The sequence below is a fragment of the Pristis pectinata genome, chromosome 2, assembly GCF_009764475.1.
Source record: "Pristis pectinata isolate sPriPec2 chromosome 2, sPriPec2.1.pri, whole genome shotgun sequence".
NCBI lineage: Eukaryota > Metazoa > Chordata > Chondrichthyes > Rhinopristiformes > Pristidae > Pristis > Pristis pectinata.
In genome coordinates this window covers 42,825,449-43,113,806 of record NC_067406.1, presented here as the reverse complement: position 1 = coordinate 43,113,806, position 288,358 = coordinate 42,825,449, and the positions used below count along the sequence as shown (strand labels likewise).

The following is a 288,358-nucleotide window of genomic DNA, read 5'->3' as shown; positions in this document are numbered from 1 at the left end:
CTTCCTAAGGATGTCATGACTTCCACTCTCTGCATTTTCTCAGGGTCATTTGCCAGTAGCAGGTTAAAATGCATGTTGTCTCTTGTAGTTTGATGAATTTGATTATTACCAGGTTTACTTTGGGATGACAATTGGTTCACAAGGAGAGAATTAACAATAAATCATAATGGGCCGTTTGATTTGAAATTTGATGTGGAAACAGCAACTAATATTGCGAGTATTGTGACAAACAGGATGTGCTGGAAATACACAATGGAATAGTTTGCATCCATAACCTAAGATAGCGAAATAAGTAAGTCTTTTAGTTGGTACTTTTCATTAAAGATTCCTCAAACACAATCTATAATTAAAGGAAAATCAATCACTCCCTTGTCTATAAGTTTGCACATCTAAACAAATGTAATGTTCTCCCTTATCCCCAGCCAGTAAAAGTTGCTCAGACAGGAGGGACAAACACTGGAATTCTGCCATCCACTGTAATGGGCTGAGATATCAAGCAAAGAAAGATTTTTGCTCACCCACTGAAATTGGTGTTATGTTGCTTGTATTGAATCAAGTAAATAGTAAGAAGCTGGACAACAGACTCATTTCAAACTTAATTGCTTTGTGCAGTTATTACCAATCTTCCCATTTTTTCACATTATATTTTACATGGGTCATTTTTCATAATCTTATTTCATGAAAATGAGACAAAATACTTATCAAATAAGTTATAATAGTTGCTTCATTCAACTTTGAGACAGAATTAACATGGTGTATTGTGAAATATTTGTAATAATGCCTGATTATCTATACAACATAAATTAGTTATGCAGTTGAAGGTAATATAAGTAAGATATTGCTTTAGTAGAGATAAAAGTTGATGCATGGTGCAACATTATATGTCTCAGAGTATTGTTGCAACCTTCAGGCATTTATTTCTGCAATATTTCCTGGCCAGTTGATGTTATTATTCATGTAACCTTGAGATACACTTGTGAATTGCATCAAAAACAATAAAAAATATACTTCAAGAAGGATAAATTACATATCGTTTATATGGTAATGTTACTGCATGTTGATATGTTTTATTCTGTTCTGCTCAACTTAAAATTTGTTTTCACGACAACAGAGATTTTCTACCTAAGGAGTTCTCACCCAGTTGCTATAAGCACATCGCTAAGTGAAAGTGATTTATGTTACACCATTGGAGGGCTAGTCCAGAATGAATGGTATCATTGGAGAGCAGTTTTTTTTTGATTCTCATTCATTCCAGGTAATAATCTTGTGAAAAGAATTAATCAACATTCTTTAAAGGAAAATTAAGTTTTATAACTGCAAAAAAGCATGAAAGATTTTTTTTTGCCTCAGGAGGATATTGAATATATTAAATTAAAGCAGTTTACTACCTTCAAAGGATGCATGAGCTATCGAACATTTATTGTTCTTGAATGCACAGCATTGTCAAAATCAAGTAACTAGACCAGAATGCACTGATCTTTGGACAGCAGTTCCATGGGGATTTGCTGACTACCAGTAGTTAGGTCATCTCAGCATCTGACCAGTGAACTCACCAATGAGTGCAACTGTAAAACACAAACATTGAGATGTGGAACTAGATTCAATTTGCGTCTCATTGCTTAGTCTTACACCAGTCATGGTTCGCTTCAGCAGCACCATCCTATTCAGTTGATTGTCAAGCTTGATTGAAAGATAAGTGGTTTGTTTATATTTCTTTATCTTAATTTTTAAACTATTAGAAATTAATGAATATAAAGTATGTCCATTTATTATTACTTTTATTTTCCTTAAATAATTAGATTTATTTGAACTGTCTTTTAAATATCTTTGACTATCAAAGACATAAAAACTTAAAACAGCACACAAACCATCTTCCCCTCTACTGACTCTGCCTACACTTCCTGCTGCCTTGGGAAAGCAGCCAATGTAATCAAGTACCCCTCCCATTCTCTCTTCTCCCCTCTCATGTCAGGCACATAATAAAACAGCTTGAGAGCAAGTATCACCAGGACAAAAGGACAGCCTCTGTCTTGCTGTTATCAGACTCTTCAATGAACCTTTCATACAATAAAAGATATCCCAATCTACCTTGGTGTGGCCTTTGCACTTCATTTGCCAACCTGCACTTCACTTTCTCTGTAACTTTAACACTAAATTCTGCCTTCTGTTTTCCTTTTTACGATCTCGATGTACTTGTGTATGGAATGTTCTGGCTAGATGGCATGAAAACAAATGCTGTATATCAGTACATGTGACAATAATAATAAACAAAAACCTAGATTGTGGTGTACTGTCTGAAAGCCATCAGGATGGTCAAGAACTCTGATGGACCCGATGTCTCACTGAAAGACCATGGAATTTAGATTTGCAGATCAGTTGATTTTGTTGAATCATGAAAGGTAAATGTGGCCATAAAACCTAGCATAATCAAGCTCAGTAATTTTTAATTCCATTTTTCAATATTATGTACAATTCCAGAAGGTATTTGTTAAAGGCCCTTAAAAGATACTGCTTGCTAAAATTTAAACTCATAGAATTGAAGGCATATTATTGACCTCATTAAAAACTGGTAAAGTGCGAGGTGATGGATGATGAAAGCAACAAACAAGTTTATGATGAGATGAGAAAGATGGACAGCATTGTGAGCAATCTAATTGGGAGGATTCAATGATAAATAGACATTAAAAGGTAAAATGAATGAGCAAAATTAAGCCAAATAAATTTTAATTTTGACAAATGTGAGACCATTCGTTTTGGACTATAAAGGGTACTTTGCAAATTGTGAAAAGCTATAAGCTGCAGAAGGCCAAAGATCTAGACTGCCCATGTGTAGAACATGTCATGGATAGGTATAGTTACTAATCAAAATGTCTAATGGAATACTGGTCTCCATGACTTGAGGTTGTGAAGACAAAGGAGTAGAAGTTAAGCAGTAAATCACAGCTCTCTATCTGGAGCAGAGTGAACAGTTGTGGAAGGATACATTGGCCTTGAACCAAGTAAATTGTAAATTGACCAGAATGACATCCAATGAATAAATTAGGAAGTGAGGCCAAAAATTAAGATAAGATATCTTTATTAGTCACATGTACATCGAAACACACAATGAAATACATTCTTTGCGTAGTGTTCTGGAGGCAGCCCATAAGTGTCGCCACACTTCCAGCGCCAACATAGCATGCTCACAACATCCTAATCTGTACGTCTTTGGAATGTGGGAGGGAACCGGAGCACCCGGAGGAAACCCACGCAGACACGGGGAGAACGTACAAACTCCTAACAGACAGTGGCGGAATTGAACCCAGGTTGCTGGCGCTGTAATAGCATTACGCTACCGCTACACTATCGTGTCTGCCTTTGAAATTTAGAAGGTTATGGGATGATTTAATAAATGTTTTCAAGTTATTGAGGAGACCCTTGGAGTATTGTGTACAGGTTTGGTCACTGTTTTATAGGAAAGATGTTATTAAACTGGGAAGAGTGCAGAAAAGATTTACCAGGATATTGCCTGGACTTGGGGGTCTGAGTTAAAAGGAGAGGTTGCGGAGACTAGAACTTTATTCTCTGGAACACTGCAGATTGAGGGGTGACCTGATAGAGATATATAAGATCATGAGGGGCATAGACAGGGTGAAAGCACATAGTCTTTTTCCCCAGGGAGGGGGTGCTAAAAACAAGAGGACATAGGTTTAAGATCAGAGGCAAGAGATTTAAAAGGGACATCAGGGGCAGCTTCTTCACACAAAGGGTGGTGCGTATTTGGAATGAGCTGCCAGAAATAGTGGATGAGGCAGGTATATTAGTAACATTTAAATGCCATCTAGATAAGTACATGAACAGGAGAGGTTTAGAGGGCTGTGGGCCAAACACGGACAGATGGGACTAGCTCGCTAGGCAACACAGTTGGCATGGATAAGTTAGGCCAAAGGGCTTGTTTCCAATGCTATACGACTCCATGGCTCTAATCAATAGAGGGAAGATTTTCTCTCTGGTTGGGGAGTCTCAGACTAAGAAACATTAAATAAAAATTACAGCCAGGAGTACAGAGACTCTTCCACATGCAATAGAATGTAAATGTTTAAAACTCTTTTGCAAATAACAATTGATGTTAGATTAATTGTTAACTTTAAATAGAACATTGATATTTTTATTTCATTAACCAGAGATATTGAGTATTCTGGGGAAAAAGCAGGTAGACAGAGTTGGTCACAGATTAATCTTAATTTCAGTAACGGCAAAATGGGCTTGAGAGGCTAATAACCTCCCTATCTTCCCAAAGCTGGTCAATTCTCCTGATCTCCCACCGTAATTGTGATAAAGTCCATTTTGAACACCTTCCCTATCCAGTTTTCAACAAAGTATCTGCTAGAAAAGGAAACAATGTCAAATAGATATGGCTTGACACAAGCACCAGAGAAGACTTTCTGTTAGAATCATGATCTATGACATACTGTATTCCTCCCTTCATCTCCCCTAAGATGCTGACTGTTCACTGTGCACCCTGATCTAATTCTTACACATGGACAATCAGCCAATGGTGTCCTGTGCTGAGATTTGTATGATTCTATTATGCTTCAGCGCAATAACTAATTTATCACTGATAAAATGGTGGGAGGTTGGAAACAAGAGTAGGCCATTATCAATTCCACAATGAGATAAGATACAAGATAAGATATCTTTATAAGTCACATGTACATCGAAACACACAGTTTTGTGTAGCGTGTTCTGGGGGCAGCCCACAAGTGCCACCACGCTTCCGGCCCCAACATAGCATGCCCACAACTTCCTAACCTATACGTCTTTGGAAAGTGGGAGGAAACCAGTGCACCCGGAGAAACCCCACGCAGACACAGGGAGAACATACAAACTCCTTACAGGCAGTGGCCGGAATTGAACCTGGGTCACTGGAGCTGTAATAGCGTTATGCTAACCACTACACTACTGTGCCTGTCAGATATTAGGGCTGATCTATGACTTCAATCCAATTCCCAGCCTTTAATCCATGACCTGTACCCAACTAAATTCAGTTGGTTTCTGGCATCATTATTAACCAGCACCAGAGAAGGTGAGAGAAATTGATTTCCAATCTCCTTCCTATGAGGAAAGTTCTCTCTGATGTCACTGTGAGCTGGCTTAGATCTAGCTTTATGATAAAGCATAGCTGAAAATTATTTAATAGGTTTAAGCATAATAATTTCACTGGCAACATAATTCAGCAAATTAAAAGATTAGGACCCATTATAGTGAGGATATCATCGCTCACTTCAATCAACATTATTAATTTGTAGAAGAAATGTCAGTTAAATAAACAGTTTAAAAAAACTGCTTGAACCATCAACCTGAAACACTGAGAAGGGCATTGCTGTTAACTTTTGTTTCAGATCATTTCAATTTGGAAATCTAATCTTGGTATGCTTAAAACAAAACTAGAATATAAAGAGCTTTGAAGGCTGTAACTGGGAGTGAGAAGACAGATGTAATAGATGTAAGCAAAATATGACTATAGACAGGATGGAACTGGCAGCTAAATGTTAAAGGCTATAAAGAAGAGATAGTAGGGCAGTTGCGTTCATCAGAGAGGACATAACAAACAAAGAGAGGGAAGCAGAATCCATATAGATTGAATAAAGTGTAGGAAAGGTTCAATCACACAACAGAGAAGGGAAGTAAACTGGAGAAAAATATTGACAGTCAGAGAAAACAACAGTGAGCAGCATTTAAAGGAGAGATCAATAAAGCTTAGAAGCAATATATTTCACTAAAATAAGAACAAGCACACCAATAATACAATGTCATGAACAAATAAAGAGTTGAAGATAAAACTGTAGTGAAAGAAAAAGGCTCAGGCATTGTAAATACACAGCAAGGAAGATGATAGGCAAATATGAAAATCTTAGGAATAAGTTTTTTTTAAAAATTCACAATATGGAGGCAAGAATGGAGACATGATTTAAAATATCAAAACAATGAAGTATTCTACACAGATATAAGTGGAAAAGAAATAATTAAAATGTTGAAAAGGCCACTGAAAGGCAAATAACAAAATGCTCATCATGAAATGATAGGAATAGTGAAAAGATAATTCAGCTTAACTTTCACATTAGAGGTTGCTTTAAATATTTATTCTTGTTCCTACCACAAAATGACATACAGTATGCTTTGAGATTTTCAGTGAAGGAAACAGCAGAATTCTTATCCAATAAGCAAGCAGTGGGATAATAGCAAAAATTGTCTGCAAATACTCATCAAGCAGGACAGAGAATTTCAAAGATTCATTACTCTCTGGGTATCATGGTTCTGAGTGCTGGTCTTCAATTCAGCCCCACTGATGGTGCCTTGTTGTGCAGCACATGGTTTCCATGCACTGCTAATCCCATAATGACACAAACCTGAGTTCCATCACGAGACTAGTATAAGAACCCTGGTTTCACTAGCACTGGTTGCCAGAGTATTGGTCAATCTTTGGGTTTACTGTGTCTCCTGGCTGCTTAGAGCTGTCAACTCTCAAGCAGTCCTGTTTTTCCTAGGATGTCCTGCTTCTGTGTCGGGACTCTGTCTCACACCCCTGAGGCAAGATTCCTCCTGGTTGTTGCCTGCATTTGGTTCTGAGGAAGCATCCCAACTCTAGTCTTGTATTGGTGTTCTGCATTTGGGTTCTCTGTGATCTCACTCTTCATTTGATACTGTGACAGAATACTCTGACCACCATGAACCCAGTGGACATGAATCCCCTGCAAGAAGCCCTCACCAGCCAGGGCTCACTTTTGGGCTGGCATAATCAGCAGCTCTGGGAGGTTATGGCATACTTCTGTACCCTTGCTGTGAATGTTGGGCAGGTCAGTGAACAGGTCAGCTGAGTCTCTGCTCTTCTTACCTCTTCCACTCTGAGAACTCTGTCTGACCAGCCTGGATGATCTGTAAGAGCATCACCCAATTAACTGCACGTACCTGACCCAGAACCCTACACTGGGGATCTGGGAAAGTGCTGGTCCTTCCTACTACAATGCTCATTTGCATTTGAGCAGTGGCCTCCATGTGCACCACTGATAGATCCAAGATAACATTTATTGTGGGGCTGTTGTGAGGAGGTGTGCTAGAATGGGCCACTGCCATCTGGGACAATCAGCCAGAGACCTGCTCTTCATTTCACCCCCATTGCAGAAATGAGAAAGGTCTTTGACCAACCTGTCAGGGGTAAAGAGGCAGTCAAGCGACTACTCGGCCTCTGTCAGGGCTCCCGCAGTGTCGCGGAATACTCCGTGATGTTCCGGACATTAGTGGCTGACTCTGGGTGGAATGATGAGGCTCTCCAGGGGGCTTTTTGGCAAGGCCTCGGTGACAGGATAAAGGACGAGTTGGAGGCAAGGGATGAGACAACCAGCCTGCATGTGTCGATCTCCCTAGCCACCAGGCTGGACAACTAACTCTGGGAACAGCAGAGAGAGAGGACAGTTCATCCGACACCTCCATTCACCCCACGGGTCACCTTCCCAGCCTCCCCTAGCCCAAGCCTCTCTGCTCCTTCTGCCTCCTAGAGGCATTCCCGACCTAGCCAATTGCACCACCCTGGAGAAGCAACCAATGTAACTGGGATGGAACCACCTTTCTCCATAGGAATGCTGTCGGAGGCTAAGAGCTGGGAATTGCCTCTATTAGAACCATAGAACAATATGGCACAATACAGGCCCTTTGGCCCACCATGTTGTGTTGACCTTCAAACCACACCTATGAGTATCTAACCCCTTCCTCCCACATATCCCTCTAACTTAAATTCCTCCATATGTTTATCTAACAATGTCTTGAACTTGTCCAATGTATCAGCCTCCACCACCATCCCAGGCAGCGCATTCCATGCACCAACCACTCTCTGGGTGGAAAAACCTCCCTCTGACATCACCCTTGAACTTCCCACCCAATACTTTAAAGCCATGTCCTCTTGTTTTGAGCATTGGTATCCTGGGAAAGAGGTGCTGGCTGTCCACTCTATCTATTCCTCTCAATATCTTGTACACCTCTATCATGTCTCCCCTCATCCTCCTCCTTTCCAATGAGAACAGCCCTAGCTCCTTTAATCTCTCCCCATAATCCATACTCTCCAATCCAAGCAGCATCCTGGTAAATCTCCTCTGCACCCTTTCCAATGCCTCCACATCCTATAATGAGGTGACCAGAACTGGACACAGTACTCCAAGCGTGGCCTAACCAGAGTTTTGTAAAGCTGCATCATCACTTCATGGCTCTTAAACTTGATCCCATGACTTGTGAAAGCTAACATCCCATAAGCTTTCTTAACTACCCTATCCACCTGCGAGGCAACTTTCAGAGATTTGTGGATATGAACCCCCAGATCTCTCTGCTCCTCTACACTGTCCACAATCCTGCTATTTACCTTGTACTCCGCCTTGGAGTTTGTCCTTCCAAAGTGTACCACCTCACACTTCTCCGGATTAAACTCCATCTGCCACTTGTCAGCCCAGCTCTGCATCCTATCAATATCCCTCTGCAAGCTTCTACAGCCCTCCACACTATTCACAACACCACCGATCTTTGTGTCATCTGCAAACTTGCTAACCCAGCCTTCCACCCCCTCATCTAAATTGTTAATAAATATCACAAAAAGTAGATGTCTCAGAACCGATCCCTGCGGGACACCACTAGTCACAGCCCTCCAGTCTGAATGCACTCCCTCCACCACAACCCTCTGTTTTCTACAGGCTAGCCAATTTTGAATCCACATGGCCAAGCTTCCCCGGCTCCCTTGGCCTCTGACCTTCTGAAGAAGCCTACCATGCGGAACCTTGTCAAACGCCTTACTAAAATCCATGTAGACCACATCCACTACACTACCCTCATCAATCTTCCTGGTCACCACCTCAAAGAACCCTATCAGGCTTGTGAGGCAAGATCTTCCCTTCACAAAACCATGCTGGCTGTCCCTAATCAGTCCATGTTTCTCCAAGTGCTTATACAGCCTTTCTCTTAGAACTCTTTCCAACAGCTTACCCACAACAGACATAAGGCTCACCGGTCTGTAATTCTCTGGACTATCCCTACTACCTTTTTTGAATAAGGGGACAACATTCACCACCCTCCAATCCTCCAGTACCATCCCCGTTGACAACGAGGACTCAAAGATCCTAACCAACAGTTCAGCAATCTCCTCCCTTGCCTCACGAAGCAGCCTGGGGAATATTCCATCAGGCCCCAGGGACTTATCTGTCCTAATATTTTCTAACAACTCCAACACATCCTCTCTCTTAATATCTACATAGTCCAGAACATTACCCTCACCTACAGTGTTCTCAGCATCATCAAGACCCGTCTCCTTGTTGAATACTGAAGAGAAGTATTCTTTGAGAACCTCACCCACTTCCACAGCTTCCAGGCACATCCTCCCACCTTTGTCTTTAATCGGACCTACCTTTACCCTAGCCATCTGCTCTTTACGTACGAGAAAAAAGCCTTGGGATTCTCCTTAACCCTGCTTGCCAAAGCCTTTTCATGTCCCCTTCTTGCTCTCCTCAGCCCCTCCTTCCTTGCTACCCTATATTCCTCATGAGCCCTATCTGATCCTTGCTGCCTACACCTTATGTACGCTGCCTTCTTCCTCCTATCTAGTTGTTCCACCTCTCCTGTCACCCATGGTTCCTTCACCTTGCCATTCTTTCTCTGCCTCACCGGGACAAATTTATCCCTAACATCCTGCAAAAGATCCCTGAATATCGATTACATCTCCATAGTACATTTCCCTTCAAAAATGTCACCCCATTGCGGCCAGCCTGGCCACTTTCTTGCCACTTGTTCCCTTCGGCCAAAAGGAGAGGGCTTACCAGGAGGGAGGGGGGGTCCTGGTGAGCCAGGCGACTTTCCCTTCTGTTCCCTAGAACCAGATGCTGATCCCAGCTACCATGAGGCACCTCCAACAATCCCTGTCCCTTTCCACCTTGGTGGACTCCGGTGCTGAGGGAAATCTGTTGGACGAAGACGTAGCTTCCCGAGCCAGGATTCCTCGGGAGCCACTGAGTACCCCTCTAGAAGTTCAGGCACTAGATAGAAGGCTGTTGACGTGAGTCATGCACTGTACACCTCCACTGTCATGGCTGATCTCCAGAAACCATCGGGAACAGGTCCAATTTCACCTGATAGCCTCCCCGCAGACTCCGATGGTTCATGGGTACCCCTGGTTGAGCCACCACAATCCCCACCTTGAACGGTCCACGGGCAGGGTAGTCAGTTGGAGTCCGTTCTGCCACTCCACTTGTCTCCAGTCGGCCCTTTCTCCGGTACAGGCGACCGCTAGTTTGTCAGTCGCCGAAACCCCAGACTTGTCCAGGGTTCCCGCGGAGTATCATGACCTGGGGCAAGTACTTAGCAAACAACGGGCTCTCTCCCTGCCCCCACACCGGCCATACGATTGCGCAATCGACATTCTCCCCGGAGCTCTGCTACCTACCGGTCGGCTGTATAACTTATCCTGACCAGAGAGGGAAGCAATGGAGGAGTATATCAATGAATCTCTCTCGGCAGGCATTATTTGTCCCTCATCCTCCCCGGTAGGCGCAGGGTTCTTTGTGGGGAGGAAGGACAGCTCACTGTGTCCATGCATTACCTACAGGGGCCTAAACAACATTACTGTCAAAAACAAATACCCACTGCTTCTCATCAATTCCGCTTTTGTACTACTTCACAGGGCCACCATATTCTCTAAACTAGATCTATGAAGCGCTTACCATCTCCTCAGGATAAGGGAGGGGGATGAGTGGAAAACAGCATTTAAGACCCCTCTCGGCCACTTCAAATACCTAGTAATGCCATTCGGCCTCACCAATGCTCCCGCTGTCTTCCAAGCTCTGATCAATGATGTCCTATGAGACTTCATAAATCGCTTTGTGTTTGTCTATCTGGATGACATTCTGATCTTCTCCAGCAGTCTCCAGGAACACACCCAGCATGTCCATCAGGTCCTCCAGAGACTTTGGGCAAACAAGCTCCTCATCAAGGCTGAGAAATGTGAATTCCATGTCCCCTCTGTCAGCTTCTTAGGATACATCATTGAGAGGGGACAAGTAAGGGCGGATCCCGAGAATATCCGAGCGGTAGCGGAGTGGCCTCGACCCACAACACGCAAACAACTCCAACGTTTTCTGGGGTTTGCGAATTTCTATCGCCGTTTCATTAGAGACCATAGTCGGATGGTGGTGCCCCTTACTCAACTCACTTCACCTACAACCCCTTTTCATTGGAACCCTGAAGCTGACTCAGCATTCTCGGAGCTGAAGGGACAATTCACATCCTCCCCCATTCTGGTCCAACCAGACACCTCCAGTCAATTCATTGTGGAGGTCGATGCCTCCGACTCCGGGCTGGGAGCAGTCCTCTCACAATGCTTGGGTTCGGATCAGAAACTGCACCCCTGTGCTTTTTTTTTCTCGCCAGTTGTCCCCTGCCGAACGTAATTACGACATGGGGAACCGGGAGTTACTGGTGGTCAAGCTTGCTTTAGAGGAGTGGAGCATCTGTTAATCGTTTGGACAGACCACAAGAAGCTGGAATATATCTGAACTGCTAAACTCCTGAATTCCCTTCAAGCCTGGTGGGCATTATTCTTTGGCAGGTTCAGGTTTATGTTAACCTATCGTCCTGGGTCCAATAACGGGAAGCCCAATGCCCTCTCCCAGCAATACACTACCGAGGAGGACCATCCTAACCCTGAGACCATTCTTCCCCGGTCCTGTGTGGTGGTGGCTCTCACCTGGGAGATCAATGCCCTAGTCAAGGAAGCCCAACAGACCCAACCTGACCCAGGTGACGGACCACCCAACTGCCTTTTTGTACCAGAGTTAGTGCGGTCTCAGGTTCTTCAGTGGGGACATTCTTCTCGTTTCACCTGCCATCCAGGGATTGCTAGGACGCTTTTCCTCTTGAACAAACACTTCTGGTGGCCCTCCATGGACGTTGATACCCATTCCTTTGTTTCTGCCTGTTCTGTCTGCGCCTGTGGAAAAGCCTCCCACCGACCACCTGCAGGACTGCTTCATCCCTTACCCGTACCTAGCCATCCGTGGTCCCCTATCGTCCTGGATTTTGTCACGGGACTGCCCCCTTCCCACGGAAACACTGCTGTCCTCACCATAGTGGACCAATTTTCCAAATCAGTGCATTTTATGGCCCTTCCCAAACTCCCCACAGCTCGGGAGACAGCCGACCTGGTTGTCCAACATGTCTTCTGCCTCCATGGAATCCCTGAAATCATTGTCTCCGACCGGGGTCCCCAGTTCGTCTCTGCAGTATGGAGGTCCTTTTGTCAGGCCTTCAATGTCAGTAAGCCTATTGTCCAGTTTCCATCCACAGACAAATGGCCAAAAGGAATGGGTGAATCAAGATTTGGAAAGAGCACTGCGCTGCAAAACAGCAAACGACCCATCCACATGGAGCACCCACCTCGCTTGGGTGGAATACGCCCACAACTCTCTGGTCTGCACTGCCACCAGCAGATCCCCCTTCAATTGCTCCCTCTGTTACCAACCCCCTCTGTTCTCCATCCATGAAGAGGACATGGCCGTGCCCTCAGTTCGGGACCATCTCCACCATTGCGGCAAGGTCTGGGAGGACACGTGTGGCCCTGCTCCATACTGCCGAATGCAACCGGAGAGTTGCTGATCATTGTTGTGTTCCTGCACCAGTGTACGAGCCTGGGCAGAAGGTTTGGCTCTCAGCTAAGGACATCCCCCTCAAAGATGAGCCCAAGAAACTCACCCCTCGTTTCTTGGGACCTTTTGAGATTGAGCGAATTGTCAATCCCACAGTGGTCTGGCTCAAATTGCCTATGGCTCTGAGGTTACGTCCCACTTTCCACATGTCCCAGGTGAAGCTGGTGGCTAGCAGTCTGTTGTGCCCTCTGGCCAAGCACCCCCCTGGACCATTGACAGCCACCCAGCATACACCATCTGGCATTTACTGGATGTGCGTCGCCGGGGTAGGGGCTGGGGTCTGCAATACTTGGTCAACTGGGGGGGATATGGTCTGGAGGAACGTTCCTGGGTTCCTTGCTCCTTCATTTTGGACCCTTCCCTCATTCATGAATTCTGTCAGACCTATCTGGACAAGCCCGGTGGGTCGCCTGGAGGCTCCTGTTAAGGGGTGGAGCGGGGTACTATCATGGTTCCAAGTGCTGGTCTTCAATTTGGCCCCATTGATGGTGCCTTGTTGTGCAGCACATGGTTTCCATGCACTGCTAATCCCATAATGACACACACCTGAGTTCCATCACGAGACTAGTATAAGAACCCTGGTTTCACAAGCACTCATTGCCAGAGTATTGATCAATCTTTGGGTATACCTTGTCTCCTGGCTGCTTAGAGCTGTTATCTCTAGAGCAGTCCTGGATTTGCTGTTTCTCCTAGGATATCCTGTTTCCGGGTCAGGACTCCACCTCAGAGCCCCAAGGCAAGATTCCTTCCAGTTGCCACCTGCATTCAGTTCTGAGGAAGCATCTCGACTCCAGTCTCGTACTAGTGCGCCGCATTTGGGTTCTCTGCGATCTCGCTCTTCGTTTGATACTGTGCCACTGGGAGAAGAAATTCCTCCTCATCCCCATCTGAAATGGGCAACCATTAATTCTGAAACTATCCCTGCTAGTCTAAATACTGTATATCTTCCGGGAAAACAATCTCACAGCACCAACCCTCTCAACCCCACTCAGAATCTTTTTATAAGATATCTTCACTAGTCACATGTACATCGAAACACAGTGAAATACATCTTTTGAGTAGAGTGTTCTGGGGGCAGCCCGCAAGTGTTGCCACGCTTCTGGCGCTAACATAACATGCCCACAATTTCCTAACCTGTACGCCTTTGGAATGTGGGAGGAAACCGGAGCACCCAGAGGAAAGCCACACAGACACGGGGAGAACATACAAACTCCTTACAGACAGTGGCCGGAATTGAAGCCGGGTCGCTGGCGCTGTAATAGCGTTACGCTAACTGCTACAACATTTCTTTTTATTCTTCTGGACTGCAATGAGTATAGGTCCAGCCTACCTTTTTCATAAGTCAATCCTTTCAGCCACCTTCTCTGCGCTGTCTCCAATGCAAACACACCCTTCCTTACATATGGCAACCAAGATTGTATGCAGTACTCCAGGTGCAGTCTTCCAAGTGCCCTGTAGTGTTACATCAAATCTTCTCTACCTTTATACTCCATACCCCTTACAATAAAGGCCAGCACTCTGATAGTTATCAAGTAATTAGGAAGACTATCTTTTTTGTTTCATGAACTGGAAATATTTGTACTGCAACATTGTGTAGTTTCACTATATTTAAATAATAATTTGCTTTCCTCCTCTTCCTAACAAAATGGAGAGCCTCATGTTATCCTACTTTGTATTCTACTTGCCAACTTCTTACCCACTGATTAGTTGGCTCTTTCTGTCCTCCTCCACAACTTACTAATCCAACCATCTTTGCATCATCAAGAAATCTGGATACAGTATGCCATGTCTGTTCATCCAAGTCATCAACATGGATTATAAATAGTTGAGGCCCTGGTTTGCTGTGGTACCTCACTGATTAGTGATTGCCAATCTGAAAATGCCGCATTTATTCTGACTCTAGATAGTAACTCCCCTATCCTTGTCAATATATTACCTCCAACCCTGTGTACTCTTATATTATGCAGCTGTCTTTTACATGGCTTAAGCTTGTATTAGTTCTGGACTTTGAAACTTCCACTGAGAAACACAGATTTGCTGATGTCCAGGTTCATGACCTGTCCTCACATGCTATCTTAAGCCTTTAGGAAATTCAAATATGCCACATCTAATGGGCTCCCTTTTTGCACTCTGTTTGTATTATTCTCAAAACACATTAGTATATTTGTCAAATACAATTTCCTTTTCATTAAAGCATGCTGACTCTGTTTGATTTTCCTCCAGTTTTCTAAATGTTCTCATCTCCTTAATAATGCATTCCAGCATTTTATTTTGTTTTGTATTTTATGTCATGGATTATTATTTATGCAAACTTCTTTTAAACATTGTTTTATTGAAAAGTGTACTACTTAAATATGCATAGGCATTAATAAATATTGTGGAACATTTTGGATGTATTTTCAATAGAGTCAAAATGATATAAATTAGAGGTCTAATAATGATTCTGATGCATGACCTATATTTTGACTATAATACAGAATGAAATATAGTTCAAAAGCGTGAAAGCTGGGGCCCTGCTGAGAGAACTAATGTCCCATTTTTCACTCTCGCACCACACACAATTTTTTATTGATCTTTTCCTCAAGCTTGTTCTTTTTTTTAGGAAATATGTCTCATCTAATATTTCTTCCACTGCAAAACGTTAATGTAAATCACTGTGGCTGAGTAAAGTAGTGATATACAATAACATTATTTATTGAATTAATGCATAAATTCCATACAGCTACGGACAGATGGCTGGCTTTTTAAATTGACCAAACAATGTATAAACAAAGGAGACACATTTGCATTGTCAAAAAGATTAGTGGCAGCATTAAAAAAATGAATACTTTCCCAACAATTGTGGTAACATAACATAAGATAATACGGCAACATTTAGATTGTGGTGTAAGTATTAATGGATATATTGGCCTAGAACTGTGGACAGCAGTGAGCTGGTTCCTTTCTTCTTGAATGTGTGCACTTACTTTTTCATCTCTTCTTAACTGGTTCCACAGGACTGAAAATGACTTACTTCCACTTCGGTTCTGTGGGCTCTTGAGGTGGCTAATGGGGCCAATGAAGGATCTTTAGACTCTTACACATGGAGCAGGAGCTGCTTGATAAGGATGGGGGCAGTGAGGCAGATTGTGAAGCTGTGCCTCACACTGTTTATGCTTTCAAAGAAGGGACTTGAGAATCTCAATATCTCCCTGATTGTTCCTCCTCTATTTTCAGCAGTCAAGGGCCAGAGGTTCCCATAAGGCAGTGGGGACATAATACTTTTCTAGTTAAGATAAGATCATTATTAGTCACATATACATTGAAACACGCAGTGAAATGCATCTTTTGCATAGTGTTCTGGGGGCAGCCCACGTGTCGCTGCACTCCCGGTGCCAACATAGCATGCCCACAACTTCCTAACCTGTACGTCTTTGGAATGTGGAAGGAAACCGGAGCACCCAGAGAAAACCCACGCAGACACACGGAGAGAACGTACAAATTCCTTACAGACAGTGGCCGGAATTGAACCCGGGTCGCTGGCGTTAACCACTACACTACCGTGCCTGCCCTTTCAAGGAAATTTTGAGAGCATTGTCTGAGCAGCTGCAATTTGCTATTGAGAGTCAGCTGGAACCCTCACACCAGGCCATTCCTGGTGACAGGAGAGGATGTGAGGAGGGAAGAATAAGATCTGCCCATAAAAATCTAAAACAAATAGACAGCAGGCTGGGCATTGGCTTTAATTTTCTGTCAAAAATTAAAGTACTCCAAATATTTCTGACATTCAGAAACAATCAAAAACTATTAAAAACATTTTAAACAAATCAAAATAATAATTCTAAGACTCTTAGAAATGTGCTATCCTTTAAAAATTTTGCATTTTTACATACATTTTTAAAAATCATATGATTATTATATAATACTTATCTCAGGCACTTACAAATATACCCCTTATTGAAATAAGTGGCAAATCCTTCTCTTTGCTACAGTAATCCCAGTGCACTTGGTCCTAGCAGTTTCTCCACTGTAACTGGCGGGGAGTTACTGCATCTTTATTCTTCCATCCTGGACCTCCTGAAAAGTCCCATGTTGGCAAAAAGACAGCAAACCACTGAGTGCAGCTTCAGAACTGGGGTACTGATGTGGAAATTCCATTATTGCTCATAATTGTACGGGAAAACGGTGACAGATTCCTGTAAAATCCAGGCCAACCACATCAAGCTTACTTAGCAACCAAGTTACAGGAATGATAACCATGCAATAAAAATTGAAAACCTCGGGTCCCTTCCTTGGAACTCTAAAAAGTGTGAGGCATCACTGCACAATCTACCCACTCACCCCTATCGAATAAAAAGGTAGACACGTCACCCACAGATGTCTGAATGGCTGAATGTTTCCAGCATTTTCTGCTTATATTTTAGTACACACTTGCTTCTTTTATGCTACTAATAAAAGTTAAAATTTTATTTAAATGTTAAAATATTGCATTTAGTGCTCATGATATGGCTTCCTCTGCATCAGTGAGATGAAGAGTAGACGAGGTGACTATTTTGCAGAGCACCTATGTTCTGTCCTGTCCACAACAGCCATCTTGAGCTTCTGGTTGTATGTCACTTCAACTCCCCTTCCCATTCCCACACTGACCTGTCTGTCATCGGCCTTCTCCTCTGCCACAGTGAGGCCAAAGGCAAACTAGAAGAAGAACACCTCATATTCCACTTCGGTATCCAATGATGTGAACATTGAATTTTCCAATTTCTGTGTTCTTTTCCTACTCCCACTAGTCCACCCAGGTTCTCTCTCCCAGGTTTTCTTTCTCCCTCCCCTCATTACCTAGAATCATCACCCTCGCCTTCTGGTTCCATCTGCCCATCACACATTCTCCACCTGGGTTTCTTCTCCCTTGGTTCATCTCTCACAACCCCTGCCCACCTGGTTCCACCCATTATCCCATCTGTCCATCATGCTTCCCTTATCTGGTTCCACCCATCACCTATTAGCCTCTCTCTGTATCCTCCCCCTGCCTCCCCTCTCCCATTTCCATCTGCTTCTCAGTTTTGTATTGTTTTCAAGCAGTCATCTAGGGAATAAAGCAGAGAGAACTAAAATTTATCAAAAGGTAAGTTGAGATGATGAAGGCAACTCTGCCTGTTTTGTCAGAATATTCCTCAGATTTAGTATTTAACCATTTCTTGACCAAGTTCAGTGCCAAGGCTCCATTTCTTCATGAAGCTGTGAATAGTTTATGCCTGTGTGACAGTTCCCATTCATAAGCTTGAATTTGATCTCTGGTGATGTTCTGACAATATGAGGCAAAATGCAGGAAAATGGATGAGAGACATTATTTCAATTCCTCCTGAAATCTAAAGTTCTTACAATGGAATATAAAGAAAGAGAAATTCACAGGATCATAATGTACATGTGACTGATGAACAAAGGAGACTATTAAACCTACCCCAGGCATGTAATGGGATATTTACCTCCCAAATGTGTTCAGGACACATAGGGAGCACCCTAATATGGTCAATTCTGTGTCACTCCAATCAATCTCAATTGTTGCATAATGACAAAACTTTCACTACATAATCCAAATTGGTTTCATGCAGAGAAGGGTTCAGGAAGAAAACTTTCATTGGATGTGCCAATAGGAACTATTGCTGGACTCTGCTGATTATGCATTTGAAAAGCTAAAGTACACCTTTCAATGCTAAAGACTTCTCTAATCTGTTCTGCTTTTGTTTCTCATCACATCTGTCATGACTTCAAGTTATGTAATGTGTTTTCTCTGTAAATACTAACTGCTTTTTTTCATTAATTTGGTAATTTATTTTCTTTAAATGCTTCAGCCTATAAATCACCAATCTTGACCACAGTCCACTTTGCAATATCACAGTTCTATGCTTTGACAAGATTAACAATGAACGTGACGCAAGTGATGGTCCATTTACTTTCTCCCATTTATGGTGATGGACTAGTAATGAAAATGGCTGATTAATCTACAAATAACACCTCCGCATCTAGTTTAAAAGTTGGAATTAAATTTGATTAAGTAAACAGTGGGCCCTGAGTCCTTGATCTCACTAACAAACTCTGGTAAACAATATATCTTGATCAAGTTGAGAACACAACTGTATTATTGCTTATTCTCTCAAAACCTCTCTGACTTTCTACATCAAGATGTTGCTTAAAACCAACCTCTTTGAGCAAGTGTGTGTTTCTTCTCTTGCCAGCAACACTCTTGCTCCTGCACCATCTGCATTTTCAGCATTTTTACCTGGTATGTCCTTCCTTTACTTCCCTTTCAGGCTCTCACTGGAGTTGTTTCACCTTGGGTATTGGTCATTCTGGCTCAATTCCTGCTTCTAATCTCATTGACATCTTTAATTACTGGTCCTGTTTCTGATTTATCCATATTTAAATTTCAGCCATTTTAACTCATCATCTCTAGGATACTTCCATGTGGCCACTATCAACCTTTACAAGTCCTTCAAGTTCAGTGGTCCTGATAAGAACATATTATTGATGCAACAACTAAGTCACACTATCTTTGCTACTTGCAAATCTTGGTTAATTTGAAGTAGCTCCTTATGAGATATGGACTGGCTGTTCATGTAAGTGCCATGAATGCTTCCTCAAGGTTTGAGCAAATATTTAATATGGCAAGTCCGCCTGAAATCAATAAACTGCTTCATTTCATGGTAAAGTGAACATATAGTATGGTAGTTATAATTCAACTCTCTTAATTCAAAAAGTACAAGTTATCATCACGAAATAATGGAACATAATTTTGATCAAATTTGACCATCACATCTAGGTTTGCTATTTCTGCTTCAGAACTCCTAGTGAAAACTCATATTATAAATTGAAAAATTCCTGAATATCAGTTTGAACTTCAAAGAGATTGATTGGTAAATAATGGGTTGAAGGTATAGAATCTCCTGTTGTGCACACTTTCTTTACAATATTTTTTATTAATTCCAGATAGAAAATACAAAGTACATGAAACAAAAGAAAAAACAATATGTTACAAATTACATTGTATAGAGTCACACTTGAAATCATAATACCTCATATTGATAAACAGAATTGATAACTAATTAATATTAATAAATTGGTATAATTTTATTATTTAAAAAAATCTAAACCCACTACCAGGACTGAAGCTGTTTGGTAAAAAAAAAGACAAATAAAAACCCTGAAGACATAATAGTATCAGCCAATATCTGTACCCTAAGCACCAAATCAATGGTTTTGAAAGTAGTTTAAAAAAGGTCCCCACAATATTTGAAAGTCCAAATTAGATCCAGAAATAGAACAACAGATCTTCTCTAAACTTAGATATGAGGTAACATCCCGTAGCCATTGAACATGAGTGGGGGGAGTAACTTCCTCCCATTTAAGCAACACAGCCCTCCTGGCTATAAGAGAAATAAAGGCCAATATGCGTAAGTCAGAAGTCTCCAAAATTACATATTTTTCTCCAACAATCCCAAATAATGCAGCTAAAGGATTTGGCTTAAAATTTATTTTAAAAAGCACAGAAAAACTTTGAAATACCTCTATCCAGTATTTTTTAAGACTCAGACATGACCAAAACATGTGAATTAAAGAAGCCTCTCCATTATTGCATTTATCACAATAAGGAATGCACACTTTCTATAAGGCAGCGGCACTGAAATGAAGTGTATAGACCTTAGGGTTCTCAATGTGCATTCTCAATTCCACCAAATTATTTTGAAACATATGCTACTTTAAAAGGACCTTAATTGGCCTCCTGTGAGGCTTCTCACAGCAAAGAAGATTTTGTAATGATGCAGCAGCTTCATCATGAAGTAAAAATAAATTAAAATGTAATGTACTTAATGCCCACACCATTTCACATGGAGATGTAACTATCTCTGTTTATCTTCCACTCCAGTTCTCCTCTTATGTGCCCTCCTGTCTGTTACACCATCTTTCACTCTCCTTGCATCTCTGTCATAAATTTTGTTGTTGCTGTTATTCAGGTTATGTCTGCAGATTCTCTATTTCACTCATTTGCAAATACCTCCTTGTCTCCATGCCATCTCATCAGCACTCCTCTCTCAATTCTTCCTCAAATGTACCTTTCTGTCTGCAGCCTGAAAATTACAATGCAACAATAGTGATACTGACAGCATTGGAGCATGAAATGGAAAGAAGCTTGAAACTGTGGCCTACTTCATAATTCCCAAAAGCTGCCTATAGTATTGAAATATCTATCAGCAACCGTCTAGTTCTCTAGGATAAAATGCACCATGCCAGAATATTATTACTAGTTCTTGTATAATTACTAGTTAATGGAGAGCTTGCCTTGTTAATGTATTCTTTCCACCCAGATAAAATGAACATTAGGAGCAAAACGGTTACCTGTAACCACAGAGAATTTTCAGTTTTCTGCTGTTTACATCTGTTGCAAAATATCTGCCACATGGTGATCCATTTATTGTGGAAATTCTGCTAAAGGAATGAATGTAAAATTTTCTTTGCAGATAGAGTTGTTCAGTTTAGGAATATCCCATCAAGAACAGTTGTTTGAACAGAATTCAAAATGGCTTTTAAAATGGCAATTGACAAGTATTTGCAAAAGGAAACATTAAGAATGTGGGAAGAAAGAGCAATGGAATGGGACTGATTCAATGATTCTATCAACTGTAAACCCCAGCTGTTGTACAGCCGTCTTCATTGCACTTCTCCCCACTTCATTTACTGGAGGAATTTTTGCTCAATATCTTTGTCTCCAGGCAATGGCAATGTCACCACACACTTCTGATATTACCTTTTTTCCCCTTTAAGGAGGATTCCTTTTCACTGTGTTTAACTCGGCCCTTGTCGATGTCCACACAATTCAGATCCTGTTGTCCTTAGTCCTCTGTCACCTCCCAGAACCACAATCAAATTCCCCTTTTCCACATATTCCAAAATCCATGTTCGGAAGATCATTCTCCATTAATTGTGCCACCTCCATCGTATGAACACCACTAACACACCTTCTCTGCTCATCTTTTTCAGTATTCCTCAGAAGCTGGACTCTTTCTGAAACATACTGGTTTACTTTTCCATTGTCCTGTGCACCCAAACCCCCATCCATTAGTTCATTAGAAACAATATCTGCCTGTTACTTGCACTTCTCCCACCACTCAAGGTCTATGTTCCCAAGCATTCCTGCCAGGTGAAACAGCAATTTATTTCTTTGATTTTTCTTTTATTTAACATACTGTAAATTGATAAATTGGTCTATTATTGTCACGTATACCCAAGTACAGTGAAAAACCTCGTTTTGCATGTCATCCATATACCTCATTTTCCGTCTTGGAACCTTGCAGTCGAACAGCATGAACATTGAATTCTCCCACTTTAAGTAATTCCCACTCCCTTCCCCACAAGCCACCCACCACCACCACCACCACTATACTTCTTCTCTTCTTCCCTTTCCTAGCCTATCTCTTTTTTCCACCCCCCTTTTATCCTTTTCTCTCCTTAAATTTGACCCATCCCCCGGTGGATCTGCTCTCCCCTCCTCCCCCGCACCTGCCTATCACTATCTCTTACCTGCATCTACCTGGCACCACCTTGTGCCCACCCCACCTTCCCTCTTTTGTCTACTTATCACTGTTCTGCTTTTCCCTCCTATACATTGGGGTTCCCCTTTTCCTAACTTCAGTCCTGAAGAAGGGTCCTGACCCAAAATGTTGACCGTCTGCTTTTCTCCACAGATGCTGCCTGGCCTGCTGAGTTCCTCCAGCATCATAGTGATTTTCATCTGGATTCCAGCATCTGCAGTCCTTTGTTTCTCTATCCATACAGATTACTTCATCACATCAATACATTAAGGTAGTACAAGGGAGAAACAATAACAGAATGCAGAATATTCACTTCTTATGTGGAGTCTTCAAATACAGACTGGGTGTTTTCTTTCCTAGACACCTTCTTCAGCTCTGCAAATATGACTATGAATCATTTGCCATTTCAATTTTTCATCTCACATTCAGAAGCTCAAGACATACCTTTCAATTACCCAAGTTACAACTTTCCTGATTCAAAATTGATTCTAAAAACCATATTGTAACCACTGCTATTTTTTTTGGACGACAACAGTCGGTAAGGATTCTGCAATTCCTCTTTACACTTCTTGAGACCCGTCTTTCCTTCCTCCAGCTGTTCCATTGGCACCTACGTTGACCTGTTTTCATCAATCCTTATTCCATTTAATCACTTTTTCTTTCCACCATTTTCCTCTTTCCTCTCCTTCCCCTTTACCTGTGACTATGTTGTCAAAAGAAAATTTTAGCTCCCAGTTTTGCATAAAGATTATTGAGCCAGAATTTAATGTCCAGGCATCCAAGGCTTTGGGAATGAGAAATATGCAATAAACACTTACCACTTGCAGCTGCTTCCTGACCTGTTTATGGACAAGGATTCCTCAGAGTTAAGAGGTTACTCTTATACTTTGCAGGTGTCTCTACACTTCCAACATCATACCTGGTTTTTGGTGCTCAGATCCATTGAGTCATCACAGATCCCTCTTTTATGCCTTGAAATGGACATCAAGTATGGACTAATATGGCCAAGGACAGATTAAACAACAGTGCCAGCAACTACAACAGCAGTAATTTGTCGTTTGCAGAACTACAACTCTATAGGAGAGGTTAGGGGCAGCTTGCATGAGACTATACCTGACACAGTGACTACAGGCAAAATGTAGACTTTCTCCACATGTGTGAACACCAATATTCCAGGGAATAAGAGGAGGAAGAAGACAAAGAAGAGAAGGAGAAAGACAAGAAGGCTGTATGTGATACCTTGAATATTGTGTGCCTCACTTAGGATTTACCAGTGCATCATATCACAAGCTAATGCAAAAGCTATTTTGCCCACCTTCCAATGCCACTGGCACAGTTCAGATCCTTCAACTAAGCATCACTGCAAAGAAATACTGTGCTTGAAGTTGAGGCAGGCTGCACCTATCCCTACTCCGACTGTCAACTAACTCTGGACTGATATCATTGAGTTTTGGAACCAGTGGGGGACCAAGCTAAGTACTGCTCTATGTGCATCTGTGCAAAGGCAGATGTCCATCATGACATGAAGCAGAATGTGAAGCACAGGATGGTGAGTGGAGAGAGCAAAGAATGAGAATTGGAAGCACTTTGAGAAGAATCCCCGCATCGTCCAACTGCAATTTCCTGATACCCCTGTGCTAAAAAGTACCTTACCCTGGATCAGAAGGAGCTGAGAGGTCAAGGGCAGGAAACCTGCCTTCCTATTTAATGTGGCTGCAGGCCTTCAGGGTACCAATTCAATTGTTGCATTTGACGTGTGGCCCATTAAGAGTGCTGCTCTTTTCTAAGGATTGCCTGACCTCCTATTTCCAGCATTTCCTGTTTGTTTGGACTCTTTGTGTGCCTTTAATGCTCTGAACCCAAAACTTTACACTTGTTCAGTAGCATAGGGCAGCTTCTTAACAACTGTTAACACCAAACAGCCCATCCATATGCCCTCTCATCATCAACTAGATTCTAAAAGCACTATAATCAAAGAGCAATAACTTTAACATTGTAGGGTAAGGTTGATTTAATCAGGTGAAGTTGCAACCATTTTTTGGTTAAGAGTCTTTCTCAAATAGATTTTAAATTAAAGAGACCTTATCTAAATCATAACACATCACACAATATGACGGTTAAAGGTTTTTTGTGTTATAATTAATACTTTTATAAGGAAAATAGTGTTTATTGGGAATGCTGTGCAAGTAATAGTTGGAGGTAGAATGGGGCATATATCTGGCTTACAGAAAACAAAGTCAATTCATTTCAGAAAACAGAGTCTGCTCCAAGAATGAAGGAAACATAACCTGTGAAAGAAACTAAAGTAAAATCTCCCAGTGTATGTCAGGCAATTTCAGCAGAGTGAATGAATGTTAGTTACATGCAAATTATGTGCATAAAATTAATCTCAGTCACTTGCAGCAATGCCAATCACCAGGCTTGATTGACAGAGGAAGTGCCCAATCTTCCCGACCATATCTGGAAACAATGTTGGTCTTACATTGCAGCCTTTTAAGAAAACAGTCATTTACTTACTAATTTCAGTGAGAAGAATATACTTGTTTTTCACTACAGTCAATGTTTATGCACAGTGTGATGTTTCACAATGATAATCATTAATCATTTTTCATTGCTGCCATTGCAGGAAAGAAATTTCACAGAGATAGCTATAAGAAGAGATTGGACAAACTTGGATCGTGTTCTCTGGAGCATCAGAGGCTGAGGGGCGACCTGATAGAAGTTTATAAAATTATGAGAGGCATAGGTAGGGTAGAAAGTCAGGGTGTTTTTCTCAGGGTAGAAATGTCAAATACTAGAGCGCATAGCTTTAAGGTGAGAGGAGGAAAATTTAAAGGAGATTTATGAGCGGGGACGTGGTGGAAGCAGATACGGCAGAAATGTTTAAGAGGCATTTAGACAGGCACATGAACAGGCAGGGAATGGAGAGAGATAGGCCATATGCAGACAGATTGGATTAGTTAACATTGGCATTGTCAACACAGACATCATGGGCCAAAGGGCCTGTTCATGTGCTGTACTGTTCTATATGTTGTCAGGAACAGCTTCATTGCTTCTTTTCCAAACTCTATGGCAACAAGTAGTCAAGATGACAAAATTGTTTCTTCCAGAAACTTAATTTTGCTGAATAGTCACAGACTATTTCGACCAGCTTCTCCTCTGTTTATTCTACTTAAGCGACAAGGTGATGGAACAAATATTGAAAACTGGTCTTTGATTGAATTGTACTGATTATATTTTCAAAAGAAACACTGAAGTGCTCAGCCAATTTTTCAAAATGAGCAATAATACTTCCTTTCACATACTCATCCATCACTATGTTTGCATCCAGAAAGTTAGTCAGCAACAGGACCCCATCTGAAATATCATTGCTCAGACAAATCTGCCAAATTCTAAATTTCTTCCTCAATGTTGCATTCTTATCACGTAATTAGTGTATGCTCAATGCCACCCTTGAATTGACAGATTCAGCATTCTTAACAGGTTAAAAAGTTTTTCAGATTTCATTATCATCGTTATCAGAGACATTTTAAGTGAATGTTCTTTATAAGGATCAACAGCTGCTTCCAATTTGATCAAGTCCTTCAGGCAATGAAATCTGCTCTCCTCACCTAACCTGGCTACATGTGACTCCAGCTCTATCAATGTGGCTGAATCTTAATTGCATCCTCAGTTCAGGGGTAATTAGGGATAGACATTAAGTGCCACCCTTGCCAGCAATGTCCACATTCCTTGAATAAAACAAAAAGCATAATTTAAAGAGTCTGGTTTTGTTTTATAAATTTCCTGAGTCAAAACGTGACATTGTGGTAATGAAGTGAATCTTCTATTTACATCCTTGAGATATGTTTATTATTTGCTCTAATGTTGATGGAATTGATTTGAAATCATTTTCAGATGAATTCTTTATTCCAAGAGGTAAAGCATAGAAAGGATCAGATAATGACTGTCTCTCACTAAAATTACTGCTAAAAGCTGTACATATTGAGAATTACATAGGTTTTCTAATTCAAACAAAAGGAGTCACTAGAGAAACAGGGGAAAATTAATTCACTATCTAAGAAAATTTGTATGATTTAGAAGCTTCAGGGGATAAGAATTCCCCAGGCTGCTGTGTGTGGCAATAGTATGTCCTGGAAATTTGATAGTGCCTGAAAATAAGTGTGCAGAGCAACGGAAATCTTTTTCACACTCCCATTTGTGGTTTCAGGGATGGACAGGCAAATTTTAATACCCAATATTCCCATTTTCCCCCACTTGGCTTCTCCCTCCTGGAGATGACAGCTAAAATAGAACAAAGGATTTACCCACTCAATTCCTATCCCGAGTTTAATTTGAAACCTCTTCAATGGTTTGGATAATAAATGACTCGAAACAGAGCAATGTGATCATTTTAATTGCTAACTGAAATGGCTTAGCAAACTATTCAGCTAAGGGGCAATTAGGCACAGGTAATAAATATTAGCTGTACTTGTATGAGTGAATGAAAGGAAACAATCTCTTCTGAAAAGTTTTATTTCATTGCTTTCACCCAAATGATTTAACCTTGCACCTGAAAACTGTGGATTCTCTTTCTTCTATTTTGACTGCTGTCAAAAACCTATCTGATGCCAAGAATCTGAGACTAATTGTGTTTGCAAGCAAGCATGTTGAGGGCATGTGTCCATTTATTTGAAGAAGATGCCAAACTAATGCAGTCTATGAGCCTGTTTTGGAAATGGAACCTGATGTTTTCTTGTTTGCTTCATTTGCTCTGGCAGAGTGGGGATGTAGGTTCTTCTCATGAAGGGAAAAAGTTAATCTCCAAATTGGAAGAGCAGTGCATGGCTAGGAGTGGGATTCCATTGATGCTGCTTGTAAAAGGCTGTTATGATGTCTTGGGACAAAAATTAAGAGTCGTGGTTACCTTGACAGCCACATTCAACATTGCATCTGCTCTGGTTTGGTGCTCAAGCTATGGTTGCATCATTTGATAGAGTGCTGATATGCAGACTGCCCCTTGATCAGAAGTATTTCATAGGGTACAATCTCCTTCTCGTTTATGTCCTTGGTGTTCCTGTCTTCTTTGCTGCCCCCACCTCTTCTCCAACCAGGAAGATAGACCTATCAGGCCATCCACAAGTAAAATGGTCACTGACTCCTTCCCTTACCTTATCCCAGGCCTCTTTCCCTTTCGTTCTTTTCCTGTAAATCACTACCTACCATCCACCGACTTTAAGCCCTGCCCCCACACCTACGTGAAAGTTGACCTCCTCTAACCACCAGCAGTTCTAAAGAAAGCACACCGATCCTCTAATGTTGGTTCTGTTTCCCACTCAAGAGATATTGCCTGATCATCTGATTGTTTTACCACACTTATAATTTCAGATATACTCCATTCACCATATTTTGCTATTAATATTAAAGCTTTCTAAGTGATATAAAATATACATTAGATAATGAAAGCCTTCTAGCACTTATATGAGAGCTCTTGAGATAGCAGAGTTTGGTGACCTCCAGCAGTTCTGACCTGAGTGAGTCCAGCTGCAGGCTGTCACATTTCAGCTGCTGCTGTGGGACTCCATGCTGCCTGATGTCCAGCACCACAGCAGACAGTGATTAACATCCTGAGAAAGAGTAACACATAATAATCCTGCTGTGATGTTTCTGTCCCCTGCTGTTGTAGGCTGAAGCTCATCACTACCATTGATCTGTGCTGTAATTGTTACAGCCTTTCTTCCACACATTCAAAGGTGACGGAGGTGGTGAAATCTTTTGATGGAATAATTTCACTCAAAGTTTCAAGAGCTGGTGTCATGGACCTCTGGTATGAAGACATGTCTGGGTTGTCCATTGAACTGCCAAGCATTGGTAGTGTTAGAATACTGAGCCATTGCAACAGAGAAGCACATATACTGGAAACATACTCCAACATGTTATCAGGAGCGGTGCTGCAGCATCCAGACTCCAATATTTAAAGGTGAAGGAACCAACCTTCCTTTGAATGCCTAAGTCAATTTGTCATTTCTATCATCTTCAACAAAGCTCAGAGCCAAGCTTGCCTCCATCAAGCCTTCTCTTCCAGTGTGTATTTCACCAGTTGGATCAACTGTGATTCATGATGTGCAGATATTTCTAACTCACTCTCTGAAGCATACAAGCTTCTTTTTTTTATTCTGTTGCTTGGGAGGAATGGCATGAGCACTATTGATTTTCCAAAGGGGGATTAGCCCTATCCAGATCCTAAAATGAATCAATTTCTATTTAAAAAGCATGTGCAACAGTAGCAAATTCATTGGCACTGTAAAATATCACCAGACTATGCTGCGAGAGCACCAGAAAAAAGAGAAATGTTGAGCACATTAGGTAGGCATCAACACAGCTTTTAGCCTCACCAGCACAGAGGCTTCCAGAGTTCCCTGGCCCAAAGGTCTTCAATGTCCTCTTCCCCATCTGTTTGAGGACCTAATTGTAAGCTGGCCACCCAGTTCCCTCTCTAGTATGGAGCAGCAGCTATCCTACAGGGAAAGAGAGGAACTGAGTTTGTGCATGTGTTTTTAAAGGCTTGTGTTTATGTGTTAGGCAGCTTCAAATTAGATGAATGCTGAGAGGAAGAAGGTGGAGAGCGAGTCATGTGGAAAATGGCTCCAGGGTGAAGAGCAAAAGAAGTCAGCAGGGGTGACCATCACCAGGCATTTACTACAAGCTAAAAGAGCGAATGGTATTGTGCCTGTTTTGAGAATTGCAGCAAGTTTCTTTATATCACAGGTGCTATTAGTGGCTCTTAGCTCTTAGTGCAGAATTTCCCCAGAGATTCTGTGACCTTGTACCACAACTTCAGAGGAAACCCTGGGAAAATTGATGCCCAGAAATGTATTCTCTTTTTATGGTACCAAACCTGCAGTTCTCACCAGTATTGATGCTGCTTGCTAGAAATATTCCTATTCTATCCTTGGTAGCAACACATTATGATCATCACTCCAGCAAAATCCTTTTGCTCTTCTCCCTGGAGCCACTTTCTTCCATGTGACTCATTGTCCAGCTGTTCACAACGTTACTTCCCACTATCAACGTGCATCTAATATGAATTAGATATTGGCAAGCTACTGGGTGCTGTTGCACCACATCTAATAATATGGGGGTACTTGATTGCAGTATATGTGGTGTTCTGTCACAATAGGACGTTAATCTACCATATCCCCTGGAATATCTAGTGAGCTCGATAGACGGCACTGCCATGTCATCATATCAGGGGTTTCTGCCACCAGCTCTTCAAACTTTGATTGAAGTTATTTCATCTCAAGACTCTGCAGTTTCCATTGCCTTTGAAATTCAGGAGGAAAGGCTTTCACAATCATGTTACAGACCAGTAACAGTGATTACACAGCAGTGATGAGCAATGGCCCACAAAGCACCAGCAAATAATTTCTCCTTCATCTTCAACAAAGCTAAGAACTGAACTTGCCCTCCAGTGAGCCAGCCTCATGTAGTACTCCACTTTCGAGATTCAACTCCAAATCCTTTATCTAATCCTTTCATTTCTTCAGAAAGTTTAATAAGATTGATTAAATATCCTTCCATTTGGAAATCCATGCTGACCAATTTTGTAATATTTTCAATTTCCAAATGTTTTGGACATTTGGCTTCCTTAAGGTGGCTGGTTTATCTATAATCTCCTTTCTGCCTTTATGAACTGTTGTCATTTCTTCTTTGATAATCATAGCAGTGAAGACAGAGGCAATGTTCTTTTTTTCAATATTCCTGGCAATATCTGCATCATTTCAATGGAGTTTATCTTGCTCATTCCTTTGTGATGCTGCCCTTAATTTAATTTTCCTTCCAGTCGTAATGTGCCTTTAGAAGACTTGATTGTTCTTTTACATTCATCGATATTTTCATGTTGTAACTCCCCTTTACCTCCAAATTGATATGTTATCGTCTTCCACAACCCATCATGTTCCTTTATGTCATCCTCCTGTGTTTGTTTTATTACTTCTGACATTTTGGCAAGAGGCAGAACTGCCTGTAGTCAAACAGTTAAAGCACTGGGAATTTGTGCAATCAGCTTTCAGGTCAGCAGTTTTTAACTATGGTTAGATGCCTCCCTAAGGAGACTCATTCAGTTGGATATAGTGGAAGACACAGCAGATTGAATGTGGTCTTTAGAGGAAACATGCTTCATCGAAGAAGTGATCTTTTATCATTCCATGCTACTTTATCACCTTAAGTAACCACATTACAGTTTCCTCTAAAGCTCCTAATGCTATTGATGATTCTCCTGGTGTTACCTAACTCATTGCTGCAAATAAAGAAGCTAATCCAGGCTTCTGTATCTGTTTCTAGTGCACCATGTACAAAGGTAATTACAAGGAACAAAGCTGAAATCACTCAAGCAATAATGATAACAAATATTTCAACATGCCCTTGTGAAATTCTTCATTCCACTTTTTAATTATATTGTTAACCTGTGGGTTAATGTTTTCCTTTGAATAATAGATAAAAACTTTCAAACAAATGCATCAATATGCCCAATATAACTCTTGGACATCAAACTTTAACTCATGTAAGACATTGATTTATCCAAAAGCTATTTGTGAAATATGTTAGCTGAAATCTTTTTTCTCAATCCTTGAGCAAATACCAAGACGCCTGTAACTATACAGGTTGAAACTCTCTGGTCCAGCATTCTGTAGTCTGGCAACCCCCGTGGTCCGGCGTGTTTTGAATCTGTAATACAAATTCACACTAATTAACGAATTCTAACTAAGATCTAAAATTAACCAAGATCTGTACTAATCTGTAGCTAATTAACCTACAGTGCAACTTTTGCAGTCTTAGCTGACAGTGATCTCAGCTGGCAGCATTTCTCACTTAAGGAAACTTTGGGGTACCGGCAGTTTTCAGAATCCTTACAGGACCCGGGGAACGTCTATTCTTAGAAAGAACAGTTTTCCTGCTCAAAGGAAGATGATCAGGATACTTCTTTGGTCTGGATTTTCTGTTGTCCGGCATCAGTTAGGTCCTAAGGATGCCGGACTACACTTTCAACCTGTAGTACGAAATGGAGATTATTGTTCAGTCATTATTATCATTATCTCTTACCATTTCTAGAAGTCTGAAATGGGAGGTCTTTAAATTGTTAACATGCATCTTGATAAAGAGATTTTTTAAAAAGACATAAAAACCAAGTGGGCTAGATTGTAAGATCCTCAAAACAGGTAGGGGGTTACAATTGATTATCAATCTGCTCACACTCGACTTGATGCAGCAAGAACATTCAGTTTTTGCTGCTTCTTCCTAATAATGACTCAGATATTCTGCTCTATAACAATCTTCTGGAGCTTGCCGATTGAACATTAAATCCACTACCTGGAAATGAACCGATGATGCAAGCTTTCATTATGAAGCTGATTTCCAGCTGATCTGTGAGTCCAGGGACATCTTGATTGTTAGGGATAGTAGATGACACAGCAGTTAGCACTGTTGTCTCACGGTTTCAGCGAACCTGGACTCAATCCTGACCATTGGTGGTGTCTATTCGGGGTATACATATTCTCCCGGGGATAATGTGGGCTTCCTGGTGCTCTGGTTTCCTCCCACATCCCAAACACACTTTGGCAGGTTGATTGACTGCTGTAAATTTTCCATTAGTGCAAATAAGTGACAGAATAATGAAAGAGGAGTTGATGGGCATGTGAGTAAGAATAAGTTACAGGGCTTCAGGGACACAAGAAGAGGAGGAATGGGATGGATGGAATTGCTCTGTTAGGAGCTGGTAGGAACCTGATGGGCCAAACAGCAAATCTAGAGGTGAGGTTTATGTCAGTCAGTGGTTTCCAGAGGAGCTGTATGGGTGGGGCTTGTTCTGGCTGACTTACAACATTCAAAGTCCTGCTGCTACTCAGGCCTCACCAATAATTTCCATGACAGTCTCAGCCCACAAAATCGACCTTAAGTATTTGGACCAAGTAAGCTCAGGACAGTGCTGAACCTAAGCATTGAATGTGGGTAGCACACTGCACCTGGGAAAACATGCACTGATATTTGAATGATGCTTGGTGTACTTTTATTCATACATTTGAGTTTGAAATATATGTTCTGTGTTTATTTTTTGGGAAGGGGTAGATTTTGGTCTAAAATACACAGTGGCCAGCGACGGATGGAAGCTAAAGCAATAACTTTATTTAAGTGGAGATTGGGTCATGTTTTTTGGTAGCATTGGACGGCTGTAGGTGCTGACTTGGTATACTCCTCCTCCTCCTCTTTCTTTTACTTCTGTTCAACAGTTGTTTTGTCATTTAACCATTGGCAATGTACATACCTATGAACAGATGTTCAGAGGCCTGACAACCACCACAAATCTTCAGATTTACTCTGCGGAGTATTATAGGGTTTCTCCAGAGTGATCTGTGTTATGGAATTGTTGTTTGAGCTCACCAATGATTTTGACATTTGTTTTATCTCCTAGTTCAGTTTGAAAGGAGCCATGTACATAAAGGTTCACAGCCAGTAGGAGTGAGGTACTTGCACTGTCCTGAGATTGCTGTTTGGGCTATTATAGTGGCAGACTTCACAATGGATGTCCATATTGAAGCACGGTTGTCTCACCTCTTGTTCTCACTGAGCTTCAGCTGGGAGGAATGCTAATGCTAAAACCTTGGTTGGGTATGGACGTGCTAAGAGTTCTCCTCATTCACCCTTTCCAACAGTTTTCTCTGTTCTGCTCTACGTTGCCTCTGGTCTCAGTCACAAGGGAATGACCACCATTGCACCAGTATCTGACAGCAACTGGCTTATAGGGAGCTTGGACATGTGTTAGAGTAGAAATGTAGCAATACTATTAGATTAGTAATTCAGATGCTTGCAGTGATAATCCAGAGACATGAATACAAACCCCACCATGACAGCTGGGGAATTGAAATTCAACTAGACTCTCAGCAATAAATCTAGTATCCACCATGGCAAACATGAGCCTACAAGACTAACATAACCAATGTCCTAGAGAGAAGGAAAGTTATTATTACCAGACTTCAGATATGCAACAATAAGTTTCACTTAACTCCAAGATTATTAGGGAAAAATGTTAAATGCTGGTCTTTCCTGAGATCCCCAAACCATGAGAGTGTAAAATATAAAACAACATCGTTCAGCATTTATCACACTACTTCCACTAAACTCTAGCAACTTTAAAGAAGTTGAGGGATGACCAGAGCTGAAGCATTATACTCCAAATGGGCACTGCTGGCATCAAATTGGGACACAGTGGTAATAGAACAGATAAATTACTAGATCAGTAGCACAGAAGCTTGGGATAATGATCCATTGTTCTGAGTTCAAAGAGCACCATGGCAGCTATGGAATTTAAATTCAGTTGGTAGTACAGAATTTTAAAAAATCTAATCATTAGTAATGCTGGCAAGAAGACACACGATAATTAAAAAAAAACCTAGTTACTAATATCTTTATGGAGGTGGTGGGGGGGGGGTGGTGTTGGCGGGGAGGGGGTGGGGTGAATCTCTCATCCTTACCTTATCTAGCCTCCATGTGATTGCAGACCCACCAATTTGGATAATTCAAATGCCCTCTGAAATGGGCCAACAAGCCACTCAGTTCAAGGGCAATTAAGGATGGGAAATAGGTGTTGGTTTTGTAAGTGAAACCCGGATTTTGAAAAATAGAAACATAGAAACATAGAAAACCTACAGCACAATTCAGGCCCTTCAGCCCACAAAGCTGTGCCGAACATGTCCCTACCCCAGAAATTACTAGGCTTACCCATAGCCCTCTATTTTTCTCAGCTCCATGTACCTAATCAACAGTCTCTTAAAAGACCCTATTGTATCCGCCTCCACCATCGTTGCCGGCAGCCCATTCCACACACTCACCACTCTCTGAGTAAAATACTTACCCCTGACATCTCCTCTATACCTTCTCCCCGGCACCTTAAACCTATGTCCTCTTGTGGCCACCATTTCAGCCCTGGGGAAAAGCCTCTGACCATCCACCCAATCAATGCCTCTCATCATCTTATATACCTCTATCAGGTCCCCCCCATCCTCCGTCGCTCCAAGGAGAAAAGGCCGATTTCCCTCAACCTGCTTTCATAAGGCATGCTCCACATTCCAGGCAGCATCCTTGTAAATCTCCTCTGCACCCTTTCTATGGCTTCCACATCCTTCCTGTAGTGAGGAAACCAGAACAGAGCACAGTACTCCAAGTGGGGTCTGACCAGGGTCCTATATAGCTGCAACAATACCTCTCGGCTCCTCAATTCCATTCCCCGATTGATGAAGGACTATACACCATATACCTTCTTAACCACAGCATCAACCTGTGCAGCTGCTTTGAGCGTCCTATGGACTCAGACCCCAAGATCCCTCTGATCCTCCACACTGCCAAGAGTCCTACCATTAATACTATATTCTGCCATCATATTTGACCTACCAAAATGAACCACTTCACACTTATCTGGGTTGAACTGCATCTGCCACTTCTCAGCCCGACTTTACATCCTATCTATGTCCCACTGTAACCTCTGACAGTCCTCTATACTGAATGAAGAAATGAAAAGAAAAATGAGCATTGCAACACTAATTGATTCCCTGTTCTGTATCTTCTGGTTGTTGTCAGCTGTACAGTGGATGAAATTCATAACATAAAATTCATCCCTCAAAGTCACCCAAATGTCCCAAACAACAGGTGCAATTGTGCTTGTTTTGTGTTCAGAGAAACTACTTTCTGTAATTTTTGCATTAATTTTGAAAGGATTTGAATATAAAAGCAAGGATGTAATGCTGAGGTTTTATAAGGCATTGGTCAGACCACATTTGGAGTATTGTGAGCAGTTTTGGGCCCCATATCTAAGGAAGGATGTACTGGCCTTGGAGATGGTCCAGAGGAGGTTTACAAGAATGATCCCGGGAATGAAGGGGTTAACCTATGAGGACCGTTTGATGGCTCTAGGCCTGTATTCACTGGAGTTTAGAAGGATGAGGGGGGATCTCATTGAAACCTACCAAATATTGAGAGGCCTGGATAGAGTTGACGTGGAGAGGACATTTTCAGTGGTGGGAGAGTCTAGGACCAGAGGGCACAGGCTCAGAACAGAAGGACGTTCCTTTAGAAGATTAAGATAAGATTTTTTATTAGTCACATGTGCATTGAAACACACAGTGAAATGCATCTTTTTGCGTAGAATGTGCTGGGGGCAGCCCGCAAGTGTCGCCACACTTCCAGCGCCAACATATCATGTCGTACATCTTTGGAATGTGGGAGGAAACTGGAGCACCCGGAGGAAACCCACACAGTCACGGGGAGAATGTACAAACTCGTTACAGACAGCGGCCAGAATCGAACCCGGGTCGCTAACACTGTAAAAGCATTATACTAACCACTACACTACCCAACCTGCACTCTCCCCTGATTCAATCACTCACTTATACAAAAGGGATAACTCACAGTGGCCATTTAGCCTAACATATGGCACATCTTTGGGATATGGGAGGAAACTGGAGCAACTAGAGAAAACTCATGTGGTCACAGCTCCACATGGGCAGCACCAGAGGTCATGATTGAGCCCAGATCCCTGATACTACCTGTGCCACTGTGCTTCCCTGAAAATTGTTAGTTGCATTTCCACTTAAAATTGGAAACAAAAACTATCTCCAGACTGGAAAATTGGACCCTGGTCCCCATGTGACAGACAGGGATTCTATCTGCTCTACTAACATAGGGAACTTGCTCTGCAAAAAGGCTTTCAACCAACTCTCATAATTTAGATCAACCTAAAATTTCACCAGGGTAATTCTGTCAAGTGATATGGAAAAAGTTAGATCACTATAAGATCAAACAATCTAAGTGAGTTGCAGAATAGAGTCATGAGTTTGAATGATTGATTTGGTTCTACATTTCCGATCAATCGTTGAAAAGTGGATTTGTACAACTTGCAAAACAACAAACAATCTGCCATATAATAAGGAACTATTATGCTCCATAGGTTTTGTCATTTCTGATTGCAACACATTAGAATATGTATTTATTCGTCTGCTCTTAATAATCAATAGACTGTGCTGTGTGCTATCTCAGTAATGCAGACTAACATGTTCAGGTCATCAGCCTCATTTGGTAGGACTGTCTGGATCTGGTGTCGGGTAGGAGGGTTTTGGGGCTGTGATAGGAATGAGTAGGGGTCACCACTCCACTTCTAACAAAGCCAAGATTTCGGTTGGATGCAAATCCAGTGTCAGAAAATAGAATTCTTATCCTCATTGGTCAATAAAAACTTATTGAAAGCACAAATAATGAATTAAAGACAAAATCCCAACATCTCATATGGAAAATAATTATAAATTATGATCGTACATGCCCATATAGACCTATCTTCATGTGTTCCCATAACTGCACCGTCATTTCATTACTTAATGATAAATTTATCATGGACATTGCTGCCATGTTAAAGGTAACCAAGCTAAAAATGTGACTTTTTTGTTTGCCAAAGCTCATAAATCGAATCTAATATTTTCCACTTTACAGATAGCGTGATCTCAATCCGAAATTGATCTAATTGTTATTATGACACATGACCCATAAGTTAATCACACTTCAAAAATCATAGCTCAAGTAAATTTATCTTTAGATCGATATTACAAAAAGCAAGGCTAAATTTTGAGTTATTTTCAAGTTGACACAAAACTTTTGACAGGAATAGATTTTATATTGTTGGAAAATCTAGTCCATTATAATGGGCATGCAGAGATGAAATATTTTTATTGTGATGGTCAAGCAGAAATTATATCAGCCCATTTGTAGAATCCATTCCACTAAACAATAATAGTCAATGTAGATTGAAAATTAATTATTGCTTCAAAAATGTCCTTAAATCTATGTACTGTTAATTACTTCTTCATTATTTACAAAGAACTATGTAATGGATCTAGTTGCCTCCAGCCAAGTTTACCTTATGATATGACCTGATCTTCAACAGTCTATCTGAATAAAGCATTATAAACAAACAAATGGCTGAAGTTTCCAAGGCCTTAATGAGGTATAATAAAGTAATCATATTAGGAGAACTGCCAAGCTTGCTTGTCCCACCATCAATTTTTAATCAATTATGCTTTGAAAAAGGGGGGTTGATTTGTGATATCCTCTGAAAATATTTTATTAATTACATAACTTATAGAAATAACAAAGATTTGAATTTATTGTCCAACATATTACCCTTTATATGTTTCTGTCAGGAAAATCCAAAGAATGTAAAATAAATACCTTAATAAAAGAATGATAGTACATTTAGCATTGTCTCTCACATTGGTTAAATACATGAACAGAAGGTAGAACATTCGGCAAAGGCTTAATGTGAGGCGAGGAATACCCGCCTCTCAATTAGAAGGATGGATTTGGCTTTGCTTCAGATACTACATGAGCTGAATTGAGGTATTAAAATTTAATATAAATAATGCTCTTGTTGGATGTTCCTTCCTCTAACAGTTACATCTAAAAGCATTTGGTCACACAAGCATGCTTGATAGTGCTCCTGATATGATTTCTTTATTATACCTAGTTAAGGCTTTGGAGACTTCAGCCTTTTGTTGGGTACTAATTCCTTAGCCAGATGGACTGCTGAAGATCAGATCAGATCATAAGGTAAAGTTGGCTATAATCCAGAAGCTGTGTGAACTAGATTAATTCATTGCAATTCAATGTAACCTGGACTGGGTTGTAATGTCACCAGCTGATCCAGAGGGTAAATGGTTTATTCCAGGTTAACTTAAAGGAAAATCAAACAACTGCAGCTGCTGTAAATCTAAAAGGATACAAAAAAAATGCTGGAAACTCTCAGATTTTTGTAGTGAGAAAGAGGGAGAACTAATTTGTATTTATAGTCATTTAGTGAAATATATTTAAAACAAGCATAATGTAGGTTTTAGTTGGAACAACATAAATTCATGACAAACTTAATTAGAATATAGCACAGAAAATCTAGAAATATTAGTAAGGTTGTCGATTGAGGGAAATAACTCAAAATTTGAGATAAAGTAATTAGGAGAACCTACATGGACTCCAGTTAGAAATTGGACAAAGTCTCACACTGGTCCAAAACATTAAAGCCCATGGGATTCAAGGTAAGTTGGAAAATTGGATCCAAAGCTACTTTGGTAAAAGGAGGCAGAGGATGATGGTGGAGAGTTACTTTTGTGATTAGAATCTTGTAATTAGTGGTGTACCATCAGCATCAGTGCTGAGATCCTTATTGTTTCTTATATATATTATTCACTTGGATGTGAATGTATTGGTATTGGTATTGGTATTGGTTTATTATTGTCACTTGTACCGAGGTACAGTGAAAAGCTTGTCTTGTCTTACAAACCGATCGTACAGGCCAATTCATTACACAGTGCAGTTACACTGAGTTAGTACAAAGTGCATTGATGTATTACAGGTAAAAACAGTAACAGTACAGAGTAAAGTGTCACACTTTACTCTGTAAAGTGTGGGACGTATGAGTAAATTGGCAGATAATGTGAAGCATTATTAATAGTGTTATTAGCAGCATTTTTGATAGTGGGGAGGGTAGTCTTAGGCTACAGTATGATTTTGATAAGACAGTATATTGGGAGGAGCAATGACAGATGGAATTTAATCCTGATAAGCGTGACGTCATGCATCTTGGGAGGTCTTATCAGAATAGGACATACACCATGAATAGCCACAGCTAGACTATTGTGTGCAGTTCTGGTTTCCCCATGAAAGGGTGGGGCTGCATTAGAGGGTGTGCAAAGGAGACATACTAGGATGTTGCCTGGAATGGAGTGTTTCAATTTTTAGGACAGAATGGATGGTTTTATTTTCCTTGGAGTGGCAGAGGCTGAGGGGGGGATATACAAAATTATGAGGGGCACATTAGGAAACTTTTCCCATAGCAGAAGTGTCTATAACCAGAGGACATAGAGTTAAAATAAGGGGTATGAGGGAATCCAAGGAAGAAATTTTTCATCCAGAGAGTATTTGGAATCTGGAACATACTGACTTGAGTGTGTGGTGGAGGAAGGTACTCTCACAACATTTAAAAAGTATCCAGATCAACGCTCAAATCCCCAGGGCATAGAAGACTACAGACCAAGTACTGCTAAATGGGATTAGTATGGATAGGTACTTAATAATCTGTGTGGACATGGCAGGCCATTTATAAGGTAAAGATTGAAGCAATCATATGATCAATGGGGAAGTTCAGCACATGCTGACCAGAACATTGAAGGTGACTGGTGGTTCTCTATGGAACTACCTGCTAGGCAACAGTGCAATTCAACCAATTCATTCTTCAGTGGATAAATGTGTGATATCAAATAGCCCTCCACATTTGTTATTTTGACCCTTACATGAGGAGACTAGTTCAGTGATATCAAAGCAACATCTGAGTGTGGCATTAGGAACTCTGGTAAAACTGAAGTCAATGGATATCAAGGAATACACTGCAATGACTGGAGTCATATTTCACACAAAGGAAGTTCTAGTTGTAAGAGGTCGATCACATCAGATCCTCGGGTCAGTGCCTTAGAGCCAACCATCTTCAGATGTTTCATTAATAGCCTTCCCTCCATTACATTCACAGGGAGGGGTCTAGAGTTATTTTCTTGTGCGACATTCACGTCCATTCAAAACCCCTTAGCACATGAAGTGGTTCAGGAAGGCAGCTCACCACCACCTTCTTAAAGGGAAATAGAAATGTACATAAATGTTAGTCTTAAAAGCTCTGCCTGCACCATAGAAATGAAAGAAAAGAATGAGAGTAACCAGCAGAAGACAACAGGATTGATTTTAACTGGTAGGGAATATTTGGGGAGCAGCCCCATGCTTTCTGTTGCCCACTCTTTGTCAGCATTAGCCTCAAATCATTTGAAAATTAGGTTCCATTGTATGCAGGTCTGTCACCACGCTATAAGGAGGATGTGATTAAGCCAGAGAGGGTGCAGAGCAGATTCACAAGGATGTTGCTTGGACTGCAGGGTTTGTGATAAGGAGAGGCTGGATAGACTGGGGCTGTTGTCCCTGGAGTGAAGGAGGCTGAGGGGTGACCTTATAAAGGTTAATAAAATCATGTGGGACATGGATAAAGTGGATGGTTACAATCTTTTTCCCAAAGCAGGGAAGTCTAAAACTAGAAGGCATAGGTTTAAGGTGAGAGCAGAAAGATTTAAAGGGGACCTGATGTTAACCCGATTTTGAAGTCCCACTTCTGTCTGCTGTAAAATCATATAGTGCCACAGGTTAATTCAAATGCGTTTATTTAGCAATATATCACTAGGGAGAAACCTCCTTACTCTCAGGTAGAGTCTGCAGCGGAGTTCTCCGAGGTACAGAGGGGGCAGACAGTAATTTATACAAACATTGTCACGCACACTTTAATGAGCCAAGCGTCACGGTTCTGGGTTGAGCAGCAAAGAAACAAAGGACAACTGCAGAGAAACAAAGAACAGCTTCGCACCCAAGGTTCAGTTAATCGGTTTGCAATCAAGAGACACAAAGACAGGTATCACACTCATTGTTTGGGACAGTCTTCCCATTTCCTGTTAAGTGCAACCATCATCCTTATAGTTTAACTTGATTGCAAGCCAATTAAGTCCCTGACACAGAAATTATCACTCAGCACCCAGCCCAGAAAAAGTGGTTTTGCTGCTCTGGCCTGCCAACCACCTTTTTAATCAGTATTTCGTGTAGCCACAGTTCTCATCAGTTATAAGATATGAATACAGTTATAGTTTATTAATCCTTTACTTTCTCACTGAGGGTGAAGTTTTTCACACAGAACATGATGGGTATGTGGAACAAGCTGCCAAAAGAAGTGTTAGAGGTGGGTACAATTACATCTTTTAAAAGGCAATTGGACAGGTACATGGATAAGAAGGGGTAGAGGGACATGGGCCAAATACAGGCAAATGGGACTAGCTCAGGAACCTTGGTCAGCATGGACAAGTTGGGCCAAAGGGTCTGTTTCTGTTCTGTATACCTCTATGCTTCCACGTTTCTAAGTTTGTGAGAGGTCTACTATAGTTCAAAAATTGTGAGAGCGCAAGAAATCCAAAGTGAAGACAAAACTGAATTGGGCATCAGATAAGCCAGCACCAGGTCAAAGTTTTTTTTGAGGCCCTAGGAAGATAACTTCTGGTTCTCCTGTTTCCACCATTAAAATCACCTGGTTCCTGGACTGCTTTCTGAATGTCTTGCATTCATCAGATCACGTATCAATTGGTATGGTGTATGGTCCACCATTTGCACCTCAAACTTGTAATGAGGGTCATTTGCATGTCCCGCCCAAAGAAACTGCGTAAGTGTAGTGGGTAACAACACAATTCCTGACTTTTGTGTTTATCACCCACTTACAATAAATAAAGATTGGCCCTGGGCCAACAGAGTATGCAAGAAAAAGAATATGATACTTGTAGCGAAGAAAATACTTAATACATATCCTATCAATACTTATCTCAAGAACATGATCATCTAATTCATTGGGAATTGCACTGGTCTCCTGTGAGCTTGTGGCAGAACCCACCAAAAAAATGGCATTGTTCCTGTTGTAATAGGATAGCATTATGTCTGGGATTTTCCAACCAGTAGTGTAAAACATATTACTATTTCACCTAGGACTGAGTATTGGGCTCAACATCAGTATGTCAGATGGTGTGAGATACACACCCAAGTGCCTCTGGATTGGTAGTCATGGCCACATGACTGATATCCAGGCCTAGGGAGGCAATGTGGATTAAGATGAATGGTGGGATTTTTTGTAAAATTGAGGTCGACTCCCTCAAACATCAAATGGCATCTAGGAGAAATAAATACAACTTTCAGAGGAAAAGTACAGAAAGATACAGCTCTAGAAACTTAATAAACAGGAAATGAGATAAGTGGGACTATATTACAGCAAGAAATGCTTGCCAATTTGTGGAGGATAATATCGACTGATAAATTGGGGCCTCCAGGATTTATCAAGTAAAATGTTTTCACAAGAGCTAATAACCCAGGCCTATGTGATGAAAAAAATAATGAAGGGATGAGGCGCAGTGGTACATCTCAAACAAAACAACAGTAGAGCAGGGCCTCAATAGCCAAACCCGCAGCTGATCACACATATACTGAAGTCAACACTGAGGATAAAGAGCAGGAAGCATCAGCAGTTGCTGCAGCAGTCGGTTGCGGCCAGAAATACAGGCAGCAGCAGGCCCACTGCAGTTGGAGAAGGAATCAGTCTAGTTAATTGACTGGAGAGTACGGAGAGAAAAGAGACTGTAGATGCTAGAATCTGGAACAAAAAACAGAACACTGGAAGAACTCAGCAGGTCAAGCAGCATCTGTGGAGGCAAAAGGTGTAAGTCAATGTTTTGGGTTGAGACCCAGCATCAATAGGAGAGGGAACAGGGTAGATTGGCAATGTATAGAAGTACAAAGGAAATGAGGTGGTGGGGTAGAGGCTGGTAGATGATAAGTGGAAGCAGATGGGGAAGGAATGATGTGTAGATGGAACCGGGTGGGGGAGAGGGGGATCTGGAGAGAATATTCGGCCCAGACCGATTATCTAAGAAATATTCGTATCAGCTGAAATGAGGATCATTGAAAGTATATAGAGTAATTTGAGAGAAGAACACCAAGTTGTGATTTTATACTTAAGTGAGTTGTAATACTGGTAAATGCATGATATATCTGCAGAAGGTGTAACAAATAATCTCAATAAAGCCAGTCATCTGTCTTGTTACAAATCACAAACTTAGGAACAGAAGTGGTGGGAAATCTCAGTGCTACAGGATCTGGACTATGACCTACAAACAATGGGAATTGGAGTTCTGCCTTTGTTAATGTTGATGCCAGATTTTGTATCTTTCCAGTAACTTTGTTGGGATACTAGCAAGGGTGATCCTACTGTTACCACTAACACTTCTTCCCACAGATCTTCAGGACAAAGACATGTTATAAAGCTTATTAGATAGAATCTACCAGAATTTAAAATGTGCTATTCAAAGAAAGTGGTGAATAATAAACTGCATTATTTGTTGAAAACAAGCCCAGAGGTCATATTAGTGATAATTTACAAATGTTTAATATCCCTTAATAAACATTTGTAAACTCTTCAGATAAACAGCACAAACACAAACATGTCACTTATTTGCTGAAGTGACTGATCATAAATATAAATTGAATGCAACACATCTCCTGGATGCATTTTCATGAGGCATTTGGTAAGGTGTCAAACAGAAGGCTTGTTAAAAAATTCAGGTAGAAAGGTGCAGAGGGAGAAAAAGTAGCCTGATAAGGTTAGGGTTTCTATGTCTTGTTCTGTTTGAAGAATTGCAGGAAGTGCTTTGCCACAGGGAACAATGGTGGGTATGTGTTTTGTTCTCCATACTTATGGATTAATGTGCAGCTTGGCCAAGACGGTGCTAAATCAGATTTTATCGAATTACATATGTATGTAATGAGTTTGGAACACAGTGGGCAGGACTACAAAAGATTCAAGAGCGACACAGACAGATTAGAAAAAGGAACAGTCAGATTGAAAATGCTGTTTGATCTTGAAGAGTAGGAGGTGATGTATATGACAGGGTAAACAAGGATTAGGGGTGTATATTCAGTGGCAAAAAAACAAAATGTATTGATGAACAAAGAAAACTTGGGAGTCAAATACAAAAATCTTGGTTTGGGGTAGACCAGGAGAAGCCTTAGAATAGATTACACATAATAATGAGGATACATTTAACAGAGATGTTCAGAGCAAGATTTTGGATAGCTTCCAGTGTATCATGGAGTGTGCCTTCAGCACAATGTTGAAAACAATGGTGCCATATTGTGGACTTCATAACTTTGCAAAAGGAAATGATAAAGGTGGGTGATCTACAGGCTGTGAGAGAGAACGGTGACATTTCTTATGCTGAGGATCTGGGCAATAAGGGACACCATCAGGTGAGACCGTAGCACAGACAGACAGCTGAGGGGAAGATTAATTCAAAAATCTTTTTAAAAACTGCAGATGCTGGAAACTGGAACTTCAGATCTCCTGAGTGCTTCTCGCAGGTTACTTTGACCTATCTTCATAAATGAACGTTGTTCTATTATTTAGGAGTGCAGATATACAAGAAGATAAGAAAATAGGAGAATGAGTAGGCCATTTGGCTCCTCTAGTCTTCTCCTCCATTCAATATGATCGTGGTGAATCTGCTGCAGGCCACATCTCCTCTTCTGTGCCAGTTTCCCATGGCCCTTAATTGCTGATCTTTCAAAAATTTATTTACCTCCTCTTTAAATACACCTAATGATTTAGCTTCCACAACCCTCCAGTGTAGAATTCCAGAAATTCACCACACTCTGCGAGAAGAAGTTCCTATACACCTCAGTTTTAAGTGACCACTCTCTAACCTTGTAACATTTCCCCTTGTTTGAGATTCTTCTACAAGTGGAAGCATCTTATAATTTGCCCTGCCCTGCCCTGCCCCCTAAGGATCTCACATGTTTCAATCAGATTATGCCTCAGTCTTCTAAACGTAGGTTTAATTTTTAGCTGCTTGTGATAGGACAACACTGTCATCTAAGGAATCAACCTAGTGAATCACTTTTGGACTGCCTCCAATATTGGAATCAGCTTTCTTAAATAAAGAGACCAAAACAGTGAACAGTGCTCTGTGTGGCCTCACCAGTACTCTGTACAATTGTAAAAGTACATCCCTATTTCAATAAAAAACAATATTTTCTAGTACGTCCCTCTTGCAATAAAGGCCAATATGTCATTTGCCTTCCCAAGCACCTGCTCAAATATTTCTTTCTTGTCACAGCTTTTCTGTGGGCTAAATTCTTGCTCCTCACAGCCACCCATCAGGGGTCAGAGCTTCTGATGACCAGTAAGCTGCCCAAGCACACCAGTACAAGTCATTGGGAGCACACTGCTTCAACCAGAGTTTTTCCAAGTGCAATTCCCCGAAAGGTGGCAATTCCTTAGTTGATTATCAAGGACATGTATTCCAAATGTAAGTGACAGCCCTGATTACTAAATGGCCTTGACAGCTGAAGTGCTCCTTCTGCTATTTACACAGGGCTTCTGTGTGCTCCCAATGCATGGCTTTGAGGTTCACAATATTCTCCTGAATGTTCCTTCTCCATGATGAGTGGACATGGGTCGGGGATTCTCAAAAGTAAGTAGGGACGTTGCTCTTCTTCAAGCAGGCATTGAGTATACCCTTGAATCTTTCCATCTGTCCATCTACTAATCTCTTCCCATGACAGAATTTGGAATAGATTGTATGTTTTGTCACTCTGGTGTTGGGCATACAAATGACCAAATGTAACTATAGCCTTAGTGCTTGATATGTTGGCCTGGGAGAGAACGCTGGCATTGGTTTGCTTATCCTTCCAGTGAACTTGAAGGATTTTGTGTTGGTAATCTCTGTCCAATGCTTTGAGGTGCCTGCTGTAGGTAGTCCAAGCCTTAGAAGCAGATGGGGATGGGAAGTGACTATTGCCAAGTGGATCATAGGTTTTGTGCCATAAGATCAGAGGTCTTAATCCTCTCTCTTTTCCTCAATCAATGAGAGGTAGTGCCCAAGATATGAGAAGTAGTCCAGGACCTCACCATGTCTTATTGTTGGGAGCAGTGTGGTACAGTGAGGACAGGTTGCTGAAAAAACCTTGGAGTGAGGACACTGGAGTGCAATACTTGGTGGCAAAGTACTTGAATGTGAAAACCATTTATAGTACACTTGTAATGAAGGATCTTTGCTGGCCATTGTTTCTGGAAAGTGTGAATGTAAACAAATAAAACTACTGTTTCAAAGCATTTTGGGTTTCATTAATACAGGGTTCAAAGGAACGAGGTTGTGACAAATGTCTGCAAGTGCGAAGTTAAAACAATCCATGCAGGTTTGAGTTTGGTCACCATAGAAGCTATATAATGACTAAGAAAGAACAAGAGATTGTTAGGAAAAGAAAACTGGAGGAAGTTTGTAACATCATTTGATTTTTTTTAGGAAATGGGAGATGCAGAGTCAGGATCAAGATAAAATAAGCGGCACAATTTGTGACAGATGAAGTGGGCAAGTATGAAATTATCCATTTTGCATCCTAAGAAGACAAATTTAGATAACTTCTTTACAACAAAAGATTAGGAGGTGTGGAAGAGCAAAAGGATTTATCCTCCCCTACGCATAGATAGCTGAACATTAAGAGGTAGGTACAACACCATCACAGAGACTAATTAATTGTTCAGTAGTGTAAGGATGGTAGGGAGTTATGCTTAAATTGAACAGTGTAACTCCACCTGGATCACTACATTTAGGTGCACCTCAGGAAAGGCATATTGATCTTGGATAAGTTAGTGTGCAGATAAAGCACTGAATTACCACTACAGCTTTCAAACTTTGGTTTGCATCCCTTGATAGAGTGTTAGAAAAAAGCCTAATCTCACTGGATCAGCAAAAGTAAAGTTGAGGAGTGATTAACTGAAGTGATCAGAAGGATAATGGGGAATGATGTGTGAATTCAGAAAGGAGTGCAAATGCAAGACAAATTAGCCATGAAACTGAAGAGCTCTTGTTCACTGAAAGTACTGTGGTAGTCTGCAACTGTCTTCCCAATAGGCCATGGTTCTGAGTGAATTAAAATGTTTGAGGCTGAGATCAATAGATTTTTGTTAGGTTAAGGCATCAAGGGCTATTGATCGAAGATAGATAAATGGAATTGAGTTACAGATCAAGCACAACCTGACTGAATGACAGAATATGCTTGATGGTCTGGGTGGTCTACTGTTCTTATGCTATGATATTTTCTATGCTACATTTTAAACAATAACCAATATTTAAATGGTAAAGTAAAACTCCAATGATCCAGCACACTCAGGACTTTGATGTTGAGGGATTGGCAGATTTTCTAGACTATTGGATTTTTTTTCTATTAATGCCTAAAAACTCTTTTAATTCACTTTGTTTTTAGATTTTACATGGCACGTTAATATATTTTCCATTGAACCAGGTAAGTTGAAAGGGAGCACTGGAACCTGGGACCCAGTGTGTTGAAAAAGAGAGCAGGAACCAGGGCCTGGGTGAGTGGAAAGGGAGTGCAGCAAATATTACCTCGTGAGCCAGATGAAGAACAATTGGGATTTCCAAATAGTTGGATAATCAGAATTTTGTTATATTTGAAATACCAGACCTGTTTCCCTTTGAGTAATGGAGCTTCTCAACATTATGCAAAATGTTTGTCTTGGATAGGAAAGCAAGGGTATGCGTGCAAGCTTAACTGGGACTGAGGTGGGAGCACGTGCACACACAGGTTCACCCCATAACATTAAGACCACATGCATGTGCCTGGTCAGAACTGGCAAATTTAAATTCCTGTGCAACCTCCAACTGGTAAGCAGATGCTGAGATTTAAGATACAAAATTCACACAAAGAAGAAGACACTTGTTTAATGCTGATGCTTAAAGGAATTCATTATCATAAGGATTAAATGAGTCAAGGACCATTCCAGTAATAAGAGTAAATAGATAAAGCTGTGAGGTAGAGAATATACAGGATATGGGAAAAAAAGAGACCATTGAGAAAAAATTTTATTGGCTGTAGCAAAAACATGTTTGATAAAATAGGGCAACTGGCTTCTTCTCTGTTGTAAGTCTCTACTCTTCCTCAAGAAAGCCTCTGTACCTCCCTCTGCAACTGAATCCTTGTCTTCCTTATAAGGAGAGCACAGTCAGTGCAGATTGGTAATAATATCTCCTCCTCGCTAACAATCAACTCAGGCACACCTCAAGGATGTGTGCTTAGCCCACTGCTCTACTCTCTCTACCTTCATGATTCTGTGGCTAAGCACAGCTCAAATGCCATCTATAAATTCGCCAATAACACCACTGTTGTTGGCAGAATCTCAGGTGGCGACAAGGAGGCGTACAGGAGTGAGATCGGCTGGTTGAGTGGTGTCACAGCAACAACCTCACACTCAACGTCAGTAAGACCAAAGAATTGATTGTGGACTTCAGGAAAGGGAAGTCAGGAAAACACACACCAGTCCTCACTGAGGGATCAGCAGTGAAAAGAGTGAGCAGCTTCAAGTTCCTGGGTGTCAATATCTCAGAGGATTTATCCTGGGCCCAACATATTGATGCAATCACAAAGAAGGAATGCCAGTGGCTCTACTTTGTTAGGAGTTTGAGGAGATTTGGTATGCCACCAAAGACTCTTGCAAATTTCTATAGATGTACGGTGGAGAGCATTCTGACTGATTGCATCACAGCCTGGTATGGACACTCCAAAGCACAGGATTGCAAGAGGGTTGTAGACTCAGCAGCTCCATCACAGTCACAATGCTCCCCACTGTCGAGGACATCTTCAAGAGTCAGTGCCTCAAGAAGGCGCATGCAACACTAAGGATCCTCACCATCCAGGACATGCCCTCTTCTCATTACTACCATTGGGAAGGAGGTACAGTAGCCTAAAGACCAACACTCAATGATTCAGGAACAGCTTCTTCCCCTCTGCCATCAGATTTCTGAATGGTCCTTGAACCCATGAACACTACCTTGTTATTACTTTTTTTTCACTATTTATTTATTTTTATAATTTATAGTAATTTTATGTTTTTGCACTGTACTGCTGCCACAAATCAACAAATTTCATGACATATAAGTTGGTGATAATAAACCTGATTCTGATTCTGAAAGGAAACTAAGTAGTGCATGGGACCATCTACTGAATATAAGGTGTGATTATACATTGTCAGAGGAGATCAGCATTTAATGGGCATGTAGACCAGAGACTGAGCTGTAACACTATAGTGCAGTTTTTGTTACCACCCTCCTGTTGTGTAGGTTTCTCACCTGGAAATAAAGCATACAAAATCATATTTAAAAGTGAGTTAATGTTCAGAAGACAGTTGATAAAGTTGCAGGAATTAGATTTTTAAAGGACATTGATAGAATTAATATTAAGTTAACAATATTTTTATTTATTCAGGTTTTGGGATCTGGATGTCGCTGGTAAGGCCAGCATTAATTGCCCATTGCTTATTGTCACTGAGAAGGGAACTGCCTTCTTGAACCACTGTAGTCCTTCTAGTGAAGGTACTCCCACAGTACTGTTGGGAAGGGGGTTCCAGGATTTAGACACAGTGACAATGAAGAACTAGTGATATTTTTATAAATTGGTATGGTGCATGACTTGGAGGGAAACCTGAAGTGGTGGTGTTCCCATTGTTGCTACCTTTGTCCTTCTTGGTGGTAGAGGTTGCATGGCAACAAAATGAGGAAGATACCAGAAAATATAGCAGAGCGTCATAAAATTCTGCATGGAATTTGTATGAGTTTTCATAATATATATGTTTTTTTGTAGTTTACAACACTCACCGATGGCCCAAGGCCTACTGTTGATAACTTGTACTCAGAGGCTACTGGCAACTGAAGAGATAAACAAAATTAAGTAAATATAACTGCAGTAGGTTACCAGTTTAATATTTCAGGTAATAAATCTTTCATCAATGTCAAATAGTTTGCTTAGGGAATGCAAAACAAAATTACATGTGGATTACTTAGATATAATAAGGGCGTTAGAATGAAAATAGGAGGAAGTTATGCTTCACGCCATTATTCAATAAAAACCTAGAACGTACAAGCATTGGGGATTAACATTAAATAAAATTAACATCAAAGTGTCATTTTTTAAGTAGGTAGTCAGCATGATGATCGAGAACAGATTCTGATGGACATTCAAACAGAGAATTGACTATCAAGAAATGGAAATGATGACTAGTCACTAAGATCATCCAACAAAATGTGAGGCTGCTGTCAGTAAATTAACCTTCAAATAGGATTCATCTGATCGTTTTTTTTGTTCTAAAGCATACCCCTCTAAAACTGCATTATTCATTTAGAAGGCATAAGTGAAATAATGTCAATAATGTTAGTTGTCCTTCAAACATTTGGGAAGTTGTTTTGTTAAAGGGGACAAGTTTCAGGGAAAAAATGGTTTCCATTTTAAACCTTGAGAAAGAAGATCACTACAAATGGAATAGACTGTTTCATTTTGACTGGAATTGTCAAACTGATAATAATAAGAAAAAAAACTAAACATTTTTTGCCAATGCAGCTGTGGCATGCCAGCTACATCTGCACACACTAGAGTAAATGATGCCAGTCTTATGTCAGAACCTGGCAGCTCATCAGTTTCAAATAAATTATGTGCTGTGGGTCTTTCCACTGCTATAGGCAAGATTTTAATCAAGTGACTTTGACTTCCAGCAAATTATGGCAAATAATAATTATCTTGTTGGGTTACATTCCACTGATAGAGTGTAAACTTTTAAGTAATCATTTAGCTGCTGTGCAATTTAAATAAATATATTTGCACTCATAGGGATGGACTGAGGTATTGGGAGAATCCAGATTTTCATGGATAGTTCTTGTTTAGCTGCAAGATGTATGTTTGTAGCTGTCCCAGGCATTTCCCAGAGTGAAAATAAATTTTACTCATAATCTAAAGAGGAATTATTTATAAATGTGCATTCTTAAATATATGGAAATTGTGCATGTAGCAGCTTAATTAAAGCATATCTGCTTCACATTGAACCAATGGCAGGATATTTAAGAATATTTAAAAATATCCCAGGTTAGGCTAAGTCTCTGTACCTCACCCGACAGGTTTAAAAATAGGCACTAGTACCAGGAAATCCCGTGCCACATGCAGATTCAATTAGAAAATATGTTTCGTGCAATGTATCTGCAGAAAATGGAAGCCATCTTTGAATTTCATGTGTATTCCAACAGGTACAGCACTGTTATTATGACAGTGACAGGCTAGGTTTAAGCAAGGCATTTATTCTTCCAACATTTTAAAGGTTATAGCTGTCTACAATTTTCTAGATGGCAGCTATACCAAATATATCATTTGATATTGATTTTATAACACGCATGTATTATTCTGAGCATGTAAGTATGTAAAGCAATTTTTCTGATTGGAGAATTAAGTGTAGTTTTCATTTTTAGATTCTAATAAGCATGTTCTTAAAAATAATGACTGTCCACAGAAATTTAAGTGCCCGGTTTTTAACTGATTAAGAATGCTGTGCTGTGCACTTTTGGATGAACCATTAAGAGAGAAGATAGCTGACAATAACAGAAACACTGGAATGTCTCCCAGTTGTGAGGTTTCTCTCAGAATGGCGTCACTGACTAAGGAATATTTGCTTAAATATCTGATAAATATTTCACTTAAAATACTATGTCTATACAACAGTGATTTTTAAATATTCCAGTAAATATGAAAGTATTGTTTAGCCAAGAGTAGAAAATGGCTATAAGTCCATTCTTCATCTTACTGGCTCAAATATTAAAAATATAAGTCATATCAGAGGATTCTTTTTTTCCTCTGTTTATGTAGCTTAAATGAGACAGTATGATTTGAAAGTTATATCCTTTGGAAAATTTTAGCAGTCAGCTCTCTGGCTGGACCTTGATATGTATGTATGTGTGGCAGTTCTCCTTCTTCAACAGTTCCCCAGGATTGAGGATGACTTGTGTCCATTCTGGTTTTGTGGTTTCTAAGATAACTGAAGAGGTCAATATGGAATTGCAAACTCCTACAAGGGTGATGTGATCCTTCCGCCACTTACACTGGGTTTCAGTGAGCTCCCAGTGCATTGAATTGAGGCTCTCAATATGACCTAAATACTCCTTCTCCACTTTGAGTGGTCATTGACCAGAGATTACCAGGAGTTTGTGGGGATGTTTCAATTATTCAAGAAGGCTTTGTGAATATCATTGATTGTTCTTTTCCTCCATCTGCTTGGTAATCTCTTTCCCGGAGAGGATTTGGAGCAGATTATCTGTTTCAGGTGTCTGGTGTTGGTGTGGCCTGCCCAAAGAAAACAACTGAGTGTGACAAATATCTCAATACAATGGATGTAGGTTTGGGAGACTGAAGTTGTTTTGCTTGTCCTTTGAGTAAAGACGGAGGATTTTGCCAATACAGCATTGATCATTCACTCAGTGATTCCATTATCTACAAACACCTTTTTTGTCAATTGACTAATGAGTGTGCTGACACATTGGGGATGGTGGTGAATTCCATCATCATTCTCTGGCTTCACAGAGAGGTGGCTTCTGGGTATGGGAAGTGGCAGTTAATGGCTGGTTGGTTTGGTGGGAGCTTGTGGTTCTCAGTTTTTCCAGGAAAGTAAATTTGCATGGTTATGTGGTTCATTCAAATCATGTGGTTCAAGGGATTGGCATCTTATTGCAACAAAATCTAGATCATGATAGCAGATCATGATCGGTATATAGTATCTGTATCTGTAAATAGTAGTAGATCAGCTAAGCTAACAGACATCATAATCAACAAATTCTGAAACCAATTGGCAGATTTTTCTCCATTTCATCCAATTGTCTCCCAAAGGTTCCATGTGCATTGGTCACCCTCCAATACTCCAAAAGCTAATATCCTTTTGTAAACCATGAGAGGAACTGACCCATTTTCTGATTGGTAAATCACTACAACAAACAAATATTAGCTGAACAGAGTCTATGGAACTGCTTAGTCCCTTGTAAAATCATGCTCTGTTTTCACTTGTGCTGGGTTTGTACACTGACAGTATTCACTCCTACATTCTGTTTATTTATTCATTCATGGGATGTGGGCATCATTAACAAGGTCAGCATTTATTGTCCATCCCAAATTAATCTCTCGAAGAAAACAAATTGCTAGAAGAACTCAGTGGGCCAAGCAGCATCTGTGGAGGTGAAGGGATTATCAACATTTAGAGGGTAGACAGATAGTAAATAGAAGTGAGAGGGTAGGGGTGAGACAGGAGCTGACAGGTGATAGGTGGTAATAGATAAAATGGGGAGGGGGGAATAAGGAAGATGGAACTGGATGGTGGAGGGTGGAGACAGATGCTGGTAAGTGATACCTGGTTGGTATGTCCACTCCGAACCCCATGTAAGATCTCAAGATTCTACTACTCCTTGCGAAATCTTGCTGTTTTTTCACTGCATATTGTTTTCACTTCTTAGTTCAGAGGCATCCTACCACCAATTGCAAAATAATCTTCCTTATAATCTGTTTCTTAAGCCACATCATTGATGTTAGTTTCTCTAAAATTAAAAGAATTTTTAAAATCCTCTTTCTGTGGCTGTTGCAGGTTGTTCCTGTGATATCCTTGGTGAAACATCAAAGTCGGGATAAAAATCATGCCTCACCAACTCCTGTAGGAAATTGATATTGAAATCCTGGTAGATGGGATTGGGAAAAGTAATGATCATATTAGTTGCAGGTTATCTGCCTCAACAAAGAGGGTTCTACACTAGTGCCTCTGGTGAAAACTGCACCCTTTTTTATTGAGTCAAATAGTTTCTGTAAGGATTTGCCATCTTTTGTTTTGGCAGAATCATTATGGGTCTGTTTTATTGGAGGGGATGTTACATTTATTGAATGACAATTTGTTTCTTCATTAGTAATTATAATCGCATTCTGCTGGCTCTACTCCTTATTTGCACATTTTGTCTATGTTGCCAGAAAGTGCTGCTTTGGGCGATTTTGCACTCTTTGAAGCAAATATTAATGTAAATGAGATTCTAATTAATGCAATACTCTAACAACAACTATAAACCAATTTTATTTCTGAATCATTAGCTATCACTGAGATTCTCCATTCATTAGACAAAATAAAAAGAAATTTACACTATTTGGAAATGATCAAAGGTCTTGTGTTTACTTGGATTAGAAATACTTCAACCAAAATTTCCATGCATTTAATTGACATTGTGTGTGAGACAAACATTAGTTTGCTTTGAGAACGGAAGGATCGAAAAATATTCCATTGCACACAGCTTGTGGCACAGTGGCACAGCAGGTAGCGCTGCTGCTTCACAGCTCCAGTGTCCAGGATCTGATTCAGACATCCAGTGCTGTCTGTGGGGACTTCCATGTTCTCCTTGTGACCATATGGGTTTCCTCCCAATCCTCTGGTTTCCTTCCACATCCTAAAGATATGGTGGTTGGTAGATGCAATGTAAATTGCATCCTGTGTGTAAGTGGGTGGTTGGAGAATTGGATGAAGTTGATGGACATGTGAGAGGAAAACCAAAGAGATATTAGTGGGATTGATGCAATTGGCCAGAAAGCAAGCACACACTTGATGCGATGAAAGGCTTCATTTTATGTTGGAAAGAAATATAAAATAAACTCTGCAACAGACTGGATGCTTACATGCACATTAATGCACAGCTAAGTCTTGCTTGTGCTACCTGCCAGCATAACGTGAGGGGAAATTAGAGAAGAATGCCAGAGAGGTATTTCTGGGATTGAACATTATCGGGGCTGGGGCTTGGGGAGTAGATAAAAGGGGTAAGTAGAAAATCACAGGGGAAGATTGGGGAGGAAGTCAGAGGTTTTGAGGAGAGAATATTGAAGAGGAGATGAAAGGGGAGAAGGATTCAGGGCAACAGTGAGACGATTAGGGGTGAAAGAAGATTACAATGTGGGTTGAAAGATTAGAATGGGATGGGAAGAAAATAAAAGGGGTTGGTAAAGGGGAAATGATTGGGAAGTGAGGAGGAACAAGGAGAAAACCAAAGAGAAATTCAGAGAAGAACTATTAGGGAAGAGATCAGTGGGTCAGAGAGAAGGTTAGGAAGGAAAGAGGGAAATTACTGATGGAATAGAGACAGGTGAGAGATTACTGTGGTGCTGGTAAGAGCTGTGAGGGATGACATTGAAAGGGAAAAGAGATTAAGAGCAGAAGGGTGTGGTGGGTTGGTCACCATGGTGATATTAAGAGAAAGTAGACGCATATTTCAAAGAAGAGGAATCCATTCTGCGAATATTCACTGATTGACTCCCTAGTAGTGGTCTATGCACAGAGAGGCTATTTAATGTAACTCAGGGTTAGGCCTTAATCCTCTGTTTGATAATGGCCTGCTTCACTGTAATTTGGGAAGGAAATCAAGCATTGTGCTTACTAGCATGCTTACTGGCTTCTGAGAGAGTTCATTAAAGCCAACAATGCTGCAATTTATGCAAGTGAGCATGTAAGGTACCCAATCATGTTCGGTGAGTGGACTTCCAATAAAATTCTATTGCACAGCACTTTAAAAACATCCTTCTTCACAGTAGAATTTATAGGTACCATCATTGTTGTTCCTTTTGAAATAGGAACTTAGCTGTTGTGATATAAATTAGCCTTCAGAAAACCTAGAAATGTTATTGACGTCAATTTGCATCTTAAGTTTCAGGACACCAAGGAGCCAGAAAAACAGATCATGATGCTGTTGCAGGTTGTGACTGGAGTGTGAATGGTCAGAGTTTGAGATGGGGGTCAGGGGTTAGATGAGAATTGAGGGATGGTGGAGAGAAATGATGGGATACATGGTTGAGAGGATCTGAGGTCATGTTGATGGGAGGAATATAGTCAGGGCTGGGGTCACAAGCTTACAGGTCTTCTGGCTGGCACTTGGCATATTCAAGACAATGACTTTGTTTTTCATGGAGATTGTGGTATGTATCACATTTATTTGCTTCAGGCTTGGTTTCTCTGATGCATCATTGAAGTCTATTTTCTAATGAGGCACTGAAAATGGCCTGAGCAAATTCCTAATTCCTGCTTCACACATGAGTAACAGATGCTTTTTTGGTTGTTTTTACCCAATATGTATTCTTTCTGATTTCTTCTTGTCATCTTAACTGACCACACTGCACAAATTGACAATACTCCTTCACAACCAACAGTTACAATTTCTTTATCTACTTAACAACGTACAAACCAAAAAAACATGTTTCTAAAAATATTGCTTTTTACACAACTGCTACCACAACTCCATGTGACAGCTAAGATCTCTTTTTTTTTCAACCTCATTCTTTTTCACAAACTGCCTATTGTAGTCCTTATAGAACATTTTTGGCACTAGATGCTAAGCAGTTACATATAAAATAATTAAAGCTTTCTAATTGTGCGTTTCATCCTGAAAACTTCTCACTGCACTTCAGCAGAGCTGCTCCCAGTTCACCAAAGCACAAACACTGCAGTCCAGGCTGTCAGGACCATTATAATTATGCAAAGCATTACCTTTTGGCAACAGCAGTAACCATGGAATTAACTTTATTAAGCTGGAATTCTGCTGGCAGGATTTCTTTGATCATCTAATGGGGAGTTGGATCTAATTCAACAGTTGTTAATTTCTTGATTCTGCTTAATATGTCTTCCCAGAAGGACTAAACAGTCATACAATACAGCCACGTCATATTCTCCTAACAACACTCCACAAAATTAGTGAATGCAAGATAAGCTCTGCCACGTGTAGCTGTTTGAGTATTAAATGTCCCTTATGCAGTAACTTTATCTGTATGAGCCTCAATGTTGCTTTCATGTAGGTTGTCACATATTCATTTCTATTCTTTGCTAATCTGTATGCCATTTTTTTCCTCATTTGCCCAACAGTTCAGAAATAAGAGACCCAGATTTTAGCCTGGAGGATTATTGTGGGATTTAGAAAACGGGCAGAACTGGTTTCCTGGTTCTCCTGCATATTATAACTGCAATGCTGTTTGCAGGGCTGGGAGGGCTCCTGCCCAAGGACAGCCTGATCAATGGGAAGCATGCTTCATAAAGCCAAATCAGTTGAAGACAGGCAGATGAGTTTGGTTGGGTGAGGGGTAAGGGAGACTGTGGGAGGGACAAAATATTTAGATTGCAGAGGAGGAGGGAGATGGATTACAGAATGAGGTCCATTTCACAGGAGAGGCTTGATCATGGAAAGTAGGGTTATAATTTTGGGGAGTGGGAGGGGTAGGGGGAGGAGGGTGGTGGTAGTGATCCAGCATTTGACAGAGAGTGGCTTGATTGCAGTGTTGAGTCTGAATTTTGAAGGACTGTCCAAATCAGAGGGGAGGCAATTCAAACTGCAGGTGTTGGATAATGGTTGGGAGGATGTTCATGGTTGGAGAGTGGAGATGGTCGTCATGGAGTCCAAATGTGGAGGAAACAGATGGTAGGGTGATCAATGGTGCTCAATGGGTCCAGTGGTAGTTATGGGGTGGGGGTGCATGGAGATATTTCATGATCAGCAGGGTCTGATGATGTTTTAGGAATCTAATGACTTTTGGAGGAGCAGGTGGACTGAATGCAGCATCTTACTCGTTGACGTTGTTCTGAAAATAAAATCTTGTGCCTCCTTGCCCTACAGCACTTTCTAAAGTCACTTATATCTGAGACACAACCTTAATTGCCTGAATTCAACTGCTTGGTTTCCTGTGCCCTGTGAAAACTGTTGCATGTGTTTACAAGTAGAATGATCATTAAAATAAGGGCAGACAGTCCCAATGCAATATTTAAATTGCTACTATAAAAAATGAAAATGCTGAAAATACTTAGCAGGTCAGGCAGCATCTGTGGAAAGATAAAAAGTTAACATTTCAAGTTCAAGACCCTTCATCAAGACTGGGAAATTACCAACCTGCATCCTGTAGGGGCGGGTGGGGGGGGGTGGTTAATGGCCTTCCTTTCTCCCCATCCCTGCAATGTGACATCTGGATATAGTGGGCTCAAAGCATAAGACAGATACAGGAGCAGAATTAGGCCATTCAGCCCATCAAGTCTGGTCCACCATTCAATCATGGCTGATTTCTTTTCAGTGCCATTCTCCTGCCTTCTCCCCATAACCCTTAACCCCATTACCATTCAAGAACCTATCAATCTCTGCCTTAAATACACCCAATGACTTGGCCTCCACAGCCCTCTGTGGCAATGAATTCCATGGATTCACCACCCTCTTTCTGAAGAAATTCCTCCTCATCTCATTTTAAAAGGGACGTCCCTTTATTCTGAGGCTGTGCCCTCTGATCCTAGACTCTCCCACTAATGGAAATATCCTCTCCATGTCCACTCTATCAGGTCTTTCAGCGCCCAGTAGGTTTCAATGAGATTCCCCTCATCCTTCTGAAAGCAGTTTCTGTCTGTGCTCCAGATTTTTTGCAAGGCCCTAGTGCCAACCGTTTGTGGGGATTAGAATTCTGTTCATTCTGTCTTTGGTGAATTGTAATCAATTTCATGTTGTCCAGTAACTATTGAAACATTCTCACTTGCATTGACACAATATTGAATTTACCTGCAAATACCAGTATCATTATTGACCCTTTCCTTCCACTTCATATTAATTTGATATTTAGATAAGCGTCTACAAACTGAAAGTACAACGTAGTGTAGTCTGATTCCAAAAGGGAAGATCATGTTTGATCATCTTTGTTGAATGCTTTGAAAAGTGGAACTGAAAGGTGAAGGTAAGGATAATGCAGCAGATATAATAAAAAGACATTTCTAAAAAAGGGTTTCAATGAGATAACAGATATTATAACCAAATTTAGGAACATGCAACATCAGGAGACAGAACAGGCTGGATAGCAAGCTAGCTGCAATACAAAATCCCAGAATGGCAAATGGGAGGGAATTGTGATCCACAAAGATTCTACTGAGCCTTTTAGCAGAAAGAATAAGGAGCTTGAAAATGCCTTGGATCATAAATATCAAAATGAGGTGGTGGAATAGGTTCCCAATAGTACTATTTCACTCATGTTCATGTGCCAGCAGCCAGCCAACTCAGAGTGTTGCAACCTTTGCTAAGACAATGTTGTTGAAAGCTTCACTGTTAGGTGCATATTATTCATTTCATATTTACCTTTATTTTGCCATTGTGTTCAACCAGGTGCTGTGATGGTCAGGAAAAGAGGAAAGTTGGATGGAAAATGTTGGTAACAGGGGAATTGTACTTGTGATTATTGGTAGCAACATAAATGGGAACAGCCTGGCCAAAACACGCTTATTTTCTCCTTTTTCTTCTCCTTCCCCACTTCCTCTTTTCCCTTAGTATCTGCTGAGTATCAGTGGTAGGGAAATTAATGGAAAAAGTTAGCTTAGGGGTAGGAAGCACATGATGATGATTGAGGGTTGTTGTTGTGACTGAAAGCCTGTGATCTGTGTACCTCAGGGCTTGGTGCTGGGACCCTTGTTGTTTGATAACAATGCATTGACAATCTGGATGTGAATGTAGGAGGTATGATTAATAAGTTAATAGATGGCATGAAAATTGGTGGTGTTGTTGATAAAGATGAAGGTAGTGATGATGGTACACACTGTCTACAAGTGGTGCATAATGAATGCAAAGGGAGGTTAATGGGATGGCAATTAAGTGGGATCCCATCAACCACCATTATCCCTTTGCCTCCACAGATGCTGCTTGATCTCAGCAGTTTGTTTTTTTGCTCTTGATTCCAGCATCTGTAGTCTCTTATGTCTCCAATTAAGTGGGCTGGATGATATTGAGCTTCTTAAGAGTTGTTGGAGCTGCAGTCAATTTGGAAAGTGGACAACATTCCATCATGTTCCTGATTTGTGTCTTACAGATTTTGGGAAGGTCTTTGGGTATCAAGAGATGAGTCACTCACTGCAAGTGACTGAGCCCTTGTGCCCATGATATTTATGCGGCTGATCCAGATAAGTTTCTGGTCAATAGTGACCCCTGGGATATGGATGGTTTTGGGGTTGGTGGTAGGTGAAGCCTTTGAATGCCAAGGGTGAGTGGTTAAATTCTCTCACATTCGAAATGGTAATTGCCTGGTATATTTGTGGCCTGAATGTTACTTGCCACATCAGCTTCTACCTGAATGTTGTCTAGGTCTTGCTGCATGTGGCCGGAGGTGGATTTTATTTGCTGAGGAGTTGTGAATAGTGAAATGTCATCTGACCTTATGATGGTGGTTGATGGAGCAACTGAAGGTGATGGCGCCGAGGACACTGTCCTGAGGAAATGGGGGTAGGATGATTGACCTCCAACAACCACAACCACCTTCCTTGTTTGATGGGTAGTTCCAGCCACATGAATGTTTTCTCTTTGATGCCAGTGATTTAATATTTACCAAGGTTCTTTGACACTCAGTCAAATGCTGCCTTGATGTCAAAAGCAGTCACTCACACCTCAACTCTACAATTCAACTCTTTGGTCCAAGACAAAGCCAATCACAAAGAAGGATAGACTCCTGCCAGTTTCACCCCCAATTTGATTTGAATGTTCTCTAACCTGAAGATCAAAAAAGTGCATGGGTTTTGCTCATTTGTTTTCAGAGGTGGGAGAAGGTGATCAGAGCAGGGGAACTGAAAAACATGATTGGTAGAATAAAAAGATTCTGGAGTTTTTTCAGGGATGATCCATTATGGACTGTTTAGGCAAATGAGCGAAAGAGTTAATTAAGACTGCTGTGGTCTGGCAATGGATAACTAAGTGAGAAATATGGCTGCATTAGCACCCATTAGCAGGCACAGTAGCATAGTGGTTAGCATAATGCTTTACAGCGCCAGCGACCTGGGTTCAATTCTGGTCACTGTCTGTAAGGAGTTTGTACATGTCTGTGTGGGTTTCCTCTGGGTGCTCCGGTTCCCTCCCACATTCCAAAGACGTACAGGTTAGGAAGTTATGGGCATGCTATGTTGGCGCCAGAAGCGTGGCGACACTTGTGGGCTGCCCCTCAAAATCACTATGCAAAAGGTGTATTTAACTGTGTGTTTCGATGTACATGTGACTAATAAAGATCTTATCTATCTTATCTTATCTTATCTTATCTTATCTTATCCATTGAGCAGTAATGGGAATTTCAGGCCAGAAAAAGGGATGTAAAGGTTTACCGCACATTAAAGATATCAAAAGATGAATTTCATTTGTTCCATTGGGCTTAATTGTGATATTGCTTGGGTCTTTTTCCAGGTGAAATGCAATTACTTTTGATTTAGCAAACAACATTCACTGCTCACAATGTTCTCTTCTGTATACTGGGAAGACCAAATGCAGATTTGGGTGACTGCTTTCTGGAACGTTTCCAATTCAGTCTCTGTGTGATCTTGGTGTCCCATATGCCTTAACCTTATGTCTCACTGCTAGGTTCTTGACCTCCTACACTATTACACAAAGGCTCAACATAAATTTTTGGAGCACCTTCTTTGAACTAGGCACATTACAATACTGAGTTAAACAATTCCTAATATGTGCTTTTCATTTTGACAATTACATTTTTTAGACCTATCTTTTGATCCTGTGCATGTTCCATTGCCATCCCTTTTGCCTTGCAATTTTTTGACATTAAATCTCCATTGCATTCTACCATGTCCCAAGCCTTCCCTCTGTGCTTTCCTCCCACTCTTCCTTCCAACCAATCTTAAAACCATCTATATCTTTAACTTTTTCCAGTTCTGATGAAATGACCTTAAATGTTAACTCTGTTTCCCTCCATATATATTGTCAAACTTGTTTCTGCAGCACTTTCTGTTTTTATTCCAGATTTACAACAATCATTGTATTTTGTTTTTACATAGCTTGCATAGCATCTGCAGAAATATGGTAGCATTTTCCATTTAGTTACTGATGGCATTGGAATGTAATTGTGCTAGGTAGTTAGAAAATCGAACTAAGATTTACCTATCTATTTTTCATCTTGTAGTGACCTTTAATGAAGTTTTAATGCAGCCATGAAGGAGATTTTACTAGATAATAGACAGGAGTTTACTTCAAAATTGATATTTTTTGAATAAAACAGTCACAGCTTGAAATATTCACTCCTTCTTATCAGTAATACTCTATTCTGAGTTCACTTTAGAAAACTGGAAAGGTGAGCATATTTGTAACAGGAAGTCAACACAAAGTTTTAAAGCAATATGTTTTTGTTTTGTTGTCAAGATACTTTGAATCTATTAATAGATTCCTAATTGTTCACATAACTATTACAGTGCAATTTTCCACATATTGAAGATATCCAGAGCTTATTAACCCATTTTTTCTAATTTTCTCCACATGGTCTGAATATTTAAAGTGCACTGATCTTTGTTGTCACTATGCACCAATTAACCCAGATTTTCTTTCATGTAGGAGAGTTAATCAGGATGCCATGTGAGATAAGCCTCAATTGCTGCACTAGTTCCTCAAGAATCTCCCAACGTGACTCAGAAAGTAGACATGTTTGGAGATTTTCTTCAATTATAATAGTGCTGTCAATTATAGTCAATTATAATAATGAAAAATAGTGCTGCTTATCAAAGAACAGCTTCCATCTTTACGAACTGCATTATCCCTATTACAATACTCCCACCCAAACTCTGTCCAAAATGGCCTTTAGATCCAGCAGTTAAACCCAACTTAGGCTGTAGACTTGTCATTAATAGTTAATGTAGCTAGCTCTGTAAAGTCCTTTGAGATCATCCCCCAGATGCTATCCTCTGCTCTGATGTTCCACTTGTTTAAGATGAAGAATGGAAAATTTACATTATTGAGTTGTTAACATCCATTTAACTTTGAGTATTGGAAGTGTCCAAATTCTATATTTTGGAACATAATATTATGAAAAAAAATTTAAATTGTTAATCAAGAACCATTACCTGTGATCTCAAAAGTTGTTTATTTTCTTTCTATTTATAATGAGTGGAAGCTGCACAATTTCCTCTGGTTGCTATGTAATCATAACTGTAAGATTTCATATGTGAGCTATTTCCAGCAAAATTGTAAACGTGTTCCAGAGCTATGCCGATTCATTATTCCTCCCCATATATTTCATTATTGCTACCTCTAAGATGAACTGTAAGGACCGATTTTGTGGATAGGGACCATTGATGGGAACCTCATTCCCAGCTGATTAAATTATAATCATGATGCCTCTGGGAAGTGTGCCCATGATTAAGTATGTAAAGCATGCAAGGTGAATAACGTGTCGATTTCATTCATTTGGAAATTAACCCTCAACAGCTGAAGGTTATCTTTGTGCACCAGAAATATGAGTTGTATTACATCTGCCCTTTTACAATACCTGATCACAACTCTTTGCAATCATTCGTGCATAATTCCAGCAAAATCAGATTCATTTCATTAGTTACTTTCTCATGCTAGTAAGACTGGGTGATTTGTCCATGTTTACTGGCATCTGTCTGCCTGTCATCTCTTTATTCAAAATTTCTATCATTATAAATATTTTATGGGATTGCCATTAAGGTATCTTCTCTGCACTGAGAAGACAGCTCATGATTCCTTTAGTGAACATGAACAGAAATCATAAATATTGGATATCACCCAGCCTTCAATATTGCATCATCCATGGAATTCATAAGGTCTTTTTCTGATATTTTGACTGCTTGTTTGCTTCAGATTTATATCTATAAAATACTTTTATGTTTTATATTTACTTTTTCTAATAAAAATTGTTAAACTTTATGGATCATTTTCTTTTAAATAATTTACATCTCAGAATGTGAGTGATACTGGCAAGACCATACTTATTTCCATCTATTGTGGCCTGAGAAGGTTGTGGTGGGTTTTACACTTGACACATTGCAGTTCTGCTGACAATGGTCCCTGTGCAGTTTGGTGGGAAATCAGCCAAGCAGTGATGAGGAAATAGTAATATGTTGTTCAGGTAAGAATGGTGTAACATGGAGCCTATCTCAAAGGTGACAGCATTTTCATGTCACAATTGATCTTGCCCTTCCCAGTGGTTGAGGTAAAAGGACAGAGATTCTGTATTCCATGAGATTCCTCTCTTGCACATGCTTGCTCATTCTATCCACTGTTTCTTCAAATATGTGTTCCTCTAAGTATTTTTTGATGTTTTCTACAAATGTTTTCCAGTTAAGCATTCTTAGATCCCCTCCCAACTCGCCCTCTCAAAATCCACCTTTCTGAAGATGTGTTTACGATACATTACCTTCCTCTGCTATAAGTCTGACTAAAAACTCAGCCACATGGTCAGTTATCAGCTCCTCTCCTAAATATGTATTCAAACTACTTGGCAGTGCCCTAAATCTCCACTTTGCTTTGCTTTAAATGCTCAGACGTCATGTTGCTTGAGGGCAGAATTGAGGGCATGCCGATTTTCATCTCACGAATGTAAGCATTTCCAACCACAGCCCTATTTTTCCATGAGTAACAGGAAGAAGGAAGCTAAACCAGCCTTTGGGGAAGTATAGGAAAATGATAACTAAGGGTTAGGAATAAAAGAAGTCAACAATGTCTGAGATGGATGTAGGCTGAAGAGCATTATTATGTACTGAAGGCATTATTTAACAGTGTTGTCAGAACTGAGGTGGGAAAGTAGGGGAGCTGGATTGGAAGAACAATTCTGATCTGAACTGAAGGCGAAAGAAGAATCCCATGATAAACAGGTTAGAGAGAGAAAATCAATCTATAATGTGAGAGAATGGTCAGAAAATATGAATTTAGAGGGAGATAGCTAAATAAAATGAAGAGTCTGAATAAATGAAAGCCAGAAGTCACTTGTGAAAATGAGGAAAGAGTAAAGTGTTCTTTTATGAAAAATAATTGTCATCTTGAACTGAAATAAATCCATTCATTAAATATTTATTTTCATGTTTCTTGGTAATAAACTATATCAATAATAAAATAAAATGTAATAATCATGGAGCACTTGGATCTTCATATAGATAAGGCAAATCAGATTGGCAGAGATAACCTTAAGGATGAGTTTGTGGAATGTATTCAGGACAGTTTCCTAATGTGTGGACCCAATCTGAGAATTGGCTATTTTAGATCCAGTCATGTTTAAAGAAACAGGATTAATTAGGAAAGTTGTCAAAAGGTTTCTTTTATGAAAAGTGATCATAATATGATAGAATTTTGCATTCAGTTAGAGTGAAAAGTTGAAAACTGCTTTTATACTAAAATAAGGGCAATAATATAGATTTGTGGAATGAGTTGGCTGGAGTAGATTGGGAAATTAAACTATGATGGTTAGCAGGTAATTAAAAAAAACACAATTCTCAATGCATATGCATTCAATAGAGTACAAAAGACTTCACAGGAAAAGTTCGTGACACATCTGTGGCTGACTAAAGAATTAAGGATGGAATGAGATTGAAAAAAATGTGAACAGTGGTATTTCAAAGCATGGGAAGGGGGGGGGGGATTTCAGCAGCCAGCAAAAGATGATTAAAATATTGCTAAAGATGGAGAAAATAGAATGAGTGGAAACTAGTAAGAAAAATAAAGACTGTGTACACAAAAAGATTGTGAGTAGCACAAGTAACTATTGATCCCTTAGAAGTTGAAACGGGAAGTAGTAGTGTCAAGTAAGAAAATGGCAGGGGCACTGGAAAAATATTTTGTCTTGATCAGTGAAGATGAATACACGAAAAACATACTTAAAATAACAGGCATCCATGGCACCGTAATATCACTGGAGGATAATTTGGCAAACTGATAGTTCTCAGGTTTGCCAATATTACTGGTCCTCATCGCCTTCATCCTGGGGTTCTAAAAGAGATACTTGCAAAGACTGGTGAGTGTGAGTTTGGTGATCATCTTCCAAAATATCTCAGGTTTTAGAAAGGCCCTGGTGGATTGAAAAATAACAAACATTATAATAATATACAAGAAAGGGGAGGGGGGGGGGAGAGAAAATGCTTAGCAAGTTAGGTAGCATCCGTAGAGGGGGAGAGAGTTAATATCACAGGTCTTGGCCTTTCATCAGAATTCAGCTCTGCCGAGTATTTCCAGCATTTTCTCCTTCTATTTCTTCATAAACATTCGTGGGCCCGGGTAAAATACAATACGTCCAGCTTCCTAATTTCGGCGTGGCTCTTCTTGCACTTGATTAGCCACGGGGTTGTCTGGCTGAAAGACAAGCCGCAGGGCCAGTTGTCGATGCGTTTGTTGCTGCAGACCGAGGGCTCTGTCGCGAGTCCTGTGGCTGCTGGTTGCTGGGCGACCCACGCCGACAGGCACTCACTCACTCACACTCAACGCGCTGTGTGGACTCAGCGCCCGGCAGCGCCATGTAGCCAGCTGCTAGCACCCGCTCTCTCGCCACCACTTTGCATTTCCTTTGTCTGGTGTGTTTCTTTTTGTGTTAAATTCCACTTTAATTTTTTTTGTGTTTGGTGAGTGGATCGCGATGGAGGTCGAAAACGAGTCGATCAGCAGCAGCGGCGGCGGCGGCGGCGGCGGCAGTCCTTCGGGCGGATCGAGAGAATATAAAGTTGTCATGCTTGGCGCTGGTGGGGTTGGGAAAAGCGGTAGGTTTGAAACCGGCCGATTTGTGCAACCTGCATGTCAGTAGCGCGTCTCCCATTCACGTGGAAAGTAGGAGGGCGGGAGGATCGTCGCCTTTCCTTGACAGTGTCCAGTTTAGGCATCCTAAATTTAATAATGGAGCTCACAGACGGTAATGGGTGTATCAACGTCTGGTCAAGGAAGGGCAGCGAGACGGAGCGGTATTTTTGGGGGTTGGGTGGGTGGGGGCGATGGTGGGTTGGAGGCGCTGCTTCAAGTAACACCAATGCATTCTAGGGTGCAGCCCATTTACATCTTGGACAACATTTGTATTTCAGCCGTGCACTTAGCTCAGGGTGACTGTCATTGCCACGGAAAATTAATGCAAACCCACCGTGACTCTGACAGTTACGAAGTGAAACAGTTCTCAGATGTTTAGAATGCGAGCAACCACTCGGTTCATATTTGTGTCGTTTCAGATAATCTTAACTGAAACCTGGATGTTCTGTTTACACTTGCAAAGAAATGACCACAATGGGATTTACCCCTGTCCAACCAGTGTACTTTTTAACTCGCGTAAAACCGAATAGGAATGTTGCCTCTGTGGAGAACTCTAATCCTGTATCTAAACCGAATCAGAAAATGTCATGACAGTAAACTAATACATAAGAATATCTACAGACTAAATTAGAATTAAATGTATCATATTAACCTATTCAGTGACATCCTGATACAACATATTAAAAGTAGGCTTGATTGTGAAAGGTTCCTGATGCACTGGATTTGGAGTACCCCTGAATATGAGAAATCGGCGATGTGAAGTTTGCATAGTGGTATGCATCTCTTCCGACGAAACGCAGGCAGGAGACTTTCCCAAGGATCGTATTTTTAATGTGTCAATTTCACATTCCACTTTGATTTCCTAAAGAATTTCTGCTATGGTTTCATTAAACAGCATTGCTTACTTCAGAAGTAAATTCATTAATTCTCATCTCTCCATGCTCTCTATCTAGTCTTCGATGGATTCTCCACTGATTGCTCAAATATATTCATACTATCATCTCAGATATATACTATCCCATAAAGGGATTTTTTTTTCAGTTTTCTCACAACTGAATATTATACCAGCACCTGATATTTAATGCACACTTTACATTTTGCCTTTTTAATTACCATGTACATCATTTATGTTGCTTAAAACATATTCCTTCAGGCAAAGCAATACCCTGCAAATTCCTCATTTTGTCCAAGTTCCACAGCCAAATCATTCGGATTCAATAAGCGTCACGAGGTGTTAAAAGGCTATTTATTTATTTGTTCACAGAGCATGGACCTCACTACAAATTCAGTATTTATCATTCATCCCTATTATCTGAGCTGAAGGGCTTGCTGAGCCATTTCAGAAGGCAGTTAAGAATTCAGTATATTAGTGGGTCTGGAGTCACATATCTACCAGACTGAGAAGGAAGGACATTAGTAACCAGATGTATATTTATCAAGGTTCAGAGATTAATGGTCATCATTATTTTTTCATTCTAGATTTATGAAATTGCTACAATTTAAATTCCCCTGATTCAAATTTCTGGCTCATTATCTTTAGTTCAGTCATCTGGATTATTGGTGCAGTAACATGCTAATAATAATAGGCATGTTATTAACAACATATTTTGAACAACGCTGCACAGTTTCAGTTGGGATTTAAACACTATGACATGATGAGCCAAGTTTGTCAGCAATTTTCCACTTCTCAGAAACTTTATTCTCCCAGCCAGTAACTTCTTGGTATGGTTTTCTTTGGATATGTATCCAATTAATAACTTCTGAATAGCAACCTTGTCTGTTTGACACTCTACTCATTTCCTAAATAGGTCTTGATGCTGTCAATCAATCATTGTCCATTCTAGCTAATGCTATATTTTAAAGACAAAACTGAACAGGCAGTATTTGTAATATTATTACAGATTTTTTTTGGAGAGAATTGGGGCCAGCAGAAATAGAAAATTGCATTGACACTAATTATGTTGGATTTCTGTTCATTTTCGTGGCAAAACTATTTTCTGGCATCACTTGCTGTGGAAGCATCCACCCAAATATTCGTGGGTGGGTATATTTAAATGGAGGAATAATGACTGGTGTGTAATACATTTGATGTGTTTTGTCTTTACTTCCTTGGCAACAACAGATGTTAGGAACACATGTATACAGCATGTATCAAGTTTGCAATTGGTATCGGGTGTGCATTGCATCTAATAATTGAAATGATTTGTAAAAGTGACTCAGTAGTTACTTAACTTGATGGAGTACTTTCTTAAGTTGATGGTGTACTTAAGCAGTAGTTACTTAAGTTGATGGTGGCAGGCACAGTAGTGTAGTGGTTAGCGTAATGCTTTACAGTGCCAGCGACGCGGGTTCAAATCTGGCCACTGTCTTTAAGGAGTTTGTACGTTCTCCCCGTGTCTGCGTGGGTTTCCTCCGGGTCCTCCGGTTTCCTCCCATGTTCCAAAAAGATGTATGAGTTAGGAAGTTGTGGGCATGCTATGTTGGCGCTGGAAACGTGGCGACATTTGCAGGCTGCCCCCAGAACACTACGCAAAAAGATGTATTTTATTGTGTGTTTCGATGTATGTGTGACTAATAAAGATATCTTATAAGATCTTATATATTTTCAGTGTTCTTGTTATAATTAGTTGAAGTTACGTGTTCTTTCTATCGGCTACAGCTACCCAACCCCTGTAGCCACATCCATTTCCTGCTGAGTACCACAATATTGAGTTCCAAGCACAATTGGAAATACCACTAGGAGCCAGTAGTCATTACACTAACTTGTCTGACCCCAGAAGATTCACAATGATAAGCAGTAAAAATCATAAATGGGCAGATAACATACCTTATCAAACCTAGGCCAGCAATTGCTTCTGTGAAATAAGTTCTGACTTACTACTCTTACTGCTGAAGTGCAAACTGAGGGTGGTTTCACTTAAAGCCTTTATCTCAACTAATTAATATGAGACTTTTAAGTTTCATTTAAAAGGTGTCAAAACAGCTAACTGCTTTTTAGATTTCTGCTGAAACACTTATAGTTTACATTTAATTGAAGATGTTTACTTCAACTACTTACGTTGTACTAGATCCTAAATCTGTAAGTCAGATGTGAAAAACCTGAAGTTATCCATTTTGGTAGAAAGAAACGGTATTTTTTTTAAATAGTGAGAGATTGAGAAACGTTGATGTTCAAAGAGATCTACGTGTCCTTGTACACATGTCATTGGAAGCTAACAGGCAGGCATAACAGGCAAATAGTACATTGACCTTTATTGGAAGAGGATTTGAATCCAGGAATAATGATGTTTTACTGTAATTATATAGGGTGTTAGTGAAACTATATTTGGAACATTGTGCACTTTAGAGTCATAGAGTCAAATGTTACAGAAACAGGCCCTTCAGCCCAACTCATCCATGCTGACCAAGTTGCCTACCTGAGCTAGTCCCACTTGCCTGTGTTTGGCCCATATCTCTCTAATCCATTCCTTCCATTTACCTGTACAAATGTCTTTTAAACATTGTAATTATACCTTCCGCTACCACTTCCTCTGGCAGCCCTTTCCAAATACCCACCACCGGCTGTGTGAAAAGGTTGACCCTCAGGCCTCTTTTAAATCTTTTCCCTCTCACCTTAAGTCCATTCCCTGTAATTTTAGACTCCCCTACATTGGGGAAAAAACTGTGACCATTCATCTTTTCTATGCCCCTCATGATTGTACATACCTCAATAAGGTCACTCCTCAGCCTCCAGGGGAAAAAAGCCCCTGCCTATCCAGTCTCTCCTTATAACTCAAACCCTACCTGTCCTGGTACATCCTGTATAACAAGTATATCCTTATCTGAAAAAGGATATAGTTGTTATAGAGGCGGTGCAGCAAAGATTCACCAGACTGGTTCCTGGGAGGGCAGGTCTATCATATAAGGCGTAGGCTAGCCACTATTCTTTAGAATTTAGGAGAAAGAATGGTGACCTCAATGACACAAAACTCCAAGAAGGCTTGAAGAGATTGATGTGGGGAGGATATTTCCCTTTTTAAATTTTTTAAAAAATTTTTATTTACAGTGTGGTAACAGGCCCTTCCGGCCCAACGAGTCCGCACCGCCCATTTTAAACCCAAATTAACGTACCCGTACGTCTTTGCAATGTGGGAGGAAACCGGAGCACCCGGAGGAAACCCACGCAGACACGGGAGAATGTGCAAACTCCTTACAGACAGCGACGGGAATTGAACCCCGATCGCTGGCGCTGTAATAGCATCACGCTAACCGCTACGCTACTGTGCCAAGGAGTTCACTACTAAGGGTCACAATCTCAAAAGAAGGGGTAGGCCATTTAGGGCTGAAATGAGGAGAAATTTCTTCATTCAAAGGGCAGTGAATCTATGGAGTTTGGTACCTTAATAGGTTTCTGGATTTTAGGATGTCAGGATAGGACAGGAAAATGACACTTATGTAGAAGATCAGCCATGATTGTATTGAAATGTGAAGCCAGATGAAGAGGCCTGCTCTTGCTCCTAGTTCTTATGTATTTATGTAGGTGAGAAAGGCCATGCTTAAAACTTTAAAACTTATAAAAATTTATACAGCACGGTAACAGGACCATCTGGCCCAATGGGCCCATGTCCCCAGTTACACCCATGTTAACCTACTAACCTGTACATCTTTGGAATGTGAGTGGAAACCGGAGCACCTGGAGGAAACCCACGCAGTCACGGGGAGAACGTACAAACTCTTTACAGACAGTGGTGGGAATTGAACCCCAATTGCTGGCACTGTAATAGCGTTGAGCTAACTGCTACACTACCGTGCCGAACTCTGTGGATTCAAAGTTCAGGTGCAATTATCATAATTACCTCTTTTTTAAATGACGTTGATTTCATGTGTTAATCTCTCTTTTCCTCACATCAGTCCTAAATTTGTAACTTTGGTAAGAAAATCTAATGCACATTCACAACGCTCATCCATGAAGAAAGATCAGAAGCATTGGAGTTTATTGGACAATATGTCCTGAATGTTTTGTGATATTTTAATGAATTTGAACCTCTATACTTTGTCCAGCAGGTATGGTTTATGTTCATTTGAAAGGTAACCTCTCCAAGAGGGCAGTTTTGATGTGTCAGACTATATTGTATACATTTCTGAAGTATACTCCTCTAACAAAAGTATCAGTGGACCACTGATGCAAAGCTAACAGCTGTTTTCTTTGAAGGCAACAAGAAGCAAGTTCGTCAGGATTTTCCCGACAAGTTTTTCTCTGCTGTTTTTGGTGTTTCCCTCCTCTGCCTTCATGGCTTCAGTGCCTTTCTTTGGTCTTGGTCACAGTACTTAAGGTCTGACGTGTGTCATAAAATCTGACAAAGAGTGCAACATTTTCTTTGTTTTTCCGGTTACTGCTCGGCAGTGCTTCTACGCTTTCTTAGGTATTTCAGTACCACTCATAGAATATACAAATCAATTTTACCCTTCCGTCAGTTTTCCATTTGTCAATATTTAACCCTATTACATACTTTATGCAACTTATTTTATAGCATTCCCAACGTTAATGGTTTCAGTATTCTGCTAACAGGTATGTATTATTTTCTCTCCTTCAGATATTTCCTTAATCATTTCCAGGTTTTTTCTGGAAAAAACACTACTTTATGTTTATGTAGCAGCTTCTTATCCAGATTTTATTTTAGATAGTTTAATTTCGAAATCTAAGTATCTCCTGAATCACTGAACATAGCAGGGGCATTGAATGTGCTCTGGTTGGGAGACCTCATGGTTCATCAGCAAGAGTGGCTTGATAGTAACACCACTAACTGAGCTGGCAGATTGAGTCTGTGGCATGTAATGAGGGAACCAACATGAGGGATAAACCTTCTTCATCTTGTCTTCACCAATCTTTCTATGGCAGATGCACATGCCCATGCAAAAGGGTAGAAGTGACCTGTGAGCACTGGACATAAAGTGCCACTTTCGCTCTAAGGATGCCCTTCACTGTGTTGTGTTTCAGGGCAATCACTAAATGGAATCTGGGCATCTATGAGGTCCTATGGACCCATCATCGATAGCAGAAATGCATATCTTCACAATCAGTAACCAGATAACCCAACATATCCCTCACTTCATTACTATCAAGCTAGTGGATCAACCCTGATTTAATGTGGAGTGCAGAGAGTAAACCTAAGAGCAGCACCAAGTATACTTAAAGATAATGAAGTGCCAGCCCAGTAAAGCTGTGATACAGAACTACATGTATGTTAACAACAAAAAACACTATACAGTAAAGGGATGCTCTGTTATCTTATCACATGTAGTCATGAATGATAGTGGACAATCACCAAACAGGAGGAGGAACCTCTAAAAATATCCCCATCCTCAATGATGACAACAAGGTCCATCATGTGAGTGCTGAAGACAAAGCTGGAGCATTCACAACCCTATTCAACAAGAGAAGCTGAATAGATGATCTTAAGTTATTGAATAGATGATCAACCATGGTTTCCTCCTGAGATCACAGAAGCCAGTCTTCAACCAGTTGGATTCACTCCATGTCATATCAAGAAAATGGTTGAGAGCACTGCAAAGCCCATGGGACCAGTCAACATCTCTGCTGTAATATGAAGACTTGAGCTCCAGAATTAGCTATGCCTCTAGCCGAGCTGTTGCAGAACAGTTACTACACTGCCATCTATCTGACAATGTAGATAATTGGCCAGGTAAGTCCTGTTCACAAGAGCAGGACAAATCCAGTTTGGCTAATCACCCTCCCCACCCCCCCCCCCCCCCCCCCCCCCCCCCCCCCCCCAAATTAGTTTATTCTCAATCATGAACAAAGAGATGGAAGCTATTGTGGTCAAGTGGAACTTACTCACTAAGATCCTGCTCCCCAATATGATGCCCAGTTTGGGTTTTCCCAGGAGCATTCATTTGGAAGCCACATCACAGCCCTTGACAAATATGGAATAAAGAGCTTAAATCTAGAGATGAGGTGAGAGCTACTGCCCTCAAAGTCAAGACAACATTTGACTGTGTGGTATCAAGACACCTTGGTGAACATGTTCAATAGGCATCCAGAGAAAACATACAATTGGTGGGGTCATACCTTGCCCAAAGCAAGGTTGTTATGATTCTCAGAGATCCATCATCCAGCTCAGGACATCACTGCAGAACAGTATCCGAGGCCACACACCTTCAGCTATTTCAGCAATAACCTTTTTTCCATCATAATGTCAGAAGTGGGGATGTTTGCTGTTGATTGCATAATGTTCAGTTCCAGTCACAACTCTTCAGTGAATGAAGCAGTCTACATCCACATGCAGAAAGTAATATTCAGGCAAGAGCTGATAAATGGCAAGTAACATTCATTCCACAGATGTGCCAGGCAATGACCACCTCTGGTAAGAGAAAGTCTAATCACCATTTCATGACATTCAATGGCATTACTGCTGCCAAGCTTCCCCTACTCTGGGGATGACCACTAACCACTCAGCTGGACCAGCGAAATACAGTAAATAGCACAGCTACAAGAGGAGTTAAGGGGCCGTGTAGAATTGACCTGTTTTCTGACACCCTAAAGCCTATTCACTACCTACAGAGCACACTTCAGGATTATTATGGAATACTGCCATTTGCCTGAATGACTGCAGCTTCAATAATTCTCAAAAAGCTTAACACCGTCCTGGACAAAAAACTCTTCTTGATTGGTAGTCCATCAACTCCCCTAAACATACATTTCATTCATTACTGTCACACAGTGGCTGCAATGACAACCATCAACAAAAGGCATTACAATTTGTTTTGCTCATGTTACTCCGTCATCATGTCCTAAACTTTAAACCTTTACCACCGAAAAGGATAAAGGCAGCAATTAAAGGCAGCACCACCACCTGCAATTTCCTCTCTCAGTTGCATATTATCCTGATTTGGAAATATATTGTCGCTGGGTCCAAATACTGGAATTCCACGATCAATAGCACACTAGGAGTACCTTTATCAGGAATGCTGTAGCAGTTCAAGAAGGCATCTCAATACCACCTTCTCAAGGGCAGTTACGAATGGGCAAAAAAACCTGTCCTTACCAGCAATGCCCAGATCCTGTAAAATTGGTGTGTTAAGTAAATGTCATTGTGCTTTCATAATTCACTCAGAATGTGAATTCGAGAAAAGCTCAGGCAATTTCTTTTCTTCCTGAATCCATGTTTGCAACTATTTATTAAATATTTATTTTTCAAATGGTCAAGTGAGCTTCTAATAGTCTAATAGACTAGTAGTCAATGTAGTTATAATCATAATTTATATATTTATATATATTTATTACTGATGTGACACTGATAGGTGTGTGGACAGTTCCCCTGCATTAATTCCTCTTTCACAAACCTATATTTAGGGCCTCCTCCTCACTCTTGCCGTCTCATATGATCTCTCTGCTGCCACTGTCTCAGTCCAGTAGAGCCAGCCCAATCACTTCTTTGCAACACTTTCCACTTGCTTCTTACTTCCAGTTCTACACCCTTTTATTCAACAAGTCACTTGCAACGTTACTTTCAAATTCCTTTACACCAAAATATTTCTGCAAATATCAATCTGCTCAAATTCACTCCTACCTCCACCTTTGGTTCCCATTAAAATCATTATACTCTATCATGTTAGCTATTTCTGTTGCTGTGATTTACCTCTGATCCAATAAGTCAAAGAGGCAGAGACATGAACTTTTTGCAGCAGATAACTTGTCTAGCCATTAATCACTATACATGGCAATATCATATAAAGTAATATTAGATTTTGCTATTCTCTACCAAAATGGCCCACTCTTCCTTCCCCAATCTGTGAAATCTGCTTCCTTTACTCCTTCCACCCTAAACATTTTTTTCTCCAGTTTCTCTCTCCTGTTTATTCCTAATGCTGTGTATCACATCTTGACCAGGGGAACCACATCCGGGAGAATAAAGGGAAATTTCCTTTAATAATACTATCCCTCTCCATGGAAACTCTTGACAGTTGAACCAGATTGTTCACAACCTTAGTACCATTTTGACACCTACACTGTATCTGCTTCACCTCTAAGATCATCTACTTCCACTAATGTAACAATTTCTGCCCTGAAAAGTAATAAAAAAATGGAAGAGGCTAGAAATATGAAATAAAAACAAATCAGATCCCTGAGCAAGGATAAGGTTTACACTATTCTCAACTTCCACCCAACAGTTCCACATTCAATGGCTTGTCTTCCTTAATTTCTGTCATTTACAATGTTGTTCCACCACCAGACACATCTTCCCCTCTTCTCGCTTTTCAGAATTCCGAAAGGACCATTCCTTCCATGAAGTCTTAGTTTGCTCTTCCATCTCCATCAACATCAGCTCCACTTCTTATAGCACCTTCTTGTATAAGTGAAGGAAATGTAAAGCCAGCCCTTTTACCGCTACCCATACCACCATCTAGGGACAAAAGCACTCCTTCCAGGTGAAGCAAAGATTCAGCTGTACTTCATCAAAACCAGTGATCTACAATTCAATGACAAATCAGCTGCAGAAAGAGAAATACTGAGAGAGAACTAAAAAAATGGTGTAAACGATATATTCAAAATTGAAAGGTACGTTTAACAAAATTGCCAAGTCAACATTTCTAAAACTCCCAAACAACATGTAAATTTGGATAGATATGGAACTCCACAGTTCCAGCTGTTTGCTGCCAGAATGTTACATGCTTAGTTATCATGGCTCATAATGGAATTGATAGGATTTTGCATCTTGCATCTTCATATCCTTCATACTAATATGGCGAGGTCATGCCTTTCTATGCATTTCAATGGTGGAGGAGTTGGGAGACACCTTTGCAAAGCATGCTGCTGTATGACACAATTTAGACAGAAACATTTGTTTTTTTGTGCTTAAGCACACAACTGCACAACACCTGCAGTTACTGTGCCATTTTAGATACATATCATATGAGTGCCAATACATTAACAGGTAAATATGTGCCATTGTTTTATTAAATGGTTTAATGGCCAGTTTTCTTTTTCAAATGTCTTACTATGTTAAAGATACTTTATAAATGCAACTGATTGTTTAGTGGATAAATGATGAATACTAATGTTACAAAAGGCTCTGATATATCTAGAGTATTGCAACCCATTTTAGATTGCATTCTTAGTGATAAATAATAATGACTGGTGACTTGTCTCTGAATTCTGCCTGGTATGTGGCTTAGAGAGTTCATCAGGTCAATAGCTGAGACCGCGGACAATGCCCTGGTCTACACTCTCCCTCCACTCATTGCTACCTCTTTTTGTTCTTTGCTGTGATCCATGCACAAATCTGAAAATATTTCTGAAAATAAATCTGGATATATTTCCAGGTATTAGCTTTCTGACATTTTTGGTAAAGTAAAAACCATACAAATATGCCAAAAATGATCAATAGGAATAGACTGTCTGATGCTTCCACTTGCTCCAAATAGCTACAAAGCTTACAATGCTTTCTGTATCAAATAGAGTCCTCAGCCAAACTGAGACCAAGTGATTTCCTGGCTAACAAGGAAAAAAAGTCTAGGCCATTTTCAGGGAAAAACTGAGAAATATCTCTGACAAGCTTATCTGATCAAAATTAGTCTGAAGACATGATTGAAACTGTGGAGTCTGTAGTCTGAAAATTTACATGTGACTTGAAACTAATTGGTGGGTTGTCCAGAATTTCTCATTGTTTGCTGTTGTGTCTTGAAGAAAAGTTGTTGTGATCTTACTTTTGAAATGCTGCCTGCAATTTACTTTAATCTAATGGATATTGTTTTCATGTCTTAGTTACATTTTCTTTTAGTTTACTGGAATCTATTCTTGTCCCTTTGAGTTGTGCTATTATTAATGCATTGGAGTTCATTTAATGAAGCAGAGGAGATTGAAGCAATCCCTGTTCTAAAGTATTGACAGTTGGTGGAGAATGTGCAACTAATATTTGGTGCATGGACTGGGTTAAATTTCTTCATACAGAGCTTTAGATTTCCTAACTTTGAAGATTATTCCCTCATCTTTTGCTCTTACCCATCAAGCTCCCATGTACTGTTGACTTTTAGTACACCATAGAGCTCAATTTTTGACACCCAAAAAGCAACAAAAAACAGAAAACACACTTCTAAGGAGGCATAAGATTCTATAAGTGGATGGAAAATATATATCCTTAAAAATGAACACCAGTTTATGAGTGAGCAGATCAGGATTTTGGACATATTTTGCTGGTGACCAACCTAGTAGTTACTGAAGACAGGAAGAATATTTGCAAGGTGTGGAATTATTCATATCTCACCATCTGGATGTTAAATGTGTGGTTTATGGAGCTAAGACTGTCTTTAAAGAAATACAAATATCCTATATCTCACTGAGATGATCTTTATTTAACCATTGAATACAGGAATTGAATGTTTCACAAGCCTGATAGTGTTCTTTGAGGAGGTGACCAGACAGATTGAGGGTAGTGCAATAGATGTGGTCTACATGGATTTTAGTAAGGCATTTGACAAGGTTCCACATGGTAGGCTTCTTCAGAAGGTTAGAGGGCATGGGATCCAGGGAGGCTTGGCCATGTGGATTCAGAATTGGCTTGCCTGTAGAAAGCAGAGGGTTGTGGTGGAGGGAGTGCATTCAGATTGGAGGGCTGTGACTAGCGGTGTCCCACAAGGATCAGTTCTGGGACCTCTACTTTTCGTGATTTTTATTAATGACTTAGATGAGGGGGTAGAAGGGTAGGTTAGCAAGTTTGCAGATGACACAAAGTTTGGTGGTGTTGTGGATAGTGTAGAGGATTGTTGAAGATTGCAGAGGGACATTGATAGGATGCAGAGCTGGGTGGAAAAGTAGCAGATAGAGTTCAATCCGGAGAAGTGTGAGGTGGTACACTTTGGAAGGACAAACTTCAAGGCAGAGTACAAAGTTAATGGCAGGATTCTGGGCAGTGTGGAGGAGCAGCGGGGGTCCATATTTACAGATCCCTGAAAGTTGCCTCACAGGCGGATAGGGTAGTTAAGAAAGCTTATTGGGTGTTAGCTTTCATAAGTCGAGGGATCAAGTTTAAGAGCCGTGAGGTAATGATGCAGCTCTATAAAACTCTGGTTAGACCACACTGTGTCCAGTTCTGGTCACCTCATTATAGGAAGGATGTGGAAGCATTGGAAAAGGGGCAGAGGAGATTTACCAGGATGCTGCCTGGTTGAGAGAGTATGCATTACGAGGAGAGACTGAGGGAGCTAGGGCTTTACTCTTTGGAGAGAAGAAGGATGAGAGGAGACATGACAGAGGTGTACAAAATATTAAGAGGAATAGATAGAGTGGACAGCCAGTGCCTCTTTCCCAGGGCAACAATGCTCAATATAAGAGGGCATGGCTTTAAAGTAATGGGTGGGAAGTTCAAGGGAGATATCAGAGGAAGGTTTTTTACCCAGAGAGTGGTTGGGGCATGGAATGCGCTGCCTGGGGCAGTGGTGGAGGCAGGTACATTGGTCAAATTCAAGAGATTACTAGATAAGCATATGGAGGAATTTAAAATAGAGGGATATGTGGGAGGAAGGGGTTAGATAGTCTTAGGCGAGGTTTAAAGGTCAGCACAACATTGTGGGCCGAAGGGCCTGTATTGTGCTGTACTGTTCTTTGTTCTATGTTCTAAATGCACCTTTTCTGGAATCATCTTTGTCCAATTAGTCAAACTAATGATCAGTCAAAGTCTGAATCTATAAATGCCTCCTTTTTGTTCTAGGACCCATTTTTCATACCTGACTGAAGTGAAGAACCTAGTTATGAATTAGCTTTTATATCTTATGAATCTATACGTTCTTCATGTTTTTTACATGAACATTTCAATGATTAGTTCCTTCAGGCATGCCCCTGCCAAAGGTTTGCTCAGCGTTTAGTGAGGTTACTTATTTTACATATCGTTTGCTGTAGTTTAATAGGGTCTTATCTCAAGACAGTAGCACTTTGTTTGGCTCACTTCATAGCAACCCAATATTTATCCTTGGTAACGAGCCGTGTTTGCCCAGCAGATAACACATGTTAATGCTCGTGTTTCTCAGCTTGCTATTTAATGTGGCTTGCAATCATTAAAGATAATATATTTTTCAGATATACAGTATATTGCATTTGGATTAAAGTTCTCTGGATAGATGGGGGTATAGAACATGGAACACAGGAACAGGCCCTTCAGCCCACGATATGTATGCTGACCACGATGCCAATTTAAAATGCACATCTGCCTGCACATGGTCTATATCCCTCTAATACCTGCCTGTTCATGTGCCTTCTGAAAGGCTTAAACACTGCTATCGTATCTGCTTCCATCACCTCCCCTGGCAGTGCATTCCAGGCACCTGCTACTCTCTATGTAAAAAACCTGCCTTGTAAATCTTCTATAAACATTCTCTCTTTCACCTTCAATCGATGCACTCTAGGATTTGACATTTCTACCCTGAGAAGAAAGACTCCAACTGTCCACCTTATCTATGTCTTTCATAATTTTATATACTTCTATCAGGTCACCTCTCAACCTCTAATGCTGTAGAGAAAACAATCCAAGTTTGTCCTTATAGCTAATACTTTTTCATCCAGGCAATATCCTGGTGAACCTCTTCCGCACCCTCTCCAAAGCCTCCACATCCTCCTGTATTGCGGTGATAAGATCTGCACACAATGCTTCAAATGTGGCCCAACCAAAATTTCATACAGCTGCAAGCATGACTTCCTGACTTTTATACTCAGTGCCCCAACCGATGGAGGCAAGTATGAGTGACAGGAAATTTGTTATTTTTCTTATATTTTTTCAGCAATAGCATATTTTCAATTTGATATAAGTAGGATTTTACATTCCACAGCAATTGATACCAAATGCACACTTAAAATGAAAACAATAACCAGAAGAGCTTAAAAAAATAATGATAAGACAATGGACTGACTTTTAGTCAAAATAAAATCTTTGGCATTTTCTACCCAGGAAGGCTGTGCTGGCTTGGTCACTGAGTATATTCAAAAGAGATGTTGATAGATGTATGGATATTAAGAGAATCAAGGAATATGAGGTATGTAGGGAGCCATCTAACCCAGAAATTTCAGTAAAAAAGCTTGATATTTAATTTAATTTTTTTCTTCTTTGCATCCACATTTCCTTCATATTCACAAGCACAATTAAAAGAATGGTTCCTTAAGGTGTGGTGAGGGCTGTGGTTGTTCATGGTTAGTTCAAAATTCAATATGGTTATTTATCATGTGTGTCACTTGTTGCACTTTAATGGTACCTTATCTCTAGACAGTCTCATTCCATTCACCTGACTCCATAGCAACCCAGGATATGTCCTTGATTACTAACTTTCTTTGTTTGACAAATAATGTCTATTACTGTTTCTGTTTCTCACCTTCCAGTTTAATGTAGCTTATACATGCTTAAAAGTCCTTATAAACTTTTGTATTACTCAGATTTCCAGTATTCACAGTATTTTATCTTTGCATTAAAATTCCTCTGATTAGTAGGGAGCTAGGATCTACCCCAGGACTTGATGAGATATATCCCAGGCTGCTATGGAATGCAAGGGAGTAGAATGACAAGGGCAGGGCAGTGCATTTTGTCTAATGGGCTTAAGCAAGGCCTTTCACAAGGTCCTGCATGGTAGGTTAACACAGAAGGTAAACATACATGGGATCTACGGTGAGATAGCAAATTGGATACAAAATTGGTTTGGTGGTAGGAGGCAGAGGATGGTACTGGAGGATAGGCAAGAAACTGCAGATGCTGGAATCTGGAGGAAAATGGACAGTCGATATTTTGGGTTGAGACCCTTGATCTGGACTGGGGTACTAGAGGATTGTTTTAGAGAGTGGAAACCTGTACCGGTGGTGTGCCGCAGGGATTGATGCAGGGTCCTTTATGGTCCATCATATTAATGAATGATTTCGAAGAGAATGGAGGTGGTATGATTAGTAAATTTTGCAGATGACATCAAAATTGGTGGAATAATGAATTAGGTTGTCTAATAGTCACAGTCTTTTCCAGAATCCAGATTAACTCGGAGGGTGGGCAAGGGAATGGCTGATGGAATGTATCTCAGACAAGTGTGAAGTGATGCATTTTGGGATGTTAAACCAGGCCAGGACGTACATAGTGACTGGCGGGGCCCTGGACAGTGTTATTGAATAGCTTAACTTTGGGGGTAGTAAGTACATAGTTCCCTGAAAGTGGTGACACAGATATACAGAGTGGTGAAGAAGGCATACGGTATGCTTGCCTTTATTGGTCAAGGCATTGAATATAGGAGTTGGGATGTCATGTTACAGTTGTACAAATTGGTGGTTAGGCCACATATTGCATGCAGTTCTGATTGCTCTGCTATAGGAAGAATGTAATTAAGCTAGTGAGGATGCAGAAAAGATTCACAAGGATGTTGCCTGGACTGTAGGGCTTGTGTTATGAGGAGAGACTGGATAAGCTGGGGCTGTTTTCCCTGGAGTGAAGGAGGCTGAGGGGTGAAAAGGTTTAAAAAATTGTGAGGGGCATTAATAGGGTAGATAGTCAGAGTCCTTATCCACAAGGTAGGGGAGAATAAAACTAGAGGGCATGGTATAAGGTGAGAGGGGAAAATTTAAAGGACATCTGAGGGGCAGAATTTTCCACACAGTGTGGTGGGCTTATGAAAATGAGCTGCCAGAGGTGGTAGAAGGGGCAGGTACAATTATAATGTTTAAAAAACATTTTGACACGTACATGGAAAGGAAAGGTTTGGAGGGATACAGATCAAATGCAGGCATATGGGATTAGTGAGGATTGGCATCTTGGTTGCATGCATGAGTTGGGCTGAAGGTCTTTTTTCCATGCTGTACTACTCTATGAATTTATGGATTGCTGGAACATAAGAGATTTATAAGTGCCTGCATGCCACAGTTGAGGTGGCAGATTTCTGGAAGATCGGAAATATGGTACCTCAATTCAAGTATGGCAGACTTGAATTACAGGCCAAGTGCTGGTAAATGTAGATAGGTACTTGATGGTCAGCATTGACATGGTGGGTCAAAGTTCCTCTTTTTGCGCTGTATAAATCTATGATTCCATAATGTGAATGTGGCCTGTGATTCCAAATTGTAATGCTTGGTAGAGATATAAGGCTGACTCCATGTTGCAAGTACATTTAGAATGCAAATAATGTGTCTGTGCTGTTGGTGTGTTCTGATTTGATAAGTATTATATGTTAAAAGTAAATTTATTATTCAGAAGTTGTCATGATCCTGAACCAGATTCTGACAGTTTGGTTTACCCTTGAGATCCATTCACTATGATCTATGTGTCTTTGGAGCTGGAGATAACTTCTTGGCAGGGCCAACCCTTCTCACCTTGAATAATAGCTGCACTTTATTCAGCAGTGTGTGGGCTCTGTTGGAAAGAATAATAAAGGTGCTTTTACTCTTTAGACAATCTGGCAGTCTTATCTCCAGGCGTTCTGGTTTTCTCCCACATTCCAATGACATGCTGGTTGGTAGGTTAATTGTTTACTGGAAGTTACCTATTGGAGGTGGGTGGAAGGAAAGTCAGGGTGGAGTTGATGGGCATGTGAGAGAGAATAGATTGCAGGGAAATAGAGAGGGAAAGAGATTGATAGAAATGCTCTCAAAGCTGGCATAGCTGTGATGGGCCAAATGGCTACCTCTGCATAAGGACACATGAAATATAAAATATAAATATGTGAAATAGGCTGCAGTGACTTCTCAATGGTAAGGACCATTTCCTCAATTCATGTTTGTGGCTTTTGGCCTGCCAATATGAAATTGTCTTCCCTCTGGACAAGGTTCCAGGCAATACAAACATGAATTAAACCTTAGATCTACGTCTTCTTGACACAGATATCCCACCATTTAATTTTCTGATTGTAACTTTCCTTCTGATGCTTTCAAGGATGATGTTTGTCAGAAAGATGTGAAGTACATAGAACATTACAGCATAGTACAGGCTCTACAGCCCACAATGTTGTGTCAACCTTTTAACCTACTCAAGATCAATCTAACCCTTCCCTCCCACATACCCCTCCATTTTTCTTTCATTCATGTGCCTATCTAAGAGTGTCTTACATGTCCCTAACGTATCTGCCTCTACCAGCACCCCTGGCAGTGCATTCCATGCACCCACCACTCTCCATGTAAAAAACTTACCTCTGATATCCCCCCGTACTTACCTCCAATCAGTTTAAAATTATGCCCCCTTGTATTAGCCATTTCCACCCTGGGAAAAAGTCTCCAGCTGTCCACTCGATCTATGCCTCTTATCAGCTTGTACACCTCTATCAGTTCACCTCTCATCTTCCTTCACTCCAAAGAGAAAAGCCCTAGCTTTCTCAACCTATCCTCATAAGACATGCCCTGGCCAAAACTGGAAGATGCTGATACAATCCACCCAGTTTACTTTGAGTATTGGTGGGACATAACCAGCAAAGTCAGCATATGAAATCTGCTCAAGATCATAACCCTCTGAAGTTTTAAACTTCAGATGATTCCTGTGTTCATTACATAAAACACCTACAATGGCTGATGGCGATAGAACACAATGTGTGAAAATGTGAGGCAGAGCATGATTTTGTACTGGACCCTCAGCTAATTACGCTAATTAAGTTCCAATAGTGACAGATAAAAGAACATTGTGCAACATATCCAAGTTTGCTGACAGTACAAAGTAATGTGGGAAAATGAGTTGTGTGGAGGACATGAACCACGTGCAAATTGTATAAGCAAGTGAGTAGTTAGGAGAGTTGTTGGTGGAATACAATATGTAAAAATATGAGGTTACTTATTTTGGAAGAATAGAAACAGAATATTTTGAAATGGTGAGAAACTAAGACATTTTGACTTACAGAAGGGTTTGGAGGTGTTAATGCACAAAAGGTATATCTTTAACAGCAAGCAATTGAAAAGACAAAGGAGATGCTAGCTTTATTGCAATTAGGTTGGAATACAAGAGGAAGAAAGTCTTGCTGCAATTTTATAGGGCTTTGTTGAGATCATACCAAGGGTGCCATATGCAGTTTTGTTTTCAATCCCTAAGGAAGGATACTTGGAGATGATAGAGCATCGATTTTACATCTCATTTTACATCAATTACATCTCAGGGTTTGGAGGGAGCACTAAAGGTGACTCATAAGTTGTGGGGGAAATGCAAATCCATAAAAATATAGTCCTGGACTGCTTTTACAAAGTGGAATGCATCTACAGCATAGGTGATCCTGTGAGGGTGTTGAGTCTACTGAGGTCTGCTGAGGTGGTCTTAAACAGGAAATCAATATATTTTATAGAGTTGACATGAAAAAGAAGGAAAAGGAAAACCATGAGGAGAATTTTGGTTGTACGATCCCATTTTTTGCAATGTCTCAACTGAGACCCATTTACCTTCAGTGGATATGTGTTCTCTATTCTTTTAGATCATATGATTCATAGACCACACCTGATCTGCTAGATGTTTCCTTCTGGCCTGCCCTAGAGTTTTTGACATGGCAATAAAGGCCAAGTGGATGGGTGGTCCTACTGGTCTACTAGCAGGAAGTTTATTACTGTGCATCTGGAGTAAGCTATATGGTTTTAGCTTGTGCATATTTGCTAGTCTCAGACGCCTCTGTTAATTCATATGAAAATGCACTGTAATACATTAAAAAAAACTTACCTGTAATAAAAGTAACACTAGAAACATTCAACAGGTCAGCCAACACCTGTGGGGAAAGCAGCAGAGTTAGTGTTTCAGTTTAAGGGAAAACTGGAGGAAGTTTTAAAAAGTGAAAGTAAATCTTGTTAACATGGATATTTTGCAAAGGAGTGTTTCTTTTGTAAAACAGTGAATATATTAATATCTGTAATGGAATGCAGTTAAGTTTCTTGTTGAGTCTCTATGTCTGGTATGACTTTAAAAATCATTTCAAGCAAATATCCTGCTAAACACAAGAACATTTTAGGCTTGTTTGATAGCAAACCGATCATGACAAAACTCCTAAAGTGGTGACAGCTTTAAAGTAACAATTATTGTTCGCAACCAATATCTTACACATTGCACTGCTTTCTCTTTTATTAAAAAAGTAAACTGATTTAACATAGAGCCATGCAGCATGGAAACAGGCCCTTTGGCCCAACTCGTCTATGCTGACCAAAATGTTTATCCGAGCTAGTCCCATTTGCCTGCATTTGGCCCATATCCCTAAAATCCTTTCTATCCAAGTACCTGACTAAATGTCTTTTAAACATCGTAATTGTACCTGCCTCTATAGTTTCCTCTGGTAGCTGTTCCATATACTTACCACCCTCTGCGTGAAAAAGTTGTCGCCTCAGGTCCCTTTTCAATCTTTCCCCACTCACCTTAAATCTATATCCTCTATTTTTAGACTCCCCTAACCTGAGAAAGGCTGTGACCATCCACCTTATCTATGCCCCTCACGATTCTCTATACCTTCATAAGGTCACCACTTAGCCTCATAGAGTCATAGAGTTATGCAGCACAGACACAGGCCTTTCAGCCCAGCTTGTCCATGCCAACCAAGTTGCCTACCTGAGCTAGTCCCATTTGCCTGTGTTTGGCCCATATCCCTCTGAACCTTTCCTATACATGTATCTTTCTAGATGTATGTTAAAAGATGTAATTGTACCCACCTCTACCACTTCTTGTAGCAACTCATTCCATATACCCACCACTCTCTGGATGGAGAAACTTGCTTCTCAGATCTCCTTTAAGTATTTCCCCTCTCACAAACTTATGGCTTCTAGTTTTAGACTCCCCTACCTTGGGAAAAAAAACCCTGTCTCTGCCTCTCGTAATTTGACTGCCACTACTTCGACTTGCTACTTTTGATATACTTGATTTAGTCTTGCAGGGGGCAATGTGATCTAGCGTTGTACAAATGAATCATCTCACTGCTCTGCACTAACACGTGTGCTGAATAATTCCTATTTCAGTAGTTGCACAGCTTCCCCCATGTTGGAGCTCCCATCAATGCTCCTGCCATTCGTCCATATACTACCTTTATGTTCATGTTCTGAACTGGCTGAAATTCCTTTGCCTTTTTGGAGATTATTTCCGTGGATGTAGCTGTCTTGTATGCCCATTTGAATGTTAGGTCTAGAGTATTTAGTTACTTGGAATGGTTTTGCTCATCAGTTGTCAACATACCTCACAGCACAAAATCCAAAAACACACTGAGGGTGCAATGCCAAAATAATTTTTTAGCACTTTTATGTAATGTTTTGAATTAAATAAATAACTGCAATTTTCCCAGGAAAAAAAAACACGTGTGCAATGTTTCCTCTATCTTTCTCCCACTCAAAAAATGCATATTACTTGCAGCTCAGCAGAATGCAAGAAAGCGGTACAACATTTTTTTATATTCATTCAAGGGATATGGACTTTGCAGGCTGAGCCAGCCTTTAACTGCCCATTCCTAGTTGCCCTTGGGAAGGTAGTGGTGAGCTGTCTTCTTGACCTGCTGTAATGCTGATAGGGAGAGAGTTCCAGGATTTTGATCCAGTGACGGTGAAGGAATGGTGACATATTTCCAAATCAGGATGGTGTGTGGCTTGGAGGGCAACTTCCAGGTGGTGCTATTCCCATGCTTTTGCTGCCCTTGTCCTTCTAGCTGGTAGAGGTTGTGGTTTGGATTATTTCTTCTGTGATAATCTGTCCTGCAAAAGTGCAGCAGATACTGATCCTGCCAACTTCTCCACCAAACGTGTCAGGCTGTGTATGAGAAACATTATGTTTCATGTTAGGGTGTGATTGCTCGCTTTAGAAGTGCTGGTCAGATAGGCAGTTGAATTTTCACTTGGTGATGGAGATGCTGAGCAAGGCCAGATGATTGAGACAGGAATAGCAGTGAAAAAGCAATGTCAGATGGCTATTGTTAGGGACGAGTTATGCGATGGTACAAAGTAGGTGGTCTCTGTCCCTAGGGAGGAGTTATTGCCATCCTCCTGGTGCTTGTCCTTTGAGATGGCTGAAGGTTCCTCTGGGGGGGGGGTCTCATGACATTAAGTGACTGTCAGACAAAGAATATTTATCATTTTTCACTTACTAGTGACTTGAAGGAACACCTGTGAGTATTGTAGTAGGATGAGTTAGAAATCTCAATGTAGTGGAATACAAATACTTCAAAATATTTATGGTTCACTTCTGCCACAAGCTGATCAATAATATAAATGAAGCAGAAATCTTGCTGCAGGTACACAAAGGCTGGCCAAAGATTCAATGACCAGGTGAGGGCTGTAATGATCCACATTGTTCATATTCCAAGTAGGTATGAAGATAGAAGCCTCAAACAAAATGAAACTTCTATGAATTTCAAGACCACATTAATTAAAGAAAAAAAAATCTCACTGAATGACATAGTTTCAAAACTGAACAACCATATAGTCATGTACTGTTCTCTGTAGTATCTCCCAGTCTTAGAATCCTGCAAATCTGGCCTTTTGCAGATGCCTGATTTCAATCACTGCACTAGTGGCCATGCCTTGGGATGTCAAGGCTCTAAGCACTCAAGTAAAAGGTAATAGGAGGAATGTTGACTTCCCAAAAGGAAGACGTGGGACCCTTTAGGGAGAACAGAATTGGGTCTTGGTCTGTATCTCAGAAGAAACATTGAAACCTTGCCTTTCTACCAGGACTGTGATGGTTGCCCTTGATAGTGGGCATGTGATAAAAGTCAGGGACGGAGGTTTGTCTGTATCTATGGGAAAGCAGCCAATGCTTCTGTTCAAAAACTAATTAACTCCATATTGCTTTAGGGACTGGTATAGCCTGTTTGAAATGTTAATATATGCAGTTAACAGATAGTCAAATAGTCAATTCTAGTCTCTCTGAATGTTGATTTCAGTTCAACCATCTAGACAGAATTACAGTTTCAATTACTATTAAGTGTCAAAAACAAACATCCTATTAGATGAGTAGAATACTTCTATTCACACCATATTTACTTAAGCATTAAAATGGTTACCATTGTGAAGGGCTGTTCATGCATTAGGGACCATCTGTTCACCAAAATAATGTACATTTACATCAAAGAAAAGACCTTAATGTAATTCACAGGCAGCTTCATGATCCCTAGGTCCTGCCTTGTCTGTGCACATGAAAGTAAGAGTGCTGAGATGGGTTTTGCTTGTGCCATTTTCCAGGTAAGCTGAAACTCTCCTTCAGAAACTTCTGAAAAAGGAACTTTGAAAAGGACCACCAGGATTTTTGCACATTTTGTGAAAAAATGGGCAAAGTATAATTGAGGACAAAATTGTTAAAAGTATGATTTATGTAAATTGTTTTTGGATTACAAGTCTACATTCTAGGGTCTTATTGATGGCCCTGCAGAGCATCACAGCAAGAATCCACTATATAAATGATCCAAAAAAATATTAAACTAACTATAAGGCCAGGCAACACTCCTGCAGCTAGTGAGCCATCTCTGCAGTGCTGACTAGTCAGTACTGTAATAATGAGTGGAACTAATAGTGACCTCCAGACTGCCACTGGTAAGGTCAGAGTAGGAGAAATCAAATAGATTCTGAGTTATCCCCATGTACCTTGTCATTTAAATGTGACAGGGATGAGTGAATCTCACTTACAGGTTTCTGCAGTATCCAGAAAGGATCACTACACCACTTGCAGTTACAGTGTCAGCATGTAAGCCACTTGCACTCTAACAACTGTCCAGGCACTAATTCACCATGACATCAATCCCTGTTTGATTTGCTGACTTTTTGTTAAGCTACTTTCCCTGGTACTTTGCCTGCATCCTTCCCAATGATTTAATATCATCAGCATTTTGAACCAATTATTGATACCTGAGTAGTATTATAGTCTCCTTCATTTTTAAGTTATATGGACTGCTACACTACCAATGCAAGTGTGTAACAATCAACCATTCATTGTCATTAACAATCAGTGCACTAATGACAAATAATTGATTCCAATTAAATGGGACAGGTCTTTCTTGACCTAGCTTGCATCTTGAGTACATCCCTCGGGCATTATTCTGCATGGCCGCTCGTATCTTTAGTGGTTGCATGGTTCCCAATAGCCTTGAAGCCTCCCAGCTGCAGCTGCCCCACAAAGGAAAGTGGTCTGCTAGCTGTAGTGGGCCTCAGATGGTAGATCCTGAGCCCTGGTGGCAATTTGAGAATTTCTGATGATCACAGACATTCAAAAACAGTTGGAAAAAATGAAACAATTTAATAAAATATTTAAGTTATTAAATCTTGAAACTGAATCAATGAATGAATTACAGTGTAGAAAAAAGGCAAATCACATTTTTTTCCATGGAGGTCAGCAGCTCCAACCAAATGAATGGGGCTTTGCTGATGTAAAGTTGAGGAAATGGATGTAAAAAGAGATTCCACCTCCACCTCCTCACCCCACTTAGTCCATGCCCATGTCATTAAGAAAAAAATCACCGGACTCATCAGCGAGTCCATGCTAAGAATGAGATTTCAGATACTCCGGCATCTGACTTCCGTATTTCTGAACTGCAGTGTGCTGGGATGAAATAAGTGCCTCACTGGTGACTCTCTTCTGAATGTAAACATAATTGCTATGATAACATTACACCATGCATTGATCGACATGGTAGTGAAAGTTTCCATAATAATTTGCATTACTGTTTTAAATAGCAGTTTCATCTGAGATTGGGAGTGAACATTGGAGGTAACTGAAGGATGGCCAGGCTTTTGCAGAAGGAACAGGCCCTTCAAAGTCCAGAAATGGGAGGGGAGGGGAGGGGAAAGTGTGTTTGGTGGCAGCATCACCCATTTAATGCTCAGTTTAGAGCAGATAAGAAGCACCTCTTTTGCTAAAAAAAACACTTACTGACCTCGGCAAATTAAACCAACCGGTTTTCAGTTCTGTATTCTTTCATTGGTTAGCTCATTTCTATTTGGGAGGGAAGGGACAAATTTTTTATCTAAGCAATAATGCTTACACCTGCTCACTTTCAAAATAATTCCAAATGATCATTTGTGTCTACTTGAGAGAGTGATGGTACATGAGTTTCAAATATCATCTAAAAGACAGCAGCCCTAACAGCACAGTCCTCCTTAAGTTCTGCAGTGGAGTTTTAGCCCAGATTTCTGAGCTCAATTCTTGCAGGGGGATATAATTCCATATTAATCGTGATCCTGGCAACTTACAAAATGTTGCAATTTAGGATTCTATTGGTCTAATTTACTCTTCCATCCTATTTAACATGCTGAGCTCTTTGTGCCGTGATGCAATATGCAGAAATATATTTTAAATAAACAGGAAAACCTCAGTTCTGATGAGAAGTCTTTGACCTGAAACCTTAGCACTGTTTATCTTTTAATAGTTGCTGTCTGTCCTGCTGAGTGTTTCCAACATTTTCTGACCTCATAATAGGAAAACGTGTGCTTGTAACAAATTACAAAACAAGAGTTCAGAAATTCTCTATACCAGTTATCTCCATTTGCAAAAGCCAGAAGTTTTGATCACCAGGATTTCTTAAATTTCATTTTCAGAATCTTGGCGTTGGTAAGGCCAGCATTTGTTGCTCATCCTCACTTGTCCTTGAGAAGGTGATGGTGATCTGCCTTCTTGAACTGCTGAAATCTTTCTGGTGAAGGAACTCCATCAATGCAGTTTGGAAGGGTGTTCCTGGCTTTAGACCCAGAGATGGTAAAGAACAAGCGATATTTTTCCAAATCCAGATTGTGAGTAACATGGAGGGGAATCTGCAGGTGGTGGCATTCCCATACGCCTGCTGCCCTTATCCTTCCTGGTAGTCATAGGCTTGTGAGGCACTGTCAGTGTAGTCTGGGCAAGCAACAGCAGTGTATTTTGTAGGAGGTACACACTGAAGGCACTGCACACCAGTGGTGGAAGGAGTGAATGACTAGGGTGGCTGATGGAGTGCCATTCAAGCAGGACGTTTTGTAGTGATGATGTCAAGCATCATTAGAGTTGTTAGGGCTGCACTCATTCAAACAAGTGGAGTGTGTTCCATCATATCACTTGCAGATGTGGAAAAGCCTTGGGTGTTAGGAGATGAGTCACTTGCCACAGTATACCTAGCCTCTAAGCTGCTCTGGTGGCCACACTATTTATGTGGCTATTCTAGTGGGGTTTCTGATCAATGGTGACCCCAGGATATTTTACAGTAGAACATAGAACATAGAAAACCTACAGCACAATTCAGGCCCTTCGGCCCACAAAGCTGTGCCGAGCATGTCCCTACCTCAGAAATTACTAGGCTTACCTATAGCCCTCTATTTTTCTCAGCTCCATGTACCTATCCAAAAGTTTCTTAAAAGACCCTATCGCTTCCGCTTCTACCACTGTTGCCGGCAGCCCATTCCATGCACTCACCACTCTCTGAGTAAAAAACTTACCCCTGACATCTCCTCTATACCTACTCCCCAGCACCTTAAACCTGTGCCCTCTTGTGGCAACCATTTTAGCTCTGGGGAAAAGCCTCAGACTATCTACCCGATCAATGCCTCTCATCATCTTATAAACCTCTATCAGGTCCCCCCTCATCCTCTGTCACTCCAAGGAGAAAAGGCTGAATTCCCTCAACCTGCTTTCATAAGGCGTGCCCTGCAATCCAGGCAGCATTCTTGTAAATCTCCTCTGCACCCTCTCTATGGCCTCCACATCCTTCCTGTAGTGAGGTGACCAGAACTGAGCACAGTACTCCGGGGGTCTGACCTGGGTCCTATATAGCTGCAACAATACCTCCCAGCTCCTAAATTCAATTCCCTGATTGATTTTAGGAGCTGAGAGGTAGAGGACCTGGTAATGGGCATGCCACTGAATGTCAAGGGTAGGTGATCAGACTCTCTTTTGTTGGGGATGGTCAACACCTGACATTTCAGTTAAGTGAACATCTGCCACTTATAAGCCCATGCTGGAATGTTGTCTAGGTCCTGCTGCTTCATTTCCTGAGGAGTTGAGAATGTAATGTCAAGGGTAGGTGATCAGACTCTCTTTTGTTGGGGATGGTCAACACCTGACATTTCGGTTAAGTGAACATCTGCCACTTATAAGCCCATGCTGGAATGTTGTCTAGGTCCTGCTGCTTCATTTCCTGAGGAGTTGAAAATGTAATTGAAAATCGTACAATCATCTGGAAACATTTCCACTTCTGGCATTATGATGGCGGGAAAGGCATTGATGAAGCAGCTGAAGATGGCAGTGCACTGAGGAACTCCTGTGGTAATGTTCTTGGGCTGGAATTATTGACCTCCAACAGCCACAAAATCTTCCTTTTTCCAAGGTACGACTCCCAATACCAGAGTGTTTTCTTTGCAATATCCATTAACTTCAGTTTGGTCCAACTAGTTAATTATATTTTATTCACATACCAACATATCTTGTATCATCTAACATTTTGTTTTACATTCAACACCATATTTTTTCTTCCTGTTCTTTCACAATATTTTTCAAGAGGAATATACCCAGTTCTTTCTTTAACTCATTTACATACAAGCAAGTAAAAGAAAACGACATTGAAGTGCAACAAAAGATATTAAGAATTAGCACCTTCATTGTTGCCAGAATATGCTCAGAAGTACAGTGGTTAACAAATTGTCACTCTGACAGTTTCCATAGAGATTGTTCTGTTATTAGCCCATAACTTGATAGATATATTAATAATCAGTTTCAGAACTTGCCATGGAGGATTTGGACCTAAGGAAATGGCAAGGTTGTTAATTAATTACCTTATATCAGCGCTTCTAGTGGAGAAAAAGGATGAAGTGCTAGAGCTCTGAGGAAATCTAAAAATAAATCAGGGGAAGAAACTTGCAAGACTTTTAAGAATGGAAGAGAGATGAGGGATTGAAAAAGAAGATTGTGCAGAGATCTAGCAGATTTAAAAGAAAATTGTAGAAGATTTTGAAAAAGCCGGGACTGGAAGATTGTTTGCATTATAAGAAAAATCTGTGGCAATGTTTTCCACTGAATAGATAAAAAAGGATTTTAATGTTCTTTTCAAAAGTATTCCAGAACACAGGATGCTTAACCATGCTTAATCATGGAACACAAAGGCTGTAAAGTAATTCAAAAACAGAGGTGGCTAAATATTCAGAAAGGAGATGCATATAAAATGTGTGGCAAGGAACAAGAAATAGATTCAAATGTCCTTATTTGAACCTGAGGGAAGGGGCACGATAGAGACTAGTAGGACAAATGCAAATCTGATTCTGACCTGTAACAAATGAATTAGGTCAATTTAACCCCTGGGCCTCATGAGATTATTTCACTTTCATGTACTTTCACACGTTCCAAGAGAAAATGTTGTGGTAGCTGGTGGGTGGAAAAGTAGGGGAAAAAACGTAGGAAATCCAGGGGGATTTAGCAAAAGGAAGTGATGTAAGGAACCAACAGGTGATTGTGCTATAGGAAGATGAAGGAGGGAAGGCAAGACCTGAGAATTTCTTGTGGGACCTCAAGGAGAATCCTGTTCGTTTTCTCCCACATAGAAAGCATGCAAGATCACAGTTAAGCATCACTTCTGGGCTGGCTTTAATTGACAGATTAATTAACACTTAAGCTGAAATGAATGTGGCCCTGGAGTCCAAATTACATCATTGGACTGCAACTGGCTGTAGTGACACCATTGCATGTCTCCCCAAACTTCACTGTAACCTAGTAACAGGCTGTTGTGAAGGTGGTGGTGGCAATGTTGCTGTGATTTTCAGCTCTTGAAGAGCCCACTGTTTTATGATGTGGAAAAGATAGGGGAGTTAAAGTAAGTTAATATCTGCTATTGCATTTTGGTACCAGCAGAAGAACCAAATGTCCTATTTGGTTTTCTTCAGTTTTGTAACTTTACAAAATGTCAGTTTTCACTAGTTAGCCTAATTCACCAACCCCCCCAACCCCCCCTGCCCCCCACCCTCCCCCTACAACAAAGTACCTGTTAGCTGAGAGCTTGTCTAATAAGGAATTGTTCTTTTTATTCCTGGTAGCTAGCCTTATCGGTAGATGATGAAAATGCAAAGCAATAACTGCAGTAATTTAAAAAGTATAACCTTTGTGCTTTCTGCAATATCCCAGTTCAAACATGTTTGGGTCTTTGATCAACCTCAATTAGCATCGGTACACAGAATCTGAAAAATTTGAATCTGACAAATAATGACATATCTTCAGAGGCACAATTTTCTCATGGACCAAATTATGACAGATTTATTGAAGGCAAGATTTGGAAGTGGAGCTGATTTCATTTCCAGCAGGGTGTCTTTGGTCCCAAGCACATTACAACCTGAAGCACTGCTGCAATAATTATGTGAAGGGCTGTAAAATATAAAGTTCTGTCAACTTAATACACATAAAGAATACTAAACATCAAGACAGAAAGCCTCACTTTGCTGTAGGGAGACTTTTCAGCTAATACTGAAAAACCTACTACATCTTGAATGAACAACCATCGCAGCAGAGTAGTAGAATGTGTTCTCATTAGTAACCTGTCAGGATAGATTTCCCAGATTGTGTGACTCGGGATTATTGGAACAACTGCGTGGTAAAATCAGTAAGATCTGTTGTCCCAAACAGCATTCATTCAGCTTACTGATGAATAGTCCAGTGGATGGCAAATTAGGCAGGCTGCATGTAGTGTCTGCTTACCTCCTGGTCTGTTTTATACCATCCAGTACTTGCTGTAGATAGCTCAGGACAAAGATCAGCCTTTTGAAAGCATCAAATCCAAATGTTGTTCATTGCAGCTTTAAAGCATAGCTACCCCTCTGTATTTTGTATCGTAGCTGCCTGTTACTTTGAAAAGTTTTTAAATTCACAGTGTTATCTCATAAAATGCAATTTTAAAATAGCAATGAAATCTTCCTTTGCTGATTTCATCTTGTACTTATAGATGACACTCATCACCAATGATTTATCCTGCTACTCTTTATCCTCTGTACTCAGCCCTTCTGCAACCTGAAACTACTATAATAATTATGTGAAGAAGTACAAAGGCTTAACATAAAATTCTGTCAACTTAATACACATGAAGAATATTAATGATGACTCCCTGCTGGAACTGAAACCAGCTCTGCTTCCAAGTCTTGCTTTCAGTACACTTGGAATAATTTAGTTCATGAGAACATTGCACCTCTGAAGATTATTTGGCAAGTTCACATGAACCTACTGTCAGCTGTGCATAAAGCTAACTGATGTTGATCAAAGACCCAAACATATTTTAATTGGAATATTGCAGTAAATACAAAGCTTACACTTTTGAAATTATTGCAAAATATTACTGTAAATATTGCTTTGCATTTTCATCACCAGTTTTAATAATTCCAGGAACCTGCTGTAAAGATGAATATTTGGTTATAGTAGTAGGCTAAATTAATTCAGACAGTACCAGGAAAGGATTATGCAGATAGGGTCAGAGGAAGAGGGGTAAGTGGAAGGTGCTGTGGAGCATTATCATTGGCATAGGTCAGTTATGCTGAATAGTTTGCTTCTGTACTGCATTCCATATAATCATATGTAAAATGAATCAGAGAACTGACTGCTCCTACAATAAGGCCTCTGAAGCTTCTAATATTCAAATTAAGAATGGAAAGTAGACTGAGGACAATTTACTGGCACTATGGAGCACTCAATTGCATCCTCCCAAAGCTAGAAAATGTAAGTGGCACTAGCAGCTTATTAATCAATGAAGCAAGGATGGCAATGAAGCAGGATTTCCAAAGAGGGTTTCCATCACGTGGGATGCAGGGAATAAGGCTATAATTCAACAATGTAACCCATTTTATCAGAATCCCTTGCTGAAGAACTCTATCCAAAGTGGATAGACTTTGTAGAAGACCTTCACTTTATACATTCGAGCCACAAAGCCTGGAAACTTCTTAAGACGTTCGCGGGCAGTAATGAAATAATTGCAATCACCCCTTTCATATCTGCTGATGCAATAACCTCCAAGCATTTGGCCAAACCAAAGCTCAGTGGAAAAGTCCCATGGATGGAATGTTAAAAAGCAACTCAAATTAATGATTGCTAATTCTCCTGCAGCATCTTTGCTGGTCTCTCCTTTTACCATTTTGGAGGTTGATGAGGCTATCAACCTAACTGAATATGGAAAGGCAGCTGCTAAAGATGGATTCCTGCCAGACTTTTTGCATAAATTGAGCACAAATGTTTACTGATGGCTTGCAATATACACAGCCCAAATGCCCATGATCTGGAAGGAAATAATGGTCTTCACTATAATAATACCAATTAAACAATACAATCACCCTGTATTCTGCAGATACTTTTTCCTTCTTTGCAAAGAATACAAAGTCCTTGAGCACACATTTCTTCATGGAATCAAACCATTGATGGAGAATGAAAATTAACAAAAAACTGCAAATGCTTGAAATCCTAAATAAAAACAGAAAATGATGGAAATACTCAAGAGGTCAAGCAGCATCTGTGGAAAAAGAACACAAGGTTAATGCTTCAGGTCTGAGATCCTTTGTCTTCTCTGCCAAAGAGCAAGCAGGTTTCTGCGAATCAAGAGGCTACTTTGGGCAGTTCTTTATACCCTACTTGCAATATTAAAACAGGTTTAGATGGAAGAGCAAGTAGGACCTTTATTGAACTGGCAGCAGTTTGTGACATTGTATGGAAGACATTGTATGACATAGTATGGACTGTTAGTTAAATTTAATTCACTTTTTCCATGCAAATGGACTTTGTCTATTTTGGCCTCTCTTCAACGATCATCAATATCATGTGTACTTTGGAGAAGGTCAGAAGTCCTTGTGCCATTAACAGTGGCCTCCCATGAAGAAGTGCTCTCATTCTGACATGATTTATTGCATGTATAAGTGACATGCTTAATACAACCTCATTAACATTTGCTTATGTTGATGATATCACTATCCAAGCCATGTTTCTATCAGAGCATGAAAAGTCATGCTGTCCAATCTAAACATTCAGAGTAAATATTTCCGGGCATGTTGCTGAACACAAGTGAACCTTGCAGTCAGCAGTTACAATATTCCACCTGAAGTATAAGCATAAAAGCAAACTACTGGAGAACTCCATGGGTCAGGCAGCATCTGTGGAGGGAAAGGAACTGTTGACATTTTGGGGCGTCTACTCTACTCCCTATACACTCATGACTGTGTGGCCAGATTCTGCTCTAACTCCATCTACAAGTTCGCAGATGATACCACTGTTGTAGGCAGTATCTCAAACAGCAATGAGTCGGAGTACAGGAAGGAGATAGAGAGCTTAGTGGAATGGTGTCATGACAACAACCTTGCCCTCAATGTCAACAAAACAAAAGAGCTGGTCTTTGACTTCAGGAAAGGGGGCAGTGTACATGCACCTGTCTACATCAATGGTGCTGAGGTCGAGAGGGTTGAGAGCTTCAAGTTCCTGGGAGTGAACATCACCAACAGCCTGTCCTGGTCAAATCACATAGATGCCATGGCCAAGAAAGCTCACCAGCGCCTCTACTTCCTCAGGAGGCTAAAGAAATTTGGTACGTCCCCTTTGACTCTCACCAACTTTTATCAATGTACCATAGAAAACATCCTATCTGGATGCATCACGGCTTGGTATGGCAACTGTTCTGCCCAGGACCACAAGAAACTGCAGAGAGTTGTGGACACAGCTCAGTGCATCATGGACACCAGCCTCCCCTTGTTGGACTCTGTCTTTACCTCTTGTTGTCTTATTGCACTGCACTTTCTCTGTAGCTGTGATACTTTACTCTGTACTGTTATTGTTTTTACCTGTACTACATCAATACACTCTGTACTAACCCAATGTAACTGCACTGTGTAATGAATTGACCTGTAAGATCGGTATGCAAGACAAGTTTTTCACTGTACCTCGGTACAAGTGACAATAATAAAGCAATAGCTATACCAATACCAATACCATTAGGGCTGAGACCATAGAGGGAGGATTGCCTGTATAAAAGGGAGGAGGGAATGGGTGAGGCAGGGATTGCTTGGTGATAGATAGACATAGATGGAGTGGGGGATGATGGATGAATAGAGCCAGGTGGGGCAGGAGGAGGGAGAAGGGTGCAGTTGAGAGAGAGGCTGGGGGTGATAGGTGGAAGCAAACAAGGGAAGAAAGGGCAGAAGGTGCCAGGTGCGGAAAGGGGAGGGTGAAGATAGAGACAGAGGCTGGAAGGTGATGTGGAGACACAATAGGTGCAAATGCTGGACCCTGATAAGTAAGGAAGGTGATAAGTGGAACTAGATGAGAGAGGAAAAAGTGTGTGGGTGATAGGTGGATGGAAGCAGGTTGCCGAGGGGCAACAAAACTGGGACAATGGCATATGGAAGAAAGAGGGTGGGAGGACTTAAGTGGATTGGAAGGAGTGAGAGAGAGAGGGTAACACAGGGGATAATAGTTAACTGAAGTTGAAAAATTCAATGTTCATACCATTGGGTTGTAGACTACCCAGGAGGAATATGAGGTGTTGCTCTTCAAGTTTGCATTTGGCCTCACTCTGGCAATAGAGAAGCCTGATGATGGACAGGTCAGTGATGGAATGGGAAGGGAAGTTTCAACTCCCCATCCACTAATCAGGTGGATGGAAAGCAACCCTAATTTGCCTGAATACCAGGGCATAAAAACATCCCTGTGATATGGTTGAAACTGTACATCCTATTCTGGCACGAGCTGTGCCCAGACATGCTTTCTCCAATGCATTCTTGTGAGAAAAGCTGGAACAAAACAACTATATAAAACAAGTACCTCATTCTGGATGTAACAACCCACCAGGAAGGAATGGAGGTTACTTAACAGGACAAGGAAGGTGCACCTAACTCCTGTACCGCTGAAAGATTAAAAATCATCCATTGTGTGTTTGATGAAGTTAAAACTAACTTACATGCATTCAATTGCCAAGAATACTGTTTCATAGGTGACATTGTCATGTTTCAAAAAGAGCTGCCATTTGGCTTAATTTAAGACTTTCACTTTAACATTTTGACTTTGTAAGTACACCTCATTGCTATGCTTCTCAGTAATTCAACATATTAGAGAAAGAACAATGACGTGCTGTTCCTTTCAAATCAACTGCTGGAATAGAAAGAAAGATCCAGGCAACCTTCATAGAGGTAACTTTTGAAAAGGTTCACAGTACCCGAGACCTGGGTTCAATCCTGACCTTGGATGCTGTCTGAGTGGAGTTTGCTTGTTCTCCCTGTCACCGTGTGGGTTTCCTCTGGGTGCTCTGGTTTCCTCCCACATCTCAAAGACATGCAGGTTTGGTACGTTAATTGGCCCCAGTGTAGATAGGTGGTAGAATCTGGGAGGGTGGGGGTCATGTTGAGGAGAATGTAGAGAGAATTTTAAGAAAGTGATTGATGTTGGATTAGTGTGAGATGAGTGGTTGATGCCCAGTATGGACTCGATGAGCTGAAGGGCCTATGTCTGTCCTGCATCCTGCTCTGACTCTATGTTCAAATTGTGATATAAAAAGAATGAATAGTATGAATGTTAGTGAGCCATTAGTTCTTACACATTGAGGTTGTTCACTCACTGGAGTTGTCCTAACTATATTTTGATGGTGTACCCTTACCCTGAACTAGTCTTTCTGCTGGGAGCTTATTCATTGATGATGGTGGAGGGGCCTTGGGATCGTTGGGAAATGGTGCACCATTGTATCATATCAGTTGCTGCAGTTGGAGTGAATGGATCCACAGCCTCACAGCTGGTGAAAGACATGTGTTGTGGTCATGAGGTATATCTTCGTTTATTTACTTAATTGTTTAGCTTCAGGAAAATCGGGAAGTGAACTTCCACAGGGAACCATAGTATGATGGGATAAATATGTCAAAGGGGCAGGAGGAGCATATGACTTTTAAATAAAACCAGAAAATCCTGGAAATACTCAGCAGGTCAGTTGATGTCTGTGGAAAGAGAAACAGAGTTAATGTTTCAGATTGAAGACCCTTCATCAAACTGACCACACTAAAGGCTGTATGCCAAAGTCTTGTTGGTCCTGCCAAATTCCCCATGTTGAGTAGTGTTTCTTCCAGTGAATCCCACACTACATTGGTCTCATTGCATGTGTTAGAATTATATGTCTGGCCCTCTTGTGTGCTGATAATGCAACAACCCCTGCCCCCACTCCACACACTGCACAAAAGAATGAAACATGTTTTTTTCCACAAAGGTCTGAATAGCCTTTATTGTTAAACTACGTGAGAATAAAAAAATCCACGTGAGTTCTATCATTGCACATTTTATAAGCACGACAAAATGTTTTATTTCATACATTATGAATGATAAAAGATAGAATGGTTTTCCACTCTATTGAACCCCATAACTTATTTTGATTATGCCCTGATTTCTCAAGTGTAATCAAATCCTTTTTAATGTTAATCTGTTTTTTTTTGTCTTGAAAGTGCCAAATATATATTTCTTAGCACATCACTGTTAGATCTGCAGATTAATAGAAAATAAAGAGTTATTACTGGCCAACGAGCCCTACAAGTAGAAAGAAGGGCAACTTGGTAGTGATGGAAACACCTTTTGCCCAATGAAACCACATTTAATATCTTTAGTATCAGGATTAGGTGGTGAGGAAAACCTAGGGGCAATATGCCTCTTTTGTGTGAAAAATAGACATATGAGTGTTGGTAAGGGTTGTGTTTGTGCTGGAGATAGAGAGGTCTGGGGCAATAGTTGGTGACTACCTGCCACTATTTCATTCAGAGTTATCAGTTTTTCAGCTGCAAGAATTGGGCATCGGTGATCAAGCTGAAAATATCTCTTCTAGTTCCTTCTTGGTTGAATAAGTAAGCAGGTGTATTGTTGGTTACGAGAAGTTCTATCATATCCATCACTATCTTGTAAATAAATCACAGGTTTCTCAGTCTGTGGCTGCTTCTGTGCATCCTGTTCCCTCCCCAAGTTCTAGACTGAACCAGAGACCCTGTTTTTTTCCCAGGGTGTCACCCAGAAGCCTCCCAACTCCAACCTGCCATTACATGTCTGACCATTCCCTCCCCCTTTCCCCTCTGTACCCTCCTGTTGATCTAGCTGATCACCATACTTCTTGATCATCTGCCCAACCATTTCTCCTTAGCTCTGCACGCCAAGCCCCCCACACCCCCACCACCACACTCTGCTACACTCTGCAGTCTTCACTACAATCTGATTTCCAGCCTCTCTCTCCTTTCCAGGGTAAATGAAACATTGCTCCCTGTATAGGGCATGTAGCTGCTGAGATGGTACTCATGTACTGTGAAGTCTATGCAACACATTTCATTATTTGCTATATTAGATTTCCGGCATATACTTACTTATTCATCCCATCCAATGTTATGTCCACTTAAACAAAGGAAAATTCAGGAAACTTGCTGTGGTGGCATGAGTTCTCCTCTATCTGATATTCCTCCATTTGCTGCATCTGGCGTAGCCTGTTACCAAAGTGAAGCCTTGGTCAGAAAGATAAAGTGTCCAGGTTCAAAATTGTTTTTTGCCTGCTCACGTTCTTCCTTTAAAGAGATGCTATGTATATACTGAGGTCCTTTGAAGACTAACTGCTTTTGTTTAGGTAAAGTTAATCTCCAGTTTAGAGGCCACATGAAAGGAATCTCTTCTTTTGCATTGGGAGGTAATTGGATTTTGAATGTCAGAAGAATACAGCAGAAAACATTATTTTTCATGATGCAACATTTATTCTTAGGTTTCCTATCATGTAAATTTACATAACAAGCCTTGAAATACTGTTTCCTGTCACTCTTCCCTTCATCCACCTGCCCCCCCATCTATTGTCACAGGTCCCCACACACCATGAACCATCAACCCTCCATCTGCAGGTGAGCAAGTGATGAACTGGCAAGATTTGAAGGTTACCCGTTCAGAAAGCACCAAAGAGCTCTGTCAATCTGGCCACTTTTCAACCTGAACAGAAGATAAGTGTTTGCAATTATCACAGTAACTTCACATGAAGGGATCATACACTCCAGCCAATTAACTGACTAATATTTGGAACTAATTTCCCACTGTAAAATTGTGCTCACAAAGGAAAATTCTAAGAAGGTTTTTGCACATGATGGATGTTGTAGTCTTACTCTTCCTTCAGTCTTGGCCCATGAGTTCTATTAGGAACCCATTGTAGCTACAGAGCTAACCTACAATGAGAGTCATGTTGTCATTCTTAAAATTATGAAGCTGAGTGTTGGCATGCTCAAGTAATGCAGACATTCCTGGAAGGTTATCGACTAGCTTTGCAAACAGCTATGACCATCTTTTGCAGATATGTGATCATGTGCTGCATGTTGCATAACTCTATAATAATGACAAACCAGCACTTCTCACCACTTGGACATCAGAGTGCAGAAGAAAGAGAAAGAGCAGAACCAAGAGGAAAAGCTGCTGTTTTCAGAGCTCTTAGAGGCCAACTCATCCAAGAAAATGAGCTTGATGGTAAGAGTAATAACCACCACTGTTATTCAAGTCTTATTTCCACATTTGGACCAGAGCTGTAATGAGATCTAATGACTGTAATGGAACCCAAACTGAGCACTGATGAGCCTGTTGCAGTGAATAAGTGCTGCTTGACAGCACTGTTGATTACATGTACTACCACTTTGCTGATTGCTAGCAGTTGGTGGGTTGTAATTAGTTAGTTGTATTTTCCTTGCTTTTTAATGGACAGGCCATGCCTGCACAAAATTCCACATTGTTGGATGAATGCCAGTCATCTTTGGACAAAACTAGTTCTGCAGTACTTAGCACAACAGTGGGGTGTCTTCCACTGGATTCAGGCATCACATAGTTTGAAGTGAATTGGCCGAAGAGAAAAATATGTATTGCAGGGGAATTCAAGAGGAGACTAAATGACTGATGATGGTTGCAAATGCTTTAACCTTATTTTTTGCACTCGTACTGGACTCTGCAATTATTGTGGCTGTGAATATTCATGGAGCTTCCTTCTCCTGTTAGTTGCTTAATTGTCCATCCGTCACTCATGATAGGAAGTGACAGGAATGCAGAACTTAATGTGACATGCTACTTTCACTGTTTAGCATGTCGAGTCATGTCTTGTAGATTCATCAAGCTGGTATCTCATTTTCATATATTCCTGGTACTGCAGACAGTCTGTTCATTGATACACCTCACTGAACCAGGCTTGATCATCTGTCTTGATGGTGATAGAGGAATGAGGGATATGGCAAGTGGTGAGGTGACAGATAGTGGTGGTGTACAGTTCTGCTAATGATGGCTCACCGCACTTTATGGATTCCCAGTTTTCGGTTAGTAGATCCGTTTATAGATTCCACTTAGCATATTAATAGTGCTACCAAACATTATTTGTTGAAATCTAGGCTTCACCTTTTGCTGCTTAATTACTCTTGAGATTGCCTGTACCTCCAGAGCAAAAAAAATCTTGCAAAGTTAATTTTGAATATAATGGAGATTGAAGCAAATTCTCTGATTGTGATTAACTTAAACCATGACATTTTGTATCTATGCCTTTGGAGAGTTTCAACTGCACTCTGTTTTGGTGAATATATATTGCAATATCTTAAAGGAAAGTAGCTTTTCATTGTTACCATTTCCCTGACGTTTTTGTCTTTTCACTAAATTGTATATGTACAACCTACATATCTAGAGCATTAGTCACATCAGTCATTCAAAAAGCTAATTTATGGCCACAGGTTGTCCTTATACTTTATTTCGGAGAAGAATCAATGACAATGGCAACATTTCTATTATTTGTCACCAACAACTATGATACTAAGTTTGTGTGGATACAGCAAAAACTCTGATAATCCAGCACCCTCACTTTGGTGGTGCCAGAAAGGCAGATTTTCTGGACTATTGGATGTTACACCTATTATAAAAACACTTTAATTTTACTTTTTAAAAATTTGTTACACTGTGGTATAATAAATTTTTCAGTAAACCCAGGGAGCATGGAAAACAAATCTCGTCAGTTTCAGCTTGTATGTTTCAGCTGGCACGCTAGACCCTGGCTCTGGCTGCAAACCTACTCATGTTCTTGCCCCTGGTGTTTCTGACCCAAACCCCAGCTCCAGCAACACTGTCACACTACCAATAATATATGGTCAATCTGCAAATGTGCATATCTGTGGATAGTAGATCCATGGATAATGATGACTTAGTATACTAATGAGTGAGCCAAATGCCAAACCATTGAAACATTGGATAGCTATGTTCCTATAATGCTGCTGCAAGTAAGTTTATCATTGTACCTATGCATACAAGTACTTGTGCTTATGACGATAAACTCGACTTTGACTTATGAACAATCAGGTACCAGATTATTGAAATGTTACTGTATATCAATACAGCATCATTAAGATCCTATCATTTGTCCCTTAATTGATACATGTGAATTTTGTGAGCAGATGTTTAATTGAGATGTATAAAATTATGTGGGACCTAGACAGTGTAAATAGGAGCAACCTATTACCCACAGAATAGGGCTTGAAAACCAATGGGCATTGATGTAAAGTAATTGGTAGAAGGATTAAAGATAAAGGATGAGGTAAAGGATTGTCACATAGCAAATACTCGGGTCTGAAACTCACTGCCTGAAAGTAAGACGTTTGGATATGTACTTGAAGAGCCTTGAATTGCAAGTCTACAAACCTAGTGGTGGAAAGTGTGGTTAGCTTGGGTAGCTGTTTTTTTGAATAGCTCGTACATCATGAGCTGAGTGGGCCCCTGGGTCGTTGTAAATATTCTATGATTTTATGATTCATTGCAGAGGAAACCAAAACAATTTACAGAAGTGTTGTCCAACAAATATTGATAATGAGTCAGTAAGTTACATTATCAAAATTTTGGTCAAAGATTTATCCATAATAGAATATTAAAGGAATCAAGAGAAGTACGGATGAAGAGATGCTTATGCGTGGAAGTCCAGAGCTTAGGCTCTTGAAGCCTACTCAAACTCTACTATTTATACCAAGCCTCATCTTGGTATTTCTGTGCTTGCTAACCAATGGTTAAATTCTTGAATAATCAAGAGACCAGAATTAATTATCTCATAGGGTTAGACAATAAGGTCATAAGAAGTAGGATTAGCCCATTTGACCACTTGAGCCTGCTCTGCTATTCAATAAGATAGGACCAGTCTAACTTCCCACATGTCCATTTCCCTCCCTATCTCCATAACCTTTGACTCACTTACCAATTGAAAATCCATCTATTCCTGCTTTGAATGCATTTAAAGATTTTACCTCCAAAGCATCCTGAAAGAAGGACTGCTAAAGAGTCACACCCTTTTCAGAGAAGACATTTTACCTCATCTCAGTCATAAACGGACACCTCCTTTATCTTGTCATGGGTGGAAACAACCTCCCAGCATTTACACTACCTGGCACCCTAAGAATCTCAAATGATTCAATAAAATCTCCTTTCATTCTTCTAAACTTCAGCGAGTACAGACCCAACATGTTTATAGGGCTGAAGAAATAACAGAGAAGATTGCTGGAAAAATTATGGCAAGACTGAAAACATAAGAGTTACCTTAAGTTTACAGAGAGATGAGTATGAGAGACCATGCAGAAGAAGCATCAAAAGTATGGATGAAGATATCAGCAGCAGGTGAACTGGGACAAAGCCAGACTTGAACAATATAATGGGGGTGGAGGTGAAAATAGGTGATCCTTGTGGTGATGCAAATATTTGGCTTGAATCTGACACCAACTGGAAGCTGCTGCCAATGATAATATGCTCCGTGTTGTGCTGTTGGTAGCTCTAATGATGGAATCTGCAAAGATTAGTGCAATGCTGTGACTTAGGGCTATTTATTCACTATTCTTACATCAAATAGATGAAAAAGATAGTACCATCAGGAATAACTGATTGTCCTTTCCATTTAGAAGTAGAGTAATTGTTGATAGATTGATAATTATTACTAAACCAGTGTCTCATTTCTTAAAACAAAATAAATACTGCAGATTTTTTAAGATCATAGGACCTAGGAGCACAATTAGGCCATTCAGCGCGTTGAGTCTGTTCCGCCATTCAATCATGCTGATTTATGTTTTTCCTCTCAAACCCATTCTCCTGCCTTCTCCCTGTAACCTTTGATGGCCTTACTAATCAAGAATCTATCAACCTCCACTTTAAATATACCCAATAACTTGGCATCCACAGCCGTCTATGTCAATGAATTCACAGATCCACCACGCTCTGGCTAAAGAAATTCCTCCTCATCTCTGTTTTAAATGGACGTCTTTCTATTCCGAGGCTGTGCCTTCTGGTCCTAGACTCTCCCACTACTGGAAACGTCCTCTCCATGTCCATGCTAGGCAGGCCTTTCAATATTCGGTAGGTTTCAGTGAGATTCCTGCTCATCCTTCTGAACTAAACTCCAGTGAGTACAGGCCCAGAGCCATCAAATGCTCCTCATATGTCAACCCTTTCATTCCTGGGATCATTCTCGTAAACCTCCTCTGGACCCTCTCCAATGCCAGCACATCCTTCCTTAGATAAGGGGCCCAAAACTGCTCACAATACTCCAAATGTGGTCTGACCAAGGCCTTATAAAGCTTCAGCATTACATCCTTGCTTTTGTATTCTAGTCCTCTCGAAACGAATGCTAACATTGCATTTGCGTTCCTTACTACTGACTCAACCTGCAAGTTAACCTTCAGGGAATCCTGCACTAGGACTCCCAAGTCCCTTTGCACTGCTGATTTCTGAATTAAAAAGAAAGTATGTATCTTTTATTTCTCTGTGATGTTTCTCCTTAATTCCACATGTACAGTTAATCTTTCTTTTCCTGTACAATTTGTATTTTTTTTTAATTCATAATTTGCGCTTTGTATACCTCAGGGAGGACTCTTCAACCTGATAGGTTGAATAACCCTGCATCTTAAACTGCTCACAGCCACTTTAGATGCTCTGTAGAAGGCACCCCAATGGATCAGACACCTGATTATTAGAAATATCTGCTGACAAATCCATGGAAGGTATCTTGGTGACTGTAAGTGAGGTGAATGCAATCGTTGTTACTTTTGCTGTTTTTTTGTAAAATAATTGACAATGCTGGAATGGCAATGGCTTATCAGCTCCCGAATGAGCAAAAATTAAATATATTTCGGTTAGATTTTCCATGGGAATCTTTTCTTTCTTAGAGGTACTAATGGGACTGCTATGAATTAACAACAATTATCTGAACGTACATAAATGTAGAACTTAAAATATAATTTTCATTTCATATTTTAACTGTTATGAATATGTTAAATTGGATTAATCCTTTATAAAACAGTCTTAAAATTAACCTTGCATTAATAACACACTATTCTTGCTACAATTGAGACTCAGGGAGAAAATTCTTGAACTTAATGTTTAAATCATAAGGTCTTAAAAGATGTTTTGAAGATAAGATATCTTTATTAGTCACATGTACATCGAAAGACACAGTGAAATGCATCTTTGCATAGAGTGTTCTGGGGGTAGCCCGCAAGTGTCGCCACGCTTCCAGCGCCAACATAGCATGCCCACAACTTCCTAACCCGTACGTCTTTGGAATGTGGGAGGAAACCAGAGCACCCGGAGGAAACCCATGCAGACACGGGGAGAATGTACAAATTCCTTACAGACAGCGGCCGGAATTGAACTCGGGTCGCTGGGGCTGTAATAGCGTTACGCTAACCGCTACACTACCGTGAAGCATCTAGATTAGACATGGGGTGGAAACAAGAATAAGTCCTTGGAGGACTTTGCATAACTGTACTGTGATAGGTAGGGAAGCCGCTGCAGGGGAAAGGTCACAAGAATCTCACGACAATACCTTGTGCAAATGATCCAATACAATCTTAGTAAATCCCACCAGAAACTATTTAACTAGAATATCTGGTAGAAAAAGAAAGGCCCTAAGATCTCAAGACTGATAGCAGTATAGTGAATTAAGGAACAAGAAAGTGGTACACCAGCTGGCTTTACTTTGATGTTCAAGTTAGCAGAAGTAAAGATTTAGAAAGACGTTCTTCCTAATTGCAGTGACAGAAAACTGGCTCAAAAGAAATACACATGTGTAAACTCTATCAGCACTGCACCTTCCCGATATCTGATTAAATTAGATTTGAAAAAACTCTTCAGAAATCAATCACTGTTTTACACAATAAAGTTAACAGGGACAGTTGAATTTAATGCACAGTGCTCCCAGACAGGGTTGTACATTATGTTTCACATGTCTGCCTCCCATGCTAAAATAAAGACAATTTAATCAATCGCATCAGACAGTACCACTTAAAATATTCGAGAGAACAGGCCAAGGATATAAATTTCCATAAACAGTTAAACTAAAATTTCTTATGTGTTCTTAGGATACATTACAAATTGCACAGCATAATTTCAATGTCATAGGTAGATAATGGTAATGCAAAAATAGTGGGCTGGATCAAACTCTGCAGGAAATCCATCCTCAACTGTTCAGCGTGGCTTTGATTTTTGCATCTGCACATGATAATTCAGAAGTCACAAATGCACTGGAGGTGTGAGGCCATTGAATCCAGTGGGTCTGATTATACTGAACTGAGGGGGCAGTTCCACTTTACCATTGCTCCTCAGCTTTAGACCAACCATGACTGGCATTACACAACAATCCTATTCATTTGGATGTTGCTTCCATTCCCCTTTTCCAAGATACATACTTACAAATTGTATACTTTTTACTATTTCCTTTAATATATGGATTGTGGCAATAAAGGGTACCATATTTATGATGCCCTTCTTGTCCTTTGCAAGATTCTTTATCTGTGGAAATAAACTCAATGCGATGGGATTGAATTTGATCTCAGAATTACATGTTTTGGGGTGCTCCTTCTTAGGCAATTCCTCAGGATTGAGGATGACTTGTTTACACTCTAGTTCTGTGAGTTCTGAGGTAGCAGATAAGGGACTACTGGCCACTGGATGGCACAGATGGTGCTTGATGGTAGGTAATGGGAGTGTGATGTTCTCCTACTGTTTGTGTTGGACTTTCGTAAGCTGCTTGTTCCTTCTCCATTTTGAGCGGTCATGGACCAGTGGTTCCCAGGAATCGGTGGAAATGTTACACTTCTTGCAGGAGGCTCTGTCATCCTTGAACCATTTTCTTTATCCAGCTGTTTTTCTCTTCCTATGACAGCTTGGAATAAAGTATCTGCTTCTGGAGTTTGTGCTAGTCAACAAGTAACATGGCTTGCCCAACAGTTAACTGAGTATAATTAACCATAATGCTCAGGATATTGGGCTAGGAGAGGATGTAGAAGTCGGTTAGCTTATACTTTCAATGGATTTGGAGGATTTTGCAGAAACAAGATTGGTGTTATCTCTCCAGTGCTTCGAGGTACCTGCTGTAGGTAGTCTATAACTCATAGGGAGACTGGAGATTACTGCTGTCTGGTGAACAATGAACTTTGTGTCAGATTTGCGCTCTTGGTTAATGCATGATCTTTATCTCAGATAGCCAGAGACTGTGCTAGTGCACTGCAGGGAAAGATGAATTTTACCATTGATATCTTCTTTCACTGAAAGGTGGTTCCCAAAGTACGGGAAGTGGGGCACGTTTTCTAGGTTCTCACCATTGACATTTATTGGTGGAGGGCTTATTGCATAGTAAAGCCAGTTTAGTGGAGGACCTACTATTTATTGACTACAACTCCACCTTAAATACTATAATTCCAAGCAATCTCATTTCCAAACTCCCAGACCTGGGACTCAACACCTCCATTTACAACTGGGTCCTTGACTTCCTGACCAACAGACTGCAATCATAAAGGATAGGCAGCAACAACTCTGCCACAATTATCCTCAACGGTGGTGCCCCACAAAGCTGTGTCCTCAGCCCCTTACTCTACTCCCTAAACACTCATGACTGTGTGGCCAGATTCTGCTCTAAATCCATCTACAAGTTTGCATATGACACCACCATAGTAGGCTGAACCTCAAATAATGATGAGTCAGAGTACAGGAAGGAGATAGAGAGCCTAGTGGTATGGTAGTACATGACAACAACCTTTCCCTCCATGTCAGCAAAACAAAAGGGCTGGTCATTGACTTTAGCAAGTGGGGTGACGCACACAGTCTTGTTTGCATCAATGGTGCTGAGGTGGAGAGGTTTGAGAGCTTCAAGTTCCTAGGTATAAACATCACCAATAGCCTGCCCTCGTCCAACCACTTAGATACCACGACCAAGAAAGTGCATTAGCGTTTTTATTTCCTCAGGAGGCTAAAGAAATTCAGCATGCCCCTGTTGACCCTCACTAATGTTTACAAATGCACCATAGAAAGCATCCTATTTGGCTGCATCACAGCTTGGTATGGCAACTGCTCTGACCAAGACTGCAAGAAACTGCACAGAGTTGTGGATACAGCTCAGCACATCATGGAAACTAGCCTCCCCTCCATGGACTCTGCCTACACTTCCCGCTGCCTTGGTAAAGCAGCCAACATCATCAAAGATCATTCCCGCCTCAGACATTTTCTCTTCTCCCCCCTCCCATTGGCCAGAAGATACAAAAATCTGAAAGCACGTACCAACAGGCTCAAGGACAGCTTCTATCCCGCTGTTTTGAGACTATTGAACTGACCTCTTGTATGACAAGATGAACTCCTGACCTCACAATCTACCTCTTTATGGCCTTGCACCTTATTGTCTGCCTGCACTTCACTTTCTCTGTATTTGTAACACTATATTCTGTATTCTGTTATTGTTTTTCCCTTGTATTACCTCAATGTACTGATGTGTATGGATGTCATGAAAAACAAAGTTTTTCACTGTATCTCTGTACGTGACAATAATAAATCAACTTCCCAACTTAGCAATACCTTTCTTTTCTAAATGTTAAGAGTAGCGCCTACTTTCCCATATCCTTACAACTAATTGAATACTTGGAACTCACCCTTTAAACATGCACATGTACTAGCATCATCTGGGTACTACAACTTGATGATTGAAGTTGGGATGTTCTTGGGTTAGCTAAGATCCTTCAGGTAGAGACACTGCAGATTGAACAGTTTCCCATTTGTCTTGTAGATTAGCTCTACTTCTCTGGAAAGCTTGTTGGAAATAAGATACAGCATTAGAGTGAGAAAAATTGAGAAGTGTTTGGACAATGGGGCAATCTTGCTTTACAGACATCTGTACTGAGCTTGGTTCTGTTGTGGAACCATTGATTAAGCTTATGGCTTGCATGTTATCATGTGGCAGATGTCAGATGGAGACAGATATCTGTGGGCAACCAGATTTAAGGTGGGTGCTCCACAATCCTTCTCAGCTGACAGAGTTAAAGGCTTTTTTCTGTAATCAATATAGACCATGTATCCCTGTATTTCTCTTGGAGCTGATGCATGTTTTTCACACCATGACAGCTGCTGATGAATGGTGGTGAGATCAATGCCTAATATATTCTGTTATCTCCATAAGCCTAGTCCCAAAACAATGGCAGCAACAGAAATATTGCTGCAGGAAAATAAATGTTGAAGGTTTCAAGAATCCTGCAAAGATACCTCTTCTTAGACAGTGCATCACAGACTATCTGATGCCCCACCCAAACCAACAGGGGCCTCCACCATAATTATCAACTATGGACAGACTCTTGTTTTCTCCACCAGAAAAAAAGGATTCATTTGAAGAGAATAACCAGAAAGTCCAGGTGGGAGTAGAGTAATAGAGTTGTACAGTGCAGATCACAGGACCTTCGGCCCAACAGGTCCATGCTGACCAAGAGTCCCATCTAAGCTATTCCAGTTTGCCCACGTTTGGCCTATATCCCTTTAAACCTTTTCTATCCATGTACCTGTCCAAGTGTCTTTTAAATGTTGTTATGTACCTGAAAAAGTTGCCCCTCCGATTCTTATTAAATTTCTCCCCTCTCACTTTAAACTTATGCCCTCTACTTCTTGATTTCCCAACCCTGGGAAAAAGACTGTGCGTATTGACCCTATCTATGCCCCTCATGAATTTATTCACCTCTATAAGATCACCCCTCACTCTCAGACGCTCCAATAAAGAAAGGCCTAACCTGCTCATCCTCTCTCCATAACTCTGTCTCTTGAGTCCCGGCAACATCCTAGTAAATCTTTGCAGCAACTTCAAGCCAAAGGTGTTCTTGGACTCCACAATGTCTCAAGGGAAAAGCAATAGTTCTGCAGGCACTTGAAGCGTGTGGTCCAACATAAAACTCATGACTTTGAAGTCAAAGTTGAGTTTATTGTCATATGCATATATACATGTATGCTCAGCTGCAATGAAAAACTTACATGCAGCAGCATCACAGGAACATAGCATCAGGTGAGCAGCATTCACAAGAAAAATATAAATTAAACATAAATTATACACAATTTTCACAAGAAAAAATACACAATTAGAACAAAAAAAATCCTGACTTCCAGTGCTATCTATGTGGAGTTTGCACATTCTCACCATGACTGCACAGTTTCCCTCAGGTCTTTCGGTTTCCTTCCACAGCCTATAGATGTGTAGATTAATAGGTTAATTAGACACTAAATTGACTCTGCCGTGCAAGTGAATGGTGGAATTTGGCGGGTATTGATGGGACCATGAGGAGGAAATAATGGGATTAGTGCAGGATTAATGTTAATTGGTGCTTGATGGTTGGTGCAGACTCAGTGGGCCAAAAGGCCTGGCTGTATGCTGTTTGATTCTATGACACCATATGGTCCTCACCATTTCAGGATTACATCCCATGCGTGTGTATATAATTGAGCCAGACACCATAACGGTGAGAGTGGGATGGTGGTCATATTATAGCTCTCAGTGCCAGCTAATTACCTCTTGTAAACATACATCTCCCAACCATCTGTTCAGCGGCCAGAAAGGCCACCCTCCCAGCACTAGTACCAATGTAGTTTAAGAGAATCACCTACCTTTCCAGGTTATTGACTGTTTAGTTTAATTTTGTTGTTGCTGGGATTCTATAATTGTTTGCTGATTCCTAACATTGGCTCAACCTTACAAGTCAAGGGTGAGGCAGGTACTGAAGGACCTTAGCTAACCTCATATGTCTGCAGATGTATTGCCCCTGAATACATAAACCCCGAGACATTGGCATTCCCATAGTAATTCAACACAACCAGTGAATGAGCTGGACAAGTGGCTGGAAGTAACTTTGTGATGCAGAGATGGGGTATGGGAAATGTAAGAGATGTTTGCTTAAATTATCCACAGCTGGTAAATCTGAAGAGATGTAGGTTTAATGAGAGGTGGGATATGAGAAGGAGGATTAGATTGAAGGCTATCTTCACCTTTCATGGTTTCAGACACACTGCTGGCCACAGTCTCGGCAAGGAGCATTACAGTAACAGCAATTCTCCTTCCAGGGTACAGGACATGTCCCCCTACACTTAGTCGCCACTGCATCTGTTCTTGTAGCACCTTGTCCTGCAGAAGTAAGGGAAATATGTTACTGAGCATTGTGCAGTCTGTTTCAGAAATGCAGCTGTTGTGGTTGTATTGTTGGCAAGGTGTGAACATTATGTTTTATCTTTGTGAGGGTTCCAGCAGTGATAACTGCATGAAGGTGCAATGGAACCAATGAGGGCTGGAGATGAGCCATGATCAGTAGATGTTGTTGGTACATGAATAAGGGGAGTTCAATACACTGAGCAATGCATAAAATTGGTGATGTACTTCTAAGGATAGTGCATTTGAAGATGCAATTATGAGCCTGGATCACTCATGTATGGTCATTAAACTTCTTTTACTACTGTATCCAGGTCCTTGGGGCTTGAATCCTGGCACTAGTCTCTATGGCTATCTGCACTGATTTATGTTGCAATGGTTATGTTGCTTTCTGGCCTCTTGGTGATACAAGATATATCTCCTCCTTTCCATCTGTTCCACCATAGCCTTCACTATAGTATCTAAAAGTCTTGAAATATACTCTATCCCATCTTATGTGAATTTTTGCTTTTCCAGCTCGGCTTCATTTGTAGTATGCCTGCAAGCACTTGCTGTAGCCACAATGCACCTTCCCTTTAAGTAATGCTCAGTTACTTTAATTAGTGCAGGGCAACTTTAGGTGGATATAAGATGCTCACTGCTGCTGAAGTGTCCAGCTGACAATCAGTACAGTTAGCATTGCTGGGTCCTACAATTGTTATAAAGGCAAATGGCATGAGGTTAGCAAGCTGCCTGCAATATATGAATGGGTGTGGGTTAATTGTACTATGAAATCCTTGCATTCAATTTTTTAGCTGTTGAATTTAGTTCAAGCCATACATAAAAAGAATTTGATTAAGACAATGCATCTCTGAAGTATTAAAAACAATCAAGTCCACAAAATACTCTGCTAACTGGCATTAAACCACAGATAGTCTGCAATGAAGTTGAAGAGAGGAAGGTCTGCTTATCTTAGAACCACATTGAGTATATGCTTCAACAGTGTTGGGTTTGTCCAAATAATGTGGTCGATTCAGTCGATCCTCAAAATCAAAACCAGAGAACATGGCATAATTTTTTTTTAAATGTAGAATATGACATTTACCTGGCTCGTATTCTTACCCAGAAAGCATATGATGAGTGCACAGATGGGATGTCTTGTTTAGAACACATTGTTCATTTCTTTCTAAAATTATGGATAATAATTCACACTTCTATAGTGCAATTAACATAGAATAACATCCCAAGTTCCTTTACAGGAGTTGAAACAGAGCAAGATGTTTGGAGAAGTAAGTATTGAGGTGGTTTTCAGAAGGTATAGTTGTAGTCAAAGGTAAAGAGGCAGAAAGTGTGAGGCATATAATTTCACAATGTAAGGCTGTGGCAGGATGAAGGGTGAGGGAAACTCAGGATACCAGCTGACAGGATCTACCAACTCCTTTCCCTGCAGGGCTCTGATCACATTTTATGCAGACCACTGCCTGCTTGACTTTTGATCAGAAGCATTGTGAATAAAGAATCCTACTAGGGATAAGTGATGCAGAATGATCCCATCTTAAAGGAATATTCCGAGGCAACATGATCAGACTCATCCTTTGCAGCACTGGGGACAGATAAGACTTCAACATGTAGTGACACTTGGTGCTTGTGTGCCTAAGCTTGATGTAGACATGCACAAAGGAAGCTTTCAGAACGAGGTCCATGTTGAGTACAATTTTTCCCTGATGTGTGGGTTCTTTCTCATGATCCAGCATAAGCGTTGCGGCTAGAAAACCAGTTTTTGATTTACCTTACCTATCCACTCTACCCAGTTGTTGGTCCATGCCCAGCAGCCTGAATCATATTCCCAGCATCTACTGATAATCAGGTCTGATGGTAAAGGGAACAAGGGATTGGTTGATTAACCTGCTAAAGATTTATTGTGATTGCCTCTGACCCCTGAGGACAGTTTGAAATGGTTGCAGATGCACATCAATCCACAAACCAACAATGAGTCTGAGCAGAAGAGGGCGACATCAGTCACACACGGGGAGGCTTTGACTTGAATGGCTCCAGTGTCAGGGATTTTCACTCCTTTTATGCCGCCATCCTTCCTGATACACTTGCAAAAGGTACTATAAAAGATAAATAAGAGAGAGGAGAGTGGGCAACCTTGCTTAACTCCAGACTTGATCAGTAAGCTTTCTGATTCTCACCCATTGATTAGGACTGTGCTAATGATATCTATGCAGAGCTAACTACTACCTGATTAATATTTAATTACAGTGCCATCCATAAACCCCATATGAACAGCACATCCATCCTATACCTGTGCAATCATCTGTTAAAGGCATTTTCCTGGTCCAGGCTGACCAGACAATAGTCCACTCTCCTATCCTGTACATAGACAACTATATCCCTGAATAGCACAAGGCTACTGAGGATGCTCTTGCTAGCTGCAATGCAGACCAGATCCAGGTGATTTATCTGGCCCAGAACAGACTTGATTCAAATGGCGATGACCTTGGTCAGAATCTTGAAATCCACATTAAGTGGGACACTCGTTTTTGATTTTCTCATCTTCCACTGTGCTTACAGATGAGAATGAAAATGCCCTTCCTCAAGAATTCTGACATGCTGCCAATTAGAAGGATAGTATTGTACACTTTCAGAAAGTCTGGGATGATCTAGCCCCATGGAGCCAAGTTCAATTTAATGGTCAGTTCCAGGAATCTTGTTTGCCTCAAATGAAAACACTGGAGTCAATGTGTTTTTTCCAGACCCGCCTGCTTGCTATTATCTAAATCCTGTGAGACAAAAGGCAGGAAGGTCTGCAAGGTTGTGCTGCCATAGAGCATAGAACAGTACAACACATGAACAGGCCCTTTGGCCCACAATGTCTGTGCCAACCATGATGCCACACGAAACCAATCCCATCTGCCTGCTTGTGATCCATATCCTTCCATTCCCTTCATGTTTGTGTGTCTGTCCAAATGCCTCTTAAATGCCACTATCATGTTCACTTCCAGCACCACTCCTGGCAGCGCATTCCAGTCACCTACCGCTCTCTGTGTAAAAAACTTTCCCCACACATTTCCCTCAAACCTTTCCTCTCTAAGCTTAAAGTTATGCCCTCTAGTATTTGACAGCTGTACCCTGGGAAAGGGACTCTAACTATTTGTCTGTGGTCTTTTGATTGGGTAGTCCAGCACAGAAAAGTCTGTAGACACTTATCATGTCAGACTGTGAGGATCTAGGTGCTTCTTTAAGGCTGCCGATCACAGAGGTTCTTCTGTGAATGTATTGGCTGAAGAGTGCAGGCATATCTCATCCTACTCTGTGGAACAAGCTCTGGATTGAAAGACGACCTTGAAGGAATCTTAGACAAGGAGCAAGGCTTGTTGGCTCTTTACCTCTTGGAGCTCCTCTTCAACATCCACCTCTGTGGTTGACAGAGAAAAGTAAATTCTGCATTCTCTCCTGGAGTTGTTGTCCCTCTCTCTGACACTCTTTCTGAAGACCCTTGAGGATGAAGAATCTCGTGATGTTCACCTTGATTGCTTCCCACCAGTGAATTGGATTTCTACAACCTGTATAATCCCCCTCTGTGCTTTCTGGGGTCAGCAGTTTTGCATTCAGCTTCAAGATTTCTTTGCTAACTCTTGGGCCTTCAAGTAGGAGACTGCCATCAGGAGGCAGTAGTCAAAGAAGGACACTGGCTTGATTTTTGCTGATTTAACAGTGAGGTTTTTGGATGCAAAAAGAAAATCAATTCTGGACAGGGTTAAGCCATCTGGTTTAGGCCAAGTGTATTGTCATGGTGCTCCATCTGCAGGGTAGCTGAAGACATCACACAAGTTTGCATCTTGTATCATTCTATTCAGGAGTTCAGGTATGGCATTGAGTTTGATGATGTTCCTGCTGGATTGACAATTGGTTTAAAGATTGCAACTATTAATGTGAGTTGTGACAAAAACACCAAGTTCTGTGGCTGACACTATCTCACTAAGGTCAAGGTCAACTGGATCATCCTGTCACACTGATAACTGAAGTCAGCACCCAGAATGATTGGTGAGCCATTGCCAGTAGCATACACGTAGAAAGCCTGAATGGAGTGTTCCTCCATGTTACGTCTGTTACGAGACAGCTCCCTACCCCCTCTTGAGTTCGTGTTCCTGCAGCAGAATACCCAGAGGAACAGATACCATTGTCTCCTCATCAGATCAGTTGCCATGGAGCCATCACCATGACCACTGCCGATCAATGCTGAGGTGTGGTAAGCCACACTCCAGTAAAAATAGCATGTTGGCCTTGACTTTTGTCAGGAACCTTAAAGTTGTACACATTTTGTAGTGTTTTTGACACTGTACATGTTAATAGATGCAATCAGTAAACCCCATATTTAATGATAAAATATATGATTTAAAGTCACATCACAATTAGTTTCTTCATTGCAGCATGCCAAAGTATATGTAAACTACTGTTCTTGCTCAGGACTGAGGTACAGGTCTTGATCTGCTTCAGCTGCTGATTCTGCCATTGAGAAGCAGGTGCAGGGGAAGACTGTTTGATTCACATTTGAAGTTTACTCTTAACCTTTGTTTACAAGTTTGCTGTTCCTAGATTTCTGGAGCTAGGTTGTATTGTTCCCTATGCCGCTTGCAGATTGCGGGAGCTAAGGTGTGTTGTTCCCTATGCTGATCCTGGATTCCCAGAACTGAGGAGGATGGGATGCTGAACTGACTTAGGACTCAGGGACTGGCAAGCTTGTCCTTTGTCATTGCTGCTCCTGGTTTACAGAGATGAGTTATGAACCATATTGAGAACACGGCCTGTACACATACATGCACCTGTCATCCGATCGCTCGGCAGATCGATAGCGCTCTCCTACACGCGGACATTTCTTTTTGCCTAGGACTTCGGGGACTTACATACTTTTGTCTCTGTTGGCCTTCTCGTTGCTCTTGCACTGTAAGTTGCTTAGTGTTTACTGTGGTTAACATGACTCAGTAAAAATGTTTCTTCTACTGCACCGTTGTCATTCTTGCTCTGTGCATACGTAACAATTGGTGATGAGAATCAAAACAAAAATGGCCTCTCGACTTCAAGCACCCAATCCATTTTGAGCTGCAACTATGGCAAAACCAACCTGGAAACCTGGCTGCAACGGAAGAAAACCTTCCAGGACTACATCGAACTTCAACCAATTTTAACACCAACGGCAGAACTGGAGGAAGCAACGAAACTCAAGCTGCTTCGCATGCACTTGGGAGAACTCGGGCAGAAATACTTCAATGCTCTGCACTTACAGAATTCAGCTGAATTGGCCAGTGCATTTGAAGCTTTAGACAATGTTTAGAGGACACAGGACAATGTCTTTACGACACGCTTCAGGTTCTCACAGCTGCGGGAGACCCCTGATGAGAACGTAGATGATTTCATCACAAGATTAACTCTGGCTGTGCAGGAATGCAAGTACAAAGATATCCCTCCAATCAAATTCAAAGAGGCATGCTTATCTAAGCATTGATTATCAGAGTCTACGATGAGAAGACATGTGAGCACCTTCTGTCTGAAAAGCACGATTTGTCCTGGGACAAAGCATGCTCCACAGCTCATCACAGGGAGGCAGTCAAGAGAGGCCTTACGCAGATTCAACCACCCCCATCACCACTTATTCAGACAGTACTGGAGTGAGAGCCCTCTCCCAAATATGTCCATGTTTGCCAGTGTTTGCTGACCTTCAGCTCCAGTCAAAATCATGTTAGCCTTCACAGAGATGCCATCGCTGTGGTGAAAGTAATGTTCAGTGGTCCAACTGCAAGCATCAAAAGACAGTCTACTGGTTCTGAGAGAGGATAGGGCACCTTGAGAAGGTGTGCTTCACAAGGCAACACACCATGGGAAAATGACAGAATTCAACCATCAATGCAAGGAGGCGGCCGGTGAGAAGAAGCGGACACTATTTTCCAAATCCTTGAAATGGGCAACCAGAACCAGCCTCTGTACTTGGTTACGCTCACAGTAGATAACCAGCTCATGAAAATTGAGCTGGATTGTGGATCAGCTGTCATCTTGGTAAGCAAATCATCTTTATGCCGGATTCCAAAATTATAACCTCCAAACTCAGTGTTCTGCAGCTACACCAGAGATAGTGTCGACGTATGTGGCTTATTCACGGCAGAAGTGGTCCACCCCAGAGACCTGTTCCACTTACCAGTGCATGTTGTCAGGGGAGGCCAACGGCTGAACTTGCTGGGCAGAAACAGTATTAAAAACATTCCATCGGTGCTATCCTACATCAGTCGTATTGGGGGAAACCCCGCATTGAATTCTCAACTACAAAAGCATCAGCGTGTATTCCAAGCTAACGCTTTGGGTCAATACTGCGGTCCGGAGGCTAAGTTCAAATTTAAGGAGAACTGTCAGCCGAAGTTTTACAAGGCCCACCCAGTGCTGTATGCTATGGGCCCAAAGGCAGAAGAAGAAGAACTTGACTGCCTACAGAGAGTGGATGCGATAGAACCAGTGCAGTACTCAGAGTGGGCGGTTCCGATCGTACCCGTCCTCAAGTCCGATAGATCAGTTCGCATCTGCGGCAACTGCAAACTGACTGCAAACCCCGCGACGAAACTGAATGCATATCCACTGCCACGGATCGAGGACTTGTATGAATCCCCGTCAGGAGGCCAACAGTTCTCAACGCCAGACCCGAAATACACCTACAATCAGATCATTCTGGACAAAGACTTTCAGGATGTTATGATCATCAATACACACAGAGGCCTGTTTTGGTACAAGCAGCTGCCATTTGGAGTGAGTTCTGCATCTGATATATTCCAATGCCTCATTGATAATTTAGTGAAGGATATTCCTCACATCTGTGCATACCTTGATGATATTTTAATAATTGGTACATCAGAGTCCCATCATATTGAGACACTAGACAGAGTACTTTCCCATTTAGTTTTACACTAAAGAAGGAGAAATGCATGTTTTTGACTGACTCAGTCGATTACCTGGGCTTCAAAGTCGACAGAACAGGTCTCCATCCGCAGGAGCACAAAATCAAAGCCTTAAAAGAGGCTCCACATCCATGAAACATGGCACAGTTATGCTCATTCCTAGGACTAGTTGTGCATTACAATTGGTTTATAAATCAATCAGCTACAGTGTTAAAGCCCTTATATTGATTACTCCAGGAGGACCAACACTAGGTATGGTCAAGAATCGAGCAAAGGCATTCAAACAAATAAAAACTGCCTTCAGTTCTTTGTCTGTGTTGGTGCATTAAGATCCAGAAAAACCTATAGTTATGAAATGTGATGCCTTGCCATACGGGGTTGGAGCCGTCCTCCTACATCGAATGCCTTGTGGAACAGAGGTGCCTATTGCTTTCGCTTCAAGGACAATGTCTCAGGTGGAGACAAATTATTCACAGCTTGACCGAGAAGCCCTAGCATTATGTTTGGCATCAAGCACTTCTATTTATACATATTTGGGAGTTCTCTCGAAATCCACACAGATCATAAGCCTCTACTAAGCTTAATGGGGGAGACACGAGGTATCCAACAAGTCATCACTGAGAATGCAATGATGGGCATTGACATTATCTGCTTACTCTTACACAATGAAGTATACTCCTGGAAATGAAAATGTTGTTGCAGACGCTTAAGCAGATTACCAATTGTTCAGGGCACAGCATCCGACACACCTCCATTCGAAGTTGTTCACCTGTTACAAAGCCAAAGATGAAACACCAGTCAAAAGTCACCTCATTAGGCAATGGACAGCCCGTGATCCACTCCTATCACAGGTAAAAAGAACACTACAGGTTGGTTGGCCCGCCAGCCCTTCATCCCAATGTCAACCATTCACAAATCGCCAACATGAACTGAACCTACAGGATGGCTGCATATTATGTGGCAGTCGAGCAGTGGGCCCCTCTCAAGGCTGCAAGTACATACTCCACGATCTGCATGATGCTCACCCCGGTGTGGTTAGAATGAAGGAATATTTGAGAAGGCACTTGTATGTGTGGTGGCCTAAAATTGACACTGATATTGAGAATATTTTGCGCATCTGTCCTATTTGTCAGAAGACGCAAAAAGCATCGCCAAAGGCATGGGCCTGGCCCAATTCCTCTTGGAAGCTTATTCATATCGATTATTTTGGACCGTTCTAAGGACACATGTTTCTTGTTATTGTGGATGTCCATTTGAAGTGGATAGAGGCATTACCTACTTATATGTCGTGTTCCTCAACAGCTACTATAACTAAACTACGGTTGGTCTTTGCTACATTTGATATTCCAGAAATGATCGTATATGACAATGGCCCGGCTTTTGCAAGTGCAGAATTTAAGGAGTTTGGAGAGAAGAATGGTATTAGGTACCTGACAACAGCTCCATATCACGCTGCATCAAATGGCCTGGCTGAGTGAGCAGTGCAAACGGTGAAGCGAGGCCTTTCTAAGCAAACACAGGGTGACTTGATGATGAAATTAAGCCGTTTCCTTTACCATTACTGAACTAACGGGTGCATCCCCCATCGAATTGATGTTCAAGTGCACTTTACGCACCAGATTCGAACTCCCACAGCCGGCCATCCAGGAATGAATTTGCAACAAACAAAAAGCCACAAAACCAAACTACGATACTCACACTAGGCTGTGAACATTAAGTGCTGATGACAAAGTCTACACTCGACTCACGCACGAAGAAAACTGGCAACCGGCCGTCATCTGACATTGTAACAGTCAAGTTGTAGAACTTGAACTGATAGACGGACAAATTGTCAGGCAACATTTGGATCATGTATGTTGACAAACCAAGGAGGACGCAGAGAAGCCACACAAGCATCCCCTGCCGACGAAGCAACCGTTCAAGCAGATGAACCAATGGACGCTTCATCAAGGGATGAGGAGCTTCACAGCCTACCAACCTCAGCATCAGCTAATCAACAAGACACCGAGAGAGAAGCTGCCCCCCTGCGATGGTCCATGAGGGTGCATCGGCCGGGTCGAACGATACCAGGCAGGATAGTGGAGGAAAAATCATTTCATCATTTTTCTATGTTCACCTAACTTATTTTCTTCCCCTGCAGTTCCCTTCTATATAGGGGGGAGGGATGAACCATATCGAGAATGCATCCTGTATGCATGCGCACGCCTGTCAATCGATCGCCCAGCAGATTGATAACGCTCTTCTACGCACGGGTGTTTCTTTTTGCGTGGGACTTCAGGGACTAACATGCTTTCGTCTCTGTTGGCCTTCTGGCTGCTCTTGCACTGTAAGTAGCTTAGTGTTTACTGTGGTTTACATGACTCAGTAAAAACATTTATTCTACTGCACAGTTGTTGTTCTTGCCCCATGCATACATAACAGGTTATACTGGCACTATTATTCCCAGTGCTTCATTCCTGTGGTGACTCATTTTTCTTTGAGGTACATTGTCAGTTTTACCTTCTTTTCCTTCTACCTTTTGTGTTTTCTTCTTCCGTTCCTCTTGCTCCTCTTCAGAAGAGGTGTCACGTTTGCTCTGTAGGGACTCCAGGCCAGCCCTTACTGCCCAGGACATTGGTTCACTTAGGTTTAAACCAACCATAGAACCATAGAACCATACAGCACAAAACAGGCGCTTCAGCCCACCATGTTGTGCCATCCATCAAACTACCATCACACTACCTAACCCCTTCCTCCCGCATATCCCCCCATCCCACACTCCTCCATATGCCTATCCAACAAGCTCTTGAACCTGTCCAATGTATCTGCCTCCACCACCACCCCAGGCAGTGCATTCCATGCACCAACCACTCTCTGGGTGAAAAACCTCCCCCTGACATCTCCCCTGAACCTCCCACCCATAACCTTAAAGCCATGCCCTCTCGTCTTGAGCATTGGTGCCCTGGGAAGGAGGCGCTGACTGTCTACTCTATCTATTCCTCTCAATATTTTATATACCTCTATCATGTCTCCTCTCATCCTCCTCCTTTCCAGTGAACAAAGCCCTAGCACCTTAAGCCTTTCCTCATATTCAATACTCTCTAATCCAGGCAGCATCCTGGTAAATCTCCTCTGCACCCTCTCCAACGCCTCCGCATCCTTCCTATAATGAGGCGACCAGAACTGAATACAGTACTCTAAGTGTGGCCTAACTAGAGTTTTGTAAAGCTGCATCATCACCTCGTGGCTCTTAACCTCAATCCCGCGATTTATGAAAGCCAACATCCCATTGGCCTTCTTAACTGCTCTTTCCACCTGTGAGGCAACTTTCAATGAACTGTGAATATGAACCCCCAGATCCCTCTGCTCCTCTATACTGCCAAGTACCTTGCCATTTACCCAGTACTCTGCCCTGGAGTTTGTCCTTCCAAAGTGTACCACCTCACACTTCTCCGGATTGAACTCCATCTGCCACTTGTCTGCCCAGCTCTGCATCCTATCAATATCCCTCTGTAGGCTCCGACAGCCCTCCACACTATCCACAACACCGCCTATCTTACTGTCGTCCGCAAACTTACTAACCCAGCCCTCCACCCCCTCATCTAAGTCATCTATAAATATCACAATGTCCCAGAACCGATCCCTGTGGGACACCACTAGTCACTGCCTTCCAATCTGAGGGCACTCCTTGCACCACAACCCTCTGCTTTCTACATGCAAGCCAATTCCTAATCCACACAGCCAAGCTTCCTTGGATCCCTTGGCCTCTGACCTTCTGAAGAAGCCTACCATGAGGAACCTTATCAAACGCCTTACTAAAATCCATGTAAACCACATCCACCGCACTGCCCTCATCAATCTTCCTGGTTACCTCCTCAAAGAACTCTATCAGGCTTGTGAGGCAAGATCTTCCCTTCACAAAGCCATGCTGGCTGTCCCTAATCAGTCCATGATTCTCTAGGTGTTCATAAATCCTATCCCTTAGAATCTAACAGCTTACCCACCACAGACGTGAGACTCACCGGTCTATAATTCCCTGGCCTATCCCTATTACCTTTTTTGAACAAGGGGACAACATTCGCAACCCTCCAATCCTCTGGCACCATCCCCGTGGACAACAAGGACTCAAAGATCCTTACCTGGGCATTTCTTTTTTTCCTTTTTCACCATCGCTTCCTACTTGTCCTGATGCTCATCATGTGGGTCACGGGAGTTTTTTTTCTCTTGGCGCAACCACGACTACTGCTGTGATCTTTTGTTTTCTCCTATCTTGCTGCCTGGATATAGTTGCATATTCCCTTTGGGCAGGCTTTGCAGAGGTGACCAGCTCCTCCACACATGTTCCTCCAGAAGATTGTGTTTTGAACCATGCAGCCATAACTCAAACCAGTAAAAGAACATAGTGGCAGATGGATGACATTGCCACCTTTATCTTCTGAGGAACCTGAAGAGACCAAGGATAGGCACATGTGGATTGAACATGTGGACAAGAATAGTTCTCTGTTTTTTTCTATAGGAGAATCTCTGTGCTCATCAGTAACAAGGGTGTTTGACAAGGGTGGTTACTCAAGGGATCTCAAGATCTTCAACCAGCCATCTATTTTCTGAAAGGTTATGTTGACATACGCGCTGTGAGGGAAATCTCAGAACAAAGGCCTCCTTTGGTCTAAAGGCACCCACTTCAAGTAATACCTTCTTCACAAAGATGCTTCACCCCCAACATGTTGTACCTCCAGCAGAGTTCATGAAAAGATGAATTGTTTTCTGTACACCATACTCACTTTGATTAGCAAATTTAGTTTAAAATGGCTGTCTCCTGGCATGATGGGATTGGAGCTCTAATCATTAGTCCAGGCCTCCAGTTTACTATTCTAGTAATTTAACTGGTGTGTGCCACCATTGTACCCTGATACTGGAAATTTGAAATAAAACAGAAAATGTTGGAAACACTCAACAGCTCAGGCAGCATCTGTGGAGAGAGAAACAGAGTTCACTTTCATATTGATGACCTAAATTTTAACATTGCTTTTTAAAACAATATTATTTATAAATGAGGGTTTTGTGGAGGTTTGTTTTGAGTTTATTTTAGCAGTGCTCCGTGACATAATCCAATAAATCTAGAGTACATGGTAAGCATCATTGACACTGCTTAAACTGCTTGAATAGGTCATGTTTTGGACACCCAGTGGGATCCAAATTAACAATTGGAACTAATGGGGCAGTGATTTCATTGTTTTTTAAAAGATATTGCAACCCACTTATACAGTATATCAAATTTCTTTCCAAACCTGCAACTGTGGAATCTGTATTCACAGGGTAAACTTCTGTATATTCAGTAAAAATTGGCTGGGGCAGCAGATGTACGAAACAAGTTTATGGCATTTGGTCATGTCTTATTTGCAGTAACTCATCTCATATATAGAGTTTCAAACTGCCAATGCCTAAGGCTTCCAGAGTGGGTGATTTACTGAAAACCATATGAGCTCCTAGTTGATTGGAACAGTAAATTCTGCAGATGTCCATGAAATGTTTGCACTTTAGCTCCTATTATCCACCATTTCCAGGAAATGCACTGAAATATTACCCAAGAATCTGTCATTGGTGAATTGTTGTTTATTGTAAAGTTATTTGTGCCCTTGGAGTATGTTGCACTCTTACTTGAATTTATTGGTGAAGATTATATGCTGTCATTCTGAAGACAAACAACTTTGTTGAAAATCATTTTATTTTTAATCTCTGTGCTTTATGTAAATTTTGCCTGGACTTCGAATATTCAAAAGCCTAAACTATTTGAGATAAGCCAAGCATTTAAAATTGCAAATTTCAGTGTGTGTGCGGTTCAGTTCTGAGCAAGCAATACCTTTATCTTCTCCCACTATTCAAGGATAAATCCAGCATGATGCAAGATCTCACGAGTGCCATCTTATGAGCTTTGCAACATATTAGCTTCTGGAAGGAAATTGGTCTTGGAAAGGATACAAAGGAAAGAAAAAGACTTCCAAGCATGGGAAAGAATTAGACAATTATTGGAATGCTTACATTTACACAGCCTTTTATACAGCTTCAGGACATTGAAAATCTTTTACAGAGAATGAAGTACTTTGGAAGAATTGTTTTCATGATGACACAGCAAATGCAACAAATAGCACTCAGTGAGGTCTCATAGATAACTCTGTACTAATGACCAGATAATCTGTTCTAATGCTGGGGCACAAATAATCTCCAAGGCTCCAGATTGAACTCAAAAGCAAAATACTACAACGCTGGAATAAAAAGAAAATGCTGGAAACAGTGCGTAAGGCAGTCTGTATGGAGAGAGAAAGAGAGCTAACATTTCAGGTCCATGACCTTTCTTGGGAACATTTAGAAAGCAGACATGCCTTAAGTTGCAGAGACGTCAGAGAGGTGGGGAGAACAAAAGGAATGTATGTGATAAAGTGGAGGTCAAGAGAAAGTGAATGACACAGATTGGTATTCACCGAGAGACAGAGGTGAAGGCCTGTTAATAACAGCTAATCTATCTGGAGGAGGTATAAATCAAGGGAGAACAGAGGAGAGAAAAAGATCCATGGTAGAGCTGTGAAATACGGAGAACAGCAATTGCTGAAATCTGAAATGATCTCGGAAAGCCCATCAGGTCGGACAGCATCTGTAGAAGGAGAGAAATGGAGTTACTGATCGGGGTTGAGAAAACAAGAACTGTAGATGCTGGAAAGCCAAAGCAAATCAGAAAATGCTTGAGACACTCAGCGGGCAAGGCAGCATCCTCAGAGAGAGAAACAGAGCTAATACCCAAGGATGACAATTCACCACCACAATGGGTCATTGACCCAAAATGCTAATCCTATCATCATTGCCACAGATGCTACCCAACCCGATGACCACTCCCAGTATGTCCTGTTCATACCCGAGAACCAGTCAGTTCTGCCAGAAACTGGAAAGGATAATTACCTGAAGTTGTTAAATTCAACATTAAGCTCATCTGGGCATCTTTCACATACAACACCCAGGACCAATTTCATTTAAGATTTCCAGCATCTGAAGTTTTTTTTAATTTTTTGATTACAGATGCTGGAAGACAGGAATAAAAACAGAAATTGCTGGAAATGCTCAGCAGGTCATGCAGTATATATGGAGATAGAAATAAGAGTTGACATTTCAGGTGGAACTCCTGTATTCTTCTTCTGGTAGTGACATTGAATATGGTGCAGAAGGTTCGTCTGACAGACAGCTCATCTTGGAGTACAACATCCTTAGTACTGAACTACATATTAAGCCTGTAATGTATGCCCATGTCTCTGGATTGGCTTTACACTTGATCACAGTTGACACAAATGGAATGCAGGTGAATACTTGGGATAGAAGGCCTGAAACAATCGGGAAGTAAAAGTAGAAACAATTTAATTTAGAAAATTAATGTTTCTGTGAAAAATGTGCAGTTGTGCATGACTGGAATTGTTTGGCTTGGCCTCTGCCAGATAAGTGCAGTAAATAGCACATTGCAGTATTCTCTTATTAATATAAATGACAGCTGACCTCAAGCTGAAAGGTTCTATATTTACTCTATAATTTATTGAGATTGGGAATTACAAAATATAGACAATGGATAGACTTAAGAATGGGATGTATTCATCTTTTTATTGTCAGTTTGATACTTGAATTTATCAGAAATATCTGAAGTATAAACTAGATAGCAGAATATAGAGGTTTGTACGTGCTGATTTTTAGAAAAGACCGCCATGCTCCTTTTCCATGTGCCAAATCATACTAAATGTTGGACCTTTGATTTCATTATCCTTTGACTAATGAGCTGTAGGTGAAAACAGGTAACTCTCTGGAAAACCAAGATTAAAGATTGGGCTGTTTACAACACCAGTATTGGTGACTATGTGGATAATTAAGACAAGTATCCCAAATAAGGGTAATTGGGAAGGGGGTAAACAAGCTAGAAAACAGTTGCTGTAGGGTAGAGGAAGATAGTGGCATTGAGTGGTGGGGAGAGGTTAGGGCAGTAAAGGGGGGGACCAGGGATTAATTCATCAGATCAGCCTGCTGTTATGGATATGGGTTTGCAAGGAACATTCTACCTAGCACCATGTGCAGGTGAATATATTTTACAAACTTACCTTGTTGGATGAAATCTGCTGTGTTCTTTTACAAAATGCCTTTTAGGCATATACATAGCCATTTCCCTTGAATGCAGTTGATGCCAACTACACCATGATATGCTAATTACTTGCATGAAACATCACATCTGCTTCCATGCAGGCACTTCCTTCCTCTTTTTGGCTATTACCAATATGGTAGTTGGTTCACATCCAGTTTGTAATGATGTGTGTTTCCTGACAGCCATATTGGAGGCTTCCAGAGGCATATAATGACCAATAAAAGGATACCGAGTTGCTCAGTTGTTGGTCCAAAAATATCTTCTCTGCAGCTTTACTTCAGGTGACACCTCATTAGGGAGGTGACTGCAAAGGAAGTAAATGCAAGGGGGTTATCACTGGAATGCATTTCAAGAGTTATTAAGGTAAGAATATATAGCTATATACAGCTATAAAGGTCCCTAGTCAGACCCCACTTGGAGTATTGTGCTCAGTTCTGGTCGCCTCACTACAGGAAAGATGTGGAAGCCATAGAGAGGGTGCAGAGGAGATTTACAAGGATGCTACCTGGAATGCGGAGCATGCCTTATGAAAGCGGGTTGAGGGAACTCGGCCTTTTCTCCTTGGAAAGACGGAGGATGAGGGGGGACCTGATAGAGGTATATAAGATGACGAGAGGTATTGATCAGGTGGATAGTCAGAGGCTTTTCCCCAGGGCTGAATTGGTGGCCACAAGAGGACATAGGTTTAAGGTGCTGGGGAGTTGATATAGAGGAGATGTCAGGAGTAAGTTTTTTACTCAGAGAGTGGTGAGTGCATGGAATGGGCTGCCGGAAACAGTGGTGGAAGCAGAAGCGATAGGGTCTTTCAAGAAACTGTTAGATAGGTATATGGAGCTGAATAAAATAGAGGGCTATGGGTAAGCCTAGTAATTTGTAGGGTAAGGACATGTTCGGCACAGCTTTGTGGGCCGAAGGGCCTGAATTGTGCTGTAATTGTTCTAGGTTCTATGTTCTATGTTCTAAGGATCTTAGCACCCACAAGAAACACATCTTACACTTCCTGCTTCCCTTCATTTGCTTACCAGCCCTCCACCATATTTTAGTCCACCTCCTACTCACCCAGGCTGCACCTCCTTTTCTCACCACTTTTGCAACCGTACTACTTCATATCTTATACCTTAAATACAGCAAATAAGCACCACACCCCACTATGCCATGCATACTCCTGTACTCCTCAAACTTATGCCATTGACATGTACCCTTCTACCTTTCATATAATGGCTACACATAAAAATACCAGAAGCCATGAAAAAAAAGAGACTGAATCTACTTGGACATCTTGGGTCCAGTAGAAGAAAAATGTGGGTCATATGGATAGGGATCAATCATAGTCATGGCAATGCAAGCAGGGGTGACAAACTGGAAATCTCTGTCACTTTAGAGAGCAGAAGCATGCTGAAGACACAGTGCTTCTTGAACTTATATTAGCATATACATATTGTGCAGAGACATTCATGTGGTCAATCAATGGCTCCAAATGTTCAGGAACCAGGTCCGTAGAATAGGATTTCATAGGTGTCAGTTTGCCTGAGGATGAGATTGAATATTACTTCTGCAGCAGGACTGAGATGATTACTTTGACATGTTAGGTTACCGAGGATGGGTTGATGGTAATACAGCGAATGCACTGGATAATTTGCCAAGGTGTTTGCTTGTTTGGCTCAGAGCATGAGAAACTCAGTTCCAACTTGTCTTTGATTTAATGCAGAATGTGAAAGTCATTTTATCCAAAATTGAGTGGGTTTTCACAATGATGTGCTCAGCATAATTGAGCCACTGGTGATGGCTTAGTTTGCTTCTATGACAGCTGGAACTACTACCAAGGGAGATCTGACATCCTGTGCCTTAGTTCAGGAAGCCAGTATTCTTGGGGCAATGAGAGCTCTATGTCGTTCTTGAATCCTGTCTCATATAGGCCAATGGGATTTGTGCTTTACAGCTGCAGAAAGTGTCAGAGGAAAAGGTCCATAGCAAACTGTTCCCTATTGTGATGGCAACACATGTGCCACTCTACCTTCCAGTCCACCAATGCCTTTGTTGAGCCAGGCTATCCTGGGAAAAAACACTGATACACTGAAATTTGCATTCAGGTCCTAATGCTGAGGTCATTCTCTGCAGTCATTTGATGTATCCTTAACAGAACTTCAACAGCTTAGTTCTTCCTATAGGGAATACATTTTTCAGGCACACTAATGCAGGTAAATGAAGCACCAAAGCTTTGCACATTGGTACAACTAGATTTCTAGGCCTGCACATTCCAATCAACATTCCTTAGCATGAGTGAATTATTATAAACATAATAAGTAGGATCAGAAATAGGATAAATTGTGCCTTGGGTCTGCTGTGCCTTCCAGTAACAGCATACTGACATTCTGTAACACTTTCCTGTTATATCCCTATTTCCCTTGATCCTGGCAATTTATGCTGAGGAGTACAGTTAATGGCCCAGAGCATACCGTGCCTCCCTTCAAGGCTTATCAAACATTGGATAGATAGACATCAAGAAGCAATATGCCATTTTTCTGTAAGATTAACAGACGTTACACAAGAATGCACATTAAATGAAGCAGTTCCTAATGCATTTCTTTTCAAAGGGCAAGCACCTCCAAAATTGAATTAGGCTGATTTATGATTTTGCTCAAACTAAATAACAAACACAAAAAGTAAAACCCTGAAAAAAATGCTGAAAATCTGAAATAGCAACAACAGATATTTTTTGAGAAGCTCAATAGTTCTGCCACTCTCTGTCGACATGACACAAATCAGTTGACGTTTCAAGGATAAACCTTTCCTTAGAACTGAAAGATATTACAGATAATGAACATTTACAAAGGGACAGGGATAGGAGTCTGGGAGGAAATAATGAATCACATCGTGACAATACGTACAGGAAAAGCCAAAGGAAGATTTGGAATGTGCTAAGAAAGATCAGAACATTGTAAAAAGCTTAAATGATATGTGTAGAGAACAAAATGAGGCATGATGAGAGAAATTAAAGGTGATGTAATGTTGAGTGCACAAGAAGAGCTAAAAATGGATAAGTGAAGTATTTTCATTTTGTTTCTTTCTTTGGGTTTAAAATTTAAATTTTATTTACAGCGTGGTAACAGGCCCTTCCGGCCCAACGAGTCCGCACTGCCCATTTATTTAAAACCCAAATTAACCCACCCTTACATCTTTGCAATGTGGGAGGAAACCGGAGCACCCGGAGGAAACCCACGCAGACACGGGATTATAGGCTGGTTTATGTTGACTTTTCATCGTATACCACAATGCTCACAGAAATTAATGCTTATAAACTTTAACAAGAGATGTTAGTGTTGCAGAATGTAACATCATTCTATTCTTGGCTTTTAGAATTAACGTCGGGTATCGGTAGGCCAGGCATGCCGTGAACCAAACTTACATTGGAGATCCTTAGCTCTTTCTCTGTAAATCTGCTTAATCTGTAGTTCCTTTCAGAAGTCTATTCCCTCCCACATCATCTCCTGATGCCATCACATGGAATTTGCAACTTAACATTATGCTGAATCAAGGGCAAATTTCCACTATGGACACATGTCCAGTAGGATTGGATGAATAGTGCCTCAAACCCACATGTACTTACAGATGGAGGACAGAGTTGACTTCCATCGTCTCAATTTGTTTTGGTTTATTGCCAGATTCCACTGATGAAGGACGAATTAATTTACAGACTACCATTTCCAGTCATCTTTTGATCTTTATTTTGTTAATTTTTTTGGTTTTTTTTGAAAGATGTCCAGCTAAGGCCTCAGAAAAGTAGCTTTCACAAAATATTCATATCTTCAAACTATAAGTGAATAGGCAGAGAAAGCAATGAATAACTGGATGAAAGCAGATTTATGAAATGTCAGTGGAGCAAAATGCAGGTTATATGTGTACTGTTGGGGAACCTTAAAGTATACTCACCTCAGAACAGGAATTGCTGCATGTGAGCACAGAAGTCCAGATATTGTCCTCAGTGACTCAATATAATATTTCAATAGCGAGGGATTAAACTTAGAACATGAAGACAAATCCACTGGCAATTGATTTAAGAAGCTGTCAGATTACTTTTCAGTTTTTTTATAACTGCAAAGAATCAGCATGGGCTTTTATAACATCGTTGAAAGATTATTATAATCTTAATGATGTTTATTCAGAGTCACAGAATCACAGAACAGTTCAGCATGGAAGGTGGCCGTTCAGCCTACCAAGTCCACATGGGCTCTATTTAAGCACAATCCTGTGAGTCACACTCACTCACTGTCTCCACTGAGCCCTGCAAATTCTTTCCTATCATATACTTATCCATCTTCTTTTTGACTGCTGCAATTTAAACTACCTCCACTATTATCCAATGCTGTCTACTCTAGACCATAAGCACTCAATGAACTTGATATTCCCTTTGTCATCTCATTCCTTCTCTCATCCTCTCTACATTTGAACCTAACATGTTTTCTCACTTTTCCAGTTCTGATGACTGGTCTTCAACCTGAAATGTTAACTGTCTTTTTCTACAGATGCTGCTCAACCTTGTTGCGGCATTGTTTGTTTTTATTTCAGATTTCTGGCATCTGTAGTTTCTTGAGCTTCAGTTACTATCGACCTCACAGTTTCACTTTTCCTCCAATCTTTCTGTCATCTGCAATTTGACAGAAGTTCATTTTCAGCAAGTTGACTTGGGTGCCTCATACACCCAAGTCCAAGTCATTAATAAATGTTAAGAAAAGCAGTGATCCAACTAATAACCCATGGTGAAATCCATTGTTTAATCTCTGATATAAATGCTCCCTGTAACTACTTATTTAGCATGCTTTTTCACAATTAATATAAAACCTATGGCAGTCTATGCAGGTATTGATGACTCAGTGGCAGAAATTGCATTGAATTTACACATACTCACTGATCTTGACTGCAGGATCTTAAATGAAGACAACATCATAACTTCCATTGACCATGAAGCAGTGGTCCTGTGGCATTATCAATATTTTCTACTGCTGCACAATGACAGACATTTTGAACATTGTCATATTTTTAAAATTTAAAACTCAAGGAAAAGGGCTATCTAACTGATATAATAAACCTTTCGGACACAATATATTATCCATTTATGTAAAGAGTTCTACTTTCACGCAGCAGTATTTAATAAAGCAGGTGTCATCTCCAGTTGAGTATGTGATGGCAGTGTAATTTATCAGCTAGTGACATTTTTGCAGATGAATTTACTTTAATTGTCTGTGAGCTTCAGATCCATAACGAAGACAAGTAACTTTGTCAGCAACCTTTTGATAAAAATTCTGGCTTCATAACCGGACAATTAGCTGTCACTCAAAGATCTGCCTTTTCATTTCTGGGTAAGGTTTGTCAGTCTTGCAATTCTTGGTTTCAAGGCAAATTAATGATTTAAATAAGGATACCAGTGGAGGAACTCGGATTAGTCTTCTTTGCGAGCTGGAGAAAATAGGCTGATATTATTTTAATTTAAGGGATTTGGGTATTACTGTTAAAGTTAACATTCATTGCCCATCCCCATTTGTCATTGAGAAGATGGTGATGAGCTGTCTTCTTGAACTACTGCTGACCTTCTGGAGAAGATACTCCCTCTGTAATGTTGGATAGGGAGCTCTAAGATTTAGACTTTAAAAAAGAAGGCACTGCAGTACATTTCAATTTCTGGATGGTGTGTGACTTAGAAGAGGATCTACAGATGGTGGCACTCCTATGTACCTTCTCCTTCTTATTAGTATAGGTTGGGGGTTTGGGAGGTGCCATCAGAGGACCCTAGGTGAGTCTGCATTTTACAGATGTTTAGATATTACATCAGGTGCTAATTATGCTGACAACTTTGTCCTGTAAAGTGTCAGGCAGGTTTGTATGCCAATTGGGTAGCTGAGACATTTTTAATTGGAAATCATTTAATTAACTGAATTTAAATTCCTCAGCTGCAATGGTCACATTTGAACTGGCTTGTTAGCCTAGACCACTGGATTATTAGTCCTATAATTTAACCTCTTGGCTTTCATTTCCTAACTGAGTTCTACAGAAGATATGTGCATATAAATATCAGTCGAAGGCTACATAAAGCACAACAATGACAGCTGCACAGTGATGTAGTCTGCCTGTATCCATTGTCCAAGTTAAGACATGAGGAGAAGGCTACTTAGCCTTATGGCAGCAAAGTAGTGGATGCCAAAAGAATGATATCTCGGCTTTAAAAATAACATAATTTTTAAAAATCTCTTTGTACTTGGATGGTGTTAGACTATAGAGTAGTATCACACCACCAATGCCTTATGGTCAATGCTTTATGAGACAACAACTTTTGAAAAGAAAAGAGAAGAAAAATAGGACATTAGGCTGAAAGTATATCATGAGAGGAGAGGTAACAGTGAAGCAACAGGATGGGGGTTGTATTAATCACACATATCATGAAAGGGAATGAAACATTTCTCGAATTCTACCATTTTTTGGTCTCATCCCCGCAAACTCCACACAAAGACAGAACACAACTTATTTTCTGAAACATCATTATAAGCTACCAGGGCATGAATTCTAGCTTGCATCTTCCCATTCTGTCAATTCCACTCCCACATCATCAATGTGATTGCTTAACTGAACTAAAAATTACCAATGGTGATTTAGCCACCTAAGTAATGCATATGACATTTCACTGTCCCTTCTTTTAATGCAGGTATTAACCTTTTACTTTAACTGGGTTTACACCCCCATTAAAGTGGTTAACAGACAAATGTCATATGCACTTGTTAAGCTTCCACTATTAATATTTCAGGCAGTGCTTCCAAAGCTATTATACATGTTGTAAGAACAGCCATTGATCTAGAGTGAGAATTAATCTTTGCTTTACCAGAAACTTAATTCAACTCTTAATCTTTTTCAAGCTCCTTCCTATTTAAAATGTGCATTTGAAAAACCACATCATCTTCTTGTTACTGAAGTTAAATGTTACAACTACTTTTAAATGGATACTATAATTGGGTAAGGTTGTGAAGGCTGAGGGCTCAAAGAGGCTTGCAAGATGTCGCAGTAGTTCAGCAATCCACCCTCCAACAATGCTTTGATTGCGGAGATGATGTTCCAAGGGAGTGGTATTGGCTCTGTGGCACACAAACCAGCTGTCCTTTCAGTATGATGGTGTTCATTGGCTACCAGCCCAGACTGCTGCTGCTCCAGCTGGAATGGTACAGTCCAAAGGCAAGACTTTTGGTTCATACCTGTTCAAACCCATCTTCCAAGTCAAATACAGTTTCCTCATAAGAACATAATAAAGGGAGCAAGAATAGGAAATACAGGCTATTGACAATAAAGTGACTGATCCTATGAAACAAGTATAGAATCCTGCCTAGGCCACCTGTCCCTTGATTGCCTTAGACCAAAAGTCAGCATGGAATATATTCAATTACTAAACATCCACAGCCCTCTGAGGTTGAGAATTATAAACACATTCTCTTTAAGTCTGGCTATCCGGATGTATCACGGCTTGGTCAGGCAACTGCTCTGTCCAGGACTGCAAGAAACTGCAGAGAGTTGTGGACACAGCCCAGCGCATCACGGACACCAGCCTCCCCTCCTTGGACTCTGTCTTTACCTCTCGCTGTCTTGGTGAAGCAGCCAGCATAATCAAAGACCCCACCCACCTGGGTCATTCTCTGTTCTCTCTTCTTCCATCAGGTAGAAGATACAGGAGGCTGAGGGCATGTACCACCAGGCTTAAGGACAGCTTCTACCCTACTGTGATAAGACTATTGAAAGGTTCCCTTATACGATGAGATAGACTATGACCTCACGATCTACCTTGTTGTGACCTTGCATCTTATTGCACTGCACTTTCTCTGTAGCTGTGACACTTTATTTTGTATTGTTATTGTTTTTACCTGTACTACATCAATGCACTCTGTACTAACCCAGTGTAACTGCACTGTGTAATGAATTGACCTGTACGATTGGTATGCAAGACGAGTTTTTCACTGTACCTCAGTACAAGTGACAATAATAAACCAAAACCAAACCAAAAAACAAAGAACCAAAAAAACCTTTTCAGTGCTGAATGTTGATCCTTTCTTTTAAGTCTATTCCAAGTTTTAGACATTTCAATAGAGGAAACCCTTCTCACAATATTGCACATGCAGTTCCCAGGTTATGTTAGGGTTTCATTCCTGAGAACTGTCTATAAGCCAATTTCTCTGTAAGTCAGAAACATCCGCTTTCTATAGTTACCCCTATTTTATTGCTTGCTATCATATTACTTGCACACTTGCTACACACGCTTGTTATAGTTTTTTTCACTTCATTGAATAATCACCCTACCTATAATTAAATGAATGATATACTGTATACAGTCATTAATCAATACCATGAAATATTTTGTTATTAGTAGTAGTAGTAGCAGTAGTAGCAGCAGTAGTAGCAGTAGTACAAGCTTGAAAATTGCTTTTCGTTTGTATGGGAAAATTTGTGTAAAGCTGGATTTTCATAAGTTTGGTCATTAATAACCTGGGGAGATCATGTATGTCTCATTCTTGTTTCATTTCTCATTCTTCTAAGTACCAGTGAATCTAAGGCTATTTTACAGTGTTAAACCCATGGCACCCAATGTATGACCTGCATGCTATTAGTGGAGCTAAGCACTGTAGGGAGGCCACAGTCCTCATAAACCAGTATGAAAGATGTAGGAAGTATTTCTGGAATAGAGACCATCAATAATTTAAAAGTAGATAGAAAATCACAGGATGTACGGCCTGGAAATGGTCAGATGGATAAAAGTTATGGCCACAGTAACCTTGACAGCCACCGGAAACTTGGTTCTTGCTCTGCTCTGTGGTTCCTATTGTGGATGTAGCAGATAGTATATTTCAGTGAGGGTGCCCTTACTGAGGCAGTGATAACTCACACAAGGTTCCCAGATAGGAAAATTGCTCTCCGATTATGCTGAGTGAATTAGGTCCTTCTACCCCATCACCTCACATTTCTAATATACTTTCCTGCTCTGCATGTCCTCTGTTCATTATCCAGATGAAATCCCTACGCACATCCATGTCTTGGAGGAACTGGCTAGAGATAAAGCCTCAAAGTCAAGACAAATTCTTTCAACTTCAAAGAACTCTATAATGGCAGAACAACTTGTAAAAATTAATCAGCCACAATTCTGGAAGTAACAGATGATTCCATGAAATAGTACTGGTGGAGACTCCTTCTTGTTGTTGAATATCTGTTTGGCTGTGCAAAGTTAAGAGAGGGTGCTATCCAGAAAGTTGAAATCCATTATGCCAACATGAACATCTAATCAATCGACACCATGACTTGCCTACTCTACATCCGTCTTGTAGGAGTTAACTAATGCCTCTGATAATTTTGCACACAAAAGGTTCACTCATAAATGTGCTTGTGTGCACAATTCCCAAATACATACACTATAGAGTAGTTATGTACTTTCTTCTTTTATTAGGCTCTTTAAATTCAATTGACTGAAAATTATTAGGCATTATATGGAATAGACATGTAATATAATGATGGACCATTAACTATTACACATAAATGGTTGGATTCTTTATTTTAGCTTCTGACTGATTGATAGAAAATAACCTGGTTCCTGTCTTCCTTGCTTAGAAGATAAGCATCCTTGGAAAAATGCTTATAAGGACTACAAAGACATTATTAATTTAGGTTAAGGGTGACATTAGTCATATTCATGAGAAATATTTCAATTCACTTTCTACTTTTAGAAATTTGCAAGAAAAAAAACTTTATTGGACATTAAATGTTTGCCTTTCTTTAAATGTTAATGTAAATAGTAAACCACAATCAGATAGAACATTCTTTCTAAGTTGTATTGGGAGAATTCAAAACTCATGATGAAAATGAAAATTCAAACCTATTTCTTAGGTTTATATGCATTGATTCATTTGTAATATTGTCTCACTTTTTCTCACACCATCATCACAATCTGACCTGCGAGGCATGTCCTGTAGCTCTGCATTCCACAACTTTTACTTTCCTTTCTAACTTTCAATCTCTAACTGCCCCCTTTCCATTATATTTCTTTGTTCAGATTCTCTCTAGCTGCCCGCATTAACCCATTGACTGAATAACCTCATTTACAGCTTATTAAGAAGGCAGTCCTGGCCTCACCTTATCCGATGTGTCCTATCCATTCCCCCATCACCCCTCTGCAACTTAAAACCAACTTGTATTCTCTCTTTTCAAAGCTTCCAATGCTTTCTGAAGAGGAGTCTTTAACCTGAAATGTTAACCCTGTTTCTCTTTCCACAGATGTTACCTGACCTGTTGAGTGTTGCCAGTATTATTGGTTTATTATTGTCACATGTACCAAGATGCAGTGAAAAACTCAGTTTTGCATGCCATCCATACAGATCATTTCAAAACATGAGTATATATAGGTAGTATAAGGAAAAACCAATAACAGAAGGCAATATATAGTATTACAATTACACAGAAAGTGCAGTGCAGGTAGGCAATAAGATGGAAGGGCCATGACAAGGTAGATTGTGAGTTCAGAGTTCATCTTTAATGTACAAGAGGTTCAGGAGTGTTATAACAGGGGGATATAAGTTGTCCTTGAGCCTGATGGTGCGACTTTGCAAGCTTTTGTGTCTTTCGCCAAATGGAAGGGGAGAGAAGAGAGAATGTTCAGGGTGGGTTGGGTCTTTGATTATGCTGGCTGCTTATCCGAGGCAGTGAGAAATGTAGACAGAGTCCATGGAGGGGAGGCTGGTTTTTGTGATGTGCTGAGCTTCATCCACAGCTCTCTGGAATTTCTTGCAGTCTTGGGCACAGCAGTTGCCATTCCAAGCTGTGATGCATCTGGATAGGATGCTATCAATAGTGCACCTTTAAAAATTGGTGAGGGTCAACGAGGACATGCCGAATTTCCTTAGCCTTCTGAGGAAATAGAGATATTGTTGTGCTTTCTTGGCCAAAGTGTCTATATGGCTAGACCAAAATAAGCTATTGGTGATGTTTAACCTAGGAACTTGAAGCTCTCAACCATCTCCACCTCAGCACCATTGGTGCATACAGGGCTGTGTGCTTTGCCTCACTTCCTGAAGTCATTGACCAGCTCTTTTGTTTTGCTGACACTGAGGAAAAGGTTGTTGTCCTGACAGTATGCCACTAGGCTCTCTGTCTCCTTCCTGTACTCTGCCTTGTCGTTATTTGAGATCCGGCTCACTGCAGTGGTATTATCTGTGAACTTGTAGATTGAGTTAGAGCAGAATCTGGCCATGCAGTCTTGAGTGTATAGGGAGTAAAGCAGGGGGCTGAGGACACAGCACTCTGGGGCACCAGTGCTGAGGACAATCGTGGCAGAGGTGTTGCTGCCTACCCTTACCGACTGTGGTCTATTGATCAAGGTCGAGGATCCAGTTGCAGAGGGAGATGCTGAGTCCTATGTCTAGGAATTTGGAGATGAGTTTGTTTGGAATTATAATATTGAAGGCAAAGCTGTAGTCAATAAATTGGACAGTGACGTAGGTGTTATCCAGATGCTCCAGAGATGAGTGTAGGGCCAGGGAGATGACATCTGCCATGGACCTGTTTCAACAAAGGGGGCCATACCATTTGCACCCCCAACTGTCCACTGCACCTGCATGTCAGCTTCCAGTGACTTGTGCACAAGAACACGCAGGTCCCCTGAACATTAATATTTCCCAGTCTCTCAATGTTCAAAAATAGTCATGTTAGATGGATGGAAAAATTGATACAGAAAATGGAACTACTGAATCATTGGTTTCTCCAAATATTTTATTGCTCCTAGCCTCTCCTATTCAAACAAATGTTAACAACTGGTTCATTGTTGAAAAGTAGATCTGCCAATCCTTTTAAAGTTTGATGGAGATATAATTCGCATACCAGAATTTTGTGGTTCTCAATCCCAGAGGGCTATGGAGACTTCTCATTTGACTGCATTAAAACTTGAAATTGATAAGATTTCTGGATATCGTAGCAGGTGGAGATCCCCAGACATAGGGACAGACAGGAGAGTGGTGTTGGAGTGGAAAATCAGCCATGATCATGTTGAATGGTGGAGCAGGCTTGAGGAGGCCAAATGACTTACTCCTGTTCCTATTTCTTAGCTTTGTATGTACCTACCAAAAACATGATCTGGTGGAATGGGTCCAAATTTTGGGGTTGACTTTGGTTGTAATTCATTGTGAGGGTTTGGAAATCGACTATCTATTTTACACCCAATATGATTTCCTTTTCCATTGATTTCAGTTCTCTACATTACAATAGGGTCAAAATTTCAAAAAAACTACATAACTTGGTGTAAGTACTTCAGGACATGATGAAACTATGCAAATCACTGTATAAATGCAGATCTTCCTTTCAAAAGGAAATAAAATCAGTCTCAGCATAAAACAGTTAAATGAGCTTCTGATTTACTGTCACCATTTTGTGCCAGTGTCCAAGACAAATTTCATACTCAGACATCAAATAATCAGCTGGGGTCAGGGGTGGTGGCTGAACCTTTTCTTCCATTGCACTTGCTGCGGAACAAGAGCCAAGCAGGAAATATTTGCCAATACGTTTAACTGCTGATATAGCGAATGTCTTTGAAGTGATCTTGAGAGGACAAATGAATGTGGAAATATATAACATGTTAAAGGGCAGTCAAGGATTGGAAGTCACATCTAATTAATCTAATGGAAATTTCAAAGGCATGCGAACATGTTGAACATAAAATTGGCAGATTTGTAAATTATTCATGGATTTTTCTTTTTTGGCACTGAATACAAATGTCCAGAAACAGTTTCTATTCACCATCATAAAAGACAGGAAAAGATAAAAATTAATCCAACGCCTTTTATATAGATAGGTGTGTACTTTATAATAAGCATAGATTATGATTTCCTTTTCTTGCCTGAAGCTGCTTTTTATGTTTAATATTGTACAATATTTATACAGGTTTAGTGTGCATTTGGTAGGGAATAAAAGCAGTGGAATTCAATTTTATTTTGGATGCTTGTGCAAAAATTTTCAGCAGTTGCCTGTTGCTTAATAGAAAAGAAAACCAGACGGGGAAGAAAATAAAAATAGAAATAAACATGCTGGAAGAACCCAGCGGGTCGGGTGACATCATTGGAAAGAGTAACAGTCAACATTTGGTGTCCCTTTGTCACAACTGGTCAAAGGGTCCCAGACCCAAAATATTGACTGTTTCTTTTTCCTCAGATGCTGCCTGACCTCCTGAGATTTTTCCATCATTTTCTGTTTTTATTTCAGATTTCCAGCATCTGCAGTTTTCTTTTTATTTTCGGGGAAGAAAACTGTTTTCCAATTTACTGGTGATCTTCTTGTTTTATCACTCAACATGGATTTTCGTCCCAGTGATTACAAAGATTATTTAGACCAATAGGAATTAAATATTGTCAGGTAATTAACAAGCTCTTCGGAGTTACTTTACTTCTGATTTTGCATTTATTTTACAGCATGTGAAGTATCAGTTCAGATATAAAAAACAGAAATTGCTGGAAATATTTAACTGAACCATAGCATTTGTGCAGAAAGAGAGAGTGTTAATCTTTCAGGTTGATTACCTATCATCAGAATGAGGAAAAGCTAGAAATCTAACATATTTTAAGTTGCAGAAAAACTGGAGGGGTGGAAAGAATAAAGAGAATGTCTGTGATGGAAAAAAACACAATGCTGGTACCAGGGATACAGAACACAGCAATTGTTGATAATCTGAAATAATAAGGAATGCTTGAAATACTCAGCAAGTCAGATAGCATCTGTGGAGAGATATAACCGGAGTTAGAGTCGCAGACTGATATCCTTTTTGATGAAAAACAGAAAGGTTGGTTATCTGAAGTAGTTGAATTTATTGTTGAATGCTGAATGCTGCAATGTGCCATCCGAAGATGAGATGCTGTTCCTTGAGAATGGGGGTTCATTCTAATGTCATTTGGATATAAAGCCAATGATGTTAAAATTACAGTTTTGTTTTATTTAGCGTATCTCTTTGAATATATTTTTGAAAACCAAACTATTATACAAATGTCTTAATGCAGTCTAGAGGAACTGCATTTAACTGTCCATTTGACAAGGATTATTAAAATCTGCAGTTCTAAACAATAAAACTATTTTATGTGTGTTTCTGTAGCGTTATTTCTTTCCAAAGGCAGTAAAAATACTGGTGAATTCATGTGAATTTTATAGAATGAGTTCATTTGTTGCACACAGTTAAGCAAATAATAAAATGAATCAAAGAATTTATTACCTGAATGGATTAGTAAAAACATGAATTCTGCGTTATCTAATACTTTCTAAACTGATTTAAAAATAAATAAATATGGTAAAGTTTTGTGACAGTTTTTAAATGTTCAGTTGTTGTGAATGACAACTAAAAACAGTAGGATATATGTCACTTTATTAAGTCATACTACTTGCTACGTGTTTTGAGGAAAATTGCACCATATTTGATTTCTTTGTAAGACTCAAAAATGAAAAAAATACATCAAGTTGTGACAGATTTGATGTTCCATATCTGGAACATAAATACCATGGGCTGAATGCAGCTGGCTGTGCCTCATGTTTCTGAAGGGAACCATCAGCATGTGCTGCTGCCAAGAATAGTTTGAATGAGGATTTCTGGCTGTGTAAATTAGATGGAAAAGTTAAGTAAAGTTATTTAACTTTATTTATTTCAATATAACTGGAGTTATAATTATTTTGGTATTTGAATGTGTTAAATCATTCTTTACGTGTTTTAAATTTTACTGTTTTTAATTTTTTAAATTATTGACAACAACTTTTACAGATTTTAAATGTCTCTTGCACAAGGCTCCGCCTCAGCATTACTTCTTGTCAAAGGCTGTCAGGGCATTCTGTGGTAGGATGTGGTTCAGCATTATGTTGCCGGATGTGTACCTACAGCTGGGACTGGCTATTCCTTGCTGGATGCTTACTGGGTTCAAAGTGTTCGGCTTGCTCATCACCCCACATCTGGCCCAGGTAAATTCAGGCAGGCAGAGTCCGGTGGTGGCATGATCCAGCTTAATCTCATTGGTAAATTGCTTGAGGGTTCAGAGTGGACGATATTAATATGTAATATCTAATATCTAATGAATCCAATGTGATTATATTTTCAATTGTAAACCTGGCATTGACAAATAGAAGTTTTCCTAATTTCCTCCCTTTTGGCTGTTCATCTGAACAGCATCTTGATCTCAGTATGCAATGTTTTAAATGAGCCAAACATATGGTCTGGGAATACAGTGTCCTACCATATACAGGCAGACAGGAGGTGAGAATCTGAAGAGGTTTAATGGTCATCAGCATCAGTTTTGCCTTCAAATTGATGTCAACTCTACCTTATGCTTCAGCTGAGCAATGGCAGAATCGATTAACAATAGTGATACGAGAACACAGGAAAGAGCACATCTTTCTCACTGTGAGTGACTTTTATAGTGCTGAGGTTTCTATTACTTTCGTGTAAGAAGGAATACAATAAAAGTATGGTAATTCAGTACACTTGGGACTTTGATGGTGCTGGATTTTCTGGATTATTGGTTGTTGTTTCTATTAATACCACAACACATTTTTAATTGTTTTTTATATATGTTACACGGTATTGTAATAAATTTCCCAGTGAGCCAGATAAGGGGAGCACAGAACCAGAGCCTAGATGAGAAAAAGGAAGGGTGGGAACTGAGGTTCCGGTGAGTGAGAAGGGAATGTGGGAATCCAAGCCCTGGTGAGTAGTAAAGGAGTGCAGTAAACATTATCTGGTGAGCCATTAATTTTTTGGGGATTTCTGAATGTTGGATAATGGATTATTGGGGTTTTACTGTATATTCAAAATCCCCAAAATACTCCAAATAATACCATTAAAAGCCTTTGAAAAGCAAGGTGGGATCATTGATTACAACATAATTAAGTTGCCATTTTAACCATTTTGGGTAGAAATGGGGACCACTGTTTGGTCTTTTTGTTTGTTTGGTTGGTCTTGACACTTGACCCTAGGTCTCCAAGCTACAGTTTATTCAAGTTGTCCTTAAATATTTCCAAACATCTGCTTGGCAATTTTGAGCATCTGTTCCCTGCTGAGATTTAGTTCCACAGTTCCAGGGTTGAGAAATAAGCTTGTTAAATATTATTCAATTTTAAATGGTCCTAAACAATAACATGCCAGTCATTTTGTGCAAAGTATTGTTGATATAAATCAGAAATATATGACTGCTTCCAAAACAGGTCAATTGCTGCTATTTTTAATATAGAGTAATATTGAGATGAAATAGTTTAACCAGATACACAAATTATGTATACAACATTAATCACAAACATTTAAAACCTCCTGAAAATCTAGCCAACATATTCCATAGTAAGTTCCACCCTGAATGTAATTTGATAGGTAATGCTTATGTACATTTAATCAGAGTGCAAAGGAAAAGGAACTCTAAGTTTCTTATACAGTATGAAATATAACCTTCAACGGCCTTGTATAATAAATGTAGACCCAGACAACCTGACAATTTTCTTCAGCTAAAGAAATCCTTCACTTCTGCCCCTTCCCATGTGCTGAAGGTTTATTTTGTAAACTGTAAGAAAAAATTCTATAGACTATTCTTCCCTTTTTGTTTGTTAAGCTTATTACTACCAATAGAGCCAAATGTGATATTTTCATTTCAATAGACACAGTTTTACTAAAATCCATCAAGAGGTACTAAAATTGTCCCTTTGTCCTGTTGCAGCAATGACAATGCAATTCATCAGCCACCGTTTCCCTGACTACCATGATCCAACAATAGGTAAGCCACTAAGCTGCTTTATTATTTTTTCTTCATCCTAAATAGTAAAGGTTATGATTCACTCCTTGATTGCTGTTTAGCAGGAAGTCCAAGTGTGAATATATAAAATTAAGAATTAGGGCCAGAGTAGGCCACTCGGCCCCTCAATTTTGTTCTACCATTCAATAGGATCACGATTGATCTGATAGTAGTCTCAACTCTGCATTCCCTTCTCCACCAATAACCTTTCACCCAGAAAGTGCACCAGCATTTCAACTTACACAGGACGCTAACGAAATTCGACACATCCCCATTGATGCTCACCAATTTTTATAGATGCACCATAGAAAGCATCCTATCCAGATGCATCACAACTTGGTATGGCAACTGCTCTGCCCAAGACCACAAGAAACTGCAGACAGTTGTGCACACAGCTCAGCTTGTCACAAAAGCCAGCCTTCCCTCCATGGACTGTGTACACTTCTTGCTTCCTCGGGAAAGAAGTCAACATAATCAAAGACCCCTCCCACCCCAGACATTTTCTCTCCTTCCCCCTTCCATCAGGCAGAAGCCTGAAAGCATGTACCACCAGGCTCCAGGTCAGCTTTTATCCTGCTATTATAAGGCTATTGAACGGACCTCTTGTACAATAAGGTGGATTCTTGACCTCACAGTCTACCTCGTCATGGCCTTGCACCTTATTGTTTTCCTGCACTGCACTTTCTCTGTAACTGTAACACTATGTTCTGCATTCTGTAATTGCTTTTGTGTTGTACTGCCTCAATATACTGATGTGATGAAATGTTCTGTCTGGATGGCATGCAAAGCAAATTTTTCATTGTACCTCAGCACATGTGACCATAATAAACCAATAACCAATTACACCCTTGCTTAGCAAGAAGCTACCTACCTATATCGTAAAAATGTTCAAAGACTTTGCTTTAGATGCCCTAGAGGAAGAGCGCTCCAAAGACTCATGAGCCTCCAAATGCAAATAATTCGCATCATCATCAGAAAAATTTTAAACAGGAACCCCTAATTCTAGGTTGTGGAGGAAAGAGCCTCTCCACATCTACCTTGTAAAAACCCATTAGGATCTTATATGTCCCTAATATAGACTGGGACTTCCTTAGTACGAGAGGTTTAGGTGGGGCAGAATTCATTAGATGCATCCGGGAGGGTTTCTTAAATCAGTATGTAGATAGCCCAACAAGAGGAGGGGCTGTACTGGACCTGTTGTTGGGTAATGAGCCTGGCTAGGTAACTGACCTTCCAGTGGGGCAACAGTTTAGGGAACCATGACCACAGCTCCTTAAGTTTTAAGATAGCTATAGATAAGGATAAGCATGGACCTTGTGGGAGAGTATTAAATTGGAGCAGGGCAAATTACAGGAGTAATTTGCAGGAACTAGGGAGAGTTAATTGGGAACAGCTGTTTTTGGGCAAGTCCACATCTGACAGGTGGAGGATGTTTAAAGACCAGCTGCACAGAATACAGAACAGATATGTTCCGGTAAGAAGAGAGGACAAGGATGGCAAGGTAAGGGTTCCTTGGATTATGAGAAAGGTAGTGAATTTAGTCAAGAAGAAAAAGGAAGCCTATTGTAAGGTTTAGGAAGCTAAAATCAAATGGAGCCCTTGAAGATTATCAAGAAGCTAGAAAGAACTCAAGAATGGAATTAGGAAAGCCAGCAGGGCCCATGAAAAGTCCTTGGCAAGTAGGATTAAAGAGAATCCTAAGGCATTCTATACATACATAAAGAGCAAGAGGATAACTAGAGAGAGGGTCGGACCACTCAGAATAAAGGAGGGAACATGTGATTGGAGGCGGAGGATGTGGGAAAGATCCTAAATGAGTACTTTGCATTAGTATTTACCAAGGAGAAGGATGTAGAGGATAGGGAGATCAGTGTGGAGCATGCTAATATGCCGGGATATTTTAAGATAAAGAACGAAGTAGTGTTAGGTCTTTGAAAGAACAAGAAAGTGGGGTAAGTCCCCAGGGCCAGATGGGATATATGCCTGTTGTTAGGAGAGACAAGAAATGAGACTTCTGGAGCCTTGACCAAGATCTTCATGTCCTCTCTAGCCACGGGATATGTCCCAGAGGATTGGCAAGTAGCTAATGTTCCATTATTCAAGAAGGGAAATAGGGATAATCCTGGAAACTATAGACCAGTGAGTTTCACATCAGTGGTAGGGAAGCTACTGGAGATAGAATTTATGAGCATTTGGAAAACCATAGCCTAATTAAGGATAGTCAGCATGGTTTTGTGCGGGGCAAGTTGTGCCTTAATAACTTGATTAAGTTTTTTGAGGAAGTGATGAAGTTAGAGCTGTGAATTTATCTACATGGATTTTAGTAAGGCGTCTGACAAGATCCCTCATGGGAGGCTCATCCAGCAGATTAAGATGCATGGGATCCATGGTGAATTGGCTGTTTGGATTCAGAATTAGCTTGCCCGTAGAAGACAAAGGGTAGCGGTCGATGGGACTTATTCTGGCTGGAGGTCTGTGACTAGTGGTGTTCCACAGGGATCCATACTGGGACCTCTGCTATTTATGACATATGTATATAAATGACCTGGATGAAAACGAAGATGGGTGGGTTAGTAAGTTTGCAGGCGATACAAAGATTGGTGGTGTTGTGGATAGCATAGAAGATTGTCAAAGGATACAGCAGGATATAGATCAGTTGTCAATATGGGCGGAGAAATGGCAGTGGCATTTAGTCAGGCCAAATGTGAGGTGTTGCACTTTCGGAGATCTAATGTGAATGGACAGTACACTGTTAATGACAAGATCCTTAACAGTGATGATGCACAGAGAAATCTTGGGGTCCAAGTGCAAAGTTCTCTGAAAGTGGCTGCACAGTTTGATAGGGTGGTATAAAAGGCATATGGCATGCTTGCCTTTATTAGTCAAGGCATTGAGTTCAAGAGTCAGGAAGTTACGCTACCTGAATTAGAGGGCATGTGCTATAAGGAGAGGTTGGACAAACTTGGATTGTTTTCTCTGGAGTGGCAGAGGCTGAGGGGAGATCTGATTGAGGTTTATAAGATTATGAGAGGCATAGATAGAATAGACAACCAGTATCTTTTTCCCAGGGTCAAAATGTCTAATACTAGAGGACATGCATTTTAGGTGATGGGGGTAAGTTCATAGGAGATGTGCGGGGCAAGTTGTTTACATAAAGAGTGGTGAGTGCCTGGAATGTGCTGCCAGGGGTGGTGGTGCAGACAAATACGATAGAGGCATTCAAGAGGCTCTTAGGTAGGCACATGAATGTGCAGAGAATGGAGGGACATGGACATTGTGTAGGCAGAAGGGATTAGTTTAGTTAGGGATTTAATTACTAGCTTAATTAGTTCAGCACAACATCATTGGGCTGAAGGGCCTGTTTCTGTGCTAAACTGTTCTATGTTTCAATCTGGTCAACTCTCACTGTTCTAAACTCCAGCAGATACAAGCTTAGCTCGTTCAACCATTTTTCATATGACAACTGGCACATTCCAAGTTTAGTCAAGCATGAACTGATTCAAATGTTGGAATGGCTAGTTAACTGAAACTGTTGAATTAAACGTTAAGTTCTGAAAGCTATAATTTGCCAATTTAGAGGATGAGGTGCTGCTCCTTGAGCTTACCTTGCTTCTTGGAGCAGCTTGGGAAGTAGACAGAGAGGTGAGTGTAGAACTTGGATAGAGAATTAAAGTAACAGTCCACTGGAAACCTTGGGTCACCCATACATACTAAACAGAGGTGTTCTGAAAAGCCTTCCCCAGTCTGCATTCTGTTTCTCCAAATTATCACGAGCAACAAATGTATTACAAAGAAGTGCAATTGAACTGCTGCTTCACCTCAAAACGGTGTTTGGATTCTTGGACCCATTGGAAGGAAGGAGATAAAAGAGCAGACATTGCATCTCCTGTAGTTGCATGGTATAATGTTTGTGGGTTTCTTTATTGTTGCTACAAGTACTGTCACGCAGATGAGACAGAGCTAATAAAAGAACATTCTTCACTGAATGCTACCATTCTCAATTTAGTCTAGTATAACAATACATCAGGTTGTGTACTCAGTACTCAATTCTTTAAGATACATTCACATATACATCTTCTATTATGATTCCTCCCCCCCACCCCACAAAATGTTATAAGCTTAGCAAAGCATTAACTATCTACATTTAACTTATACTATCAGCTAACTACTTCCTTTTATCAAATTGTATAATTAATTAATTCTAGAAATATATAACAACTTTATTATCCTTCTCGTCTACAAAACATTTCACCACAAGCTGTACTTGACATCTCTGAAGAATCTATTTTAGGCATTAGTTGTTTCAGTAAATCTCTGCTTCGTGTAGATCTCAGGCACAGTTAGTCTGGCATATTTTTCTATAATTGTAATATTAACATAATTATTGCCATAACTTTTAACATCTGTGTGCAATACACAGTTTACATAGGCCTTAACACAAATATCTAATAACTCCAATAGCTTCAACAAATAGAATTATATGATGTAAAGTGAAAAAAAAACTGTAGTTGTTGGAAATCTGAAATAAAAAAAGAATGTGCTGGAGAAACCCAGCAGGTCAAACGGCTTCTGTGGCGGGGGAAAATGAGTTAATATTTTAGGCCAAGTGTGTTTAAAGTTGCAAAGATGGGGTGGATGGGGTGAAAAAGGGAATGTCGATGATAGAATGAAGACCAAGAGAGTCCAGGTGACACAAGTGCTTTTGATGCCATCAAAGGAAGGGTAATAAATGCTTCTCAGCTGCAGCTAATCTGTCTGGTGGACTGTAAGTAGAGGGAAATAAATGAGAGCAGTTGAGAGAAAAAAAATAATACTGGAACTGTGAGGTGCAGAACACAACAGTTGCCGGAAAAGTTGAAACAAAGGAATGTTGCATGTAGTCAGCAAATCAGGAAGCATTTGTGGAGGGAGAAACACAGAGTTAATATTGCAGCTGGATGGCCTTCCATCAGAACTGACAGTTCTGACACAAATAGGAATGACTGGCTAACTGAAACTGTTGAATTCAATATTGAGTCCCCAGGGCTGCAACGTGCTGAGATAGAAGATGAGGTGCTGTTCCTTGAGTTTGCATTGATCTGGACATACAAGCTCATCACAGAGTGAAGGCTTTTCTTCTTCCAAAGACATTAAGCTGTCAGTTGTATTCCCTGTAGTTCCTGAAATACACCTACCACTCATTGAGATACTACTTTGCAAGTTCTCAATCTCTTTTCCTTCATCAGTTTCATTGCAGCCATCAACTCGCTGTTTCCCACAGCATGTTTGTTCAAGTAGCAGCCTGTTACCATTGTGTGTTCAGAAAAGCCCAGTTCAGCTGGGAGTGCAGGTGTCCTGGATGCCCTTACTCCCTTAAGCTATGATCCTTTCTAAAACACAGTTCCTTAATTCAAGTGACTTCATCCAGCTCACGCCCAGGACCACTGGTGCACACACACCCCCCACAGTCCCGGAACCTGCACATTACCCGCACCCTAGAGCCTACACATTCCACACTGCTTTGGAACACACACATTACTCACTGCTCTGGGAACCACTGTTTTTTGTGTTTATTATATGATCCCACTGCCTTTTACAGAAGATCTCAAATTTTGCAATATCATCAAGATATTTAGCAGTGTACTCAGCTGCTACAATGCAGGAGAGGCCATTCTTCAATCTAATTTTGCAGATGAGCTGCCATCTAGAAATAGCCTGATCCTAAATATTAGGTATTCCTTGGATCTTGGCATTTAAACACTGGAACGGATCTCCGCTTCATCTGTGTCTGCAGTTCTAGAACACAGTGTTTCTGTACACTGATTGAAAATTAAGTAAAGAAACTACAAGTGATGGACAAGAGGGATAAAAACATTATATGCTGGAAGTACATTGAGCCATAGAGTTATGAAGCATAGAAACACTCCCTTTGGCCTACCACATCCATGCTGACACAAGAGAGACTGCAGATGTTGGAAATCTGGAGCAACACACAAAATGCTGGAAGAACTTAGTGGGTCAGGCAGCATATATAGAGGGGGATGGACAGTCGATGTTTCAGGTCGAGAGCCTTCATCAGGACATCCATGCCGATCTTTTGTCCCATCTACATTAATCCCACTTGCCCAAATTAGGACCATATCCTTCTGTGTCTTGCCTACTTAAGTGTCTGTGTATATGCCTCCTAAATATAATAATTGTATCTGATTCTACCTAATAGCCTATCAATCACTCTCTGTATAAATCAACTTGCCAAGGTCCCCTTTAAAACTTCAAATCATTTGAACCTTTAAAGCTATACCCTCTGTTTTTGATACCCATACCATGGAAATTAAAAACAATTTGACTATTTACCCCATCTATGCCTCTGATGATCTTATATACTTCTATCAGATCACCTCTCAGCTTCCTTTGTCCCAAGGAAAACAATCCAAGCTTATCCAAATCTCTCCCCAGAACCAAAGTCCTTCTATCCAAGCAACATCCTAGCAAGTCTCCTGTGCACTCCCTTAAGCATAATCACATCCTTATTATAGTGTGGTGACCAGAACTGCACACATACTCCAGGTGCAACCTAGCCAGTGTTTTGTAAAGTTGCAACATAACACTCCAATTCTTATATTCTATTTCCCGATCTATGAGGACAAGCATGCCATATGCCTTCTTTAATACCCTATGCACCTGTGTTGCCACTTTCAGAGAACTATGGACTTGGACCCCTGGATCTATCTTCTCGTCAATATTTACATCAACAGTGCCCTATCACTTACTGTATATGTCTTATCCCTATTTGACTTCCCAAAATACATCACTTTGCACTTGTCAGGATTAAATTCCATCTGCCAATGGTCTGTCCAATTTTCCATCTGATCTATATCCCGCTGTAGCTTTCGGTAACCTTCCATGCTCTTCACAACACCACCAAGTTTTGTGTCATCTGCAAACTTACTGTTCATTCCCCCATCATTCACATTCAGATTATTCATATAGATATTAAAATAACAAAGATCCCAGCATGGATCCCCATGGTACACCACTAATCGTAGACTTCCAATCAGAAACAAAATCATCCTTCCACCACTACCCTCTGCCTCCTATCATCACGCCAATTTTGGATCCAATTAACCAGTTCATCTTGGATCCCATGTGCCATAACCTTATGGACCAGGTTGCTATATGGGACCTTGTCAAACACCTTACTAAAGACATCTATCACCCTGCCTTCATCAATCTCTTTGGTTACCTTCTCAAAAATATAATATCAGTCAGTAGCTATCAGGAAAAAAATGGGCTGTTAGTGCAGAACCTTAGTCCTCATTGGTGATTAGCCCAAACTATTCATGTTACATCTTTTAATATTCTAACAGTTAAAATTCTCATCACAGTTTTCAATTTTGCAATTATATCTGAATTCAAGTACCTTCTTCCAAGCTTCCTGAACCATAACAAAAGAATTTCTGATATTAACTAAAAGAAACCCTATTAATTTATCTATGCAATTGAAGCAAAGGTTTATTAGTGTAAAATTGCATTGTTAGATCATTGCTTTTGTTACAGCTCCTCTGCCAAGTAGGTCTCCAGGGTGCTTTGGTCCTCACTTTTAACCAAAGCTTCAATGCAGTATGGTTTTTGTTATATATGACTAAAAGCTACTGGAAAGTTTTGGCATAAAATAGATAATTGCTTTCAGAAATGGATTAATTTAGATATGAAGAAACATACAATGTTTTGACTTTGCAGCCTATTAACACCAATAAGCAGCTATTACTCTTGTACTGGGACCGGCAACCAAGTGCTTTGTGTGAAGCAATGATCTTAACTGTCAAATAATTGGACTGCACACATTTATGCTACAAGGATTCCACAATTTAAGAGCAATGACAGCTGCCCAATCCTTTTGCAAACTATTTTCTAATATTGTACATGCAAGATTGTTTATTGATATTGGTGTCTGGAAGATAAATAGTAACACAATATGGAATAATTCATAAAATAAATGTCATTACTAACTGGTATGAATACAAAGTCAATGCTAATTCACCCAGCACAACCTTTGATCTCACAGGTTACACAGGAGTAGTCAGTTCTGTGAAGATCTACAAGACCAGTGTGAATCAGTTTCATTCTTTTTAATAATAATTTATTATGAGGGTCAGTCTGCTAGTGTTGCTGGTCAATATAACAGCAATCTTTCCTGAACCCTGAAGTTGCAGAAGTTATGAAAGCTGTATGATTACTTGTCATTTTATTGAGAAGCAACAAAAATTTATTTCCACTTAGTGAGGGCAGTACTTTAAACAATTCCACATAGATCTGAGATGAAAGGGGTATTATCATCTTGAAAGAGTGCCTGGTAAAGTGTTTTCTTTGCTTGGGGAGAAGAGACAATAGACCCATATGTCATTTTCATCCTAGTGAAATGCTCCAAGAAACACAGCAGTACAATACCTCGAACAGTTGGATGATGACAAATGACTATTGGATATAAGGGTAGGGCAGAGGTTTTATAATGACAACCTTGAGATGAGTTCATTGCTGTAATCAGTAGCAATGCCAAAGGGAAACCTAGGGAAAGGAAATTCAACAAAACCCATGTTATTGTAATTAACAATCAATAAAAAATTTGATCCATAATCATTGTCCTGAGGTGTAAAATGGATTACAATAAAACAAAGAAGAAGCTGATTTTTGGCTTGGAAATGCAGTATTTGCAATAGCACACAGATCACATAGACCCGAGGGCTTGGACGGCAGTATTTCTCTAAAATTAGTTTCCAGTCATGTCATTCTGTTTGTGTGACTAGTACTGCTAAGTTTTAGTTCAGAAAATTGGCTACTGGATGAGACTTCTGACCCATAGAATTAAAATAAAAATCTGAATGTTGTCATCAGACCTCGATTTGAATCAGTTCATAAAACAATCATCTCTTTTGGTTGAAGAATAAAATTAGTAACCAGGAGCTTCTGGCACCAGTGGGGCAGTAGGTCTTTTTGAAGATTTTATTTGCTCATTTTCCACATTCCATTTTGCCAGATTGGATCAAAGTTGTACCCTGCTTATTTCGTGATTTCTCTAAACTACTGTTACTAGAGCCAAACTATATGTAAGTTGGCTTTTGGATTTACTGGCATATGGACAGAAAACTCTTTAGTAGTGTGTACTTTGGTTCATCTTCAGGATTTAATGTGCTATGTAAGTGCAGATGTTTTTTAAAGATATCAAATGGTGAAATAATTCAGAAGTCATGTGCTTGCAACTAAAAGAAGAAAATTTAATCTTCCAAATCAATTTATTTCCAAATGAAAAAAATTATACTTTAAACATTTGGAACTGTGCAGTTCCTGAAAAAGGGTGTAAATCAGAATTAACTAATTGATAGTGTTTAACTAATGCCTGGGACTACAAGCCACAAAGGATTAATTGTTGTATAAGTGTGTTTTACTCTCTTTGCAGAAGATGCATACAAGACCCAAGTACGAATTGATGATAACCCTGCCTACTTGGACATATTGGACACTGCTGGCCAGGTTAATTCTGTTTATGTGTTCCTTTTTACCTTTCTATCAAAAGCAACTAAAAAAATGTAAAGCTTGCAAACAGCCAATTAGGTCACAGCAGGGCTGGAGGGAAGGGAAATAACCCCTTAAAGAAGGAGGAAAAAAAACAGTTTATGCTTGAGTAACAAAGGGGTTAAGATTAAAATTTTCTCATTTTATCCACAAGAATCCAAAGATTCCAGTATTTTGGTTTATTGCACATTTACAAGAATGACTAGTAAGTTAAAATATATATTCCTCCCTGTGGGGTAATTTTGTAATTGTTTCAAATTTATAATTAACTAATGTAGTGAGTCACTTCTGCTTAAAATTAATTTAAAAGATTTTGTTTAAAGGATAACTTGATTCCTAGGCTCTGCTGAAGGTAAGATGCTGTACCAAGTACAAAGGATGAAGGAACAATTGTAGGGAGCTAGGGAATTGAGCAACTTTAAGCAGCAACTTTACAGAAAGCAATATCCATCCACCTTTCCCTGCCTTAACTAATATTTCCAGTGAATGAGTTGAGGGAACAAGGTATAGCTCTCCAAAATCTTGTGATTTTGGTGATCCAGACAATGCACATCCCAAATTTCCCTGGAACCAAGTAGTTATTTGGTGCGGGGTGGGTGGAAAGGAGGCTAGATGCAGAGGCAACAATTAAGTAATAACTAGTCAGGAGATGTGGAAGAGTAGCTTAATATATTAAAGCCAATGGATAAAGTAAAAAAGTGTATTTTGCCAGGAAGTTAAAACCAACATTGTAACTGTGTATTCTGTTCAGATGCAAGTTTAAGGCAGTACAATAAATCTAAATTTTAGAATATAATCTAAATTGTGAGAGATTGCAGAGCTGTGTGGTGCAGGGGAAACTGGGTGTCCTAGTGGATGATTCATAAATGGCTAATTTTGCAGGTGCAGCAATTGATTAGTAAAGATAACTAAATGTTATCATTTATTGTGAGTGGATTTGAATACAAAAGTATGGAGGTTATGCTTCAGTCATTTAAGGCATTAGTGACACCACATCTGGATTACTAAGTGCAGTATTGGTCTCTTCATTCAAGTATGGATGTTAATTCATTGTTGAATTGGCTTACTTGACTCATGCCTGAAATAGGTGGGTTGCTGAATGAGGAAAATTTGGACAAGCTAGGCTTCTGTCTGATGTAGCTTGGAAGAGTGAGGTGGGATTTGATTGAAACACAAAGGATCCTGAAGGGTTATGATGGGGTGAATGTGAACAGAATATTTATTTTTGTGGAAAAATACAGTATACAACTAGAATTATTGTTTAAAAACAAAGGGTCGCCTATTTAGTTTAGTTGTGCATCTTATTGCTAATGTAATGGGTTTGTCACAACATTGTGGGCCAAAGGGCCTGTTCCTGTGCTGTACTGTTCTATGTTCTATATTCTATTTGTGACAGAGATGAGGCATTTTTTTACTCTCAGAGGGTCAAACATTTTACACCTCAAAGGACAGTGGAAGCAAAATTTTTTTTAAGGCAAGGGTAAATAGATTACATGATGAGCAAGGGGTTATTGGTAATGGTAATCTACTGTCAGAATGTGGAGTTCAGGTTACATTCAGATCAGCCATGATCTTATTAAGTGGCTTGCTCATCTAACTCTTGCCCTTAATACAAATGTTTGTGCGATTCAGGAGTGGCCAGGCCATTTTAAAATTTGTTTTATTTTCTTTACTGCATGACTGCAAACCTGAAAGCCAGGTCTGCAGTGATTTAACAGGCAGTTCTTTAAAGGAACTGCTGCAAGTTGCCACCAAAATGGTGCATTTGTTGAAGATAATTACCTGTATTTGGAGCTGCAAGAGCACATATGGTCTTCTGGTCCCTGATTAAGATCGGGTTTGATGTAGTCACCAGCTTATTTCAGTCCTGTACTCATCTCCATTTACCCCAACCCATCCACTATTATTGTCACCAGGCTTCCTCCTTAATTGCTGCTGCTCTCCCCATCCGATTGGTGCCATTCCTCTCCCAGCCAACCTATTCTCTTGTTTGCCCACTTCAAGATTGCCCAACTCAACCATTCAACCACCTGCCTCTCCCCACTTTTCCTGACTAGGTCCTCCTCCTAGGCATATCAAGGGATCAGCATGATTGCCATTGCTTTTTCTCTAGTAAGCTGCCCGTGGACACCTGTTAAGTGTTCATAGGCCTCTGATTTCCCTCATCAAATGTAACTGCATTTATGGCAGTGGATTATTCAGAATAAAAACAGACAATGCTGGAGATACTCAGCAGGTCAGGTAGCATCTATGAAGGGAGAAACAAAGTTAAGGCTTCATGTCAATGACCTTTCATCAGAAGAATTACATGGCATTTGTTCCATTTTAACTATATTCCCTTTAAATATTGAATGGATTGAACTTGTGCAAGGTTGCAAAGATGCACTAACTGCATTAGTCAGTTAATCATTGCAAAATACTTCAGTTGTGTTTACTTGGTAAATAACATGGCATTACAATATCCTCTTGTAAGATGCTACTTTTTGATCTTATGTGGAAATATTTATGGCAGCAGTCAGTGGATGCAGTAATTGTTTTGAGTAGTGCTTCACAATTCATTGAGTAAATTTTTGACATGGTATCATAAGCCACCCACACTAACATTTATAGAACCTTGTGGGGAAAAAAAGTTGTACAGTGCCGTCTCGATAAAGGTAAGAAACTTTTCAGCTTGCACTAATGTCTTTTTTGAAATGTAATTCATTTTGCAATATATTTCTCATGCATTTTAAAATAAAATTATATGTCAAGATTAATTGATGAAAATATTAAGCTTGATTGCCTTCAGGCCTTACCAATGTAAATACAGGGATATGGCCATCATGACCCATCCTGTGAAGACCCAGCCTGAAAGAGCAGGTTGAGATGAAATCAATTATTTAGATAAAATGAGTCAGTGCTTGTGCTAATAAGCACATCTGCCAAAGTAGAGAGCCTGCCAAAAATTATTTAAGTGTACTCTTAAGGGAGCTAATATCTTAACTGTTAGCCACCTTTATGGGGGAGTGAATGTTTTTTTAAAAATGCATAAATTTACAAAGTCTCCATTTTTGAGGTAAAAACAGAAAAGGCTGGACATATTCAGCAGATCCAGGCAGGTTGTGCGAAGGCAGAAATAGAGTTAGTTTCAGATCAATGACCTTTTATTAAAGTAATGATGTAATGACTTGTGGAGTATTTCTAGTAATTTTGACTGTTATTTCAGCTTTCCAGCATCCATGGGAACATGCTTCAAGTTTTAATCCCCTGTGATTTCCAGTTAGTATTCCTGCTGTCTCTTGGTGTACCAGGCATGCCAATGTCTTTTTGGTCAAATTATATGACCATGCCTAATCATGCAGCCTCTCACATTCCTAACATTGTATCAGGGAAAATGGGGATTCCTCCATTTACAAGATCTCATCCAAACTGATAGAGAACGCTGGCCCCCTGGTATATCTGTGGCCTTTCTATTAGACTCTCTCCAAACTTAATTAGACCAGAAATTCATTGAACGGGTTGCAAGTCTTCACCCCCAGTGAATATCTGTAAGATGACATAGGAATCAATCAATTTTGGATCTGACACATGTACTTATCATTTTATTTTCTTCTTCAGCTTTCTTTCCTTTCTCTAAAAGTACTGACTCATTTTGGATGAGGTTGATATCTCACTCAAATGGCCCTGTGTCATCTATGAACCTTGGCAACAATTGCAAGCAGGCAATATCCTGCCATCAATTTATATCTGCAGACAGATTTTCCAGTAGGAGTCATTGAACTGTGATGAAGGATGAAAACACTTGACTAATTTGACTCTTTTATAGCCTCGGATTTTGGATATCCAATATAAGACATATAGTTTCACCAAAAATGATCTCAGTTAAGGCAGCAGAGACAAAACTTTGGACTTTCCTATCTGCATGTTTTAGTTCCACTCAAACACTTGCTAATAAAAATGCTAGACTATTGTTATTGTTTGAATTACAACCTATATGAAATCAGATTACTTTGTGAGCTAAAGTGGGCTTGTTCAAGAACCATTGACAGCTGCACACAGTGCTTCTGATTCCAAGGAAGAACTAGAGGCCCATGATGAAACAAGTCTTCTCATTGGCCTGAACCTTCTGTATAGAACTACTGCAATTTATCTTCATAACATGACAGACTCCCATGCAAAGGTGAAAGTCCCAAACTATAACACAGCTGATCACCAAGGAAGACAAACTTCCACAGATTCCCTATCACTTGAGCTGCAAAATCTGCCCACTGAATCTGAGCCAATTAAACCTGGCACAAGTCCAGCAAGACATTTTGTTTTGAATGGAGAAGGAAGGCTGTGAGTGAGAATAGCAATTCACTTGAGCACTTTTTTTACAGTTTAATTGAGACAACTTGTATACATTTGTTTTGTGTTTTCTGGTGTTTTAAGTCTTTTACTTATTTTTAAAAATCTGTAATGTAACTTCATTTAGGTATTTTAATCATAATTTATTTTGAATATTTGGGAATGTCGTAGATAAAGACATTGGGTCTCTAACATTCACCATGTGGTAAGCTCAGGAGTGTGGCCAAACCAAGTGTCAAGGTAATTCTGGATCAGGCCTGCCACATACCTTTGGAGAGTCTCCACATTGCACTGGCCTTTGTTTATCTGCGGCACCTCATGCCTGGGGGAGTCTCACCAGGTACGAGTGGGCTTAGCAGCCAGGCAACGAGCAAGCTGAGGTGGCTGTGGAGATCCAGGCCAATATCATGCATATACATTTTTCATTTAGTATGAGACCAGTCATCAGATCATTACATGCTTATTTAAGTACATTTTGACTTGTAATTAACTTGGCATAAATATACTGCATGTCTTAGGAACATAGGAATTACCAGATGCATAAGGGCTGATGTCCATTTAGATTGATTTCTATTGTCTGGTAGTTGCATAGTGCAACTATAATAGACTTATTGACTAACTCTTGAAAACAATTTCAATTTAACTACATTGGCCTGTGTTAGATGAAGAAAACGCCCAATTTTGGGAAGCATTGAGAATCATGAGTCCAGCCTCAATGGATCCTCCCGAGATTGGCACATACTATATAAGGACTGCCCAAAGGCATGCTGAAAATCTAATCCTAAAAATATTTGGCATTCATGCAAATACTAGTCCTTTTCTTTCTTAAATGAAACCCAAGGCATTTAACAACAGAAATGGAGGGTAAGGGTTCAGATCATAGCTGGAAAATTAGGAGTGAGATCTGAGCGCATGTGTGAAACACCTTTTTATTTCAAATGGTGTATAGTAAGAAGTGGGGAAATGGATGGCTTTAGAGAAGAAGAGTTAGAGAGCAAGACCTCAGAGGCCAATAGCATAATTTACATTATTTGAGTTGCTGATCCTTATTCTGCAGTTCAGTCAAGGTAATTAGCCAAATGGGGTTTCTGCATATGTAACTCACGAACAGCTCATTTGATCATGAAAATTTGCACAGTGGGGTTCTGGCATAACACCAGCTCAAGTAATTTATGCTGTAATTTCTTTGAAAATAAAATGGTGCAACATGATCTTGGCACTCTTGTTGCACTGGCAAATGCTAAGGAGAATTCCAAGCTATAAAATCTTAAAATAGAATATTAAGTTTGAAGGGGAAAATGTCACATACTGAACTATTGAGAATGTCCAGGGTGGATGGGGTCTTTGATTATGCTGGCTGCTTTGCCGAGGCAGCGAGAAATATAGACATAGTCCATGGAGGGGAGGCAGGTGTCCGTAATGCGCTGGGCTGTGTCTGCAACTCTTTGCAGCTTCTTGTGGTCACAGTCAGAGCAGTTGCCATACCAAGCTGTGATGAATCCGGATAGGATGCTTTCTATGGTGCATCGATAAAAATTGGTGAGGGTTGACAGGCAAATGCCAAATTTCTTCAGCCTCCTGAGGAAGTAGAGGCGTTATTGAGCTTTCTTGGCTGTGGCGTCTACATGGTTGGATCAGGACAAGCTATTGGTGATGTTCACTCCTCAGAACTTGAAGCTCTTAACCCTCTCGACCTCAGCATCTTGTAGACAGGAGCATGTGCACCACTCCCCTGTCTGAAGTCAATAACCAACTCCTTTGTTTTTCTGACATTGAGGGAAAAGTGGTTGCCATGACACCATGTCACTAAGCTCTCTATCTCCTTCCGGTACTCCGACTCATCATTATTTGAGATACAGCCCACTACGGCGGTATCATCTGCAAACTTGTAGATGGAGTTAGAGCAGAATCTGACCATTCAGTCATGAGTATATAAGGAGTAGAATAGGTTCTGAGGACGCAGACTTGTGGGGCACCAGTGTTGAGAATAATCGTGCCAGAGGTGTTGCTGCCTATCCTTACTGATTGTGGTCTTTTGGTCAGGAAGTCAAAGATCCAGTTGCAAGGGGAGATGTTGAGTCCCAGGTCTCAGAGTTTGGTGATGAGTTTGCTTGGAATTCTAATAATGAAGGTGGAGCTGTCATCGATAAACAGTAGTTATTAATGTAGATGTCTTTACTGTCCAGATGCTCCAGAGGTGAGTGTAGGGCCAGGGAGGTGGCATCCACTGTAGACCTGTTTCGGCGGTAGGCGAATCGCAGTGGGTTGAGGTTATCTGGGAGGCTGGAGTTGATGCGTGCCATGACCAGCCTCTCGAAGCACTTCATGCTGATGGATGTCAGAGCCACCGGGTGGTGGTCATTAAGGCACATTACCTTGTTTTTCTTAGGTACCGGGAAGATAGTGGTCTTCTTAAAGCAGGTGAGAACCCCAGATTGAATTAGGGAGTGGATAAAAATGTCTGCAGATACCCCCACCAGCTGATCTGCACAGGATCTAAGGACATAGCTGGAGACACCATTCAGGGGTCTAGATCTGGGGTCCTAGTAGATGAAACATGAAGAATTAATGTGCAGGTATGGCATGTAATTGGAAGGCAAATGGAATGTTGGCCATTATTGCAAGGGGTAGGTGTATAAAAGGAGGGAAGTTTTGATGCAACTTTGCAGGATGGTAGTGAAGCTCCACATGGCATTCTGTGTGTAGATTTGTCCTCCATATTTAAGGAATGGCATATTTGCAATAGAGGTAATTCACAGTCAGAGAAACAAGATGATTTCTGGGTTGAGACATGAAGAAATGTTAAGCAGGTTGGGTCTATACTCACTGGAATTTAGAAGAATGAGAGTGATCTAATTGAAACGTTAGATTCTGAGTGGGATTAAGGGAGTGGATGCTGATGGGGGTTTCTAGAACTGGGGAGGTGGGGAGCATAGTTTCAGAATAAAGGATCACCCAATTAAGATGGAGATGAGGAGGAGGAATTTCTTCTCTCAGGGAGTCATGAATCATTGAAGTTCTCTACCTCGGCAAGCTGTGGGAGGCAGGGTCGCTAAATTATATCCCTGCACTTCAGGGAAGGGAAGGAATATGGGGAAAGGACAAGAATGTGGCATTGAGGGCAAAATCTTATCAGACTTGAGCAATCAATTAGCCTACTCTTGTTTCTTATATTTATGTTTTAAAATTTACAATTTTAGTCATGCCAATAACATTTCAAGCAGTTTCTATTTTCATTTCAATATTTTGGCATTTTCAGTGCTTCTTGTTATTTCACTGGGCTAAATGTTTATGGTATTTGCCTGAGTTTAATGCAATGTTTCTACAACATATTGTTGATTCATTCTGCCAGAGAACTACTTAGGAGGTTAAGGTGACAATTACAGCACTAAATATTGGGAGGTTGAAACCCTTTTTGATCTTTGACTGCAGCTGCCATGCATCATCTGTGCTCATTTCATTCCTTTCTAGATATTATACATTCTCCATACACTCACAATTATGTTAGTCAACCAAAAAAATCTCCTTTCTTTATTACCATTGCTCCTTTTGATGTTATGCCATGCCCTTTGCCTTCTCAATATCAATTCCTCCATCATTGATATTTGACTAATCGAGCATGCACATAAGGCTTTTTTTCCTAAGTAATGGCATGGGAAATGGTCTAGTATATTTATAACCCCATTAAAAATCAGCCAGTTATGTAGGATAAATATGGCCATGCGTTAATAGCATGATTACCTCCTTTTGAGCAGAGTCTGCTCACAACCTCATCACATCTGAGTTATAGAGGTCAGCTTACTTACAGGAAATATGCAGTATTCAACATAGAGTCCCGTATTTCCCCATTTAAAGAAATAGCTTCATCATTTCACTATTTGCAGATTAAATCAATGTTCAAATGTAATTACTGGATCATTGCTGGGAAGATGAATGCCATCACTATCACTACTTGATAGCTAACCATATGTTCTAATGATTCTTGATTACAGTTTTTTTTTCCTTGGGATTGATTAATAATGTCACCCCTTTGAAATATGGTTACACATCATCCTTAGAAACACATTATTGTGGATGACTACCTCAAAACTATTCTTTATGTTGACATAAGTGGCCTTATAATTCATTCTGGATGTCAAGCCTGTGATGTTACATAACAACACAGCTGGTAAACTGTAGTAAAATGTGCAAGGAAAACCTCCAAGAAATTTTAAAAAATAGAATTACTTCAACAGCTGACTTGAAAATCTACAACATTTTCAGTGCAATGAGTGGTGGTTTTGCAGCAGTGAAAAAATGCCCATTGCCCATATTTCAAAAGTGATTCAGATTCATTTATTTAGTTAATAATATCACCACCAGGAAATAATCAATCTCTGTACAAATTAAAACTGAGGTCTCTGATGCTTCTTTATTATTCTCACCATACAAAGACTACAAGCTGCAGTTAGATGCTGTGTGTATGGAAGTCTGATAAAGTACAATGGCACTGGTCTCAATAGTGGTTTGCCCAGCATAAGCAGTTGGTAGCAGTCTGAAAATGACATTGGGTCATTTACCATCCCACTTAAGTGGCAGTCCTACAGCTGTCGCTCTGGTAGAAGCCTGCAGTGAAATGGCCAGAGCATCTCTGCTACAAGCAGGAGGCTCTTCTTGATATGCAAATCAGCTCAATGACATTCCCCATACTCCATTAAATTCTTGATGTTCAATGGCGAGTGTTCATGCTGGACATGCTTTCTAAAACTGGTCTGGAACTATTTTGTTCCTCATTTGACTGGGACAGGGGAGAAGGGGCAGCATGATTCTATTCCCCACCCAGGGCTGGACTGTTTTAAATTTTTTTTAAATTTTATTTACAGCGTGGTAACAGGCCCTTCTGGCACAACAAGTCCACACCGCCCATTTTAAACCCAAATTAACCTACCTGTACGTCTTTGGAATGGGGGGGGGAAACCAAGCTTTACAGAGTTCAGGAGAGAAAACATATTGGGTTTCAACATTAATTAGGGGACAGTCCTAAATAAAAAAAAATGATATCGATGTGGTTCTACATTATTCAATATTGTCTTCTAGTTTGATTTTTGCTTGTAAATTAACCGATCTGCTGTTTGATAAAGAGAAGCTCTCTATACAAAATGCAAATTATGGGTGGTAGAAATTAGTCTCACCTCTTTTAGACTTGGTATTGCTCAGGCAGTGCATGCCCAAAGCAAGATGTTGAATGACTGATAGAAATTGATTCTTGGTGCAATCAAACTGACCTGGCAGAGCTGTCCTTGCAGGAGACTCATCTGAGCAATGACTTCAATTTCAGGCAGTCTGCTTCATCCAAGGAGTAATGGATGAACCAGCCATGAAGAGGCAGGGCAGGGGTTGGGCGATGGATAGTTTTGACTCCTTCATTGACACCTTGGAAGATCCAAACATGTTTTTTGCTTCTACCGCTATTTAGATAAGGTGTAAGATAGTCATTAGTTTATTCCCAGTTTCCACTTCCCTGAAACATCTATTTTAATATTATTATTGTAGAAATAAAGCAATACTGTAGCCCTTACAAGTCCTCTGAAGTGGGGCTTCTGAAACAAATCAGAAATGGACAATAGGGATCTTCACTTACATCCTTTGAATGTGAAGTTGGATAAAAGATCTAGAATAATTTATGTTTCAGTTTTGGGGCTGGCATGACCAGTATTTACTGCCTGTCCTTCAGCTGAACAGGTCATTTCATAGTCATTACAGCACAAAAGGAGGCAATTTAGCTTATTGGGTCTGCACTGGCTCTATGTAAAGAAATTGAGTTGGTTCCATTACCCTGCCCTATCCTGATAGCACTGCAAATTAATTTCTCTCACTGATCATTTGCGTTGCAACCACCTTTGTAGGAGTTCCAAGTCATTACCTCTTGATGTACAAAAAACTTGTTCTTCACATTCTTCCCATAATTCTTTCCCAAAACTTTAACTCTGTATCCCCAGGTCCTTTTACTATCAGTCCATTTTTTTAACCCACTTGTCTAAAACTTTTTTAATCTTGTATTCCTCAGCATTCAATTCAATCCATGCGATATCACAAAATGACTAGAAATGTGGGAAGCTAGAGAATAAATTGTGAGTGCCCTGGCTGAGATATAAGATAAGATATTTATTTATCACATGTACATCGAAACACACAGTGAAATGTGTCTTATTGTGTTACTGATAATGTGCTGGGGGCAGCCTGCAAGTGTCGCCACTCTTCTGGCACCAACATAGCATGCCCACAGCTCCTAACCCGTATGTCTTTGGAATATAGGAGGAAACCAGAGCACCTGGAGGAAAACCATGCAGACACAGGGAGAATGTACAAATTCCTTGCAGACAGCAGCAGAATTGAACCCGGGTTGCTGGCGCTGTAATAGCATTATGCTAACCACTACACTAGCATGCATCATTGTTAGTGGCCGGTGAAGTGCCGGAAGACTGGAGGGTGGCTAATGTTGTGCCTTCATTCAGAAGGGCTGCAATGAAAAACTTGGGAACAATAGACCAGTAAGCCTAACATCTGTGGTAGGTAAGTTACGAGAGGGGATTCTGAGGGATAAGATATGCAAGCATTTGGAAAGACTGGGGTTGTTTAGAGATAGTTAACACGGCTTTGTGCATGGGAGATGATGTCTCATGAATTTGATTGAGTTTTTTGTAAAAGTAACCAAGAAGGTTGATGAGGGCAGGGCAGTATACATGGTAAATATGGACTTAAGTAAGGCCTTTGAAAACGTTCTGCATGGTAGGTTGCTATGGAAAGTTAGATTGCATGGGATCCAGGAATAGCTAGCTAATTGGATGTAGAATTGGCTTGATGGTAGGAAGCAGAGGGTGATGGTGAAAGGTTATTTTTCAGACCGGAGGCCCATGACTAGTGGTATTCCCCAAGGCTCAGGACTTGGCCCATTGCTATTTGTCATCTGTATCAATGATTTGGATGAGAATGTACAAAGCATGGTTAGTAAGTTTGCAGATGACACTAAAATAGGTGGTATCATGTACAGTGAAAATGGTTATCAAGATTTACAGAGGGATTTTGGTTAGCTGGGTAAGTGTTCCAAGGAATGGCAAATGGAGTTCGATTCAGATAAGTGCAAAGTATTGTATTTTGGGAAGACAAATGAGGGTAGGACTTTCACACTGAATGGTTGGGAGTGTTGTAGGACAGAGGGACATAGGAGTACAAGTACATGGTTCCCTGAAAGTGGCATCACAGGTAGACAGGGTGGTGAAGAAGTCTTTTAGTATGCTGGCCTTCATCAGTCAGGGCACAGAGTATAGAAGTCGGAATGTTATGTTGCAGTTGTGCAAGATGTTGGTGAGGCCGCATTTGGAATATTGTGTTCACTTTTGATCATCCTGCTATAGGAAAGATGCCATTAAGCTGGAAAAGTGCAGAGGAGATTTACAAGGATGTTTCCAGGACTTGAGGTACTGAATTATGGAAAGAGGTTGAGCAGGTTGGGATGTTTTTCAATGGAGCACGGGAGAATCGAGCGTTATAGAGGTGTGTAAAATCATGAGGGCCATAGTTAGAGTCAATGTGCACAGTCTATTTCCCAAGGTTGTGGAATCAAGAACTGGAGTGCATGGGTTTAAGGTGAGAGGGGAGAAACTTAATAGGAACCTGAGGGGCAACTTTTTCATCCAGACTGTGCTCAGTATATGGAATGGGCTGCCAGAGGAAGTGGTTGAGGCAGGTACGTAAACAACATTAAAAAGATACTTGAACAGGTACATGGATAGGAAAGGTTTAGAGGGATATGGGCCAAACGTGGGCAAATGGGACTAGCTTAGATGGGAATCTTGGTCAGAAAAGGGCCTGTTTCTGTGCTCTATGACTCTATGACTGTGAGCACTGGATAGAGCAAAGGCCATGATAACAGACAACAACCCATATGTAGCACTGAAGAACTGCACTTCAGAAATAGCTGCACCTCTAGCCAAGCTGTTCCAAAACATTTACAACACTACCTGACACTGGAAACTGGAATTGGAATTGGAATTGGTTTATTATTGTCTCTTGTACCGAGGTATAGTGAAAAACGGTCTTGCATAACATTCATACAGATCAATTCATTACACAGTGCATTGAAGCAGTACAAGGTAAGGCAATACAGAATGCAGAATAAAGTGTCATGGCTACAGAGAAAGTGCAGCGCAGACAGACAATCAGGTGCAAAGTCGTAACAAGGTGGATTGTGAGGTCAAGAGTCCATCTTATCGTACTAGGGAACCATTCAGTCGTCTTATAATAGTGGATAGAAGCTGTCCTTGAGCCTGGTGGTATGTGGTTTCAGGCTTTTGTATCTTCTGCTGGATGGGAGAAGTGAGAAGAGAGAACGTCCGGGTGGGTGGTATGTTTGTTCTTCATCAAGAGACAAGCTTGGCATGGGTTTAACATCTCAACATTTATTAAAACAATAACAACAGACTGGAACAGACTGCAGCAGACAGGCTGGCTTGCTTTCCTGCTCTTTCCAGCCACTTCCTGTTCCCCCCATGTGACCCCTTGCATTGCCTACTGGGAACTGTAGTTCTTTATTATAACTACATAATAACACAGGTGGGGTCTTTGATAATGCTGGCTGCTTTACCGAGGCAGCAAGAAGTATATAGAGGGGAGGCTGGTTTCTGTGATGTGCTGAGCTGTGACCACAAATCTCTACAGTTTCTTGCAGTCCTGGGCAGAGCAGTTGCCATACCATGTCATGATGCATCCAGATAGGATGCTTTCTATGGTGCATTGATAAAAATTGGTGAGTGTCAAAGGGGGCATGCCAAATTTCTTTAGCCTCCTGAGGATGTAGAGGCGCTGGTGAGCTTTCTTGGCCGTGCCGTCTTCATGGTTGGACCAGGAGAAGCTTTTGGTGATGTTCACACTGAGGAACTTCAAGCTCTCAACCTCAGCATCAATGATGTAGACAGGACCATGTGCACCGCCCCCATGCCTGAAGTTAATGACCAGCTCTTTTGTTTTGCTGACATTGAGGGAAAGGTTGTTGTCATTGATACCATGTCACTAAGCTCTCTATCTCCTTCCTGTGCTCCGACTCATTGTTATTTGAGATACAGCCTGCTACAGTGGTATCATATGCAAACTTTGTAGAGCAGAATCTGACCATGCAGTCATGAGTATATAGGGAGTAGAGTAGGAGGCTGAAGATGCAGCCTTGTGGGGCACCCGTGTTGAGAATAATCGTGCCAGAGGTGTTTCTGCCTGTTGATTGCGGTCTGTTGGTCAGGATGTCAAGAATCCAGTTGCAAAGGGAGGTGTTGAGTACCAGGTCGTGGAGTTTAGTCAACAAACAATAGTCTAACATAGGTGTCTTTACTGTCCAGATGCTCCAGAGATGAATGTAGGGCCAGGGAGATGGCGTGCACTGAAACCTGTCTTGGCGGTAGCCAAATTTCAGTGGGTCGAGGTTGTTTGGGAGGCTGTTGTTAATGCATGCTATGACTAGCCTCTCGAAGCACTTCATGATGCTGGATGTCAGAGCTCTCAAAAAAATGTTGTTATTGTCAGAGGCCATTCATCTCATTCCCAGAACATCACTGCAGGGGCAAAAAAGCAAACTGCTGGAGGAACTCAGTGGGTCAATTCACATCTGTGGAGGCAAAGAGGTAGCCGATGTTTCAGGTCGAGATCCTGCTGCATCAGGACCTGACGGTGGGCCTTCACCTAAAATGTTGACTGTCCCTTTGCCTCCACAGATGCTGCTAGACCTGCTGAGTTCCTCCAGCAGTCTGTTTTTTTGCTCCAGATTCCAGTATCTGCTGACTTGTGTCTCCATATCACAGCAACGTTTCTCCAAGACACTATGCTGGGCCCTACTATTTGCAGTTGCTTCATCAATGGCCTTCCTTCCATCATAAGGTCAGGTAATGGGGATGTTCACTGTTCATTTCATTATTCATTTTCATTCATAACTGCTCAGAAAATGAAACAGTTCTTGCCTGCAAGCAGCAAGACCTAACAACATCTGGGCATAATGAGTGGCAAGTCACATCTGCACTACAAAAGTGACAGACAATTTCTGACAAGAGAGAGTCTAACCAACTATCCTCAACATTTAATGGCATTACTATTAAGGCTGCCGTGCAGGTTGATCGGGTTGTTAAGAAGGCGTATGGTGTGTTGGCCTTCATTAGTTGGGGTATTGAGTTCAAGAGCTACCAGGTAATGTTGCAGCTCTATTAAACTCTGGTTAGACCACACTTGGAGTATTGTGTTCAGTTTTGATCACCTCATTATAGGATAGATGTGGAAGATTTAGAGTGGGTGCAGAGTAGATTTACCAGGATGCTGCCTGGATTGGAGAGCATGTCTTATGAGGATAGATTGAACGAGCTAGGGGTTTTCTCTTTAGAGTGAAAGGAGGATGAGAGGTGACTTGATAGAGGTGTACAAGATGATAAGAGGCATAGATCGAGTGGACAGTCAGAGACTTTTTCCCAGGGCGAAAATGGCTAACACAAAGGTGCATAATTTTAAGGTGATTGGAGGAAGGTATGGGGGCAGGAATGTCAGGGGTAAGTTTTTTTACACAGAGAGGTGGGTGCATGGAATGCACTGCCAGCAGAGGTGGTGGAGAGAGATACATTAGGGACATTTAAGAGACTCTTAGGCACATGAATGATAGAAAAATGGAGGGCTTTGTGGGAGGGAAGGGTTAGCTAGATCTCAGAGAAGGATAAAATGTTGGCACAACATTGCGGGCTGAAGGGCCTGTACTGTGCTGTTATGTTCTATGTTCTATTGCTGAGACTGTCACCATCAATATCCAAGAAGACACTATTGACTAGAAACTCAACTGGACCAGCCACATTAATACTGTGGATACAAGAACAGGTCAGAAGCTGAGGTACCCTGTGGTGAGTGACTCGCCTCCTGACAGTTCTTGGTCTTTGCACCACCAACAAGGCATGTCATTAACATGATGGAATACCCTCCACTTGCCTGATGAGTGCAGCACCAACAACTGCCAAGAGGTTCTGAACTATCCAAGACAAAACAGCTTGCTTGATTGTCATCCCACCCACCATCCTAAGCTTTCATTTCTTCCAGCACCGTTACACAGTGTACCATCTACTGCCAGTACTAATCCACACAACTCCAACAGTACCTTACAAATCTGTAAGCACTTCTGGCAAGAAGGACGCCATCAAGGGTAGTTTACCCTACAAGTTGCACGCATCCTGATTTGGTCCTTCATTGTCCTTTATTGTTGCTGGGATTAAATCCTGGCATTTCCTACCCAACAGCACTGTGGGAATACCCTCACCCAAAGGACTGCAGTGGTTCATGAAGGCAGCTCACTACCACCTTCTCAAGGGCAATTAGGGATGGGTAATAAATGTGGGCCTGGTTGGATTTAAATGAATTTAAAAAAAACTCCTTTGTTCTGAGGATAACAATCCCATCTTCTCCAAACTAACATTTCCCTGAGATGACTCTAGTGATGATGACTGCATCATCTCCTCTTTATTGAAGTTGGGTGACTGGAACTTGATGCACAACTTTAGTTATGGGCCAACTGCATCTTTATAAATCTTCACGATAACTTCCTTGCTTCTGTATCCAATATTTCTTTTCCAAGATCCCATGTGTTTTGCCAACTACTTTCTTGATATGTCCCGACACCTTCAAAGATCAATGCACATGAAGCCTCAGGTCCCTCAGGTCCTGCTTGCTCTTTAAACCTGTGATATTTTGTCTCAATTGCTTTTCTCTGTCTTCTCTGCCAACATGCATCAGCTTACACCTCTCTGTATTAAAGTCCCTCTGCCATTTTCTGCTTATTCTGTTAGCTGATCTAAGTCCTTTTGCAGTCCTGATGAAGGTCTGACAAGCTGTCTCTGACCTGAAGCGTTAACCTTGTTTCTTTTCCCACAGATTTGGCCTGGCCTGCTGAGTATTTCCAGGTTGTTCTGTTTTTGCTTTAGATATCCAGCATCTGCAGATCTCTTACTTCCTCAGGAGGCTAAGGAAATTTGGCATGTCCCCTTTGACACTCACCAATTTTTATCGATGCACCATAGAAAGCATCCTGTCTGGATGCATCATGGCTTGGTATGGCAACTGCTCTGCCCAGGACTGCAAGAAACTGCAAAGAGTTGTGAACACAGCCCACCACATCAAAGAAACCAACTTCCCCTCCATAGACTCCGCCTATATTTCTTGCTGCTTCGGTAAAGCAGCCAGCATAATCAAAGACCCCACCCATCCTGGACATTCTCACTTCTCCCCTCTCCCATTGGGCAGAAGATACAAAAGCCTGAAAGCACATACCACCAGGCTCAAGGACAGCTTCTATACTGCTTTTATGAGACTATTGAACTCTTCCCTTGTACAATAAGATGGACTCTTGACCTCATAATTTACTTCATGATGACCTTGCACCTTATTGTCTATCTGCACTGCACTTTGTCGGTAGCTGGGACACACATTCTATATTCTTTTACCTTGTACTACTCTAATGCACTGTGGAATGAATTGATCTATATGAACGGTATGCAAGACAAGTTTTTCACTGTAGCTCAGTACAAATGACAAAAATAAACCAATTCCAATTCCTTTTGATTTTCTCGTTAGTCACTTGGTCCTCATAGTTTTCCACACTTCCAAGTTTGGTATGATCAGCAAATTTTAACATTTTACAATGAACTCCAAGTTCCAAATCATTTATTACATACCCTCTCTTGAATATGGGTGTCACATTTGCCACTTCCTAATTCTGTGGAACTTTCAGAAGCCCCTCAGTTTTCTCTACCTAAACTTACCCGAGCAATATGGAATGCAAGTCACCCGAACCAGGTAAATTATCCACTCTAACTGTAGCCACCTTTTACATTATATCCTGCCGATTAGTTTTCACCCCATTCATTACCTCTATTATCTTAGCTTCTTCCGATATTTTGTTAACTTGCAATTCTTCAGTAAACAATAATATAAAGTATTCATTGCAATGTAAACTTACTCTAAGCTTCTAAGCACATATCGCTTTCTTTGTTCCTATAGACCCCACTCTTTTTATTTGCTACCCAATTACTAAACTTTGCATACTCTCAGTCACACTGCTATGGTTCTGAGTTAACATATTGCATACACCAGGCAGGGATGGGGTATTTTCTTTTCTAAAGGAAATTAGTGAACCAGATGGATTCATCACAACAATTCAGGCACTTCCTGGTCACAATTTCACACATTTGAACTCAGGTCTTAAGGTTAACCATCCAGGCTTCTGAATACCAGTCAAGTCACTTATTCACCATTTTACTGAACCTGTCATAGTATCAGTTGCAATTTAAATTAGGAAAATGTAGATTAATAGAAAAGGCAACAGATCCTCTGCTACCTGGAATTGAAGTTGGCCCAAAATGACACTCTTCCATCTGTTATTTGTTGTACACTGAATGTATTGAAGTTAACCAATCATCACAAAATGACATTATTAACACTTTCTTTTTCTGTGGTTGTCCGAAATGTCAAAGGAAATGAGTTTAGTCAAACTAATGGCCAGTGATGAAAATCCACTGTCCTATCCCTCAAATATAAAAGGAAAACTCTTGCTGACAGGGTGAATATGGACAGAGGTGTTCAAACAAATGTTTTATTGTGATTCGGATTGAGGTCTGCTGAGGATTGTTAACATGACGGATATGTTAAAACATGTGTTATAACTCCATATTATGATTCTTTCCTTGATATAAAAGACAAATTAAACATTCTGTCAAGATCTCCATATAGCCCTGTTGGTAAAGGCAAGTGACCCAGACAGATGAAGGAAGCTTAAGGTTCATTCCTTCCTCTTTATTGACATTAACTGATCACAGCTGAAGTAACTGCAGGAGACTCCTAGTGGTTTCAGTGCTCTTGTTCCACAGAAAGAAAACTGATGATATTGATGACCTTGGTGGAAATTGTACATTTTTGGTTTAGAGAGAAGGTCATTTTTGAACTGATTCTTCCTATTGTTGAAACAAATTGCCTGCCCCAACTTCAATATCTGCCAGCGATTCTGTCATTTGAACTTTACTATATTAGGGTAGATGTCCATTGTTAAGATAATGTCCAGAGTACCATGTAACGACACATCAAGATCTCCATTAGTCATCACATTTTGAAATACTCTGTAAGTATCATGAAAGGTGCTGTATAGAGTACTTATACAGCATATTCTCCAATCAATGGAGCCTGGGAATACCGAGGGTGGGGATTGGTGGAGGGTGCAGTTGTTGGTGTTATGTGAGGGCAGATTAAGCAAACGGGAGAGTAGACACAGAGTTGATGTTTCCCCTGGCTAGGATATCTAGAATCAGTAGTTCAACTAGGGTTCATCTATTCAGGACAGAGTAGAAAATAAATTTCTTCTCAGTAATTGAGTCTCCACAAACCTCTCAGATGGAGAATGGAGAGAAAATTCCAAAGATTAACAATCTTCTGGATGTCGAAATTTCTTCTATCCCATCCTGGGAATCAATCTGTTGAACTTCTGCTGAACTCCTAAAAAAGGATACACTCCGAGTGTACCCTTCCTGAGATGGAGAGAACAGACCTGTAGACAATATTCCTGATGTGGTCTCATTGGAGAAAGGCTTTGCCACTCCTGCACTCAAGCACTCCTGCAGTAAAGGCCAACACACCATTTGCTTTCCTAATTATTTGCTGAACCTGCACATCCCTCTTAACAATTTCTCCCGTGCTAGGTTTTCACTAATGCTGATTTCTTTGAACTGCCCATTTGCATTAGATCTTTTGTTCTCCACTATTTCTAGTAGGTTTTCTATGCTTGTTTTCATGAGGAGAGACCAAACTATTTGTTCTCTGCCTTTTTCTCATTCTTCAGTATAGTTTCTCCTGTATCAGTATGTAAAGTACCCACATGAGCTGTAACTAATCTTTTTTTTAGTATCTATAGAAGCCCTAACAGTGTGTTTTAATGCTTCTCATTAGCCTACTCTTATATTCTACTTCCCTTTTCCAGCTAAATCCCACTCTGTATCATATTGCCAAGTAACTAGATAACCCACTATTTTTAAAGCAGAACTGACATATACTCAGAACAAGCAGCAAATCCTTGTCCAGGATCTGGTAATGACAGGAATATACTTCAGTTGGATTGTTCCAAGACATCATCCCCAATGCTGGTGAAAACAATTTGTGTCCAAGCTATTGGATATTACAGAAAATATGTCATCAGTGCATCACTGCTTAATAGAGCTATCTGGTATTTGTCAGGACTGTACATTGGCTGATGTGCAGTCTGCCTTGTGCTGCAAAACTAATTTCCTCGTGTAAAGCTTTCTGGAAAAGAGCCACATTTGGGAAAAGAATCATTTTTAATTTTCCAGAACTCCTCTCCTCCGGTTTGTATGTGCACTGCATGCCCTCTTCTGAGCTGTACCTCAAACAGCATAGATATCTCAAAAAGCTGTGATTTGTGAATCAGATACAGGTTATTGAAAGCCAGCAGACAGAAATCAGTCCTGGTATAGTTATGGCATTAGACTGTGGCATGAGGGTTTTTGGGGCACAAGTCAGGCATGTGATGGAATACTCTGAATGTGCTGGAGAGAGTGCAGCTCCACCAGCTCTCAGGAAGGTTGATACCATCAGAAAAAACAACCTATTTAATTGGTAGTACCCCATCCACCATCCTAAACATTCATTCTGTACAGCACTGACACACAGTGGCCGCAGAGTGTCATCTATAAAATTCACTGTTGTTACTCGTTTTGGCTATTCTGATAGCATCTTCAATCCCTACCATCAACAAGGACAAGAGCAGCAGGCACTGGGAAACACCACAGCCTGCAGGTCTCCCTCCCCCTGCCCCCTGCCAATGCAGATACCATCCTGACTCAGAGATATATTGGCAGTTTTTCATGATCACTAGCCCCAAACCCTGAGACTGCCTAACCAGCAGCACAATGTGAGAACCTTCACCAGAAGCACTGTAGCAGCTCAAGAAGGCAGTTTGCCACCATTCTTTCAAGGGCAATTAGAGATGGAAAATAAATTCAAAACTTGCCAATAATACCCAGAACCTGAAAAGGGAATAAAGAAAGAAGTATAAATGTATACTTGTGGGCAACATCTTTGAGATAAGGTGGCTTTACTATTGAATCCAGGAATTCAGAATTTATATTATGCAGTTCCCTTACTTGATAGGCTTTGCAGTGTCCTGAGACAACAGCTACAATAACTGTTTTAACATGTCTACTGGTGCATCACTCACAAAATTGCTCTCAGTCACTCAGTTAATATCTTGTGTAATTGTAACACACCATACAATGTGATTTACATTATTCTGCTGATAAGTGGACTGTAGTTTACAGTGGCCTGTTCCTTGAAAGCTCACCATTGGTGTAAATTGGCACACAACAGATTAGAAACTAATTAGAAATTAATTGGTGATGGAATATAGGGAGCTGTTGGAATTTTCCAGTCCCAGAATTGAACCAGGATACAATGATGAAAATAAAATAAAACTATACATGCTGGAAATTTTTAACCCTTATAGCCTGGGTATCATTCCAATTCATAAGTATAAAATAAATTTGTTTCTCTTCCTGTTCTTATCGATTCCAAAATTTGCAGTACATTTGAAATAGTTACCAGTTACCATTCTAACAGCTTAACCTCCTCACTGTGGCTTCATACCAGCTGTCATCTCTACACTATCACACTTGTTCTAGCAACCCTATGGGCAGCAAATATGGATCATCAGGGTTTGTCTTACATTTGGTTCCAGTGCAAGAGTTATCACAGTAACACACAATGACACTGCTCAATTATGCTTGCAAATTGCTATAATAGCAACCTTAGCATCAGGGAGCAGGTTTATAACAGAATGCTCTTTTTAAAGTGCAAATGGTCTACTAAATTTAGACGTGAATGCCTACAAAGCTGAGTATGGCAGTAAAATAATTAAAATTGCATCTCATGCGGAACAAAGGAGAGGCTTTTGAATGCTAAATTTCCTTTACAGCTTTCAAATGACACATTTCCCACCTTAGTAACTGCACAACTGCCAGTCCAAAAATATCTAGGTGACAGCTGTAGTTCATATCCAAAAAGGCTATCTCCCCTAATGATACTTCCAATATAAAATGTCTGTTTATCACCCTGGTGATTGTTTTGTTACATTCACAAAAATTCTTAATGTCTTTATTTAATATGAATGTGATGTCCAAGGGTGCAGCGTGCCTGTGTATTATCAAGCTGTGTCTTGTCTGGATGGGAGGACGTGGATCAGTATTAGAAGCTTGCTGTATGGGGAGCATCCAGTTTCAACCAGGTCACAGGGATGCAAAACACAACCTGTTCCCCTCCTCCCCCCACCAACTCCCAACCCCCTTCCCAGCTGCCATAGTATTCCAAGGACTACATCAATTTTCAAGCTCAAACTGTGAGAAGCAGACTAATGAGGTACATTTATTGTGCAAATAAGTTCACATTTAAGATTCAGTTTAGCTGCAGCGGAAGAGATATGCATTCAGCATTTGGCACTGACTGTGAGACCACCAGCAGGAGCAAGCCTTCTGCTGCTTTGGCTCTGTAGCATTGCCTACAGCTGTATTTGGTGCAAAGCCAAATTTGAAACTTTAAGTTTATAAAATTAATAATGATCAGCTATTTTCCAATGGAGACAAACCTTACTGATCAATGAACAGGACAATGGCCATGTGTTTAATGGATGTGCAGAGAATTCCATCTTGCTCCAATTTAAGAGCACTTTGATGTGTTGGCAGTTCACTGATAAAATTAGGTAATTGTCTTCATAAACAGGCAACTATATGGATGAAGCTTCCCGAAGCATAGAGGGCTTTCTGTGGCCAATTTTGCAACATATCTTGCCAGGAGACGATTAATTCCTGGAGAGCAAGCACAGGAAAAGGGGATAGGAATCCGTGATGCTAATTCTCTGTACACTTTGTGTAACACAATTACTTCCAGAGGTATTCCCAAGGGACATTCCTTGTGGACAATTTTTCATTTTCCAGGGAAGTCCTCACTCTTCACTTATGGAGAGGTGTGATGACTTTCCCATTTAGGCCTACATCAGCAATGAGGATGGATGATATAACGTGAATGCTAAAGAGAAATTTAAATAGCTTGGAATGACTCAGAAGCCTGAACTGTATTAGGGATTTAGAACATAGAACAGTACAGCACAGGAACAGACCCTTCAGCCCATCATGTCTGTGCCAACCATGATGCCAGATCTAACTAATCCCATCTGCCTGAACATGGTTATATCCCTCCTGTTCATGTGCCCTGTTTAAACATTGCTATCATCTCTGCTGTCACCACCTCCCCTGGCAGTGCATTCCAGGTTCCTACCACTCTCTGTAAAAAAAAACTTCTTCATAAATCTCCTTCAAACTTTCACTCTCTTAACTTAAAGCTATGCCTCTAGTATTTGACATTTCCATCCAGGGAACAAAAACTCTGACTTTCTACCCTATCTATTGACTCTCATAATTTTATAGACTTCTATCAGGTTACCCCTCAGCCTCCGGCATTCCAGAGAAAACAATCCAAATACGTCTAACCTCTCCTTATAGCCAATATCCTTTAATCCAAACAGCCATCCTGGTGACCCTCCTGCACGCTCGCCAAAGCCTCCACTTCCTCCTCTAATGCAGTGACCTGAATTGCACACAATACTCCCAATGTGGCCTGGATTTTCAAGCAACTTTTTGATCCTTAAGTAACCCCTGGAATTGCATTGAATCTCATATTGAATGGGACATCCCAGTACTTGAAGGGGACATTAGCTCTCCCAAACATGCTCAGTGTGGGAAACCTATTCCTCTTACAATTTTCCTCACCTGGAAATCCAGTTTACAAGGGTTGAGTCAGAGCCAGGGCAGACAAAACAACCATGATTTTGCATTCATTGGTTGCATCCGTTGGTTTTCTGCTGACTATATTTTGTCTTCTAAGTTTTTCTTTTCTGATGAAAGGTCACGGAAGTGAAACATTAACTCTGTTTCTCTCCCCACAGATGCTGTATGACCAGCTGAATATTTACAGTATTTTCCGTTTCTATTTAAGATTTTCAACATCTGCAGTTTTTTTTGCTTTCACAGATAATTATCAAAGTTTAGAAAGATTGATGCTCAACATTATAAAATGTACTGAAAACAACAATCCCATCCTAACAATTCAATACTTTAACTCTGTCTGAAATACCTGTTCTGCCTGTAGATGTCTCTGTGATGGGGTTTCTAATGTTGAGGATCAAAAACAACAGCAACTTGTATTTATAGAGCATTGATAGGGTATTAAGGAACACTTTGAAGGAGGAAAGATGGGAAAAATTGAATTTCAGAGATCAGATCCTCAGCAGGTGAAGACACAGTACACGTGAAAGAGCAATTAATATTGGGGATAAAAATTTCAAAAAAAACTGCAGATGCTGGAAATCTGAAACAAAAACAGAAAATGCTGGAAAAACTCAGCAGATCAGGCAGCATCTGTGGAATGAAAAACAGGCAATATTTCAGGTCTGTGACACCGAAGAAGTCTGAGTTGGAGGATCCCAAATATTTCAGGGGGTTATTAGGCTGTAGGACTTTGCATATGATTGATACCATGAAAACATTTGTGAATGATAATAAAAACATTCAAATGCAGTATTGCTTAATTGCAAGCTTGAGGTGGAACAGAGAGGATGTTGTGAGTTAGAGGCAGTAAAGTTTGGGATAGCCTCTAGTTTACAGAGGTGAGAATGAGGGAGGCTGATCAGGAATGCAATATTATCAGGTAAAAGGAAAACTTCGCTAACATTTACATCTCTATTACATCTTACATTTCTCACAAAGGAACCTGATCAAGGCATGGCTGCAACATATTCAAAATATCTCACCATTTCATGTTGGTATCCCTGTATACTTTTAGAATATGTATCAGTGATTCTACAAACATAAAATATCAGAAATATTATTTTGATTGAAGGCTTCAACAACAGTTCTGACCTGCATTTGAAAGCTTTACATGTCCATTTGTCTGTTTCTCTCTGTCTAACTGGTCTCATTAATCTATTCCCCAGATGTCTCAGTAAACTGGACAACCCTGGCCTCATCCTATCAGATTTTCCCTTTGTTCTATCCTCCCCTTCCCATCCTCTCTGCAACATAATTCTAACTTGTTTTCTTTCTTTCCTACTTCTGATGACTGATCTTCAACCTGAAATGTTGACTATGTTACTCTGTCCCAGATGACCTGCTTAGTTTTGCAGCACTTTCTGTTCTTTTTACACACATGAATTATTAGAACTTCTTCAGTTAGGCAAATCAAAGCCTCTTTATTTATGTATTTATTTTAAAAAATAATCATATTAAAATTAATTCAACATGAAAGTTTGTTCACTTTTTAAACTGCTGACACTTTAAAGTTAGAAAATTCAGGTGTCATTTCCTCCAAAGTATGTGGATATGCACCCCACTTCCTTCCCTTTACCCATCTCCCTTTCCCACATCCTTGGTCTTTTTTGAATATTTCCACTCTCCTTTAATGCTATTTCAGCTTAATACTCTGCTAGATCTTGGCTATTCTTGTAGGAGGATGGGAGGAATAGATACTAAAATTGCATTTGAAAATACGTGGAAAATACCACAAATATTAACCTCCCCGTTGGCACAATTCTGTTGTAGAAATGCACACATTTATCTGCAATACTTGTAACGTCTACAGAGGATGCTGTCATAAGCACTTTCAACATTCATAAACTGTGAGGCATTTAGCATAACGAATCGTGCACTGTTGAACTGATCCTTTTTTACAGAAGAAAAGACTTACAATTTCAGTCAGCAGAAGACCTTTGATCCATCTAGCCCACCTGTCTGCAGTATTCCCTTGGTGCAGGTCTAATAACCCTGAATCACATTTGTTGACAAGTGTATGACTAATTCCTTCTTGAAAGCCATTAGGTTCCTTATTTCACTATACTTGCTGGTAATCTGTTCCACATTATTTTGTGCTCAGCATAATGGCTTTCCAACAGTTTTTGTACTTTATAAGGTAGTATTAATAGCTGTTCCCAATACCAATATTCTTTTGTTCAGTTTTTAAGTTATTTTAATGGTGTAATTGTTGACATTCTTTTTAACTTTACGTATTCTGGTATTTTTTTTGTGCCTTCTAGGTCATATCCAGGGTGACAAATTATTGCAAACTTCTTTGCTTTTGGCACTTTCCTTGTTACCTGACTAAATGAAGATGATACAAGGTCATATTTAATGGTTAAGGTGGTTAAGTTTGTAGCAAGCGAGCCAGTAGTAGCATTGAAATTTGGCCTTACAACTCTGATGTAAGAACTTGGGTTCTTTATTAGAGTGTGACAAATTTACAGAGGTAATTTCAGTTATATTTGTTCACACAGGAAATTATTATAAATTATAAATATAAAATAAGATTTACAGTTTTAAAATGAAGACTAAATTAAAACATAACATCCTGAGTATCGTGTTGTCATTCCTTTCCATAATGAGGTAATACTCTTTCTGGCTTTTCAGATTTGGCAGAGGGGTCTTCCTGTGAGTCTTTCCATAATTAGTAGGAAATTAGCCAGGTTCCCATTCTATTGAACTCCATGTTGAGTTCAACACTAGCAGGCTTGCCCCAAATCACTGACTGACTTCTAGACTTCCATGCTATAACACATGTGGAAAACTTGAAGCTGAATGAATACATACACTATCCTTTTACATTCACTATCATTACCTCTGCACTATCTGGACCCATGTCTCTGTTCAATCCCTGTTAACATTTTTTATTATAATGTTTTTATGTTCACATTTCGTTCGAAACTTGTTCGATCGCCGTTAAACCCTCTGGTCAACAGAGGCATGGCACTGACACCATTGCAACCTGTAATTATAACTTAAGATTTCAAATAGAGTGACAAGATGACAAGCTAAAAATAGTGAAGGTTTAGAGGGACTTTGAGGTCGATGTGCATAGATCATTAAAATTACATAGACAGCTAAAAGTATTACTTAAAAACCTTTATGGAATGAAGGCCTTAATATCTGGAGTTCTGGAGAACAAGGAAATAAAAAAGCATGTTGCAGCCATCCAAAGTTTGATACTGCCATAAGTAGAGTACTATGAATGTTTCTGGGCACCACAGTATAGGAAGCCTATACTGGGCTTGCCATAGTCTAAAAATTATAGCCGGGCCAGAGAATTTAGAAACTACCTCTGGACATGGACTGGTAGAAATTTAGATCTCTCCTTTGCAAATGGTACCTGATATTGCCTCATGTGTTACTTTTAAACTTAATTATTAAGGGGTGTGAAGAGAGTTTGGATAAGAAGTTAGATCAGAGATTAGGCATAATTTTATTAAATGGCAGAACTAGCTGTACTATGATAAATGAGCTGCTGCTGTTCTTTTGTTCCTCAATAAATGGACTGGGTTAACTGAAGAGAGAAAGAGATGTGTATACTGTCAAATTGTGCTGGTATTATGACCATCAGGGTATTCCTAATCTATGTAGTGCTATGGATTCCAGATGCATGAATGCCATGGTTCAGATGAAAACATTCAAGAACTTAACCCAGGGGCATTGAGACCAAGTGTATAACTACAGTTCTCAGTAGCAGGAACCCTGTCAAAATTTGTATTTTACAAAATTGCAAACAGGAAAGTAAGTTTTTTTGATTTAAAGTAACTCTCCATGCTGCCACTTGGGTCATTAGCGTAATGATTCAGGGAATTGTAGGCATTGTGTCAAAACTGAAAAGTGAAAGCCTCGCAGGAACAGTTGTTCTGTGACAATCTGGCAGGAGGGTAAGGAAGTACAGAATGCTTTTTACATTTAATGTACATGTGGTGCTGAACAGTTGTAGCTCCCTCCTCACTGCTACACAATCTGACAATTTCCATGCATTACGACTCCAGATTTCAGAAAAAAATCTGCCTGAATTTTGTCAAAAAAAATCTGCTTTCCAACAAAAAGCCAATCCAAAGCAGGTCTCAGGAGGATACAAATAAACACAAGACAGGCAATATTCTTTTCTGTTGTTTTCCCCCATTTCTGATCAATGCAAATTGACCCTCCAAACATGCATATTTGGTGGATAGTTATAATTGAGAGGTGGGGTGAGGGTCAATTTTATTGGGGGAAGTTTTATTCAGACAGAAAGTTTCAGAGATTGCACTAAAAGACTGGAGAAGTGTAGCAATATTGTAACTCTAGAAATTCTGTAATGTTTTGATGGTTTGGATAATTGGATCATGCCCAGATTATATAGAGACTCCAGACCACTATGTTTATCGCAAGTGTAAAATTTCACTAACGATTTTAACTATAACTTCCAGAGCAGCCCTGAACTGGAAGAAATGTGGGGATATGATGGATCAAACATTAATCACTTTGATGCTGTAGTGGTATTGTTGATTGCAAATAGGCAGTTATGCCCACAAAGACAGCACTCCATAGTTGGAGGAACTGACAGGAGCATTATTCTGCCTTCAGGGCAAGGAAACTGAATTAAATTATTCAGATGCAGGTTTTCCAGCTATGGGCCCCAGAACAAATCAGAATACACAGTGAGATTGCTCCATCTTCTCACATTATCCTGCCTCTGCAACAAGATGTTGCAGAGGCAGAATAATGTGAGAAGATGGAGCAATTTCTACAGCAAGATTGAAGTCTTCAGTATCAGTAGGTTAGCGTTGAGGACACAGGAAGGTGAGTTAGGAGAGGAATATTGGGCAGCAAGGGTAGTATACATAGAGCTTGGCTGGCATCTTTGAAGGTTTGTAATCAGATGATCTATGGGCACTCGTAAACACTTTAGTTTTGTGCCTGATCCTCAGATGTTCAGTGCTACGTTAGGTTGGCAGCATCTTGTGCCATTAAATAGGCTCAAGACACTAAAGGGGACGCTGGAGATGGGATGGTAGTATCATTGAGGAAAGGATCCCAGTTGATTGTAATGGGGAGTTTGAGCCCGATTGACAGGAAGGGAAGTTGGGGAGAGGGTTGGCTGCTGGGTATTTCCTTCTAGGTAATCTGCCTAATGCAGTGAGGAGTCCGGACAAGCACAATGACATCTGATGGTGTGCAATGTGCACCTGAACTCCACTTCAGTTTACATAGAGTTCACTGGCTATGCAGAAGCAGGCCATGTGGTCTGTGCCCATGGCACAAGTAGATCCAGCATGAACAGGTCTTAGGATGCTGATTGCAAATACACATCTTCCCTCCCCTGCCACAACCTTCTACCACACCAACAACAATCTGACTATCAAGCTCACTCCTTAATGATACACAGCAGCTACTCTCACCCCAGCCTCTCTTCCCATAAATTGGTCTCTACCACTACAGTCTTCTGGGATTCTCTTCACTTTGACCTGACCGTCCATCTCCATCATCCTCCTTTGTATCTAAAGCCTACTCAGTGATACAAGATGTTTTCAACCTCATGTGCGATTGACTATCCCACTATCAAGCACAAAAACAAAATGTTTGTGAGGCCCCAAACAAGCTTTTAAAGATACCAGCCAAGACCTAGGTATACTATTCTTGCTGCTACTATCAAGCACAAAAACAAAATGTTTGTGAGGCCCCAGACAAGCCTTTAAAGATACCAGCCAAGACCTAGGTATACTATTCCTGCTGCTCATTATTCCTGTTCTTGCACAGGGTGCACAGTTCTCAAATATGCTTCACTCTTCAATGAAATTGGATGGTAAAACATACAAAAATGCATTGCTACACAATCCAATTTATAAGTTTTTGATTGGAGTTTGTAAATGATGATGGACAGGAGACCAATGTTGAACAAAAAGGGAAATGAATGATAGTTCAATGCTTCAGAGACATTGGGAGTGAAGTAAGCACCGACATGGGCATTGTTACAGAGGTGAGGAACATACAAACATAAGAAATAGGAGCAGGTTTAGGCCCTCTGGCCTGTCGAGCCTGCTCTGCCATTCAATAAGATCATGGCTGACCTGGCCGTGGATTCAGATGCACCTACCTGACTTTTCCCAGGAAGCAGTTTTATTAGTTGATTGGATTTACAGTTTAAAGCTCAGGCATTCAGCTCAGCCAAACTTAGATTTATAGAAGAACTTGGACATATAAACTGTCCTTCATGACTTCAGGACTTTCGTGATCTCAAATTCATTGCCTGTGGAGCAATTCCAAGTAATTATTTGCTGCAGAATTAGAGTGAAGAGAAGCTATTACAGATTTTTTCACAATCTCTGAAAGAAAATAGGGCATAGATCTTAGTGAAGAGATAACAAACCACATTCACAGTCATCACCTTCATTGGCAAGAGAAAGAGGTTCTTTTCAAGAATTGAGGTATAATGTTACAGCTGATTTGGAATAAAGAAGTAATGAAGAAGAACTTTCAGGAAATGTTGGAATACTGAAAATAATAAAGCTTCAGGGAGAGAGGTCATATAACTCCTGTGATTTTTTGATCACTTGGAAAACAGCCTGAGTGATTTTGCAAAGTATTTTCAATAAGAATGTAACTTCCATATATAATTGGACCAGATAGCAATTAAAATAACTAATGCTAATGATCAGTACAGTACCAGTGGTGTGTCTCAGCCTCAGGTTCCACTGTTTAAAGCAATTCTTCAAACAGCAACAACAATTTTACTTCTATAAAACCTTTAATGTAACAAAGCACCCCAAGGCACTTCACAGAGATATTGTTTAAAAAAAAGTGACACCAAGCTGCATAAGAAGAGACAAGGGCCTGGCCAAAGTGGGAGACTTTTTCAGATGGAAAGGGAAATAGGCTAAAACTGTTCAAAGTTTTTCCAAAGTTTAAGGCCTCAATAGCTGCCAAAGAAGAATCAATTAAATTTGAGGCAATCAAGAGTTCAAATTTCTCTAAATATTATATGGCTGAAGTAGATTAAAGAGACAGGAAGAGACAAGGCCAAATTGGAAAATAACAGGTCATTTTAAAACAAAATCAAAGCAGTGCTGAAACAATGTGGGTTAGAAAGCACAGGTGAGCTAGGCAAATAGAACCTGAGTGGGCTCAAACAAGGACAGCAGAACATGAAATACCTCTGATTTATGGAAGATTGAATGATGGAGGCCAGCCAGTATTATGTTGGAATCCTCAAGCCCAGTGGTAACAAGGAAGTTGGAATTTCAGCTGCAGGTGAGCTGAGGCAGAGCAGAACTGAGTGATAGTTTCTTGTAGTAGCCCAGAGGCAATGGTTTGGGCATGGGAAGAGAAGTTCTGCAGGTAATTCACTAGCTTTGGCTAGTTAGGAAAAAAGCACCTGGTTGTTTTAGTGTCCAGCACTGAGCAAACCTAAACACTAAAGCAACAAAATAATTTAACTTCATTCCTGATACTGGGCCTTTCTCAATATGTGTGCACATTGGAGAATCAGTTATAGAAGCAGCTTATCATGTTGATGACACACCACATTATTGAGTTATAGATTTTAGTGTTAGCACTTCAGGATTTTTATATTCCATCCACCAATATCCATGTCTGTTTCTGCAGTAATATATATTTGGACAGGTATATAATATAAATCTATTTGGACAGGTAAATGGATAGGAAAGACTTAGAGAGATATGGATCAAATGCAGCAAATGGGACTAGCTTAGATGGGCATCTCAGTCGGCATGGCTAAGTTGGGCCAAAGGATCTGTTTTCGTGCTGTATGACTCCATGAGTCTAACCCTATACTTATGTTCAGTAATTTGGTGGTGGGGAGGAGTTGTTATCAAAATGGTATACAGGATGGAGTAGTTGTTTTAAGATAAGATAGATATATTTATTAGTCACATGACATCGAAACACACAGTGAAATGCATCTTTTGCGTAGAGTGTCTGGGGGCAGCCAGCAAGTGTCACCACGCTTCCAGCGCAACATAGCATGCCCACAACTTCCTAACCCATACGTCTTTGGCACATGGGAGGAAACTGGAGCACCCAGAGGAAAACCACGCACACAACAGGGAGAACGTACAAATTTGTTACAGACAGCTGCTGGAATTGAACCCGGGTCACTGGCGCTATAATAGCGTTACGCTAACCACTACACTACCGTGCCTGCCTAAACGCAATGAAACTGTTGTTTGCCTCATCCCACAATCAAAATAAGATCAGTTGACCCAACACAGACAAAGGATCAAATTGAAATCTTGTTTCTGAATTTGTCTTTTTTCTCTGATAACAAATCAAGTTAATCAAACCATATCCAATAATGGGGCATAAGAAGCATGCTGATCATTTCATCAAAATGTGGGAGAACTTATCTCAATTTGCACATGAGTGTTGGAAGCTTGCATTTAAACATTCTACTCTCACTTATAGGTTTGAATTATTGGCAATATTTTTTACTTCTGTTCTTGATGCTTATCTCCAGGCAGAATTCACAGCCATGAGGGACCAATACATGAGAGGTGGAGAAGGTTTTATAATTTGTTACTCTATTACTGACCGCCGATCATTCCAGGAAGCTGCCGAGTTCAAGGAGCTCATCTATCGTGTTCGGCACACATATGATATTCCAATAGTTTTGGTTGGAAACAAAACAGACTTAGAAGAATATAGGCAGGTAAGGAAACTTTTCTTGATAATAATACTCCTTGTGATGATTCTTCAAGAGCAATTGAAGTTGACGATGGATTTGAGCGTTTTGGTCTATTTAATTTCTTTCTAATTAATTTATAAAATGTGGGCATTGCTAGCAAGGCCTGTATTTTTTGCCCATCATTAATTGCCCTTGAGAAAGTGATGATGAGCTGTAGTCTTGAGCTGCTGAATCCCTCCGGTGAAAGTACTCCCACATGTACTTTCTGTTGTTGGGATTTAGACACAGTGATGAATGAAGGAACAACAATATATTCCCAGGCAGGAAAAAAATGTAGAAATATATTTAAATATATAAATATATTTCCAAGTTGCAGAATGCATGGTTTGGACAGGTCTCTGCAAGTGGTGATGTTCCTCAGCATTCTCTGCCCTTGCCCTTAGGTGATAGAAATCATGAAGGTGCTGTTGGAGTGGACTAAATAAGGAACTATAGTGTATTTTGTAGATGGTATATACTGTATCTGTGGTGCACCAGTGGTAACAAAAGGCTGTTTTGTTAAGCCTTTTGAGAGTTGTTGGATCTACACTCATCCAGGCAATTGGAGAGAATTTCATCACACTCCTGACTTGTGCCTTGTAGATGGTGGATTGACTTTGGAGTGTTACAAGGTGTGTCACCCACATAGGATAACATTGCCTATGACCTGTTTTTGTAGCTACCATTATAATTCTGACTGTCACAGAAGAAAGTCATTGATGAAGCAGCTGAAGGACTGCCCTGAGGAAGTGCTGCAGTGATGACCTGGGGCTATGATTGACCTCTAACAACCACAGCCATTTTTGAAATACCACAAAAATACCACTTGTGTTTTTATTAGAAAAGAATGTAATCTCTCTTTCATTTAATATGTTATATTTGCATAGAATGATTTGGTTTTAACTGATCAAACACAAAAGGAAAAGATCTACTTAGGAAAATGTTTGTATTACACCAATAAAACATCATGCTGGCATTAAATGTCTATTTTGCAGAATTTATATTTTGCGTTCAGTATGTTGCAGATAACTTTATAAAAATATACATATAGTCTGTTCAGTAGCCTGGCTGAGGTGAAAAACTGAGAAAGTAAAAGCATGAGCAGTTCATAATCTGTATCAATTATTCAAATCAGGGTTCTATGTGTAAGATATCCAGATTTGTTGACAGAAAGTTGAGTGAAAGTGTGGTCTGTGAGGAGATCGCAGAGATCCTTCAGGGGATGTAAACAGGCAAAGTGAATGGGCAAGGACATGACAGATGAAATATAATGCAGAGAAATGTAAGGCCATCCACATGATAGAAAAAAATTAGAAAAGTGGAATATCTTATAAAATGGTGAGAGTTTGAAAGGCGTAGGTGTACAGAAGGACCTGAGTGTACTTGTACGTAAATCATGAAAATTAACTTATAGCTACAGTAAGCAGATACTATTTTTGCCATTACTACAAGAGGATTTAAGTAGAAGCATAAAGATTCTTATTGCAATTACAATGAGCCAAGACGAGACCATACTTAGAATATTGCGTACAGATTTTGTCTCCCTGTGAAGAAAATATATACTTGCAATAGAGGGAGAGTAACAAAAGATCACCAGATTGATTCCTGAGATAAGGAGTTCGTTGTATCAGAATAGAGAAAGCAGACTAGCCTATTCCTTCTTGAGTTTAGAAGAATGAGAGATGTTGTCATTATTCTCATAATTCTTTTGAGACATGACAGGGTGGATGCATAAATGATGCTTTCCCTGCCTGGGATATCTAGAACCCGGAATTACAGTCTTATGATATACATTCAGGACAGGGATGAGAAGAAATTTATTCACATTTGGAACTCTCTACCCAAAAGCACTGTGGAGACTCAATCACCGAGTATGTTCAAGGCAGAGGTGAATAGGTTTTTGGATACTGTGGAAATCTAAGGATATGGAGTTACTGAAGTAAATGATCAGCCATCCTTTCAATAAATAGTGCATCTGGCATGAAGGCCCCAATAGCTTTCTTGTGCTTCTAGTTCTTGTGTTTTTGTGAAGTCTAAATCTACAAAAAAAAATCATTCTAGTAATGCCAGAGTTTTAATAAACAGGATTTTTACATTTTAGAGAAGAATGCTCAATGCATGTGATATTTGATGAAATAGTACAATATTTAATTTAATATTGAAGGATATTTTAAGAATTTTAGATTTATATTAAAAGTAAACAGTGTTCAATTCCATTTCAGAAATAATGAATATAATGTACTTGATAGTTTTGTCTGTTATCCATTTCAAAATACTCAGCATTATCTGCTTCATGAAGATTCATAATCAAACATTCCTTTATATTGAGCATTCATGAATGTCTGGAGAACATTAATTGTTTATAAATTTTATTGCCAACTCCATTGAACTATTTTAATATTTTATTGATTGCTTTTTATGTGATTTCCCCAGTTAATTTGCTGTCTGTCTCCTGTTCAGGTAGTGATGTGCATTGTATTCTTTCTTGGTTTGTGCCTGAGGGCAAGTCTGAAGCCTTTGGATGAACTTTCTTTGGTCTACTTCCTCTATGCTGCCATAGTTTTGGCAGAAACCACATTTTTATCCATAAGCTAGCTTTATAACAAGGGAGAAGAACTTTGTACAAAATTTCCCTCCAAAATTAAAGCCTTCAGAATATAATAAAGGTCAATATTAGAGATTGAATGAGTTAAGCTGTAATTAAGTTGTAATTAAGAAATAATCCGAATTAATTAACCATATGATAATACTCATTTTGTATTTTATGGGACATAAAATAATTATGTATCACTCTGCAAATGTGCTGCAATCTTTAAAGTTCTTTAATTAAACAGAAGTGGATGTGAGTTTTAAATTGCCTTTTCAAAATAAGGGTAAATTCAAATAATTAAGGCTGCAATGATAGATCTACTTTCTTTTCCATCTGGAAAAATTTTGCACTCAACATTCTTTATTGCTATTCCATCATAATGTTTGTTTTCTTAACATTTTGATTTTAAAATTGTTTTTTTTTTCTCTCTGCTTTTGCTGTATCACATCGTGAAGTCAGTACTGCAGTTATTCTCTCCCAGCTTAAAGCTTCATGCTGCAGCAACATATACAGTATTGGCAATTCAGACAGTAAGATCCATGCATCTAGTTTGCACTCCAGGTGGTTTTCTATCTATTAAAATCAATAGACATATCTGCAAAGACCACAAATTAGTTGCATTGGTTTCTTGCCCCTTAATTCCCTGCAGGCAGTCCTGTTACACAAGGTGGTGCTCCAAGGTTACTAACTTGCAAAATGCACCTTGTGTATTTCCTCGGTATTAGTGGGTGAACTTCCATGACAGTAACCGTATATATCATCATACAGTACCCTGGACTCTACCTCTCAATATGACAGGGGTTAAGAGGCTGGCATTGCTGTTAAGAATGTAAGTGTGATTTGCTGGAGAGCCAATATCCCAAGCTGCCTTTATGATCTGAAGTCAGCAGTACTGCTGCTTTTCTGAAAATTGCAGTGTACTGGAGTTATGGGCCCATATACCTATGGGGCAAAATATTCAGAGCAGCAAGAAGGGAGGATTTCTGGACAGCAAAATAGATAATATTGGAATTATCCAATGTCTTTTCATGTCAGTCCGATAGGTTTTCCTTTTGATGGCTTGCCTGGATGATAGTTTGCCTGACTCTTGTGAAAGAAAACCTGTGGCTTGGTGATAGATTTGAACAGGGAATAGAAAGTGAGGCAGGGAGGGGATGAGGCTGTGTGGTATGTCTACTAACTGGAAGGAAAAGCTCAGGACCTGAGAGTCTTGGGCAATGTAGAAGAGGTAGTTAGGACAAAGTCAAGTTGGGTTTTAGTGATATTTGAGGACAATTGGTAGGCAGAGTGCAGAAAGCAATGGAAGAGACTCCAAGTGTTGGTTTGTGATAAGTAGATGGTCTCAGCTGATAGGGTGGTTGGGAAAGGATTATAGTCATGGGTGCAATGTTGGTGGGTCAGGGATGGGAATCAATGATGGCAAACATATAGAAATCATAGAAAAATATGAGTATGTAGTAGGCCATTCATCCCTTTAAGCCTTCTCTACTATTCAATACAATCATGGCTGATCCCTTATCAATATGATACACTCTCTCCCCACAAGCCCTTTGTGCTTAGAAATCTGTCTTCTTAAATACATCCAGCTATTTGAACTCGACCGGGTTCTATGGTAGAGAATTCTACAGGTTCACCACTCTCTGCATGACGAAATTGCTCTTCATCCCACTCTTAAATGTCTTACCTGGTATCCTGAGACCATGACCCCAGACTCTAGAATCCCAACCCAGGGGAAACATCTTCTTTGCATCCATGCTGTGTTGCCCTGTCAGAAATGTGTACCTTTCAATTAGATCTCTCATCCTTCTAAACACTAATGAATGTTGGCCTAGTCGACCCAATCCTCATATGACAATCCCACCATTGCAGGAATCAGTCTGGTAAGCCTTTGTTGCACTCCCTCAAAGGCAAGTATTTCTTTTGTTAGGGAAGCAAGCCAAAACTGCCAGCTCTTCTCTCACCAAAGCCATGTATAATTTTAGTAAGACATCCCAGCTCTGTGCTCAAAACCTCTTGCCATGAAGGTCAGCATACCTAAATGCATACTGAACTTGCATGTTTGCTTTAGGTCACTAGTATACAAGGACATCCAGATCCCTTTGTATGTTAATATATACAAATCTATCATCAGATTCTTCCATTTTTTTTTCCAACCAAAGTAGACAACTTTACATTTACCCATGCTTTTGCCAGGTATTTGTCCATTCAATCAACTTGTCTGAATCACCATGAACTTTCTTTGCATCTTCCTCACAATTTACAATACCACCCACTTTTGTGTCATTGGCAAACTTAGAAATATTGTATTTGGGAGGAGTCTGTTGGTGGCGCTTCATGGACTAAGTCATAACTTGGCTTTGGTCCAAGCACTTTTTAAATCTACTATTTACCACTCTTTAATAAGTCTTTTACAATACTGGCATAAGTTTAATTTTGATTTTTAACTGTTAAAATGAACACCAGATCTAAAGCGTCAGCTAATGGTAAAGGTAATGGAGACCAACCTACTTTGGAAGCTATTTCTAATCTGGATAAAAAGTTCGACCAGAGCTTTGCCGAATTGAAGTCCATTTTAAAGGACTTTGAAGACAAACAAAATACCCTTATCCAGGAAAATGCCAAAAAAATGCAACTAATTGCTGACCTCGACCAAGCTGGTAAAGAGAGAGATGCCAAACTCCACTCACTTGAAAAAGCCTTAATTACGACCAAGCAAAACCTGGAACAGTAACAACAGAGGATCATTGACCTGGAAGGACGCAGCAGGAGGAAAAATTTAAGAATCATCAATTTTCCAGAGAACACTGAGACTGGTAACCCTACGGAATTCTTTTCTAAACTTCTGGTCGATGTGTTTGGTTCCGAAATGTTCCCCGTTCAGCCCATTCTGGATAGAGCTCACAGAGCATTAAGATCCAAACCTGCTCCAGATCAAAAACCTCGGCCAGTAATATTGAGATTTCATTATGTCAACATCAAGGAACTCTTGATTTGTACTGCTCGTGGAGTGGAATGATTCAATTTAAACAATGGAAGTTTTGAATAGTTTAAGATTACGCCCCAGAAGTTATGAAAGAAAGGCTGACCTACAAACCAATTATGGCTCGTCTCTATCAAAGCAATTATCATCCTGCATTATTATTCCCAGCAAGGTTTAGAATTACGCTACCTGATAAATCTCGCAAATGGTTTAAATCCGTCCAAGAGGCCGAGGAATTTCTTTTGAACTAACTTTTAATTTTAGAAGCTAAGAAATGCGGAAGAGACACAGATTTCCTTTGACACAAAGATTCCTTTGATTTACTACCTACTTGCTTTATTATCCAATTAATTTTTAGATATAAACCTTTCTTTTTCCTTTTAATATTTTTAATGTTTTGTTTTAATAATAATTAAGAATTTAACAAAATGACTGATCATTTGCTTTCTTTTCGAAATAATTATTAAACTGTATCTTTTAAATGTCAACTGTTAACGTCCTTTGGCTCTGTTTCAATCCCACAACTGTGGTTGTTAGTTCGATTGTTAGTTTGGATTATGTTGTTCACCTCTAGACTAAACATGGGTGGTTTATATATTTTTCAACTTGGACTACTGCCACCGATAGAACTGGGGTTAGTTCAATTAGAGGGTAGCTTTCTGGCTGTCTATTGGCCAGTTTTCGGGCTATTGGGGGAGGGGGGGGGGCAGGACTGTTTTTAGGTTTTTTTTCTTCTGGACTAAACTACAAATTTTTCTAAATTGTCGTCATATCCGCTTCTTCTTTGAACTTTTTTTTTACTTCTTCCTGCTGGTAAGACTCGCATATACCAAGATTAACCCTTTACATACCATATGCTTTTTAATCTGTTAAAATTTTATTTCATGGAATGTTAATGGCTTAAACAATCCGTTTAAGCGCAAGAAGATCTTTAAAGTTTTTCATAGATTAAATGCTCAGATCATTTTTGCTCAGGAGACTCACATCAGGAAGAAAGATAATCAACATTTTTTTAGATTTTGGACGGTCAACAGTTCCATTCAAATTCACAAGCAAAGGTGAAAGGAGTTTCTATTTTTATAGACTCCTCAATTTCGTTTGTCCATCATGAGACAATATCAGACTCAAATGGTAGATTTTTTATTAATTACTGGTCTACTTTATAATAAAAAAGTTGTTATGGTTAATGTTTATGCACCCAGTGTAGATCACCCTGTATTTTTTAAACATCTATTTGCATTTTTTCCTAATTTAAATGAATACACTGTGATTATGGGTGGAGATTTTAACTGCTGTCTAAACCCTTCAGTGAATAGATCTGTGTCAAATCCTGCACTTCCAAACAAATCTGCTGTCTTTATTAATTCCTTCTTAGTTGAATCCGGAATTTTAGATGTTTGGAGATTTCTACACCCATATGCTAAAGAATTTTCATTCTTTTCTCATGTCTACCATAATTACTCGAGGATTGATTATTTTTTATTGATGCTAGATTAGCTCCACTTACTATGGACTGTAAATACGATGCAATTGCCATTTCTGATCATGCACCATTGAGATTATCAATTAAATTACCAGATGTATCATTTGATGTCAGACAGTGGCGATTTAACCCTTCTCTATTACAATACTCAGATTTCGTCCAATTTATTAAAGAACAGATCTCATTTTTCTTTTTAACTAATCTTGCTGAAGAAATCTCCAGTGGGATAATATGGGATACTTTTAAAGCATATATCCGTGGTCAAATTATTTCATATTCCTCTGGATTGAAAAAACAAACTAATAATGAAATACTTATATTAGCTGACAAGATTAAAGAAATTGATAAAAAATATTCTGATACTCCTAATCTGGAGCTTTTTAAAAAGAGAACAGAACAATTACAACAGTTTATTATTAACATCTTCAATTGAAAATCTACTACTTAAAAACAAAAGTCAAGTTTATATACGTGATGACAAATCTGGTAAATTATTGGCCAACCAATTGAAAGCTATTTTATCTAAACATCAGATTAATAAAATTCATAAACCAGATGGTACCTACACGATAGATCATGTTCAAATTAACAAATCCTTTCAAGAATTTTATTCTTCTTTATACCAATCAGAATCCCCTGAGGATCCTACATTAATGCATGAATTTTTAAGAGATCTGAAGATTCCCCAATTATCTTTAAATGAACGTTCTACATTAGATGCTCCCATTTCGGAGGAAGAAATAAAGAAAGTAATATTTTCAATGAACTCAGATAAAGCACCCGGCCCCGACGGATATACAGCTGAATTTTTTAAATCCTTTTCTGATATTCTTGTTCCCTGGTTAACCAAAATTTTTAAAGATGCCCTATCAGTAGGTAAACTACCACAATCTTTCTATGAAGCAACTATTTCTTTAATTCTTAAAAAAGGATAAAGATCCCACTGATTGTGCATCTTATAGATCTATTTCTTTATTAAATGTAGATTCAAAAATATTATCCAAAATATTGGCCTTTAGATTGGAAAAGGTTCTTCCACAAATTATCTCTGAAGACCAGACAGGATTTATTCAGAATTGTTATTTACATTTTAATATTAGGAGATTAATGAATATTATATATACCCCTTCATCCCAAATTCCAGAATGTATTGTTTCACTAGATGCTGAAAAGGCATTTGACGGAGTCGAATGGGAATATCTATTCAGTACACTTCAAAGATTTAATTTTAGTCCTAAATTTATATCTGCGATTAAAATGATTTATTATACACCTATGGCTTCAATCCTTACTAATAATCAAAGATCTCCTTTGTTTAGGCTTTTTCGAGGTACTAGACACGGTTGCCCGTTAAGCCCTTTATTATTTGATATTGCTTCAGAACCCTTGACTATTGCACTCCGGGACTCTTCAAATATATGTGGCATTACTCGCGGACAGAAGATTCATAGGATATCTCTTTATGCAGATGACTTGTTACTTTATATTTCTAATCTGGAGGAATCTATCCCCGTAGTACGATCACTACTAGATCAGTTTAGTGTTTTTTCTGGCTATAGATTAAATCTTAATAAGAGCGAACTTTTTCCATTAAATATGCAAACCCCAATTTATAGGCAATTACCTTTTAGATTGGTAACTGACTATTTTATGTACTTAGGTGTTAAAATGACCAAGAAACATAAGGACTTAATTAAAGCTAATCTATTGCCTTTAATTGACCGTGTTAAACAATTATTTACTAAATGGTCCCCACTGTCTTTATCATTGGTAGGCTGAATTAATGCGGTTAAGATGAATATTTTACCAAAATTTTTATACTTATTTCAAGCGATTCCAACTTTTGTCCCGAAATCTTTTTTTGACACTATTGATTCTAAAATTCTTTCATATATTTGGCAGAATAAAAACCCAAGGTTAAGTAAGAAGTATTTACAAAAACTAAAAAAGGATGGTGGTATGGCCCTGCCTAACTTTAGATTATATTATTGGGCAATTAATATCAGATATTTAATTTTTTGGATACGAGGTTCAGATGTAATTCAATACCCCAAATGGGTACACCTTGAGCACCAATCAGTACTTGAATATTAATTAGTTTCTATTTTAGGAGCTTCACTCCCTTTTGCACTTACCAAATTAAGTAAACATATGATTAACCCAATTGTTAAACATACAATACGAATATGGTTTCAATTTTGAAAATTTTTTTGATTGAATAAATTTAACTTGCGAGTCCCATTCAATCTAATTTTTTCTTTCATCCGTCCAGAGTTGACTTAGCTTTTTCCATATGGAAAAGGAAGGGAATAGTATGTTTTCGTGATTTATTCATTGATAACTGTTTTTCATCTTTTGAACATTTGTCTAATAAATACAATTTGCCTAGATCACACTTTTTTCAATATTTGCAGATTAGAAATTTTTTAAAAGCTACTATACCCTCTTTTCTGACACTTTACAAAACTGAAATTACGGAAAAAATTTTAGGTCTTAATCCTTATCAGAAGGGCTTGATAGCAATAATCTATGATTTAATTATGAAAATACGTCCAGAATCACTGGACAAAATTAAGAATGAATGGGAAAATGAACTCCAGACATCTTTACCTACAGACACATGGAAGAAAATTCTTCATTTAGTTAATACATCTTCAATGTGTGCCAGACACTCATTGATACAGTTTAAGGTAGTTCACAGGACCCATATGTCAAAAGATAAGTTAGATCATTTTTATCACCATATAAATCCTATATGTGACAGATGTAAATTGAATGTGGCTTCATTGACACATATGTTTTGGTCCTGTCCTCTTTTGGAAAAATATTGGAAAGACATTTTTAACATTATTTCAAATGTATTGAATATTGATTTACAACCTCACCCTATCGCTGCAATTTTTGGATTACCAAGGATTGAGTCTGGCCATTTATCTGCTTCTGCTAACCGTATGATTGCCTTTGTTATATTCATGGCCAAACAATCCATTTTGCTTAAATGGAAGGATCCAATACCCCCTAATACTTTTCAATGGTTCTCTCAAACTATATCATGTTTAAACTTGGAAAAAATTAGGGGTGGTACTGTTGATCCTTCGCTTAAATTTGAAGATATTTGAAGTCCATTTATTCAATATTTTCACATGACATAGATCCCCTTTCAATAATTTTCCAACTTAGAGGAACGGAGTTGACGACATAATATTGCTCTGTTTCTACCGAGAAATTTCAGTCCAGTCTTTTTTTCCTTTTTTTTTCTTTTTTTTTGAAATTTTTCTGTTTAGTTTAGTTTGGTTTGATATATTGTTTATAATTTTTCTTATTGATTTGGGAATTTTTTTTCTTTCTTTTCTTTTATATATATAATAAATCTTTTTCTTTCCTTTCATATTATATTCATTTACTAAGAGATCGTTGGATCTACAGATTTTTTTATATTTTATTGTTCTTTATGATTATCTATGCTATGATTGTTCTCCTGATCTCTTTGTATTACATGTACAAACATTGATGTTGTATATTAATCTGTATTAATTTGAAAACTAATAAAAAGATTGAAAAAGAAAGAAATATTGTATTTGGTTCCCTCGTGCAAATCAGTGATACATACAAGTGACCCCTTACAGAATTTGCAAATCACTATCCAAAAATTTGAGATGTGGAATAAAATTCACTCTCATGGAATTTATGTAAAAAAGAAATAAATAAGCACATCTTTTTCAACTTGCTTTTCTTGACACAAGTGCAAATGACACAGCTTTGTGTTATGGAAACTGTTTCCTGGCTGTCAACCAGCTCAAACCATGTCAGTTTGTGAAGATGGTAGTCAGTAGGAACAGGTGGCAGTGGTGGTGGGGGAGATGGTAGGCAGTGGGGAGAGGTGGTCATTGCAGAGGGAGGTGTTAGTCAGTAAGGCTGGTGATGGGGGTTATAGGGTAGTCAGTGGGGAGAGATGATAGGCATTCGGAAGAGGTGGTGAGGGTGGCACACATGGGATGGATGATGATCACTGGAGAGAGATGGTGATGTAGAGAGAGATGGTAGGCAGTGGGGAGAGGTAGTGATGGCTGAGAGGGTAGTCAGTGGGGAGAGAGGTAATAGTGGTTGTAAGTGAGAAATAATAGTGTGAAGAGATGGTGATAGTAGTAAGGATGAAAAGTGGTCAGTGGCAAGAGAGGTGATGGTGGTCGTCGGTGAAGGATAGTTTGTGAGAAGTGGTAGTGATGGTGGTACAGATGCAATGGTGCACTGTTGGGATAGTTGGTGTTTGTGGGGGGGGAGGGAGAAACTGTGGTGAAGAGTAAGTATGGTGATTAGTTGGGAGACATGATGGTCAAGCAGAGGACAAGACAGTGGCCAGTAAGAGGTGATGAAGGTAGGATGGCAAAACAGAGGTGGTCCTAGGGGATGAATCTGCAGTGTGGGACTCAGTAATCAGGAAGCTGGGAGCAGGAAGATGTTTTAGCCAAGTGAGAAGCATTCCTGCTCCTCCTAACTCACAAAATCCTCAGCAGGCTCTTACCTTTTGGACTTTTCTTACCTTCTGCCTCCTGCTGTTTTTTTTCAGACCTCAGAAACTTGGCTGACAGTAGTTGAAAATAAAAACAAAGTGTTTTAGAATAGAGACATGCAACCTCCTTAGCAGGTTTACAGATCTGCCGCCAGATTAGCTGCCCACTCCAAACCTTGTCTGTTAAAACCAGATGTGTGCAAGTGTGAAGAAGTTGAGAGTCAGTATTGAAAGACAAAATTTTACCTCACCTAACCACCCCCCCACCAACTTTGGGGATCAATTTAATCTTAAAAGAATCATGTGGCACCTACTGGGGCTGCGCAGGTTTAACCCTATTAACTACACAGCATATCCAGTTCCCTTTGAAGTTACTTTGAATTGTCATCGTCTTTTCAGACAATACATTCAAGATCACAACAACTCACTGCGTAAAATAATTCTTAACTCCTTCTGTCCTTTTTTGCAGCTGAACTCCCTTGTCCATGGTACTTCTTCATTTCTCATCAATGTTTGAGACCCTATCTAATGTGAATGGTCCAGAATAGTCCTGCCAAAACATATGATATATAAGGATATAATCCAGATTCCTTGCTATTATCTTATGCCTCATTTTAGAAAGGCAAGGCTCCCGCATATGTTTTTTTTATTGTCTTTTCAACTTGTGTGGGAAATACTGATTAAACTGGACATTTAAGAAGGATGTTCTCAACAAATTAAAGGAGAAGCTGGATAAATGAAAGCAACACTTAAGAATCAATTTGCATATGATAAACTTATACGGTAGATCACTCAGTATCCAATGAAGAGAGATAGGTTAAAATTTTGGATATAATTGTTTGGCAGAACAAACATATTTAGATAAAGACAAGTTACAAAAAAACTAACAGAAGAACCGTGGGTGACAAAGGAAAGGAATAGATTACACCATTCAAATAACATAAAAGCTACTGTCATAATGAAATGCAATGAGTTGTTAAGTGGTAGATTAAGCATCCATTCCTCACACTTGACAGTTTAAACCACTTTATTTGAACCCTTTCCCCACATATTGATTTCACATCCAGTCCTTGGGGTCAAAGAGGATCCATATTAATCTCCTTCTCCCAGACTTGCTTTTGATGTCAATGCTGCATTTAATGACCACAGATAAAGTTACCTGTGATTTCTGCATCCCCCTCCTTCAATACAAAGGAGCAGTGCAACACTATCTCCAGCGAGGATACAAATGATCAAATGAATTCGGACTGGATTCATTTTGGACTTTATCTACGAGGGTAATTGCTGGGTTTCAACAGTTCTTTGAGCCCACTGGTCATAAACAATTTCATGGCCTGGATTTCAAGCTAAGATTGTGGCAATATGCTCAAAGTTACCAATAGAAACGCAATTCAGTGTTTGTTTTACACACTGGACTTCCTTTTGCCTTCATAAAATTTCTAATCAGTGTTCAGCAAGTAGAGACTCACAATACCTATTGATTATATACAAAATAAATAACATTATTAAATAAAAGAGAAAAAAATAACTGGAATGAATTCTACATGAATTCCACCTTAATGCATCCACCCCCTCAAGGATTGAAATTTGGCACTATAGCCATACATTTTACCAGCAACTGGCTACCCTTTCTCTACAACTTTTCTGAAAAAGCAATGAAGAATATTAAGTTCCTAGTGCTGTACAAACTTAAGTCATTATTATTTAATTTATTTTGAAATATTTGTGTATTTGTCCACCATCTGATTGTATTTAATTGTTTAGCTGTTGCTTCTTATAATTTTACTGTTTTTGTCATTTAATTATTTATTATTCATATCTTATTACAATAGTGGAGTGAAATTGGTCTTGATTGTGCCTATGGTTTGGCAATTACAAAAGCTCCCAGAGATTTATAGTGGTGTTTTGGTAAATGTCTCTGGTATCAAATATCACTTGCTGAAGACATTAACATGTCCACACAGGCATGGGCAGCACAGTGGTGCAGCCAGTAGAGCCGCTTCCTCACAGCTCCGGAGAGCAGGTTTAATCCTCACCTCGGGTGGTGTCTGTTTGGATTTTGCATGTTCTCTCTGTGACGCTATGGATTTCCTCTGGGTGCTTCAGTTTTCTCCCACATCCCAAAGATGTGCAGGTTAGTAGATTAATTGGTCAGTGTAAATTATCCCTAATGCATGGGTGTATGTTAGAATCTGGAGGGAACTGAGGAGTATATAGGGAGAATAAAACATAGGATTAATGTTGTTTTAGTGTAAATGGGTAGTCCATAGTTGGTGTGGACCGGGTAGACCAAAGGGTCTGTTTCCATGCTATATGGCTTTATAGTTCTAGCCACATGTATCCAGAGCACCAAACTGTCATGTCTGTTGGTTTGTAATGCTGACTTTTTAAATTCTTTAACAGTTTATGGATATGGATTATATGAACAGCATTTATTGCCCATTCCTAGTGACCTTCAGAAGGATATGATTAGCCACATATTTTTACAGTTGCAGTTCATGCTGCACTATTATACCAAGCAATGATGAAGGAACATTGAGGTACTTCCAAGCCAAGTTAATATGTTTGTTGAAGGGAAACCAGGAGGTGGTGGCCAATGCACCTGCAAACTTTGATAGCATTTTAACTTGCTGTTGAAGACACCTTGGTGAAAAGCGAGAGAACATTTTGTGGATGACACTTACTACTTCCATGGTGTGCAGGTAATGGAGGGAATTTGTGTTTAGAATGGAGGAACAGGTGCCAATAAAGTGGGATACTCTGTTGTGGATGGTATCAAGCCTCTTGACTATTGTTGGAACTAAACCCATGCAGGCAATGGAGAGCATTCAATGATTTCCCTGACTTATCGTTTGTACATGGTAGGAAGTATTTTGTGGAGTCAGGAATTGAGTCACTTGCCACAAGACACATTGCCTATTACCTGTTCTTGTAGCCACTTTATTTATGTGATTGATCCAATAATGCTCATGGTGGGGGGACTCCGCGATGATGATACCACTGATTGACACTTGGAGACTGCAGATGCTGGAAATTGCTCCCCCTCTGTCCTTTTTCTCTACCCTTCTGATCTGCCCAGTTCCTTCTACAGCCACCCCAGCCCCCATCACTCTGTTTCTGAAATTGTTGGAGTTACTGAATAAGGTTGGACTGGCTGAGAGGATGGATTGTGAGGATCTAAACAGATTAAATAGAAACCCATTTCCCTCAGAAGAGGGGTCAAAAATTTAAAGTACTTTGGTAGGAAGATCAGAATGGAGATTTGGAAAAAATATTTTCGAGAGGGCAGTATGAGGCTGGAACTCACTGCATGAAAGGCTAGAAACGACATCTGATCTTGAAAGGCTGTGACATTGAAGGCTATCGAACTAGTTCTGGAAGGTGAGATAAGGCTGATTAGCATGGACATGATAGGGTATATGACTTCTTTCTATGTCATAAATTTTCTATGATCCTACAATTCTAGCTGCTCATTAATTTCTTCTGGTTACTGCTGATTATACAAGATTTTTCTACTTTAAATAATTGGAGAAGTTTACAGGGATAGTGTGGGACAGATAAAGAACTCATACAAGACTTTCAGTATGTGGATGAGGCTCCAGATGTGGACAATCTAATGTGCATTCCTCCTGGAGTATGATATGACTCAGAAAATGAGCAGAGGGCACAGGGAAGGCACAGGGAAAGCAAGCAGCTTGAAGAGGGAGGAGGAGTTTAGAGGAAAGTATCTGAGCAATTCCTCCATCTGAATCTCAGCAAAGAACACACCTGCACTCCCTATCGATCTCCTTGCCAAAATAAACCAAACCTGGACAAGAACTGTCAAGGTGACCATAGATCAGTGAACTTTGTCTCTGGCTTCTTCTCAACTGAAGTTGGAATACCACAGTATTTGCAATCTACTGGTGTGTATAGGAGGGTCTCTGAGGCTACCTATTCAAAGGAACCTGATGACATTTTATTCTCCCTTGCCGGCAGCCAGCAGACAGAGAGCTTGTTGAATTAACCATGGCACAGGGTGCCATCAGGTTACAAGAGCTACAATATCAACTCTGCCTTCCTGAAGCCAATAGGGATTTCACTCCTTTAACATCCATTTACTGTGTGACTACAGGTGGTGAATCATTTAGGTCAATGGCCAGTGTCCTGTCCACAGTCATGATCCCCCTATTTCACTGCACCAGTACATCTGAGATGCTTTGACAAACAAAGAATAGTTGCTGGATAACAATGGCTATCCACTGCTGAATCTGTTAAGGGTGCTACATGTCTCTCACACTTTGAGATTTTAATCTCTCAAAAACTCTTACTCAAATCTTTAGTATCATAATTTGCACATTAGTTTTATCCATGGAATATCATATTATCTTTGTTATCCATTACTGGCTGGTTCAAACTAATCCAGATATTTTGTTAAATAAATATTATTAACCAGCTCCAAGTACTGAACAGTGAAATTAAATAAATTAAAACTGAGGAAGAGTAAAGTGAATGTGAATTTTTCAACATTTAATGTTATGTCACATTTACTTGTGTCTTTCACTTTATCCTTCCTTCCTACATTCCATCTTTCCCTCAGTCCATTCATCTTCCTTAAGTCTTTCAGTCCTTCCTTTCTTCCTTCTTCAGTCCATTCTGTTTCTCCCTTCCTTCCACTCTTCCTCCCTTCCTCTCTTTCCCCTTCCCTCCCCTCTTTCCCCTTCCCTCCCTTTCAACATTCTTTTTCCTTGCTTTCATTTCACTCCTGTCATTCCTTTCCTTTAACCCCTTCATTCTCTTTGTTTTCTCTTGTGTCCTTCTTTCTCCTTGTCTTTCCTTCTCTCTGTCATTTATTTCCTTTCCTTATCCTTTCCTTTCTTCCAATCTCTTTTCTGCCCTTCCTTTATCCCTTCCATCTCTCTTTTCTACAATCCTTCCTTTCTAACTTTTAGTATCCTTCCTACCTCCTTTTAGTCCTTTCTTCCTAACAATGAAGTTACAATATTAGGGGAGTTATTGTTTCTCTTGTACTCAGTAAAATGATACAAACTTCCTGAGCTTGTAACTTTCTTTGATTGTGAGTAATGTATGCAATATGCTGGTGAAGAATTTTATTTCCTATCTTGGTTCATCTCAGGACACAAATTAAGTCGCAGTTGATTGAGATATAGCACCCACTTAACACACATCAGACTCTGTAATTTTCTATTATTTGAACTATACAAATAAATTAAATTAAATAGACAAGCAATATTGGCTATCATGTAACATTATACTGCAAAGTTAATTATTGTTATTTGAAGAAATCCATTACCTTTTCCTTGAATATATAATAATAATACGTCACTGTTTTGTTTCAACCATCGCATCCAATTAATCTCTTAATATTAAAATTCTAGGACTATTGCCCAAGAAACTGGCAGGTGGTGAATGATTCGAGCTTTTTATTGTGTTTAGGGGAGCCACATTAACTATATTCCCATTCATTATGTAATGCAAGTTCACTCACAATTCCAAGGTTAATCAATTTCCTTTGAAATATTTAATACAATCCTCTGACCCCTGCTATTCTTTGAGTTTACTTACAAAAGCATTTCATGTAATTCTTATCAATAAACTTCTAAGAGAGTTGATGGCCAGAATAAATAATTTGGAAGTGATGTGATTGGCCCCAAATTTGTAGTCAGCCAACTTACCTACAGAAGATAGTACTCACCCTTTTCAGATTTCTTGAGGGCAGCTAGTTGGTATAAGGTAGTTCCTTCCTCTGTGTGAGGTCCTGAACTGTAGCAGCTTCCAAATGTAAATGCTATCATGTGGGAGAACAAGAAGAAAAACCCCATTCAAAGAAAAAGTGAAAAATATTGACAGCTAGTTAGGACATGCCCCTGGATTATCAGACTGTCAAAGCTGTCAGAATGTTAATGCCAGGATATTCAATTACATAGTACTTTTTTCAGCATTGTGAGATTGAAAATTGATTGTCTTCTATGTGATGACACAAAGATTGGTGGCATTGTGGATAGTGTAGAAGATTGCCAAAGGATACAGCGGGATATTGATCAGCTGCAGATATGAGCAGGGAAATGGCAGATGGAGTTTAATCCAGATAAGTGCGAGGTATTGCACTTTGGGAGATCAAATGTAAAGGGAAAGAACACAGTTAATGGCAGGACCCTTAACGGCATGATGTGTAAAGGGATCTTGGGGGCCAAGTCCATAGCTCCCTGAAAGTGGCCACACAAGTTAGTAGGGTGGTGAAAAAGGTGTATGGTATGCTTGCCTTTATTTGTCGAGGCACTGAGTTGAAGAGTCAGGAAGTTATGTTATGTTATGTTATGTCATGTCATGTCAGGAAGTTATGTTTTAGCTTTATAAAACTTTGGTTAGGCTACATCTGGAGTATTTCATTCAATTCTTGGAGAGGATATGGAAGAGGTTTACCGGGATGCTGCTTGGATTAGAGGGCATGTGCTGTAAGGGGTGGTTGGACAAACTAGGATTGTTTTCTCTGGAGTGCCAGAGGCTGAGGGAAGACCTGATAGAAGTTTATAAAGTTATGAGAGGCATAGATAGACAGCTGTTATCTTTTTCCCAGGGCTGAAATGACTAATACTGGAGGGCATGCATTTAAGGTGAAAGGGGGAAAGGTCAAAGGAGGTGTCCCGGGTAAGTTTTTCACACAGAGTGGTGGGTGCCTGAAATACACAGCCATGGGTGGTGACGGAGGCAGATACGATAGAGGTAATTAAGAGGCTCTTAGGCACATGAATATCCAGAGAATGGAGGGATATGGACCATGTGCAAGCAGAAGGGATTAGTTTAATTAGGCATCATTAGCTTACATACTTTGGCACAGCATAGTGGGCCAAAGGGCCTGTTCCAGTGCTGAACTGTTCTATGTTCTATAAAGCAAGATCATGAAAAGTTTCAGATTGTTTGCTGTCACTCTAAGAATTTGAACAGGCATTTCTTGGCCCCTTTGTTACCTCCATATCTGGATGGATGGGATGGTACCATTCCCCATGCAATGGTCTATTTGGAGAATTGCGGGAGAACATGATCCACATTGTCCCTGGACATTCTTGGGGCATTGTGGCCTTCACAGCACACTAGCTGTGATGTCCACAAGGTGAATCTATTATCTACCTTTCAACCATTGCGCCCCCCCCCCCCAACACCTTGCCCAAACTTCAATGACGTTCCACAACACTCCCCGTACTGCCAATTTCCATAACTCTGCAGTCACTCAGATTCCTCAGCCAGACCCTTCAGTCTATTTCTCCCCCAATATCCATTACTATGCCAGCATCACAAGAGAAAGGCCGCTAAGAAGTTTGACACCTCCACATCCAGAAGCAGACACATGGATATTCTAAACTTACTGGCGTTACTGCAGAAAATTAGAATTGCTACTATTTCTGAGCCAATATATTTTCTTGCATCAGGAATGATGATATTTTTATTTTTCAATATACCATGTTTATTCATCAAGACAATAAAGGACAAAAAACACATTTTGGAAGAATAGCATATATGTGGTTTTCTGAACATTTCTGACTGAGGTGGGGGTGGCGATGGGGGATGGGGTGTGGAGCATAAACAATGGTTAAGATGTGAGAAAAGCCTGTCTATGGTTCGAGATTCATACTGTATATAATAAAGTGCGTCTCAACAGCAGTCTTCAATGAGCTACAATTGGCTTGATGAACAGCTCACATTCCTAGCTAAAATGAAACCTTTATAGTATGGTACTTTTGATCAGATTTACTTTAAACATCCTAATTGCAATATTGGATTCAAAATGGTGTTCCTGGATTTGATTTGGATTTGGAGAATTTAAGGGCTAAAATGTGCTTGCTTCCTTTTCATGCAGAAGCTTTTTGTATTATAATTCAGTTCTTTCATGGTTTAACCAACTGATCCTCAAGTACCAGTAAATTGTTAATCTATTAGATTGAAGATGGTGTAAAGAGTTAAGTATGTATGAACTAAATCTCTTATGGTTAAGGGAAATCATCAGAGACATAAATAAAACATGAAAAACAGAGAAAAAAAGAATTCCCACTAAAATATTAAATATTCAATCCATAGTAAAGTATTAGAGTATATATTTTACCAGCTTTGCTCTGACAATTTCATACAATATTGCACCTATCAGAAATGCAGGTATGGATGCCAATTGTCGCCTCAAGATTTTCAGTCACATCAAATAATTAGAATTTTACACAGTCACGCTCAAATTATAAAATGGTATGTAAAACAATGGAGTTTTCTGGGATTAACAGAAGAAACTGCTTTCCATGACCATTGACGAACACACCTGTCCAGATTTTCCTATTTGCTGCTGACTTCAAAGAACCTGGTTACAAAGATTAAATTTCCCTTGTTCTTTTGTGATTTCCAGTGAAGTGTCAGTTACAGCAGATAAGCATCCCCCCAGCAACAGTACAGTACACTGAGTAGTCAATCTAATTGAAGAATTCTCACAGGTAATGAACCAGGAAGTAATAATTTTAATTAACTTTCCAAATATTTCATGCAAAGCAAAACAATGATTGGGGATATAGACATGATATTAACACAGAAGCTATATTTGGAAGATAGAACCATAAGATTAAAATGGCATTTCGAGGTCTAGACCATTAATCCAGGGACAAGAATTCAAATCATACTATAGCAATTTTATATTTTAAATTAATATCAAGTTTAAAAAAGTTGGTCATGAAGTCACCGTGTTAAAGCCAACCATCAAGTACCCATTTATTCTAATCCCATTTACCAGCACTTGGTCACTACTCTGCAAGTAAATGCTATCTCCTTTGAACTCATTTAAATAGGTTTCCCATGATCTGGCCCCAACTTCTGTCTACTACCCTGTCCCATCCCTCCATAGCTTTAAATATGTTTTATTATATTTCCCATAATTTTCGTTCTCTGAAAGTAAAATGCCCAGATTTAAAGTCATGCTATATAATCATAGTTGCTGTTATCATTAAATCTGCTTGTACACAAGTCAAAGTTACATTACATTTCTTACATTGTGCAGGCCAAAACTCCAGGCAGTGTTGTAATTGGGATCTTATTAAGGATTTATAGATTATTATTACCTTTTTTTAATATTCTATGCCTTTTGAAATAATGCCTGGAATTCCATCCTGTTCATTATAGCCTTATAAACCTGAGGTGGTCTTTTAATGTCATGTTAAATCTGTCTGCCCTTTAAGAAGATCAAGCTAATTTCCATTCAGAGTTTAATTACTGCCTTTATTTTTTATCAACCAGGGTGCAACACCTAACACCTATTGGCTTGGAATTACATCTTCCACTTTTTATGCCTTTTTGCCAATGTTATCAACAACCCTTACAGCTTTGCTTCATTGGTTCCTGCTTACTTTGCACTGAATGCATATTTCCAACCCTACTGGTTATGAGCAGAATTAATGGAAGCATTGCTGCATGTAAGTACAAGGGAAAGAATTACAACCAAAAATTTTCTGGCTTCTTTCCAGGGATGAAAACATTCTGTGGCAGCTGGGTAGCAGAAGTAAACAGTCATCTTTTCTGATTTGGATAACAATAAATATCCTCCAATCTTCAGTGGAGAATTTCTGTCTTACTTTGCTATTGATAAGGCTACATTTTCTGGCTATACATTTCTTGGTTTTCTTTTTAACAGCAAATGCCATTATTGTTACTTGAAACATAGATTGCTGCAGGCTTTAAAAAAATAAACTCCTCTAGAGCATATGTTGTATTGTTTATAGCTGTCACTTGGAGACTATGAATAAAAATCAGGCTTGTATTGAAGAAAAAAAGCTTTAATAACAATCTAATTTCATCTTAGTGTAGCCATCTTACAACCATGGTGGATTTTACTGTCCAAAACTCAAGGGACCAGAATTACTTGCAGAATTAAAGCAAGTTAAAGGCACAGACTGTTATTAATTTGCAAAAAAAAATCCAGCTGATTCTGTCAAAAACAAGGCATGTAGGTTGTCACATACTGCTGATAAATTAACTTAACAGAAACCAAAACTTGCTATACACAATCACATGATTTTAAAGCATTTGTAGTATTTAATCTATGAGTTAAACTCAATGCTGAAAATAAGGATTACTAATTAAAGGTAAAAGGGGTCTGCAAAAAAAGTTAGTTTATGTCTCTTTTGTGCTTTGCACTGAGAAATCAAACAATTAATGAATATACAATTGTTAGATGGATAGATGGGTGGCTGGATGGGTGGAAGGAACATAAGGCATAGAATCAGGATGGAAGTTGACCCGAAATGTTAACTCTGTTTCTCTTACCATAGATACTGCCAGAACTGCTGAGTGTTGCCAGCATTTCCAATTTTTGTAACAGCTTGTATAGTGTTGGAAGAAGCCACTGCAACAATGTGGGCTTCAGTGTGCTCCATAGTGGAGTTGATTGATGAATCCATAAAACACCATCTTCCGCTACCTGTGACCTCCATGAGCTGTGTTTTTCCTTTAGCTCTTAGCATTCCAGTTATGCTTCCTTTTATCTTCCTGGCTAGCTTATTTACCACAGATAATCAAAATAACAAGTGCTGGAAATAGTCAGCACGTCAGGCAGCAGCTGTGGAGAGAGAAAAAGAGTTAACATTTGGGTTGAAGACTTTCATTAGACCTTTCATCATTTACCACAGGACAGTATGTGTTACTGCAATGTTTTAGCCTCAAACCACCAGCAAAGAATGTATGTCTTGTTTTATTTCTGATCAATTGATGTTTCATTTGTCCTTTTCAGTGCTGTCCAGTTGGTTTGTTATAGATTTGGGAAAGGACTAAACTCAATGCTAAATTCATTTCAGCTTGTCAGTATTTAAAATTATCACCAAGCACAACACTTAAAATATGTGCTCCGCTAACAATGATCATAAGATTGACTTAAAAACTGCCTTCGTCTTTTCCTTTAAGCCTTACATTTCAGTAATGAAAATAAAAAAAAATACTCATTTGAATGCTGGATAGGAGGCTATCTTAGTCATATGTTCTTGTTCATATATTCATGCTCGATAGGCTATAAAACATAGAATTGTGCATTGCCCACATGTAATTAATTAGCACATTTCTTTAAATCTATAGTACAATACACATAGCCTGTGGAATGTATCCATGCGGACTGTGAACCTGCCATCCCAACAGGCTGTGAGGTCTGCTTATGTTCTGTGTGGCTGCTTGCCACAATAACAGCTCCACCTAATGCCAAGGACCCAGCTGAACCAGGAAGCAGGCATCCAACTGGGCCTGGGACAAGGGATCAGGGGCCAGAGATCTACAAGTATGTCAGGCTAGGTCTAATCTTATGGACTGAATGCAGATCCAAGTCTATATCCATTATCTAGACACAAATATAATGTTCTGATAGCTCAGGTCTGTCACTGTATAATACGGGTACAATATCGGTGGGTTCAGATTTATCACTATAAGACAATAGATTGTGGTAGTGGTGGGCATAGGGTAAAACACTACAACACTGAGATACAGATCAAATAGATGCAGGTTTCTCGCTGGCAAATTCAAGAAGTTTTTTTAAAGAGCTGGAACAAGCAGAGTGTGCTGTAAGATTCTTTGGTTTACCATTCCTCCTGCAGCCTCCCTCCCAGACTTTACTCCAATTGGAGACAGGCATGTGTACAAGTTTATTGAGGGTGGATAGGAAAGAAATATGTCCAGCTCTGATGTAAGGGAATGGGGAATGTTTGCCTCTGAAAGGAAGGTACAAACAGCTAGCTTTAAAAAAAAACTTAATTTGAATGTATTTTTCTGACTGGCCAAAAATTCTCCCAGGTTCATCCAAGGTAAATGATCCACATTCAATACATACATTACTCAAAAATGCTAGAGAGAAAAAATTGTTCTCCATTAGTCAAAAACTGTGAACAGTATGTTTAAAATATCCTAACTGCACATAAATGTTCATGTGATGTAAGGTTCTTTCATTTGGTCAGCTCAATGATATATATGAGGAGATCAAAAAGTCTTGGCCTAGTCTTAACAAATACTCACTGGAGACTTTGTTCAGTGGAATTACACAAAAAGTTACTGGAAACTTTAGAGAGATGGCTACAATCGATATCCAGACTAAAATTTTACATTTCTCGAAGTCTTGTAGGATGGTATCTCCTCCACTTCCCCACATTTACAATATGCTGACAAGTGGATTACCAAAGGCTGTGCAGAAGTCCTGACTAGGAGTTTTAGTAACTGTCCAAAATTCCTTATTCTGTGGTGAAATACCCATAAGCAATTCCAGGAACTTGATGTAACAGCTGACACTAGGATATCCTTTCCCCTCCGTCTATGTTATAAACTAATCCATGCATATATTCATGATAACACTGGGAGTCAATCCCCTGAGAATTCACTGAGGCCTAACTTCCAATAACTGAGTAGGCCATTCTTCCTGGCAGCAGCCCCTGTCTCAGTGGTTTATCTACTGACATCTTCTAGTGACTGACCAGGTCATTCTTCATGAATGCAGTATCCCTGGTGGCTGAGAGCTCTTACTTTTAAGGTAAAATCCTGTTTGCCATTAACAATTGAAATTGCAGCTTTTTCTTTGATCTACCACTAGGTTTCACATTCCACAGCCCTCCTTTGACTGCATCTGTTTGCTCCTTTCTACTGTCTTTCTACCAGACAGCAGAAAGGAGCAAACAGATGCAATCAAGGGAGGGCTATGGAATGTGTCAGTTGTTCATTATCCTTTTAATGTGTTGCAAAATCACAATTCTGGTTGATATTCTGGGTAGTCAAACACAACCTAGATAGTTACAATCATGTTATACCTCATTTCAGTGGAAAAAGTAGTTTCAATAGAAATACTCATTCACTAAAATGCCAGGTGGGGGAAATAATTATTTTTAAATTTCCCTGCATCTGTTCTCAGTTTAAACTAAGCTAATTGTATATTGATATGAAATGTCAAGAACAAACAATCCAGATCTACAGACAGCAGCATCTTATCATACACTTTATCAAAATCTGTATGGTACATCCACCGGTTCCCCTTTTATCCACAGCACTTAAATTATTGAAAGAATTCCAATCAATTGGTCAAATATGATTTCCCTTTCACAAATACATGTTGACTGTCTGATTACCTTGAATTTTTCTAAGATCCCTGTGATAAAAGGAGTTCTTGATTTAATCTGTGGACCATATGGTTTTCTTGTGTAATCACTATTATTCACACTTAGGGATTCTATCTTCTTGCCCAAGTTCTTGCCTTTGAGTTTATTGTGTTATTTTCCCTGCCCTGTATTTCTTTCAAATGTAGAATATTTGGGGGGGGGGGGTGGGGGTGGATTTGGAGGAATTTAAATTTTCTTTGTACAACCCTAAAATTATTTCCTGATATTTTCACCAGTTTCTTTGATATTCAAATATCATAGGCAATGTGAAAAAGATAATTTGGAGCAAGGTTGTAAGAATACAAAGGTGTCAAATCTGAAGAACAGTCAAAACTTTCATGCTCACATCATGGGTACTGCAGTAGTCAACAAATTATACTGTTCAGATTTCTTGTAAAATGGCAAAAAGCCGAACTGGATTTCCCAGTAGCTTAGCATGGAGACAAATGACTAACTAATGCCAAAAGTAAGAACAGGGTTAAGTTTCATTTGCTCTGGGCCATCTATTCGAATATAAACATTGTCAAATCATTCATTCTAACAGGTTTTTTTTGTTGTAGTTTCTACCAAAAAGTTTGGAATTATTTCTTTACATCACTTTTTGGGTAGTTCTTTACTGACATTTCAAGCTGTCGTCAAGAGCTATTGGCTACTACATAATGCTTTAATTTTTTTTATATATCAATACTTATAGTAATCTAGTGTGTTGGCTCATCTCATGCACCAATATCTTGTCCATAATTACATAACATAGCCTGAAGCTTTAAAATACATCGGATTCTAGAACTAACTGCAACACAGGTAGCTATTACAACTCAGTTTATGTACTATATATTATCTCAGTCCATGTGGCCTTCATGATTTGATCACATTTTGTGTTTAAATGAACTGCAGGCATTGCTGGTCACAAATTTCCAAGAAAATAATATAGACATATGCCTGGGTACACCTGCCATGGCCATTTTGAGGATAGGGAACTTCAGTTGGAAGAGATATTAGCTCCATCATAAACCTCACCAAAGAACCCAGATTCTAGCCCAAATTAGTCATCCTTGACTCCCTCTTCCATCACTTCCCTTCGTTAACATCTTATGGTGGAATATTAAGCTAAGAATTGGCAGTAACTGAAGGAAAACTATATTCACACTATGTTTGATATTCTCCGGCCTATTCTTGCTGGAGAGAATCTTCAACATTTTCTTCCACTCTAATTTCAAAGGAAGATGAACAGAAATCCTGAAGAACATTGGGGAAAGCCATTTATACTGTTTCTCCAGGGGTTGCCAAACATCTGTTAAAATTATAGCAGGAGGTTGAGAGAGTCATCTCATTATTTTACCTCATTATGTTTTGGCCAGTGTAGGAAAGATGAAACTTTTCTAAAACATTTTTAATCTAACTTGCATAGTTCTTTCTGTTCTCAAGTTCACTAATTTCCATTTCCTCGGTTGTGAATACGAAGGCCTAACTTAAGATAATCTTCACGATAGGCAGATGGTATAGCTAACAGCCGAGGATCAGTACCTAGACAGTGGCTGCTTTTATTTATAGATGTACAGCAACTTTTCAGTTTTTTTCAACTCATTTGTAGTGGATGAAATAACATATTAATGCACCTTCTGGAAAGCATGGAAAGCATCATGGCAGAAAATTTAAAAAATAGACATGCTGGGGTCTATATTATTTTTGGAGCGTTTAGATCTCTAGTTACTAACAAGTGAGTTTGTGTTGGAATAACTCATTTTCTGTTCATTATATGTCAAAAATTAGCAGCTGGAAGATGGAAGAAAAGAATAACAATAAATATTTTCACTTATAGATAAATTTAACCCATGAAGATATTGCAGATCATGAGTATGATGAATAAATGTTTTTCTGGTCATTTTTAAGGGCCTATGTAACATTTGCTTTGAATAATATGTGATTGGCAAACATTATGCCGTTATCTTTTAAAACTGACTCTACAATGAATTCTATTCCATGTGGGATTAATATGAATGTGGAAAAAGTAGCTGTCAGTTCTAATGTAAATGAAGTACATATTAGTTTTTCAAACATTCTGATCAATGCAACTTCTGGCTTAATTTGTGTAAACAAAACAAAAATGTAAAGAATTCCTGTATATAATTATTGATGTGAATGTCAAATATCTGAATTTATGAGTTAATACCAGTGCATCCCTTTATTTGGTGGTATAAAGTTTTATGTTATCACTTTAGAGAAAATTCTGGAGAATTATAGGGAAGATGGCAGGTTGGTTCTTAGTGAATGGTGAGTAAACACATCTTAGCCAGGGCTTAAATACAGAGGGATATATTTGACCTTAAAGCATTTCCACTAAACAAAATAGATGCAGGGTTGCAATTATTCAGTGACTCTCAGAACCAAAGGTTGAAATTTCTGCTCTGTCCCTCTGCTGTGAGAAATTTGCCCTTGACTCCTTATTTTCAGGAGTTTAAATACTCCTATTTTTGATAAGTGGGAATTTTAACTTGGAGGAGCGAGGGGATACCTCTCAATTTGAGGGCAACTTGGTGCATATGAATGCAGGAATTGTAAATCCTACACTGAAGTATCTGCCATTTTATTTTAGGTCAAAGATATGTTGGTAGACATGGTCAGTGCCTCCATGGACTTACTTGATTCCCATAATTGATGACTCACAGATTCCGCATCAATCTACGCAAGAATGGACTGTGCCATCAATCCAGTCATGGTTGAATCTAAGTTCAATGCTCGCTGTATTTATCTTCTGTTGGACTCCAACCAGGCCACCTTTGTAGCAGTAGCAAATTTTATATTGCTAAGAAAGATTATATCTCTTTCACTCCTCATTTCACTCAGCAATGGATCAAGTGAGTCATAAATAAAATAGGGCATATACCATCCTCAGATATCTTATTTTCTTACTTCCAACTCTCCCAAATTCCATCTTTAGATACAAGAGTTGTGATTATATACAGATGTGGTCACATTGGAGCTGCATATTTACATGTAGAAGTCAGTCAGATACCAATATCAGACTAATTTAGATATCCCAAAAGAGGCTGATTGGTGTTATATTTAGGGTATCTAGCTGACCCAGGAGAATCATGGTCCAGACAGAATGTGTCAAAACAACACCCCCATAAACCATCCCACACCTGCCTGCCAACCTATCTCAATCTAATTGCCATGCAGATAAAGCACTAAAACCCTTGTGCCTCTTCTTAAGCTGCTTGATCTTCTCCTCAGAGTCCTATTTGCCTTCCCTACTGGATCTAGTATAGCGTGCTCATCCTAAATTTCAGCATTTCAGCTGAGTGCACTGTAATGCTTGAAGATTTTTAATCCCAAACCCATTAGAAATGTTCACAGGAGACTGGCCAGTTTGATTTTAGATATTGAGACAAAGTTATAAAGAAAACCTCAAGTGACGAATTTAATTTTTATCAAGAAAAGAAGATTCGGGTGATATGATTCAGTTTTCAAATAATAAAAGGCATTAATATGATGGAAATAATGAAGCTTGGAACCTAGATCAAGCAACATTAGGCTAGAGGGCAGATGTATAAAACTCACAAGCCTTAAACTAGGTTAGAGATAAAGGCTTTCTTTCTCCCCATGGAAAAGAAGGCATATTGAACAGACATTCAAAGAATGTAGTTGATGTGAGGTCACATTACAGCAAAAAAAAAACATGTGATACAAGAAATTCTGCAGATGCTGGAATCTGGAGCAATACCCAAAAAAGTGCTGGAGGAACTCAGCAGGTCAGGCTTGTTATTGTTTGTGATGTATGGAGATGGAGTAGAATACAGAAATGTGAAAACTAGTAATCAGGATACAGATCTAAAAGCAGCAGTTACCTGCTTGTCCATTTATTGAACCAGTGTGGTCCCCATCCCAAACAGAACTCCAGTGCAATCCCCCATGTTCAGAAATGTGCAGTATCAGATGACCAAGAGGCCACCTAGTCTAACCACAAGGTAGTTCCTTGGGGATAGGGGTGGGTATGGGTGCGGGGTGGGGGTGAGGAGAGGTGGTTCACAGTTGTGGAGAGGAGAAAACGTGGAGGGTGGCAGTGCTCATCATTCTTACAGAGAACTGATGAGCTCTTCAACTTGGCTCACCACTTTAAATAAAACAAGTAGACCAATAACACCAACTATATCAAATATACAGTTTAGATTATGATTTCATTCAATTTTTCTTTGTTTTGAATTGAATGTTCAAAAAATGTATAAAACTTATGCTGAAGTACATTTAGTTTGTACATATTGATCCACTGTATTTTGGTTCATACTGAGAACAATGCTCTAGAGGTTGAAGCAACTTTTTAAATCTTGGTTTCTCAGGATTAACTGTTATATTTTGGTTGGACTTGGGCCACTTTCCAGACTAACCTCCCATGACCCCTGCCTGCCTAAACATGTGTTGGCTGCAGAGAGACTATTGAATTAAGTCGCAATTGAGAAGCATCCAGCAAGATGCTGCAAGGCCTCAGTGATGAATACGTCTGAGGTGATATACCTCTGAGATCTGACCACTTCTGACAAGGGCAGTCTTAGAGGCAGAGCCTTGCCTCCTGCAAAAGTTACTTAGACTTTGAAACAGTTTTTAAATGACTTTGATATTCAGAGACATTCAAAAACTTGAAATAATGAAAAGTATTTACTTATCAAGTGAATACAATTAGTTGGAACACATTAATTTGTGAAATAATTAAAAACATGAAAACAAAATAAGACTAAAAATATAAAGAACTTGATTTCTTTGAATTTCTATGCTGGGAATCCAATTCAAATGAATGGAGTCTCTGATCCTATACCAGCTCAGACTGATTTTGGATTGGAGAAGCAGATTCTTCTACTTTAAGTTGTTGGAGTGGAGTGACAGATCCATTGGCAACTCTTACTCTACTTGCCTTCAATTTACAGTTTGTGAGTGACTTTACACCAACAGTTCCCATCAGAACTACTGACTACAGCCAACACAATACATCATCATTCACAATCATTATACTGATGATAAGGTTATATTGTATTTTGTAAGGTGGGATAGAATAAATGGCTACATTTGTAAGAATCATTGATCTGTTGCGTTGAATGGCCTACACTGGTCTTGTAAATGCTATGTAATAATTTCTACATTTAATCCCATTTTCCCTTTTACATCATAAATAATGTGACATTATGCAATCAAACTTTCCCAAGTATTATTCTATAATATAGAAGGACTAATACTTGGCATGAAGTTCTAAAGTTATGAACACATCTGAGACATTAACCTGCTTTAATATATCAAATGTTGGCTGTTCTGTTACATATTTCCAGGACTTTCCATATTTTGTATTATTTCTACTTAAACATAGAGATTTCCAATGCAGAAGCAACACCCAGTGAAGTGGTTTATAAGGACTGAGTGAAACCAATCTTTTCTGCCTTCCTTGACAAGATGAGCTTGCTTTCACACCTCTTTTCCCACTGAGAACATAGGTAAGATTATAAACTAGGGGATAATACTTACCATCATAATATATTGAATCTTCAAAATACTGAAGGGCCCATATCACGTTTGAAGTCCTCCTCCTTGATTTGTGAGCATTGAAATCACATTAGCTTTACTAAGTGCAATTTCACTTGATATAAATTAAGGAGGAAAATTATTTAGTGGTGTGAGTGGCCTCCTTCTGCACTGGAAATGTCTATGTTCAAATAGGAAAGTTATTTGAATGCCAAATAGTGTGAGGGAAAACACCTGAAACTAATTTCACAGAAACCGAGACAATCTTTCCCACATTTTATTTCTTTCATATTTTTCACTTCTGTCCTGAAGATATAGCTTCACATATGCTTGCCACTGTTCTAAATTACCATTATTCAGGCACAAGGTTAGATACCGCTGATGGCACGCCAAACATTCTGCTTTCTTTGGACCAGAGCCACTGAGAGTAATTGTGGCATTCTCACTCTGGCTAAAATCCACCGATTCAATCCAGATTTTCTAAAACAGCATCACCTGTCCCTGCAGTTGTACAGATCCTGAACTTTGGAATTCCCTCTCCAAACCTCTCCTTCTCAACTGCTTTCGCTTATGTAAGATGCTGCATAAACCTAGAAGGTTTTGGTCAGTGGTTCTAATGTTTCCTTTCTTAGTCTCTGTGCAATAACTTGAGTGGTTTCACTATGTTAAGGATGTTTGTTGGTGTGAGTTGTTGTTGAGTTGTAATCAACCCAGGCTGTCTTGATTAGTTCTTCAGTAGGTATTTTACATCCTAAGTGAGTCACCAACAAGGGGAGGTAGTATTGTCCCCTTTAACTTGCACTATGCAAGTAACATACCACACTATTTAATATCTGAGTGCTCTATCAGTATAAAAATGTTTATTGTGATTCATATACCTATTTTGTGCACAGCTTCAATAAAACAACACTATTCACTCTTTCAAAAGTGACTAAACCTATGCTTACTTGTCTCATTAAAAGCAGTTCATTTAAAATGACAGCATGTAGAATAATTGAAGTTTCACAGTTCAAATATTGTCTCCCACATTATCATGCATGGGCATAAAAACACTTTACCTGAGTACCCCCTTGAAATGCTTTCATGGTATCCTAACAAGCTCACCAGACCATGGTAAATAAGGTCATTGGTACAATACTAAAATATAACACACATTTTAGCTCTTTCCAGTGTTGTCAATAAGAAAAATGGGCTTATTTGGACTACGATTGTGATTAAACATTTAACTGTTGAAGCGTCCAGTGCAGAAAAATGTCACTTAGCTGATCACGTCCATGGTGACACTTTGCAAGGGCAATCAAAATCAAACTAACCCTCTTTCCTCATGCAAACAGCAAAGACTGACAAGTAATTAACTCAGATCACAGATGAAATTATATTAATTACATTTCTCAGTGGTAGATAACCTCGGTCAGTGCTATAATTCAGTACAAATAGCTTGGTGACATCAGCTGAAAAAATGGTTGGGCACTGCATTAGCTTTCAGTTGCCTTGTGCTCCCACTCGTTACTGCAGTCCAGTGAACTCCTTTTCAATTATACAAACATGTGCAAGGGCCAAGTGAGTCTCCATCCTGATTAGTTCCATCATTGATATTCACAGTCCAAATTAACACAGGCAAGGCACACTAGAGGTATCCAATGACTTATAACCCAGCCTGAGTTCCTGCCTTCTGGGAGAAAGGGAAAAGGAGAAAAATTCTATCCAAGATGGAATGGTTTGTTCCTGAAACATTGTAAGAGAACAAAGAGAACATCAGAATGTGACCATAGCATTAAATATTAAATTCAGATCAAAAGACTTAGAAAATCTCTTGACATTATATATCTCTGCTAGTGCGTCATTTAAGCCATGTGTTGTTTCTTGTCAATTGTCACCATGTAATTTCACTCAATTAGAACTTTATCATTTTGTGCATAGTGGAATACAAATCTTACTCAGTGAGAAATTGCTAGGAAAATCGGTGGGGAGAGGGGTTGGGAGCAGATTTTGATGTGAGGGTATCTACTGGTACTGGTTTGATTTACATGCTCAATAGTTTTGTGATATAAATTGCCAAAAGTGCAAAATTTGAACTAGGAAAAAAGGAATAGAATTAACCAGGCAAGCAGCCACATTTCTTCAGAGAAGTTAACATCAGGGGAATGGGAGTGTAATTCTCAGTGGTGGATTAATTGTCAAGTTCACACAACAAAAAAGAAATGAAGAAGGAAATTAAACAAAAAGGTGTGGAAAACACTACAGATCAACCAGCATCTATGAAGGGAGAAATGTTTTGGTTGGATCTATCATCAAAAATTTCCAGAGAGATAAGATCTAGATTAAGACAAAAAGGAAAGCAAAAAAAAGTTATCGTTAAGATTCTACACATTAAATTATTAATTTTCATTGTCAAAGTTGTTGATCTGTAGTATTTAACTGTAATCATATTTCTAAAAATGAACTTGTGGTGTAATGACAGGAGTTAACTTTCTGCAGTGAGTTTAGTTTCTGCCTGCTGTGAAGATAAGGCAACTTCACATTATTCAATGCCTTTCAATGTGAGGGAGAAGCTTTATACATTTAACTTCAAATCTGCCCTTGCCTGATGTTGCTGGAGGATAAATGCTTAAGTAAGGCAAGTGCAATTTAATCTTGCCATGTTTTCAACAAAATATGAGCAAATGACACGTTATCACTGATTTTCATTGTTAGTTTATAAAAATAGCAATGTGTGAAATACAAAACATGTTGCCACAGCTCCAATTTTCAAATAAATTAACATTCTGTTAGTCTATTCATAACTAAGACTCTTAACAGCTACTTTAAAAAATTCTTGGTTAAGTAGTGTAATTCCGTGGTCAACTTTAAATCTCACACAAGTGAAAAATATAATTCTCTACCCAAAATGCAGCAGATTTTGCTTCGTAATATGCTGATTATAGATGTATTTTACAGTGCCTATGCCCAGAATTAGCATGGAGCAGCAGCTGTGGAAGAATCAACCATAAATTTAGTTTGCATACGGAATAAGTAGATATGTTTTGCTCATTGTTATTTGACTCATATTATTTACCTGGTATTGGTATTGGTTTATTATTGTCACTTGTACTGAGGTACAGTGAAAAACTTGTCTTGCTTACCGATCGTACAGGTCAATTCGTTACACAGTGCAGTTACATTGATTTACTACAGAGTGCATTGAGGTAGTACAGGTAAAAACAATAACATAATGCAGAGTAAACTGTCACAGCTACAGAGAAAGTGCAGTGCAATAAGGTGCAAGGTCACAACAAGGTAGATCATGAGGTCAGAGTCCATCTCATCGTATAAGGGGACAGTTCAACAGTCTTATCACAGTGGGATAGAAGCTGTCCTTAAGCCTGGTGGTGCGTGCCCTCAGACTCCTGTATCTTCTACCTGATGGAAGAGGAGAGAAGAGAGAATGACCCGGGTGAGTGGGGTCTTTGATTATGCTGGCTGCTTCACCAAGGCAGCGAGAGGTAAAGACAGAGTCCAAGGAGGGGAGGCTGGTTTCCATGACGTGCTGGGCTGTGTCCACAACTCTCTGCAGTTTCTTGCTGTCCTGGGCAGAGCAGTTGCCATACCAAGCTGTGATGGGAGGCCTGAAGTGATTTTTTTCCCCATAATTATCCAGAAGTGTTTCTTCTTTTTTTCGTTGCTGATTGATTAACAGAGTGCTGTTTGTTTACAGATAAACCACCAACATATTCAATCAGACTGAAGGATTCCCACTAAACATGCCCACACTGTGCTTTGCAGTTGTCAGTCTTCACCACAGTGGAAATGGCAACCGAAAAATGTTTGATAATTTTCCAAAGAAAAAAGAATGACGATGTTAAGTCAGTATTCCACCATTACATAGCCTGAGACTATTTAACCATCAAATTGAAAATACATTGACAACTACCAAGTGATTATTCTTTAACAAAATTCTGTTCACTGTGATATTATGGAGAATTAAATATACAAGGCAGAATTATAGAAAATCATGTTCATGAAAGTTCTCACAAGGATTCAGCCTTGTCAAAATTATCTGTTTACTTTCTCTTTCAGCATAGTTTCTCTGATTGTGTGACATCAGATTATGTACATTACTAATTTAGATAAAGTGGAGTCAAGGTGTAGGCATAAGGTATCGGTGATGATGAATTGCTTTGATATTTTACAATGATTTGTGCATATTTCTGCAATGTTTTTCTTCAATTTGTATTAATAAATTGAAATTGTCCAGGATCACTGGATAATAGTTAAGCAATTAGCAAAAGAAAGTAGTGACTTATCCCCTGGTGAACAAGTGGTAGCTCTGTTTGAACTGTCATACCTCATTTATTCAAACACTTGCTTTTAATCAAACTGCCAGTTCGAAACACATCTCTCTTCTCTGGGTGATGTGTTTCTACTTCACCAGTTCTCCTCCACTACTACACAGTGAATTTTTGGGCTTAATGTATTTTCACGGCCCGACTTCTACATAAGTGCGTAACTAACATTAAAATAAGCAAATGCTTCAGCTGAATGAGGAAATTTGTTCACTGTTCAGATCATCAAGAATCAAATGGCAATTAAGTGCTGTTCTTGGTAGCCCAGTAAGTTCAAACTTACTTTCCTGCAGTTTTAATTAGGGTATTACTCCCTATCTTTATAATTTCCTCTTCTACAAACTTCAAGTTCTTATGTTCTTTCAATACTGACCTCTTTCACATCCTCAGTTTTAATTGCTCCACAAGTGGTAGGCTTGCCTTCAGCTACCTAAACTCTGGAATTACTTTCCTAAGGCTTTATGCCTCTCCATATTTCTCTCCTCCTTCAAGATATTTTTTTATAATCTACCTCTTTGACTACCTGCCCAAGTATAGGTTCTGTGTTTAATTTTGTTTGATAATTCTCCTACATTGGTGTTGAAGCTGTGATATATAAATAAAATGTGATAAATAAATAAATATAAATAAAAGTAATTATATATAATAAATTTGTATATCTATATAAATATATAAACTTTATTCAGATATAAATAAAGTTGCTGCTGTGGTGACAATATTTTCAGATCCTCCATTGTGAATGGGCTGGCTGCAACTTCTGACTCTTCATTCCTTGCAACAACCCCTTCAAAGTAATCAGTGGAAAGGGTTGAATAGTGCTCACCAGGCAATAATTGTACAGGCACTATTTGAAGGGATGTTTTATTGATCAAAGAATGATCTTTCAAGAATTGTTCAAAACATATCAGACTTTGACAGCAGTGCTTTGATGCTCAGAAGTTTGATTGTGTTACATAATGGATCATAAACCAGGAAGTTGATTAAGGAAGCATGTTAATATTACTCCCACAATATTAACAGTACAGTGAAATGTTTCCACATTTCAGGTGTGAGAGGCTTCAAAAGATGTGCATTAGAGCAATGGAATTAGAAAGCTGACAAAACAGGTGTCTTATCCATTTCCTTCTGTCTAATTTTTCAGAACTAAACAGTTATGGGGCATTAGGCAGGCAATAAAATCAGTCTAGTTGTATTTTTTTCTATACATTGATCCATTGCAAGGTACCAGAGAAAAACTAAAGAGAGTAAAAAGAATATTGTTTTATAAATAGTGAATCAACAGCCTATTTTGCACTCTTAACTTTCCTTTGTATTAATGTCAATGGAAACACATATCTTACAAGATGCAAAATAAAGCTGCTATGATTTGATTTGTGTTACTGCAAAAAATAACTTTATACTCCAGAGTCCAGATTTTCCTGAATGTAACATATTCTCACATAGTTTGTGAAAAAATTAACAGGATCTCTCCCATGTAATTTAGGAAGGGTTGATGAGATGAAATCTTTACAATGATTATGTCAAAGGAAAGAGATGTCTTATTTAATAATTTGTTCTTTGTGTTCATTATGCAAGCAGAGTACCAAAGAAACATGTGTCAGGAAAACTTAAAAGAGTTAGATGGTGTTTTGTGGCTCTACCTTTTGATTTTCTGTTACTTTAGTAGCCAGAGATTATGTTGGGACTTTCCAAATATTGAAGTGATTTGAATGCAAAGGGAAGATTTTCTTCTGCCATGCTACTCTTTATCCTTTTCCTCCATAGCTTTAAACAAGAGGGGGAGTTCAGGATAAGAAGACTGACTAATTCCCTAGAGTACTGCTGAAACTGGGTGGAGTCAGAGATGCTCAGCAATAGACACGTGACTTGAATAACCTTTTCCTTGAGTTTATTAAAATCTTCGGGCATACTTTTCCACTTATTTAAGAAAATGTTTGCAGAATCTGAATGGGATAATGACTCCCAAATTTGCAAATGAATCCTTCTTTTTGGAGTGATCTTCCTCTTGCAACTATATACTTTAAAAAGTCAAAGTCAAGAAAAGTCGAGGGCGAGAACAGGAAGCAGTTTGGAGAGCAAGTCTCATTGCTTAGCTAATTAGGCTAATTAGGCAGCAACAGCCAATAAAAAAAGAAGGTAAGCTCAAGTGGAGCAGCCATTGTGGCTCAGTGTAAGTGTGGGACTTGAGGCTTTGGCTCAAGGGACTTTGGCGTGAAGAGGCGAAGTAAGTGAGCAAAAGCTAAGGTGAGGCTCAGGTAAGGTCCTTTTTTTTCTTATTATTGCACAGTTCTGAGCACTGGGAATGGCAGGCAGGGCAGTTGTTTACTCCTCTTGCAGGATGTTGGAAATCAGGGAGACCTCCAGCCTCCCTGATGACTATACCTGCGAGAAATGCATCCGGCTGCAGATCCTTACAGACCATGTTAGGGAGCTGGAGCGGAGCTGGATGAACTCTGGATCATTCGGGAAACTGAGGAGATGATAGGCAGGAGTTACTGGGAGGCAGTTACACCTAGGTTGCAGGATGCAGGTAGCTGGGTGACCGTCAGGGGAGGGAAAGGGAATAGGTAGTCAGTGCAGGGTACCCCTGTGGCTGTTCCACTCAATAACAAGTATATCATTTTGGATACTGCTGGGGGAGGACGACCTACCAGGGGAAAGCCACAGCGGCCAGGTCTCTGGCACTGAGTCTGATTCTGTGGCACAGAAGGGAAGGGTGGAAGAAGAGGATTGCGGTAGTGATAGGGGATTCATTGGTTAGGGGAACAGATTCTGTGGATGAGAACGAGACTCCAGGATAATACGTTGCCTCCTAGGTGCCAGGGTCAGAGAAGTCTTGGATTGAGTCCACGGCATTTTTAAGGGGGAGGGAGAGCAGCCAGAAGTCATGGTACACATTGATACCAATGACATAGATAGGAAAGGGGATGAGGTCCTGAAGAGGGAATATAGGGAGTGAGGAAGGAAGCTTAAAAGCAGGATCTCAAGGGTGGTAATCTCTGTATTGCTGCCTGTGCCACACACCAGTGAGGGTAAGAATAGGAAGATACAGCAGACAAATGCATGGCTGAAGAGTTGGTGCAGAGGGCAGGGTTTCAGATTTGTGGATCACTGGGATCTCTTCTGGGGAAGAAATGATCTGTACAAAAGGGACGGGTTACACCTGAACTCGAGAGGGACCAATGTCCTTGCAGGCAGGTTTGCTTGAGCTGTTGGGGAGGGTTTGAAGTAGGTTGGCAGGGGGATGGGAACCAAAGTGTTTGGTCAGATGATGGAGCAGTTGGTATAAAAGTAGATGCATTATGCAGAGAGACTATAAGGACAGATAGGCAGTGGTCATAAAAGCAGTCAGTTGGATGAGTTGAAATGTCTTTACTTTAAATGCAAGGTATTAAGAATAAGGGTTATGAACTCAGAGCATGGATCAGTACATGGAATTACGATGTTGTGGCCATTACAGAGACTTGGCTGTTGCAAGGGCAGGATTGGCTGCTTGATATTCCGGGATTTAGATGTTTCAAAAGGGATAGGGAAGGAGGTAAAAGAGTGGAAGGAGTGGCATTGGTGATCAGGGACAGTATCACAGCTGTAGAAAGGGAGGACGTCATGGAGGGCTCGTCTACTGAGTCAGTGTGGGTGTAAGTTAGAAACAGGAAGGGAGTGATCACTCTATTGGGAGTATTCTATAGGCCCTCCAATAGGACACTGAGGAGCAGATAAGTAGGCAGATTTTGGAATGATGCAAAAATAACAGGGTTGTTGTCATGGGAGACTTCAAATTCCCCAATATTGATTGGCACTTCCTTAGTGCAAAAGGTTTAGATGGAGCAGAATTTGTTAGGTGTGTCCAGGAAGGACTCCTGACACGGTATATGGACAGAGGAGAGGCCATTCTGGATCTAGTACTAGGCAATGAACCTGGTCAGGTGACAGACCTCTCAATGGGCAAGCATTACGGAGATAGTGACCACAACTCCCTGACTTTTTGCATAGCCATGGACAGGGATAGGAGCAGACGATATGGGAAAGTATTTAATTGAGGGAAGGGGAATTATGATGCTATTAGGCAGGATCTTGGGAGCATAAATTGGGAACAGATGTTCTCAGGGAAATGCACAGAAGAAATGTGGAGGCTGTTCAGGGAACACTTGCATAGGGTTCTGGATAGGTTTTTCCCAATGACACAGGGAAAGGATCACAGGTTAAAGAAACCATGGTTGCCAAGAGAGGTGAAATATTTAGTCAAGAGGAAGAAGGAAGCATACTTAAGTTTTGAGAAGCAAACATCAGGCAGGGCTCTTGAGAATTATAAGGTTGCCAGGAAGGACTTAGGAGAGTGAGAAGGGGGCATGAGAAGGCCTTGGCGAGTAGAATTAAGGAAAACCTCAAGACGTTCTGCACATATGAGAGGAACAGGAGGATGACTAGAGTGAGGGCAGGGCACTAAGGGATAAAGGGGGAAACGTGCCTGGAGGCGGAGGACGTAGGGGAGGTCTTTAATGAATACTTTACTTCAGTTTTCACCAGGGAGAGGGAACTTGATGAATGTGAGGTCAGCGTAGAACATGCTTGGAGTATGTTGAGGTTAAGAAAGAGGTGGTGTTGGAGCTTCTGAAAAACATTAACATAGATAAGTCCCCAGAACTGGACGGGATATACCCCAGGTTACTACGGGAAGCGAGGGAAGAGATTGCTGGGGCATCGATGATATTTGCATCCTCCCTGGTCACAGGAATAGTACCAGATGATTGGAGGGTGGCAAATGTTATTCCTTTGTTCAGGAAAGGGATTAGGGATAACCCTGGGAATTATAGACCAGTGAATCTTACTTCAGTGGTGGGCAAGCTGTCAGAGAGGATTCTCAGGGACAGGATTTACGAGCATTTGGAGAAGCATAGTCTTATTAAGGATAATCAGCATGGCTTTGTGAGTGGCAGGTCGTGCCTCGTGAACCTAATTGAATTTTTCAAGGAGGTGACAAAACAAATAGATGAAGGTAGAGTGGTGGATGTGGTGTATATGGACTTTAGTAAAGCATTTGACAAGGTTCCCCATGGTAGGCTCATCCAGAAAGTCATGAGGCATGGGATCCATGGAGACTTGGCTGCATGGAATTGGAATCAGCTTGCCCACAGAAGGCAGAGGGTGATGGTGGATGGAGAATATTCTGCATGGAGGTTGGTGACTAGTGGTGTTCCACAGGGATCTGTCCTGGGACCCCTACTCTTTGTGATTTTCATAAATGATGGATGAGGAAGCAGGTCTATACTCCTCACAATCATCAGTTCACTGTCACATAACCCAGAAGGATTTCTAATAATGAGATCTCCTTGCCACATAAGCCCCCTTAAAGATTTATCTTTGTTACACAGATTGAAACTCTCTACTCCGGCACTCTTGGGACCTGACTGGTGCTGGACCACAGAAAATCTGGACAGAAATTACCCCCAGTCATCTTCCTCTAAGCAGGAGAATTGTTTTTTTTAATTATAGGCACTCCCTGGGTAACATAAGAGTCTGAGAACTGCCTGTAATTCGAAGTTTCGATAAGTCAGAAACGCTCTCAGCTAAGATCACTGTTGGCTGAGATTGCAAAATTTGCACTAGTAGGTTAATTAGCTATAGATTAGTACAGAGTTTAGTTAATTTTAGATCTTAGTTAATAAGTATAGACCCGTTCTACAGATTCAAAACATGCTGGACCATGGGAGTTGCCAAACCATAGAATGTTGGACCAGAGACTTTCAAGCTTTATATCCTTTGCTCATGCTCTCAAAGTGCATCTCCGATCTTCTGAAAAAAAGACTGATTGACACCTCAGTGAAATGATGCCAGATACAAGTTATTAAACTCCTTTACAGTCAGCAAGTGATTGTGCACAGCTGCAGTTATAGCAAATCTTACATGACTTCCGGTTCACTTTATTCTCTGCTTGCTGTGAAGAAACTAATAAAAACATGCTAGGCAATGCTGCTTAGCCACCTATATAAGTATTTCTTTTGATCTGTTCTGCCATTGAATCAAACCTAGGCCTCTTCTGGTTCGCATATGCCTTCATCTTACGGGAAACTGTCCTATAAATCACACCAGAAATCTTTTACAGTAAATTTGTCAAAACTTTCAAGATACGGCATGTTGTTTGAAGTATATTGGATAGAACTTATTTAACATTCAGCACTTGGAGAAATTTGCTCTCAAAGCAGTAGCTCTAAATTTGTGAGACAATCATTCTTGCACAATAGTTCTGGAGCCAAATTTCATAAGCAAAGTACAATGCATGAGCATTTGTATATCACATGATCAGCCTTCCTGATTCAAAGAGAAATTTCTATGCACATAGAATATCTGAAACTCAACCTATTTATTGCAACAAAGTCTATTCTAATCCTTCCAGTATCCTTAAAATATATACTGCAGATTATTATGAACACCCTCCACCACTCCACCCCCAACACAATTTAGAAAAGCAGCTTTTCTAATTCTTTAACTGGAGCTATCTTCTCTAATCCTATTTCTTTGCCTTTGCCCATTACCTTTTTTTATACTTTCCTCTTTCAAATGCTTATCATATTCACTTTAAATGGTGCTGTTATCTCAGCCTCAGCGGTCACTTACAGGAAAGTATGCTAACCATAAATTTTCATTTTTACTCCTTAACTAAAGGAGCAGGTTATCTACTTATTGTGGAACCCACTCAATTTTCACTTAAATTGATGTCACTAAAAATGAAAATTGGACAAGTTCAGTAAGAAGGTGGGAAGCCCTCCTGCCAGTCCACCACTGAGAAAGCGATGGTGGAAATTACCCTGATATTTTGTAACAATCTGTGTGCAGAAGTTTCTACCAACTCCTATTTAATTTCTCTGATGATAATTCTGTGTCTAGGAACCATTGCTGCTGATGTGCACGTACTGTAAGTGGAAACTTGTGGAAAGATGCAGAATCACACTTACTCTTTTCGATCAGCAGGCTACCTTTAATTAATCAATCTCTGGTTTTGTTGCACCTGCAAAGTGAACACTAAATGCAATCAGCAGGTCAAATAGGATTAGAGGAGTCATTGATGAAAACAGTTAACTGGACCAATGAGGATGAGAGAGAAAAAGGATGTTGGTAGAAGCAGCTGGGAGAAGATAGGGCGAATGGGGAGGAATGGAATAGGAATAGGAAAAGGGATAGAAACAATGAAGAACCATAACATAAATTCTGTCAGACTGTGAAGCTGACATGCTCTCATGGCATGTTTGAGGTGAGTAGCAGTTATGGAGGAGGTAGGGTGAAAAATTTTACTTAGGCATTGTCAGGATTGTAAAATATAAATTAAAAAATAAGTTATCACGACTGAATGCAATGTCCACGAATGTAAAGGTTTTGCACTGTTTATTCTTGTATTTTTTTTTATGTATAAAGCTTATTTTGAAATAAAAAAAAGATGTCCGATTCACTAGTGGGAAGTAACCAAGGAGAACATCAAGAGGTACTTCATCCTCAAAGATATTCAGAAAACAAGACAGAGTCAGAGAGAATTGTGCCAACTCTAGACAGACTTGCAGCAACTTCTCCTTCTGTCGAGGGGGGTGGATGTGAGAGAGGAACTCTGAGAGCTGAAGAGCCAGCAAGCTGCGCTCTTTAACTTGGAATCCTCCAAGATCATCTTCTGATCCAGAGTCAGCGTTGTGGAGCAGGATGAGGCTTGCTCACGCTTCTTCTTCCAATAGGTTCACAGGGGGAGCTATGTGATCCACAACCATAAGGAAGAGGACAGAGCTCAGTAACATCCTCACAGTCATACATGCCAAGGATCTGCAGATCCTTTTCTGCTGGTCTTTATGACAGAAAGACCACAGACAGCAGAGACTCCCAAAATGTCCTGTCCTTTATCACAGAGGTGCTAAATGACAGTAATCATTTACCGTCTGGACCAACCACTGACCCTGGAGGAGCTGACTGGCTCCATCCATTCCCTTGGCACAAATAAAACTCCCGGAAGTGACCGCTTACCAACTGAATTGTACTCGGCTCTGTGGGACTGGATAGGCCTGGACCTGCTGAAAGTGTATAACCCTATGCTCCTGGGTCGCAGCATGTCACTCCATGAGGAAGGGTATCATCACCCTCATCAACAAGCAGAAGGGGGAGAGGGAGGACATCAGGAATTGGAGACCCATTTCGCTGTTTAATGTGGATTATAAGATCCTCTCCAAGGCCATTGCCGTCCGGGTCAAGTCTACTCTGGGACAGGTGATCTACCCAGACCAAACCTGTGCTGGACCTGGCAGGAAAATCTTTGACAGCCTTGCGCTGCTCAGGGATATCATTGCCTATGTGCAGGACAGAGGAGTGAATGCCTGCCTGGTCAGCTTGGACCAGGAGAAGGCCTCCAACAGGATATCCCACACATACATGATGGACCTGCTCTCCAAAATGGGGTTCAAGGAGGTAAACTGAAATTGAATCCAACTGCTCTACATGGATATCCAGAGTGCAGTCCAAATTAATGGGTGGGAGACAAATAGCTTCCCCATCAATTCTGGAGTCAGGCAGGGCTGTCCACTCTCCCCTGTCTTGCTTGTGTGTTGCATGGAACCCTTAGCAGAATCCATCAGGAAGGATGAGGGCATAAAAGGGGTGACATTGCCAGGCAGTGGAGGCACACAAGTCAAAACCTTCCTGTACATGGACAATGTCACCGTCTTCTGCTCAGATCCATGGACAGTTTGCAGATTGATCAGCATCTGCAACCAGTTTGAGTTGGCATCCTGGGCCAGTGAGCATCCAGAGTGAGGCCATGCTCTTTAGCAACGGGCCAGGTCATTCCAACATTCCCTTCACGGTCAGGTCCGACTACCTGAAGGTGCTGAGGCATGTAACAAGAATTGGCTGGAGCGGATTGGGAAAGTCCAACAAAAATTGGTTCTGTGGAAACAATGCTCTCTGGCAATAACTGGGAAGAACTTGGTCATCAGGTGCGATATGCTCTCAGGGCTGCTGTACTTGGCCCAGGTGTGGTCTGTTTCTCGCTCCTCTGCCTCAGTAATCGCCCAGAATGTCTTCCAGTTTACCTGAAGGTCCAAGATGGAGTGAGTCTGACTGGTCACAATCCCCTGAGAATGGGGGCAAAAGTCTACCAAACGCTGCCCTCATCCTGATGACCACCTTCGTGTGTGGCTGTATCAGGAGGTGTGTGGACCCAAAGTACATGAGAACCAAGTATCACTACATACTGAGGTTCTATCCGTCCCTGGTGTTGCAGAAGATAGGCCTGACAATATCCCAGTCAGCTGAATGTTGCCACACTACCTGTCCTTTGTGGAAGAGTTCTTCCAAGCAAACACCTTTGACCACAAGTCCATCAGGCAGTGGTCAGCGCAGAACATACCGCAGACACTGCAGGACAGAGAACCTATGAATTCTGTGGATTTGTTTCCTGAGCAAATGGTCCAAACATCTGGCAGAACGCCTTATTGCCAGATCTGACCAACAAGCCACAAGACCTCACTTGGCTGGTGGTGAGAGGTGCCCTCCCAGTCAGACTTTCCTCTGCAGATGAAATATCACTCCCAATGTACTCTGCCCTCAGGATGGCTGCGGTGGGGAAGAAACGGTCACCCACCTCTTTATAGACTGTGGATTTGCTAAGAGGGTGTGGAGACGGATGCAAGGGTCCGTGTCCCGGTTCATCCCCAGCAGCTGTGTGACAGAGGACTCTCTGCTCTATGGGCTGTTTCCGGGGACACACACCAAGACAGACCTCAAGTGCTGCTGGAAGGTTATCAACTCAGTGAAGGATGCCCTTTGGTCTGCCTGGAACTTGTTGGTCTTCCAGCACAGCAAGATGTCTGTAAGTGAATGCTGTAGACTGGCACAGTCCAGGCTGCAGGAGTATGTGCTGAAGGACACACTGAAGCTCAGCCAATGCTAAGACTCTGTGGGGAAGGGCCACACCATAGGTCCTTCTGCGACTGCACATGGGGGGCAGAGTTGGGTGGGGAAGCCCCTCAAACAATGAAAGGGGTATTACCTCAGGGAGCCACGTGAGTGGCAATGGTACTATGTTTGTTTATGTTTTTTTTAAGTTGTTTCTTCCTTTGGATTTTTTTGATCATGAATAAAGTCTATTTTTGAAATAAAAAAAATTTACCCACGGAGTTGAATGACACTATGAATGTTAAGAAAGTTGTACATAGTTTTTTTGTATTTTTTGTGTATATATTTATGAATAATGTTTACTTTGAAATAACAAAGAAGTATGTACCCAAGGAGTCTCCCAGTTGCAGTCATTGGTATAATTTCAGCATTAGGGATGGCAAACATGCCAGAATCGTTAAAGGGAAAGGAGGCAAACACTCCTCAATGGGTGGGAATAGAGACGGTGTCGGGCTGTTGCAATTTGCTGAGGGAATTTGTCAACCTCAGGTTACCAGTGAATAAGTGCTGTTCTATATCTTCCATCACTACCCCTGTGATTGAACTTGAACACTTAAGTAATCACAAAATGCTTACAGACTTATTGAATTCTTGTCATGTAAGTGGCTGCGTAAAGGTTGATTCTAACATGGAGTAACAATTGGAGGCCACTGCCATTGGCAAATTGTTCCACCCTGTAAGGGCATAAGGAGCAAGAGCTTTTTTATCAATCAATGTCATTTACCTGAGGTTGGTTCGAATGATATCACCCCCAGCTGATTGAACCCAAAACAGGACTAACTAATAATTTGTGACATCTAGAAATTCTCTGACTGGGGGTTGAGAAATCTGAGGACTGATGACCCAGCGTTTAGTTATGAGAGTAGAAAGTACCGGGAAACAGAAAGGTTAAAAAAACCACAGAATCTAGAAATCTGAAACAGAAAAAGAAAATACTGGAAGCACTCAGCAGATCAGGCTGTTAATGTTTCAGAGATGCTGTCTGACCTGCTGAGTATTTCCAGCATTTTCTGTTTTTGATACAATGAAAAGTATTATAAACATTTTTTCATTAATGATGTTGGAATATCTGGAAATGTTCCTTCACGGTAGTTATTGTACATATTACCGCTAAGAGTTGAAGGAACAACTGGTTTAAAAGATTGTTAGTCCACATCCCACCCCAGACATTTGAGCTTGAAATTCTGGCTGAGACTCCAATTCTGCACTGTCGAGGAAACAACACTTCAGATGAGACATTAAACTAAGCCTGTATCTACTCAGAAGATCACATGCCAATATTTTAAAAAAAGAAGTGATCCCCATTATCTGATTGATATTACTCTCTCAACTATTATCTCTGGTATTCTCACCTTTATTTGTCCCCTAACCAATATTTCTAAAACAACCAATAAGTCATCATTATTTATGAAACATTACTGTGTCTAAATAGCTGCCACATTTCTTACATCACAATAATAACTAAGCCTCAAATCTACTTGTGAATAAAACTCATTTAGTGATATGCTAAAGCATTGGAAGGTAAGTAAATAATTAGCTCATAGAAATGCAAAAATCTGAAATAAAAACAGAAAATTGAAAATACTGAACAGTTCAGTCAGCATCTATGAAGACAGAAACAGTGTTCATGTTTCAGGTTGATAACCTTTCATCAGAACTAGGAAAGTTTAGAAATCAAACCTGTTTTACCTTGGGGGATAGGTAGAGAGAGCATCTGTGAAGGAGACCAAAAGACAGTTGGTGGTGAAGATTTGTTAATGACAGCTGATCTGTTTAGAGGAGATGTAAGTAGAAGGAAGTGAATGAAAGCAGAAAAAGAAATAGTAAGAAAAAGAAAATCAGTGTCGGAGCTGTAAGAAGCAAAACATTGGAGAGGCAGAACACTGCAGATGCTGGAAAATGGAAATAAAACAGAATGCTAAAAATAGTGTTATTTAGTCTCTCCTAGTCTCCATGCCATCACAGAAACTGGCCCACTCTTCTGCCCCACAACCCAAAACCTGCTGGATCACTAACCCTTCCCAGGTCAGATCCAATCTACCCAAAATACCAGCTGTGTTTTCTTCTCCACAGATGTTACCTGACCTGAAGGGCAATCTCTGTCTTTGTTTCCAAGTTCTCAATGTGTAACTTCATTGTGAAGGGTCTTGACCAAGTATATCAGATTTGGATCAGTTTAGGAATCAAAAAATCATTAGAAGTTCTCTGGCCTGGTTTGAATTCACGTCGGGTTTATATTCAGTACCCTGAGTGCATTCAGGGAGACTGAAGGGCACAATTTCCAGCAGTCTCTTTTTATATCAGATTTGCAACATCTGCAATTTTTTTTCTTCTCCAGTGCTTCGTACCTTACAGTTTCAGCATTTTCCTTTGCTCTCTTTTTCATCCATCTCCTTCAATTTACGTCTTCTCCAGAGATCATCTGTGGTTAACAGCTTACACCTCTCCTCAACCTTCAGAACCAACACATATGTATCGTTCAGTCTCATCTGGTCTCTATCCTATCACAGACATTCTCTTTGTCCTCTCCTCCCCTCAATGACCCTCTGCCCCCCCCCACCAAGTCTGATTTCCAATTTTTCTTGGCTTTGACGAAAGATCATTGGCTTGTTTCTCTCTGCACAGATGCTGCCTAACCTGCTGAATGTTTCCACAATTTTCTATTTTTACTTCAGTTAATCTCATGTTGGTAGTAGTGGTTGAGAAGGTAGTCTTGGTCTTGAAGTAGGAGCGTTTCCTCGTAATCATCACACAGAGTCCAAAATCTTTAACATTCACTTGAACGGCACACAGGTCTTCAATTTTAAATATAAAATCAAAAAATGCTGGCAGCACTCAGCAGGTCAAGCAGCATTTGTGGAAAGAGAAACAGAGTTAAGATCTCAGGTCCAATTCCCTACATAGAGCTGTCTCTGTCCTGATGAAAGACTCTGACAAAGTTTCATGGATCTCTTTCCATAGATGGTGCCTGCTCTGCTTAGTGTTTCCTGCATTTTCTATTTTATTTCAGATTTCTGGCATCTGCAGTTTTTATTTTGATCTTCCTCATTTTGTTTTTGTCTCTTCTGCATCACTGACCTTCTCTTAATGGAATGTCACCCTACATTATATATGAAGTCCAAAATAGGTTCCTGAGTTTCCAACCTTAGCAACTAGAAAAGACAGCTATTGCAAGCACAACAAATGGAAATCAGCCAGTTTTAAACTTTTGCAATGGATGTGCTGGATAGGATTTCTCTCAATAGCATAGAATAAAAAGCAAAGATAGAAATGACATTCAGTGCTGCCAGGTTATCAGCAAATTGTTACACCACATTTTGATTTATCAGGTTCTGCAGTCTGAACAACAAGCTCAGTATGAAAAGTCAAGGCTAATTTGTGCAAAGATGCGGCCACACTTAAAGCCATGGTGATCATGGTAGTGCTGTGCTGGGACTAAATCAACATCCCCAATGTGGCTGTGGACTGTCTAATGGAATGGAACTCATATCAGTTCATGCATTCCAAATGCTGTCGTAGCCAAACACAATCAAAGCTAAACCAATTAATTTTGCCCTGACTGGAAAATGGCAAATAGCTGATTCACACAAATCCTTTCAGTCCCTCAGTCTAATGGATGTATCAGATGTGATATTCAACTGAATTAGTTCAGTGATTTTTTTTCCATGTTTTTGTGGTTTGGTCATACCCACAGTCATAATTACTTAGAGCAATACAGCACGGATACAGGCCCTTCAGCCCAACCAGTCGCTGCTGACCAAAGTGCCCATCCAGCTTGTCCCAATTTCCTGCGTTTGGCCCATATCCCTTTAAACCACACTTCTCCATGTACCTATCCAAGTGCCTATTAAATGATACTATTGTACCTGCCTCAACCACTTCCTCTGGCAGCTCGTTTCATGTCCTCACCATCCTCTATGCAAAAAAATTGCCCCTCAGGTCCCTTTTAAATCTTTCCCCTCTCACCCTAAACCTATACCCTCTGGTTCTGGACTCCCGTACCCTGGGGATTAACTTGTTCATATGTGGTCACCATATTGATCCCAGGATACTACTCAGAAACTATAGACGAGCAAGAAATTGCATCTGTGTAAACAGAATATATACCTCAATATTTTGCTATATCTATCAGAATCTTGATATATAATGATAAAGCTATGTCTTAAATTTTTTATCATTGTTTTCTTATCCAGCATCCAATGTATACAGGGTCAGAATGCTCTTCTTCCAAATAGAGATATTGGATCTTTTTAAACCAGCTCAGAAAACAGACAGAGCCTTGAATTAACATCTCACACAAAAGATGGCATCTCCAGTGGTTTAGCTCTCCCTCAGTAATACAATGGAACATCAGCCTAGATCCTGGTGTTCAAGTCTATGACATAGAATCTATAACATCCTAATTCAGATGTGGAAACATTTCCGGTGAATCCACAACTGCACAACTAAAGGTAAAATGTAGAGATTAGAAGAAACACTGGAGACTGACAATGAAAGCACCAAATCCTTCAAAACACAGCCAAAGTGGAAAAATGTTAATCTATTGCTTTAAATAGGCTGTGGAAGATTACATACAAAATATCTTTTTGTTGAAATGTGACTTTATGTCAGTTTTTTATTTAATCAATAAAGATTTGAGCTGGCTAACATTTAATTTCTTGACCTAAGTTACTTCTCAAGTCTTCATGATATAGAGTCATAGAATCGTACAGCATGGAAATAAACCATTCAGCCCAACTCAACCTCTGAATCCAGTGCTGTAGAATATCTGTGTTTGGTGCACAATGTTCATTGTCTGCTTTTGGAAACATTTCTACCATTTCACATAGTAAAAATTAATTCAATAATGTAGTAGGGAAAGACATTTTGAAAATATAATGCAGACAGTCAATATTTTTCATGATAATGTGCTATTTTAGCTTTTGCTAATGTGCTGTGGTTTCCTTTGGACATGATTTTGCTTGTAATTGTTCCCTGGGTGTTTTGTTAGTGTACGTGAAATTTTATTTTAATGAGACCTTATGTTGCTGGACCTAACATTGAACAATGTGATACTTCATCAACCATCACGTCCCACTCTGTACAATGACAGTGATTGTCTCTATCCTCCTTCTAAGTGATTGATTTTCCCCAGTGACTAGTAATTGGTATCTCATAGTCCAGCTGCAGAGCCCTGTGTTTTCTGGGATCTCCATATATCAAATTGACTGCAGGTATCTTCCTCTTTTACTTGGAGTATTAGGGGTTTATATTCTTTAATCTGCTGCCAATGCTTATGGATATTTTATGCATTTTCTGTGAAGGTAGTTAATTATTAAAGGTTCACTACCTCAGATGATCTCAGTGAATTTTTTATTTTAACTGGAAATAATAGAGGAGAAGTTGGACATCAAAGTGCCCAAGTTTGGCCTGAAATGGACAGAAGAAGGGCCTACTTTGGGATACAGTCTCCCTGACTTGGCTGAACCCCAAAAGGAGCCTAACTAACTCATACTTGAATTGGGCAACTTTTAGTGTCATGCATAGATGTTCAAAACATCCAATTGGATAATTTGGTTCCGCAATACAATATTCCATTGGAAGTGGTAGGACAACAATGTGAAACTGAGCACCAACAGATGTAGAAACAGCAGCTGGTTCTTCAAGGCTTCAACCATTGGTTTTCTTTTTTAATGGAGTGCTGAAGTCAACCGAGAATAAGCCAAAACTGCAGGAAGTCTTTGTCTGCCCCCACAGCCTGCCAGTGTTGGAGAAAGCTGCTTCTTTCAGGTACCCTAATATTTGTGGTTTAAATCCAGAGGAGGCCTAGTGCTGGGGTTATTAGTGGCTTGGACATTTTAGGTGCAAATCTAATTTCTTCCAACTTCGCCTAAGCTCAACTTTGTTTTTAGAAATCTAGGCATACTTTAAACTATTGAGTGAAGACTATTGTCTTAATGACCATGTATCATTAATGATCACAGCACACACCAGTCAATTTCTTCAAGCCTTCATGAATTTCTTAATTCTTCATTAAATTAACAATTTAACCAAACTTTGGTTTCTATAATTCTGTTTTAATTTTTGCTTTGGAATTTTCAATTTAAGTAGGTCATTTGAGGAGTCTGTTCTGTCACATTGAATCAACTTTCAGCTATTACTGTGACATCAAACCCTATCACTCTGGAAGGACTGCTTTTAATGAACTTCCAAATTTCATAGACCTTGATGTAATGTAGCCAATGCATCTTAAAGCATGATACAGCTGATGGCTAAATGCAACCTTACACACACCATTCATAACATTAGCTGAACCTCTAGATTGGATTGTGGGTTGCAATGCATTAAAGTGATCCAGTGGAGTCACTCTCTCTGTGGGGAACGATATAATCCATAATTTAGTTCTTTGTTTTCAGGCTTCAAATTTAACATCCTAGCCTTTGGCTTTCTGCTTTGGATCTGTCAACTCCTCTGCAACCATGTATCTCCTCGTTATTCCTCTTTTGCACTATTTATCTATTTTTGTAACTTATAGTAATTTTTATGTCTTGCACTGTACTGCTGCCGCAAAGCAACAAATTTCATAACAAATGTCAGTGATAAAATACCTGATTTTGATTCTAGTATTGTCCAGTGAAAGTAACCTCAAGCATTTAGGTACCTGGGATTTCCATCAGTGTTCTTCAATTCTCCTATATTGAAAATTTCTGGAAGCAAAAAGGTTACTGTAAAGAACTTAGGACCAATGATGCTAAGTTGGCCATAATAGGTCAATTTTTTTTACAAGTCGTGGTTGTTATTTATCGGGAGACCACAGTCAGTGCGTATCAGTAGTAACATCTCCTCCTTGCTGACAATCAACAGGTGTACCTCAAGGATGCATGCTTAGCCCACTGGTCTACTCTCTCTACACTCATGACTATGTGGCTAGGCACAGCTCAAACACCATCTATAAATTCGCTGAAGACACCACTGTTGTTGGCAGAATCTCAGAGGGCGATGAAGAGATGTAAAGAAGTCAGATAGATTGGTTAGTTGAGTGGTGTCGCAACAACAACCTTGCACTCAACATCAGCAAGACCAAGGAATTAATTGTAGATTTCAGGAAGGGGAAGTCAGGAGAACACACACCAGTCTTCATTGAGAGGTCAGTGGTGGAAAGGGTGAGCTGCTTCAAGTTCCTGGGCATCAACATCTCAGAGGATCTATCTTGGGCCCAACACATTGATGCAATCATGAAGAAGGCACACCAGTGGCTCTACTTCATTAGGAGTTTGAGGAGAATTGGTATGTCACTAAAGACTCTTTCAAATTTCCACAGATATACAGTGGAGAGCATTCTGACTGATTGCATCAGCGCCTGGTATGGGGACTCCAATGTGCAGGATCAAAACAGGCTGCAGAGGGTTGTAGACTCAGCCAGCTCCATCATGGGCACAACCCTCGCTGCCATCGAGGACATCTTCAAGAGGTGGTGCCTCACAAAAGCAGGATCCATCATTAAGGACCCTCACCACCTGGGACATGCCCTTTTCATGTTACTACCATCAGGGAGGAGGTACAGGAGCCTGAAGACCCAAGCTGAACGTTTCAGGAACAGCTTCTTCCCCTCTGCCATCGGATTTCTGGACGGTCCACAAGCTCATGAACACTACCTCATTATTCCTCTTTTGCACTATTAATTTATTTATGTAACTTATAGTCATTTTTGATGTCTTTATTTCTTGCACTGTACGACTGCTGCAAAACAGCAAATTTCAAGGCATATGTCAGTGATAATAAACCTGATTCAGATTCTGAGCTTTTTGGGGGTTGTTTTATTCAGTAATCACCTGCATAGTCATAGAGCAATACTGCATGGATACAAGCCCTTCGGATCAACCAGTCCATGCTGACCACATGGTCTTTTATTGTAATACGGTAATTGATGTTAAAACAGTAAAATAGCTGGATGGGTGTTGGGTTGAATGTAACTTAAATTTTCTGCAGGTACAGACAAATTGCTAACAATACCAATTAAACTCGTTTATACTGATTGCATTGGCCACTTTTTATGAGGACACTGTCTGGTACCAACTCACTTTCACCTCTAAGGGGAGAGAATGCACCACCCTTCATTCCACCAATCAATCAGGTTCTCTGGAGAAATAAAGGACTGCAGATGCTGGAATCTAGATGAAAAACACTGTGATGCTGAAGGAACTCAGCAGGCTAGATAGCATCTGTGGAGAAAAGCAGATGGTCAACATTTCGGGTCAGGACCCTTCCTCAAGACTGAAGATAGGGAAAAGGGAAGCCCAATATATAGGAAGGGAAAACAGAGCAGTGATAGGGGGACAAAAGAGGGGAGGCGGGAAAAAGAGAGCCCACCCTTGTGCCCAACCCGCCTCCCCTCTTTTGTCCACCTATTACTGCTCTGCTTTTCCGTCCTATATACAGGGCTTCCCCTTTTCCTATCTTTAGTCCTGAAGAAGGGTCCTGACCCGAAATGATAACCGCCTGCTTTTCTCCATGGATGCTGCCTGGCCTGCGGAGCTCCTCTTGCATCACAGTGTTTTTCAGTCAGCTTCTCTGCCTAATACTTTGACATTTTGAATTGTAAAAGGATGGAATTCTTATAGCTCACGTTAGCTCTTAGAAACCATTTGAAAGGTGCCACTTAATTTTCTTGTGCAACCTCAGAACATTGTTCAGGATCTGTCCACTGAGAAATTGGTACCCCATCATGTCAGCTGAAGGAGGGTAGACATATTATAGTTACTCTTTTATAACACTTGATGTCTGATCTTGATTTTCAATATTGCTATGGATGGCCAAATATGAATTATTTTCAAAAATCATCTAAAGATAGTTATTTGTGGGGTTATCAAATATACTCAATCCTATGATGTTAGACATTTTTGTAGCATTTTGACACCATCCAGTGATCTCAAAAGCCACATGAGGACTGCTCTGAACAAGTTCCATCAGCAGCAATGCCCAGCAAAGGTCAAAAATACCTAAAAATACCGTTGATCCCAGCTGTCGAGAAGTTAGTAGGGGCCAGTCTTCACCTTCTGATAGGTGGTCTGGAGTGGAGTTACAAGCTCACTGTTTGGGACAGTGGGTTGTTGAGGGTAGTAGAGAAAATCAAGAAGCACTATTCTTGGATTTTCTGGCATGTTTTGTGCACTCACAGTGGACTCAATGTTTACCACTGGCAAGATGTTTAGGGAATTTCTCTAACTCCAGAGCATACACTGGCATTGGGAGCAAAGGTTTACTGATGGACATGATCCTGACATGTGTCAGGAATGAAAGCAAGTTATTTTTTAAGGTATTTTTACTTTCTGCCTCTTGGTAATCATGTGGAGTTACAAATTATTGGATCAGAAATACCATTGCACATTGAAAGAGAGGAATCAAACAGGGAACCCTGTTCCAATAAATATCTGTAACATTAGCTCAGAGTGAGAAGTAGCAGCATTTCTGCCAGCTTATACCACTACAAAATCTCACCAAATCTAGGTGTCTTGAGCAAATGAGGATATCCTGAGGATATCTTTCTTGTCAAACTCCTCCTTGACTATGATCCATAGTCAAACTCTGGGCAAACATACGAATTAGGAATAGGAGCAGGCCACTAGTCCCTCAAGAGTGCTCTGCCATTCCATAAGAACATAGCTGATCTGGTTGTAATCTCAACTCTCCATTCCCCCATCTATCTATTTGTGGCAAATTTCACCCACTTTCTAATCATGCCTACCTGCCTCTGCCTTAACAATATTTAACAACTCTACTTCTAATAACAGGCATACCTAAAAATAATGAGCTTACCATCCTTGTCAACCTGTAGCACAAGACTACAGGCAACCCCCACATTCTAGCATTTTGGGTAGCAGAAATTCACCCTTACAGAATTCACAAATCACAACCCAAAGAACTGAATTATGGAATAAAATTCACTTTCTTGAAATTTATATGAAAAAGTAAATAATAAACACAAAATTTATTTTATTTTCAACTCACATGTCTTGATGCATGCACAGATTACACAGTTCTGTGTAACGGAAAATCACGAAACAGACTGTTTTCTAGGAAAGCAACCCCCTCCTGTAATGTGGGGGTCACTTGTACTTGAATGGTGAATAGCATAATCAGTATGCAGTAGAGAGAATTTAGCAATCTCACAACCAAGGGATTAGATCATAGCTTTACAGAACCATTACATCTAATATTGAATGGTGTTGTACAAAAAACCCTCTTGATTAGCAGCCTATCCATCACTCTAAACATTCATCGCCTCCATCACCAGTACAAAGTGCACCATCTACAAAATGCCCCACAGTTACTCACCTAAACTACCCCAAGAGCAACTCCAAAACCTGCAACCTATAAGATCAAGAAGAACAAGGACATCAGGCAAATAGAAACACCACTAGTTGCACGTTCTATTCCATGTTGCACGCCATCCTGATTTAGAAACATATTGCTGGTTCTTCATTGTTGTTGGGTCTGAATCGCTAGGGGAATCTTCACAGAAAGATGGTAGCAGTTCAAGGAGGAAGCTCACCACCACTTCCTCAAAGGCAATTAGGCTTGGGTAATAAATACTGAACATGCCAGCAAAGCTCAATTTCTGAAAAAAACAGTAAAAATAACTTTACTATTTGAAATTGAAGGATATGCCTGCTGTTGGTAGTTAGGCAGTAATGGATCAGGACATCTCTTTTATTTCCAAATATCAAAGTTAATTATTTCAACACTGAAGGATTAAGCAAATATCTGAATGTTGTGATAAATTCACATAATTAAATTTATTTTAAATTTGATTTTTGAATTTACGATTCATCTCTAACCTCTAACTTCTCATGAGGAGTTTTATCAACTAACTCTTACATAACAATACCGAATGACAAGGATGATTGAATTGTTCAGATCTAACATGTCCCTTGAATAGCATGTTCTTTGATGTGCTTTGATCTCTCTTCCCTTTCAAAGTTCTGTTGGCATTTTCAAAAATGAAAGGTCTAATAAAGTGTGCACCAAAGTCGTAAAAATTTGCTCTAGTCCTTGATTAGCTGGTTGATTCTACTCCAGTTTCTAGACTAGGTTTTTGTTTACAGCTAGCATGCCTAACAGAGTCAAAACGAATTGTTTGGCATTCATTAGACTGGCAATATCAGATAATATAATTTTTCAGTCTCTCTGTATCCTCTCCAACCAAGCATTTAATTTTCAGTTTTGTGATTTTTGTTTCACAAGGAAGACTATATAAGGCTGATGCTGTGGCCCTGTGGCAAAGTTTCCTAATCTCTCCCGTAAGCAGCAGCTTTAATTCCTGTTTGTGGAAGGTTGCTTTGCCGCATATTGGTTGCCCTATTTCTGAATAGTGGCAATAGTGATACTTCATTCAGGACAGCCTGAGGTCTTGAAAAGTGCTTTGCATTTCTGCCTCTGCACCAATTTCTTTCATGTCCGTGCTTTGGTACTTTTTGTTAAATTAAACATTTTTTATTTACTTGCTTCTTTCAGATCTCTGTTTTGATACAAATATGTTTCAGTGAAAACCTGGCACAGTTTACAATTTCAGCTAGCTTCGTTCTATTTCCTTAAGTACACATATGGAATGGGAGTCAGAAAAGCCTCTTGGGCATTGCAGCTCTTAGCTTGCTTCTCTCTATTTCACTTTCATGTTTACACCATCTACTTTATATTATGAGGACAATTTTAACTCTGCCCTAACAGGTTTACATGGTGCAGGTGAGCAGCCCAGAGTTCCTTTCATACCCTCTGATCAAAATGTTCTTTCAAATTTTGGACATGATGGTGAAGTGCTTCTTTAAGCATTGAGGTTTGAGTCCAATGATTTCACTTGGCCCTGCCTGTCATTTTAACTCTATCCAGAACTGACACATTGACATAAATTTCTATTCTAATGAAGACCAGCCAAGGCCTGCTGGCCCAGCTAGACTCAATCCAGGACGCATGCTCTTGTCACTCTCCTGAAAATTGCTTCTTAACAGTTAGCTTAATATTCAGGTAGCTAGCAGTGCTTTTGACCCAGCCTGATGGACAACCTGGTGACAGCTCGTATCACATTTGTAGTATAGTGACCTACAATGTGAAAACTATGGAAGATGCAAGATAGCAGTGTATTTGATTAAGTCTTGCACCTGGTCTGCATCCTGTGAAGAGATACGGGACAGGAAGAGATTCAGTGAAAAATTTGCAAGGTTGCATGTGTGAGAAAAGGATTGAAAAGTTTCAGAGGGATATCGGCCAAATGCAGGCAAATGGGACTCGCTGAACTGGACATTTTGGTCGGCATGGAGGAGTTGGGCCAATGGGCCTATTTCTGTGCTGTATAACTCTATGACGTTATGTGGATGACCAATACATTTTAAATGATCATACAGTAATTGCCATCCACCCAGTGAAAGCTACAGTAATGAATTTTCTGCTCATTACTTGGTTTCCCTTTTTGTCTGTGTGTACACTTAAACCCTGACAGGGCATGAGAGTGCAGTGGCCTGAAGGGTGACATGAGACCAAAGTATGAAATAAATAAGTAATTTCTGACCCATCAGTGAAGTGATTGCCTCAGGAAACAAAATGCTCTTAATTGGATCAGAGTGGGACTCAAGTCTCTGAAGCCACAATGCATTAATTATGTGTAAGAATTTCAAGAGATGTGATTGTGGCAATTCTGATCAAACAGTGCCACAAAATAACAACATTCTGTTCTTTGTACAATTTTGCTAAAAACATCATTGTGATGAAGCCCCTCTCCTCAAGAGCTTTGGACTGGTTAATTAATCTCAAATTCACCTCTGAACCAGCCACATGAAATGGGAAGAATGATCCTAATCATTAAATTGAGAACTTTAAATTATGCTACCTTGTGTTCAGGTTGTGCTAGCTGCTATCGTCATCAATAAGCTGAATGCTTACCTCTTTGATTGGTATGAATGTCCTCTTGGAGTGATGTCTTGGAGTGCCCATAAGGGAAATTCTCCTTGCATCCAACTCATTCCTGCAAAGAATCTATCTGATCAAGCATCAAGCTTGAGAACTGCAAATTAAAGCTTCCTTTATCTCAAATCCTTGCTGAAAATTTAATTCAGTCTGTCTTGTTTCAGCCATCTGACTGAAGCTCTCAAGAGATATAGATAGGCTGCAGAGTCTCCATAGACTGTCAACAGTGAACAGTTATGTAAGATGCACTTGCCAGAGCAGTTCAGATTTGAGTTTTAGTGCAGCAGTCCAGATTCTTTTGCTCATTTTCCTTGCAAGGATAACTGAGTCTGTAGCTACTCCAAATGAGTGAAGTATTCTTGTAACGTTAATAGATCGATTTGTCATTTTATAGCTTAAGCCATGGCCTAATGGATTGTTTATTCCAATCCAAAGTTAAGAATCATGTAACCATGAGCTGAAATAGAGTAATAAAGGACATCTCTTTGACCTATTGCCTCATTGAACATTATCTGGAAGGGTAAAAGTTCACCTCGGTTTATAGGATTGAAGGAATAGGTCTAAAATATTGAAAATCCCAAAAAATTAAGGAGGCTGTCTGTCATTTCGACCTTGTGTGTTATTACTTACCTTCCTTTATCTGTACACTGAAGGCTGGCATGAACTATTTTTGAGCCTTCAACAAGATTCAAGTCATCCATCATGCCCGTAAATGCAATTTCTTACCAGTAAATGGAGGTTGTACTCTCCTCCACACATTCCATTTAATTGCCTAGTAGAGTTGAATCGTCAGAGGTGCTAGATGGACACGTGATACGACTGGTGACCAGAGCTGAATTTCTCTCCAAAACCGTCCTTTGTGATATTTAATTTTGCAATATCCTTTTCAAGTAAGTTATTGCTGTCATTGGCAGTTATTTATTTGATTTAATGTTGTTTGAACTCTTGAGTATAATGGGATCTGCATTAGCTGAATTCAGCAGTGCCACGACTGGTTTCCAATTGTTTCTATGTAACTTAAGCACATCTGTGCTTACTAAAATGTAGTCATGGTTACAATTCAAGGAAAAAGGCAGCACATTTGCCAAAGCAAGCTCCTGCAAGCAGCTATACGTTGATGACCAGAGTCTTGAGCTGTATTGAGGGTAAATCTTGTCAAGGAAATGGAAAGGCACACAGAACAAAGGCTAGCCTCTAATTTGAGCCTAATTAGGTAATTTCACTCTGATACAAGTGCAGTTTTATTGTGGTAAAGGTGGATTTTTTTTTCTGTCTGCTTGTGCAGTCATCGCAGTTTATTGACTGCAGGGGAAATTTGTCATGAATTGCCGGTGCTACATAAAGGTAGTCTGCATTGTTTAAAGAGAACATTCATTGTGGCTGTCAAAAGTGGTGCCTGTAAGTTACTTGATCTTGAAGATTTTTGTTGAAGTATCTGACAATATACTGAAGGCTTGGTGCAAGACAGAGCGAGCCAACCTGTATTCACAAGAGGCCTTCTAGCTCTCCAGTCATTAGCATGAAAGCAGTGGGAAGGTGTAGCAGTTAAGGACAGTGCCAGGAGTAAAACTCTAAGACCGTGGATACTGTGTAGGAAGGGGATTAAAATGAGGTGTCAGGGTGAGTGAGTTCAACTTTCAAATGGACTATTCTACCATATGCACCCCTAGCCTCACCTACCTCTCAGTTCCCTGCATTTCCTCTCCCTGAATAATATCCAGCAACCTATACTTTGATGAAACTTTAAACATTCTGTCACTCAGGTGGGTGTTACAGAAGCCAAGGGGAGATTCAGCCAGTACATTTATCCTTCAAGCAGCATCACTAGCAAATTATTTGGTCACTGTCATTTTGCTGTTTGTGGGCATTTGTTCCAGCAAAAGGGCTGATTTGTTTACTGCATTGTAATAATAACTATATTTCTGAGGGTACCTCATTGGCTTTAAATAACTTTAAGTAAATAGACCGCATGATATAGACATTGGTTTCCTTTAACTCTTTGCAAGAGAAAGAGGCAAACAAGTCTAGCTGACAACAAAGAACTGAATGAAGCTTGTGCAATGTCATAGAGCTTAGAGGAACCCAGCTGTAACCTTGCTTTGCACCAAGCCTGGAAGCATTCTTCCAAACAAGGAATGACTAGGCATCTCCATCAACACACCTTGGAACCCATCACGATGCAATGTCTGATGCCTGATGTACTACCAAGAAGATTGACTAGTGCTGCACAGGAATCTCAGGCTTCTGTCTCACTTAGACTTCTTTATGTATTGATTTTTCACGATCTGGGTAATATTGGATGTTGTTAGAAGTTTGATGATTATAGACAGTGGATATGATTTTTACTTCTGAGAAGGATGTTGTTAGCATATATACAGAGACTGACCCCATGTTTTCAGATATTGTCACTAAGGGGATGCATGTAGATATACATAGAAAGTTTCCAATGACACCTTTTTGGGAGAAGCATAAGTATATTTTTCTAATTTGTTAATGGGATGTGTAAAATACATGGATGGAATGAAATTTGTGAAATGTGTCCAAGAAAGCTTCCTTGATCTAGGGAACTACTAGAGAGGGTGAAACACTGGACCTCCTCCTGGAAAATGAGAACATAGAACATAGAACATTACAGCACAGTACAGGCCCTTCAACCCACAATGTTGTGCTGACATTTTATCCTGCTCTAAGATCTATCTAACCCTTCCCTCCCACATAGCTCCCTATTTTTCTATCGTTCACGTGTCTATCTAAGAGTCTCTTAAATGTCCCTAATGTATCTGCCCCCACAACCTCTTCAGGCAGTGTGTTCCACGCACCCACCACTCTCTGTGTAAAAAACTTACCCCTGACATCCCCCTTATATCTTCCTCCAATCACCTTAAAATTATGTCCCCTCGTGTTAGCTATTGTTGCCTTGGGAAAAAGTCTCTGACTGTCCTCTCGATCTATGCCTCTTATCATGGCATAGAGTAGAGCAAGTGGCAGAAGTGTCTGTCAACGAGCACTTTGAGTCCAGTGACCATAATTCTATTAGTTTTGAAACAGTTATGGAGAAGGATATGACCAGTTCACAGGTTAAAGTCCTGAACTGGGGCAGAGCAAATTTTGGAGCTATTAAGCAGGATCTTGCAGTGGTTGATTGGGCGAGATTGTTTGCAGGGAAAAGAGCATCTGCCAATGAGCAATTAGCAAAGCCTTTGACAAGGTCCCTCATGGAAGGTTAGATTGCATGGGATCCAGGGGGAGATAATGGATTGGATTCATAATTGGCTCAGTGCCAGGCAGCAGAGGGTGATGGTCGAGCGTTGTTTCTCAGACTGGAGACCTGTGTCTAGTGGTGTGCTACAGGGCTCGGTGCTAGGACCTTTGCCATTTGTAATTTATATGAACGATTTCGATGTGAATGTACAAAGCATGGTTAGTAAGTTTGTGGATGATACTAAAATAGGTGGTGTTGTAGATAGTGTACAAGGTTATGAAAAATTACAGGGGGATCTTGATCAGTTAGGTATGTGGGCTGAGGATTAGCAAATGTCTTTCAATCCAGATAAATGTGAGGTATTGCATTTGAGAGATCAATTGCTCAACCATCACCTTGCTTCCATGGGTAATAATCAGTGGGGTTGACTATTAATTATCTCCTTAGTTTCAGAGCAATTAGAGATGGAAATGCTGGCATTTCTAGCTATCATCACATAGAGTCATAGTCATACAGCATGGAAACAGGCCCTTCAGCCCAACTCATCCATGCCAACTGTGTTGCCCAGCGAGCTAGTCCCATCTGCCTGCGTTTGGCCCATCACCCTCTAAACGTCTCCTATCCATGTACTTATCTAAATGGCTTTGAAATGTTGCCAACATGCCCACCTCAACAACTATTTCTGGCAGCTCATTCCAAATACGCACCACCCTTTGTGTGAAGAAGTTGCCCTGATGTCCCTTTTAAATCTCTTGCCTCTGATCTTAAACCTATGCCCTCTCCCTCGGAAAAAGATTATGTGCTTTTACCCTGACTATACCCTGCATGATCTTATATGCCTCTGTCAGGTCACCACTTTAGGAAGGTAAATTCAGAAGGGTCCAAGGAAGCTGAAACCATGAATGTCAATGATGACAGCGACGAATGATGTTGCCAAAGGCTGCGGGCTTGGGGGAGGTTTCAGAGATGGGCAGAGTGGGAAAGGGGGAAGGGGGTTAGGTAGCTGTGGGCTAGACCCTGCCAGGCTTTGAAAATGGAGATGAGAAATTTAAAATTGTAACATCGCTGGCCCCAGGGACGATGTAGTTCATTGAATACAGGATGAAAGATGAAAAGCGAAACAAAGAAGTGTAGAAATTAGAAGCAGGAGTGGGCCAGTTGGCCCTTCGAGTCTACTCCACCATTCAATATGATTGTATTTAATGATCTGGCCTCAAATGCCTTCTGAGGCAAAGAATTCCACTGGTTTTGCTTTAGAATATGAACAGCAGAGTTCTGCGTGAACTTGTTGATGGAGCGTGCAGCATGGGGGATCATTAATGCACAAAATGATGACACGTTACCTTAGGCAATAATTCAAATGCTCCAACAAACTTTATTGTTATTGAGTTAAAAAATTGTTTATGTGATTTCTTTCAATGCATTTTAATGAAATGCTGGTAGTAAAGTAATAGGCTGCAAACTTAATTTCAGTTGTCCATCAGATATATTAGTTTAAATTATATTTTCATTCATTTGAAGCCATCATTGGGATAACACTTCCTGCCGCTCCTGCAAGCACATCTGGCTATTTACAAGGTCAGGGATGGCAGCAGAATGACACTGTCACATCTTCAGTTGTAATTGAGCTGGATGCCTGAGAGTTTACAATAATGCAAAGGAACACCTGCTCATTCCAGTTGTTTCTCTGAGAAATATATTCCCCTGAATTATTTCTATATGAATGAAAATGGATGGCAAGAGAATATTGTTTAATGAAAGCTGACTGAAGAACAGGTGAGTCTGGAAGTTAATTGCATAACAATTATGCTTTCAGCATTATGCAACTGAAGATCAACCTTTCCATGAGGGAAGCACAAAAATGACCATTTCGGTGTCATTTTGCACCATGGAGAAAATTTGACTTGACACTTCCTGCCGTGAGTCACCTTTGAGATCCCGATGTGGTTTCTGCTTCACAGATGCACTGCATGAGGTGAATCCCTGCACATCTCTACTTCTGGAGCATTGCAGTCTCAGGAGAATGCGGTCTTAAAACCTCAACACTGGCTGGGGAGACCAGCAAGATAAGCAAAGTACTTACCTTGTTCCCCTCACGTTGTCTATCCCACAGATCCCCTTTGATCTCCAATAGGTTTCCTGACCTATCCCCTGATCTACATCTCCCTAACCCTGCGATCTCCTCCCGTTGAGCTTCTGGCCTCCAATCAGTCTTCCACTAATCCACCCCCCTCCCCCAACCAATAACACTGCCAGTGTGACCCCTGGAATTTCCATGGTGTAATATTTAGTTTGTAATGCAGCATGGTTGATCATCATTTGCAATATTTTTTGCTGAATCTTCAGCGAAACTATGGGTTTGTGACTGTGACCAATAAATTCCTCAACTCCAGGGTCAAAGTGCAAACACGGATTAAGATATTAAAATGAGTCACTTAGTCATGCAAAACCATCAATTCTTCTTAAAATATGGGGACGTATTTATATTGGTTTGTTCCATTTAAATATTATGAATGAAAAAATATAAATTGGCATGAATCACACTAAAGAATGTCACATCTGACTGGCACAAATCAGTTTGCATTTAATCATTCAATTAAAAGCTAACAGAGACCAAGATCTGGGACCCCACATGGGACAATGTGGGAAGACTGCTAAATTAACATGGAAACCAATTGGGTCCTTGCTCCCAATGTGTTTCCACATCTTACCATTTTAAATTGCTTGAACTCAAACAGATGAAAGCTGGCCATCCTTTCATCCCCCTCCCCAACTCACCTACCTTCCCCCCTCACCTGGAATCATCTATCACCTGCCAGCTCCTCACCCTCCCCTTACTTTTATATTCTGGCTTCTGCAGTCTTCCTTCCCAGTCCTGATGAAGGATCTCGACCCAAAACGTTGACTGTTTATTTCCCTCCATAGATGCTGCCTGACCTGCTGAGTTCCTCCAGCATTTTGTGTGTGTTGCTCCAGATTCCAGCATCTGCAGAATCTCTTGTGTCTCCGTGTGCATCCAAAAGAATGGTTTGATTTCAATGGTTGTGTCATGGTGGAGTGGTGAATGGGTACTTGTAGTCTGATTGCTGAGTTAAGATGATACCAGTGTAAAATGTATATTTGCAGGAGTCGGGGTCACAGCAACAGGAGCATTTTTCTGTCATCCTCTCAATGTGCTTATGGTTCCTTAACAAGTCCAAATTCCCAGAAGACTGTGTTTGACTCGGTTGAACAGTACAAAAAACAAACTATTCGGGAACAATTGCAAGTTCAATAACAATCGCTTGCATTTACATAGCATCATTAATTTGGCTAAATATTGTAATATACTACAGATGGATTATCAAACAGATTTTAGGTTCAAGATACATGGAGATTTCAGGACATAGAGTCACAGAATTATACACACTGAAACAGGCCCTTTGTACTACTGTGTCCATGCTGGCCATCAAATACTTATCTATATTAATCGCATTTTCCACCCTGTGCCATGGAATTTCAAGGGCTCATCTAAATACTGTTTAAATGTTGTAAGAGTACCTGCCTCTGCCTCTGCCATCAGGCTGTACCTTCCAGATTTCAAATACCCTCTGGGTGAAAAGATTCTCCTCAGATACCTCTAAATCTTCTGCCCCTTACTAAGCCACCTGGGTATAGACACGTCTGCTAAAGGGAAATGTGTCCTACTATCTATTCTATCTAATTTTGTATACCAACACTAGTTGCTCCCTCAGCCTTCTCCATTCCACGCAAAACAGATCCAGCCTCTCCAATAATTCCTGATAGCTAGAATGCTTCATCCTAGTCAACATTCTTGGTGTATCTGCTCTGCACCTTTCCAGTACTTTCATATCCTTCCTATGGTGACTAGAACTGCATGCATTTCTCCAGCTGGGGCTTAACTAATGCTTTATATTGCTGTACCATAACTGGCTGCCCCATTATAGGAAGGACGTGGAGGCTTTGGAGAGGGTGCAGAAGAGGTTTACCAGGATGCTGCCTGAATTAGAGGGCATGTGCTATAAGTAGAGGTTGGACAAACTTGAGTTGTTTTCTCTGGAGCGACCGAGGCTGAGGGGAGATCCGATAGAAGATTATAAGAGGCATAGATAGAGTAGACAACCATTATCTTTTTCCCAGGGTCGAAGTACTAGAGGACATGCATTTAAGGTGAGAGGGGGTAAGTTCAAAGGAGATGTGCAGGGCAAGATTTTTACACAGAGAGTGGTGGGTGCCTGGAATGTGCTGCTTGGTGTGGTAGTGGAGGCAAATATAGTACAGGCGTTTGAGAGGCTCTTCAATAGGCACTTGAATATGCAGAGACTGGATGGATACAGACATTGTGTAAGTAGAAGGCATTAGTTTAGTTAGGCATTTAATTACTAGTTTGATTAGTTCAGCATAACATCATGGGCCCAAGGGTCTGTTCCTGTGTTGTACTATGTTCCAATCTTCCTGCTCTTATATTCTATGCTATGGTTGATGAAAGAAAGTATCTTGTATACCTTCTTAACCACCCTATCTACCTGTGTTGTTGCCTTCAAGGATGCTTGGACACTGAAACCAAGATCCCCTTGTTCCTCAGCAATTCCTAGGGTCCTACCATTCAATGTACTTATGAAAAAAGCTTGTTGTAAAAGAGAAGTTTAAAATGAGATAAACAAGCCAAAGGAGTTCAGGGAAGGAATTCCAATTTAAGTCTTCAAACCTGAAGGCATAACTGCTAATGGTGGAGTGGTCAAAGATAACAGAGACAGATTTGTAGGCATGTCACAGATACTTCAGGGGGTTCTAAAATAATAGATCTGAAGAACAATTTTTGATCTGAAAGATTAACTCTGATTCTATTCCCCAAGAAGCTGCCAGATCTGCTGTGTATTTCCAGCACTTGTTGATTTTACCCCCTGAGTGCTTGAGGAAGTTACAGAGATGGAGGTGAACAAGGCCATGGAGAAATCTGAACACAAGGATGAGATTTTTACAGTGAAACTATATTGTTCTTAAAGAGAAATCATTTTCTCCACTGAGATAGATCAGGGGCCTTGAAAAGACACGGCTTTCAACTTCAGAAATCACATGCTTGTGGCTTGTGAGTGGCAATGATTACTGCAGCTTATTTAAATAATTATTGCCCTCCAGCAACAACAGCACAGGAGACTCCTGGGAAAATCAAATTAGGTAAAATTCACTGATCCATAAAATTAGTTGTGGAATAAAGACGGAAAATATTAGAAATACTGAGCAGCTCAGGAAGTATCTGTGGAAAAAGAAACAGAATTGTGAGATGTATAATAGAGAAGTTGTTGGAAATCTTAGCAGATCAGGTAGCATCTGAAGAGAGAGAAAACTGAGTTAATGTTACATGTGGATGACTTTCATCAGAAATGGCCAGTTCTGGCACAAACGAAAAGGGCTAGTTAGTCGAGATTGTCGAATTCAGTATTGAGTTCCAAGGGCTACAACATGCCTAAATAGAAGATGGTGCACTCTTCCTTGAGCTTATGTTAGGCTTCATTGGAATAGTGTGGACAGAAATCAAAGTGGAATGTAGAATTAAAGTGAAAGGCGACTGAAGCTACGGTCATCTTTGTGGAGTGAACAAAGTGTTACGCAAAGTAGTCACACAAAATCTGTTAACGACATCTTTGCCTTAACTCACATCAAGATCTCTTATCCATCACTCCTGTTTCAATTGATCTATATTGGCATTTAGTTAAGTGGCATCTTGATTTTAAATTTCTCACCCTTGTTTTCAAGTCATTCTCACCAGCTGACCTCCAGATCTAGCCTCCTGATTATTCATGAATTTAATCATTCCACCATTGGAGGGGCATACCTTTAACTTCTAAGGCCAAAGCTCTGGAATTGCCTTTCTAAACCTGTACCTCTTTTTAATCCTTAAAGTATACTGCTTTCACCAACCTTTTGGCCATCTGCCCTAAAATGAGACTTGGTGTCAAATTTCATTTGCTATTGGCCCTGCAAAGGCTTGTGGGACATTTTATATCTTCAAGTCTAGATATAATTAACCTGTTTGTATTATTGTTGTCATTTTTCTTTTAAAGAAAACAGACTTAATTGTCTTCAGCTTCATCATGCTTGTCTCATTGTAAATATTAGGGATAATCTGAGGTGATGAGAGAAATAAGTGTCAAAGAAATACTTTATGAACAAATAAAGAGAGACTTTCTTAAAATAATTGCTTTGGTAATTTATGATTGTTAGTTTAATACAGATGCAATTTACAGTAAAGGAGATAAAAGGGGTTAACACTCTGAGCACTCCATTTTAAAAGCATCATTGTGCTAGAATTTGTTGTTTTCCTCAAGCATTGCTGCTGATTCAAGTAAAACCCAAAAGTGTCACCACAAAGCGTTTGTCTGGGTTCTCAGAAATGCTTGTGACAGATCATTACAATTGGCCACTTAATCCCCCTCTTGAGGCAGTACAGTATCCCCACTGATGGCTTTTAAATGAATTGATTGCAATGTAAAGTGAGATTCATGCATTATAAAACACCGACCAACCTAGAGCAGCTTTCTAAACTTTCTGTTCATAATTATATTTGCTTCATTTTAATAAGAATTACCAGTAACATATAAATTGCAATCTAATTTAGTTCTGTATACATAAAGTTGTGTTGATTTGAAGTAATAACTAAATGATTGCAGTTCATGTAATGTGAAGAAAATAAAGATTATATCTGCTGATGGTCCTTTTTAATTCACATAGTCAATAATTTGACTTTTTTATTCAGGGCATTACAATGTGAGTTTGAATAATGAAGCTAACCATTGCAGAATAAAATAAATTATATTCAAAGAAATTGTTGTTTTGAGTTTAAAAGGGTGCCTGTGAATAGGAAAAATCCTATATTATTGACATATCTGATCATTCCTGGAGGCTAAATCAGCATGTATAATGCAGTTCTGTAACTTTAAAATTCTGGCTGTCTGGTTAAGGAATCTGAATCCTTTGAAGGGTCACTTTGAAGAATTTACAAACACTCCCATCTATGGTTTTACATTGGTAACATAGATAAACCGATTGGTTACTAGACTAGTAATGGAGCTCGAATCAGAGGTGAAAGATCAATCTCACCAATGCCAGTTTGGGTGCTTAAATTCAAATTTAATTACATTAATTTGGAATAAATAGTCAAATATAGCATGACTATGAATAGACAAATTATTATTAAAATCCCATTTGATTTGCTAACTTTCTGTTGAGAAAGAAATCCCCTCTCCTTTACCCACAATGCCTTGCACACCACTTCATTCTCACAGCTGTGTAGTTAATATTTTCTGTTTCAAATTCTCTTCAGCTGAATCAAAAGTATTTAGAGAAATTACAAAAATGAAACTAGATGGACTGTTCAGTTTTAACATGGCCACCAGGCAGAATAATTGATATGCAACTGGGAGACAAGCAGGGATATAAGATTCCCCAATGATCTGCTGAAGTCATCACATTGAGGATTCCCTGCAAATATTCACAGATTTAAAATCCTTCTCATGCTCTTGAACAATTCAAAGCCAGACCAAGTCCAGTCAACTCTGCAAAGTCCACTTCATTAACATTTGGAGATGTACTGAAGTTGGGTGAACTGTCCTACTGTCTCGTCAAACAGTAGTCTGCCATTGTTGTATTCACAGAATCTTGCCTTCCAGCTAATGTCCAGACTTCTCCATCATAATCTCTGACCCAGCAATGACACACAAGGTATGGAGTTGGGAGTCCTCAAAAATGGTCTGAAATTTGCTGAAGTTGACTTGAGAATAGCTGGTCCTAGCTAGGTATTATAAATGAGTAAGTTCTGAAGTAAGTTGTCAGATCTGAAATGTTAACTGTTTCGCTTTCAGATGCTGCTACACCTGCTGAGTATTTCCAGCATTCTCCATTTTGACCCAAAAGTGTTGCATTGATTTACATTTCCTGGCATTATGTTGAGCCCATGACTTCATGTCCCAGAGTCAAGAATGGCAGCATTAAACCAAAGCTGATATCTGTGGATTGTAGGTGTAAAAAAAATTAGTGTATTCATATGAACTCCAGAAGCAAAAATGAAATTAAAACAGTGTTACGGACTCAGTGAAAGTACCTTTAAGATAGAGAGTGTGTGTGTATGTGTGTGTGGGGCGTGCTTATGTCAATAGAAGATAAAGGACGTAATGACGTTGTTGAAGAAGTCAGAAGAAGAAGGAGAGAGAGAGAGAAGGGAGAGAGACACCAGCCTGCTTGTTTTCTCTATCGATGGATGAGAAACAATAACTGTGTTTGCCACTGAAACCCATGTATGGAAGTTGGAAGTAATCCGGTGGAGTTCACTTTATTGCTGACCTGTAGAAGGAAACAGGTATTTATGTGTGGACGACCACGATTCGGATGCTTTTCGGGGTGAGGAAGTCACTACCGAGTAAACACTGGAGTGTCGTTTGGGTTCCATCATGGAACATTTGGATTTCGTATTTACTCTCTCTATGTTTCCCTACATCTACGTCTTATCTTCTGACAATGGTGGTTGTTGAAGAAGCCCTTGCTCATGTTTCACCTTATGGCTTGCGGAACTGAACTTTAAGAACCATTCCGGAACTGGGAGTTTTGGACTTTGCCACCCACACACACACGAAGAGTTTAGTTTTGGGGTTAACGTTCGAGGTTTAACATTTTTGAATTCTAACATACTAACATTTTTACTTTTATTTTACGTATTATCATAAGTAGTGATTAATAAAATAGTTTTTAACACTAAATCATGCTCAGTGTGTTTCTTTTGTTGCTGGTTCGTGACAACAGTAACAGATTACTTTAATACTGGCACCGGGAAACATTCCTTCATGTGAAGACTGATCAACCTACAGAATGAATGTCCAGATAGAACAATGGTATGAAAAACAAACCTAGAAATACATAAGGAACTGCAGGGGTCTACAAGTGTGTGGAATGTCAGGATCTCTCTGAATGCTCTACAATACATAAGATGACTTTTCTTTACCTATAAGTACATTGTGACAGTAATATATTAATTTCCCTATCTCTAAAGGAGATGTATTAGTTTCTTTTACATTTTGATGAAGGTAAATTTATGGTTCTAAAAATTGCTGAGGTTATTTAAATGAATTATGATGTAGTTAATATGCTAAGACAGACTGCATCAAAGATTAGCTTTGTGGTCAAAGATTTGCTTTGTTGTATAAGTTAGTAACAGAAAACATGCTCACGCTCACATTTTCCCCACATGATAGATTACCAACCCTAGCAATGTTGTTATGGGGAAATGGCATTAGATCAAGTTGAACAAGTATTTCCCCACAAATAGTAGAGGAAATTGAAGATATCATATTTTCGTGCATTGTCCAGTAGCTGGAAAAAGGAAAAGCATAATATAAAAGGAATTTTTTCTGTTCAGGAAATTGATGTTAGATCACCTGTGGAAAAAAAGTGGAAGAATTCCAATGCTACCTTGAGAAATTATTGCTATTTGCATGGGTTAGCAGTAGTATCATCTTGAGACCAAGTCCTTCAGTAAAGGTTTTACTTTTACTGTCCACTCGAAGCCCCGAAAGCTTACTTTGATTTCACCAGTATGACTTTGCAGGTAGAAATTCAATGGATTATTTGTTCCTTCCTTAGAGTTAATGTGTCTAAAAGTTTATTTATATTCTTAATATAGTGAATTAGTCCATGGAGCAGAGGTGATATTTAAATCCACAGAAAAGCAGAATTAAATAATTGGTAATGCAGATAACTTCACAGTATAAATTAGAGTTCTCACAGTGCTCCAGTAACCGAGGCAACGATGCTTCAGAAATATCCATGGCTTAATTAGTGGTGTGTTCAAGTGTAACCAAAAGCTTTCTAGGTGGTTCACGCAACAGCAGGCTTAACTAATAAATGTCAATCTTACACTTTGAACTTTCCTTGGTTTCAAAGTTTAAGATTGGCATTTATTAGTGCAAAGATGAGAAGAGCTATTAAATAAAATTTAACAAATCTTTGCTTGTTACATAAAAACACAGGTAGCAGGAAGAGACCTTTAAGCCCTTTCCAATTTTTAAATTCATTTTTCAGGATCTGCATCCCATTGGAAAATCCAGTATTTATTACCTATTCCTAATTGTCCTTAAGAAGTTGATGGTGAGCTGCCTTCTTGAACTAACGCAGTACTTCTGGTGAAGGTATAGTGCAGATGGGGAGAGAGTTTCATGTTTTAGATTCAGCGCTGATGAAGCAATAGCAATTTATTTCCAGTTCAGGATGGAGTGCAACTTGGAGGTGGTGGTGTTCCCATGCACCTGTTGTCCATGTCCTTGGTGGTCGAGGTCATGTATTTGGGAGGTGCCCTCAGAGTAGCCCAGGTGGGTATTTATAGGATAGTTTGCAGAAGCAGTGGGGTGGGGAAAGTGAATGTTCAGGATGGTGGTTGGGTTACCAACCAGGTGGGTGGATTTGTCCCGAATGGTGTTGAGCTTTATCAGTGTTGTTGAAATGCAGTCATTCAGGTAAGTGGTAAGTTTGTGATTATCCTCCTGCCTTTTGTCTTGTAGATGCTGGATAGGCTTTGGGAGTCAAGGATCTTGTCACTTGCCACAGGATACCAGTCTCTGATCTGCCCTTGTAGCCACAGAATTTATGTGGCTGGGCCCTTTGCATTTCTACTCAAGGATGACTCGAGGATTTTGTTAGTGTGGTCTCAGTAATGGTCATGCCACGGATGTCAAGGGTAGATGGTTACATTCTCCTTGTTTATTGTCATTGTCTGGTTCCTCTGAGGCACAAAAGTTACTTCCCACTCATCAGCCCATGTATAATGTTGTTTAGGTTATGCTACTTAAAGGCATGGGCTACTTCATTAGCTGAGAAATTAGAATCAAAATCAGATTTATTATCATTGACATATGATGTGAAATTTGTTGTTCTGTGGCAGCAGTATAGTGCAAAGACATAAAAATCTATAAATTATGAAAATAAGTAAATATTAGTATTGGTTTATTATTGTCTCTTGTACCAAGGTACAGTGAAAAACTTGTCTTGCATACCATTTGTACAGATCAATTTGTTACAAGGTGCATTGAGGTAATAGAGGGTTAAAACAATAACAGATTACAGAGTAAAGTGTCACAGCTACAGGGAAGTGCATTCAGGTAGACAATAAGGTGCAAGGTTGAACAAGGTAGATTGTGAGGTCAAGAGTTCATTTTGTACCAATAGTACAAAAAGAAGAAATAATGAGGTAGTGTTCATGGGTTGGATCATGCAGAAATCTGATGGCGGAGGGGAAAAAACTGTTCCTGAATCATTGAGTTTGGGTCTTCAGGCTCCTGTACCTCCTCTCTAATGGTAGTAATGAGCAGAGGGCGTGTCTGGGATGGTGAGGGTCCTTAGTGATGGATGCTGCCTTCTTGAGGCACCACCTCTTGAAGATGCCCTCGATGGTGGGAAGGGTTGTGCCCATGGTGGAGCTGGCTGAGTCTACAACCCTCTGCAGCCTCTTGTGATCCTGTGCATTGGAGCCTCCATACCAGGCTGTGATGCAACCAGTCAGGATGCTCTCCACCGTACATTTATAGAAATTTGTAAGAGTCTTTAGTGACACATCAAATCTCCTCAAACTCCTAATGAAGTAGAGCCATTGATGTGCCTTCGTCATGATTGCATCAATGTGTTGAGTCCAAGATAGATCCTCTGAGATTTTGATGCCCAGGAACTTGAAGCTGCTCACCCTTTCCACCACTGACCCCTCAATGAGGACTGGTGTGTGTTCTCCCGACTTCCCCTTCCTGAAGTCCACTATCAGTTTCTTGGTCTTGCTGACGTTGAGTGTGAGGTTGTTGTTGTGACACCACTCAACCATCTGATCTACATTACTCCTGTAAGCCTCCTCATTGCCAAAAATGGAACATTCTGCAAACAACATATATATATATAATGGAAGGAAAGTTATTGCACAATCTTCATCCTCAGCTTCAACTCACCACATTATCACCAGATCCCTTAATTTCACTTACATGCATTGAATTCTGACAGAATTTGCTCAGTAACTGAACTTCCACAGCTTTCTGGAACAGTGAATTCCAAAGCTCCACAACCCCTTGAGCACAGAGATTTCTTTTTATCTCAGTTAGAACATAGAACATAGAACAATTACAGCACAGTTCAGGCCCTTTGGCCCACAAAGCTGTGCCGAACATGTCCCTACCCTAGAAATTACTAGGCTTACCCATAGCCCTCTATTTTTCTCAGCTCCATGTACCTATCCAACAGTCTCTTAAAAGACCCTATCGTATCCGCCTCCACCACCATTGCCGGTAGCCCATTCCATGCACTCACCACTCTCTGAGTAAAAAACTTACCCCTGACATCTCGTCTATACCTACTCCCCAGCACCTTAAACCTATGTCCTCTTGTGGCCACCACTTCAGCCCTGGGGAAAAGCCTCTGACTATCTACCCGATCAATACCTCTTGTCATGTTATATACCTCTATCAGGTCCCCCCCATCCTCCGTCGCTCCAAGGAGAAAAGGCCGAGTTCCCTCAACCTGCTTTCATAAGACATGCTCCACATTCCAAGCAGCATCCTTGTAAATCTCCTCTGCACCCTTTCTATGGCTTCCTCATCCTTCCTGTAGTGAGGCGACCAGAACTGAGCACAGTACTACAAGTGGGGTCTGACTAGGGACCTATATAGCTGCAACAATACCTCTCGGCTCCTAAATTCAATTCCCCGATTGATGAAGGACAATACACCATATGCCTTCTTAACCACAGAGTCAACCTGTGTAGCCACTTTGAGCGTCCTATGGACTCGGACCCCAAGATCCCTCTGATCCTCCACACCACCAAGAGTCCTACCATTAATCCTCTATTCTGCCATCATATTTGACCTACCAAAATGAACCACTTCACACTTATCTGGGTTGAACTGCATCTGCCACTTCTCAGCCCAACTTTGCATCCTATCTATGTCCCTCTGTAACCTCTGACAGCCCTCCATACTATCCACAACACCTCCAACCTTCGTGTCATCCACAAACTTACTAACCCACCCCTCCTCTTCCTCATCCAAGTCGTTTATAAAAATCACAAAGAGTAAGGGTCCCAGTACAGATCCCTGAGGTACACCACTGGTCACCGACCTCCACTCAGAATACGACCCTTCAACAACCACTCTTTGCCTTCTGTGGGCCAGCCAGTTCTGGATCCACACTGCAATGTCCCTTTGGATCCCATGTCTCCTCGCCTTCTCCATAAGCCTCGCGTGAGGTAACTTATCAAACGCCTTGCTGAAATCCATATACACTACATCTACTACTTTCCCTTCATCGATGTGCTTAGTCACATCCTCAAAAAATTCAATCAGGCTCGTAAGGCAGGACCTTCCCTTAACAAAGCCATGCTGACTATTCCTAATCATATTATACTTCTCCAAATGTTCATAAATCCTGCCCCTCAGGATCTTCTCCATCAGCTTACCAACCACTGAGGTAAGACTCACCGGTCTATAATTCCCTGCGCTATCCCTACTCCCCTTCTTGAATAAGGGAACAACATCTGCAACCCTCCAATCTTCCGGAACCTCTCCCGTCTCCATGGATGACACAAAGATCATCGTCAGAGGCTCCGCAATCTCCTCCCTTGCCTCCCACAGCAACCTGGGGTACATCTCATCCGGTCCCGGCGACTTATCTAACTTGATGTTTTCCAAAAGTTTCAGCACCACCTCTTTTCTAATATCTACATGCTCAAGCTTCTCAACCCACTGCAAGTCCCCACTACAATCCCCCAGATCTTTTTCCATGGTGAATACTGACGTAAAATATTCATTAAGTACCTCCGCTATTTCTTCCGGATCCATACACACTTTCCCACTGCTGCACTTGATAGGCCCTATCCTATCGCATCTCATCCTCTTACTCTTCACATGTTCTATGTAGCTTTCTTATTCTGAAGCTCTGGCCCCAAGGCTAGACTTTCCAGTCAGAAGAAACATGCTTCCCATATCTCACCTTTTGAGCCCCTTAAGCATTTTATACATTTCTGCGCGATCACCTCTCATTCCTTCAAACTCTAGGGAATATTGGTTTAGAACAGCAAATCATCCCTCATTAAACAGTCCCTTCATTCCAGAAAGTCACTGCGTTCCCTCTGAGAACAACAGCATTGAAAGTGCCTTATGGAAGGGAAGGAACAGGCGACCTAGTCCACTTTAAAGTGTGCTCCCCCGATTTTCATTGATCATGTGAAAAGAGACTATGGTAAAAGCTTAGTTGGAGGAAGTCAGTGCGAGGTTGGGGATGGGATGTGAATGGAATGATTAGAACTAAAAATAGAGGTAAATCTGGAGAAATTTTGAATTAAGGTAAACAGAGCAGTCTAAGAAAAGAATAGCCAAAAAGGAGAAGTAATTAGACATAGAACAGCTAAGGAGAAGATGAAAACTGAGGAGACATTGAGGGGAAGATAACAATATGACATGGTCATTGATGGAAAAACAATCAGATCCAATGGTCACCAATGGAAAGATTGGGAGTATGTTTGACAAAATAGGAAAGAGGGAAGAAAGAGTGATAACATGATCAAGAATGAATTTGTATTTACCTTGCATGGTATCACATTTCAAAATACATCTCACCCAATGAATTACTTCTTGGAGTGTTAATTGTTTTATGCAGGGAAAATCAGCAGACAGTTTTACGTGGCAAATGAGTGGATTGACAAGTTATCTGTTTATCATGGAACTAGTTGAGCTTGGAATGAAGGCCAAGCCAATTGTTGCAAGTAATGTACTAGAAACTGTTACAGCCACCTTATAAAAGGATGGTACTAAGTTGTTATTTCAGCTTAATTTCTTACATCATCTTACAACATTAATCAGTTATGTCAAATTCACAGTTATATTAGAGTCACACTACTGTAAACTGGTGAAAGGTATACTTAGCTTTATGCAAACTCTTAATTGCCAAGACAATATACAAGCACTCACACCTTGCACAGTGCACTACACGTCAAGACGTGAGGTGATCAGTCTTGGTCAGATGTGGGGGCTTTTTGGTTTCTGAGACCCAGGGGTTGTCCTTGCAAGTCTCCCAGGTTCTCACGCTGTTCCAGGGTTTGGTAAGAAGTTAAATCCTGTTTCCCAGACCTATCTCCTTCCTATTCCTTTTGCTTTCTCCAAAGAGACGCTATCACATTGATAATGCAGTCTAGATACGATAAATTTTGTCCATCTTCCACCCGTTTCACCGGGACTGTTGGTTGCCACGCTACCATCTCCCATTTCCATCCCACGAACTGTGTAGCACCCCCGTTATTGTACTGAGTTAATCAGCTAGAGAAGTGCACAGAATTGATTGTTCCTGAAAATTCATACTAAAAAGCCTCATTCTCCACATTGGTCTCAAGATCAAATGTCTTCAAATAAAATAAGATTTCTTTATTAGTCACATGTACATCAAAACAGGCAGTGAAGTGCATCTTTTTGCGTAGAGTGTTCTGGTGGCAGCCTGCAAGTGTCGCCACACTTCTGGCACCAGCATAGCATGCCCACAACTTCCTAACCCGTATCCCTTTGGAATGTGGGAAGAAACTGGAGCACCCAGAGGAAACCCATGCAGACACGGGAAAAAAGTACAAACTCCTTTCAGACTGTGGCCAGAATTGAACCCAGGTCACTGGCGCTGTAAAAGTGTTACGCTAACTGCTACACTACCATGCCTGCCCACACTTAGATATTTCACTGTCTTAACCTCAGCCTTTAATTATCTCTTATGAGCATAGTAATGATTAGTTCCTCTGCCTCCTGTTGAGGCTCTACTTGACATTAGAGATGGTTGTAAAGTGGACCTACTTCTTATCTCACTACATCTAAATGAATATGATCTTGTTGCTTTTTGTTGCTTCTAAGACACTGGGTCTTAACAAAAGGAGCTAACTTCCCAATTCATGGCTGTTGTTTAGTGAAATTGTGAGAATGTTAAATTTGGGTGTCAACTCTTATCTCATACCAGCTTGATTTATCCTGTGATCAATCAATCCTCCTTAATTAAGAAGTTCTTATTAACCTTCTTGCTTATATTTTCTTAACATTCTCAGAGAAATTCACAAACCATTAACCATCCTCAATGTGACAACCACCAAATGTCTGTTAAGTCTACTTACTATTCATTCTTCTAGTCTTTGATAGCTGTTTTAGTCCTCTGACCATCATCCCAATCCCTCACTAATTTCTCTGCAACCCAATGTCTCTCAAATGCTCACCAACTCCCCCCACGGATTCTTCTATCACTTACATATACTAGGGTAATTTATGGTAGGTAGTTAACCTACCAGCACTACTTTGGGTTGTGTGGGTGGAGGGAGGGGGTGGAGGTGTCCATGCAGTCACAGGGAGATTGAAACTCCACATAGACAGCACTGGAAGTCAGTGTCAAAGCTGTGTAACTGGAGCTATGAGACAACAACACTACCTGCTGTATCATTGTGCCATCCAAATCCTGCATTCTGGCTACAACTCTTTAACCTTCTGACTCAGATGTTGATGCCTCATGTTAAAATCTATGCTGAAGTATTTTTGATGAGCTGGGAGGTGATTAAAACATAGTTGTTTTGTAATAGTAGAAACTTAACCATCAGTACATTGATGATAACCTTGAAGTTAGTCCCTGCGAAGAATCAGCATAACATGAATAAGCCATTGTTTCCTATCAGCAAAGCCTGCAGTATCAGGAAAGTGAAGTTAAACCACTTGATTAATTTAATTGAAAGAAACTTCTCTTCTGAGTCAGAAGGTTAGGAGTTCAAGCTCTCCACAGAACTTCAGCATATAATCTAGACATCCAAGTGCAGGAAGCAATGCATCACATTATTGAAAATGTCAGCCTTTGAACAAGATGCTAAACCATGATTCTTTTCTACCAGTGATTCAGGTGACTCCCACACCACTATTTGAAGAAGAACAAACCGTTCTCTCAGTGCCCACCAACATTCTAACATGTCAAGTGAAAACATGGAGCTTTATATATAACATATTTTCATTTGTTTCTGATATGTCATCAGGCACCATGTAAACACAAGTCTCTCTTTTCAAATGCAAAGCACCATTTGATACAGTAGAGACACTCATGATTACTCTTAATACTTTAGAGGTTTTTTTGAACAGCTGTCCTTTCAGTATTCTTGCTACATCGTACAAAACTCTTTCTTATTATTCATTGATTCACAGTACTTTTAATGAAGGCATTAGTCACTGCCAGTTATAGTGAATGATATTTGTGTGAATGCAGGTCCATTGTGCTGACCAGAGTGAGATAATTTGAATCTTGTTAAAAGATTCATGACACATATATTCAATTTTTTTACAAAACTTTTTTCTGAAGCAGCATTAAGTTAGCATTTATTACTCAATGTTAACCAAAGAAGAGATCTGAAATACTTTTTAGCCTTCCTAGAGGACATATCCAGCTCATTTGCCTGTTTCTTTACTCAGTAACTAAGGAGTGGGTATTTGGAGAATATCATCTTCATAAGCTCACTTTCAGATTGTGCTCTCGCTGTGATACATTTTGCATCACTTTGGTAATTCTGCATACTGTAGCCCGACAATTTTGCATTAATCTGCTCATTACACAGAATTTGGTATTTGCAGTCACAGAATCCCATTGAAAATTTACATGTCTGTTTTACAATATTTTGTTAACAATGTTAGATGGAGTTTAAGGCATTTGAAAGCAACTAGTGATGGCAAATGGAATGTGTCATTGGCACAAGAGATACCTGATTTAAAATTGTCGCTAGCAATAAATCTGAGTTTTAAATTGGTGCAAACAAAGTAAAGCTTCATAAGTGAAAACAGAACACACTGGAAACGCTCAACAGGTCAGACATCATCTGTGAAGTGAGAAATAGAGTTAAAGTTTCAGGTCAATGACCTTTGCTTTTGAAATAGAATTTCTTCTTATGCAGTAGTGTGATGAGGGTGGAAGGCATGAATGACAACTCCTGCCATTTATCAAACTACAGGTTCCTCTGTAGTCATAGCAACTAGTCAATTGTACTCCTCATCAAAATACAAGATGCATTGAGGGTAATTTTATTGAGCCCAACCTGTCTCTCAGTCTGGCTGACTATGGTTGGAAAACAGACAAAAAATTATAATTAGGTCATGCCATTCAATTCAGCTAGATTTCCACATCGCCAACCTCAGAACAATCCCTCCTGCTCTCTGCCTTTATCCAAACTAATATCCAGGCCAAGGTAATGGAAGTTTGATTGTCACTTAATTTGAAATTCTGGACAACAAATCCCCATCATTTACCACAAAAATTTAAAATTATTTGTCTATGTTTGTGCTGGTTTTCTCATTCAATTATTCCCATGTGAAATTGGATCAAGCTTGAATTTGGACAGCACACTTCCAAGGTGGATCCATACTTCTGTAACAATGGTTTGCCTGTGTTAGACATATACCTAATCGCCACATAATACACATGTGAAACCAATGCAACATAAATTGGGACTCCCATGTCCAGAAAATAATTGTTGTTTGAAATCAATAAAGAACAATGAGCAGGGTTATGTATCTTCACAGCATTTACACAGACATCCAGCTCACAATGTGATCCTTTACAACTCAGTGGAGATCAGTTGCAACATTCCAGTGCTCAGAACATCCTCAAGCTGGAAACAAAAATTGGAGAATTTAACTCCAGACAGAGTCATTTAATGGGTGATTCAGTAGTCCATCTTACATTAGTCAGTTAATTTACCTGCATGTCTTTGGGATGTGGGAGCTGGAGCACCAACGGGAAACCCATGTAGTTGCATGGAGAATGTACGAAGTCCACAAAGAAAATGCTGAATGTCAGGAATGAACCTGGGTCACTGGGGCTGTGAGGCAGCAGTGCTAAAATCTGTACCATCGTGCCATTCCCAGAAGAGGTGGAACTTGTCCTCCTCCAGCCACGTAAGCACAGTGGCCAAGATGGTTCCCCTTCCCTGTGCATGTTCTGCAGTTTCTGCGTTAATGGAAAATGTGAAGCAGATAACATTCAGGTGTTAGCACACAGAAAAAGGTGAAGTTCAATTTCTGAACAATTGTGTGAAGATACTCACGTCCCACTAGAAAGACCTCAGGCATTTACCTAGCTGGACCTTTGCATGTTTCCCAATTTGTCATGCAGCAACAATTGTTGCACCCCTGATAGGATAGCAAATATTGGGTTGAATATTCAATCTATTCATATATCTTTCAAATTCTAGCATTCCTCCCTTTGAAGAATTTTTTATGTGTAGACATTTTAAAAACAGTTTTAAAAATCTTGAGCCGGTCCATTTGTGGTCTTCCCACCCACAGTTGCCATGGTATGCCTGCATCATCACATGAGGGAAGCCCTCTGTGATTCCTTTCCAGTCCTGATGAAAGGTCTCAACCCAAAACGTCAACTGTTTATTTCCCTCCATAGATGCTGCCTGACCTGTTGAGCTCCTCCAGCATTTTGTGTGTGTTGCAGGGAAGCCCTAGTAAGGTTGAAAATATGACTGTCAATTGCATGAATATATTAATTATTTTCCTCAGATATTGCTTCTGAAGATCAGAAGGGCAAACGCTGTTCAGTTTCCTTGTTAACCTTGCACTGTAATGTATTAAATTTCTGTTGCTCACAGTATATGTCAAATCTATCAGGGAGAGGACAATGATATCAGGGGACTACAAGGACTGAGAGCACTTAAAGATGGAGATGGAATCTGGCAATATGATGTGTTGTACTAATGGCCTAAGACAGAGTGCAAATTGTTGCCTATTGACTTTTTATATCCATTGCTTGTCCATACCGAACCCTCATACAGATTTTTATTTGGTACATGTCATGCAAAGACCTATCTCAAAGTTTCAGCGAAAAGATATATGTGAAATTAAAAGCCTTCCCAAACCCATGCCCCAGCCTTTTGTATGTAATCTAGCTCCATGATGTGTATTCACTTGGTGGATACCCAGATAGGCAGGTAGGTTGTACACAAGCCCACCATCGTGCATCTGACTGCTTTTTGTGCAGCCAGATGTGCACTGAGGCCTCAGTCCTGACCGCAGGTCCCAGCTGAGACACAGGTGGTGGAGGCATATCTTTTCTTTCATATCAGAGCATTATAAAATTATGAGAAGGTATATGTAGGGTAGATAGTCACAGTCCCAGGGTAGGAGAGTCTGAAACTAAAGGGCATTGGTTTAAAGTGAGAGGGGAAAGATTTAAAGAGGATCTGCCAGCAAGTTTTTCACACAGAAGGTGGTGTGTATATGTAATGAACTGCCAGAGGAGCTGGTAGAGGCGGATGCACAATTACAACATTTAAAGACATTTGGACAGGTACATGGATAGGAAAAGTTTAGAGGGATATGGGCAAAAATGGGATTCTCGTAGATAGGTATCTTGGTTTGCACTGGGAAGTTGAACCAAAGGGCCTATTTCAATGGTGGAAAGCTCTGTGAATCTATGTTTACTAAAAGTATCTCAAGGAGCAGAGAGTGGTATTTTGATGCAGAGCTCTGGGTATCACACAAAAGACTTACAAAGAAGGTTGTATAATCCACATCATTGTAGACAGATCATCCTCTCATTGGTAATTGGTTTATTATTGTCACATGTACTGAGGTATAGTGAAAAACTTTGTTTTGCATGCCATCCATACGGATCATTTCACTGCAAAACCTCCTTATCCATAACTTTCCTGAAAGGAAGTGGAATTCCCAAACAAATGTCAAGTCTAGGATGTATGTTCATGAATAGAGCTCACATTTACGATAGCACTTGGAAAAAAAAGTTAAACCAATGAAAAAAAAACATGAAATAGTCAAAACATATGAACCAAGTTAAGTTTACAAGTAACTAATTAACCTACCAACTAACATATCTTTGGGATGTGGGAGATCATTGGAGCTCTGAGGCAGCAGTACCACCTGCAGCACCACCTTCTAACATATTTAGCAAAAAAAATATAGCTTGCACCTATTCGCCATGCAACTCAACAAACATTAAAAACAATAAAATGGTACAATCAATTTTGAGCCATGAGAAATTCAGGGATTCTAATATGTCTTCATCTGAATATTTTTCAGTCCTTCGTTGAAGTCCACGTACACTAGTATTACAAGTATCTTTAGTACCCTTGGTAACACAATTTGGTATTCCAAGAAAAACCTCATGTTACATTTTCAGGTAAACCATTCTACTATGTATTTTCCATTTACACTGTTATCCCATCCCAGTTAGGTTGATCTTTAAGTTCCTTTAATAAGGTGGAGTCATGGGGGTAATCTTTGGACTTTGCATTTCCCTCCAATTCCCTCATCCTTTGATAGGTTAATCTGCAAAATTAGATGTGTCCAACTTGATGATACCTAGTTCGTGCAAACAGGAATTCCCACAGGATCGTTGTGAGCAAGCTGGCCTTTACATTTACTCTTCCCCAATCTTCAAGCAGTATTCTGTGTCCGATGAATGCATCAAACAATTCACTTGAAATTAACATCTTTGTGTTCAGACAATCTAACCTTGGCTCCTTAGTCTCTTACAATGCATTCAGACTAACCACTGTAACCTTATGAAAAATGTCTAACATTGTTAAATTTTCATGATTCATGTCCTCTCAGTAAAAGCAATTCTCCACTATGTTGGGCTAGTAACCAGTACTGTTGCTAAAAGTGATGATTTAAAAAGCAACCAAACCAGGTTAAAATCTAGCAGTTTCCATTCACTGTAGATTTAGCGTTATAATAGTTTGCACTGATTTTGCACACCCACATTTATTCCCATTCCAATAAATATTGAACTATATTCTGGATTAGTTAATAAAAAATGTAAGTTTTAATAAATTTTGTGGCAGATGCCAACCTGATTCTCTTTTACATTAATATAGTAAAATGAAAGTAATTCACCCGAGCATGATGAGAGCTATTAATATTTTAGACACCAAAAGGATAAAAACCAATTCTTTACTGAAAGTAAACTATGCAGCCCAAGGGTTACCTTTTGCTGATTCTCAGAAAAACTTAAAAAAATAGTTTTCACGTTACTTCGATTTTGCTGTATAAGTAGACGTATTGAAATTGACAAAAATACATAACTAATAGATAGTCTTTATTTACACTACAGCGATGCTGGGCATCAGGGTTGACTATTGATTCATAGAACCCAGTTCTATTAAGGTTTGGTATCTAAATTTCACATTAAGAAGTATCCATCCCCCTTTGATTACATGTACTTCTCCGTGGATGTCAGGAGGGCTGAACATCTGCATTCTTCAACAAGATGCCTGGTCCTTTCCTTTGTTGTGCTGCAGGTGAGCCATATGCTCCAAGTGCTGCAATATCGGGTGGATGACCCAGCCACAAAAATGGTAATCCAACAGTCAGTTGGAGGAAGGCTGCAGAGCCTAGGGTAGAGCACCCTATATATTCTTGTGAAGCCCAGAAAAGAACTCCTTTTTCTGCTGATACTACTCATATAATTTTAGATTTAACTTTTTTATGGCCCACTCTTAAACATTGATCTGGGTGTCCGTGGTGCACATTCTGCTCAGCAAACACTCACTCTTGCATTGATGTCCTATGTACATCATTGGTCACTAATTTGCACATGTAAATAGAGTGGCTTCCATATTTAGGTGAATACCTGAATGATCAAGATAAAGCTGTGATAATGGGAAGAAAGAAGAAACTTTGGTTTTAGCTCCCCAATGCCTCATTTCCACAAAGTGAAAGGAGTAAAAACTTTCTCCTTGGGAGTTCACCTATATTTTCTAAGTGCTTTCAAAGCTGGAAGCTTACTTAAATGTATGACGCTGTCTCAGTACATGTGACAACTTTATGGATATATCTTTGTAACAGGCATACGCCCAGTGACACCGAAAATGCATCCCAACAATGAAATAGCAAAAATCAAGTTTATTTTCTGGACATTTCTAATTTTTCTTTTAAGTATGTACCTTCAGTATTAATCCTATATTTTCAGTCTTTACCTTATACCACCAGGATTTCATTGATGTTTCTCCTAAGATTTTAGAATAAAAAACATCAAACTATCAGCTTCTGAAATATATGTATAGCAGCAACAGCACTTTGTTAATAAATACCGCTGGGGCTCTAAATGCATGTCAGTAGCTGATGGGCTGCCTTTTTAAATGAAAATCTTGAAAGAGACATTAGTGGAATCCTGATATTCTGTGCTTATAAAAAATCTGTGAGACACCAGTTGATGGGAAGCTCGATGTGCTTCACCTTGGAATCAATTTCTACCCTGCCCTTGAAATGTCATTACAAGAAAATTATGTCCTACTTAAACAGACTATTGAGTAATTCTGCTTTCCGAAACTCATTTGTCCTGTCTTGAAGTATATTTTTGGAAAGATGTTACTAATCAGATTGGAAGGCTCCCCAGTCAGTCTCTTTAGAGTGTGACAAATTGTCATTTTGTGCCAGAACTGCAGGTTAGGCAATCAGCAAAGTGAGTACTCATGTTGACTCAGCTATAGTTTCTATCATCCAGTCCTTATAAATATTATATTCTGTTCCTATTACTAACTAGTGACCATTGGTGTAGGGGTGAAGATAAGTCCTTTGAAATAAAACAGCAGCATATTGACAACTTTTGAAAATTGCCTAATTGCTAATATGTCATAAATCAGTGAAGCTCTTGAAACAGTGAGAGAAAATGTAAACAGTTTACTTGTCAGTCTGCATGAATTCTGCTCAAAAAGATTAAATGTCTGATTGTGCTCACCTTTATAGTTCTTCTCCATTGTAACACTGGTTGACCTTCCAGTTCAAAGAATGTCCTTCTGTGAAGGAAACAAAAAGCAGAAACAGTAATGATAGATCGATGGTGTACAGTATAAATTCATTCCAGCAATAGGAAGCTGCAGTTCAGGGCAGATTTAAGATGTTGTGGATATTTCATGAGAACAAAGAAGGCTATGAGGAGATCTAACTGAGGGTCAAAAAATATAAAGAGTTAACAGAATAAGATTATTTGGATGGGGTTGGTGATGAGGAGTCATCAAGTTCAAATGGTTGCTACAGGAGAGAAGTCAGAAGTTGTCGGACCTGTGGGTAGTTGAAGCATGGAATGCTTTATGCAAGGGACTGGTTCACACAGAGACCATAACATCCTTTAAGGAAAAAATAGAAAAATATTTGAAGCAGGAAGACAGACAGCATTATTGTGGAAGCACATGCAACAGACTTTGTTTGAATTTCTCTGATAAATAGTAGGCATTATTGAGATTTACAATATAGTTATTCTGTATTGTTAACTTGATTGATTTCTCAATTATTTTTCACAATCATGGCTAAATCAAGTATATCGCTGCCTAGGATCCATACATACCCAGTCAATAGAACTAAATGTGTTATATGGAGACACAACAGACCACAGATGCTGGGATCTGGAACAAAATACTTTTGCCAGCTCCTGCCTCACCCCTCCTCCTCACCTCTTAATATTGGCTACCTCCCCTTTACACTCTCACTCAGTTCTGAAGCATGGTCTTGACTCAAAAGGTCAATTATCCCTTTACTTCCACAGATGCTGCCTGACCCATTAAGTTCCTCCAGCAGCCAGTTTTTTTTATACTAAATGTGCGATATAGTGGTGTTAGTGTATCACATTCTATGAAGTTAATTGAATGAGTTTCAGAGACCAAGTGTTCTTTGACTCTGCTTTGGATTGAGGATGACTTGCATCCATTCCAGTTTTATGGGCTCTGAGGTGACTGATAAGGCCAATAGGAACTGCAGACTCTCCACCAGTGGGGCAGGAGATGGTAGATGGTGTGATGGGTAAACAGTTTGTGAGGTGGTCTGCTCCTTCAGCTGTTTGTACTGGACTTCTGTGTGCTCCTGATGCATGCTCTCCAGGTTGGATGGCACAGTGGCACATCTAGTAGAGTCAGGTTCAATCCTAACTTCCGGTCATGTCTGTGTGGAGTTTGTATGTTCTATCTGTGACCACACAAGTCTGTTCTGGATGCTCTAGTTTTCACATCACAAAGGTGTTAGTGTTGGCAGGTTAATTGGCCACTATTGCATAGGTGAGTGATAGAATCTGGCAAGGGTTGATGGGAATGTGGAGAGAATAAAGTAGAACTAGTGTAGGATTAATCGGGGCTTGATGGTCACCGTGGATTTGGTGGGTGAACGCGCCTGTTTCCATACTGTAGGACCGTGCACATCCCGAATGCTCCTTTTCCACTCTAGGTGGTCATGGGCCAGGGATTCCCAAAAGTCAGTGGGGATGTTGCAATTTCTCACAGAGGCCTTAAACACATCCTTGAATCTTTTCCTCTGCTTGGCTGGTAATTTCTTCCATTGACAGATCTTGAAGTAGAGTGTCCATTTCAGGAGTCTGGTGTCAGGCATGTGAAAGAAGTGGTCTGGTCAACAAAGTTGAATGAGTGTAATTATGGCCTCACTGGAGATGATGGCTTGGAGAGGACACTGACATTAGCTTGCTTCAAGTGGATTTGGAGGATTATGCAGATTCCTCAAATGTGATATCTTTCTAGTGCCTTGAGTTGTCTGCTGTAGGAAATCCAGGTGTCAGAAGTATATGGGAGGGCAGAGGTCATTTTGCCAAGTAGACAATGAGGTTTGAGCCAAGTCTGAGGTTTTGCTATTCAAACACTCTTTTGCTTAATTGACAAAAGTCTGTAGTTTCACTGAAGTCAATACTGAATTTTATCATCAATGTCTGCCTTCCACAGAAGCTGGCCTCTGAGATATGGGAAGTGATTGACTTTTCCCAGAGACTCACTGTGAACATTTCCTGTTGGTGGGCAGTCTTGAACAGCAGAGGCAGATTGGTAGAGGACCTGTATCTTGTAGAAGTTGTGTGTAAGGCCCACTCTTATCTGTTTCAGTGAACAAATTGACAATGCCTTGAAGCTCAGCCTCTTAGTATGCACAAACACAATTACCATCTGCATACTGCAGCTCGACTACTGAGGTTGGGTAACCTTGGTTCTGAAGTCCAATTGCTTTAGGTGGAATAGTTTCCCATTAATTCTGTAGATTAGCTCCATTCCCATGGGAAACTGTTGGAGGTGAGGTACAGTATTACAGTGAGAAAAATTGGGAAAAAAGTATTTGGGCAATGTTATAGCCTTGTTTGACAAAGCATTGACATAACTCCATAGTATATTTGAATTTCTAGGCCTTGCTTCCTCTGCAAAGAATAATTTCACAAATTGTGTATGATTCTAACCTTTTGCACACACCATTTAATTCTATACAAATTGGATTTACACTTGGAGATTGAATGGGCGTATGTGGGACTCCAAATACATGCTCAGAATTTCAGTCAACACACCTCCTTTACTTTTGAACAATTGTTTTCAGACTAAAGTACACATGGATGGCTGGTTCACTCAAGATTCTTTCTTCCAATGTTTCTCTCTTCCAATAAGTGTTCATAAAAAACTAATGACCACATGACTGCTTCGAGGGTAGTAGCCACTGATAAACAACATGATATTTTCCTTTTCAGATTTAATCTGAACATTTACTAAGAAAAAGTCATTTCTGTTTATGACAGCCATTTGCTTTGGAAAGGTTTGCCTTGGTTGTGAAGTGTTCAGTTCGATTATGAATCCCTGGTGTAAGGCTTAAAGAAGTCCTCAAAACTATTCTTCACAAATGGTGCATTTGGCACCAAGTTAAATTCATTGTCATTAATGGTGCAATGGCTCAAAGGCTTAGCAGTGGGTGTGGTGCAGATGAACAAAGTTAAATCTCAGCAAGTCTTTAAATGCCAACCAAAGATGAAACTTATAAAAGTTAGGAATTTGATGTAAAATAGAGTGAAATACAGTTTGGATTCAGGCTGGTCAAGGGCCACACCTTAGTTTAATCATGACTGGTATGAAATATTGCTGAGTGCTGTGAGAAGCTGGAGAAAAGTAGTTTTTTTTTGGCAAAAGGATGGAGAAAACTACTGCTATAGCAAAGAGAAGTATGGTCTGTGATTGTCCAGGGGCCAGCACCTGGAGTATTGATGACAGTCTTGGATTCAGTATGGGAAGTGAATTCATGATTTAACCAGGTCATGAAAGGTGAGAAGAAGCTCCCACATTGAACCGCATATTGTTTAGCATATCAAACTTCAACTCACCCTCCACCTAATCCAGCCTTTTCTATGACATCTTTCCTCACTCACTTACATTGTAAGCATACCATTCCTTTATCTGTGCACTCCCTCACACCTCCATCTAATCATCCAGCACTCATCTTAATCATGTCATTTTGTAACTTGCCTTGTTGCTTCCAAATTGACTGCACTGATTGGATGAACACAGTCACTCTAAAGTCTTATCTTTCACAGAGGAGAGAGACTGCAAAGGAAGAAGTGATGCAGAGACGGACCTTCACAGATTTCTCAGGTTTCAATTGCAGAGCAAGAGACACTGATCAATGTGATCATTGCCATACCTGACCATTAGAGTGATCAAAATAGGACCTAATAGTCATGTGGCATCAAAATTAAAAATCACAGACGTACATCAGCAATTGAACCATGATCAGATTGATAATGCTAAGTTGCAATATCCTTATCATTACGAATTCATATATTTCCAGTTCATCTGGACATGTCACAGAAGCAATCATTTGACTTTCCAAACAACCAGTGCTCAGGGAAACAGATTCCTTCTGAGGATCCACCATCACAAGGCTCATGCTTGCTGTGTGGCATCTTGGATACTTGGACTTAGTTGGGACCAGTTAGGCAGATATTTAGAATTTCATCCGGTGACTCACACGCACAACTGAGGAAGAGAAACTGTGGTATTGAAGACAGCTGTGGAGAGTCTGTGCCAGACTGTACAGACCTTTTCAAGTTCTGCTCAGCTGGACACATGCTGCACAGAGAGAGCCATCAGTGAAATGGGTAATTATTTTGAGACAGCGGAAAATTTGTGAAATACTGGTTAGCCTTCCGTATGTACTGCAGAATGTTTCTCTTTCCCTGGAGGGAGTGGCTGGCTCCATTGAAAATCAATTGCAGCAATCAAATGAATGAACATGGCAGTGCAGACTCTGAATAGCAGTGTGTCTAGCATATCTAATAGGTTGATGTCACTGATCGACACCAAGCTGGCCTCCTACTGAGTGGAAGGACTGGAATGAATCAGGCTGGTGAGAGGGCTGATAGAAGAAAACAGACGTGAAAATGGAATTATTAATCACCCAACCCCATCTTCCCATCCATCCCAATGGACTCCTGTTGAGAATATTGCCAAAAGAAATACTTAGGTCAAGAAGTCCTCTGGGAGTACCATTAATTAAACTACCATACTCCAAATTATGGAAACCATCTTCCCATCCATCCCAATGGACTCCTGTTGAGAATATTGCCAAAAGAAATACTTAGGTCAAGAAGTCCTCTGGGAGTACCATTAATTAAACTACCGTACTCCAAATTATGGAAAATAGGAAATTATGGTCAAATCTCAAAGAAATGTTAATTGTTCTGCCCTGACTCAATGAAATAAAAATCAAGTACTTTCTTAATTTCTGAACAGCCAAGTCCCCTGCAATTACATTTTATCCATTAGATCACCAATCCTCACCAGCCTTTTAGCCTCTGGCTTACCCTCCTGCCACAAGTCCTTTCAGACTCCCAAGGACCTTAATAGAGCCCCAGGACTACTACCCAACCCTTACCTTAGCCCCTAATCCAATTGCCAAACCATACTGATCACTTTGCACTAAAATGGTCTTTGTTTTTATTTATTCTAATTACATTTTTTCCTGCAAAATTGTGTATAATATATATATAATTTATGTTTTTCTTGTGAATGCTGCTTATATGATGTTATGTGCCTGTGATGCTGCTGCAAGTAAGATTTTCATTGCATCTGTGCTTACATGTACTTGTGCATATGACAATAAACTTGACTTTGACTTTGACCCTTAGGTGCTGAACCTGATCCAATCTTTCCACCATCCCATCACCTCCTGCCCTCCTGTCTTGGCTGGTTATATGATCATCCACATAGTCCATCCTCATACCCAAATCAGGCCTACAACTACAGACTGCCTCTGCCCATAATCCCCATTCTCCCATTCCACTTACTTCCCACACCCCAACTCCCCACCCACTCCCACCAAACCAAGCCTCAGCAAAAATTGCATGCCTTTTCACTGTTTCCCAAGCTGTTGGGCTACAGGGCTTACTGATGTCCACAACAGCAGGCTTACGAACAAAGAGCGGTTCACATGCAACACATATTGGAGCATACAATGCATGCTTCTCATACATAAGATTAACATTCCATATGTAAGGAATAAACACAATTTTCCTTCCTTCTGATATCAAAAGATAATCACCAAATTTGCAAGATAAACAAGCCTCAAGCTGCCTTGTTGTGCTGCAGCTCACTATCACCCCAGTTTTTTTATAGCAAAGTTAAGGCAGGTATTCAGTTGTAAGTATCACAGAAACAGTTTATCAACCAGTATCCTGCTATTGCAACCAACATAATCGTTACTCTGAGATAGCCCAAGAGTTAAAAATGGTGCTTATATAATTTGTTCATTGAATAATGTGATGATTTTCACTGAGAAATATAAACTCAGAACTTTCCATTTTCCTCTTTTATTCCTAAATCACCCATTCCGAACCAGGAAGGTAAAATAAAGCTGACCTTCCAATGAAACAAACCTGGCAAATTAAACTGCTGCTTGCTCAGCTCTGCCTCTCACAATGTAACTTGGTGGTAAATGACGATTAATACTTACTTCATAAACCATAAATTTACCATGATAATTTATTTTCCTATGTAAATGATGATTATTATTATAAAATGCAAAGTACAGCATTGGGAGCGAAATGAAAATGATACCTGTCACACTGCCTTGCAAAATATGTGCACCTTTATCATCTTATAGCACCCTTTTTATATGCCATTTGGCTACAGATAGTCTGTACTGAGCTTATGAATAAAAGGAATTGTTTCACATGACATATTTGATGATACTTTAGCAATTTGGCTTTCACAATACAAATGCAGATGCTGTCAGTGAAATAAATAGATCATTCTACAGCTCAATGTAATCAGAAGTTTACATCAGCTATCAATACTATAGCAATTCTTCTGAAACTATCTTCTTACCCTGAGGTTTAAACAGAAGTATTGCATCTCCTCCAACCTGATTCTGCTGTCCAGCACTAGGCAGTGGGTACAGATTATTTTTTTTATTTACAGCGTGGTAACAGGCCCTTCCAGCCCAACGAGTCCACGCCGCCCATTTTTTTTTAAACCCAAATTAACCTACCGAATGTGGGAGGAAACCGGAGCACCCAGAGGAAACCCACGCAGACACGGGAGAACGTACAAGCTCCTTACAGACAGCGATGGGAATCAAACCCCGATCGCAGGTGCTGTAATAGCGTTGCACTAACTGCTACACTACCATGCCGCCAATATGCTCTGCTCATAGCCATAGGGAGATACAGCACAGTAAGAGGCCACTGAGTCCACACCGACCATCAACCACACTTTTACCCTAATCCTTTATTAGTGCCATTTTTATTCTCTCCATATTCTCATCAACTCTCCCAGATTCTATAATTTCACCAACACTAGGGGCAATTTATAGTTGCCAGTTAACCTACCAACCTGCATATCTTTGGGGTATGGGAGGAAAGCAGAGTACCTGGAGGAAACACAGGCAGTCACAGGAGGAAACACAGGCAGTCACAGGAGGAACATGCAAACTCCACACAGACGGTAAGCGAGATCAGTATTGAATGTGGGTCTCTGGTGCTGTGAGGCTACGAATCTACTAGCTGCACAACTATGCCAACACTGTTTCAAGCTGCAGATTGGAAAGAGCACATTGGAGGCAAAACTCCATCATCAACTCCTGCACTGAAATGTACTCACAACTCACAGTGAAGGCAGACATTAGTGGCAAAGTTCACCACTGCCTGCCCTGCACCAACATAGCTTCTGGTCAATATAGGGAAACAGTGCTTGGAAACCAAAATATTAAATCGAGCATCAAGCCAATGATCTACTAAGCATTCCAAAGTCAAAGTCGAGTTTATTGTCATAGGTGCAAGTACTATGAAAAACTTACTTGCAACATACACAAGAAAAACATAAATTAAACATAAATTATACACAATTTTACAAGAAAGAACATAATTGAACAAAAAAAAAGTGCATTTCACTGCAAAGTGATCAAACTGGTCATCGTGTTGCTAAACTGTAGTGATTAGGATTTTGCCAGTTGGTTCAAGAACCGAATAGTTGAAGGGAAGTAGCTGTTCTTGAACCTGGTGGTGGGGGACTTCAGTCTTCTGTACCTCCTGCCCAATGGTAGCTGCGAAAAGATGGCATGGCCTGGATGGTGGAGATCTTTGGTGATAGATATTGCCTTCTTGAGGCAGTGCCTCCTGTAGATACTACCAATAGTAGTGAGGAATGTGCCTGTGATGTATTGGGCAGAGTCTTCTGCTCTCTGCAGCTTCTTACGATCCTGTGCATTAGAAAATGAATCAACATCAGAGTCCTCTGCCTGGCCAAGATACACAACATTGAGGTAATGGTTATGGTCAACAACTCCAGAGAGTGGGCCAAATTACCCCTATGCCTGATACCAGACCCCTGATGAAAGCACTCTTTTTCTTGCTCCATCCTGGGAAGTGGTTTCCAGGAGAGCAGAGAAAATGCTTCAAGAACTTTCTCAAAAGATTCCTTGAAAATTGTAACATTTTCTTTAACTCATGGGAATCCCTGGCCTATAACTGCTGAAGATGGAGAGAAAGTATCTGAAAAACACTAAAACTCTGTTGTCTCCAAAAAGGAGGACATGGTCCTTAAGGAGAAGTTAGCCCAAGAGCAGGTCTGTCCTGGTAGACCCATTTTTCAGTGTGCTCTTCCCTCATAAAATATTTTTTTTACCTTGACTTTATTCTTTCTCCCACTGTCAAGTCTCTTCCTACTTACGTCCAAGGCCTCCACAATCTGACAGTTTCCAGTTTCCTGATACCAACTGGTGCATTGTCACCATGGTGTCTAATCACCCTGCACATTCATCCCACACCAGGATGGCCTGAGGGCCTTTGCTTATTTCTTGAACACAGCCCAAACCAGTCCTCTTCCATCACCATCTATTCTCTAGCTGAATTCTTTGTCACATTAAACAACTTTTATAATCCCTCACTTTATCCAAATGAAAGGTGTACCGATGAGAGACCATCTTCAAGTTATATCTGTCTCTTTGTGGGATATGCAAAACAGTCCTTGTCACAGTGTTACTCATGCCATCACTCTCACATCTTTTCCTAGTTGACTCTTCATTAATTCATCTCATACGTAGAAATATAGAAAAGCTACAGCACAATTCAGGCCCTTCAGCCCACAAAGCTGTGCCAAACATGTCCCTACCCCAGAAATTACTAGGCTTACCCATAGCCCTCTATTTTTCTCAGCTCCATGTACCTATCCAACAATCTCTTAAAAGACCCTATCGTATCCGCTTCCACCACCGTTGCCGGCAGCCCATTCCATGTACTCACCACTCTCTGAGTAAAAAACTTACCCCTGACATTTCCTCTATATCTACTCCCCAGCACCTTAAACCTATGTCCTCTTGTGGCCACCATTTCAGCCCTGGGGAAAAGCCTCTGACTATCTACCCGATCAATACCTCTTGTCATCTTATACACCTCTATCAGGTCCCCCCTCATCCTCTGTCGCTCCAAGGAGAAAAGGCCGAGTTCCTTCAACCTGCTTTCATAAGGCATGCTCCACATTCCAAGCAGCATCCTTGTAAATCTCCTCTGCACCCTTTCTATGGCTTCCACATCCTTCCTGTAGTGAGGCGACCAGAACTGAGCACAGTACTCCAAGTGGGGTCTGACCAGGGTCCTATATAGCTGCAACAATACCTCTCAGCTCCTAAATTCAATTCCCCGATTGATGAAGGACAATAAACCATATGCCTTCTTAACCACAGAGTCAACCTGCACAGCCGCTTTGAGCGTCCTATGGATTCGGACCCCAAGATCCCTCCAATCCTCCACACTGCCAAGAGTCCTACCATTAATCCTCTATTCTGCCATCATATTTGACCTACCAAAATGAACCACTTCACACTTATCTGGGTTGAACTGCATCTGCCACTTCTCAGCCCAACTTTGCATCCTATCTATGTCCCTCTGTAACCTCTGACAGCCCTCCAAACTATCCACAACACTCCCAACCTTCGTGTCATCGGCAAACTTACTAACCCACCCCTCCACTTCCTTATCCAGGTCATTTATAAAAATCACAAAGCGCAAGGGTCCTAGTACAGATCCCTGAGGTACACCACTGGTCACCGACCTCCACGCAGAATATGACCCTTCAACAACCACTCTTTGCCTTCTGTGGGCCAGCCAGTTCTGGATCCATACTGCAATGTCACCTTGGATCCCATGCCTCCTTACTTTCTCAATAAGCCTTGCATGGGGTATCTTATCAAACACCTTGCTGAAATCCATATACACCACATCTACTGCTCTCCCTTCATCGATGTGTTTAGTCACATCCTCAAAAAATTCAATCAGGCTCATAAGGCAGGACCTGCCCTTGACAAAGCCATGCTGACTATTCCTAATCATATTATACCTCTCCAAATGTTCATAAATCCTGCCTCTCAGGATCTTCTCCATCAGGTTACCAACCACTGAGATAAGACTCACTGGTCTATAATCCCTGGGCTATCCCTACTCCCTTTCTTGAATAAGGGAACAACATCCACAACCCTCCAATCTTCCAGAACCTCTCCCGTCTCCATCACCGATGTAAAGATCATCATCAGAGGCTCCACAATCTCTTCCCTCACCTCCCACAGCAGCTTGGGGTACATCTCATCTGGTCCCAGCGACTTATCCAACTTGATGCTTTCCAAAAGTTTCAGCACCTCCTCTTTCCTAATATTAACATGCTCAAGCTTTTCAGCCTGCTGCAAGTCCCCACTACAATCCCCCAGATCTTTTACCGTAGTGAATACTGATGTAAAGTATTCATTAAGTACCTCCGCTATTTCTTCCGGATCCATTCACACTTTCCCACTACTGCACTTGATAGGCCCTATTCTTTCGCATCTTATCCTCTTGCTCTTCACATACTTGTAGAATGCCTTGGGGTTTTCCTTAATCCTGCCCGCCAAGGACTTCTCATGCCCTCTTCTGGCTCTCCTAATCTCCTTCTTAAGCTGCTTCCTATTAACCTTATACTCTTCCAGATCTCTAACATTACCTAGCTCTCTGTACCTTTTGTAAGCTTTTATTTTCCTTTTGACTGGATTTATTATAGCATTTGTATACCACGGTTCCTGTATCCTCTTGTGACTCCCCTGTTTCATTGGAACATGCCTATGCAGAACTCCACACAAATATTCCCTGAATATTTGCCACATTTCTTCCGTACTTTTCCCTGAGAACATCTGTTCCCAATTTAATCTTCCAATTGCCTGCCTGAGAGCCTCATAATACCTGTTACTCCAAGTAAATGCCTTTCTAGTCTGTCTGTTCCTATCTCTCTCCAGTGCTAACGTAAAGGAGATAGAATTATGATCACTATTACCAAAATGTTCACCCACTGAGAGATCTGACACCTGACTAGGTTCATTTCCCAATACCAAATCAAGCACTGCCTCTCCTCTTGTAGGCCTATCTACATATTGTGTCAAGAATCCTTCCTGAACACACTTAACAAACTCCACCCCATCTAAACCCCTCACTGTCTGGAGATGCCAATCGATGTTTGGGAAATTAAAATCCCCCATCACAACAACTCTGTTGTTCTCACACCTTTCTCGGATCTGCTTCCCAATCTGCTCCTCAATATCCCTGTTTCTATTGGGCGGCCTATAAAAAACACCCAGTAAAGTTATTGACCCCTTCCTGTTCCTAACCTCCACCCACAGAGACTCCATAGTCAGTCCCTCCACGACGTCCACCTTTTCCGGAGCTGTGACACTATCTTTGATCAACAGTGCCACTCCCCCACCTGTTTTGCCTCTCTCCCTGTCCTTTCTGAAACATCTAAAACCCGGCACTTGAAGCAACCATTCCAGTCCCTGAGCCATCCAAGTCTCCGTAATGTCCACCGCATCATAGCTCCAAGTATTGATCCAAGCTCTAAGCTCATCCGCCATGTTCACAATACTCCTTGCGTTAATAGACACATCTCAAACCTGTCTGAGCATGTCCTTCTGTATCACCTGCCTATCATACCTACTACTAGCTTTCTCTATTTAAGAGCCAAACACCTCTTCCCCAGTCTCTCCAGTCTGGATCCCACCCTCCAACAATTCTAGTTTAAACTCTCCCCAGTAGCCTTAGCAAACCTCCCCACCAGGATATTGGTCACCCTGGGATTCAACTGCAACCCGTCCTCTTTGAACAGGTCATACCTGCCCCAAAAGAGGCCCCAATGATCCAGAAATCTGAATCCCTGCTCCTTACTCCAATCCCTCAGCCATGCATTTAACCTCCTCCTCATTTTGTTCCTATACCCACTGTCACTTAGCACAGGCAGTAATCCGGAAATTACTACCTTAGAGGTCCTGCTTCTCAACTTCCTTCCTAATTCTCTATAGTCTTTTTTCAGGACCTCATTCCTTTCCCTACCTATGTTGTTGGTACCAATATGTACCATGACCTCTGGCTGTTCTCCCTTCCTCTTCAGGATATCTTGGACGTGATCTGAAACATCCCGGACCCTGGCACCTGGGAGGCAAACTACCATCTGAGTTTCTTTCCTGCGTCCACAGAATCGCTTGTCTGCCCACCTAACTATAGAGTCCCCTATCACTACTGCCCTCCTCACTCCTTCCCTACCCTTCTGAGCCACAGGGCCAGACTCTGTGCCAGAGACACTACCACTGTTGTTTCCCCCAGGTAGGCTGTCTCCCCCAACAGTACTCAAGCAGGAGTACCTATTGTCAAAGTGGTATAGCCACAGGGGTACTCTCTGGTACGTGACTCTTCCCCTTCCCCCTCCTGACTGTGACCCACTTGCCTGACTCCCGTGGTCCCGGTGTGACCACCTGCCTGTAACTCCTTTCTATCACCTCCTCACTCTCCCTGACCAGACGTAGGTCATCGAGCTTCATCTCCAGTTCCCTAACACGGTCCCTCAGGAGCCGCAGCTCAACACACCTGGTGCAAATGTAGCCTTCCCGGAGGCAGGGAGACTCCGGGAACTCCCACATCTGACACTGAGTACAGGAAACCGCACTCATACCCCTTCCCTAACTCAAGTCACCTACCTTTCCTCGCCCCTTTACACCGAAGCCCCTTGAGCCAAAGCCCAAAACACTCTGCTACCTCTCACTCCCGTTGACCGCTCTGACGCTGCCCGCTGGATATGGCAGTTTGCTTTTGAAACTGCCCATGCTTTACCTGCTGACGTCACACGCCTGCGCAGTCCAGTTCCCACTATTCCCGATTAAAACTTATATAAAAACTTATAAAAAAGAACCTTATAAAACTAAACCTTATAATAAAAACCCTATATATAAAAAAAAGAAAAACTTATCTGTCCCAAAGTCCCGACATCTGCCGAAGCGAAACCCACGAAACCTCATTAGAATTAATTGTTATAATGCACCCCTCATACTGTATGTTATTAATCTTAATATCAAAGTTCCAATGAGACCCAAGGGAATGGTGCAAAGTTGTGAAACAGTGAATCCAAAGTGCTTCAAGAACAAAATCTGTCACCTGCACATTCAGTAGGTACAAGGAGGCTGCATTACTGTCAAAGAGAAGACTTATTTTCATGGAACCACTATTTAAATGTTACACTACATGATCTTCAGCTTCAGTCTGCAATGTCAGTGTCCATCTAGCCCTTCCAGTATGATGCATTACTAAAGTGCAGACCATGATGGTTGCCTTCTTTAAGCAAGAATATTATTTGCATAATGAAAACACAAAATTAGCATATCAGTCATCATTTATGGAGACGGAAACAAAGTTACTTTTTCACGTTCTCTAAGGAAAGGAGATCCATCTGAATCAGTAACTCTGTTTCACTCTCTATAGGTGCAGCCTGACAGGCTGAGTATCTCCAGCATTTGCTTTATTTCAGATTTTCAACAGTTCTGTGGGGAACTGCTGGCATTTCTCCACATAAGCACTACCAAGCTAGGGATTGCTGGTCAATCTTTGCCAGCAATTTGGTCCAGTGTTGCATTCATCATGGAGTTCAGCTGGAGCATGAATTTACTACAATTTCCCAGCACTTAAGCTGAGGAATTTGCTGACTGACCATACACGCAGGTTAACTTGACACAGGAACCATGGCTTCATTTATTTGAATAGAGGGGATCTGCTGTGACAGAACAATATAAATATTGGGTAGTTTACATTATTCTGTACAAATTCTTTTTAATTAAGTTGTTTATTTCTCGTGTTCTGAAGTGTTTTAAGAGACCTGCTGAGTTCCTCCAGCATTTTAAGTGTTGCTCCAGATTTCCAGCTTCCACAATCTCTCTTGTGCCTCCATTTTAAATGTTTCAGGTCATTTTTAATATTTTTAAAACAGTTTCATTGATTAATTTTCAGAGATATTCAGATAAATTCAATGCTTTTGACAGGTTTGACAGATGGCTGTGGGGCACAGCTTATTTGGCTAAGAAGTGCTTTTAGTTATTTTATAGGTGAAGCTTGTCTGTCCCACCCCACCCCTACAATACATGTTTTTTTTCCCATCAAATATTTTTACACAGCTTTCAGTTACTAATTAACCTTTGCATTGGGTATTTGTCCTTGGGGGCAGGGACATGGGGGATTGAGTCAACAACTGTCATACTGGTTCAGCCTGATACATTTGACAAAGTTTGTCAGATGTGGCCGATGTCAGTCATTGCATTTTGGATCTTCAATTGATTAAGGGAACTTGTCTTGAAAACTATTGGTCAAGCAATTAAAACCATTCTTCTTGACTGTGAAAACATGATTTTGAAAAGATGGAATTCAAAAGAAACAGGAAACAAAATCATTTAAAATTGGCACAGGGATTGAATAAGGGTAAGAGGCAGCCTTTTGTTTTACAGATCTAAGGTAATTAATTGTGATTACTTTAGACTTGAAAATTAAAGATTTGAAGCTATTTTATCCAAGTTATCAGTTAAATATTTGTGATATTAATACCCAAGCTGAAATCTAGCCAGCTGACGAAAGCAGAAGTTACCTGGGAATTGCTGTCAATGCAAGTGTTAATTATCTGAACAATGTATCACTCCTTCTGTTATTTATTGTTGGAACTTTCAATGCCAAAACGACAAGCATCTAGTCAGAACGAAGTGTAGTAGAGCACTAGGATTTTGTTGATTATTAATGTATTTTATGTTATCCATGGATTTTTTCCAAGGTTTCCCACGAGGAGGGCATGGCCTTGGCAAGAGAATACAATTGCCCGTTTTTCGAGACATCAGCAGCTTTGCGCCTCTACATAGATGATGTCTTTTATGGCATGGTACGAGAAATCCGAAGGAAAGAAGCTTTGCCATCTACTGAGAAGAAGATGAAGAGGAAGGGCAGTATCTGGAGCAAGTTAAAAGGCTCATTCAAAAAGAAGAAGGAAAACATAACATGATAGATATTTATCCTCTTCACTGAATGGATTAGGCATAGCAGGTTGTAATCCTAAATCGGTGCATTAGGAATAGCAAAGGAAATTCTGTTATTTGATTTGTTCAGCTACTTTTAGAAGACAGGTGTTTTGTTACCTTGAGATGCTGCCCAGCTTCTAAAAAATTATATGTTTTACACATCCATATTATGACATAAACAAGTTTTAGTTTGACTAGATTGCAACTATTTATAAGTGATCTTTATTACATAGAATGGGTGATGTGCTCAGAAGAATGAAGTTTTATTCAATCAAATGCACTGCAGCTAAAAGTTGATTTTGTGATTATTTTTATCAAATATGACTACTGTAAGTTTTGAATCTAAAACACAGATTTATAAATGTTTTTGTCCTTTGAAGCCTTTCTTTCTTACTTTTATCACCATGAACAGATGGCTAGGGAACCTATATTGTTCTGCAATGTAAACATGGTAAATTCAAATCTGGTATTCTGTTTAGTACACTGATTATAAACTGGCGGCCTGTGAATTATAAATAGGACAGACAGGCCTTCTGCATTGGGCTAAACTAATAAGTTGGTCAGAGAACCAAAGTTTTTGCCACACAAGACAATTGTTTGGGTCATTATGTCCATACCAACCAGAAAAGAGCTGTTTCGGTTAATACCAATTCCCAGCTTTTAGTCTATTGTCTTATATGTTGCAGATCATTATGTGTTCATCATGTTACAATTTAAATATGATCACGTGAAGAGCTGCGTTTCTGTCTCTTTAGGACAGTAAACTCCAGACCCTCCTATTCGATGAGTGATAAAGGTTTTCCGTAACTCCCCTCTAATCCTTCTACCAACCACCTTAAATCTATGGCCTTTAGTTATTGTCCTCTCTGATAAGGGAGATAGATGGTTTCCCATTTACCATTGGCTACAGATCTCACAATTTTATGCACTTCAGTTATGTCTACTCAATCCCAGTTTAACCAATCTCTCCTCATTAAATTCCCTAGCCTTGGCAACATCCTTGGAAGTTTCCTCTGCACCTTCCTTATTGCTTTGACATCATTCTTGTTAATGACAATTGAATGGTCTATTAATATCTGTCAACTAAATTTAATATTGAGTTTTATTTTTATTTTCTAGAAAGATCTCACTTTGAGTGAAACAAAATCATACTGTCATTAACTATCAATGAAATAGCGGTTGTGAGTAAAGAATAAATAATCACAATATTTGTAATGCATCCAGAAAGACCTCAATTTTAGTAATATTGCATATACTCCACATTTCAGAGGGTGTCAGATTTATGTTTTATCATATCCTAACTGTTACAGTTTCCTTATATGTTTATCGTGTCTTGATATTGTTATAAAATTAAATATTCTTCAGTCATCAAGATCAACAACTTGGGAAATCTGCTTCATACCTGAGCTTGACACATCTACTGATGTCTTAATTATATTTTACACTTATACCCATTTCATTCATGCCTCAAATCTCATATTCACTAACCAGACGAAGAATTAGTTTTGGCCAGATCATTGTATTATTGACCTACTGGATTTCAGTTCAGATCTTGCAGGTGAGGGTTCAACACTGAATATTGCAGCAACTAGAGTCATGTGAATCAATTTGTCACTGCAACATGTGATTATCTGTTTATTTCCTGTAACATTTCATCTGTCACAATTTCCTGCTTTTGGATGATGTATTTATTTTGTATATTAGAGTATATTGTACAACTGTCCCTCTAGAGAATTCTTTAAAAACATCGGAGCTGGAAATAACGTTTGCATTTGTATGTATAGTATTGATTAGAAAAATAAAACTCCTTTGCCTTCTTTAATTTCAACTATTTTCTGAGCAGTCATGCACTACATGTAGTACTACACTTGGCTGAATTTTTTGTGAGTGATATGCTCATTAATAAAAGGGTTGGTATTTCTGTAAAACTGCATCTATCACCATAATTGCATATTCACTGAAGACATACAAAAGACCCATTTCTCCTTTCATAAACCTTTATCACACTAACAAAAGTGTACATGCCATGACTGTGCAAGGTCAGGATCAGTTAATTGA

General features: G+C 40.1%; 1 protein-coding gene across 4 annotated transcripts; it reads left to right on the top strand.

Moving 5' to 3' along the window:
* The first annotated feature begins 65,989 nt into the window (after positions 1-65,989).
* Positions 65,990-288,117, top strand: LOC127584676 (GTP-binding protein Rit2-like). Of its 4 annotated transcripts, none has more exons than XM_052041554.1 (6): positions 66,195-66,320; positions 102,532-102,701; positions 145,470-145,526; positions 154,978-155,051; positions 186,831-187,022; positions 286,060-288,117. In XM_052041554.1, the coding sequence occupies exons 2-6, from the start codon at positions 102,542-102,544 to the stop codon at positions 286,282-286,284; spliced, it is 708 nt and encodes a 235-aa protein (XP_051897514.1). In that variant the 5' UTR covers positions 66,195-66,320; positions 102,532-102,541; the 3' UTR covers positions 286,285-288,117. The 4 variants fall into 4 exon arrangements, with proteins under 4 accessions (XP_051897523.1, XP_051897533.1, XP_051897514.1 ...); XM_052041544.1 differs by lacking the exon at positions 66,195-66,320 and adding an exon at positions 102,074-102,091; XM_052041563.1 differs by lacking the exon at positions 102,532-102,701 and having other exon boundaries at positions 65,990-66,320.
* The last annotated feature ends 241 nt before the right edge of the window (positions 288,118-288,358 follow it).

Coding starts and splice junctions, on each gene's coding strand:
- LOC127584676 (XM_052041554.1), top strand. CDS start 102,542: ATGTGCTGCATGTTGCATAACTCTATAATAATGACAAACCAGCACTTC. Junction 102,702..145,469: donor CCAAGAAAATGAGCTTGATG/GTAAGAGTAATA, acceptor GTCCTGTTGCAG/CAATGACAATGCAATTCATC. Junction 145,527..154,977: donor CTACCATGATCCAACAATAG/GTAAGCCACTAA, acceptor CTCTCTTTGCAG/AAGATGCATACAAGACCCAA.